Below are 288,358 nucleotides of genomic sequence, written 5' to 3'. Positions count from 1 at the left end.
TACAGACTGCCCTAACTTTCCCGATAGCTACCCTATGGCAGTGAAGCGTATGGAGTCGTTGGAGAGGAAATTTATACAGATGCCAAACTTGGAAGCGAAAGTTCGTGAAACCATCGCCGACTACGAAGCTAAAGGTTATGCGCACAAGGCCACCCTAGAAGAACTGTCCTGTGTTGAAGCTGGAAGAATTTGGTATTTACCGCTGGGAGTTGTACACAATCCGAAAAAGCCAAATAAGATTAGACTAATCTGGGATGCAGCAGCAAAGGTCGCAGGAGTGTCGTTCAACTCGAGAATGCTTAAGGGACCCGATCTGCTCACACCGCTCCCGCAAGTGCTAAGCCATTTCCGCCAACACCCGGTAGCTGTCGCCGGAGACATAATGGAGATGTTTCATCAAATCAGGATTCGTGATCCTGATCGCCAATCACAACGCTTTGTTTACCGCAAGAAGCCAGGCGATCCCGTCGAAGTATACGTGATGGACGTGGCAACATTCGGTTCGGCATGTTCTCCGGCCTCGGCGCAGTACGTAAAGAATAAGAACGCCATAGAGCATGCAAAAGAATTTCCACGAGCCACCGATGCAATCATTAGAAACCATTATGTGGATGATTACCTGCAGAGTTTCACGACGGTTGAAGAAGCTATAGAGGTCGTGAAAGAAGTTAAACTTGTGCATTCGAAAGGAGGATTCACGCTACGACGTTTCCTTTCGAACTCATCGGATGTACTTAAGAGTGTAGGAGACCCAGCAGAAGAAACTACCAAGAATCTGATGATAGAACGAGGAGAAGACACAGGGTCGGTATTGGGGATGAAATGGAAGATAGAAGAAGATGTGTTCGTATTCTCATTCGCGACCAACGAGAATATTCGACACATAATTCGCGAGGAACATGTTCCTACGAAGCGTGAAGTGCTGAAGGTAGTCATGAGTTTGTTTGACCCTATGGGACTTGTATCTTTCTTCCTAGTGCACGGAAAGATACTCATCCAGGAGATCTGGATGAAAGGCATCGGATGGGATGAAGAAATACCAGCGGATCTGTACAAGCGATGGCGAGAGTGGACCGACCTATTTCCTCGTTTAGATGGAATACATGTACCGAGGTGCTACTTCAAATCACCGCACCCAAACTGCCTCGAAACTCTGCAGTTGCATGTGTTCGTCGACGCCAGTGAGACAGCGTATTCCGCTGTAGCATACTTCCGCGTCGAGACAAAGGGAGTGATCCAAGTAGGACTCATAGGAGGAAAAACCAAGGTCGCCCCACTCAAAACGATTTCCATCCCTAAACTCGAACTGAAAGCTGCTGTCCTCGGTTGTCGAATGGCGACAATAATAAAAGAACATCATTCGTTCAAGATCAAACGGCAGTGTTTGTGGAGCGATGCCGGCGTTTGCTTGGCGTGGATAAAATCGTCAAACCCTCGGCGATACCAGCAGTTTGTGTCAGTGCGGGTGGGTGAAATCTTAACAACAACAGATCCACAAGACTGGAGATGGGTACCATCTAAGCAGAATGTTGCCGATCTAGCTACAAAGTGGAACACCGGACCTGAAGTGACGATGAACAACTCATGGTTCCATGGCCCGCCTTTCCTACACGAACCCGAAGACCAGTGGCCACCAAAACGCTCGATTTCCGACACAGATGAGAACGTCCGCGTGATGCACATGCATATCAGTCAAGTAGGGCATCCGATCGACCCGACACGATTCAGCACCTGGAGAAAACTGCTAAGATCAAGCGCGTACGTTCTCCGATATATACACAATCTGAAACGCAAATCCAACGGTGAGCAGTTGTCACTCGGTACGATCAAACAAGAAGAGCTTAGGAAGGCCGAACATGTATTATGGAAAATAGCGCAGCGCGAAGCTTTTCCCGACGAAGCGGCAGTGTTAAGCGAAACGCAAGGGGACCCAGACGGACGACACAACGTCGTCTCAAAGGCTAGTCCAATCTACAAAAAATGGCCTTTCATGGACCGAGATGGGATCTTACGGATGCGAGGACGAGTCGGTGCCTCAATACATACAAAATTCGAAGCTAAGTATCCCACCCTACTCCCCAAGCATAACCATGTCACACTCCTTATTGTAGGTTGGTACCATCAGAAGTATCGGCACGCAAATGGGGAAACAGTAGTGAACGAGATACGACAACGCTTCGATATACCCAACCTCCGAGCAGTGGTAGGAAGGGTGGCTAAAGCATGCGCTTACTGCAAAGTGATGAAGGCCGTCCCACGACCACCCCCGATGGCACCGTTACCAAAAATGCGCCTTGCCGCTTTTACTAGGCCATTCACATACACTGGGTTGGACTATTTCGGACCAGTATTGGTAAAGGTAGGACGAGCCAATGCGAAGCGATGGATAGCCCTTTTCACGTGCCTAACATTGAGGGCCGTACATTTGGAAGTGGTACACTCACTAAGCACCGTGTCCTGCGTAATGGCTGTAAAACGTTTCATCGCTCGTAGAGGAACGCCGCAGGAGTTCTGGACCGACAATGCGACCTGTTTCCAAGGAGCGAGTAAAGAACTGATGACGGAGATAGAGGATGCACTTGCAGTTGCGTTCACAAGTTCATCTACGAGTTGGAATTTCATACCACCAGCGACGCCACACATGGGAGGAGCATGGGAGAGACTAGTGAGATCGGTAAAAACCGCGATCGGTACCCTTATAGATACGCCTCGCAAACCGGACGATGAGACATTAGAGACGATATTGTTACAGGCAGAAGCGATGATAAACTCTAGACCACTAACATATATCCCATTAGAATCACCAGATCAGGAATCCCTAACACCCAACCACTTCCTACTAGGTAACTCAAGCGGCGCAAAGCAAAGCTTAACGCGACAGGTAGAAAAAGGAGCAACCCTAAGGAATAGTTGGAAGCTAGCACAATACGTGACAGATCAGTTTTGGCAAAGATGGTTGAAAGAGTACATACCGGTCATAACCAAACGAAGTAAATGGTTTGAAGAGGTTAGAGACTTGAAGGTAGGAGATCTCGTCTTGGTAGTGGGAAACACGACGAGAGATCAGTGGACTAGAGGAAGAGTGGAGAAAGTCCTGCCAGGGAAAGACGGGCGCGTCAGAGAAGCGCTGATACGCACGTCGAACGGATTGCAACGACGATCAGCGACCAGGCTCGCTGTTTTGGACGTCTTGGAGGACAGTGAACTCAACCCGCCGAAAGTTTCATAAATAGATGGGGTGAGTTCACGGGAGGGAGTATGTTGCGACGAAAGCGTTCGACACCCCTGTCGGTAAAGTAACGGCGCGCTTCGGCAGGACCCGACGATAAACGGCGCGCAATTGGCACGCGAGTAGGCAGCTAGGAAGCGTGTAGGGTCAGTACAAAAGTAGCAGTGAAGAATATTCAACGTAGAAAGTGACCAGTGAACAGGGAAACACAGAAAGGAGACGAAAGTAAGTGGACGGTTCTAGGATTAGAACAAATGGTTAATTGGTAATGTAGTTTCAGAACCGTCCGCAAATCCGTCCGTCTACAAGCTTCTGAGAGTAGAAACGGGCTAAATAAAAAGTGACGGTTATCGAAAAACCTCCGCAACAAGTTTCAACACTAAATTTGGATTACTTACATTGCTTGAATAAAAAATAACTTAATGTTAAGCTAAAGCAAAAAATATGTTATTTTATGTTTCACTATTATTGTGATAATTTTACTTGACATATGGTGCAATTTTCCAACACACTACAGTGAAGAATAGAAATGTTTAATGTGCTTTAAATTTATAAACTATATACGCACTAATTTCACCAGGTCCACTTTTAGCTTGGTGAAACTTTTACGTTCACTCGTAATTGAAATGAACAGGATGGTCTGTTCGCTTTCAGCAGAGCAGGCAAGTTCGCTTGGCCGCTGAAGTAGTAACAGCTAGGGTAGAATGGCCTGATTTTAGTAATATCACTAAGCCGAATCTCCGAACTTTGGAACTTTTTGGAGTACAGCAGCATAAGCTTTACAGCAACTTCCAAACCAGTTTGATGCTAATCCCAACCATAAATAGAACTAGGTACTGCTTTAAACTTGTATTTCTCTCGCACTCCTACCCTTTGTGTATGTGTGACAATGAACAACAGATGAAATATGAGGAAAAAACCGTATGTTGTCGTACGAAAAAAACGTGTATGGAGTTTTCACCCACGCTATGGCGCAATCGGTCGAGCAATTCGACGCGGATACGATCACTCGAGCGGCAGTCCCCACACCACAGCCTTGTTTGTCCGAAAAATGAAAAAAATCCTGGTGTAAAAAGTTCTATTCATTCACAAACACGGCCTTCCTGCAAATACACACCAGCATACACCGGATCGTTCGCACTACGGGATAAATAAAAACCAATCGTGCACCATTCCTCATCCGCATAGTTCAAACCATGAATAGTGGAACAAGTGGAGAAAGGTTTTTCAAATCGATTTGTTTGTGAACACTCTACGGGTTTTTTTTTTGTAGACGCCATTTTTCTGATTTATTCACTGCAAAAAGCATATGCCGCATGAGACCTCGCACCAGAGGAGGCTTTTGCATTTGAGAAGTAGAGTTTTGCTGCACCCTGATGAGCCTTTTTTTCCTGCACACATACATCGAGCTATTAAAGATCAGCTGGATGAAAGTTCAACATTGGCAAAATGGCCCATTGAAAGTAAATCCTCTCGGGAGTATTCGTGTGCGTTTAGCGGATTTGATAAAGCCTTTTTTTTGTCTCCGTTCCAATGGTACATTCAAAATGCAATTTAGCTTGCTGACGGGGGATGACTATACCGGATGGTAACGCTGTTCGAAAGGCGAATGAACTTTTTAAAACCGGAGCACCAGCATTACGGGATTACATCGAACGGAATGATCTGGTATACAACAAGATGGCTCAATGCGTTGTATTACAAATTGCTATTGAATCAGGTAAGCCGTTTGAGAGATTTTATGTGCAAATATTTTGCTTATTGTCATAGTTACACATTAAAGAAGGCTGTGGCAACCGGTCATGTACCTCTCTTGCTCCGGAAATTCGATAAAAAGGCAATAACATTTTTTGCTAAAATCTAAAACAAAAACAATACGACCAGACAGTCTTTATTAAATCGAACTAAACTAAATCTGTTCGTCTATCGGTTCTTCGTTTTATTTAAAGATTCTCAACAACCATTTCGAAACAAGCTAAACTTCGTTATAAGTTATAAACAGTATTTTTGGCTGCCGTATATTTTGTTCCTCGGTCATTTTCAACCGAGCGTCGATAATTCCCGGATCGAATGAGTTACTTGATCATTACTTGATCTTTAATTACTAGATATTTCTGCATGCGTAGTGTGTTGGGCCGAATCCCCTGCAAGTATGCAATTACTATAGTATTATTACTTTTTTAATAAGGTTACTACTGACGTTATTGGCATTTCCAAAGGGTTCATTAATTGTATAAAGCTTAATCTGAGAATCTGATTGTTGGCATTCCTACTAGGAAAGGTTCAATATTCTTAGCACAGCTTAACAAAACTATATTCTCTTATGGGATGTTATTGGAACGGTATTTCGTGACTGTTTCAAAATTAAAAAAATAAAAAAAAACTAAAACAAAAATTTAAACTTGTATCAAAAACTGTTCTATACGCTACAGCTGGTGTATGGTAAAAGATTATATATTCGATGGATGTTATAAATTTTGCCTAAACGTTACCAAAATTTATTGCAACCGAATGAACACAAGGTACCACATCTGCGCTTCGTTAGGCTCAAATATGAAATTCATAGCTCCTGACATGAAATAAACAAAAAACAACAAACAAAACACAATACTGCAAGGTAATCTGGCCGATTGAACATTTTTTTTTTGCCTAATGCCGTACGATGCATCTGACAAAGCTACATCCGATAGCGCACAGCACGTACGCACTATACTGTCACAGCGGAAGAAGTGTAAATTTGATGCAGTGCCACGGGCCATTGCAAATGCAATGCTGCAGCCACTAGCACTAGATCCAAAGCATTCGTTGTGTTATTTATTCTTTTTTTTTTATTGCTCTGCATCCGGTCACGGGTTTTGTGCAAATCAATTAAATAAATTAAATTTTAAATTAATTTTTCTCCCCACCATCAGCACCACATTTGCATACAAATAGCGCGGAAGAGCCACAGCATGGGAGGGACACCTGCCGTTGCTGTTGTTTGAATAGTTCGTGGCAATAGGACAAAGGTTGCCCATGTGTCGTCGTCGGTGGGTTTGATCGTTCGGTTTTGTTACGAGTTCATTTTATTTCGCTCGGTTAACTGCGACTAACTGCGAGGCGTGCTGCTGCGCATGTTTTGAGCCGTTACAAGCGCCGGGAGTACATGGTTTAAAATTTATTACGTACGTGCCGTCACCCGACGCTCATCCGCAAGGCAGATGAGTGGCTGCAGGACGCAATTAATGTAGTTGGTAATTGTGTGTCATCACGCAAATTGAGAACAACCTAAGCGCGAAGGTGTACCGCCGCGTGCCGAAGCCGTGCTAATGCAATGATGATGAACAAATTTGCACAAGCACCGATTTTCGAACACGTGCATGTAATGAGGATGTTAATTTTCGTCCGAAAACGGTAAGTATACATCCAATTTATGAATGGTATTTATATTGTCAATTCAGAACGTTACAGAAAGCGTGTTAAAAAAAACCGTTAATTTGAACGTTTTGCAATTTAATGGAAGGTAAATGGGATAGAAATAAAAGATTTTTTCAGTATCTGGAATTGACACATTACTGAAAGTTCAAAATAATGGGCCACTCAAAACTATCACTCGACAGTCGCACCAAACGTCTCAAACACAATAATGCTAAATGACACACTCCAAGCGGAACGACCCCACTTGCACTCGAGGTTTTTGCAGTGCATAACCAAAATTAATACCAGCATATTGGAATAATTTTCACACCACGTAACCACGACCACCCACCATGCACCATGATGTCAAATCCCACGAAAAGACGAATTAACATAGTAAAGGAATAAATTTTTCCGCGCCACCCTTTTTTCGTCGTCGGTCCGACACGGTTCGACAAAAACGCGAGAGGTAAAACGCTCTTGCGTGGTGTTCCACAGACCCTTCCGCAGCAGGAATAATATTTATGGCTGATGGCTGGGTCGCCTGGTTCGTCCCACTGTGTTCGGGTCTGCACAGAGTTAAATAAAACGGCGAGATCGTTAGAATCGAGATAGAACAAGCAATGTAACAAAGAAAATGGCCACGAAACGGGTTCGTAGCTTCTCAACACAGCCCGACGACCCGAGAGAGCCACAGCCGCCATTTTGCTGCGAGCTGATCTCGAAGATCGTTCACAAACACGCCATATCTGGTACTTCATTTCAATATGGTGGCTGAAGGATGGCAATTTCGGGTGAAACGAATAATCAAGCCACTGGCGAAGATACTGCTGCCGGTCGCCATCTTCTCTCTGTAGCAGGCAAATGCAGCTGCAGCGGCACTTCAATCGAACCCACCCCGATTATAGCCACAAAGTGATTTGGGGAGAGGTGGCGAGTTGGGTGCTGGGTGATGTGTGTGTGTGTATGTGTCATTTGCTTAAAATTGTCGTTAGCCATTTTGGAGCACCCTCGCGAGGGCGTTGAGAGGGTGGAAAATGGTGAGCGAACAATGCACAACTTGTTCCCAACAGTTACGCGCTCTTCCCTGCACACACGTACAGGCCTGCCCCCTCTGTTACTCTGCCTGTTGTCCGCCCTGTTTTTAGGAGTGGTTATGTTCACTCTTGTACCCACTTTAAACCGGAAACTGGAGAAGGAAAGTACCCGCCAAGAGACGAACTTTTCCTCGTGTTGTGGTTTTGTCGCTTGGAAACTGTTCCCCACTCATTGAAAGACAAGACGACTTTGGCCTCTTGAATCCTCTCGTTTATGTGTGTGTGGATTTGTGTTTTTAGACCATATTTGGCTGCTCGTAACAAACTCGTGCCCTGCCTTGGATGGCATACGGATGATGTTAATGTGTGCTTTTAGTGGTGCTAGGACATTAGGAATCATGGCGACCCATTGCAGGGACCCACGAGAACAGACCAAATTGGACCTTCTTTGCATCTAGCGCTGAAAAGGGTGTTGTATTTAATAAGACAGCTACACTTTTCTCGTTTTGCTGCCCGTACACTCACGACGTAAGGTTGAAAAATTAAATGTTGCCAACATTCTTACCACCCTTCCGGTTGGGCCGCCGGTGGCTGTGGGGCTGTAGAGAAAAACAGCTGGTCAATTTTGAACCGGGGGACAGCAAAAAAAAACCCCCCCCGATTCAATCTCGGTGGTCCGAACTTCAACGCGCGTGGTTAATGGACTTGATCTGAGCAGGAGAGGTAATTTATGTCAAGGGCTGTATGGTTCCGTGTTTCTATATGGGTGTGTGTGTGAGTATGTCTATCCTTTTACCAACTTTTGATATCAAACCCGGTTCGGAACCGCTCGTTTTCGAGATGATAAGAAACTCGCCAGAAAAGCAAAGTATGTTTACATGTGAATGTGTGCAAGTGTGCATAAAAGTGCTTTCAATGGTGCTGGTAAAGCCCATTTTCCATTGGTCCATTGGCTACCTCTCGAATTTTCCGATTGCCGAATGTGGGGATTAGGATGGTGAGGGGGGGGACACGTTGGCGAGATTTATGGGGGGTTTTAAAAGCATGATTTGGGACACTTTTTGGATTTCAGGAGCAAATAGATAAATATTGGTGCAGGGTGTGTGTGTGTGTGTGCTATAGTAGCTAAGTGTTTAGGACACGTTGGGGAAATTTATTTCATGGAGTATGTCGGTGGATGAATTAAGAATGATTACTATTGCGACCAATAGTGTCGAAAAGGTCCGGTTATACGGTTTAATCATTGAGATTGGCATATATGGCCATTAGACAATGGTCATGGAAAGGACAAAATAATGTGTCACCATAGGAAGAAGAATATTTTTTCTTTTGAAGTAAAAAGAAAGAACGAATGATAAATGGTAATGGTTAAATTGTTGTAAATTTTGTATTATGAGCCATATCCCAGCTATTAATGCAATCAATGGAGATCTAAGGTTCGATGGGTTATGGTCCATTTTAAGAAACTATACAGCCAATTCTATTCGAATATTTACAGTGATGCGATAACGTGTGAGGTGAAATTACATTAAAGCACTGTTAAATGTGACTGTATTGATAAAACCGGTTATAATGATCACATAAAATTGGTAAAAAAATTTTACATACACTAAAGAGACATGCAGTACATTTCTTCGCTTCTTTCAGTATTTTTAAAAACGAAAATATACTCTAAATTGCATGGCATAACAGCAACCTTGAAGGGACGTAAATTCTCACTAACTCGCAGCGCACATGTCGCATTTGCTTTTAGAGGAGTTTTTGAAGCTAGCGGTGAGGATGAAAAATAGCACACATTTTCTTGGAACAATCTAATACTATCATCATAAAACACGGTGCGGTGAGATCTGCCATCATCGCTTACCGGTTCTGCCGAAGGAAAGCTAGCTTTTCAGCGCTTGCAACATTTGCCGCAGCGCGTTAAGAACGACCGCAGATTTATCTTTTGTTTGTCGGTGTTTTGGTCGAAGTTTGATAGGCCGTCGATGGAAGGCGGCAGCCCTTTGCGGAAGGTGAGCATAGATCGAGTCGATAGCTGGAAGAACAGTCAAGCTGTCTAATGCATGCGGTGCGAAACACATTGTCTTCTCGTACACGATTCGGCTGCTCGCAGCTCCGCGTCAAGAAGCCAAAAAGCAAACGAAAGAGCAATGTAATTTTAGCCCATTTTCCCTCCAGCGCACACACGACGTTGATGCTGCCCTGTATTCGTTAATGGGCTGGTGGTTTTGTGGGAAGTCATTTTCAGCGAACGTGACGTCAATGGATGCAGATGACGTTGGTCGTGTAGAATGAGGATAGCGTCGAAAGATCCGTTTGGTGGTCGAACAGCTGATAGCGGTATAGTTTAGCGGGCTTGAGATAATTTAACGACGAGCTGAGCAAGGAAGATTGGTATAAAACGACACACACAAAGTTTGTATCTTGCGCTGAAAGCTTCACTTCTCAAATAACAGGTCGTAATTAATCGTGCATAATGTTGCTATACTCCATCAAAACGTTAACAAAAGTCCCTTGAGTGGACGTCGTTCCGCATGATTGAATTTAATTTTTAAATTCAAATGCCCCTAAAAGAATCCATAAAAGCAACGAGAACAAGCTGTTCAAGCAGGAGTAATAAATTCTTGCAGTGCGCATCGCTGCCTGTTTCGTGCTATGCAGAACAAACGGTGCATCTAATTGTGCTTTCACGAGTCATGAAGTTAATGTCATTTTTTAACGACTTTCGCCCGAAACACAATTGAGAATTCACTGTTTTCGGTGCTCAAACAGCACATTTCCAGTACTCAACGACTGGAACGCGAGAAGCGAATTGTGTCGTTCGATCTTAGTACCGCATTTGGTTGAAAATGATTATTGTTTACACTGTGACACATCGATTGAAAGATTTAAATATGTTACGTACTGGTAAAATTCATGATCAAAGCTCCAACGCAGGACATAGTCCAAAAAACAGACTATTTTATTTTGATTTCATTCAACTTGACTGTTTTTGGCAAATTGCCATTTAATGTCAATGTTTCAAACATTATATGTTTTAAAAATATAGCTTATATCGCTCATCATTATATACCATCTTCTTTCTCTTATGATAATGATATTCATTTTTAATAGTATTGTAAATAAGGTAAAAGATTTTAAATGGTTTTGTTATGATTTACATTATAATCATTGACGATTTCTATTGTTATCAATTGGTGAATGAGTGTTTTTTCATCCCAAAAATTGTATGATCTGTTTTCTAAATCTTCACGCGGCTCGTCCATCCAACCGAATTTGAATAATATGTCAAAAAATGAGCCTTACTTTTTGAGGTTCTCAAGGGATATTCTTTCTTCAGGTGTCGATCGGAAATGATCACCCGTAGAGGCTGGAGGATACTACATTTATAGGATAGTGTTAGTAAGTTCAATATTTATTACTACTAACATTAGTATACGTACTAGACATTATTACAAATACATTACACTTTCATATAGCATTTACAGCGAAGAATTCAACGATCACTTTACATGGCAGTACAGGGTGTTCAATAATTTCCAATACAATTTTGCATCATCCAGTATGCGATTTTGCCCCATGTTCATATTCTGTTCCGACGATGTTGTCAGTTTTACCTACGCATGCAAGGTGTCGTAAATGTGCAAGATGTCTGTTGTTGATCTAGGTGGAAACATCAACACAAAGGGAGTTGAATCGATCATATATTTTCCTTGTTCTACCATAGTGCCGTTCAAGAATTCATTTTTTCGAACGAGATATTGTTCGTGCTGCAGCAGACACACGATATGATGACCAGGGATAGGCTTCAACAAGTTTCATCATTCCTGTGCATGCAACATGAATTGCCAACGTTTCCCAAATGCATCGTCCGTGATTATTTGGAAGACACGGACGAACATTTCTGTTTGGTATTTTTCGCCAAATTCAATGGGGCATACTTTAATACTTTGTTTTCGATGTAGATTGTGACCTCCAGTCTTCGAAACTTCTGCTGAGCTAAGCATTACGAGTTCCAGCAGAATGGTATCCCAAAACATAGTCGAGATTTTGTTCAAACCTGGTTTCCGAACGACTTAAACCACTTTCTAAACACAAACTCCCAACTTTTGTGAACTCCCAGCTCCTGAAATTTGAATCCTATCGACTTTTGTATCCTCAACGAATACAAGGACATCGATTCGGACTAGTTCAAGTCGAAAATTCTTAAATCTCAGATAAGTCGTCATGCAAGTCGTGAATGATACTTGCTTCTGGCTGGGGCAACATATGAAGTTCATAAATTAATACGAAGTAAGTGATTTTTTCCCGTTAAAAAATAATGTTGTTAACATTCTAGGAAGAAGGAAAACCAAAAACAAAACAAAAATCTAGTTTCATTTAAATCACATTTTGAAATTATAATCGATTTTATGAAACACCCTGTACAGTAATCCATTTCACCCTAAGATGTAATAACTCAAGGTCTGTAATAACATTGGTTATCGGTTTTAGCACCCAGTTTTACTTAAATTATTTGGGAGTATTGTTGATCACATTTTAGACAGTTTTGCTTTGATATTAGATGATTTAGTAGCAAGTAGCAAGTACCGAACGTGCATGTGGCTGCACCAAATTTGTTAGCGCTTAAGCAGATTAAATAAATGCATCCGTATAGAGTCCATGCAGCACGTTCGATAAGCCATTCCGAATACGATTCAAATCGATCACGTTATCGGTCGAAACATAAGAAGCAGTGCCAGTGCTGGAAGAATGTTGTGGCTAGCACGATTTTTCCTTTCTTTCATGCTACATTCGGAAAGCCAAAACCGCATACGACCCGGTCCAGTAGACCGTGTGATTGATGCAGTCGACCAGCAGCGCCATTTATCCCATTCATTCAATGTCGTTCCCAAAAACCCATTTGAGCGTGTGGAGCCTGCTAGTATGACCGTACGGAATGCGAGTCGTGAGAGACCCGTTTGATGGTGTTATTATTAGAATTTGGGTATATTTATTTTTTATTATTGCGTATCAGCCGACGGACGTGATGTGTGGTTTTGTCACGCGTGTACAAAATTGCATGTTCATTATAACGCTTCCCTCCGTCCGTCCGTCCGTCCGACAGTACACATTCACGCCCCTTTTCGTGCTGCCCAAATCGACCCGTATCAGATCCGGGCAGAATACATCATTTAGCGCAAACAGACGCTGCACGCTCTCCGTTCGGCACTGTAGCCCATTTGTATTCGGAAGATAAATATCCTTCATCAAACAATTTCATTAGAAGGGGCATGGCTTCCCTATCATGCTCAGTTTGGGCGCTCCACGCAGCAGCAGCAGCGATACGTGCGTCAGTGTGTATGGCAAGGTTGGAAAAGCCAACGCGTCAACATGGACAGCCGGATTCCAACCATCAATGAAAGACGCGCGAAGAGGCACATTAAAAGAAGCGAAAGGAGTACCATCAAGGAAAAGTGGAATTTTCTTACCAACCACTTCCTTCCTCTTTATATTTAATTTCTCCCTACCTGCTCATTCATTCGCCATCTATATATCAAGCGTTCGCTGTCTTTTTTCATCGCTCTTCCATCGCCACATCGGTTCATAAGCACAGTGAAGACGCATTATCCATCGCGGACCTTTCGAACAGCATCCATTTTTCACCTTTGCGTTTTCCATTTCCACCACCGACGGGGGCCACCAGAGCGCGCCGGACAGGTGGTATCGCTTCTTTCCTCGCTCGCTCTACACCTCTCTTTCTCGTCATCGTTTATTTATGTTTCAATATAAATTTCACCCAATGAAGGTACACAAAAACTTCTTGCTCGATTCACGTCGAATGGGGCGGCTCGTGTCGTTTCTTACCTTCTTTTGCGTACTTTACCCCGTGGCAAACAGAACCCCTTATCTGGTGGGGGCAGCATCAGAAGGCTACTAGCAGCAGTAGTCATCTATTTTGCATGATGCGGTAGGAGACACTACTTCCGGTGCGCGGGGCCTCCAAACACTCGGTCGCTACAGTGGTCGATACTGGATCGGATAAATTGAACCCCAAACCGGTTGGTGAAGATGCTCCCAAAATGGGGGAGTTGGCGGGGGCGGTAAAATGTTAAACTAAACACCGAAATTGAGCAAAGACAAATTGTTCCTTATCTACGTGGGACTAGCGTTCGAATGAAAATTGAAAGAAGGAGAGAGAATACACACAGCAACGACCACAAAAAAAAAAACGTTTGATCGAGAATAAAATGAAGCAATACATCTTAATTTCGCGAAAACACCCAATGTGCCCACCCGGTTTCGTATCAACGAACTCGTGCGATGGGGTAAACGGGGTTCTTTCCAACGTAAACTGAACGGACAGGTTTGATCTTTCGTAGAATATTGCCGTTTCTCTGCTGGTGACAGGCTTCATAACTAACTGTCAAGAAATGGACATGCAACAGAGCGAAATACGAGTGCGCAAAAAAAGGTAAAGAAAATTCGTCAAAAACCCATAAACATGGGTTTTTGGGTCCGCTTCAACTCGTCAGTACACATTAATTGGCACGTTTCAGGAAAATGCACGACGGTAACACTAAAAATAAAATACAAAGTATTGCAAAAATGGCAGGAAATTAAAGAAGCAAAACCCCTATCACTCCCGCTACGTTAAGCATGTTAATTGCGCTGTTAACAACGCCCCATCCTGGTTGTCCAAGTGTCCATGACAATTTTACAATATTACCGTTTCCCCCACTGTTTCTGGTATCCAAAACAAACAAAAAAAAACACAGGAATGAACACATATAGCGAACATAAATAGTAGCCCCGCAGCATAAACGCGAGAACGTACACAAACATAATAATGTTACTAGGCGGGCGTAACAAAAAGCCGCTGCCGAAAACGATGCGGAATTATTTAACAACTTGTTCACTTTATTGCAAATCGTCACCGTGCGCAAGCGAGCGAGGGCGTACGTTACAGGTGTGGCCATAACATTTGGGGAGAACCACTATTTGAAGCACGATTGTAGATGACAAATTCGAGCTTAACGAGATATGTTCAGGTAAAGTCAAGAAGATATTGTTGCTGTAGAAAAAAAAACCATTCCTGTTCCTGTAGAACAAGACTTAGTAAAACAGCGAAATAATATCGCGAAATTAACTTAACTCATTTAGTTATAATATGTGCATCTCTCATCGCAAAACAAGCGGTAAATATGTCCTTTTCTAGCCTAACATTAACATTACTGCAACAAGTGTACTTTGGAGAGCAGTTGTTTAATTTAGTTCAATTGTTCTACGTCGGCGGTCTGAGCCGACGAAAGCTGGGCGTTTTCGCACCGGGCGCGCTTGATGCACATGTGCACCTGTGTGTTTATGCAGTGCGATGCACATTGCACCCCGCGATTCGTTGGGTGTTACGATTGCTGGCACTGCGTGGTGGTGGGTTATAATGCTTTTCCACCAACCTCCTGCATGCTTAACGGTTCGACACTGATGACAACCGCAACAATTCGCCGTAGCTCTTCCACACGCGGCACCTGGCGCGTCTGCGGTGACCTGGCATGAAGCAGACTGGGACAGCGGAAAGGTAGTATCGACGCTGTAACATGATAACAACATGTCAGCGTTTGTTAGTAGTGTGCCACTCGTATGCGCCTACCCGCGCACGAAACGCTTGCAAGGTGAATGTCAGGCACCTGCGAGACTGTGCCAAGTGAAACGTCCACCACTGGGGGAAAAAGGATCCTTCAGCCAGTCCAATTAAAGGCCGGCTCGTGCGACTTTGCAACTTGCTTAACCCTTGGGGGAGTTCAACGCAGTCTAACCTCCGAAAATGTGTTACGTGATGCGAATGCTGTCACCGAACGGTGGACGATGCATTGCTTCGAAAGCGAATCTGACAGGCGAGACGGTCGACAGTTGACTTGACAGCATTTCGGCTGGCCACATTCCCACACGGACGGGAAGTAATTAGCATTATGGACATCATGTTTATGTTTTCCCGCGCGTTTGCGCGTGTGTGTGTGTGGATTTGGAGCGATCTTACGCTATGGACAGTTTAGAATTAGTTTGACTTTTGAGGGTCCTTTGGGGATGCGCTAAAATCGATAAAGTGACGTATCGTAACATCGTGAGGGAGTTACTCTATTCTATATTAGAAGCTACCACTTAGGCTTTCTCTCTCTCTCTCTTCTTGGGGTAACGATCTACTAGATCATGCTTACCGTTTCTGACATATTAGATTTATTTTACCACGTGCTACGGGGGATTGGTCCAGATTGGATTTGGGTCCTGTCGATCCGTGTGAAGTCCGGCGCCGCTACCATAATATGCCACTCTCGCCCCTACCGCCTGGTGTTGTTTGAACAAAAAATTTGTTTTAAATCGATGTACTAATTTAGGATATGGATTTTCTCGAAAAGCTCAAAAAGCTTCTGTTCGATCCCGATTAATCAGACGCATGGGCAAGCGTCTGACGTGAAAAAGTTAATTGGGTCATGAGCGAACGTGACATTGGAAGTGTCCAGAGAGATCTCCAAAAGCACATGGAAACAAAAATGAGATCCTCATCAGCGGATACAAAAGGAGCCCAAATTTGTGGCCCGAGAGCTGTGTCTCTTTGCTCTTACACCTCTTGGTCTTCCGGCAAGACAAGAAACTCCATTTGTGAACCCCAACAGCTCTTATCAGAGCCAAGAATATTTTAAAAGATAGAAAATTTGACAAACGCCAAAAAATCACAACGTAGGACATCCCCCGGACGGAACAACTTCCATATGCATTTTTAAGTGCACCTTGGACAGGTTCTCCATAGAAAAGCCTGCCTATTCTTACTTCCAAAATCAGTTCATTTTACACACATAACATATCCTAATCATTGAAAGTAATCATTTGCAAGAAAGACTATTCTGGTTCGTTTGGTTCTCAAGCTGCTTATCGTATTAATTTCATGGCTTGAGTCCAACATCCACCTTCTGTAGAATGCTAATAAACACACGTCGACGCGACATGCAGCAGGTTCATTTCTTTTTTTCTGGAAAGTTTTACGCTTTCCCAAGACCAGCACATTCCGTCCGTTTGGCGTTCTGTTTGCCGGGGAAAGCGAGATGCCATCATAAACCAAACAGACCAAGACGGTAAGCAACACCACCGGGTAGAGTCATCGCCAGTCGAAGTTCTTATCAGCACCCGTGTGGCCAGCAGGCATAAACCGTTTGGCTGGACTTATTGGACATCTCAATTCCGAAAGAAGCAAACAGCGGTCCCGATAAGCACCAGCGCAGCGAACTGTCGATTTCAGCTTATTTTCTGTTTTCGAAAACCATTTATGCACGGTACTGGAATTCTTGTTTTCGTTGGGTTCGTATACTGCACGGGGAATTTGGAGATGGAGATAAATTGACCGTAATGGGGTCGTTTTTTTTCTATTAAATTTGTGCTCAGTTGAATTATGTGGATAATTATGCCTTCAGGCTTGAATTAAACATTAAATTTTTTGAGAAGTTATTAATGAATTACACTGGTAAATCGATCGATAAATAAACCGATCTTACGACCAGACGATCTTCGCTGTATCTTAGACTCTTTTTCACGGACATCTTCTTGGATAAATATTTTATGTTGTTTATGTATATAAAATGAGATACATTAATATATTTTTCTTTAATGTTAAATGTGTTTTTTTACCGGAACATAATTATCGTTGAATACCAATATGCATCTTTTACTCAACTTGGATCAGTTTCCACTGATAAAACAAAAACCCAAATTTAACTGCAAACAATAAAAAATGCGATCCATCAAAACAGAAGCAGTACACGAAAGGAATATTAATTGAAAAATTCTAACTTCCATTTCCCCTGATAAAGCTCTCGTAAGCAGTACCACTACCGCAGCTGGGATGAAATTATCTGCCAAATGCGTACGGTCCTACCCAAGTGGGAATGACTTACCTGTCACTTCATATTGCTGAAAGTTCGGAGTTCGGAATACCAGTAAAGAGAAGCTGCTCAACGGCCGAATGAAATATGGCAGCACTGGGATGGGGGGTTTTGTTTCGTGCAAAAAAAAAGGGACAACACAAAAACCCGGAAAACAATGCTGCTCCGATTAATGAACACATCGACACGGGAACGTGTAAGGCCGGCGACGGTGTACACAACACGAAGGGAATTATAATTACGAGCCATTCTCGAGAAACTCGACCCGAAACTGAAGGGGCTGAAATGGCCATTTTCGTAACATTCCCGGGGGCAATTATCCTCCCGCAGAACCAAAAAAGGTTCCCGACATGGTTCCCTTTTTACGCATCACACAAAACCTCTTCGCTCCATAATTACTGTCACGCTGGAGTGTGTTGGAGTGTGGATGCGTTAACGCAAGAAAAAAGGCAAAGTGCGAATTTTCAACACCTTAGTGCCAGCGAAACCCGTCGCGTTAGGATTGGTGTCACACACCCTGTGATGTGATCTTCCGCTTTCATACGACGCAACGGGTCTTAACTGGCTGGTTTCGTAACGGGCCTCGTCTAGGGGTTATGGGATCTTGTGTGGCGCAACGACAGATACAGATAGACCGTTCCCCACTAGGAGCGAAGGGAACCTTCGGGGAAATTTCACCCGACACAAGAGTTATTAAAACGGACCTTCCTTCGCACCCCCCCCCCCCACGCAAGGTAAAGTGCGCGCGGAAAATGTGGAAGGATTCGGGCACAAATTGAAGCCGACGTTCATTGATTGGAAGCATAATTGGAAAACGTCTTGTCGATGCGCTGAAAAGGCCATTTAAACGCGAACGGCAAGAATGTGCTGCGGGATAACAGCACAGATGGGAGAAAATTAATTTCAACCAGCTTCTAACCCAACACGACACCATCAATAGCCCCGGTGCCGTCAGGACAGGACCCGCGGGATATTCGAGCCAGATCACTCCTGGGAACGATTGATATCGATGACTGGTGGCGTAAATGGTTTGTTCCTGAGAAATGGGAATCACTTCCACCCTCCCCCCCCCAACCCAGCCCAACCCGCTTTGTACCGAGTGGGCACAGGATGAAGTGCAGTCAGCCAAACGGGAGCAAGATTAACATCAAATGCTTCCGATACGGGTTTTGCCAGTTAAGGTGGGAGGAGCGTACTTTCTTTTGTGGAAATTAATCTTTTCCAAAGACTCATCAACTCGCGTGGAAACGTATGTGGCTGGAAGGTCTTTGGCAGCTTAGTAGACATTCCATTCCGGGGTCCTTACCCGGGCGGGTGGTTTCGGTTCAGAACTTCATAACCTTAGGGCACGAAAACTTTGATGCGGTAAAGTCAGGTGAAACTATTTTCCGTCCTTAGCTATTCCAGGGACGGCACAAGTGATACCTTCTTGCCAGGAGGTTTGAAGTTCTCGTGTCGCAAAGTTCCATCATGCTTCGTCCAAGAAGATCTAAAATAACAAATGCAAACTAATAGCAAAAACTCTTGCGACTTTCGGAAAAGGTGAGCTTATTTTACTCTTAGCAGAGTATCGATCCAATCGTCGATTGATATCTTCGAAACAGGGCAATTGACGCTTATATAAAGCTGATCATATTCCAAATTTTAGGAATCGCTTAATCCTAAAAGCTTGCCCGTATCACTCCAACATCTTCCGCCAGCGTGAACACGCGAGCATACACATGCACAACACCTGAATGAACTTTGGCAGGAACATGGCAAGATTGACCATCAAGTTTCCCATCAACTCCACCGACGGTCGAACATCGTTGCATAATAGATGAGACTGTCACAAAATACCAGTACCATCGCCACGATCTCCATATCACGATGACCTCCACAGTTGAATGGGTCAGATGCTTGCCGGAAGCCTAAATTATGGACGTCATGAAGCATGAGGTCTAAATAATTGATATCGGTTGAAAAGTTCATCCCAAAGACAAAAGCTGCTCATGCTCGGACGGGCAGCACCAGCATCGGAGCTACGTGCGTGCATCTCTGGGGTTGGACGGTTGCCTCCTATAATCGCTCCACACTTCGAGAGGATGTTTGCCAAATTTGATAATTCTTCTTCCTCACCATTCGGACGGGTGTCCTTGGGACGGGAGATTCGCGACTGCTTAGCAGCAGCAGACCGGTCGCACAACGCATGCCATGGTGACCGGCCAGCATAATTATCGCTCGCAAGGTTGACCTTAACACTGTTCCCTGCTGCCCTGGGTGTACGGGTAATGTGTGCATGAATTAAAAATTTTGCTCGCTATCAGCTGGACTGGATTGTAGAGCGTTCTGGTACTTTTTTGTTCTCGCTGCTTCGGCCGGCGGCTTTTACTTGTGGCGGTAAAACGATAATCTTACTGTAACGGGAGCAAACACGTATGCGGCTTTATTGATATTGCTTGCCGATGAGGATCGGAATAATAGGTTATCGCAAGGTAGAAAATTGACTCAACTATCAGTGGTGAAGATTTCTACGAAATGTTCAATGTATTAAATGTATGGCTTTTACTGACCCAGTAGTCTAAGGGCACCAGGCAAAACATTAGTGCCGCCATGTGGATGGAATACGCGAAGTCTTCTTATCATGTAGCCCAATGTAGCCAAACACACTTTGTACAATTAAAAAGGCATGTAAAGATTGGTTAAAGCCATATATTCTTTTTTAATGATTACAAAATACATTTTATTTTGTAGTAAATAAGGGATATCATTGACCATTTTGATAGGTTTAACATTCTGACTTGACAGATAGGTGTCCGCACTTTCGAGGTCGTGCAAAATTTCAACCAACCTTGGGTTAACGTCAACAACAGTGATGTTTAAATACGCACCATGGTTCTGACTGCCAGGAGGTCTCTCTACAAGTTCCAAGCAGGGAACAAAGCTGGGACTATATAGACCTTTTATAGTTCCAGTACTCACATACGCCTCTGAGGCATTGACTTTGTCCAATATTGACGTAACCCTCGTAGCCGCGTTCGAGAGGAAAATGCTCACAAGGATTTTTGAAATCGTATATGTTGAAGGACAATGGACTCAGCCGTTACCACGAAGAGTCCTACGAGCTGTACGAATGTTGAAATTACTGTTGTACAGTGAATTAGACTCGTTAGACTCCAGTCTCTAGGCTGGTCACGTTAATAGAATGACCCCGGACGACACAGCTCGCAAAATTCGTTTAGATCGTCCACATGGACAGACGGGGCGTGGACGGTAGGTCCAAATAGAAATGGAGTGACGTCCACCAGCAAGGTCAGGATAATGTAACAGCAGACGACAGCCCTAGACCGTGAGCGGTTTAGAAGATTCCTGCTGTAGATCAGCAAGCGTTTGTAAGTTTGTATTTTCGTTCGTATGACCCTTAAACTTGAGAAGTGATGTATGTCTGATAAAAACTGGAACAGTTTTATTGACAATTTTGCATTAACTTTCCTCTGTTTCCATCGATTACTAACAGCGTTCAATAACCTGCGCTAGAGCTATCGATGATTCATTGGTAGCTTATTGACGGTTTAATAAATTGTTGAGCCTGGGGAAATAAAACTTTTCCGTAAGCATGCAACTGATCACGGCAGTGATGACCCGTTCATACCAATGACGCTAATGATTACACCGCATCCGCATGCAATCGCAGCACAACGAATGCATTCACTACTGTAGGCAACAATAAACTCGTTTTCCGTTTCGCTCGAATCCGGTTGAGACGATGGCGGAAGACCAAGTCGCGCACATTGTTCGGCGAGGTAACCAAAATTGATGAAACTGCACCAAACAACAGTAGATATGTGTCTTTGTATGTGTGCACGGGATGGCCACTGACGGCAAACCACATAATCAGCATCGCAAAAGTAAACATCCGATAAAAATGTCGATCGCACCGAACAGAACCATCGCACCGACCCTTTGCCTTATCGGGTGGACCGTTGGGATGGACTCCGTTTGTGGTTTGTGAGCGTTCGGTGTCGGCAAGCCGGTGGTCAACAGTGCGTTCATCAAGAATAAAATGGCAACATAATGCAAAAGAATCGATAGCAGTATGACCTGGCTGACACCAATGGCTGACGCTTTATAATCGTTTATTCGGTTTGATATGCACTGCTAAAGGCCGTGAACGGAAAACAAAGTACCGAAACACTTATCAAATGATTAATGGCTTCAGTGGAATTACCGAAAATTACTAGAATCTATTTTTACGACCTAGGAACAACATATTGGCAAATCATCACTTTCATTCACAACTGTCGAATAGAGTGAGCGCCAATTTCACCTTTTTTTAACCATATAAAATATTTGCCCAGAAAGAAGCATTGTACTGTCATGATACTAATATGTAATCGATATGAAATAGACCAATGGTACATTGTATGATCGACATGAAACATGAGATTTATTTATTTTTCAGTGGCACAAAAATAGCCAGACACATTTTATACGCATTATATATTGCATTTCACACGTTTATTGGAGTTTTTACAAACACAACATCCAAGAAACATTATGCAAAGCTTTGAAAATTTTCGTCATTCACAACAGTCAACAAAAGATAATTTTTTTGGGGAAGTAACAAAAAACTCCTTTATACGGACCTATGAAATTTGTTACTAATGTATAAATTTAAAAAAAATAAATTAATAAAATAAAATATATTTGTTTCATAAAAAGAATTGAAAAATCCGATGTAACATCTTGAATTCGAACATCTGATTGAACCGTTATCATCCTATTTGTATTATTTACCGGAGAAAAATCCCCATTTTTTGCACCAAAAACCAAAAAAAACAAAACCAAGCACCTTGTTTCTGGAATGTTTTATTTAAAAGAATTTAGATCATTGCTTACTCAACGCAACGCTTCGAACGAAATTACTCAACGTGCTCCGTGCTCATTTTGTTCAATTCAATGATACAAGTCACTTCCTAACCAATAGTGTTTCCATTCCAAAAGTGAACCATGTAAACGAAGCTGTCGTGAAAAGAGCAATGACCGCACCGTCAAATGCAAACAAATCCTATCTGCCCTATCTATCGCCGAGTGAAACCACACGAACGTCGGAAACTAATAACTTCGTGCGCATAGGACGTCAAATTTTTCTCGGACCCTAGTTCTCGTCTTATCGCCACACCGTCGAACCGATCATTTAAGCATCGGCTGGGATTAGCGCAAACTGGTCGGACTGGGTAGCGCCAAGTTAGGGAAGAAGAGAAGCGAAAATGAAGTAACCGTTCAATCAGGAAGATTAAAAACTGCCCTTCAATACCGCCCGTAGTTCCGATGCGGCACGATGTGGTCTTGGGTGTTCCTTGGGTGCACGAAGAAATTGCAGTCACTCATTATGGAAATCAAACTTCAACTACAGAGATTTTCCACTCAATCAATCAAGCAAGTGGACAGCCTTTCGTAGCTCGCTCTTGCCCGAATCGTCGCGTTAGTTGATCTAGTTTGCTTTCCTAGTCCCGGGGGTTCGGAGCTATTTTCCAATCTGCTTCTCTTTTCCAAACCACCACCACCACCATCGTTCGTGGGGAGTTTTTCTTCCGTTAGACGACAAAATAAATGGTTTCTCGATGGGTTGGTGTTCCCAGCCGGCCACTACCGGTTCGAGCTGCTCAACCTCCGCCGATTGATTAATGAATCGGTTGTAATTTAATACGGGATTTAATTTCAATCACTCAATCCATGGCCACACCAGCCGGTGAGGATTTCCCAAGGAAACGGGCGAACGGGGCGACAGCGCTTTTCTTTCGTTAATCCTAGCGGGGTTTAGAGCTAGCAGCAAGTTACAGTCAATCGATGTGTGTACGTGGAACAACGAGTGTTCTGCACTAGGCTGACATTGTACGATTGCAATTAATTTAAATGGATTCCCCATCCAGTGCAGCACAGCGTAGCAAGCATTTCTCGTAGCAAAATTGTATCATATTAACCAGTTAGGTGCCGCTTGATGCTCTGAACCTGAAGGCGCAAAAACAATGAAGTGTTTCTCACTGCAAAGCTCGAGATAGAAAAAGGGCAGCTGCTTGACACATTGGAGGAGCGCAAAGTGATTGAGCGATTACGAGCGGACAAAGGTCCATTAGACAGAGACATACACACACTGGCTTATTTTGAAAATAATCACTTATTTTCTTCCAATTCAAACTTCGATGTTGTTCTTTGAAATTCGTAAACTTCATCATTCTTTAAAAAGTTCATGATTAAGTGCGTTTTTTTTACTACATGCTACGACTATCTAACTGATCTCTAATACAATTGGTACTGGTTGCTCTAAAATTATCAAGATTGGCATTTAATATTTAGCTATTTAATCATGGAATACTGTGACCAGCAAAGTTTTTAAATACTTGAAGTGAAAATAAATATTTAGTTAAATAATATAATATTCAACGGACGATACTAATTAAAATTAAATTAATGAATTAAATAATTAAACAAACAAATTACAATACAGGAGTAAGTGTGTCAATAAATAGCGTAGTTGAGCATTTTCTGAATAATCCAGCATGAAAATATAAAAATACGTAATAACAAAGTACAAACACGGATCAGTAAATCTTTGCCGTCAGCAAACGTACAGCACCACTGTACCGTAGCATTCATCATCGTACAATACCACTTTCATCTTCATCGGTAGCTTCCCAGTTTCGTCTAATTGCCTTTGTTTCCACACGCGATCATATACACTTCGGACCTTGTCCCGACACTGACCGACTAATGCTGCGACCATCCTCCCCCACCCAATTGCTTACCGAGCATTATTTTCACAACTGAGCGTAATGTTGCGCTAGCAACGCGGATTAAACTCGGACCGATCGATCTTGCCCTTCCATTGCGCTGGTCGGCGATATCCGTGTCCGGGTAGGAAACTTCCCCACTACGGCGGTGCTACCTTATCTATCCGTCATCGGTTGCGCGAGACGGTGGCATTGCGCGACGTAGGTGACGATCGCGATGATGCCTTAATGTCGATCTTCGTCCTCTGTTTATTTTTACCGTTTTTCTTCGGAATCCCTCGCTCCCTTCGCTGTGCAAACAATCAACGTGCAAGTGCAAACAATGCACCCTTATGCACACCAACACCAATGCGCACACTGACGCATACGTGTTTGCCGCATGGCCGGCACACGAGAATATCAATTGAATTACATCCCCAGCTTCAGTGTTCCGTCGATCGATGGAGAAACGGATTATCATTCGGGAGAAAACAGGAATGATAGCACAGAGGTAACAAACACGCCTATCGCCACTAGAGTGGTGTTGGTGCATCCATTCGGTGATCGCGATCCCATCCCACCCTCCAAAGAATATTCCAAAAACGATCCGAAACCCTTATCAGCACCGTACACTGATGTGAACCCCCGTTCCCTAAGTGTGAGTGTGTGTGTGTGTGTATGCGAGGTGGGCAAAAATTCTATAAAAGTAGGCAACCACTACCGGGATCCGTTATTCCCGTCCTGAGGCCCGCCCGGGATCGCTGGTGTGTGAACGACTCAGCCGTGTTACGTTGGACGACCGTTAAAGTGATCCGTCTCTGCGTGTTGGAGAGGACGGATTCATCTTTTACCCTTGCTGGCTTATCCCTATGTTTGAGAGCAAACACGGTAGCATAGCTTAGTGCGTGATCGTAAGTGTGGTTCCGTGCGTGAAAGTGCACGAAAACATCACGAATGATGTGGGTCCTCGGTGGAAGGAGGCCGCTGTTAAGCTTCCTGGTGTCGCTAGTGCTGGTGCAAAGTGTTTTCGCAGGTATGTGGTACACATTTGAGGAATGGGATATCCAGCAGGGTGAAGAACAGGGGCCCCGATCTAGCGCCATGATGCGGTTGTCGTCGTTTCGTTTCCCAAAAAAAACAAAACCTCTGTCTAACGTGCGATGCTCGCTAAAGCAAAACCGAGAAGTGGCCACAACGAGAAACATAAACCAGTTGAGATAATTTAGACAATAAATTGTAATGGGCAATTTGATGACGGTCTGGTTACCGAGATCGTCATCGTGTGGGGAACAGAAGAGCGGTATTTGACGACTGGAACTGGCAGTACGAGAACATGGCGTGTTGTTTTTACGGGAACAAATTAGAAGCGGAGAAAAAAAAACATTCCACGTTATTTCCTTGGTCGCAACCCATTACAAAAGGTCTCTCTTTCGATGGAAGAGAATTATCACGAATTTATGGGAAGTCTCTGTTGCGCTCCTGATGATGATTGACAATGGCGGCAGTGGCGAACAAATGGGGCTTTGTTTTCATACTTTTCAATGAATTAAATTAGTTTAAGCCAATATCGTTTTTGGTATGATCTCGCGGTAGTCGTGAGAATTGTTAGGCTTCGTAACGAAAGGCCGTACACGATTCCCTGCGCGCCGTAGACCGAGCATTCTAGAATCCAAGCTTCGAGAATCAGTGGTGAAAATCTACAGAATTCCTAGAACAAAACATCTGACTCACGTTGCTAATCGCTGGATCAGAAAAATTGCGCATTTTGTGACAGATATGTTTTGAATTGATTAAAGCCATTAGATAGAGGTATGCCAGGAATGCAAATAGTTAGTTACTGTAACCATCTGTAACGTCTGTAACCATGCTCTCGATAGTAAACAGGCTAAATCCACGGTGGTCCATTGTTGATGTTTTTTTTTTTTCAGAATGCTTTTCAAATAGAGATGATTTGTTATGATGATTCTTCAAAAGCAATAGAAGTACACCAAGCTTGTTACACATCTCATTTTTATTGTCTGACAAGTTGAAAGGAAAAAAAATGGTACGAGTTTAAGTTCAGTTATTGGAAGAGTTGCCAAGTAAACAGTAAATGTAAAATTGGAGATCTATTCAAGACTCATATTGCCATCTGACAAATCAGAATAAGCTGTAAAACCTATAGTACAAAGATTAATCCCTTAAAAACCATCTGCTATGTGTCGTCTATACGTATATTCGGTAAATTATATCCTCAGCTAGTAAAGACGAAGGCGGCTAAAACTATAAAGTCTAAAGCGTCAGCATTGCCTCATTAGCAAAGAATAAGATAGTTGAAGCAATCGTCTAAAAACTCACAGCTGCCGCAATGCCAATGCCTTGCCACGGTGAATGACTGATAAGATGTGCTCCGTTAGCAGTCTTGGCTTGTGTTCCCGATCAATGTCAAGTTCAAGAGCAAGATTTCGCGTACAATGTGTGCAACAGAAACCGATCATGGTGACGACGATGGAACGGTTAGCATTCGGCCTAGCCACTTTGCTTATCAACATTTGCCAACACCGAGCGTGCACTTTCACGATGTTGGAAGCTGTCGTCGATGCCCTTTTGACACTGGGGTCGCGTAAAGTAGAAGAAAACAGATAGCAAGTAGCTTCGAGAGCTGCGTTGCCACTATCAAGCAATAGGTCAACATACTGGTCAGCGATTATGCAATCGATGTTGGGTCTCGTACACTAATCACTCTTCTATTTTCTATTTTTTATGTTTGCTCCGCGGGACAACAGCATCGTGTAAACAAGGATGCCCAGCGCGTAAGTATTTCCAAAACACGGTAGCGTTTGATTTGGCGAGTAAGATAACTAACAGACACGCACGCGGTTTTTCGGTTACATTTTCTAGCAAACAAATCGAGCAAGTACACCTTCAAGCCTGGCTTCGTGTACCAGTATGATGTGGACACATTCGTGCAGATGCAACAGTCGGACAAGGAAAACAAACAGACTACGCTTAAGGTCGATGGCAAAGTGGAACTGTACGCCGGAAACAACTGTCTTTACACGCTGAAGGTAGTGTCGCTGAACTCGTACGCACCGGACGGCAAGAAGACGGCATTCGGAGCGGAGATCAGCAAACCGGTACAGTTCACGCTGTCTAACGATGAGTTGCTGCCCGAGATCTGTACTGAGGCGGACGATACCGACTTCTCGGTGAACGTGAAGCGTGGTCTGATCTCGCTGTTCCAGTCGGCACAGGAAAAGAGCACCGAAACCGATGTGTTTGGCGTGTGCCAGACGTCCTTTTCGAGCTATCCTTCCGGAGATGCGACCGTCGTGGAGAAGTCGCGCGACCTGGACAACTGCGCCTACCGTGAATCGTTGTCGAACAGCTTCGTGACGCGCATCGTCAACAGCAAGGCCGGCATCAAATCGACCCCGCTGCTCCAGAGCTCCTACAGCAACCAGCAAACGTTCAAGGATGGTCTGCTTTCCGCCGTGAAGTTGGGCGAAGAGTACCACTATCTGCCGTACCTGAAGGAAAAGGTCGGCGTGACGGCGAAGGTTACGACGAAGCTGTCGCTCACGGGCAACAAGGCAGGAGCCGCGCCGGCTTTTAGCGGAGCGAGTGAACCACGTTCAATTATCTTCGAGAATCCCGATCAGCAGCCGGCGGGTAACTTGGCCGTGATCAAGCAAGAGCTGAAAACGACCGTAGATTCGTACACCCGTGGCAATGTGGGCAAGAAGACAGCGAATTTCTTCGTGGAATTGATCCAGCTGATGCGCTACTCGAAGAAGGATGATCTGCTGAATCTGTACAACCAGGTCAAGGCTGGCAGCGTACACCCGAACAAATCACTGGCCCGTAAGGTCTACCTGGACTCGCTGTTCCGCGTCGGAACGGGTGATGCCGTCGAGGCCATTACACAGCTGTACAAGAACAAGGAAATTACCGACGCTCAGGAACAAAAGCTTGCTTTCGTATCGCTCAACCTTGTCAACTCGATGACCCAGGATGCGCTGAAGGCCGTTAACAAGCTGCTGGATGGAAATCCGCCCCGCGAAGCCTACTTGAGCGTGGGTTCGTTGGTCAGCAAGTACTGCCAGAAGCACGGATGCCAGTCGGCTGACGTGAAGGAAATCTCGAACAAATTCGGTGCCAAGCTGGGCAAGTGTCAGTCGACTTCGCGTGCGCAGGAAGATGTGATCGTCGCAGTGCTTAAGGGTGTGCGCAACTCGGACAATCTGGTTGCTCCACTGTTGGACAAGGTTATCCAGTGCACCGGTCCGGAAGCGTCGTCGCGCGTTCGCGTAGCGGCTTTGCAAGCCTATCCGGCTGCGTCTTGCAACAAAAAGGTAGTCAACTCCGCCCTGACCACGCTGAAGAACGCTAACGAGGACTCGGAAATTCGTATCCATGCCTACCTGTCGCTGGTTGAGTGTCCCTCGGCTAATGTTGCCAACGAGCTGAAGGCCCTGCTGGATGCTGAGAAAGTGTATCAGGTCGGTTCGTTCATTACGTCCCATCTGGCTAGCTTGCGGTCATCGGTCGATCCGACGCGTGACGCTGCCCGTCAGCATTTCGGAAAAATCCGCACCTCGAACAAGTTCCCCTTCGATGTGCGCCGCTACTCATTTAACCGTGAATTTTCGTACGCCGTTGAATCGCTGGGTGTGGGAGCCAGTGCTGAGACCAGCGTCATCTACTCGCAGAAAAGCTTCCTGCCGAAGTCGGTTGGACTGAACTTTACGGCTGAGCTGTTTGGAAATGGGTTGAACGTGTTCGAGCTCGAGGGACGTCAGGATAACTTGGAGCGACTGGTGGAGCACTACTTCGGCCCGAAGGGATTCTTCTCCGGCATGGATTTGCAGGCGGCGTACGATCTGATCTCTGAGCAGTACCAGAAGCTGTCCGGCAAGGCAAAGGAACGCTTCCGCCGTGGCATCCGTGAGGATATCCGTGCGCTGGCCACCAATGTCGATCTGCACAACGACGCACTGCAAGATTTCAACTTCGATCTGACCGTGAAGGTGTTCGGATCGGAGCTGTTTTTCCTTAGCACCGGTGATAATGTGCCGACCGATCCGGAACAGTTCCTCGAGAAGGCGCTGGAATGCTTCGACAAGATGTTGGAGGGTGCTAAAAAGTTCGAGCGTACCTTTGAGCATCACGCCCTGTTCTTGGACACTGATCTCGTGTACACTACCGGTCTTGGACTTCCGCTGAAGTTGTCCGCACAGGGAGCCGCTGTTGCCCGCCTGAATGCCGCTCTGGAGCTCGACGTGAAGAATCTGATTAAGGACTATAACAACGCAAAGTTCAACGTTAAGTTCCAGCCTAGCGGAAGCTTCGAGGTGACCGGAACCATGAGCGTGGATGCGTTCAACGTGATGACCGGAATGCAGGTGGCATTGTCCGGACACTCGTCTGGTGGAGCCGCTGTCAAGTTCGCACTGCACGATGCTACGGCATACGATCTTACCATCGATTCACTGCAGGAAAAGCAAGAGCTCGTTTCGGTGCTCTTCCGCGAGGTAATCGTCACGCGCGAGCGGGGCAACCAGCTGATTACGCTCCCAGCGAAACGTCAGGACTTTGGCACCAAATTCAACGAATGTTTCGACAATCTGTACAGCGTGATCGGTGTGACCGTGTGTGCCGCTCACAAAGTTGACCAAGAAGAGGTATTCGAAGTGTACCTGGAGGTTGAGCCGAAATTCCACTTCTCCGGCAAGTTTGACAACACCAACCAGCAGCATGTGACGCTGTTGCTGAGCTTCGATACTCCCGGATCGCAGATGAAGCGTTTGACCAACCTGCGTCTCGAGGGTGTGACCGCTGGAGAACTGTACGTGAAGGCATCGCTGGAATCGCCGATTCGCAACGTTGACTTGCAGGTGGGAGTGAACAACAACGATAAGGAGGTAGCACTGTACGGTGTGGCACACATCGGCGTGGAAGAGTACTTGGCCAAGATTGGCTTCCAGAAGGGTGCTTCTGGCGGACGCGACGAATACATTCCGATTTTCACTATTCGTTCGCCGAACGGTGATGCACAGATGTCCAAATTTGTGCAGACTACTGGCAAAATCGTGGTCGAGAATCTGGATGGTGGCAAGCGTAAGTACAACCTGCAAAACATCGAGTGGACTAGCCCGTACGCACCGAAGACCACCATCAACGGTCACGTCGTGTCAAACGGGGAGCGTAGTTTCGATGCCGACGTGGACTTTACCGTTGGCGAGGTGAAGAACAACGTTCTCGGTCATCTGGACTTTGATCTGAAGCATGTCAAGCTGGATCTGGAGAAAAAGACACCCAGCGATGCGAACAAGAACTTCAAGGTAAATCTGGAGGTAGCCTACACGGACAACTCCTTCAAGAATCTGTTTTCCTTCGCGAGCGGTGCGGACTTTAAGAATCCGTCCAACAAGTACGAGCTGAGCCAGTATGCCGAATTCACACTGAAGCCGGAAGCACAAGGTCTGGAGTCGTTGAAGCTGAACAACAAGTTGCAGCTGCCGAAGCAGCTGATCAGGGTGGACTTTGCCACCAACAAGAACCAGTTCTTCCTGGATGGAGAGTACGGGTACGATAAGTACAAGATTGCGGCTAATGTGGATGCCAAGTACAACGAAAAATCGGCCGGCGATTATGATGTGCAGTTGGGCGGTTCACTCAACAAGCACTTCTTCAAGTTCTTCTCGAAGCGCATCGTGGAGCAGAACAAGAGCCGCTTTAGCAACAAACTGACCGCTAGCACCGGTACCAAGTTCGAGCTGAATGGAGCCGTCACGAACCGTTTCACCAGCCAGGATGGTGAGCTCAACCTGGAAGGATCACTTGTCGCTGTCGAAAAAGCTTCACCTTACAAGTATGTCTAGTATAGATACATGCAAATGGATTGCAGTTTTCTTATTCAGCGATTTTCTTTTCCCTCTCTTTCTTCATGATCATTGTACAGGCTTTCGCTGACAGTTCAATTCTCTGCCGCGAACGTCCTCTCCAACGCCAAAGTGCTGGTGGATAAGGAAGAGTTCGTTACATACGACTTGAACCTGCAACGTGGTCAAGATCCGAATGGAAAATTCACGGTAAGTGGCGCATCATTACGGTGTATTTATTTTCGTAATACACTATATACCATTTTCTCGCTCACAGTTTGTGGTAAAGGACTTCTTCAATGGCAACGGTGAATTCAAGTCTAAGAACGGAAATGGTGATCTGTTTGCCTTGGTAACCTTCGTCAAGCAAGATCGCAAGGTGAAGCTGGACAGCAAGTTCACAACGAGCAAACCGGATTACAACGTGGAAGTCGATTTCTATTACGACTTTGAAAAGGACAACAGCAAGAAGGTGCACTTCGAATCCAAGAACAAGGTCACTCAGACTAGCTTCGACAGCAAGAACAAGGTAGAAGTGTTCTCCGAGAAGTACGAGCTGAACGTGCAAGGACAGGGAAATCCCAAGCCGGTTGATGGAACGTTCTCCACCAAGTTTAGCCTGCTGCTGCCGACTGGAAGACAGTTCGGCGGTGACTTCAAGCGCGACACCTCGACGAAGGATGAAAAGAAGTTCGGCAAGATGGTGACGAACCTGTACGATAAGCAGCCGGGTGGTAAGCAGCGATCGCTGCAGTGGACCGGTGAGCTGAAGAACGGCGATTTGAAGGCGAAACTTTTCGATGCTGTGTATAACGTGAAGTACTCCGATTTGGACGGCAAATCGGTGGTGCTTGATATGACGGTGAAGCATGTCCCTGCGGGTAAATACAAGTCTGCCGCTGGTAGCCTGAAGGTATCCGGAAGCTTGCTGCCACAAGTGGCTGAAGTGAGTGTCGTCGTTGATGAATACTGCGAGAATCACGCGAAGTACCACGTCGATGGTAAGTACGGATCCGACTTTACGGCTGCGTTCGTTGGAGGGTATCATGTCGGAGGTCACGGAAAACCGGCCAGCCACGAGCTGAAGGTGGACGTAACCGCTCCCTCGTACAAGCTCGGCGTATCGTCCAACGGAAAGTATGTGCAACCGGAGACGGAGGATGGAGTTTACGAGTTCGATTACACCGGATCGGTGGACTACAATGGCAAGAATGTGGCCGTGTCGACGCAGGCTAAGGGCAACTGCAACCGCGGTAATGGAAAGTTCAACCTCAACCTCCCCAATGTGGACCCCATTGCGGCGGAAGGTTCCTACACGTACGACGCGAAGGAGGATGGACAGCTGCAATCGAACAGCGCACTGAAGGTGTCTTACGGTGCAGGAAAGAACTTCGAGTATAATGGATCCGCTAAGGTACTGTCGTCCGACGATGTGCAGGTGCATGCTACCCTGAAGTCCGAGTTTGAGAGCGTGCGTAGCGTGGACGTCACCTTCAAGCATGCCAAATCGAGCGAAGGTGCATACAACACGAAGCTGCAGGTGTTGGCCGATGGCAAGAAGTTTAGCGTCGAGAACGCGATCGTCATGTCGGAAACCAACCCATCGGTGGATTTTACGCTTGTGTACCCCGACAAAACGGTGAAGGTTTCGGGCAGCTACAAGTCGCTGGGACACAGCGCTTTCAAGGCCGACGTTAAGGTGCAGAATCTGGCGAATTTCGACATGGAAGCAAACGTGGAGGCCAACTTCGACAGCTATCAGACGTTCTACGTCAAACTGTACGGTGATGCGCCCATGCTGAACACGAACAAGTTCTCAGTGGAGGTGAACGCGAAACCGGGCTCGAACGGTAAGGGTGTGAACTTCCGGGCTTCCGAGGGCGGCAAGGATATTTTGAGCGGTTTCGCCGACTACTCGGTGAAGGAGCAGGGCAAGGCAACGGTCATCGAGGGCCAGGGTAATGTGAAACTTTACGACAAACAACAGACCGCTACCTTCAAGCTGATTCGCGAAAAGCTGTCGGAGTCCGGTTTCTCGGCCACGCTGACTGCATCCGTTGGCAAGTACACGGCCCACCATGAGTCGCGCGTGCAGCCGAATGACTTCCGCGTAAAGACGAGCGTCTGCGACGAACAGAAGAAGTGCACTAAGTTCGAGCTGTCATCTAAGCTCGAGCGTGCGGCTGGTGCTTTCAAGCATGAGGCTTTGGTTTCGGTGGAAGTGCAGCAGTACGAGCATGAATTTGGCCTGTCGGCTAAGACTAGCGCGAACGGATTGAAGTTCGATCACACCACGGATATGCAGCTGAAGGCGAAGAACCAACCGAAATACCAGTACCAGTTCTACGTTCATCCGACGTCAGCCGGGGCAAGCTTGATTCTGCCAACGCGCACCATCGCTGTCGAGGGTGCACTGAACCTACCAAAGGAGAAGTTCGGTCTATTCGATGGCAGCGTGTCGTTCTATCTGGACAAGAAGAATGAACCGGATAACAAGGCTACATTCGCGGTGCGTGGTGAAACTAAGATGCTCGGCTCGACCGGTGTCACTGGAAACGCGGCGCTGACGTTCTCGCATCCAACCATTAAGGCGCTGGCAGTCCGTGCCAAGGGTAGTCTGGACGGCGAGAAGCAGACGGTTGATGGTTCGGTTGAGTTCGACGTGTTCAAGAAGGCCGGTGACAAAATCGTTGCCAAGGTGCGTTACGTCAACAGCGACCAGTCGTTCAAGGGCTTCAACATCACGTCTGAGGCAAGCGTAACGAGCAAGGGGCTGGGATTGAACTGTGGCTTCAACGGCCACACGGCAATGTCACTCGCCACCCGTCAGGCCAGCGCGGCCGGTTCTTTGACTTTGCCCATCGAGGGATACACGTTCGGAACGTACTTCTTCGGCAGCCCCGAATCGTTTGACTTCCAGCTAACTCGCTTTGGAGACGACTTTGTGCGTGCGCACGGTACGTACGATGCGAAGAAATACCGTGGAGATCTTACCTCTACGTTTAAGTTCGTGCCAAACCGCCCGGTAGTTTTCGAGACGCAGCTGAACGGACTCACTTCCGCCAAGTTCTCCTTCAAGCAGGATCAGTTCTTCAGCGCCGATGGTACGTTCGGCGTGGACAAGGCGATGGTGCTGAACGTGGTCGGTGAAGGAAAGCCACTGCTCAACGCCAAGGTTACCCTGGATGCCAGCCACTTCCTGTCCACGGAGTACAAGGTGGATGAGGCTAACGCGAAGGCATTCTTGCAGTCGCTCAACAAGCAGCTGCAGGGAGACTTTGTCTTGATAAAGGATGACATTACGCAACGGTACGCCAAACTGAACGAGGACGTCGCCAAGCTCTCGTCGAACCTGGTGAACGCGCTGCCCGATTTTGGAAAGTTCCAAGAGAGCTACATGAAACAGCTGCAGAAACTGCAGGAAGACATTATGAGCGATCCGGCACTGGCTGAGTTTGTGCAGGCCGCAACGAAGATGTTCCAGCAGGTGGCTGAAGTGTTCGGCCAACTGTCGCAGGTGTATGTCGAAAGCTTCCGCAAGATGTCGGCCATCGTCAATGACATTTTCATGCAGTTGATGGAGACGTTCAACACGAAGGTACTGCCGGCACTCAAGGAACTATTCACCAAGGTGGAGGCTATCTTCTTCAACATCTACGAGGAAACCGTTAAGCTGCTGGTGGCCGTGTTTGAGCGTACCGTGAAGGCACTGAAGGTGTTCGAAGAGGACTTCAACAAGATTGCCACCAACGTGTCGGAGCTGTTCCGCACGTTCGCACAAACCTTCAACAAGGCCATCCAGGTGCTCGAAAAGGAGTTCAAGGAGCTGTACAAGCTGGTCCAGGAGTACTTCGACTCGTTCGACGAGTTCAAGGCGGTCAAGGAAATGTTCAAGGAGTACTTCGATGGGTTCGATCGGTACGCCTACCAGCTGCTTAAGGAGTTACTGTCCCTGGTGGAAGCTCTTTATCCGATGCCGGAGGTGCAGGAATTCACGACGGCTATCAACAAGTACATTACCAACAAATTGGAAAACAAACCGGTTAACGACATCGAAGAATTGAAGGCGCTCTTCGTCAGCTTCATCAAGGTAGTAAGCCAAGCCGTTGAACGTCTGATCTCGGGTGTGAATGTGCAGCTGTCTGAGCCGACGTTCGGTAGCGACAGCTTCACCTCATTCCTAACGTTCAAGTTCGTGCCATACGTGTCGAGCATCCAGTTCAGCCCGTGGAACTTTGTGCGCAATGAGAAGTTCTACTCGCTTCGCGACTTTGTCCACCAGCTGCGTCTGTACGCGCTCAATCCGTTCAGGCGCGTGCCAGTGTTCCACATGCACGCACAGTTGGGCGACGGTGGTCACTTCTTCACGTTCGACGACAAGCACTTCACGTTCCCGGGCAGCTGCTCGTACCTGTTGGCTTCCGACTTTGTCGATGGAAACTTCAGTATCGTGGCCGACATGGACAATGGGCGCCTCAAGTCGGTGACGCTCGTGGACAAGGACTCGACGGTCGAGCTAAACAACAAGGCCATCGTGAAGTACAACGGCAAAGACACCGATCTTCCGATCTTCCAGAAGGATGTGTACGTGTTCCGCAAATACTACACCGTTACCATTGGTACGAAGTACGGCGCACAGGTGATGTGTACGACCGATTTGAAGATTTGCCACTTCTTCGTGTCCGAATTCTACTTCGGCCGGCTGCGCGGTCTGCTCGGAAACGGTAACTACGAACCGTACGACGATCTGGCCATGCCGAGCGGTGTCATTACCGAGGTGTCCACGGACTTTGCTAACAATTACAAGACAAGTCAGGCATGTGCTGCTGTGGCCGACCACGGTCACGATTCGCACGCTCACTCCAACCCGACCTGCGCCAAGTTCTTCGGTTCCGAATCATCGCTGAAGCTGTGTTCGTATCTGCGCGACCAGACCGGCTACAAGGAAGCTTGTAACCATGCGGCTCACGATGCCGGTGACAAGGCTGACGAGGCTGCCTGCGGAATTGCTCGCCTGTACGTGTCCACCTGTACGCTTTACGGCATTCCAACCGTTCTGCCCAGCCAGTGCGAGAAGTGCGCCGCCAGTGGCGAGGGCCGCACGGTCGACGTGGGCGACTATTACACGGTGAAGGCTCCGCAAAAGCAGGTCGACGTTGTGGTGGTGGTTGACACTTCCCTCGGTACACTGCTGGGAGAACTGGTGCAGGCTACGATCAACGATTTGCGCAAGGAATTGAAGTCCTTTGATGTGAACGTCGCCGTGATTGGGTACAGCAAGACGGACAAGTACACGAGCTTGTTCTCGCATGGCGGCAAGCTAGACTACACCGGCAAGCTGGGCCAGGCCGACGTCAGCAACGGACCGAAAGTGTGCAGAGGACTGGTAACGGGCGTCGAGTCCGTGGACGCCGTCCTCCAGGTGTTGCAGAAGATTAACGAACAAACGAAGGAGAACCTGGGTGCTACGACTGAGGTGTACGCTTTGCGCCGTGCCTTCACCTATCCGTTCCGTGCCACTGCCAGCAAGACTGTGCTGGTGTTCCGGTCGGATTCGATCGATGTTGCGCAACCGGTGAGTGTTATTTCTGCTGCAGGCTTTTTTTTATAGCACAGGCTATGGACGAATGAACTGACCGGATATTTGTGTTTTGATTACAGGGAAGCGCACTGAGTGCGGCATTGGGACTGGCTAACGTAAAGGCACGCGGCATCTTGTTCAACATGGTTGCCCCACTGAAGAGCGTCGGACTCACAAACACGAAGGATCAATCGAAGGTCAAATCGATTGTTGGTAAGTGATGGGCAAAAAAAATTTACGCCATAATGAAGCCAATCAATCATGAGCTGCATTTTCTACCCCCCACAGGCTTCAACGAGCGCGTCGTGTACCACATGAACGACAAGAAGCGCACCGTGGGTTCGACTGAGATGAAGAAATCGCTCAAGTATGACGATGTGGTCGCCGTGTCCGCCGTCGAGCGTTTCGGCGGTAACTTCTTCGTGCTGCAAAACTACGCCCAGCAAAAGACACCGAAGGACAAGAAGCAATTCATCTCGATTGTGGCCGCCGTGCTGGCCGAACAGCTGTCCCGAACGGAGACAACTAACGATTGTGTTTGCTATCTGCGCGGTGGTCTACATCCCGAATCGCTCTGCACCGCCACCGACCTTCAGGTGCTCGCGCCAACGGTATGTTTTGCAGTTCGACAAAGGCGCAATGCACACGTAACGTTACACGAATCTAACTGTGTGTGTTTTTTTCATTCTCTTTGCTTTACAGAAAAAAGCCGGCGGTGCTAAGGGATAAGCTGCACGTGCAGCAGCATCCATAGAGGTTATTTATTGTGTTAAGAAGAGGAAGGGTATGCTACGCGCAACAGAACCAGCGAGACGCGTGGCGTTAAGATGCGAGAAGCCGAAAGTCCATTAAGCCACCACTGTTTGGCAGTTCAACAAAAACGCCCCCCCACCATACAGTGGAGGAATATGCATATGCCGTTGTTTTCATCGCAGTGCTTCTTTTGTTAAGATCATAATTTGTCTGATTTAATTAAATAATGTGACTTTGTAAATGAAACCATGGAACGCGTTGCTCTTTTTTTGGGCTGTATTTCATCCAAACCAATCATCCGATTTAGTTTAAGCTTGTATGTTTTGAGTTACAAACACTGCCATTCAGTAGCATCAATAGGGCTGGCTTCATTTGTAATTAATCATGGAATAAGGCTTCATAGCAAACGAAACGATCACACTCAATTCCGCAGGTTGTATTACCGCACAACACCTTTAGTTTGAGTGTACCATTTTTATGTTCTTAAACGAACCATATGCCGTTGCAACATAATTGACGATCGCTTAATACTATTTAATCTACCTTCCAGTTGCACTTGTTGCATCACACCCAAGAATATGAAACTTGAAGGATACGGTGGCGGCAAATGATTAATGTTTCGGCAGTGACATTTTCGATCGGCCGCAAGGTCATTCAATTACCGATTGAATCGCAATGAGTATGTGACGGGGGTTTTTTGTGTCGTGTTGTGGCTGCAAAACATACACCTCTGAACAGCTCTGTAGTGCTATCGATTTTCCATCGCCAGCACCGCATCTTGTCGCACTTATTGCCACCTCTGAAATGACCAATCAACCGCCGTCATTGTTGTTGACGCGTATAAATTATTAATATCGATGTTGCTAATTCATTTAATACACATTTTAATGATTATTTACATTCGCGTGCTGTGTGTATGTCACGTTCACATTACGGAACGATGGCTTCCAGTGAAAACGAGGAATCCATTTGTTGGTATGTTTGTTTTAGTGTGTCACACGCGGGGGGCAGCGTCTGGCTTACCAAGAAGAAATGTGCTGGATTTCCCTTGCTTTTCTCCTCTTGAAACCACACAAACCATACAATTTTTGTTACCATCTCTACAGACTAAGGAAACCAACAGCTGTAACGCATGGATGGCCGCTTTTGGACCGTCAGTGCGATTACTTTGGCCGCTGTGGTTTTTGTGCCAAATTCAATCATGAACCTGCTATGCAACCGCTCGGGCAATGTTTAAAACCTTTCCACTAATGAATTTGCGCCCGCACGCACCAACCCGGAAAGCTAATGAAAGAAAGTACATTCGACTGGGCGGCTGCATAATTGAGCAGGATTGCAAATGGTTTAATGCAATATTGATGGGATTAAATCGATTTTATGCATCTCGTTCGGATCGTTTGCCACTTGTGGGCGTTTTTCCGTTGTTGCAATACTCGTGCGGCACGTCGAACAGAGGCTGCAACTTCCTTTCGGTCGCTGAATGTAAAGCCTAAGCACGCCTTGGAATGTGATAATAGTCCAGCATCCGATACTGTTTGGACCAAAATCCGCTTAAATCCGAGATAATTTTCCACCAGCTTCGATGAATGGGTAGCTTTATAGAAAGTTTACTAAAAAAACTCACTACCGGCGTATCGGAGTATTGTTTCGCTACTTCTCGAAGCTGGTAGTTATGGAACTCTAGCCGAATGAGAAGGTGTAGTTTTCTCCAAAACTGTACACCGACATTGAGTGGCAGGATTAAATGTATCCCGGGTGGGTCTAACTCTCAGCGTGAGTGGCGATCGTAAAAAGCAACGACCGTAAGGGATAACCGAACCCTATTGTACCCAGGCAGTTAAGAGAGAGACAAAAAGATTTATATACATACAACACTTCTAGGCGTGCATACCATGGTGTGCATTACCCTGATAGTTTAGCTTTGGAATTGAATTAACTCTACAACGGTTAAGCAAGCGAATATTTTCGAGCACACTTCAAAACGACCGTAAACCATGATGGAATGTAATGCATATCGATACCATCACGGCACTTGATCGAAGCTGGATTCCAAAGTACGTACGCCGGCATAAAGATTGCTAATCGGGATGGTACCAGAAATGTATACCGCACAGTGTAGCCAGCCGGGCACACTCCTATCACCATATATCGTGTAATTTAAACGTACATGAACAAGCGCTGCTGTGCGTGGTTTTATCCGGTTCATCGATTCGGTGTGAGTTGAGCACAATTTTAAATTAATTTTCATAAATCCATTCCATTGTCCTGTGTTTTGTGCCCGCATCGGCATCTGTTTAAGGCATGGGAGGAGATGCATGTTTTCTAATTGAAATGCTGAGCTACAATGTTTGCAGCATGGTCGTCCTGACCGACAGCCGGTACGGATGGTTGATTTCAAATTGAATTCGGGATGTCCGTTTTTAGAACCCCAGGCATGCAGTACAAAACACCAATATACCAACGGGCACCGTGTCGTTCCGGAGCGCTGGCACGATCATTCTGGGTTGGAGGGAGGACAAAACGAGATACTTTTACTCCGCCCAGCCCGAAAGGAATTGGTCTCGTGTTCTAATCAAACCTAATTGGGTATTAGATGAGGCGGCCCCGATCGTTGTCGTACATAGCGGGTTTTAACAACCAGCGCTCATGTCATCTTCAGCGCCCGTGAATGACTCGCGATCTGTATCTGCTTGAGCTTCGCATCGCGATGAGCTGCTGTCTCGGATGGAACAAATCTCGCAGCGTGTCGGCTATAGTTACGACGCAATTGCCTCCACATTATTCCGATCGCAACGATGGGAAACTGGCGAGGATTGTGGCTTCTAGCTGGGACGATAGTCACATACGAAAATGCATTAAATCTGATTTACCTCCTAGGGGGGCCGTAAACGATGAAATATGCTAGCGTGTGCGATAATTGAAAGGTTGCTTCATTGCGAAATCCATGCGCTTTTTTCCCGCGCGCACCCCACTGTCTACTGTACAGGGGCGTTTTTCCTTTCGCCTGCCTGCCCTGTTTAACGGCATGATTCAACAGTTTACGATCAGTTCATCAAACAGCGAAGAGCTAATTTAAACGCGAGTTTTGCGTCCGTCCGTGAATTGTTGCGCGGCATTTGATGAACGCCCGTCCCGGGGTCTCGTCGAAGCACGGTCACGCACTCCAGACGCGTAATGGTGCGCTTGTGTTGATTGGTCATTACGCTGACCAGAAGGCCCAGAAAGGCAGCAGTTACCGTACGCATAAGTGACATTAAACTTGAGTGCGCGAGTTCGCGGCACTTCGGGGAACAATTCCAGGTCGTTTGTTTTTATGTGCAGCGGTTGTATCCCGGGAAGTATCGTGGCGAAGACGCTCTCATAGGGAGCAGCCATAAAAATGAATGCAGACAAACACACACACGAAACACGTACCTTTGGGCGAGGCATGCGTAATGCGTTTGATGAGGACTGTTTGTTGGATTAAAAGCGAATAAAGAAGTGGCTGTAGATGAGGGAATTGAAAACAAGAAGCTCCAGTAGGGCAATCTTACCGTCCGCTGATGAGGTGATGGTAAAACTCGTTCGAATGGTGTTTAGTTCACTGCGATTACAAGTAAACGGTCAAATCACTAGGTTAAATCAAGTAAATCACTAGGTTAACTAAACGTATCACTATAAATCCAGTTAATTACACTAAAAAACGATCTCAAACTGCTAGTAGCACTACGTTGTTTACAGACGCCAACAAATGTGACAGTTTAATCCGAAAGAACCTTCGAAATTTCACCACCGTTGAAGAATTTCACCACCGCACTAAATTCACCACATTCTAACTGCTCTCTCGGTCTTCTAATTACTGATTATACAGGTAGTCCCCGGGATACGCGGTTCCTCTTATACGCGGATTCGGAGATGCGCGGTTTTTGGAAATTTGACAGATGAGTTAGTTGAGGTTAAAATTTGGTTGAAATAACCTTTTTTGTCTTATAAAACATTTTTTTTCTAACTTATTTCATTGAAATCTTTCTAAAAATCGCCTGATTCGTCGAATAAATTAAGTGCAGCGGAGGAAGTCGACTCTGTGATTTTGAAGTTTAAACGAAATTGCAACAGGTTTTGACTTACGCGGATTTTTCTCGGGTTATAGCGGTCCGCTATAATAGCGCATCTCGAGGACTGCCTGTACTTCAAAATCTCAGAGTCGACTTGTCGACCTTCTCTGCACTTAATTTATTCACCGAATCAAGCGATTTTTAGAAAGATTACATTTAAATAAGTTAGAAAGAAAGATTTTATATGAACAACTTTTTCAGATTATTCTTAGATTTTGTGCTATAAACTAACTCATCTGTCAAATTTCCAAAAACCGCGTATCTCCGAATCCGCCTATCTCCGGAACTATCTGTATATTGTAAGGCTGTAAGTTTTATACTGCTACTACTACTTTATTCGAAAATTATGCTTCCATTAGCTGAATGCTATAGATTTTACGCGTACACATCGCCGACGTTCATGTTTCGTTTCACACCATTAGTCGTTTAATTTCAGCCTCACCATTCGTAGCGAAAGCTACAATAATGCATGTTTACTAGCACCACTCTACTGGCACCAGCATTTAATTGCAAAATCTGCCAGTTTGATATACACTTTAGGCCACCAGCTGTGTAGGTTCCGGCGAGCTTCACGGAAGAAGCGATGTATTCCGATGTAATGATTGCGTTAATGGAGCATAATTAATGTTCTTAATTATCGATTTCCTCCGAGCATGTTTTTATTTACTGCGTACCGGGCTAATAAATGGTTTAGGCTTAGTGGTGTGGTTCACATCGAGAGTCTTAGTTTAACCGTTGTTTTTTTACGTATCGAAGTTAAAGTTTTATTTTTACAGATTTACAGAAGTTGCTTTCAGTTTACATAAAATTACTATCTCGAATTAAATATTTAAATTGCAATAGTATATCTAAAGAAACATATTCAGCATTGTGATGTCGTTTGCTTTGCTTTTGAGTGTTTTCAGCTGCATCATTTTTCTTTTTCTATCGTATTCTCCATTAGTCATTATTTCTGCACCATTCCATTTGAAACCGACTGCAGCATCGGACCATTTATAAATCCACTTTCCGGTTATGTGCTACACATTCAGCACTTTGCGAAAGCGAACATCGGTCGACAACCACACTGTGTGTGACACTATCCCTTTCTTGGTCGTTTATTCATGCCGTAGGGCACGGATTGGCTTCCAGACCACCCAGTCCAGCCAGCCAAATGGCTAATCAAGTCACTTGATTGTAGCAGGGAATGTTATTTTCACAGTCAGTTCATATCCCATCATTCCTGTCCGGTTCGCAATTGGTCCATTGGCCAGTTCACGCTTTACCTTTCTCGGCGCCTTGGTGTGTGCTCGGCGATGATGAGAGTGCAAGTTGGGTAGTTCACTTCAATTAGTATTATTCCGTCCTCTTTCACTGTAGCATTTTTCATTTGCGAAGTAAGTAGACTTTCCTGTTGTTTTTGTTCTTTTCACTTCGTACCGCTCCAGCAGCAGCAGCTAGTTGACACGTTTCCTTCGAAGCTTCTAAAGTGCCCTTCATAACCCTTTTGCGAGATACACGCACGTGGTCGACTTTGCGAGTAAACGCAACCCATGAAAATGGGTTCCACTGAATACTGCATCCATTCCCAGAATGGTGGATACGGGAGCAAACTGGAGATAGTGGGTGCGGTAAAAAAAGAATCTCCCTTCTCCGGGGAAAATAAACCCGGGTGCCATCATCTCGCCGGTGAAGAAGAAGCACACGGTGCGAACACGTTGGGCACGTAGCGAGAATCGATTATAAAATCTCTCGGGCAGTTATGTAGGGGTTGCCTGTCTGCAAAACGAGATAGTTGTTCTGTTTGCCAGCATTCTCCACGCCGGCCGCAGAGACACCGTTTGATACAAACCCATGCACACAAACACACGCGGTCGCACGGCACAGGGTATGGTTCGGGTATACGGTGCCAATCAAAAATTAAATTTTATAAATATTCATGCAAATGCTAACATGCAATTGTGGCTTTCGGGGTATTACACACTTAATTAATTTTTATGTTCTTTCGCTCTTACTCTCTTTCGCACTCTCGACTACCCATTGCGGTGTAGGCTGGTGAGGCTGACACCGACCGCCGGGTACCAGAATCTTCCTAAAGTCCCGCTGGGAAAACCACGTTACTGTTGAACGTGAACGTCACCGTAGCAGTCGTCATGGGGCAAACTGGAAACATTGCACAGGAGGAAAGCAACCGTTGTACATCGATAAAGGGCTAGTTCGCTGGAACAATTTGTCCCAGCGATGTACGGTGAGGCTAAAAACATGTCCTTATATTAATGGTGCGAGCTTGGTGCAATACAGGGAGGTAAAACGAAAGGATGTCACTATTCACAAGAAAGGGGAATAATCCTGCTTCGGTTAAAGTTGTTGCGTAAGGTAAAGCAAAATGTGTCGACATGAGAATTCATCTCGTCAAATACTTATACTGTTCATTAGAAGCACAGTCGTATCACAGACATTGAGCAAATGCTATTATATAGATGACGGCGAATGATCAAATAGACACCCCAATAATGTGACAGTCTGAGGAATCGAATCTTCAACAGGATCTCCGCATATATTCCGGAATGGACGATAGTGGGACTGTACAAGCACATTTATAATATATTTGTGTATTTCAAATGTGTAGTAAGGTGGTTCTGAACTGTCCTGCCGTTTATCATTCGGCATTGAGCGTCGAATCTTTCACAAAAACCGATCCAGACATAGTAGGTCAATCATCCAAGGAGAAAAACTCATTCGCACCTTTGAGACTTGAACTTTGCACAAAGATGAGCAAAATCTTTATCTTGTCCCGAACATCATACCCCGAACAACATAGTAGTGCTGAGTTGTTTAAGGGGGTTTGAAGCTAGGTATGAAATTGTAACTGACTAATTTAACAACCCGGGGGCTGCACGCTAACGGACCGGACTTAAATCCCATCCGGACTTTGATAAACTCAAAGAAAGCCAGAAATGGCAGGCCTAGACAATCTCGAGGTTGTTGTGCCAATAAAGAAGACAAACGGATCAAAAAGAATCCGAAAAAGGGTTGGCCTTTTTTATACACTTTACTTAAAAGAACAATAACATGAGATCACAGTCCTTAATGCCGCCTATAAGATCTTGTCCCGCATACTCTTCTGCAGACTTGCGCACCTTGCTACAGATTTCGTCGGAAACTACCAGGCTGGGTTTGTTGGAGGCAAATCGACCACCGACCAAATCTTTACTCTTCGGCAGATCCTCCAGAAGTGCCGAGAGCACCAGATCCATACGCACCACCTGTTCATAGACTTCAAGGCGGCCTACGATACCATTGATCGGACAGCGCTATGGAACACCATGCAGCAGTACGGATTCCCTGGGAAGCTGGTACGGCTGTTGAGGGCCACTATGGATGGGGTGCAGTGCAAGGTGAGGGTGTCGAACATGCTGTCGGAATCGTTCGAATCTCACCGGGGTCTGAGGTAAGGTGACGGACTCTCCTGTTTGCTGTTCAACATCGCTCTGGAAGGTGTCATGCGAAGCGCGGGCTTCGACATCAGGGGCACGATTTTTACCCGTTCTCTCCAATTCCTAGGCTTCGCGGATGATATCGACATCATCGTACGGACATCTGCGGCGGTGTGCGAGGCGTACACCCGACTGAAACGCGAGGCCGCTTGGATTGGATCAATGCGACGAAGACAAAGTACCTGCTTGCCGGGGGCTCTGATCGTGATAGAACCCGACTCGGAAGCAGAGTATCAGTTGACGGCGACGATCTCGAGGTGGTAGAGGAGTTCTGCTACCTTGGCACGATCGTAACTTCGGACAACAACGTAAGCAGCGAAATCCGAAGGCGCATTGTTCAGGAAAATCGTGCATACTACGGGCTCCACAAACTCCTGCGATCCAGAAGGCTCCAGCAACACACGAAAAGCACGATATACCGCACACTGATACGTCCGGTAGTTCTCTATGGCCATGAGTCATGGACAATACGGGCGGAGGACGCCAACGCTCTCGCCATTTTCGAGCGGCGGGTGCTACGGACTATCTTTGGCGGTATTTTTGAGCAAGGAGTGTGGAGAAGGAGAATGAACCACGAGCTAGCTGAGCTGTTTGGCGGAGCAGACATCCTAACGGTGGCTAAGGCCGGAAGGATACGATGGCTGGGGCACGTGATGAGGATGCCGGACTCATGCCCCACCAGGAAAGTGCTCGCCAGTGACCCGTTCGGCACGAGGCGCAGAGGAGCGCAGCGAGATCGTTGGCTGGATCAAGTGGAGCAAGACCTGTCGGAGATCGGGTGCAGCCGGGGGTGGAGGAATGCAGCCTTGAACCGAGTTTCCTGGAAACGGATTGGTGACCTGGCCATGTCAGCACGACGTGCTCAACGGTAAGCGGGCCAAGAAGAAGAAGATGAGATAAAAAACGATGTGTACAAATAAATTCAATTATTCAAATGAATAATTATTCAGAGTTACTCTTCGGAATTACGGCTGCTAGCTCGTCGATCATTCTCCTTCTTTAAAATAGTCTGCAACAACAGCTATCCTAAAATTTGCAAGATCGTTGACGTCTTCTACCCATATAGTCCAGGACTCATGGCCATATATGAATACTAGACGCATCAGTGAGCGATTAATGGGTCTGGATGGAGTAATGATTATTACGTTATTATTAAGTAATAATATCTTATCTTATCTTCATAATATCTATGCCAATATCTATGTCTGACCTCCAATTACTTTTTTATTCGAACGCCCTGGCAAGCAGTACGGCAAATCTTCTTGAGTTTAAAAATGACCTTGCACGTATAGGAAATATGACAAGGCAGGCAAGACCTAGTAGGCCATAACACCAATAAGAAGTATAAAAATAAGAATAGCAAGGTTCTTTTATGAATTGTATAGTGTAAGTTTGGCAGATAATAAAGTTAGCTGAAATAAAGAAATCTAGGCTACATTTATGTATAAAAAAGCTTTATTCTCATTATTCTCTACAATCAGTACATTGAAACAAGAAGTTATAGTTGTAAAGATGTAAATCATTAATATTACCCCAAACGCATTCACGTAATTGAGTATCAAATTTTGCATGGATGAACCAGTATCAATTTTATAATTAAAGGTTACATCACATGTAAAAAGTTTAAATAGTTTAACAATCAATATACATCGATATCATTCTACCCGGTCAAGGAGAGCGAAAAGTCTACACATTCGTTCGAACCGAAGTCGTTGATGGATCGACATTTTTCACCATTAATTATGTTTTCCTTCCAATCGATACCGACCAATTAAACCTGGTTTCGGTTAGATGACGGATGGACTCGTATTTACCCCGTTGCGAATGCAAACCTACAAAAGAAGCAACGAAACCGGCAGTCCGGTAGCGCTCGTTTACACGTTTTCCTAATTTAATTAAGCTTCGGAAATGTTTACCAATGTGGCTATTTGGACGAATGGTCGGGTTGGTAGCGTTTTCCAACGCCATGTCCACCATTTCCGGTGTGTGTGTGTGTAGAGGTTTGAAGTGCGGGACTGCGATCCAAAATTGGAATCAAATTTCGCTGTGCAGGCAGCGTTTGAATGCCGAGTGGGGCCTGCATATGATGACACAGTGTGGGATGTGGGATCGGACGAGTCGGTCGAGCGTAATGATTGAAATTGATACCACCCTGCCACGGCCAATGGCCTGCTACGGGCGGTGTTCCGCCTGAACTTGCACTCCCGGGCTGATATTGTGGTTTTTCCGGTCCAGCTTCCGTGCATCGGTAGCGGTACCGTCACTTCACCTTACTTAAGGCAGATGCTCTCGCTACTTATACCATCGACGATCTTGTCGGGCCGTTGGCCCCAAAAACCCGCAACGAGAGCACTTGTTATTTTGACCGTGTCACTGTACGAATGGTTTGCTCCTGTGAGGACGGTTGCAACTTGTGGTTGATAATTGAATTCCGCCTGAGAACCTTCCGGGCGACATTGGTTCTATTTTTTCCCCTTTTTTTGTTTTGGTTTGCCAGATGCTTGTCCACCATCCGGTTGCGTCTTAACCGCAATCGTGATCTAGCGGTTTTGTCAAAGATGCTGCATTAGAGGAGTAAGGAGTAAAATATAGCAAAATTTTTAACCGCAGTATGGCGCTTATGAGGACAATATGGTGGCATGATGGCGGCAAGAAAAGAATCTTCTGTTTCTTCACCGATACTGCACGGATCATGATCCAAAAAACGATCGATAGCAACGTAAAAACTAGCTCGCCCCGTGTACAGAAGGCTCGTGAAAAATAGCCTTGAGAGTAGTACAAAACGAGCCTTCGCCCGAGGGTGTGATGGCCAAAACGGTTGTGGAAAAGAAGAAGAAAAAAACTACCACATTGAACACCATATTGCAAACGAGGAAAAATGTCCGGGGCCGGTTTTGCGGATTTTGCACCAGGTACCAGTGACTTGTAATCTATCTCTTTATCTACTGAAGCGCGTCCTACCAGCGCATCCATTTATCTTCTTTCGTGAAGCATTCATTGCTGTTCGGTATTTGCTGCTTATTTTTTGTTTCGTTCGTTTCATTTTTATCCAACAGTTTCTTTCGTATGGTTCACGTTTTTGCCAAAGACCACGTACCCACCCGGTATGTCCCGGGATGCCTGGGGTGAAAAATCTTTAGACTAGCTAGAAGAATGGGATGGTGTGGTGTGTTGCTTTTCGCATCCCTTTCAGGATCGATTGTTTCAAACCACAGTACCATTGGCTGACGGGGCAGAACCCGATGACGACTGCGGCGCGTCGTACGGGCGTGTGTTCTTATCGGTTTTTAGGAAAATAGAAAACGTGAGCCCGATGCCGGTGTAAGATTATCCATAATCCATCACCGGTTATTAGACGGAGCTGAGTAGTTGCTCGCCCGGCATGCCCCGGTTGCGGTCGACAGCATACGGCAGCGGATCGTTCGTTCGTTGCGTACAGTGTGCACTGTTTCGACCCGACCGGGAACGGACCGAGAAGAGATGGATAGGGGATTTAGAGTGTCTTTTGCCGGAGAGGAGATCACTTTCACAATGTTCTGACCGTTCGGACACGTTTGGTAATGCTTTTTTCTTTCTTCTCACGAACCGGAGCACTTCGTGCAGGACTTGGCCGTATGGACTGATTTGGAGCAACATTTAGCTCCTTGCTCATCGCGGAAAAGTATAAACTCGCAAGTGGAAAATCCTCTGCTATGGAATGCATTTTACCGAGCGCTTGGTAGGAATGGTATGGGAGCAGAAGAATAGAAAAAAACAGACAAACAAACAACAGCCCACTCTGCACGCTAGGATATGGGGTAATGGGAATAAACCATTCATCAAACTAATCCGACGCGTCCGTATTTAAGGTCCGGCAGTTTAAGTGTTTTCGTTGTGCAGCTTTTTTTTCAGACGAGGGCAACATAAAAGACATACACACAGCGCGATGTTCCCTGCAGATGTGATAATCTCGACGTATCTTCGGGTTGCACAATCGGTCCCACATCGACAGTGGAAAGATCGATGCAGCACTCCACTGTCGGATTATGCTTTTAAATCTTGATTGAAGAACCAATTCTAAGTGTTGGTTGCGGTTTCACTAGTTCTGCGATTTTTATGCGTTTGACATTATATTGGAGACCATATAGTGTCATTTTTTAAATTATTTTCCAAATTAATTTAAATTTCTAAAAGAGAGTTTCCTAAAAGCTCACTACAATGACACTGGAACTACCAAACAGTAATTCAAAGTGCTTTATTATGGTCAAATTGAATGTTTAATTTTTACTACAGTAAAGGTGTGTAGAAGGTGTGCATCAATTATGTTTTGAATTAATTAAGGGCTCATTCAATTATTACGTAACGCAAAAATGGTCAATTGTCGACCCCTTCTCCCCCTATTGTAACAAAACGTAACACTGGACGCAACCCCCCTTCCATTAATTACGTAACATTTGGATGAACCCCCCCTCCGTCCAGCGGTGGATCAAACGGTAGGCGGAGTAGGCGGTCGCCTAGGGCCTCGCTGTGTTGGGGGCCCCAAACAACTTGTGCCGATTGTGCGATTTTTGGAAATTTAGCAGCAGAATTAATTTATAGCACAAAATCTAATTAAAAAGGTAGAAAATTGATCGAAAATATCCTTAGATTTTATACATCCTTGGTAAGATAATATTTTTTTTATTTGATTAGCTATGTCGGCCCGATTACACGGCTTCGCAAGAGAAGTATGCAGTGTATTCAAACTCCTTCGTCTTTGTCGGCACGACATCTTTAGGATGTTTAAGCCTACCATTTCTATTTTTTTTACTTTACTTACCCCCCTTTATTTTTTTAGGATAGTCAGTGCTGCGTACGGAGGTTTGGTGGTCCAAATGAAATTTTTCCTTGGTCCTATCTTGTACAGACCGACTGCGCTACCAATACACCATCTGGCCGCCCCGTGAACCCTTATATTCCATTTTACTTCAACCTACTCATGTATTCTATTTCTTGAACGGGATTTTTTCATCTGCTCGTAAATGATCCTATCGGTATAGATGCTAGAATAGAAACCATGTTTGTTTTCACTTCCGCAATATTCGCCAGCAATTGCCATTGCAATACTCGTGGTGTGGTATTGTTTTCTCTCACCGATTGAACCGTGAAAATGTCCAGCCTACGTGTTTCGAAACAGTATTGTGGTGGAGTATTGTGTTTAGTATTTCGATTGTCACAATTTCTGCAAGTTTGCAAGCCGGTAATGATGTTATAACCGACACAATCTGTCAGTGTACTACGACATAGCTAGCATTGTCATAGAAAATGAATAAAATCATATTGCAATTATTAGAACTATCTTTTTCGTTTGATTTTACAACTACTGTTTCTGTCTGTCTGCAATACTATTTCTGTCTTTCTTGATTATTACTTATTCGAAGCTGGATTGTATGTCCAGCTTATGTCCACCCATCCCAAACTGTCCAAATACTTCATCATATCCCCGTGTAGAATACTGTTCGAATTACATTGTTGTAATCTCGGTAACATTTGCATCGTTGTTAGACTGAAATTGTTCTAAAATTTCCAATTCTAAATCCATACGGTTAAAGATCATCATTGCGAAATCGTTGATCTAAATTAAAAAAAAAAACGAAAAAAGATACTTGAAGAAATCAAGTATGCATTGATATAAAACGATGTTTTCAATGAAGAACCTATCATAGAAGTCTTGCTAAAACATTGTCATGCGTGCTGAAAGCGGTCTCGTTTTTTGCATTGAAAACTCAGTTTATTTAAGAAAAATTAGTGAGTGCTTTGTGGTGTTGTATCCCTATATTTTGCTACTGACTATCAAATTGTGCCTGAGGAGCACATAGTGTGTTTCATACTGATGTAAATGTGCAAGTGTAAATGTGACGAAATGATCGCAAGTGTCTTCACAATGAGCGAAGAGATCGGCCCAGAAATTCTTGGATTTCTTGACGCACGGACAACCGCCCTAAAATTGGAGCATCAAATTAAATGAGCGAAATTTAATCGAACTATCGAAATTCACATTAATATGTGCAGGGCCACGAGAGTTTGTTTGTTTGTTTGAAATTTGTCCAATGACCAAATCAGCTGGTCAACTGTGAAAACCACTATACCGTTGCCTCGCACACAATTGTTTTCAGATTTCCGATACCAGGAGAGCATGTTTTTCCAGAGGTGACATCAGCAGCTTGGGACAAATTTGCGCTTCACAATTGCTATTGCATACTATCAAACACGTGAGAACGATCGCTAATAAGGAAGATAAATAAAACGGAAAGCATCCTTCATCTCGCTCAAACTTTCCGTCGGTTGTTACGAAATTCCATACAAAACCAGCTGTTTTCCGATTTCTGATACCATAAAAGCATCCACGGAAGAGGTAGCACCTTGTACAGCAATTTTGGTCGAAAACCGCCGAAAGGTATGCAATGTTTAAACAATAACTTTCCGGTGGGTCGAGTAAAATGTTGCAGCAATTTTGCTTCAAAACCGCCGAAAGGTATGCAATGTTTAAACACTAACTTTCCCGTTGGTCGTTAAAAATTTCTTGGAAAACTACCAGTTTCCGAATGTATAGTAGTACCAGGAGAGCATGCACGGAAGAGGTAGCTCCTGGTACTGCGCCGTAAGGTATGCAATGTTTATACACTAACTTTGATACCAATTTTCCGCCGTAAGGTATGCAATGTTTATACACTAACTAAGCAAATAATTTTCCGCCGTAAGGTATGCAATGTTCATACACTAACTTTTCATACAAACCAGCTGTTTTCAGATTTCCGATACCAGGAGAGCATGTTGTTCAAGAGGTTACATCTTCCATCCCCCTCCCCCCCTTTCCCACCAAGATGGCGGACGAGATGGTGGCCAAGATGGCGACCAAGATGGCGGCCAAGATGGCGGACAATATGGCGGCCAAGATGGCGGACAAGATGGTGGCCAAGATGGCAAACAAGATGGCAAACAAGATGGCGGACACAAGATGGCGGACAAGATGGCGGACAAGATGGCGGACACAAGATGGCGGACAATATGGCGGCCAAGATGGCGGACAAGATGGCGAACAAGATGGCGGCCAAGATGGCGGCCAAGATGGCGGCCAAGATGGCGGCCGAGATGGCAGACACAAGATGGCGGACAAGATGGCGGACAAGATGGCGGACAAAGTGGCGGCCAAGATGGCGGACAAGATGGCGGACAAAATGGTGGCCAAGATGGCGGACAAGATGGCGGACACAAGATGGCGGACAAGATGGCGGACAAGATGGCGGACAAGATGGCGGACAAGATGGCGGACAAGATGGCGGACAAGATGACGGACAAGATGGCGGACAAGATGGCGGACAAGATGGCGGACAAGATGGCGGACAAGATGGCGGCCAAGATGGCGGACAAGATGGCGGCCAAGATGGCGGACAAGATGGCGGCCAAGATGGCGGCCAAGATGGCGGACACAAAATGGCGGACAAGATGGTGGACAAGATGGTGGACAAGATGGCGGCCAAGATGGCGGACAAGATGGCGGACAAATTGACGGACACAAGATGGCGGCCAAGATGGCGGATACAAGATGGCGGACAAGATGGCGGACAAGATGGCGGACACAAGATGGCGGACAAGATGGCGGAAAATATGGCGGACAAGATGGTGGCCAAGATGGCGGACTAGATGGCGGACAAGATGGCGGACAAGATGGCGGACACAATATGGCGGCCAAGATGGCGGACAAGATGGCGGACAAGATGGCGGACAAGATGGCGGACAAGATGGCGGACAAGATGGCGGCCAAGATGGCGGACAAGATGGCGGACACAAGATGGCGGACAAGATGGCGGCCAAGATGGCGGACAAGATGGCGGCCAAGATGGCGGCCAAGATGGCGGCCAAGATGGCGGCCAAGATGGCGGCCAAGATGGCGGCCAAGATGGCGGCCAAGATGGCGGACAAGATGGCGGCCAAGATGGCGGACAAGATGGCGGCCAAGATGGCGGCCAAGATGGCGGACACAAAATGGCGGACAAGATGGTGGACAAGATGGCGGCCAAGATGACGGACAAGATGGCGGACAAGATGGCGGCCAAGATGGCGGACACAAAATGGTGGCCAACTTGGCGGACAAGATGGCGGACAAGATGGCGGACAAGATGGCGGACAAGATGGCGGACACAAGATGGCGGACAAGATGGCGGACAAGATGGCGGACAAGATGGCGGCCAAGATGGCGGTCAAGATGGCGGCCAAGATGGCGGACAAGATGGCGGACAAGATGGCGGCCAAGATGGCGGACTAGATGGCGGACAAGATGGCGGAAAAGATGGCGGACACAATATGGCGGCCAAGATGGCGGACAAGAAGGCGGACAAGATGGCGGCCAAGATGGCGGACAAGATGGCGGACAAGATGGCGGACAAGATGGCGGCCAAGATGGTGGACACAAGATGGCGGACAAGATGGCGGCCAAGATGGCGGACAAGATGGCGGACAAGATGGCGGCCAAGATGGCGGACAAGATGGCGGCCAAGATGGCGGCCAAGATGGCGGACACAAAATGGCGGACAAGATGGTGGACAAGATGGCGGCCAAGATGACGGACAAGATGGCGGACAAGATGGCGGCCAAGATGGCGGACACAAATTGGCGGACAAGATGGCGGCCAAGATGGCGGCCAAGATGGCGGACAAGATGGCGGACACAAGATGGCGGACAAGATGGCGGACAAGATGGCGGACAAGATGGCGGACAAGATGGCGGACAAGATGGCGGCCAAGATGGCGGTCAAGATGGCGGCCAAGATGGCGGCCAAGATGGCGGACAAGATGGCGGACAAGATGGCGGACACAAGATAGCGGCCAAGATGGCGGTCAAGATGGCGGATACAAGATGGCGGACAAGATGGCGGACAAGATGGCGGACACAAGATGGCGGACAAGATGGCGGACAAGATGGCGGCCAAGATGGCGGACAAGATGGCGGCCAAGATGGCGGACAAGATGGCGGCCAAGATGGCGGTCAAGATGGCGGCCAAGATGGCGGACAAGATGGCGGACAAGATGGCGGACACAAGATGGCGGACAAGATGGCGGACAAGATGACGGACAAGATGGCGGACAAGATGGCGGACACAAGATGGCGGATAAGATGGCGGATAAGATGGCGGCCAAGATGGCGGACAAGATAGCGGCCAAGATGGCGGACAAGATGGCGGCCAAGATGGCGGCCAAGATGGCGGACACAAAATGGCGGACAAGATGGTGGACAAGATGGCGGCCAAGATGACGGACAAGATGGCGGCCAAGATGACGGACAAGATGGCGGACAAGATGGCGGCCAAGATGGCGGACACAAAATGGTGGCCAACTTGGCGGACAAGATGGCGGCCAAGATGGCGGACAAGATGGCGGACACAAGATGGCGGACAAGATGGCGGACAAGATGGCGGACAAGATGGCGGCCAAGATGGCGGTCAAGATGGCGGCCAAGATGGCGGACAAGATGGCGGCCAAGATGGCGGACACAAGATGGCGGACAAAATGGTGGCCAACATGGCGGACAAGATGGCGGACAAGATGGCGGACAAGATGACGGACAAGATGGCGGACAAGATGGCGGACACAAGATGGCGGATAAGATGGCGGATAAGATGGCGGCCAAGATGGCGGACAAGATGGCGGCCAAGATGGCGGACAAGATGGCGGCCAAGATGGCGGCCAAGATGGCGGACACAAAATGGCGGACAAGATGGTGGACAAGATGGCGGCCAAGATGACGGACAAGATGGCGGACAAGATGGTGGCCAAGATGGCGGACACAAGATGGCGGACAAGATGGCGGCCGAGATGGCGGCCAAGATGGCGGACAAGATGGCGGACACAAGATGGCGGACACAAGATGGCGGACAAGATGGCGGCCAAGATGGCGGACAAGATGGCGGCCAAGATGGCGGCCAAGATGGCGGACAAGATGGTGGACAAGATGGCGGCCAAGATGACGGACAAGATGGCGGACAAGATGGCGGACAAGATGGCGGACAAGTTGGCGGACACAAGATGGCGGCCAAGATGGCGGCCAAGATGGCGGATACAAGATGGCGGACAAGATGGCGGACAAGATGGCGGACAAGATGGCGGACACAAGATGGCGGACAAGATGGCGGACAAGATGGCGGACAAGATGGCGGCCAAGATGGCGGACTAGATGGCGGACAAGATGGCGGACAAGATGGCGGACACAATATGGCGGCCAAGATGGCGGCCAAGATGGCGGACAAGATGGCGGACACAAGATGGCGGACAAGATGGCGGACAAGATGGCGGCCAAGATGGCGGCCAAGATAGCGGACAAGATGGCGGACACAAGATGGCGGACAAGATGGCGGCCAAGATGGCGGACAAGATGGCGGCCAAGATGGCGGACAAGATGGCGGACAAGATGGCGGCCAAGATGGCGGACAAGATGGCGGCCAAGATGGTGGACAAGATGGCGGCCAAGATGGCGGACACAAGATGGCGGACAAGATGGCGGACAAGATGGCGGACAAGATGGTGGCCAAGATGGCGGACAAGATGGCGGACAAGATGGCGGACACAAGATGGCGGACAAGATGGTGGACAAGATGGCGGACAAGATGGCGGACACAAGATGGCGGACAAGATGGCGGACAAGATGGCGGACACAAGATGGCGGCCAAGATGGCGGCCAAGATGGCGGACAAGATGGCGGCCAAGATGGCGACCAAGATGGCGGCGGAGATGGCGGACACAAGATGGCGGACAAGATGGCGGACAAGATGGCGGACAAAGTGGCAGCCAAGATGGCGGACAAGATGGCGGCCAAGATGGCGGCCAAGATGGCAAACAAGATGGCAAACAAGATGGCGGACACAAGATGGCGGACAAGATGGCGGCCAAGATGGCGGACAAGATGGCGGACACAAGATGGCGGACAAGATGGCGTACACAAGATGGCGGACAAGATGGTGGCTAAGATGGCGGACAAGATGGCGGACAAGATGGCTGACACAAGATGGCGGACAAGATGGTGGACAAGATGGCGGCCAAGAAGGCGGACAAGATGGCGGACAAGATGGCGGACACAAGATGGCGGACACAAGATGGCGGACAAGATGGCGGACAAGATGGCGGACACAAGATGGCGGACAAGATGGTGGACAAGATGGCGGACAAGATGGCGGACAAGATGGCGGGCACAAGATGGCGGACAAGATGGCGGACACAATATGGCGGCCAAGCTGGCGGACAAGATGGCGGCCAAGATGGCGGCCAAGATGGCGGCCAAGATGGCGGACAAGATGGCGGACACAAGATGGCGGACAAGATGGCGGCCAAGATGACGGACACAAGATGGCGGACAAAATGGTGGCCAACATGGCGGACAAGATGGCGGCCAAGATGGCGGACAAGATGGCGGACACAAGATGGCGGACAAGATGGTGGACAAGATGACGGCCAAGATGGCGGACAAGATGGCGGACAAGATGGCGGCCAAGATGGCGGACACAAGATGGCGGATACAAGATGGCGGACAAGATGGCGGACAAGATGGCGGACAAGATGGCGGACACAAGATGGCGGACAAGATGGTGGACAAGATGGCGGACAAGATGGCGGCCAAGATGGCGGCCAAGATGGCGGACAAGATGGCGGCCAAGATGACGGACACAAGATGGCGGACAAAATGGTGGCCAACATGGCGGACAAGATGGCGGCCAAGATGGCGGACAAGATGGCGGACACAAGATGGCGGACAAGATGGCGGACAAGATGGGGGCACAAGATGGCGGACAAGATGGTGGACAAGATGGCGGACAAGATGGCGGACAAGATGGCGGACAAGATGGCGGCCCAGATGGCGGACAAGATGGCGGACAAGATGGCGGCTCAGATGGCGGCCAAGATGGCGGACAAGATGGCGGACACAAGATGGCGGACAAGATGGTGGCCAAGATGGCGGACAAGATGGCGGACAAGATGGCGGGCACAAGATGGCGGACAAGATGGCGGACACAATATGGCGGCCAAGATGGCGGACAAGATGGCGGCCAAGATGGCGGACAAGATGGCGGACACAAGATGGCGGACAAGATGGCGGACAAGATGGCGGCCAAGATGGCGGACACAAGATGGCGGACAAGATGGCGGCCAAGGTGGCGGACACAAGATGGCGGCCAAGATGGCGGCCAAGATGGCGGCCGAGATGGCGGACACAAGATGGCGGACAAGATGGCGGACAAGATGGCGGACAAGATGACGGACAAGATGGCGGACAAGATGGCGGACACAAGATGGCGGACAAGATGGTGGCCAAGATGGCGGACAAGATGGCGGACAAGATGGCGGCCAAGATGGCGGACACAAGATGGCGGACAAGATGGCGGACAAGATGGCGGACAAGATGGCGGACACAAGATGGCGGACAAAATGGTGGCCAAGATGGCGGTCAAGATGGCGGCCAAGATGGCGGACACAAGATGGCGGACAAGATGGTGGCCAAGATGGCGGCCAAGATGGCAGACAAGATGGCGGACACAAGATGGCTGCCAAGACGGCGGACAAGATGGCGGACAAGATGGCGGACACAAGATGGCGGACAAGATGGCGGACAAGATGGCGGACAAGATGGCGGACCAAGATGGCGGACAAGATGGTGGACAAGATGGCGTACACAAGATGGCGGCAAAGAAGGCGGACAAGATGGCGGACAAGATGACGGCCAAGATGGCGGGTGGTGGGTGGTGACTCGTAGGAGGTGGATGGTGGCACGTGAGAGGTGAGTGGTGACACATGGGAGGTGGGTGGTGACCCGTGGGAGGTGAGTGGTGACCCGTGGGAGGTGGATGGTGACACTTGGGAGGTGGGTGGTGATCCGTGAGAGGTGGGTGGTGACACGTGGGAGGTGAGTGGTGACCCGTGGGAGGTGGGTAGTGACCAGTGCGAGGTGGGAGGTGACACGAGGGGGGAGGTGACACGAAGGGGGAGGTCACACGAGGTTGGAGATGACTGCTAATTAACGGCTAATTGACGGCTAATCGACGGCTAATCAACGGCTAATCAACGGGTAATTGACAGCTATTTGACGGCTAATTAGCGTCTAATTAACGGCTAATTGACGGCTAATTGACGTCTAACTGACGGCTAATCGACGGCCTTTTTTCAGTGCCGGTTACTCAGTAACTCAGGGGCTCAGGCACTCAGGGGCTCAGGGGTTCAGGTGTCTGAGTGGCTGAGGTTCACCTCTTGAAGAAAAAGCTCCCCTGGTATCGGAAATCTGAAAACAGCTGGTTTGTATGGAAAGTTAGTGTATAAACATTGCATACCTTTAGGCGGGCAAAATTACCAGGTGCTACCTCTTCCGTGGATGCTCTCCTGGTACTATACATTCGAAAACTGGTAGTTTTCGAAGAAATTTTTCTCCACCAACGGGAAGGTTAGTGTTGAAATATTGCATACCTTTCGGCGGTTTTCGACCAAAATTGCTGTACAAGGTGCTACCTTCTCCGTGGATGCTCTCCTGGTACTATACACTCGGAAACTGAAGTTTTCGAAGAAATTTTTCACGACCAACGGTAAAGTTAGTGTTTAAACATTGCATACCTTTCGGCGGTTTCGAGCAAAATTGCTGTACTAGGTGCTCTTCCGTAGATGCTCTCCTGGTATCGGAAATCTGAAAACAGCATCTTCCTTAAACTAGTGAACGCTCTCACGGGTTTGATAGTAGGCAATGCAATAGTGATGGGCAAATTATTGATTGCAATAGTGATGGGCAGGTTATTTCACCTGCAGCGCAAATTTTTTTCCACCTCTTGAAAAACATGCTCTCCTGGTATCGGAAATCTGAAAACAATTGTGTGCGCGGCAACGGTATAGTGGTTTTCACAGTTGACCAGCTGATTTGGTCATTGGACAAATTTGTCAGCATTTTGGCAACTCTCGTGGCCCTGCACCTAATGGATCAAAGAATGCTATAAAACATGATCAATTGTTGAAAAAGTTTAGTAAGTAGGAGCTCACCACAGAAATCAACCGTTTTTTTCTGTTCATCGCCTAAAACATCAACATGAGCGAAACAGGTTTCTAAGAAAATTCGATGATTGTTACTGAAGAAGTGAACCGATTGAAAACTATACCTTGGGCGAAAAATCGTAGAAGGCGTTGGACAAATCAGGAATCGTAAATGTACGTAAATCGTAGAAAATGTGATCCAAGTAGTGGCGTTATGGTTCTCCTTAGCTCATACAAACGTTTATATATAGACTAGCTTAACGGCCCGGTTTCAGGGCTACGCAATAGAACTCTGAGTTGTACGCAAGGGAACTTTGTTTTCGATACTTTGCTGATGTTTGTTTGATCATCGAGGTAGTCTTTCAACACAAAAACTTGACTTGATTTTAGTTTTCAAATGCTAAAAGCTATGCAAATCTTACCGGCTGTGCATAACACAAATTGCTATTACTATTAAATAAAATTTGCGTTGTTTGCTTAATGGGATACACAATGTTAAACAATCCACTAAATAACAAATAAATAAAAGAATCGAAATTCACAACTTAGTAACCCGCTCATTCTGTATTGCAAATCGTACTGGACTATATTCCTGTTCTCAAGACTCGGATTACAAGTTACGGTGATGAACAGATCTCGTTTGCCCAAAAGCACAAACAATGATCATTGAATTTTGATACTGTGTCCTCATGTATCCGCTGCAACTGAGTGTTGCATGGCGAATATTCCGGAAGCACTGCGAGCGAACCAATTCGATGGCAAAGTGCTCCTTGAATGCTGTAGTTGTAAATTCCACCACGTGCTGCTTCTCGAAATTGGCGTACGTATGATTGTAGCTCTATTTAGAAGAGTACAGAAACAGTGGTAACTGGAGTTGGTGGTGATATAGCCGGTTCCGTTATTGTATTCGAAGATGGTGATGGCCCTGGCGGACCATTTGAAGAAGATGATTAGTAGGCCCTTTCTTACTGCGCTTTTCGCCTTGTCTCATTTCAAGTCCCCTCAATGTTCCCCTTCCCTCCTGCATCGATTTTAAAATAAGAGGCCCCAACTATAATTCCGCCCTGGGCCTCCAAGGGGATTGATCCTCCACTGCCTCCGTCTTTGTTTTAAAAAAATATATTTTTTTAAGTAATCTATGTAATGCCATCGTATTTTGACTAATGCTAAAAGAAACAAACATACTACCTGATAAATTTGCGTAGTGGTCTTCTGTTAATTCTCATTATTCATTAACTTTTTTGACTAACTTTTTTTTATACAACACAGAATTTAAAGGTTTTAAAAAATAACGAAAGTATAACTACATTTGTTTGTGATTTAGTGTATAATTTTCAGTTGAACGAAGCTGGGAGTATATAGAATTTATATAGCTCTAATACTTACATACGCCTGTGAGACATGGACTTTGTCCAAAATTGACAAAACCCTCTTAGCCGCGTTCGAGAGGAAGATGCTCAGAAGGTTTTTTGGCCCCGTATGTGTGGAAGGACAATGGAGCCGCTACAATGATGAGCTCTATGAACTGTACGGCGAACCTACCGTTATACAGCGGATTAGATCTGCCTGGGCCCCGGTGGGCTAGTCACATCATGAGAATGACACCGGACGATCCTGTTCAAAAAGCCGTTTTAGGTCGTCCTCATGAACAGAGGAGGCTTGGTAGGTCCAAATTAAGTTAGAGGGATGACGTTAATGGGTCCAACAGACAGATCGGGATTATGGATTGGCTAACGACGGTGCTCCCATACATGTTCTGTGAAGCGGGAATCTAAGTATAATCTTATTTTATGTTACGTAACAAAAAGTTAAAACCCCCCTCTCCCCTATGTAACAAATCGTAACGCTGGTACTGACCCCCTCCTCCCCCTATCAGCGTTACGTAATAATTGAATGAGCCCTTAGTGAAAATATGATTAGAATTAGTCGTACCGTTTTAAAGAAAGCTCGAATAGATCTTGTGATAAAAAACTTTTTAAAAATATCATTTATCCTAAGCTGGTCTTAAGAAATTTATGCATTTAGCTTATATAACCTAAAGAACTTACGTTAATTCGGCCAATGCGCGATGGACTTTGTCCAAAACTGACGACTAGCCTATAAGTCGATGTTCAGAAGGATAGCGAGATGCTACGAAGAATATTTAACATCGTATGTGTGAAAGAACAATGGAGGATGGAACGTCACTGTAATTCGAGCTATGCGAGGTGCACGATGAGCTCACATACTCGCCAGCCTCCGATGGTCTAGTAAGGTCATTAGAATGGCACCGGACGATTCACTATATGGAGTCGTCTCAAGTCATCCATTTGGACAGAGGAGGCGTTGTAGATCCAAATTGAGCTAGAATAATGGCGTCCACATAGAAAAGGCGAATAGTGCTTTGACTGATGACGACAAAAGACAGGAAATAATTTCTACAGCACACCAAGCCCGCAAACTGTTTGTAGCGTCGTATATGAAAACAAGTAAGTATTCATCCTAGGCAGTATATGCTCGTCCCAATACATTCTTCTTCTTCATCGGCACAACAACCACAAGAGGTCTAGGCCTGCTATTTCTGGCTTACTTTGACTTTGTTTACGCGTAACCAGATAGCCAGTCCACTGTACGAATGAATTGGTCCAAATGGGATTTTGGTTCGATCCTGTCGTATGAAGACCGTCGCCGCTCCCAACACACCACCGAACACCACCGCCGTCATAATACATTAATTATTGCCAACAATTATCATCTCTACTTACCCAATCTGCATTAAGTTTCACAACAATACTGAGCGTCCCTCAATGTAGCTTTCCTCGGACTGATTTGCTTGTTTCAATATTTCCTCCCAAACCGGTATCGCATTGCCTTCGGCAAACAATCATCGATAGCATTGCAAATTGTCTGCTTACGTTTGGTAGCGAAACTCACCGCAACACCGCACGAACCGTGCCCGTCTAGATTTTACATTAATTAAGCAATCCCATAAAAATAGTCAATAATCCAAACGGAATGGAACGCTCGATCGATCCCCTCCCGCCACTCTGTTACGGTCACGGCTGTTACGCGCGGCTAATAGTACGAAACTCCGTTCGCCATTCTGGTTCGAGCAAAGAACGATATTTTTAAAGTTTGCATGCGCCCTCGCGCTGTCGCTCGTTAATAATGACATCAACGAAGGGGCGAATCTTCGTATGGCCGCCGGCACCGGTTGCGGGAGTGAGAGTTTGCAAGTTGTCAGTTTATTAGTCCGGTTCGGTTCGCTTTTTTTTGCCGCAGTAAATGAGAAAGGATATATTCTGTTCCGCTTCTTCCATTTTCCTCATTCCATCGAGGGGTTTTGCGTCAACCAATTCATTTTTTCCCCTCTCAAATATGCACGTTGGGACATTGTGTAAACCATGCTGAGCGATCTTAGGAGAAAGGTTACAACTACTAGTGTGCCTCAAAATGGTGGGTTTACGAGAAAAGAACAAACAGATTGGAGACGAATTAATTAAACATGATTTAATTAATTATCTTCTTTCACGGTACGTGGTACGGTGCGTTTTGTGGGCGATATTTGCGGCAGCTTCCGAGAAATTTGACACGCGTAAAGGGGCATCTTACGGTTCCATTACATTAAAGCCAGCAGTCGTTGCGCTTGGTTATAGCTTGCTGTAATATTCTGTTTATAAAACGTAGAATTTATAATTATATTCGCTAAATTAAATAAATTCGCTTAAATGATAAATAACAAAATTCTTAAACATTACTTTACGAATGACATAAAATAAATATACTTCCTACAACATGCTTCATGTGATAGCTGGTATTGAGTCTTTCTAATGGTTCTGATAAACGTTAAACAAAAAATAACAGCATCGAAAAACCAAGATAAATAATTATGTCACGCTCGTTACTTTCCCATTTCCACATAATACGACCGCAAATTTTCCAAACCACTGGCAGTGCGCGCGGAAACCGAGCGACGAAATATTGGCCAAAGCGTTAAGGAACCGTCCGACTGCTGGTAAAACCGTTGAAAAGGCCACATACGCGGTGAGAAAATTCTTCCCCACTCTCATCGAATCAATACCACCGGAAAACGGGTGGCACTGTGCGGGTGGGCGAAATTTATTGTTCTACGTGCATTGAGAAGTTTACCGGGCCGTAAAGGACAGCTGCTCAAACCGCGGCTTGCCGCCACCGAGTGGACACTGTGCCCATGGGACAATGGTGGATGGAGCCGAAACCGGGGTCGATTCGAATGCGGTTCCTCCCGGCAGGTAGTGAGGGTAGCCAAGGTTGGGCGCTTTTTTGGCACCAAAAATCATCCCCAGGCGGTTCGGGCCAATCGCTGCACGGTTGCGAGACGTGAAGCGGGAAGCGCTATGGAAAACATGAAAAGGGGGTCCGTAATAAAATTAAATTAAAATAAATTTACCGCCCATTAGCCATTTCCGTGTGCGGCTTCCCAGCCAAGAAGGAGAAGGAGCGCTGTCGCTGCTGATGTCCGTATTGGGTTGAACTATGGACGGTGTGGCGGTTGCGCTGCCGGTGGTAGAGAGTAAAATAAATGACAATTTAAAGACAGGCAGCTTTTGGCGGTGGATTGTCGGAAGATTTGTGGCTCGCCTCATGGCATCAAAGCGGGCGAAGGGATTGAGCATGGTTGAGAATGGGGCAGATGCCAGCGCGTACTAAACGATGGCTTGTGTGATGTTTGCACCGTGTTGGTGTTGTGTTTGTGTGTGCATGGGATAGGTCAATCTTAACGGGTGAATTCAATTACGCTGTAAGGAATCGGATTATTTAGACGTATAAACACACAATTTCCAATATTGAGTATGTTTAAAATATTTCGATTTCCAATATTCAAATATATTCCAATAATAATAATATCTCAATTTCCAATTTCCATTTCTCAATATTACAATTTCCAATATTGAGTATATTTAAAATATTAAGCATAATTATTTTTGTACCCACCATGTTGAGCGAATTTTGGATTCTGCTTTGTTAATGTTTAATAAGTGATATTTAGTTCCTGAAAAATTTAACTTCCAAAGATAATACGAATTTGTTATTTAACCGTTCAATTATTCGTTTAACCTACTGTATCCCTTCACAACCAGCGTCAACAATTGTACATATCATTCTACATCTTCTTCATCAGCTTGCCATCTTGACGTACTTGCAATAGCAAATGGACGACGAGTACCCAAATTTGTTTGCAGCACCAAAAACTGCACGTGACATTGAATCTAAATGATTCATTGACAGGTGCAGGGACGCTTTGGATGCGGGATGCAACGGGACCAACGGCACGCGTCCGCTTTTCAACACGTACTCATCGATTTTGCAGCTGCTGTGCGAAAGAAAGGAACCCATCCATGCAACTACTGACGACTGATGAGCGCTTCATTATTGACGTGCACGTAAGAGAAAAAAGGGAAAATCGAGCAACATAAACACTCACGCCTTCCCGTTTAGCAGCCTACCATTGGGTTTGACTTTCGGGACCCAAACTTTCCCCGTGCACGAAATTATCGTGTGCTGGTCGGTGGAAGAATGGCACGCAGTGGAAGAAGGCATCCAAGCTGCCACGAGCGTAACATAAATTCATTAATAGCTATTTCGATCGGTTTCGATCGAGACCGAAAGCGTACCGAAAGTGTATGAACGGATGAACGGATCCATCAATTGCCGTTCGATGATGGAACGGTTCAAGATGAGGCAGCCCGAACTGTGGCAGCAGGATGCACGGTGTGCTCTGTTGTGTGAGAAACTTGTCGACGAACTGACGACAGGAAGCGAATGCACTAGCTGGCAGTAGGAGAGGGCTTGGCTGCTGCTCGGCTGAAGTAGCAGCCTGTTGGGAGGAGAAAATCTCTATCTCGGTGCACCGAAAAGCGAACAGCTCGTGGAACTGGATTGATGGTGCACCGGGGTGCAGGGAGCGCAGGATACACCATGGTACAGCACACCCACGGCAACAGTGTACACAGCAATAATTGATGATTTATTTACCGGCTCTCTCTATTGAATGTGTTGAAAAATGTCATAACGTTCAATCAATCATTTAAAATCTATATAAACACAGGGCGCGCACGAGGTTCGTGGTCAGTGACCGGTGCATGGCGAGGAAAAGCTCGCGCGCAAACTTATGTTTGCTACAGCACAGCGTCAATAGCAGTGTCCGTGTTCTGGGCACGCAACCGAAAGGAAGAAGGGAAAGCGAGTTTGTGTGCTAGTGGGTTAATGTTTCATGTTTTTCCCTACCTTCAAGGCGAAATCGGTGCCGGAGCCAACATATCATGGTGGAGGTTCATGCTGCGTGTCAAACAGTTTCAAGTAGAAAATCATCTGATGGTTTGTACATTTCAATGAAAGATATGAAATCTTACGATAACAAAAAAAAACAGATTTAAAACAATTTATATTAATGTTTTGAAAAAGTATTTCTGACGGTTCAAAACTATTTTGATTGTTCTTCGCACAATAAAACAACGTTCAATACAAGAGACATATTATTTAGGAGAGGCAATATTTAAAATCTATCATGCGCATTATCTTCTTTAATTTTTGGATGTTTGAATTCCAACTCAATCGAGGTTATCCTAAACATACAAAACAATATACAGTCGTTGCCACTATATTTTATCTGAACGTAGAAACTTGTGACGACGTGCCATCAAATTTTGTTTATTGTGCAACAATCTTTGTCTAACATTGATAGAGGCAATCATGTATGCGATATTCGTAAAGTTGAATGTTACAACCTACTCCAACAACACTAAGTTACATAGTTGTTTACCATTAATAAAATTCTACAACTTAATAATCTTAACACTTGATTATAATGCAATAAAGATTGCCCACAATGAATGGTTATTCAGTAGCAAGTTAACGCAAAAAGTAATGATACATTTCCTTTCAGATGTACAATATTTTCTCTTTAGTCAGCAATGCTCTTTAATATATTTCCTATTATCCAGCAATCCTTACGGCACCTCGACGGGGATAAACGATGAGATTATAATAGAATGTCGTCTCCGAAAAGAAAGTTCTTTACCCGTTTGATTCGAAATTCTAGACGTGCGAAGCAACAATGTTCTACATTTCCCAATGCGATGGACCCCGGAAACGGTTCCAATGACCGATCAGACCTATCCGAACAAACGCTTCCTGGCACAATTTTTGTGTTCCCGGAGATTTCCGATCGGAGCAATTTGCAAAACGGAACTGCCTAACAGGGTACTCGTTGCTTTTTGCTCTCGTTTCATGAAAAACCATTACGAATCGGAAAGGAAATTGCGCAATAAGTTTTAAAAGCACCGTGAACAAACGAGATCGAGACAACAATTCCTGAAACTTTAAGCAACAATGGAACTTTTCCATTCCTTTAACTGTGGAATTTTACGCTAAACGAAGAATGCCCACCATTATCAAACGGACCGGCTCGAATGCCGTGCTTCGAAATATAGGCCCCATATTTGGCTACTGTTTTCCACTTTTCCTTAGTCAATTGAATTACGCTGCATTTTTAACCCCATGTCTTGTTTGTCTCGGCGGAAGCGTATTGTGGCTTTGCCAAGCAGCGTTGTATATTCGCGAAATTTCGATTGAGAAACAGGCAACTGAGGGTGATTTTTTGGAGGTAATTGAAACCAAAGAAAGGATTCTGGAAAAGATTCTGGAAACCAAAGAAAGGATATTGATTTCTGGTAACAACAATGCTCATTTTAATGTACAAGAGTATTTCAATTGCTTTCCAAAGGAAGAAATTATTTGTATTAATTAGTATTATTTTCATTTATGTTAAGTTAATGCATGAATAGTACAATTTTCGAAAATTGTGGTTGTTGTGTTGTCTTGCGCGTGAAATTTTCTTCTAAAACTATTACTATTACTAAAAAAAATCTTATTCAAAACAATGCACGCATTACACCTGCACTAATTCATTAATATAACGTCATTTACCGCGAAATTGACAATAGAGCGGGAAAAAGAAACCCATTCTCCACAGCTATACTCACTAACAATGCCGTTCTAATTTTGCACTACTGCATTCCACTGCCCTCCACAAGACACCGTTAACGCAAATGGAGAACAACAAAATCTCGAATTATTTACAAATTACCATCGTCTTCCGGCAGGCTGTTCCGTGAGGTTGCGGTAAAAACTTTTTAAGACATAATTTCCTCCATTGGGACGTGGGTTGCACATCGGGAAAATGAACAAACAACGAAGCCTCACAATTCCCAAAACAATTACGTTCCATCAAGACGCACTCCTGCAATGCCAATCCATGGTTTCGCACGCCACCGGTGTGACGATGGTTTCCAGCGGACCATCTGCACCGATGGATGAGTGCGTAGGTAAAAAAGATTCTCACGCACACATACACACACAAAAAGTGGCCGTACCAGTACAGTGACCCGTTTCCGCATGAACGATATTTGTCACAGATGAGCAAACCGAGCAGACGAACTTTACCGCTGCGACGAGTGCGGCCGATGATGATGCCGGGGAAGGGCAGGGGTGCAAAACTTTTCCAATCGCTCACCACGGACCGGGTCTTTGGTTTGTGCGTTTGGTTTTCCTTTGCCACAACCTGCTCCAAGGTGCCCGGTGACGATTCCGACAACTTCCGACTATGTCAACCATGTCCGAGAAGCGAACCCAGAAATCGGTACGCAGCGTGGGCAATGATTCAGATGGAAATATTCACCCCACACCCAAGGCCAACGTTGGCCCTGCTCCGATTGGTCAATGGGACGCGTGGACCGAAAATTTACATAAAATTTATTGATCAATTATGTAAATTTTATGTGTATCACTTTTATTGATAACAGTCAACTTTGGAAGACACCCAAAGGAGCCGCCGCTGAGCGTGTGGTACGGAACTGTGCAAAAGCAACGGAATGTGCAAAACATTCAGCCACTTGCGTGTTTTCTCGATTTGAAGAAGAGAGAGAGAGGGAGAAAAAAAAAGAGCGAGTGAGATAGCTAAAGAACCGTGGAAAGAGACTGGAATCACTTCCGGTATACCGGTGTGGGCATAAAGCGGGCAATATACACGGTACCGTAGCGATGTGGCAACGCTACTGCACTGCAAGCATAAGTTCGAGTAGCCATTTGGGGGTTCCGTTTCCGGGACAAAACGTTCCTCGCACCTTTTTCTTTGGCATTTCTGCTTCGCCGTTGTGCTTCTGTTCGTTTTTCGTTCCCATTTCTTCCCATTTCCGGCTGCCATTTCGATCGTGAAGTCGTTTTTTTTTTGTTCGCTTCACTACTGGTCGCGATTCCACGTAGGTCGTTTCGGTCAGACCTGTTACCACGTTCATGCTTGAAATAAAGAAGAATAAAAAAAAGACATTCAAATTGCCGTATGCAATACGATACATCGTTCACTGTACAGTGGATAGAAGTGAAAGTTTAGTCGTTGAAAAAGGGAGTACAAAAATCCCGCAAACTACGGTTCAGGGTGATCGTAGCGTGATTTTATGTATCTTATTTATTAAATAAGCTATTCAACAATTTATTTACATATGAAAAATTATTTACATACTATGTTATACTTCAAAAAGCGTCATTGGTGCGTACAATAATTATTAATTATCGAGATTGAGTCAAATAGAAAAGCGAAAACAAATAGTGTTAATGGCAGCATGGCTGATCTCTCATACGGCATGAACAGAATCAACTCCCATCCGGGACGTTTCCCCGAACCAAGGACCTCGGCTTTGTCGCAAAATTATTAGATTATTAATGAAATTACATATTTATTGAGTTCAACGATAATTTTAAATGTTGACATGGGAAATTAAGATTATTTATATTATTTATTAATCTTCGATCATACAACACTGGTTTTGTCCATAATCATCAATAAGCTCGAATTCATTAAATCTATTTGTAATTATATCGTATTAATGTATGTAATATTATTGCAAAATTACTTTTTACTAATTCACTATTAATTCACTATTCCAGTTATGCCTGGAATTGTCTTGCAAGTAACATTCCGCCAGGAAGAAGAAACATGATATAATGCAATAAATATGATCACAATTCTATTTAAAATAGAAACTCTATATGTCCGTCACACTACCCACTGTGCACTGTGGTGAGGTCGGTAAGCCACATGGAAATATGCATAAAATGCGTGTGCAAATGTACATTGCATATTGTGCCATCGCATTTCGACAAGCACTGAACGTGATAGTAAGGCAACGAGTAACAGTCGGGGCACAACGCCGATAAAAGACAACGCGGTACAAGCGACAAACTTCACAAGCAACCAGGCGCCTCCATGCGGGTGGCGTTTTTGTATGACGAAAAAAAAGCAACGTGTGAACGAAACGTGTGTGCTTGCGTGACTGTTGTGTGTGTGTATGTGTGTATATGTGTGTGGGAAAGGCGATTTGAAAGTCTGCTAGTTCGGTGCTGTTCGAAATCGTTATCATAATTTTATGGCTCTTTTTTAAATGTTTAATAGACAGCAGTTTCCGAAACAAATTTCTGCTGCCATTTGGAAATTTGTTGCACAAGCGCAAGGTGATCCGGGGGCGGAATGATGGTTATGTGTGCCTTTGCCATTGTTACTTGTTTTCAAATAAACAGATTTCGGCAGTTACTGCGGCTGCGGTAGATGGTGCAAAAGGGCATGGTGGAAAAGTCTGATTTATTCCGAGTGTTGTGGACTTTATCTTGGGCAATTTGGAGTTACTTTTGCAAACTGTAAGCCGTTGCAGTAAGCTCGCAGTGGCACTGTGGTGCTGCTATTTATTAGAAGATGGTTGAAACCATTTTATATAACTTAACTTTGGATCGTTCATGAGTGTGAGCGAAGCCGTTTAATGAGTCATGTACATTAACAGTAAATGAAAATTATAGTTTTAAGGAATAAAAAATGTATTGCTGCTATTTTATAAACTTTATAATATAAGTAAATGCTTGTCTATTCGGAAGACGTTGGAAGCGTCTTACGTTTTGAAATTTATTTCGAATTGTTATGTAGCAGTAGCGGTATATTTTTAATGGCACCGATTTTCTCTCGACAGGATCGATTCAAAACCCCGTCCGGATCAACAAAAGAATGACTATCACGCAACGTTTAAATAAAAACTAAGAAAGCTAGAAATGACATGCCTCTTCACATTGTTGGGCCGATAAAAAAGAAGAGAATTTTTGTAACGTTAACGTTAGAGTTGACCACCGAAATGCAATGACCACGTGGTCAAATGCCATAATCCTCTTCAAAAAGGTACTAAGACAATACTAACGGCTTCGAACCGTCTAGCCAGTAAGCTCTGTTAACCAATCCGTCCTCGGTAAGTAGCTTCACAAGGGATGTGCGGGTTTTATGGCTAGAGTTCGGAAGTCGCCGTGTTATGTTTGGGCTCTTCCGTACGCATAGTGCTCCGTTGTCTTACCGCAAGGCCGTTCCATCACGCTATATTCCCACATACTAACGTACCCACACGGCTGCGATGTCTTTGGGTGCACTCGACTGTAACGAAGCGTCTGTGTATGCGCTAGGTAAAAAGACACCGCCACAGTTCAGCGTGCAGTTGCGAACCCACGAAGCAACAGCAATGAGGCAAGTGTGGCGAGTTACACCGAACGACGCTCAAGCCTCGTGGGACTGTTGCTGCATACACGGGTCTGTAAGCCGTATAAATTAATTACCTCAAATTACACTAAGCACTAAAACTCAAACATTACGTTAATTGCGTGTGTTTCGCTGGAATAATTTATAGGTCTTCCGTCAGGGCGACGCGTCACGCGCGCTTGTGTATGGCCGTGTGTTTCTGCTGCGCGAGTAGCGGCAGCACGGTAACAGCCAACGGAATTGCAAGGCCACAAAGGTTAAGTTGAATGGTTTCGAGTGATACGAGCAATACGGGCTGATGCAAAACGGCACAGAGCAAACGGTGCAGGCTTTGGCATCGGACTGCTGCAACCGGTCGTGGGTGAGGGTGTTGATAGTGATAGAATTTACTTCCGGCATTCGTGATAGTGAACCCGGACAAAACAACCGCCGCGCAGCATTTGCAATGCGGTCAAGCGGTTAGAAACACATTTATTGATAATGGCCTTTCGCGGATGAAGATGGTGCAATGAAGAGCTATTGAATATTAATGTTATTAAGAACATTAAGAAACTAATTAAACAAACTTTAAAAGGGAAGTTTTGTTTTCTTTTTCACCAGAAACATGAAGTACTGTTCAATAATGTTTAGAAACAACTAGAAGCAACTGTCAATCAAACATAATTAGAGATGAACAATTCGACTTACTCAGCTATCAAGACTTTGTAAACGAATATTATGCAACAAAACCTTAAAATTTGTGTTCGTCAATTGTTACTATAAATTATCGATTCTTCCGAAATTTGTCAATCTGTGGTTGAAACAATAACAGCACCACTACTGCTGCAAATTGTAGTGTTACGTTGTACATGCAACATCAGCCGTATGCACAAATGTAAACACAGTACAAAAGCACGTGATTAATTATACAACAATAGGCTGTTTAGCAGCAGCAGGTAATAATATCATCTCCTCCACAGCTCCATTCCGATCGATTGCAATCCGAGTTTGTTTGCTCCGAATGTGCAGCCGAAGCTGCAACATCAAATATTTGCCGTTGAAGCACATTATACTTACAATGGTAAGATCAAAGCGTGAGACTTGGGTTTGAAGGATGTTAACACATTCTGCTCAGGCACCGTATTGATCCGAGCGAATCAAAACTCGACGGTGCGACACGTTGTGCGGAAAAGATGTGACAAATGCTTTTGGTTGATTGAAAGAAGAAAAAAACCCTCTCTCTCGACGGTTCCACACCGCCATCGTCTTTCGTTACGCTCAAACTCGTCAAAGCGGAAGGATGGCACGTGCTTTGGTAGTCTGTAGGTAGTCCGTTCGAGTGTCGCAACACTTTCCCGGCAGGTGTTGGTATGGTCGAAGTAGTTAAGAGTTTGACATATATTCTTGACTATCTTTTACCCGCACTCTCGTGCTTCGACCCAACTCGAACGGGTTTTGTAACGAGTTGTGAAATTTGTGAAATCGTGGTGGGTTTTACATTAAAGATGAGATTCCACCGTGGTGCAATTGGAAGTGGCCCCCGTTTTAAAATTTGATGGCACCTTTAAGGATTGACGCCCATCCTTGTGCTCGTTGTGATAGGCAAAATAGAAAGAGACGGGCTCAAACCCTGTACATGTAGTGTGTGTGTGTATGGGTGAGTGTGAAATAGAGCGAGTTGTGGAAAGGACCCTGCCGGAACTCCGCTCGCTTCCTTCCAAATTGGCTTGATCATCGGGATGAATAATAAATAATGCCCGGCCAGGGTACCAGCACCGAACCTATAAGTTACGGTGGCCGAGTGTATGGGAGCTAGCTGGAATATTTCATTTCCCACGCTGAATTCCACTGTCATTTCGTCCTGTCGGTGTTCGCCTCACCGAGCTTACCAATCGCTCGTTAGTGGAAACGCCTTTACCACCTTTCACCTTGGTACAGCAATTGGGGGTGAAAGCTAGCAGTCCGCCGGCATCAGTCGTCATCGCATTCCAGCAGGTAGGAATGCTCGCTTGTTTGTACCACCGGGACGACACGATCGACGGCTTGCTGCCATCTCCCGACGTTCCACTTCCCACTTGGTTTCCTTCCGAACAGTACGAGAAATGTAAATACACGTCAAAGTTAGTCGATTCGAAATGCTTCATAATTAATGCCTACCACTTCGGCTGCTCGCCCACCGGGGGCCACGATTGCTGACGGAAGCGAAACGCCCCCTCCACCCTTTCTGCTGCCCAGCTTGGCGCGTTGGCAATTGGTTCAGGAAGATGCGATGGAATCGATTTCCCTTCTCATACCTGAATCGTTGCTCTCCGAAAGTTGTTTGGGTATCGGATTTAACTTTCAATTGGGCAAACTTACGAAATCTTTGAGTGGACGCTCTTTTCAAGAAAGTGTTGCTTGTAGATGTAGGCAAGATCCGTAGCTCAGGTTAGCAACCAGCAACGTGGGCAGATGAGTTGATGATTAAAATTAAACATGCTGATTTATGTAAATAAAAAAAAAAGGTATTCCTCATCTCCAGAATAATGTAGGTGATTGATTATGACTGTTTGCGGTTTTGTTTAACAAAACCAAAGGGCGAATGTCTTGTCCAAACGTCGACTCCATGAAAAGACAAACCGGTTTTTATGAATATTGTTTGGTTACCTATTGTTCAACGTAAATAGATACGAGCGTTCTTTAAGAAGATATCAAGCGAACTAAGATACATGAAATTAATTATATTAATAGCAAATGTATGTAAATCTATTTCAAATGCAGAATTTTTAAACATTTGAACATATTTACAATATATTATTGTACATAAAAGCTAAGTGTTTAGAAGCGGAACTTACGTTTTATACGTGTTTATCAGTAGAGGATCAATCCCCTTGGAGGCCCAGGGCGGAATTTTTAAAGGGGGGTCTATAATTTTGCTACGGCATTATCGGTGTTTGGGAGGTGTACTTCAAACATAATTTAACAACACCAGCAAAGTCTCGGAAAGAAAGCTCCCTTGCGTACATCTCAGAGTTCTGTTGCGTAGCCCTGTAAACGGGCCTAGTAAGCTAGTCTCTATATATAAACGTTTATATGCGCTAAGGAGAACCATAACGCCACTACTTGGATCGCCATTAGCTGGTACGAAATTCCATACAAAACCAGCTGTTTTCAAATTGCCGATACCAGGAGAGCATCCACGGAAGAGGTAGCACCTAGTACAGCAATTTTGCTCGAAAACCGCCGAAAGGTATGCAATGTTTCAACACTAACTTTCCCGTTGGTCGAGAAAAATTTCTTCGAAAACTACCAGTTTCCGAATGTATAATACCAGGAGAGCATGCACGGAAGAGGTAGCTCCTGGTACTGCGCCGTAAGGTATGCAATGTTTATACACTAACTTTGCAACCAACTTGCAATGCAATGCGCCGTAAGGTATGCAGTGTTTAAACACAAACTTTCCATGCAAACCAGCCTTTTGAGATTTCCGATACCAGGAGAGCATGTCTCTCAAGAGGTGACCCTCAGACACTCAGGCACTCAATCACTCGGTCACTCATGAGTGACCGGCACTCATGAGTGACCGGCACTCATGAGTGACCGGCACTCATGAGTGACTGGCACTCATGAGTGACTGGCACTCATGAGTGATCGGCACTCATGAGTGACTGGTACTCATGAGTGACCGGCACTCCTGAGTGACTGAGTGCCTGAGTGTCTGAGGGTCACCTCTTGAGAGACATGCTCTCCTGGTATCGGAAATCTCAAAAAGCTGGTTTGTATGGAAAGTTAGTGTTTAAACATTGCATACCTTACGGCGCATTGCATTGCAAGTTGGTTGCAAAGTTAGTGTATAAACATTGCATACCTTACGGCGCGAGTACCAGGAGCTACCTCTTCCGTGGATGCTCTCCTGGTATTATACATTCGAAAACTGGTAGTTTTCAAAGAAATTTTTCACGACCAACGGGAAAGTTAGTGTTTAAACATTGCATAACCTTGGGCGGTTTTTGAGCAAAATTGCTGCTAAATTTTATTCGACCAACGGGAAAGTTAGTGTTTAAACATTGCATACCTTTCGGCGGTTTTCGACCAAAATTGCTATACTAGGTGCTACCTCTTCCGTGGATGCTCTTCTGGTACTATACATTCGGAATTCCTTCAATTTCGTTTAGAATATAAAGTCACAAAGTCGATATTCTTCTCTGCATTTAATTTTTCACCTAGAAACAAATGTTTTATATAACCAAGGAAGATATTTTTGATCAATTTTCAAAAATCGCACAATCGGCACAAATTTGTTAGGGCCTCCAATACGGCGAGGCCCTAGGCGACCGCCTACTCCGCCTACCGTTTGATCCAACGCTGGTGTTTACGTTTTAAATAAATAATCCCATTTAGTATTATGTATTATCCCATCGTTGGATTTCTTTTTATATTCGTATGAAATAAAACATTAAATGAAATGAATGACTCATTAAATGGCTAAAGAGCTTTTTCTCCTATCGTTTGCATGGCTTAAACAGTTTATTTTTCTCTGTTGCCGTCGGGTTGTGGTGTGATTGCTTGTTGGTTTTTTTAATTGCGCAAAAGAAACTCAAAACCAGCGCTTTTATTTGTTTCCGAAAAAACGGAGGATTTTAATTTATTGCGCAAATAATGAGAAGTGCAAATTTTCCACACGTGGAGGAAAGGGTTCACACAAGCAATCTCGTAGCGGAATATGCTAAAAAGGCATTAACGCGTGAGGAAAGCATGCGTACTATGGAAATAATGAATCTCATCGCAAGGGTACAGCAGCGAGGGACATTTTTTGTCATACTTCGCTGTGCCAACTCTTTCCCTCGCTAGGGTTTATTCTTCTCCCGGCACGTACCAGCGCCGGGTAGCTGATGGAAGCGAGCAGTGATCTTTACCAGATGTACTGCTAATAACTTTCGCATCCGCGCGTTAGGGATGGTACCGTAACCGCCAATGAAGGCATCCGTCCTGTACCGAGTGCTTCATCTCGACGGGCTGTGGGGATTGTGGTTGCAATCTGGAATTTTTCCCTTCCAGCCTTCATCGCATACGTGGTGATGTAACGTAGTGCGTATTTTTCTTGCCATTCCAGAACGCCATGTTCTAGGAGTTTCCACGCACACGCACACATTCCGATCGGTAACCTTCGTGGGGCGATACGGCTTTGGAATGCCGTTCGAATAATGGTGCGTTGTGCCGGTGGGAAGCAAACTTTTTAATTTCATTCATTTATCATGCCCGCACTCACAGGTCTCGCGGGGTTAATGAGGATTAACTTCGGCAAATGATGAGAGCGGTTGCGGGAAAGAAGATGTACGGTTTCAAAATTGTCGTACATGCATACGTAACGAGGGACGAAAAAGCTCTGATTTTAGAATGTTAATTTAGTACGGCTTAAAAGTGAATTAAGAAAACATCACATTCTAGCGAGGAACAAATAATTTACTGCCGACTCACGCTGTTTCTCCGACCGACTCTTGCCGTCTTTCGTTCAAATGACGAAGGATTAAAAATTGTTGAGACATAGAAGAAAAAAAATCTCAAATCTCAATCGGAAACAACACGTAAGTAAACATTTATGAATCCTTCTAAGCTAACTCGCAACTAACGCAACTAACTAACTAAGCTAACGTCAACGGAAAATTTTAAATTCGAAGAATGTCGTAAACATAAGTAAACATAAGCCACGACCTTGTATTTTGATTTTGTCAAATGGTAATAACAGGAATAACTATCAACAACACGATATAGTGAAACTATTATTTATAATAGCTTTCCACTGATGGTCCTAGCAGGGTCCTAAACGTTCACCAGAAGTCTAGTTCTGGACAATCATTTGTGGTTGTCTACAATCGGCTTTCGAGAAACTCAGTACGATTCAGAATTGTTTTCCAGGAAGAATTAAAATGCATCCGATCAAACGGAGAAGAAACACTTTTACGGAATGGACATTGCTATACGAATGTGTCAAGCAGAGCATCGTTCTGAGGTTGCTGATGAGCATATTCTTTCCCATGAAGCGCGACGGTTTCAGACAAGCAATACGGTGATGTCGCCCTTCTTGGAATGGTGATATCTACCTCATACTGGCTGTCAACGACTAGAATGTTGACGTCCAACACCAAGGTGGTAAGCATTGACTATTTGCACTCCATGCGTATGAAGAAGGTCCTTCTACGAACAGCTTCCCTTCTACGAGAAATATTCCGAAGGAGGTTGAGGTCTATTGGCCTTTCTTAGTTTTTCCCGACCGATTATACCGAAAAATATTTTGGGACAGTGGCAATCGAAGTAACTACTACAAAAAGTTCGTTACCAATACGAATAAGTTATTCGATCCTTTTTAAGGTCCGGCTGAATAACTTCAGGTGGTCTTTGCTTATCATTTCTGGATTTATTTGACTTTACTTATTCGTGTCTCGATAATTAGTCCTTTACGCAGCTCGAATGGCTCTCGGTACCAGCGTTGTCATGACAACATCGATGTACGATTTGTGTTGGCGATTTTCGGCATGAAATGACTGAATTTGTCCTAAATACTTAATTATACCGAAATTACAGAAATTACTAAAATTGTAATTTTTACTCCTTATCACATTAATTGGGTTTCACATGTTTATTTTAGTTTTCTGTGTGCTAGCTCATCCTTCTTTCGTTTTGCTTCCCTTCATTTAAAACCCATCCACCTATCTTCAACTATTTGGGCGCGACTTACTGCGACACGCAGAGAAGGCAACATCTCTGATAGAACATTTGATGGCCATCTACCAACCTCCCCACGTACAGCGAACGAAACGAAACACCGGCAAACAGCCGACGAAACGGAGCGTGCGCACAAAACCGAACACTGCTCGAATCGGTATCCTAACCGTGTGTGCGAGCTTTTCGTTGAAACCGGTTCGAGCAGAATCCGGCAAACGAACCGGTTCCCAACGGTCCAGCTTCCGAAGCAACCCTGTCCGGCACGCGCTTGCGAAAACCTCCGAAGGGAAAACCACACACTCGGCACAAGCAAACACCCCGCCCGAAGTGGTGCGCGGTTCGCGAATGACAAATTTGCCGACGGTTGGCCGAATTTTCCGACGCAGTAGTGTTTCGATAATCGTCGTGGAAACAATGTGAATGCTGGGTACGTACCGGGTATCGCGTTGCGCCTAGAGGCGGTGTGGTTTTTTTTTTTTGTTGGTGCCTCCTATTTGCCTTCCCCCGTGGAGCACGGTTCGTTGCCCATTCGCGGTGGGGCAAGGGTGTGGACGGTGTGGATGGCCATTCCCCATTCTCTTTCTCACCTTTCCCTGCGTGTGATTATGTGCACTGAGTTTGTATGTGTGTGTGTGTGTATGATCAGTGACAATGGAGAACCTTGGCGAAAAACAAACAAACATAGTTCGATACTGTGAACTTCAACTTCGAATATATTACTAAAGCAATATTTCAGCAAAGCTTTCTCACGAAACCGATCGACAGTGATCGTGAAGCAATGGAAATTCGTTGCCATAAAAAAAAAAATTGGTGCTTATCAGTAGGTCGCTCCACGTTGTCACCGAGTGCCGAACAGGAAGTGACCTTTCTGTCGTAACCCAGGCGGTGGATTCAAAATTAAATCGTCGTTGTGCTACTGTGGCAGCTCGTGTTTATGTATTTGTATGGTGGTAATTGTATGTGTGTGTGTGTGTGTGCATTAATTTAGATGGCCAGTGCAAGGAAAGTGAATCACAAATTGGCTCGCTGATGGGATTACAAACGCAGTTTCATGCGAGCAGCAAACGGTAGCTTCCGTTCCAATTACTATTACCCGCAACGAGATACCGGAATTTCGATTTGCATTTGGCGTGGAGCTCAACCAATCGTTCGTAATTCGAATTACGTAGCTCACCCACGGTAACCCCGGCCCCGTTGGGCAGGGCCGAAAGTGAATTCATTTCCCTTGCGGTCGTGTCAATGTTTGGTGGCCCTGTGGCAAGCAGTGCGATTCCTGTGCATCAATTCATCAGCACGCAGTTGATGGGTTCGATTGATTTAACGAGTGTTGGTTTAACGATCGCTGGCCTTGTGTAAGTGAGTGAGCCTGCGTGCGTGCGTGTGTGTATGCGTGGTTGTACAAAACGGAAAATGTACACCGCTGCGGAGGTTGGGATGTATCACAGGCTTCATCCTGTGTGAGTGACGGGTGTTATGTTTAACAGTGTAATGGATGAGAATAATATGCACGTGGCTGGTAGGATCAGGAGCGTTCAAGTGTAACTTCCGGTGGGGAACAATGCAACAGCACTAGGAGCCATCCTGCTCAACAACCAAACCAACGTTTGTCGACGAATCCGCGATGCGCTAAAGCTGAAAAGTAAACATTTCATTACCATCAATCGTATGCAATGCTTCCTGTTTTGATTTCGATTTCTTGTCCTACACATTTATGGCGCTTTGCAATGATGCGATAAAACACCAGCAACACTTACCTTTCATCAAATTTCGCACATGGCTAGCATATTTTAATTGAAGGTTTTATTTAGTCGGATTGCTTTGTTTTTTTTTTGTTGCACGGATCGATAACTTTTGGAATCGATTTTTAATTCTTGACGGTCCACGGCAGACGGATGTGAGCAGGACGGATGCTCAACCATTTTCGGTCAAATATTCGCTTCCACTGCATTCCCAGTGAACCGCATATCGCCCACATCCCTTGTGGGTGCTACAAGGCGAACACTTTTAATCAACATTTTCATTCCGGCTTGTTTGCATATCGGCTCGTTCAACGGTCGGTTAATTTTAATTACGAACGGTTCGGGGCGTGGGTGTGAATTTGTGAAATTTTAAACGATTTCGAATTGGGCTAGTTTAGTTCGTTGCAATATGTTCCTACTGTTTAGTAACTAAGTGTATTTGTGAAGTAGATTTGAAATGTGCTAAACTTAATGGTTTTGTTTGGTTTATAGAAGACGTATTTTATTGCACTGGCTAGTTCTATAATGGCTCATGTTGGCCTCTCTTTAAGGAGTTTAACATAATTTATGTTATTGTACCATACTTCTGAATGCTGAATTAAATTATAAAGTATTTCATCAAAGCAAGCTTGACTCATATTAAACCAAATTCCATTATTGCTTTGTGTAACTTTCTTCTGAAAGTTCACTTTCTAGTTTCTTTCCTCAGAAAGACCATTTTACGTAAGTTTTAAACAGAAAATAAAAGAAAGTTAAACTAGAGAAGTTTTTTAGAATTGTGTGGCAATAGCAAAGTGTAAACCACCTGAGTTTGTGTAAAGTTTACTTGCTTCAACAATTTGCTTTCTGGCACCTCGCGGTTTTCATCAAGGGTATTCTTGGTAACTAGCTTGAGTTTTCTTTCTGCTGCGACGTGATGAAACCGCGACACACAAACCAGCAACAGTTTTAGTGTGGGATGTTTTCATTAATTTTCTTTTCGCTTTGCAACCTACTCCCTTAACTTGTTTTGTTGAAAAATGTTCACTGCCAGTTGTGAAAAAGTTCAATGTCAGCACGGAAGGAAAGGGCTCTATTTACCGTGCCAGTTTCATTGTTTAATTCATTAGGTGACGCAAACGCACCGAGATTTGTATTTATACTGGTTGACGGGTATGATGTTTACTCGCTACCAGCAGCATTAACACTGTCAACATTAAAATCAGCTTCATCTTTCCCACTCGGAACGAACGAGATAGAATGCGGTGTCTTCTACGAAACTGATTGCGTGAGCGAAAGCTTTCAGTAAACAGAGGAAAAAAGCTACTTGGATAAGCGTACGACAGGTTAAATGTAGAATAGTCCTTGTGTGCTATTTATCCCGGGTCCTGCTTGTTTTTCTTTATTTCATCAACAGCAGCTGGGACTTAGGTGGAAAGGTTATAAAATCAGCTTAATTTCTGATGATTTCCTCACTACGGCCCAGCTTGAATTATAAAGACGATAGAATAAAATATATTTGGCGCGGTGGTCCGGTGGTGTATTGGTAGCGGCGCCGGTCTTCACACGACAGGACCGAGGGAAAATCCCAACCGGACCAAACTCCCGTAACAAGGATTGAGTATCCTGCTACGTGGTAAAAATAAGTCGATAAGGCATGGCCGTTCTAATTAAAAATAAGAATAATAATGATAAAAAGAATAAAATATGTTTATGTGGAGCAAATTATGCGTTTATTGCTTGTATCAATATTAAATACAAAACTAGCAAGAAATCATTATCAAAGATTGGTTTACTTAAAACCAAATCTCCGACACTAACAACCACATTTGACGTGATAGAGAAACAATGTAATACATTTGTCGCATTTGGCATTTACAAAACATGATCATAATAATATAATCTGAAGAGAAAAATGTTGAAAACAATGCGACCAAACCTTTTTCAGTTGTTCAAAAGCACCACAAAAGAAGAAAGATGGGTTTGAAATCGTGCGACAATAAACAATGCGTAAAAATAAAATATTATAATTATTGTCACTTTTAGGATAAAACATCAACGCGAAAGTAAAGTTCTGAAAACCATCTGTCACATGCAAGGAAAATCATGTATTTCGGGAATGGGCTCAATTCCTATTTTTGAAATATGAACAAGGGTGGATTTTCAATCCCAAAACACTTTGATACGAAGATACGCGTAACTTGTTATGAAAATTGGAATTGTAGATCAAACAGTTGATGTATAAGCAAAAGCAAACAAAAATCATGGTCATAAAAAATTAATATTTTTTTGCGAAAAAAATTGTCAATAAAACGAAATCTAACTCACAGCATCACACATTTGCCACCGAACGTTTAAACAGTTTTATTCACCAGCCTTGGCAGGCACGCACGCGAAAAACGAGTTCCATCGTAGCGTGTCGATTTTCGGTGAAAATTTCAACACCTCTAAAAAGAGGCCTTTGTGTTTTTCCGCACAAGCGGACATTCCGTTTTCTTTTTCCTCCCAAAAGCATGGCGCTAGAAGCTACCGTTTCCACGAACGCAAGTGCGTACGGTCCATACGTTTACATGCGCTAACCGCAACCTTTAATTGGATTATATCCAAATCATGTCCCGGTTTCCCCGGCCAGCATTGCGTTTGTGAGCTTGGAAAATCTCATGACGCTTTTCGTTTCCCACGTTCGACCAGATACAGCGATGGCACCGGCGGATGTGAAATGTGTATACTTGTGAATAATTTATGTACGGTTAGCCGTTTCTCCATTGCGCCAGCGAGTAAAATCATTTCTTCAAACTCCACCCAGGAAGCGCAGTGAAAACGCGAAGCGAATGTATGCATTAATTTTGTTACGCATTGTGATAATTTCGTTATCAACTTCCGCTTCCGTCAGGGACGTGAGCAATGATGGGTTGGAAGGATGGGCAGGGAAATTTGACACCCAGAGCTTCGGAGGCAGAACCGATTGCATTAGGCCACCTATTTTTTCCCAGCCTCGCTCATCTTACGACAACCGGGCACGCCCCGTGCGGAAAATGCTTTGCAGGTGTCGATGTCGCCGTCGAGGTAAAAAGAATGTATCCGTAACGCTTTGAGTGACGTGTGTGAGTGGAATAAATAACCGAAACCGGGGAAGGTTAAGCGCAGTCTCTACCGGCCTGGTAAGCACTGTTTTCCATCAGCATCAACACATCCGCCATCAACTTCATGGTTCGGTGCGTTTTCGTGCCTTTCCTGTAAATGTTACCCTCTTGGGGCTTTCGAATTCATTCTTTTTTTTTTGTAGTAGCGTGCGAGACACGCGACTGAAAAAAAATGAGTTTCTCGCGTACGGAGTCTGCCGGTAGCGAATTTTCACGCGTGCCTGTTCGTTGGTTTCGTTTCATCTCCTCCCACGCCTTGATCCCGAAACGGGGCGAACTGTTTATGAAAATTTAAATTTCACTACATGAAAATCATTCCAGCGCGACCGGAGTTGGGCACGTTCCTAGGCTTACGAACGAGCCTCCTGAAGTGGCCCGGATCGGAAAGGAAAACCTTTCTCCGCTGTGCTTACTTTCACAGCACAATTTGGGCGTGTGTGTGTGTTTGAGTATTTGTGTCCCCATTTTCCTGCTTGTTGACTGAAAATTGCTTCAAAATTGCTTTCCGCTGCTCGTGCACTCGAATATCCGCTGTCGGGTGTGCGCGGAAAGCGAACGTATGAGAAAGCGAGAAGGGGCATGGTATCCTTTAACGAACCGGAAGAAGCCCTCGGTAGGATAGCACTCGCATTGCGGTACCGAAAGCGGCACACATGTGCGGAGCGTTAAAGTGGGTGGTTCGTTATCGTTTAGCGTCTAGAGGTTCTTGTCGTATAGCAAATTTTAGCTAAATGATGAAGAGTCATTTAAATGCTGTCTCACTGTAGTGGATATAGCGAACAGCTCAAAACCGACGGTTACTCAGTTCAACAATCGCTTAATTAGTTCCTCAAATACAGGGTAAGTCATTGTTTTGATATGGAGATTCAATTGAAGATGATCAAGATCAGCTCAGATCGACTCTTGCCTCCTTAATTCGGATTAAATGTTTTTCGGAATAAATTCGAAGAAATGGTTTTATTTTGTTAAAAAGAAATAACTTTAACTTTAAATAAACTTTAACGCACTACCTACGGGTTACTTTTATGGAAAATTATTGAAAATTTAAGCTTATTGCTATACTATGGTATAGGTTAGCAAGAATTAATAAAGTATAATACTTGCAGATTCAAACTCCCTACTAATTTCTTGAGAAAAGTATTGTATTTTCTCAGACGTATTAATCTTTAAACAAGAAATTTTTATCGGTGATTTGTTTTTCATTTTCAAATTTTACAAAGGAATAACTTATTTAATAACTCATAACGAATAACTAACCTACAACACGATTGGTTTTATAGTCGGTTACGATTAATAGTTGCAAAAATGTTGGGCTCAGGTTGAACTTTTAAGACAATGTTTAATTCGAAAGGCAATGTTAAGTGATGCAATCGTTTTTAAAGAGTAAACACTTATCTCAAAACCCACGTTTGACCAAAAAAAAAAAATAAACACACTTGCTTGTGGTTTAAATAATCCACTCGGCAAAACAATTCCCACCCCTGCTATATGTTGGGTGGTTAGAATGAATGTTTGTTTGACTTTCGGTGTTTCAATCATGGTTTTCCCGATTAAAAGAAAGCAACCGCCCTACCGTTGGTGTACAGTCCTCGAATCTATTTCCGGACCGATTCGGGGAGGTCGAAGTCCGGAAACGCAACAAACAAGCGGTGGGAAAAATGGTTGACAACTAACCGCATCGTACTAGCGCAAATGGAAACGGTCCGTTCGTGTGTACCGAGTGTATTCGGAAGGAAAGCGTCAGTACATTTTCCGGCCTCCCCGTAAAATGGCTCGTTCCGGATGCGTCTCGTTGGAAACGTATCGAGCGTGAATCGGGTTGTACCCTCGCTGGCGGGGAAAAGGATATCCGAGGAAGGGCCTGGTGAAGCATTCCTCGGTCTGTTTGATGGCGTGGGGTAGACCCGCTCCAATGAACCCTGGCGTTTCGTTTAGAAAGTAAGGACGGTAAAAAGTAAGACCCGTTCGGGTAAAGTTTCTATCTTAATTGGTAGTTTGAATTAATTTTGAACCGGGTCGAGGACTACGGTCCCGAGCTGTTCGATCGAGGTTTGGGCGGGGATGGGTGTAAGCGGCGTGCACGGTGGAGGGGTTGCACGGTTGTATCACCAAAAGTTTCCTTATCTACCCACCGCAATCAGCTCTTGCATGTCAATTAATGTCATGCCTCAAGTGCGGCGCACGAACGAAACCGACCCGATCTTCACTTTGCGGAGAATCTCAAAGATGCGAGGGTCTACGTTCACTGTTCCCACACAATGTCGTCTGAATGGAATACCTAGAATGGTTGGGTTTCGCAGCACAACCGCACAACTGCAGCGTCGACAGCAAAGCGACCGTCTGAAGGTTTCGCTGCTGTAAAACAATTCAACAACATGAGTTATCTAAGCCAACAACTAAACTTCAGCCTTCGTCGCTTCCACACGGTCACGCGGCCCTGCTGTCGCTGTACAGCCCGCGTCCAACCCCAATGTGAGCACCGTGCCGACAGCAGTAGCGATGGAAATTAATTTATCGCATCGCAAGCGCCCAATTAAAGTGAATTCCAAGTGACGTTTGCAAACGGGAGACGACTGTCGGTCCATCGAGTTGGAATCCCCCTGGTCTAGGTTAGGGGCAGGATAATGAGATAAAGCGTTAAGATTGCCTCCACGGTTTCGTACTTTGTCCGTTCTGGGGACGAGCAATGCTAAGTGATGCTGCCTGTTAACGAAACGCCACCATGAACCCGGCGAAAAGAATGTGCCTTGTTAACAGGTAAATATTACTTGGAAGGATTTATTACATCCTTTGCTTTGCTTACATTTCCTGTAACGTTACAATAATTGCTTCACTTAGTGAAAACCCTCAAACAGGCGAAGCCTCAATTCCAGCTCACCAGATACTTTGCTTGGCTGAAATACTATCTCAAAACGAGTGGATTGCTCAGCATCGCTTTGATCGGCACTTTCGAGCAGCTATTATTTCTTAACGGTTCCATATCCGACTGCATCGTCCAGCACTGTTCCAGCGTCTGAGCCGGATCTCGTTTGAAGTTCTCGTGTCACCAAGCGCATGGGACACGCGATGAGAACGGTAGCAGCCGGGAGTAAGCTGCAATGGAATATTAAGATCCGATGTCCGATCACTGATGATCACTGTCCGAGGAACGAGTGATGGAAGGGTTTTACAGTCGAAGGAAACGATAACAACTCCTTTGAGTACGTTTTTTTCGAGTTCGAGTGTGTAGCAGTATGTCCTTCAACATGATTCTCAATGGTTTTGTTAATGATAATTAACAACTATCATTAACGTTAGATGATTCTTAGAATCTGAATGCTTCTAAGAAAATATCGATGAATCTGATTTCTCTCATAATGTGTAATATTTCAAGTTCAGCTGCAGGGGAAATGTGATGAGTAGTAGTAGTAGTATTTCGTTTATTGTAAACGATAAATTAAGTACATGTACGTTTCATTACACTTAAGTTTCCTGCTTAGCTTAGCTGTTTGGATTCTTATTTACTTATTAGTTTTACCTTTATCGGAGATTGGAATTCAAGTGGGAAAATATGCAATTTTTTTTTTTAACCTAATCTTAACATCTAACAGTGAATAAGGATGTGGCATGGGTAAGGGCAAGGTAGGAGGACATGTATGATAAAGGATTTGGGGTTAGTGATATAAGTATAACTATGTGCAGAAGAGAGATTCCAGTAGGGTGGTGTTTGGGTTTGAAGAAATTCTTGATATGTAATTAGAGTTCAGTTTATTTATAAAGATTTCAAAAGATTCCGTATTACATTTTTTTTAATATAACTAGTTCTAGTCCAAGGAGGAACAATAAGAAAAGTTTTCAAGAATTAATTTTGAATTCTTTGAACTTTTATTTTGTGTGTTTTAGCGCAGGATCTCCAAACGGGGGATGCGATCATGCCCAAGTACTTGACCTTGGTACACCACGTTATATTTATTTGATTGACTTGCAGATTACTGTTGGGAGTTTTACGCTTGCTTGTAAAACGAGTAAGGAAATGTAATGGAAAAAGAATCATATTAATTGATTATCTTAAAGCAAGTACTTTACCGAATAGAAATTATTTCCGTCCCAAATAAAACAAATTATTAATATAATTTTACAGTGAAGCAAAATAATGACTTACACCAGGGTAAATAATTTCTGATAAATTAGACTTTAATGGAAAGCCAATGATTGCTTTAAATATATCTAATCGTTACTAACACTATGCAATCCATTATTGGAGTTAATACTAATAAAATATTATGCATGTTAATATTTTTCTAAAAATTTCTTCCATCGGATAATAAGGCTTGGTTCATTTAGAAATGGGGCACTTTGCACAGCGGGTATCTTTTATACCATAAATCCAATTGAAAAACTTTGTATGACTGAATCATAGGTTTCAATATGATATATTTAAAACAAAAAATATGATAAAAGTACACTTCGCTTTTACGAACAAATTTTCGGATTTTTCTGTTGATACCGCTCATCAACCGCCGCACAGCAGCTTCAATTACTGTCCTGGCCAGTAAATTCCACCAATTCTTCATTTATATTATGTCCTTTAGTTAATGCATCCTTTTTCTTTAGTTTTTGTTTCATTATTGCCCAATATCAAGTGACAAAGACAGAGAGAGATAGAGAGAGACTAACAAAGATGCACAACAGAAGCTGCACTTACGCTTAACTTCGCCTCAAATCAATTAAAACGTTGCAAACATCCGGTTGACGTTCAAGTTAAGCTGTGCGACATATTTTATCGTCATTGAAAATAAATTCTAAAAGCAGAAAAACCTGAACACCTGAAAAACAAATCAACAAAACAAACGTGGAAAGTAAAATAATTCCTCGAAAACAATAAAATTGCAAGGAAACACAAGGATTTGCAATGAGCAAATAAAGGCAACGGACAAACAAAAACTTACCCGAAGGCCCGGTACCGATGATAAAAAGCTATTAAGTGCCATGGATTTACCATCCGATGGTAAAGGTTTTTATTTTTTCAGTTGTCTACTTCGTTTGCTGCTGTACATGCACAATTCGTTGTTTTACATCATTGCGATCCGCTCACAGCATCGGGAGAGGAAATCTATTTTGTTTTGCCATTCCTTAGCATCGCCGAAGGGCAAGTAACGTCCTCGCTCAAGTTGTCCAGAAGCAGGAAAGATAAAAAAAAGAAAAACAGCCCCGTGAAAATCGTACTGCGCTGCGTTCGTTTGTGCGAAAACAGCGTTTATTAGGTTGGGTCGGTTCCGTTTCCTACTGTCTAGAGTGACGTCTAGAGTGACTGTTCTCTTTCCTTGTTTCTTGGCACTGCTTCCTTTTCCTTATCAACGTATGATGCGTCAATGCTCGTTTGCCATCTCGGTTCCAGCCGGCTTGACTGGACCGGCGGGAATTGGCCAGTGGCGCTCAGCAAACAACATATTTGAATAAACATGTTGTTTCCCAGCTGCTTTGGGCCGTGCGCGTATCGCCGCAGGGCCGCGTGAGCTTGAAAAATAGCACTTTCATCTTGAAATGAAAATTTATTTCATGCCCCCTTCCTAACGGTGCGCAGCCCATTTTCCCACCGTTCACGGTGTCCCGATGGTTCCGCCCGGAGTGCGCGCTTTGCAATCATTAATTTTGCCCCTGATTTATGCCGTTTTGTCAGTGAGTGTAAAACGGGCACTCCATGGTAACCATGGGCGACCACCGTTTCTTCTTCCGCACAGCAGAAAGCGAGAGGGGTCCTCGAACGCTCCGGAATGCTGCGAGTGACGGATTTCTCGGTGCGGAACATGGTGCGGAAAATAGGTGCAAAACCTTCGAGGAGCATTCACTGTCCGGGAGTAGAGAAGAAAAATGGATGCTCTGGTGGAGGATTTGCAGTTCACACGATCCGACATAAGACCACGGCTACTTTCGGTACGAAGGAAAGACGAAGTGGAAAAATCCTGCCTTAGGTCATTATGTGAAACAAACACATTCTTGCCCTTGCTCACTGTACGAAGTGATGGAAGAGCAAAAGCGGCAAGCTTAGCAATACAATGCACGAAAGGTTTTTTGTGTAATTCATTTTTTGTTCTCATTCGGTCATATAAGAACGCACAAGAAACAATCATGTTTTGCTGAGTACGAAACAAAATGCGAAACAAACGAAGCGTACAAAAAATCAACTCTCAACAATGGCCCCAGGACTTTGACAGAAAAAAAAAGCATAAGATCGAGGAGCAAAAAACAAACTGAAGGCATTCGACTGGATTGAACTTAAGCCTTAAAAAAATACTGAAACAATACGGCCACTTGAACGAGGGTTGAAGAAATGGAGCATCAGCGCAGAAGTGAACGTTTGATAAGAAGGCAAAAAGGGAACATTTTCGAGGCAGAAATTAAATAGAAATGAAACGCATTTGATTTGCGTACCGACAGTTTTTCGAAAGCACAAACGCCTTTCACCTTTTTTCGGGCGTTTTTTCGGCCTCCCTCGTTCGGTGATCGTCCTGGCCTTCCACGGTCTGACCACCGCCGTGACCATGGTCGCGAATAACTTTCCACTAAAATCTAATAAATTATACAAATTAATTCCAACCCAAAAGACGGAAAGGAAAAACAAAACACCTCTCCAAACTCAACTCCCGCGGCCGGCGAATGTTGGCCGGGGTCAAAATCCACTCGTGCAAATACGCTGACGCAATGAAAACACGTGCTGAAGACGCCCTTGGTGCTGGTGGGCATAACGAGCAGGAGAAAAAGCGGCATCAGTTGATGTTCGTGGCAGCGGTGCTGCCCATGGGGAGTGCGCAATGTTATAACAATAATCTTTCATACATATTTTCCTTTTCTTTCGGTTCCCCTTTGTGCCAAAATCATTACAAGCTCATTTGCCTGTAAATGGTTTGGGCCATTTTTCTTTCCCACCGCACGAACCCGGTGGTCTATAATTTATTCCAATCACTGCCGGTGGGTAACCTTGAACCGTGGACGGGCAAGAAGCTTGCAGGAATAAGACGATGATGAAGTGGTTCGAGTTTGGTGGATTGTGTATGTATTCGTACAATGCAACCTATTGGGTTGACATTCCAACATTTCCTCTCATAACTGCAAATGCAACTTTGTTTTATTTCACAATCTGTCAAAGCTTGCACCGCTTATTCAGATATATTGAATATTTGAATCAAAAATAAATTTAAAAATTAATATAAATTGCATTTCGATATATTTCCGAAAACGATTTAATTAGCATAATTCCCCAAGAGAAAGTGGGTAATTTGAGGTAATGTTACTAATTACTCCTATTAATTAAATATTATTAATACCATTTTGACGTGGGTTGGCCCCACACCGAGGTGGTCTATTGGTACCGGTGCGGGTCTCCACACGACAAGACCAGTCCAAAATCCCATCCAGACCTATTCCGAATACTCGCAGAAAGGTCTATCCAGCTACGAGTAAATAAATTCAAGGACCTCTTGAGATATTTGTGTCAAAGAAAAAGAAGAAGAAGAAGAAGAAGGAGAAAAATAATAAGAAAAGGAAGAATATTTTGTTGTAGAACACTATGGCAGGATGTGTAGCAAAATTATATTATACATGAGTTATTAAATGAATAAATACAACGACAAGGGAAGAAACAGTAGCAATGTAAAAAAGAGGCTAGTTGTGCAGTACTGTATGTACAATATTAACTTCATAAGTTCTCTTTCAAGAACAGGAACACTTACATTTTAAAAACAGCATCAATACTTTTGGGGAATTCAAGCATTACTGGAATGGTTTCTATTGCTGAGAAGAAAAGCTCGCTTTATGGATAAATGCTACCAGCAGAATCTTGAAAACATGTGTACCAACATTGAAACATTCGGAAAGAAAATACAAAAACAAGAACCAACACCAAAAACAACGAGTTTTCTTGTGCCCTTAATTGACTTCACCAATGTTGTGCTCGATTTATGCAGCCAACGACAATGTGTCCGTGCCAGTTGGCTATCGGTTGAAAAGTACGCAGAAGAAAAAAGGAAACATCCACAGTCGAACTTTTTGCTACCGAAAACATTTCTTGCTTATGTTTTTGGCTGGTTTTTCTTGAGACATTGTGGCTTCTACTTTTCACCATCACCTTACCGCGCGGCATTTCATCGTTCCCACTGTCTCGCCGTGGTAGCGCGACTTGCTACATTTAATAAAGCGTTCATGATTATTTATGAGTGGTCAGATTGTATCCGCTAGTAATTAGGTTTTGGCCGCTCCTCTTTGCCATCTCGCTGCACCGTTTCATCAATTGCCGTGAAGCTTTGCTCGGTCGCAATCCGGGCCCAGCGTGGCCCAGTACGTGCCTCGTAATGTGATGCCGCAACACTTTCGAGGGGGGGGGGGGGGGGGGAGGGAAAAAAACGGATCTTTCCTGAACCCGGTACATTACGAGTGCTGCAGGATTCGAGACATTGTTTTCGCCTCTTTTCACCAGCAGGACGCGTCGGTTGCGTTGCGCTGTATTCAATTACTTCATCTTTTGTCCGTCCTCCGTAGAATATGACAATTTACTTGCTTCAGTTTATCGTCTCTCTAGCCTCCGTCGGTAGAGATTCACGCGATGTTATTGGAGCGAAAAGCATCAGGGGAAGGGAACAACAAGTTCGCATTGAGCTTGCAATGGCGTTTGCATGCATGTAGCAAGAAAATAAACTACAGCAGCTATTCTGATCTCCACTCCACATTCGGTTCCCCCAGAAGGAAGGGAAAACATTTTTTGTTTCGCTATTACCTCTGGTGAGGAACATTTGCAGCGCTAGTTCTCCGCATCAGTTACTACATAAATCTTCGGTCACATTTCAGTGGCTGGTTTTTGGTAGCGTGGCAAAAATTACATCGGATCACGCCAGAAACGTGATTCGAATTATTTTATCCATTCTGCTAGTACCACCGACTGTGGTACGTTGCTTTATGATGGTGGCCCGCTTTCCAGCATGGCTTTGGCGCAATGTTCCCTTGCTGTCCGTGTTACCGAATGCCTTTATTTTGTTTTCGTCTGCCTGGAAGCAATTAAAACTTTCACTTTTAGCGCGTTTGCTCTATTTTCAGCATGTTCGGTGTGATTATGTGTCTGAAATGTTTGTGTCTACCCTTTTTTTTCTCTCTCGTTGCAGTTGATCAACCGCATTGACGCCGATAGACTGTCAGCAATCAACCGAACAGTATCAGCATGATCGCACCGTTGCTTGGCAGCAGTGAAAAAAGTGCATTTTCCTCAACGACCGATCCGTGGCATCCGTTAAACGGCACTGAACGGCAAACAGTCGGTGCGAATGACACACAAAACACACCTACAAAACAACGGGAGCATTCGAATCGACAGCTGCTAACGACATGAACGATAGTGCACTTGGGTGCCGTGATGACACCACCTATGAACGCATACCCCGTCCTGCATAGAGGCCGCTAACTGTAGGCGATTGAAACCCCGGAACAAAGTGCATTCCATCCCGGCGACTCTTAAACGACTCGTTTTTAAAAGCGAACAAGCATTCACCATTGCTACGGAACATGCCATTCGTACGCTAATTGGGTACCATTGAAAGAAGGTGAAACACACGTTAGAGTGGACGAACGTAACGAAACCGTTCGTGCACGGATACAACGAAAAGCAGACTTTTAGCGCCTGAAAGGAGTTGTTTTGCACTGTAACTGATGGCCAAAATGTCTGAATATCTTTTTTCACAAACGATATACTAGAAGAAAATGTGTCAATGATGAATCTAAAGTGGTGCTGGTGCTCATCGTTTATTCAGAATTTTATTACGAAGGGAAACAAATGGGGAATTTCCCTGTTAACTATATTAGGATTTTTCGAAACATTTAAAAATACGTGTTTTGGATAGTTAAAGAATAATATGTGGCGAAAATTTCCACACTTTACCATTCTAACTTTACAATTACAAATCCTAACGATCACCGCTACGTGGTGCAGTAATTCGAAACGGTCTAGCCATTCATTAACAAAAAAAAAATAATTTCGAGACCTCAAAGAAATTTCAAGCAAAACTTTGCATTAGTTTTAAAAATGATTTGATATGGTATAGTAAATTCATTTGTTAAGTAAATTAGTTAGTTTAAACATCAGTACAATAGCAGCACACTTCAAGTACGGCTGCGAACTTCAAGTGTTCAAGTAATGTCCTTGTTTGTGTTCCCTTCCCAGCTGAGAATGTGCGCGCCTTTAAATCCACTCGGGAGAAGATTGGCCGTCATTCACGTCACAGGGTTTGTTCTCTTTCCAGCACCACATATCATCGTGTAGCGAAAAACCGGATGCTTTTTCTGTGTGTACTTTTGCTGGAGCACATACACAACACCGCGCAATAGTTCTCTCCGCGTATGTGTCGGTGCGTGAAACTTTTAATGCGCGAAACGGATAGTTGCGTACTGTGCGAAGATGGTCTCGAAAGGGCAAGCGGTTGCCAATGGCCGAATGGTTCGTCAGTCAGTGCACTGCAGTGAGCCACGTTCATTCGACAGTGTTTGGTGTGCGTGAAGATCATCGCGAGGATCGTGTGTGTGTGTGTGTGTGTGTGTTTGTGATCGGATTCCGACGCGTAGTGTAATCGATTGTGAGTGTAAGAGCGTGTACGGGTGTGGTGTTTTTTTTTATGCTGGAAAGCTTTCGCCTTTTCTTTGTGCGGGAGTGTCAGTTGCGGGTAGGTCGGGTGTGAGCGGCGCTGAGCAGCGTGAAAAGTGCGTGAGCTCGTTCGAGTGTTTTGGCAGGTTCTCGTGCTGCCCTGGCTGTGGGTCGTTAACGAAGGTCACGGTGTCGGTGCACTGTGCGGAGTGTGTAAAAGGTGTGCCAGGTTGTTTGCTACAATGGAATTGCGGCATAAGTTCGCCACGTTCGTCCGGCTAATGCTGTTGCTGATGGTTGGCGGTGGCAAGTGGGTCCACGTGAAAAGCGAAGGATTCAAAGCAGGTAAGAAATGAGATATATCGTGGATTGTGTGAAAAACACTTACACTTTCGCCTAAGGACAATGCATTTTATGCTAATGTGGTTGAGAGTTACGATAAATAGTTGCAATAAATAATCATTCCAAAATCCTGGTGCAGGGTGCAAGGAATTCAAATTCCCCTGCATTTTCCTGCAACTGCTCGAATAAAATTCCACTTCTTGGAAGCTGTTTGATGAAAAGTCGTATTTTATCAAAAAAAAAAAATTGAATTTTATCAAAAGTCGCATTCCTGTCTGAATGTTTTCCCATTCAAATTTATACTTACGTGTTCTCTTCTGATGATCGCAAGAGCGCCCTCTGTCGGTGACTTACTATTTACTTACTTATATCGCTCAGAGAAAGGAATTACCTCGTAAGGAATTAATACACCTATATGGTATTGATGTTCTTTTTTAATTTATCGGAAGATCGGCCAGGCCGTATATCTTATTGACTACACTTAGACGCTAGTAATTCAACAAGTTTTTATGCTATGTGTTAGTGCTATGTGCTAGAGAGACATTTCCTTCTCCCACCTTCTCCCCAGGATGCACCTTATCCCCGAGTGGACTTGGTATACATGTTTCTCTCCTTTCGGGATCTCATAGATTTCTCCATCTTTTCATTCGAGCTTTATTTGACGGTTGGGTCGGCAACTTTAGCGTCATGATGATATGCAGTGGCCCACATCCCCACTCGCTTTTAAAGTATTCGGTTAAGGATTGTCGGTGAGATGACGTGCTTTCTTGATATTTGCTTGATGATCTCGTCTTTGTTGTCGTCCGTGAGGGTTGATATCATCGGTAGATACAGGATACATCTGTCTCTAAGAGCATACCAGGCTGCGTCTTGGCAGCGTCTGTCTGAACCGCTGTGGGAGCGGCCGCCGAAGCATCCCAGAGTGAAACCTCGACAATAGTAATGGGACATATAACCAGAATAATAACAAAAAACACTAGACAAACATCTGTAGCAAAGACTAAACAAAAGGAAACACAAACAAGAACAAACGATAGTGTGTACTATCTGCAGGATGGACATGCTATTGTTGACAAGGATACATTTTTTTCAATTGGAGTCAGAGCCCGGGCTGTTAACAAATATTAAGAGATACTGAACGTCGTATCACGCAATATTAGTTTTTGAAAAAACCCATTAAACATTAAACGTGTTTGCAATTTAAGGTAAATACTTACCGCAATTTTTTTTTCAAATAAGACGAGCATAAATATATTAGACATTACTCAGCTCTGGGGCGGCCCGGTGGCATGATGATAGGGGCCCTGGTCTTCACACGAACGAACCGAACCAAAATCTCATTCGGACCATGCCCACATATGCAGGACTGACTATTCAGTTGGGGGTAAATAAAGTCACAGAGCGCCAGAAATTGCAGGTCTTTCCCTCCTAATATTGTTGTGCCGATAAAGAAGAAATACACAACTCTTTCATTGTTTTCCGCACAATTTTTCAATTGATTCAAATCATTTGCTTGAAAAATCCATGATAATGTAAACAACTTTCACACAATTAATGCACGCTTAAGTACCCTTCAGCGAACCACCCCATAATGCTGTAACAGTTTGCATTTTGTCATATTTTATTCAACGCGCTGTTACGCAAAAGTAACTCGCAAAGTAAAAGCATCTCTGGCGCAGTCATTTCCCTACTCCCTCTGCTTTCCGCCGTCATGTTCCGTAATAGTAAACCGTTGATTTATAAATTTATGTCAATGTTGCATTTTGCACTCGAATCGACTATGAATATTTCATCGTCGGAAGCAGTTGTGCGAAATGGAAGCAAATTTGCAACCAGAGCTACAATTTGCCTAATGGGCAGTCATTTGCTGGCCATTTTTCTTGCAAGCGGATTGTTGGACTGTGCAAACGAGTGCTGAGCGGGTGCCAACAATCGTGATTTCGATTTGGTGGTAACAGTGATGAAGCGCGAGGGTTGTATTGATAGATTGGCTAACAAAATACACACTCTGTGCGATCGTTCGCTGGGTGAACGAATGGGCGCTGGAATCGAACGGTCCCATTCATTGATTATTTTTTACCATCGATAGAATTTGTTGTGCCTTTAACCACATTTCAAGCGTTCAGTTTTCCTTTCCATTGACCGAACTCGATTGGATTTTTGTCTCGGAGCACTGAGCACGTCCTAATAAAGCCGTTATGAATATTAAAATCATCCAAAATCCGATGACACCATAAACTGGTCACTGGCAAGCAACGAATGATGAAAACAAATCTTTTCAAAATTGTTCCAACTCGGATTGCCTGCCTTCAGTCAATGGAAGGAAAAAATGGAAATGGAAAAGAAAAACCAACCGAAATCATCGATCTGAGCCACTGACGGTGAATTTATCTTCTTCATTCAAAATGTCCCTTCCATTTTCACCCATAACTTCGCCGTCCCCCAACCGACAGCTAATGCAAACAAGGTCGGAATTCGATAAACAAAACTTTTGCGCTTCACCCTTCACCACCCAGTTCCATTCGTGTCCGTGCGGGCCAAACGCCAAAAGGGCATCACCTCATGAATATCGTTATTTTCACGACGCGAAAATCCCTTTCTCGGGCAGAGAACTTTCCATTCCAGCGGTCGGGTCGATAATTGATTTCGATAAGCGAAATGGATATTTTTTGGCGCGCCTCGGCCCATTTTGGATATTGACATTTGTGCTTTGGCGGTCTGGGTGGACGACGAGTGGTACGCGGGGCGTTTGACGGGCACGATGATTGTCTGTGCACGGGGGTCGCCCGTTTTGTGGGGCTTTCTCTTTACGTCGGTGTGATGTAGGAAGGAAGCCATAAGACGAAACCGCACAACCGCACCGAGCAACGCGAGTGCCGATGATGAAGCTGTTTGGGCGAGCAAATTGGGTACCGGACTAGCCGTTTTCCGTAGGTTTTGCTTTCTGTGCTTCCGCTTTGTTATTGTTTATTTAAGCTTCAAAATAAGGAGCAAAATGGTGGAAAAAGCAAAACAAAAAAAACTTATCGCCGATGGAGGCGCCCGGTCGTTCAGCAGTGTTGCCTCCCATGGAGGCGCCTGGTCGTTCAGCAATATTTCTCCCATGACGGTCGTTTTTTGTTTACAAGTGAGGAGGGATTCGCTGCACGGCGAGCGTCTAAGCTTTATTGCTTTGTGTTTTTCTTACACCCATCACCTGATGCTCATCCTATACCATCCTATACCCACGCGTTACGCACACACCCAAGGTATGTTCGGTTGCACTGGCGCGATTCAAGCTACGCCTAATGCATTTTCACCTTTGAGCTGGGTGGTTTGCTTCGTCCGAATAAATAACACACCAGATCAAAGAACACACTCCGGGCACGCTTTACACATTCGTCGGAAGTTGAGCGTTTGTTTTTTTGTTGCTGTTGCCCGGTTTGTTTGTTGTCCCACTTGCGATACCCATTTGGCATCAAAGCTAAGCCGTGACGGTTCTCGTCCGCAAAATCAGGCATTTTCCCATGCAAACTGTTTGCTTTTATAGCTGCGGGATGATTCGTTCGAAGTTTGTGTGTGTTTCGTTTGGTTTTTGCCACCCCCCCGGGGGGGTAGAGCTTGTTGTTAAGCGAAACGGTTTTATCGCCTTCGGAAGCGATGCGGTGAGGCTATTTGTCTTATCGTCTTGGAATTTGGTGGATTTTTCAGTTTTGTTTGCAGGCGTAGAGACGCAGAGTAGCAAAAACATCCACCTAGCGCAAATCGGATGCACTAACGTGCCTTCCATATCACTGTAGAGTGGCGTTGGGATTGGTTTTTTGTTCTGCTGTGAAGCGAGGTCCAGAGGTCCTGTTCCGCCGTTCTGCGATGAATCATGGTTTCGTACACTGGGAGATGAAGATTGTACTTCGCTCCGAGCGTTTTTGATGAACTGTTGGTTTGTTTCGCGTTCGTGTGAAGTTCCATCGCGCTCTTTTCCATCTAACTCACGGGAGATATGTCGTTCGTTTGGTCAAACGTACTTGTTGGATTTGAATTTTCAGAGCTCTAGCAACACCCGTGGGTAGGATAGATGCGTATTTGTGCACTACAGCTACAGTAGATATTGCAATTTGTTTAAATTGCATATATCAATTAATTCAAACTTTAATAAACAGCAAATTTCGTGTTGGATCGATTATGAAACACAATTTGATATACAAAATACATCCAGGTCTATGCTATCCATACATTCAATCTTCATAGATTCGTTCATTTTTTTTTTGTTTGCTAGACAATGATAAATAGCGATTAGTCTGCTTCAAGCACTTCAATGGACTCCAACGTGTGGAACAATCCGTCTTACTCGTACTACGCGTTCTCCCTGGTACCCTTTTTTTTCGCACCAAGTCTACACCTCTTATCTGTTATGCTTGCCTCCTGGTTAGGACATTAGATCACGTTCGGTGCGAGTGGATACTTGAGCCCACTTGCTGTCTGAAACAGTACACGTACAGTCCAGGACGACAATATTCATTCACTTATCCCTTCCCGAGCGAATCGGGCCAGTGTCGGGTGTGAAAATCTACGAAACCATACTACTGTATGCAGTGTGTGAACCGTGAACAAAACGGTGCCGGCTTACGGACCGTCTCCACACCGGCAGTCAAGAAGAAAACGGGAACACCTTCCCAAAGCTGAACAAGTCATGCACTTAGGGTCAATGTCACTTTATTACCATCATAAACACGTCCTTGTTCGGCGTGTGTTCCCCGGGACATGGTGGCACGTTTAGGGCGTTCCCGTGCACCGCTGCAATGGCATAAGCTTTCAATTAAGTAAACCCGACGGTAGATGAAGCTTATTATCGATGGTAAGTTGCACTCCTTTTCCACGCTGGCTTCTATGCTGATACGGGGAAAATGGCTTTTCTTCACACTTTTTTCGACGAGACAGGAGTTTGTCACACGTAAGAAAACACACAACTTCCCCTGCTGAGTACATCATGCAACTCACAGTCGTACGGCCGTTACTGTGCATACCTACGTGAGTATCGTGTGAACACAGCGCGGACCGAAACACTGTTGACACATCGTGTTATACACGAATCACGAATCACGAAGCAGGCCGAGCGGCGGACAAGGGACACCTTACGTGCGGCGTTATTACATTCAACCGAGCGGTGGAAGTGTTTTGTCGATGGAGGTTTCGAGCGTTTTTGTTTGCTTTTTGTCTCAACACTCAACTTCGCCCGCTAGAGCGGATAAGAGACTTTCGTTGGGTGGCCGTTTCAAGATAAACATTTTATAGACCGAGTCGAGTCATGGCGCATGTAAAAATTCAGTGACACAGGGATGTATTTTTTTTTTTTGAGAATGCGCCTTCTTGGGCGCACACCCATGCATGCACATGTCATCGAATGGGCACTTGAGTCACATAAAAAAGTCTGCTAGTCGTGTAAGCGTATTAGATACAGAGAGATATGAAGCAACAACAAAAAAAGTACCCGAAACATAAAAAAAACATCGCTGTCTAAGGCGACGATAGCAAAGGACAACAAGGTGACGAAAGACAACACAAACGAACGAAACCAAACCAAAAAAAATGGTTCTCATAAGCAATGTTTATGTATCGCTTGGCCTGCCTTACATCTGTGTCCCCACGGCCAGCCAAGATCCTTTGATGTGTGTCCGTATCCTTTTCTACGTGGCCAGCAGGTTTCAGCCGTCTACTTCCAGCACCACAACCAGAGCCTGCAAGGCAAACGGTGTCAACATTGGACGGTTTCTTTTTGATGCTTTTACTTTCGGTGACCCTTGTTGGAAGAAGGTCCCACGTTACGCGATGGCGGTGGACTCACTTTCCCCGTGCATACCACGGGACTAGCAACACTCGGCAGCTTGGTTAGCTTCTTAACCCGGGTCGGACGCCACTCACGCAGCTGTCCTTCATACGTGAAGCATTTTTTATGTATTTAATTCAACTGCTTTTCCACGGCCTAGCAAGGACGAGGGTTCCTCCTTTTTTTTGTCATCCTGTTGAGTTTTTTTTTCTATCACAACGCATGCTTTTCCTACATGAATTTTTCACACGTATTCATGCACGTGACATTTGACGTCAAGGATGGGCCAACATTCAGGCAAGAGCAAACCAAAAAAAAAAACACTTGCCTCTGGAAGATACGAGGTGGACGAAAGATTAATATCGAATTTGTTATACATTTATGGGGCAAGGCGCTTATTGGAAAGCGATAATATTCGCATAAAGTTTCAACACGGCAGCTGTGACGCTGCGATAACAAATGCTACTAATGGGTTAGCTTACGATGAGGATCGAGCGAAATGGGAGAATATCGCTAATGCTTGACCAGCTAGGGACGGTTCTGATGGGGTGTGGGTGTGTGTTATCACATAACACTATTAACGTATTATTTATTGTGCTGAGTTTTCGTACCAATTTGTTTACTTTCGTTGCGTGGTGACAATGATGTGGCGGTGTAGCTCAAGCATTATAATTATTTATTCCATTTGCTCACTGTAATTTAAATGTTTACTCAATTTCGTTGTATTATTGATACTTTGTTTGTTGTTTTTTTTTTTGATTTTGGAAAACATTGTTTTTCAAATATCTGCATTTATTTCCTTAAGCAAAAGAATTATTGAAAAACTATTAAACATAAATTTTTATTACAAAAAATATCTAATTATGACAAAGGTTTCGTTTCTGGCATGATTTACATCATATATCCGTTTCTGGATAGTGAATAGTGATAGTGATTAGAAACGTCAGAGTAGTGATGAGTAGTGAGTTCAATAAACTTTTAAATACATTTATAATTACTATACAACTTCATTTTTAGTATCCAATTTAACTTTATTCCGAACAAAAGAGCAAAGTAGCTATAAGATATGTTTTTTTAAGATTATCGTCAAAGAGTTGTGAAAGAAAAATTGATTTATACATCAAAAAACCTGTTTGGTTGGGCTGGTAGTTCTATTGATTTGAGGCAGAATATTCCAATATATTTGATTTTGTGTTATTCTAGCAATCTGTTATTATAAATGCGTACTACCAAATAAAGCACACCATTTCTCATCGGCTCGGCAACAAAAATACAAAGAAAACGGAACAACTAGTATTGATTTTCTACCTTGCCTGCCTCTTCCCGCCCGATGCAAATACAGTCCAAAAACCGTCATTCTTCGTACTCTATTTGCACCACCTTTTACCTGCACTCACAATCACACATTTCCCCCCTCCCGTCTGTGGGTGTCTAGGGACAGCTTTTAGGGTCCGCCGCGGTTGATGCCGTAGAATAATTTATTCGAATACACCACCGTCGTGTCGGCGCTGCCGCTTCCGTTCGCATCAGCGCGACTGCCTCGCTAAAGCCTGATCGATGATTGAACCTTCGCAAAAGGGGGCACAAAATTCCCCTAAGGGTGGGAGAAAGAGGAGGAAAAAAAAACCCAGCAGCGTACAAGTGTACGCATATTTTCCTACGCTTTATCCGCACTCAGGTGGAAATTGAAAGCAAACAGCGTTTTTCCACTCGAACAAAAGGCTGCTCCGGGTCTCCGGGACAGCTAAATGTTGATCCACCCGGCAAAAGCACGTGTGGAGGAGGGGGTAAGAAGGAAGCTTCCAACCCGTCGTGGGGAAGGGTCTTGAGTGGTGCAGGGAATCCAGTGTCTGCGCCTCGGCAAATCCCATTTGCACTCACGCGCACTCACTTCCGTCGTGTGCTTCACCATCGACAACCATAGCTCAGACGCAATTTCCGGGATCAGCCTTTTTGACACGCTTTTCCAAAATTAGAACTTGGAACGCGACTGCGGTTCGGCAGAATTTTCCTCTCTAGACCACTGTATAGAAAACGGGACAGAAGATGATGAAGGGAAAAAGGGAGAGGAAGATAAAAGAGAAAGAGAGAGAGAGCGAGAGCGAGATTCCTGAACCACTCAATATCCTGCTCCCGGTGGAGATCTTTTTCCGTTCCTCGTATTCTTTCATAGGGACAAATTCCCCAACCTTCCACGGAAAACTTACAAGCAAGCAATGAACCTCAATCAAAATGCGTTGAGTTTGGGATTATCATGCACCAAAAACCCCGCTTGACAAAATTTGATGCGGTGCGGTGAGTTAAACGTTCGATCCAATTATGTCATCAGCGTAATCGTTCAGGAATTTTTCGCGCCATTTTGTACAGGTAAACAAACGAACCTTGGGCAAAATTTAATTTAAATTAAATGAGACGAACAGTTTCGATTCGCAGAAGTATTCATCAATGGGATGGAAGCCGCAAATAATCATCAGTTGAATGGCATTTGTTTGAAAAAATTAATTATAAATTCACACATCTTTGTGCAGGTACTGTTTGTGGTAAATATTTTCTAGATATTTTAATATTCATGGAAATACGAACACAAGCAAATCAATCATAATTTAACGATGTGTTTATCGATTTTCTTATTTGCTACGTTTATGGTTTAAAAAAAAACATTTCAATTGTTCTAATGCAATTCAAACAATATGCAACGTTTTGTAACACGTACTAACACACTCTCAGAATTCTGTAATGTACTCAACGTACTTACGGTAAAGATCATTTTGGATTTTTTTTGTGTTTTTGATATATTTTGTAGGTAAAATTCTGACGAATATTTGGAAACAATCACTTTTTAACTTTGAATAGTGGTCCTGTCTTTTGCAGACCGGCTGCACTAGCATACGACATAGCTAGCATTGTCATAGAAAATTAATAAAATCTCATCGTAATAATTAGAACTCTCTCTTCTGTTTGATATTACAACCTCATGGTTCTTGGAATACCATTTCTGTCTGTCTTGATTATTACTTATTCGAAGTTGAATAGTAAGTCCCGCTTATGGATCTAATATCTTCTGAAAACTGGGGAAAATTACGTTCAAATCCATTAGAAACTGTCAAAATACTGTATGATATCCCCGTGTAGAATACTGTACGAACTACATTGTAGTAATCCCGGTCACATTTGCAACGTTGTTAGACTGAAATTGTTCTAAAATCCATACGATTTAATGAGATCGTCACCGTAAAATCGTTGTTCTAAACACTTAAGAAAATAATTTAATAAATAAAATAATGAACTTGCAAATTAACGTTAATGAATCGTAGAATGCTATAAAACGTGGTAAATTGTAGAAGTTCAATAAAAAAAAACATCACCACAGAAATCAACGGTTTTTTGTTCAACGCCTTCAACATCAACTTGAACGAAACCGGCCTTCGAAACAGGGAAGAGGGAACGAAAGGCAAGGTTCGCCGATTGTTACCGGCCGATACCGATAGAACCGATAGAAACCGATATCAAACTGTACCTTTGGTGAAAAAATCGTAAAAGAAGTTGGATCAATATAAAAATAAATTAGAAAACGCTTATATATAGATAAATTAAATTCAGAGGAGAATATCGACTCTGTGACTTGAAAGAATAAACGAAATTGCACCAGGATTTCCGAATGTATAGTACCAGGAAAGCATCCACGGAAGAGGTAGCATCTAGTACAACAATTTTGCTCAAAAACCGCCGAAAGGTATGCAATGTTTAAACACTAACTTTGCAACAAACTTGTACAACGCAGCATGCGCAGCAAATTAAGTTGTACAATGGATTTTGTTTAGGGTGGGTTTATATGTAAAAGTCGTTCAAGTAATCGTTTAAGTTTTTTCCAGTAATAAAAATAAGCGCTTTCCGACAAATGGCGAAAGGCTCAAAGGTGGTGGAGCATTTGCAGGGTTCGCGGTTGAGCTATTCGAAGATAGTTAATTAAGTTTGTTGCAAAACATATCCTGACTGATGGTGCGGTTTTTTTTCCCCTCAACCCAACATCAACATTTCCGTCTATACGCTCGATTCACTTGGATCTTTGATTGCACACATGCCAAATGCAAGCCACAATGCGCTCATTAGCGAACATTACTATTCATATCGAGCTTCATCTTGGCGGTGGTATTTTCTCATCCGTGGCAGCACCCGGCGAGCGAACCCGGATGCAATCGCATTAGTGTTTATTCATTGTTTCCGCCATGAGCGCAGATTAAACATCCGTCCGAGGCAACGGGGCAGAATAAATTAGGCGAAACTATCCTTTCCGTATGCCGAGAGACGAGAGACACTTTCCCCCGGACACAGGCATCACAGGTGTTCGGGGCAACACAGGTGGAAGTTTTTTTTCCATTACGGTCACAAAACGGCGGTTTGTGCGATAATTTATTTAAACATGCTCTTAACGCCACACCCGTCAGCATGGCTTCGGTCTTCCGACAAATCTCACCGAGCACATCGGCACACAGAAATGTCACACTCACGTTGAAGTATGGTAACTCACTGGGCCGATAAAACCTTAAACAATCACCATGCCCTGGTTGGGGAAGGTTTTCCAGGGTAGGACAAGCGTCATGACAGCCGCAACGCTACGTCAGTCTGTGGTTATATAATTATTTACTCACTTCTTGCACGATTCTCCTTCACAGGTTCTTCACACCAAGATCACACCAATCACACACACACACACATGCAAATTCACAAAGCATCAAAGTGCGGTTTATCGCAGACAAACATGGCGTGGCTTTGCCGCGAGTGTTTGACGGCAGCTGGTGCTAAATTGAAGCTCATTATTTTCATTCACTTCAAGGAGCATTCTAATTTCTCAACCAGGCAACAACCGGCCGGCGGGAAAAGCGACCGGATTTCCACAATCACTGGCACAGTTCATGGTTCAGCGAGGTCTAAACAAGGGGCTTGCGAGCTAAAACGAGTTATGCTCACATTCTCGTACAGCACCCGAACCCGCTGACAAATGACGGTGAGGGTTCCTGTGCTTACTGCGGCACCCGTTTCATGCGAATAGTTGAACCGTGGTGCAGGTTTCAGAGCGCGAGAGTGGAAGAAAAGGTGCAAGTAGGTGCATAATGAAACAGCACCGTGCTACGGGTACGTCTCGGAAGATTTTCACACGCCGTCGCACTAAGCCGTCTGAGACAATTCGCTGGAAAAAGGGCTCGCTGTTGTGAAACAAATCGATACACACGCACACCCCCCAAGCGTACGGTTCGGAAGCCGGTGTGTTGGTTAATATTTAATTTCTAATACATTTAAAATTCCACTAAAACTGCAACGATGCTCCGAACGTTTATTGCTCGTTCCGCTAACGTCGTAACGGAGCGGCTTTGTTTCGGCATGATGGGTGCAAAAAACACCCCGCAAGGTTTCGTCTCCATCTCAGCGCGGTGGGCGGAACTTTATGCCGGTGATGTTTGGTGTCGGAACTTGCCAAATAACTCCGCGTGAATGACGGTCATGATGAAGATGTACGACGAGATGACCTGGATGGGCTCGAGTAGTGTGAAGTGGTGTGAAGAGGGTGGTTTCCCTTGAGATAGAGAAAAGGAACAACGAAATCCGGTAGACGTACCCAACAAACTAAAGGGCTCGTCCCGTCGAAAATGCAAGCCTTCCCGAAACAGGCCCCAAATCCTACGCAAGCCAAAAGAACAACAAACGTACACACACACACACACTCGCCATCCGAACGACGAGAAAGTCTTTAACAATTCAACGAACATCGTATCTTCATTATCAGCCTGTCCGGGTCCAGTACCGCTACTCGCCCCAAACATCCCCATCCGGATCTGCCAGGGGATGGCCGGCGGCAGGGATACCAAGGATGAAGCCTACCTTTCGCACGGTCGCAATAAGAGGAAACTAGCAGGAGGAGCTGAAAATAAATCAAAAACTTTTGATACACTACACTTTTCACCAACTAGCGATGGCGATGAGGCGCAACGCGCACGGTACTGCTGATGGATTGGAGAAACAGGAGTGGAACGTTGTCTGTGAGCAAGTTCGGCTTAATCTCGTCGTAAGATTTTTGGCCAAAGATTTGAGTAGGTTTCACCGCTTCCCACGTGCGGCAAGATACCCGTTGGCTGCGATGTTTTGAAGGATAAAGTCTTGTCGTACACACTTCGTTGGAATGTCGGCTGGGGGGCGAAAGGATTGGGGATGGAAATTTACCGTGCCTGTCCACCCCCTCGATGTCGGGCGGCATAACGACTTTCGGCGTGGAATAGTTTTCCCAAGCGAAAACCCAAACCCGAAAACTTTCGGCATTTCAGGCAGCAAAACTGGGAACTTTTAGGGAACGGTTGCTCCCAGTTAGGAAGAATTGGTGCCGGTGATGGGTCTAAATAGGCATAGACACGGCTTTTAGGGATCATCCATCAAAGATGAATCATATAAATTAGATTGTTTGGTTTCCGTCCTACTTTGGTTTAGTTTAACAATGGTTCTTGCAGCAGTAACGGAATTGCTAAAACTCTTTTCGTCTATAATTTCGTTTCACAATTACAATTTTCCCAATGCTAAAACTTGCTTTCGTATTTACAGTAAAACATGCAATAGACAGTTGATATCCAGTAATGTTGTTAACGATGCTACCAGCATTCAGACAATACAGCTAAACTTTGTCACGATGTTACCAATTTTTGTGTCGCAGTCAACGATTTTTGCAATCGTACATCAATTGTCTCAAGGTGCAAGGCTACGAGAGCTGACATATTGCTGACAATTTGTTAAAATGGAGCTTTTGTTAAACATCATTTTGTAGAAAATCCACGACAAAAAGTTGACAAAATCCTGACAAAGTGCTGACAAAATGCACCGCTTGCTAATTAAAGCATTATGTTAATATTATTTTTTATTTAGAGAATTATATTTTATGTTACATTTAAAGTACATGAGCTTGATTTTTTAATGAGCTATAGCTTATATTTTATCATTATTCCTCAAATCTCTTAATATTTACACAAAAAATAAAAATATTAAATCATTTATTTTTTTGGTAACAACTGTCGAAAGCTGCTTCGATCATTATTCTCTTGTCAGAATAATGTCTTTCGTCAGAATAGAATAATTCTTATTGTCTTGTAGATTATTCTTGTGGATATTCGTGTCAATTTATTTTGTCAAAGAGTGCAATTGTGTGCGCGGCAACGGCATAGTGGTTTTTCGCAGTTGACAAGCGAATTTTGTCACTTGAAAAATTTGTCAGCATTTTGTCAACTCTCGTGGCCCTGCACCTTATTGTCTCTTATTCATAAATGTTTGCCACTGCATGAAATTTTGATGACTTTATTCCGATGTTTGTCGATTAAATCTTGTTCGATTAATCGAACAATACAAAAGATAGAAAAAAGTGTATACATAACAGGTGAGCTGATAATTGTTTGGCCTGACACATATATCGCGCTAGAAGATTTTTATCCATATCATATTTCGTTTGTACCAACCTTCAAACGAATTCTGTCCAAATTTGACAGCACTGGGGCCACAACCTAATGAGCTAGAGCATTTTGTGTGACGCAACTTTTGTGCTTTGAGTAATCATGGAAAAAAAGGAATTTCGCGTGATGATAAAATATTAGTTTTTGAAGGGGAAACATATAGTTAAAGCCAAAAATTGGCTTCATGAAGAGTCTTTGGACACTGCTCTACCAAAATCAACCATCAGATATTGGTATGCTGTATTAAAAAGTGGTGAAATGAGCACTGAAGGTGGTGAACACAGTGGACGCCCAAAAGAGGTGGTTACAGAAGAAAACATTAAAACAATTCACAAAATTATTAAAAGCAACCGTAATGTGAAGTTGATCGAGATAGCTGACACCCTAAAGATGTCTAGGGAACGTGTTGGACATATCGTTCACGAGTATTTGGATATGAGAAAGCTTTGTGCAAAATGGCTGCCGCGCGAACTCACATTTGATCAAAAACAACAACCCCTTTGATGGTTCGGAGCAGTGTTTGGAGCTGTTTGAGCGAAATAAATCCGAGTTTTTAAGTCAATATGTTACCATGGATGAGTCTTGGCTTCTCCATTTCACTCCAAAGTCCAATAGACAGTCATCCGAGTGGACTAGACGCGATGAACTTGCTCCAAAGCGGGGGAAAACGCAACAATCAGCTGGCAAGGTTATGGCGTCAATTTTTTGGGATTCGCAAGGAATAATCTTCATCGATTATCTTGAGAAAGGAAAGACCATTAACAGCTATACTATATACTGTTATCAAGTTATTGGAGCGTTTGAAGGACGAAATCGCCATACAACGGCCAAGACAACGCAACGTGCCACAAATCAGTGAAAACAATGGCAGAAATTCATGTATTAGGCCACGAAATGCTTCGCCACCCACCGTATTTCGTAGATCTGGCTCCCAGTGACTAACTCCATTTCTCAGACCTCAAAAGAATGTCCTCTGAGAAGAAATTTTCGTCGGGTAAAGAGGTGTTCGCCGAAACTGAGGCCTTTTTTGAGGCAAAGGATAAATACTACTACAAAAAGGGTATCGAAAAATTTAAAGACCGCTAAAATTGGTGTATCGCCCTTAATGAGACGTATGTTGAATACAAAAAAATAATTTGGCCAAAAAAAAATGTTTTACTGCCATAGGCCAAACAATTATCAGCCCACCTGTTATATACAAAAATTTGATTGAATTTTTCTTCCTTTCGGCTATATTTAATCAACTAATAACTCATTTAATATGATTTTAGATAAATTGACATTTATGTGCAAAAAAACCAGATTTATGTTGCCATAAAATATTGTTAATTTGATTAAAAAAAAACACTACATCTGTTCGAAACCTGAACACAGTTCATTGTTTTATCATTCGAGATGGTCCAGAAACACGAAAATCGATTAACGATATAATATTCCCAGGTAGTATGGTCGGAAAAGTGCCCTTGACGAGGTTAAATGTGAGCTTGATCGTAAAAAAAGCAATGTATTGTCATAGTACAGCACGGCAAAGTGTTTCCAAACGTTACCTTTGATAGGCAGGTGTGCAACGGTTTTGTAAGCTCTACCGCCCTCACCATCATGTGTTGCTTCAACTCTGGTCGACTGTTAAAGCATCGCGTTTAAAGAATGTTTCGCGAACTTCGCGAAAAAATCCCTGTATCCCTGAAAACTCGAATACCAACGTGTCTAACCATTTCGCCATGCAATGTTAATGGTGTGGCAGCTACTGTTTGCTTCCGGTTGCACGATTTCCATCGGTTTAGGTGCGCACCTTCCCCGGCTAACCGAGGATCGACTGCCGATGTTCGCTGTGGAGTGTGAAAACGAGAAACAAACCACATCATCCTCGCTCAGTGGATTAGTTTTGCCGTTTGCAGCTACTGGCTGATGGTGTAGATCGAATCCATTTTAGCTTACCTAAATCCCATCCAGCTGTGATAGGAAAGCAGAAGCTGACCGATACATATGCACCGCGCTGAAGTGGAAGTGCCCACGGATGTGCAAACAGTCGCACCCGCGCGATTCTTCCCACTGAACTGAAGATAACCCTAACCCGAACCGACACCACAGCTCCGAGTGTTACACGGGCGAAAAGTGCATCGGGCAGTAAAAAAGTGGTCCCTCATGTGGGATAAATTTATCTCCGGTGCCGCTCCCTGGAGGTAGTACTGGAACCGAGAACGGAAATACATTGAGTAAAGGAAAGCAAAACCGGGAGAAAAAAACATGGTTCCGATTTTTCCAACCCGATAGCGCTCCGGTGAGCGTAGGAATAACTTCTGCAAACTTGCAGTCGACAAGGACAATGGCATGACCCATTATCTGTCACCTTCGTTGTAGGCAGTGTGGAACTATTTTTATCGGCCACATACACACACACAGTGGCTGCTGCCACTGCTGCACGGATCAATGGACGGACAACGTATCCCAGAATAGCATAAGGAAGGAAAAAAGGATTCCACTGCCGCATGCGAGAACCCGGTTGGGAACGATTAGCCCGATCCGGTGGACATTTCCGTTTTTTTTTATGTACACTCTCACACTAGCTTCAGCAAACCGAACACCGGCGGGCCTCGAAAAGGGGAAGGTCGTTTGTAATTACAGCAAAACCGGGTCGACGTTTAGAGATTTAGAGCCCCCGTGAACTCGGGGTGAAACAAAGAACGGGTCCCTCGTATCAGCAGGATAGAAATCGGCGCATTGAAGCTCGGAAGGCTGGAAAAGGTCACACCAATTACTCTCCGACCGCTGGCCGCAGATTGTTAGCACAGGAAGAAGATTCTGTTCCGGCGAGGAAAAGATTTGTCACGTAGCTCATATAAAATAATTAACTTTTTTACGACCGCAACGACCGCTGAACGAGGTTCGCCTTTACGGAGCGTTTGGTGAAGCGACGGTCGCTCTTATTATTAGTCTGACACCGGCCGACAGCTGACAGATGGTGAGAATGCGCCGCAATAAAGCTACATCCTGCCGCCCTGCCCGTGCGCCACAGCAAGGCTGTCCGCCCACTTGGTGTGGAACTGTGGATCTAATCCAATCCGGACATCCGTAACGATCTGTCCCGTGTAGGTAGGTCATCCGGTATGCTCAACATATGATAAACGTACACGGAATGGTACAACCCCAATTAGGGGTAAATTATACAGCCATCCGAAAGGGGCTTTGGCAGTGTGCCTTTAGTTCTTTCACGCCGTGCCGTTTGGTAAAGATCGCAGAAAGTCGCATTTTCCAAACACTTCCCCGTAAGTGGCTCCCTGCTGCTTTGCATACGTGGTAGTTGTACATCATTCCGAACACATGTTGACTGGTGGCGCAGCATGAATATTTAAACCCGTAATGGGAAAATCATACAGCAGCTTTAAGACGCAACCAACGCGTGGTGTGTTGTGTTTGTTGCCTGCTTGTTATTTACGCTCCAACATGAGGGAATAATCTATAGCCGGGAAAATTATTTTCCAAATGTAACGCATATTGCATAACTCTAGGCGCATTAAGCAAAGTAAATGAATTGTGCTGTGAAGAGGTCACACATCAACATACATTTATAAGTACGTTTTATAAAATGATTTTACAAAATATTATGTCCTTTTTTGTAAAATGAATAGAACACAAATGTTTTTGTTGCGTATAAAACATAAACATTCTGATACTCTCGTTCCACTCAAAACTCATTTTCAAATAACTAGAGCTGGTAAGAAATTGATTTCAAACACGCTAAACCAACTTGCCAGCAAATGATTGAATGTTATCAACACGCATTTTACGATTGTTGCTTCAACATCAGGGCAGCTCTCTTCCAACCAACGCTCGCCCCACAATAGGTCGCGTGTCCCGACGCTGCCAACCGTACGATCAACAATCGTTTTTTTTTCTTTTATAGCTTCTCCTCACAACCTGCCATCAATGAATGCCCTGGGAGCAAATTGCAACAATTATCGCATTAATGAGCGACGAGCCTACATTCTTCCCCCTTGTGGCCAAGTTGCAGTGGCCATCCAGTCATGGTAGAATACAGTATGGCAGTAGCAAAAAACACCGCCCCTATCCAGAACCGGTGCTATGTTTTTGATCAGCCTCGTACAAACGTGGTGCTTGGTCGTTGGAAGGATGGAAAGAAGAGCAAAGTAGCAATGACGTTCGACCTTGCCAACTGGCCTTGATTAGTTCCCATCGGACCGTTCCGAGCAACTTATGGCATTCGGTGTGCGAATGGAAGGCATACAAACAAAAGGCAACGATTCGTCCGTATCGTACGGTGGAAATAGTGAAATCATTTGGAAAGTACACCTGCACCCGGAGGCTATCAAGGAAAAGGTTTCGGATGGGCCGGAAGCCAAGGAAGCGAACAAAAAACGAGAAGAAAAAACCCGGTACCGAGAATGCGAAGGAAAAACTTCCTGCCAGCACACATCCATTACCAGATATTTCGATCCGATACGGTGTTGTTCGATGTAGGTCTCACCATCGACCTCTGATAGGACGCTGGAGAGGCTTTTTTCACAAATGAAAAACAAGCATCACACCTCACACGCTTGCCTTACTTTAGCGTATCGATCGTGATTCGTTGCCGTTGATGCGTCGAGAGAAGTACTTTTTTTCTGTCTACTTCCATTGCTTCCAAGCATCCGGTTCCAGTTGAACTCAATCTGTTCGAAACATTCCGAATGGTGTAGGTTGTGGACGAGAATGATGAGCTACCAGTCGTTTCTCGGGTTCCACTCCTCGCGCCGTTCGATAGAAAATGGATTGAGTTGATTGAGCTCAAAGATCGATCGTGCCAAAGACGGTTTCGTGCGAAGAAAGGTAGCAAAAAAATAAACAATCAACACTCAACGGACGATGTTGCTGATGCGCTCTGGTCGGTTCCGGCAGTGTGCAAGATCTACGCTCAGAAGTGCCGAGAGTTTTTTTACTGTCCTGTCAGTGAGCCCATCCTGCACAAAGCAGTCTGTAGGGCCTCGCCAAAAGAAGGTGTATGAAAGCTTGGCACCCGAATGGGGATGGCGGAAGGAAAAAATAAAGGACAGCAATACGAAGCGACTGGCCGGAATGCAACACACGCCTTTCCGCTTCACTTCAAATGGTTGTGCGGCACTGTTCTTGTTTCACACGCCGCTGTGTTTCGCTGGTGGCAATTAGAAACACTTATTTTCCACTCCGTTACCTTGCCTGCCTGTACCGGGAGATCCCTTTTGCCACGCACAACACCACCCCCCCATTCCCAGCCCGGTGCGCCGGGGCAATTTGCTGCAGTTTCGCGCCCGAACTGGGCCACGGTGCGAGCAGAACAAAGTTCTTGCAGTAAAAGTTGCACCGCTAACCGTTTCTGACATGCAATAAATTATCGCAACCCTCGTGTAAGAGGGATTTCTTTGGGGTCGGGATCCCAGCGTGGGAACAACGGTTCTGCTGCTTGGACTTCTTGTGGTGCCCCTTCCTGTCTTGCCGAACAAAATCCCGGGATTTTGTCTGTAACCGTTCCGAGCCAGTTGGGTAGTTGGGTTGTAATTTTTAGCAAAGAAACACTTCAAGTTCTCAAAGAGAAAAAAAAGGGCACCGCCCAAGGAACGGTAGCAAAGGACACCGGCACTTCACATCCAATCCAGTGGCAACATATTGTCGAAGGCCACTGGTGGCACCAGCGGAAAAACAGAGCAAAGCGATTGCAATTATGTTACTGCACTTTTCTTTTCCACGCGTCCAGCGCACCAGCGCCACCGTGAGCAATTATAGTTTATATTAATAATGGCTTTGCCTCCGAACTTCTTTTAGCCACGCTGCAATCCCGCAGCCCGTCTACATGCATGTGGTAGATTTTAAGTATTAACTCACCGTACAAGGGCTGCAAATAAATAAACCACACTTACACGCTCACACACACACACACACACACACACATACACAGGTCGGCGCAGCCGTACACTCCATTCTGCGCCCTTTCACAGCCATCTCTAATGGCAAACCGGCAGCACTGCTGTTTGCTAGTTCCTTCACTTTAAGTAATGGCAACTACTTTCAGCTGTTGCACCTCACCAACAAACGGTTGCCTTTGGGGAGGGGGTTATGTGGGACGAAAAGTTGTTGGTGCTATTAAGTTTCAATGCTGTGTGCGGTTGTGCAAAGGTGTTGCTGGACGGGTGGATTGATAAGAATGAAATAAAACCAACTTCACCAAAACAAACTTACCAAACGCTTTACCTAACAATATGGTGCAAATGTAAAGCATGTTATTGTGTTTTTTACGGCCAAGGTTAACTACCGTTTGAAGCGTTGTGTTTTCATCGCTTAACGTTAACTTGTTCTCTGAACAAATACTGAAATAATGTGTACAAGCTTCCAGTTTCTGGAAGAAAATGCATTGGTTTTTGTTTAATTCAATTTAAGTTATTCCTAAGACTGCAGACTGTGATAAACTTCGCACGTTTTATAATGTACACCTAGCATAACAACGAACATCCACATTGCATACCTTGAGGCGCTTTGCGCCTGGTTCACCACTACTGTCAAAAACTGTCATGCCACTTGTCGCTGTCATATTAGAGTCATCTTAAATAGGTAATCACTGGAGCAAAGCAACGAAAACATGAAGTGCTTTCAGTGTGTTTAATTATTATACCCTGCCAAAGCAGCACGAAACCCTTCATGCCGAGCTAGGTATCAAAGGTCACCCTGTAATAGTGACACAAGCTGGAAGTACCGTGATGCAAAATACACTTGTTGCTATTCGATACTTTCCAGTGATCGGTAGGGAATTTTTCCCATACTTACCACGAACTCACTAAGTTAAATTTACTATCTAACTAAAATATATTTGCAATAGTGTAGTAGCATTACTTATCTGTTTGTAAATAAAACGTTCTGCTTGAATCTTAAAGTGTCTACCGTTTGGTAGCCTGGTTTGATGGGTCTATTTAGGGGATGATTGTTTCCCGAACCTGGACAGTGTATTATGCACCATTTGGAGCCCGGAGTCTATATTGTTAGGTTCGTGATTATTGAACACGCACGCCTCAGTCTTGCTGGATGGTTGAAGCACTGTTAGAAGATCTTCTTTAGGCGCCATGCCCGTTCATGACTTCCAGCGCCATTCGTCGATTTGCAACGTCAAATCGGGCTAACAAGCCTCAACACAAGTGGATGTGCTTCAGTGCGTAGAAAAAAACAACAATACAAAAATAACAAATCAACAGCCAGAAGGGCTGAAACTAAGCCACGGTAAAGGAGGGGCCACACCCTTTCCCACCCTTCCAACACGGTACTGGATTGTTAGCACTTTTAAATCGCAGTAACGAAACGGCAACCGCCCGTTCCCAGTTCATCCGTTGCGGTTGAGGTGCTTTTCGCGTGCCGTTTCGGTTTCGCACAGCTCAGGGGGAGAGAAACAAAAAACTTTAACCTCCCCAAACGAGAAGCAGGAGCCTATCGACGGGTGATTCCGATTCTGACACTTTGAAGCACTCTGAGGAGAAGCAAATAAACAATAACCGTGCTATTGCCGAGTACTTTAGGCTTCACTTACCCTGCTTGAATGGCTTTAGACTTCTCGGGCATGCCGGGTTGGTGGAAAATCGTTCCACTACGCCCCAAGCATGCTATGTTCTTACTTGTTTTTGCCTACCTTCGCTCTTCGCTTCGGCATTAGGGCTGCATGCAACCTCAAAGGTTGGAATTGTTGTTGGTACGTAGTTGCAAAGTAGTTCCAGCATGCGAAAAAAAAAAACATGCACACACACACACTGTACAGAAACTCACACTCCAGACCTGCACGCTCCTACAAATGGGTGTGCCCGACTTCATGCGGTATATTGCCATCTATCAGCTCAACAACAATTGCACCCCAGCGAGCGAGCGAGCGAGCGAGAGTGAGCAAAGGGACAAAACGTCACAAGGAGGAAATGATGTTCCTGATGCATAAATAAACGACTGCAGCATAGCATGTGTGTGTGTGTGTGTGTAGGTGTGTGCGGTAGCACATCAGAGGCAGTCAACTGAACGATTTGCCAGACGAAACCTCTCACGGTGCACTATAAAGTACATTTCAATTTCACTTGACGTTCAACACGCGGCGGTCACGACCATCCATTCCGCTTGTGTTTGCCGATGCGATGGAAATCCAGGCGGAAAAATAGGATCCGGATTTGCTTGCTTGCTTGCTACTACTACTACTACCATGACTTGTATCTTCCATAGCTTGCTTGGTTTTTTTGTTCCATTCGAATAGACTCACACGAGAGGACGATTAAGGATGGACAAAGTCAGCAATCGTTTTATGCTTCTCGACTCCGCTCCGGTCGGGCTCCTTTTTTTTGTTTTACTTTTTCTTTCTTTCTCGTCCGCACTTGCTCGCATTGCTGCTTTGCCAGCGTCTTTTGTAGTTAAATTCTCGCTCGAACGAACACAGCGAAACACAGCAGGTGCAGTCAGCGATAGCACGGATGTCGGATCACAAATCGCTTGATTTCGATGCCAATCCACTCGAATCCGCACCGCTGGCCAGAACGTGGTGGGGTGTATGGCCGTTGCATCAAGAACCAGCTGTAGGGGCAACCTCGGGAGTATTCGTCGGTTAACATCCGCCGCAATCAAGCTGACTGTAAATCAAATTTGGCTGCAGAACGAAGGACTGAATGCAGCTGCTGTCTCAGCATGTGTGCAACCCTCCCCCCAACACGGTCGGACACAGTCGGTTTATAGCGAGTGGTTGTACGGTTTGAAGACTTGCTTTAAAAATGCATTAATCTTTGCCTGTACAGGTTTTCAGTCGTTTTCAAAATGGGAAATGGTGTGTAGGATTGTCCCACAGCAGACATCTAAAAGTGGTACCATGGATTGAGGAGGTATGAGGGCCATGAATAAAATGGCTTATGCGACACAAGCGCCTTCCTTAAAGAAGATAGATGCGAAATACATATGTTTTATAATCACTCAAACTGTTGAGAGTTTTTATTCAGAGTGCTTGAACGTAATAATTGAATACAGCCTATTCAGTTGAGAGTTTTCAACTAACTAAAACCAAAAACCTACTTGACGGTTGACCAAGGTTTATAGAGCTACAGGTGCGGTTTGGATTATGGAACGTAACTATTTCAACACCCCAACTCGGTCCATAATTCTGCAAACTAAAATCCGAACCCGCCTAAGTCGCATGCATCCCAAAACCGTTGGTAGAGAAGATCATCTTGGGTCCGCATACTCCTTTCGTCAGACAATCACCAAGGTTGTCAGTAGTCGGCACGTACTTCATAGTAAGCAATCCATTTTTCACCAAGTTCCGGACAAAATGGAAACTCACGTCGATGTGTTTTGTTCTCGGGCTGAAAGCTTCTCTTCCTGTCATAGCCAAGGCGCTCTGGTTATCGCAATGCAGCAAGATGGTTTTCAATTCTATGAATTGACGGATGAATCGAGACAACCACACAGCTTCCTTTGCAGCATGCGCAATGGCAATATACTCCGCTTCCGTACTAGAGACAGCAACAGACTGTTGCCGTTTACTCGACCAGGCAACTGCACCTTCGGCAAACTTGAAAATATATCCGGAGAATGATCGTCGCTCGTCCGGATCGTTTGCCCAGTCAGCATCAACAAAACCGTACACAGGTTCATCTGAGCCAAGTCGATAAGTAATATTATAAGAGGTTGTTCCTCTTAGATAGCGCAAGATCCTCTTAACTGCTATCCAGTGTGTCTCGTTGTATTTATCGTTGAAACGGCTCACGTTACTAACTGCAAAAGCTAGATCTGGCCTTGTGCCTTGTACTAGAAATAGCAATGCTCCAACAGCCTCACGATAAGGTACATTTATCGGTGCCTCTGCATCTGATCTGGCCGCGAGTTTTAGAGAGACATCGCATGGTGAAGAAACAGCTTTACAGTTTTGCATACCAAAACGCTCCAACACTTCTTCAGCATATCTGCTTTGGTTGATGCTTATATAATCCTTCCCATAAACGATCGTCATTCCTACACACGTTCTAGCTTTTCCCATATCTTTCATATGAAAAGCGCTGGCTAATTTTGACTTCAATTGGTCACGAACATCAGCATCTTTCCAAAAAATTAAGATATCATCTACATATATGGTGATGAAGAGACTATTATCGCTGTTGTAGTATACACATGGGTCTTCGGCTGATTTCTTAAGTTCAAAAGACTGAAGGGCTTTATCCAAGCAGGCATTCCAGCATCGACCGCTTTGCTTAAGTCCATACATCGCCTTATTAAGTCGATAGACTTTTCCTGACCCATCATCATACCCTTCGGGTTGCTCAACATATATTTCTTCTTCTATTGGTCCTTGCAAGTATGCAGATATAGCGTCCATCTGGTCAATGCCCATTCGTTTCTTGGCTGCAAGGGCGATTAGTAGACGTATGGATTCGTAGCGCACTACAGGAGAAAACGTCTCCGTGTAGTCAATACCTGGTTGCTGACTGCAACCTTTAGCTACAAGACGAGCCTTATGGCGTATCACCGAGCCATCTTCTGCACGCTTACGTTTGAACACCCATTTGGTTTTTATTGGCTTTCTGCCTTGTGGAAGTTCCACCAAAAACCACGTTTGGTTTTTATAGAAGGAGTCCAATTCCTCCTTCATTGCATTGTTCCATGCAGTAGCATCATGCGCAATCGCTGCTTGTTCTCGATCCGTAGGATCAGCCGAGTCACAATCTCTTGTAAAATAAGATACAAAATCATCTCGAACGATGGGACACGGCTTACGAAGGGATCGTCTTGGAACGTTTGTTGGACTTGTAACTGCATCTTCGAATTCTTCCTCTTCTTCTGATGAGTCATTTGGTGTTTCCGCTTTCTTTATATTTAATACGTCCGGAACCCCAACTGAAGCCTTTAGCTGTTCGCAATCTTCTTTCGTATCAACAACGAATTCTTTGTTGGACACTCTTTCAAAGAAACTAGCGTCTCTACTCACGTATATTTTTCCATCCGACTGGTTATAAAACCTGAAGTTTCTCTCTGTGATCATATATCCAACAAACAACATTTTGACAGCTTTTGGATCCCATTTAGTACGTTTTATCTTGGGTACATGGACCATCGCGGGCTCTCCAAAGGTTCGCAAACTAGATAGGTCTGGCTTTCTGCCGGTCCAAATCTCTTCAGGACAACAATCACCTAAGGAACGATTGATTGAGCGATTAATGACATGCGCTGCATGATTTACTGCCTCGGCCCAAAGCTTCCGATCAACCCCGGAATCAACAAGCATGCATCGTGCTCGTTCGATGATCGTCCGATTCATTCTTTCGGATATACCGTTCTGCTGGGGAGTATATGGCACTGTCGTTTCATGTATGATGCCAAACTGTTTGCAAATTTTCTCCATTTCCGCATTCACAAACTCCCCTCCGTTGTCTGTTCGAAGGCGTTTTACTTTTGCTCCAGTCTGATTTTCCATTCTGACAATAAAGTCTCGAAACACAGCAGTTAACGCTGATTTTTCAACTAAGAACGAGACAAAAACCTTTCGCGAGAAATCGTCGACAAAAACCGCAAAATATTTCGAACCGCCTAATGACGTACTCATGGGACCACACAGATCTGCATGCACTAATTCGAGAATTCCTTTCGATTTAATGAACACCTCCTGTTTCTTCGAAAATCCTTTTCTTGCTTGTTTGCCTTTCGCGCAAGTTTCACAATTGGAGATGGATTCTTTTGGATCGGAGAATTTCACGTTAGCACCAGATTTCTCAATTCTTTTGAGACCGTCGTAGCTTAAATGTCCCATTTTGCGATGCCAATCAACCAGCGTATTTTTATCAGCCAACATACACAACACATGATTCGCATCTATTTTAAACGTTCCGTTTGTTGAGATTGCTTCGATTATCAATTGTTTATCATGGTTCAAAACCTTGCACACACCTTTTTCAAAAACGATTTTGTGACCCGTACGTGATATTATATCAAGCGACATCAAATTTGCCTTCAATTCCGGTGCATACAAAACGTCTCTTAGCAACAGTTTCTTCCCTTTAACAATGAGTTTAGCGTCTCCGCAACCTTCCACATTCAATTTGCGATTATCCGCAACTGTTATTCCTGGACTTTCAATCTTCCGAAAATTGTTCAATATTTCCCGTTTCGGAGTCATATGTCGCGAAGCTCCACTGTCCAAAAACCAATCATTGTTTCGTTCACCGAAAACGACTGAGAAAGCTGCTGCAAAATTCGCTTCATTGTGTTCCTTCTTATTTACGTTTGCACTCCTGCCGCCTGGACGCCATTTTACACTGTTGCCGCTGTCTTTAGGACATTTGTTCTTGAAATGACCTTTCTGACCGCAACCGAAACACTTTATGTCACTGTAGTCGCGACTCTTTCTTGAGTCGTTGGAGTTTCCAGGAATCTGCTTTTCTCGTGGTACACTGTAATACGCCACTTCTGTACTTTTACTCTGTACTGGCGTCAACTCTAGAAGGCCTGACTTTATTCGTTCAACCGTCAACGGCTGACCACTTCCAACAATACCTTGCCGGAACGACTCATAATCAGGTCCGAGGTTCCCTAGCATAAATAATGCCACTATTCTGTCCTCGAATTTTATGCCGACCTCACTACAGCGTCGCCATGCTTCCATCATCTTCCCAACGTAGTCGTCATTGGATTCACAATCCTTTCTATACGTGTGTGAAATCGTCATCACTGCCTGAAGATGTAAACCAATACCGGTCTCGGCAAATGTTTTTCGCAGTGATTCCCATATTTGCAATGGGCTATCATCTTTTCCAAAATGATGCGCAACATGGTCTTCACAGGCTAGGAATAACCAACCAACAGCACGCGACAGCTTTTCTTCGTCCGTTTCAGTATTCGGAGCGGGCAATACGCACTTATACAAGTCACGGGTTCTCAGGAAAGATAACATCTTCTTTTCCCAGGACGCATAGTTCATTCGTCCGTTCAATTTGTCGAAGCTGATGTCTTTGGCCATTTTCGCACTTCACTGACAAAACCTTCGCAAAAAAAAAAAAATCTTCACTTCTTTCTTTAAACCACTAAAACTTATCGCACGTTGGTAGGCTCGCTGGGCCCATAACCTGTTGAGAGTTTTTATTCAGAGTGCTTGAACGTAATAATTGAATACAGCCTATTCAGTTGAGAGTTTTCAACTAACTAAAACCAAAAACCTACTTGACGGTTGACCAAGGTTTATAGAGCTACAGGTGCGGTTTGGATTATGGAACGTAACTATTTCAACACAAACAACCTTCCGCCACCATATTGTGACACGAAATGATGAACTCTCTTTTACCATAAAACTAAGCTAATACTTGTGCAATTACTGTCTATTATGAAAATTTTGATTTTTCATATTCAATTTAGGGCTATACACCTCTTTTATTGTGGGCATTTGTTGCAGTTTTATTTTTATTTACTTATTACCTATATTACCTATATTTACCTTATTTGCTAAAACCTGCAAATAATATTTCTATTGTTTCCATATATAATTAATTCTTAATAATAATTATATTATTCTGATCCGATTATCAAAACATGTCGATACTTTTGTAAATACTCCATGAATTATACAACCTAGCGTGCGCTGTAAGCTGACTAAAGTGAAACGCCTTCTGCCATTGCCGAAAATGAGCCCAAGTCCTAAACCATGGCAAGGGCACCCATTGCGGAATGAAAATATTACCCGCCGCACAAATATTTAATCATATTCTACAAAAATCATACTTAGCTGATGAATTAGAGCTGAAGAAAACACAATAAAGTTAATAAAATAAAGTAAATAAGTAATAAGTAAATAGTTTTTAATTAACTATAAAAAGGTGGAATGATTGTTCCAAAACTCTGAAATACAGAATGTTTCAGGATTATAATATTTTTACATAATTATTCCCGATTTTCTAATAAGTATCCTCCTTGTGCATAGCATAACCTGTTTAATTGCACCAAAAATAAACGCTTTGTACTGCTGTACTGTACTGCTCGTTCAGAAAGCCATGAGCTCCGCTATCTGCTCTAGGGCAATCCTTCGTTTCTCATGACTTGTGGTTTTGTTGTTATGTTTCCATTGTCAACGTTTTTAAACCCTGCCTGCGTTTGCCTAAGGGACATTTTTCTTCCCGACACCATTCGGTTCGCGTATCTGCTGTAGACACGGTACCGCCAAATAGTGACCCAAAATGCTTCATCTTTTGCACCATTTTGACTAACCGAGGGCAGACTCATGAGCACGGTCGCTAGCGCAATCAAGTCACAAAGGAAATGGAAACCTGCCTCAACAGACCGCAGCACGGCCGGGCGTTATCTATCGCTTCGCTCCTCGGTTTTTGTGGTGTTGTGTACAATGAGGCGTCCGTTAAGAGTTGTGGCAAACAAGAAATAAGGGCCAAACCAAACAGAAGAATTGCAGCGATTGTTGCAACCGGTCTCGGTGCTATGACCATTTTTTTTCTATTCACAAACACACACACAGGCATCTGCAGGAGCAAAGGACGATTATTCTCCACCATTGCCACGGCTGGCGGTATGTCATGGAGTGCCGTGCTGAGAACGTTCTGCCTTGCATCATCTATTGTATGTTGTGAACAGACAAGGATTTCAAGCGAAGGCTTTGTATGTGGGTGACCACAAAAGTGTCAACCAGTCGTAGTAAAGCCATGATTCTTGGGGTACTTTTGTTGTACACACATACATCAAGCGGTTCTTTAATGCAAGATATTCTAGAAGTTTATCAATTCGTCCGATTGCAGACATTGTAGAGTGATTTAAAGTGCATAGAATTGAACAGAATTTCTTTTTTACAGATTTTTACGCTTTAAGCCACTAGCTGGTCACTCTTGACTAGCGTGACATGGACGCACCGCTTTTGTGCAGTAAGGGTCGGAAATGATTCCATTTTATACCAACCACATCCACCTTCCAACATTTAAGTCCATCTTGTCGTCCATGTCAAAGGTATATGAAAGAAAAAAAAACAAATCTAAAGAAAATCGGTCCTTAAGGAGGTGGAACCAGCGCCCCGGCAGTGCCTAACCAAAGCGAAGCAATGGGGCGAAGCAGCGGCACCGGAAACGCCACGACATGGAATGGAAAGGAAATTGAAGATAAATTTTGAATCAAGGAAGTTACGCTCGAATTGCGTCGTCTTCGTCGTGTTCACGTCGGGTTCTGGGGTAGATTTTGCCAACAACTCCACAGAGATAGCGAGACCACGATTGGTATCTCCACAAAACCGAGTGGCAACGGCCGCTCTGTTGGACCGTGAACATGAAGCTAGAAAAAAACGAACGAATATCAGCAAGAAAAAAAACAGAAAAATTAGATAATTTCCTCCTTCGTTCACGTTTTCAAGCGTTGGGTGCTTTTTCGTAACTATATCGCTTCCTGGCATCTGCCGCCTAGCGTGCGCTGTAAGCTGACTAAAGTGAAACGCCTTCTGCCATTGCCGAAAATGAGCCCAAGTCCTAAACCATGGCACGGGCACCCATTGTGGAATGAAAATATTACCCGCCGCACAAATATTTAATCATATTCTTTGTCAGCAAATTTTATCTTCCGGTCCGGTATGGTTCCTGGTGTGTGCTTTTCTGTGCCGTTTTTTTTTTTCTTTGCTTTGATTATTGCTTTTGATGCTCTATTTCTTTTCCATTTTCTTGTCTTTCTTTCGCCCATCATCCTGCCTTTAAGACGACCTTAATCGAAACGTTAACAGTTCTGATTTTGACATCGAAAGCAGTGTTGCTTATCTGTACCGTGGGCCATAAGACTCGGGAATACAAATGGGAGAAGAAGCTTTCTTTTTGTGGGATGAATTAAGAGGCAGCAGATTTAAAGCTATTTCACGCACAATCGTTTTAGCTGAGGGATTTCGGTTCATTCTGGGCTCAGCATTTATTTGCGTAAGAAACGGGGGAGATTCTAGGATAAGAATGATATGAACGAATCATAAAAATAATGTTTTTCGAAACAAACCAAAAGCTTGATTGAGTCAACGAAAACGATGGCCAATAACTTGAAATTATCATTGTCAATTATATTATTATGAAGTTATGCAAATAGTTTTGAACGTAATGTTTTTTTGTGGATTAAATAAAATGTTATTGATTTTTAATGTTATTGGGAATAAAGCAAGTGCTGTCGGAAGATTCGCTATATTCCCGATACCTTCCATCCTTTAGCTTAGGAGAGTAGGTCCGTGCAAGGAGATAAGCTAGGAGGCTTATTAGTCCTATAGCTCGAGATTAGGAGATATTAAAACTTATGAAAATGAGAAAAGATTAGGAGACATTTACTATAACTAGTTCATAAAAATAAGGTAATTGGGAGTAGGTAGTCAGGAAAAGATGGTAATAAAAATGTATACTGTAAAATTCGCACCATTTTTATTTATCGCTAGCGCAACACAGAAACAAAAGCGGAGCCACTGGAAGGCAGCCCGGAAATAAACCAAGCTTCTTACAACCGGAACGAAAAAATGTGGCTAGTAAAGGCTTCTACCTACTCGGAGTTCTACGGTCGAAGTTTGATGCTCCAGTCGTAGAGTTCGACACTGGTTTATTTCCCTGATGTGTTGGGAACAGCAAGTAATCGTAATGATAAAATATAAAAAAGTATAAATTCTCGAATTCGATTTTGTTAAAGAAAATAGTATGACGTAAAAGGAATAAAAATAGTTTTCATATGCAGAAGCAGCCAAATTGTAAAGGAAGCCTCTAGCACACTAATAAATAGCTGACTTTATAATAGAATCAATTTTAAGTTTTGGCCTGTTCAGCCTTAACTCCTGCACATGGTGAAAACAGGAAGCCCATCAAACCCCAACGAGATGAGATGAGATGTCGAGAACTCATTTCCTTTTCTGTCCGTTATCTTTGCCGCTTAATCTCAACGCTCGGTTAAGCAGCGGTAGCTACTGTGGCACAGGCACCGAAGCACCATCAACGGTAGTAAAGTTAACGAATCAATGTCCTTCAACCTACCCGGTATCCCTTCCGGACAGCTTTTCCGATCGAACGCGCGAAATAGGCCTCCATTCCGGATGTACCCCGACCTAACCCAAGTGATGCTGATGCGATGGGTGTGTTTTCTTGCCTCCATTACGTTAATCCGCTCGCAACAACGAGCCATTGCTTTCCGCTTACTCCCTTCCTCAAGGATGACATCAAACCGTCCAATACTCGGCCAGATAAAACCCGTTCCTCCTGCAGCTACCGCCGGTGGAAATCCTTTTGTTTATAAATCATTTTTCCCTCTACCAGGCAGAGCAACCCAAACATGAATGCGATTTCTTTCTATGGCTTGCGTTATCTGGGCCACATTGAAGGAAGTTGTCCTTTTTTTTCTCTCACTCGATTTTCTTGTATTTGTTCTTCGTTGTTCTTAGCTTTCCTGCGCTTATTTAAGCCTTTCCTGATGTGTAGTTTTGCAGCAATGGGTTACTGGGCTGAGTTCAACCTGCACAGTGGGAAACTATAAATAAATATATATACATGCTTCTTTCCTGTGTACATAATCCAAATAGAAAAACCAAACAAGAACATCCGTGGGCAACAGATTCTCAATGACTTCCGGTTGAAATGCACATATTTTGTAGCAGTATTTTGGCCTTCTAGAGATGTGCAACACTATCCTGTGGTAAAGTCATGATAGTGAAAGGTATGGTTTAGCGGCGAAGTTCAGTTTTAAGCCGCTTCCAGCTTGAAGTGAAATTTCAACCGCGATGCCGCATATTCCCAGAAGATTGAAAGCAAATATCTAAAAACAAAAAAAAAAACACGATACAACCACGTCCACGACGGACTTCATCGAACTGGACACTGACGAATGGTGTGTATGGTGAAGCGGGTTTTTATCCCCGAGAATCCTTACCACGAAAGAAATAGGATGTCCGTTTACAAGCACGGCAACGGTAGCTGATAATGGAGATGAAATATTAATACCCTGGGCCCTGGCACTAAAAGAATGCGATTTTTTTTTTGTTTCCGTCCACCACAAGGATGATGAACATTGTGCGGCGTGATATACCTCTTTCTATTTTTTTTTGTGTGTGTGCTCTATGTCACGGCGTTTCTTTCATTTTTTGGACTAAAAATGTTCTCAGTCTCCAACGAGCGAAGGGATGAATCTCGTGCTAGGGTTGAGCGTTAGGCCAGCGTTGTAACAGGCGTACCCGGCGTATAGAAAACCGGAAAGGATGAACCACCGTCGGCATGTCCGCATAGCCATCCCGTCGGGCTGAAGGTTTTAGCGGCTTATGTCCATTTGCCGCGTTTGCCTTTTTTACTTGCTTCGGGTTCCGGATGGACGCTTTAGCTTAGTTCAGATTGATTGGCGCTGGGATTTCACTGACGCTGCCGGCCAATTGGTGATGGTCGCCGCGAGCCACATCGTGCACAAATGGTGGAACAAATTTTCGGTTGCTAAATTTTTAATGCCATGTCCGGGTGGCACGTCAGTCAGCAGCGGCCGCACCAGCATCGGTTGAATGTTGGGCTGGGAATGGTTAGACTGAGTGAAGATTGATTATGATTTCGATGCCGGGCCAGTATCTTGATAAGGGGTGGCGAGAAACTATAGCAGGTGAAACGCCTGATCGTGACGTGATCAAACTGACAGCCGTTTCTCTCTTTCTTTATTTACAGGTATGGCTGCCGGGCGAAACTTTACGGGAATTTCCGAATGTCTGCTCGTTAGGCGCGATTGCTATCGGGAAAGGAAGTGAACAGATCATTATTGGATGTACCCTAGAGGGGTTTTCATCCTTAGAATTACAATCGATGGTTGGTGTATACATCTATTATCGTAAAATGAACGGCATTTTTATATGTTCTTTAACAACAAGACACCTCTATTTTTTTAAACTTGTAGCTGTTCATAGGTCTTCAATCCCGCACTAATCTTATTTATACCAAATTGTCATCAATGTTTCTTTTGGAACTTCATTCTTTGGAAATTCCTGATAGATTTCTTCCATAAACCATACATTTAAAAAATTACTTTGAACTGCCTTAAATGATTTTGAATGATGAAGGGGCCTATCTCTTTAAAAAAATGTGTAATGACGACTCGTCGTAATGAAAGAAAATTTTCCTTTGTCTTTTAGAGGCCTTTCGCCATCTAACCTCACACATCTTATTTAGATATGCTTACTTACTGGGTTCATGGCCAAACTTCAAACAAAAAATCTACTCCAATAATTAAGAAGCCAAAACGTAAGGAAGTTTGGAAGTGAAGTTCGGGAGTAAAGCGGTTCAATGATTCATAACAAGTGGGTCGTTACATTTTTCTAGAAGGCCTTTTCAACAAAGTTATAAGCAACGCAATTAATACACCAAGAATTGCTTTACCTCCTCCGAAGATGGAAAAATGCAAATCCTTTCAGCAGAAATAACAGAACTTCGTACTACTTCGTACTTCGTTCTAACTTCGTACAGAACGTTGGACTACATGTTTCAAAATATTTTGAGTATGAGAGAAAAGATACAAGTTTGAAGTATCCTTCACGACTCCAAAAAATTGAATTTTTAGCATTGGTTACGGCTAAGCTCAGCGATTGCGTGAAACGGTTAATAATGTTAGTGACTCCTATCACAAGGAAATGTTCTGCTCATTGAGAAGCTAATTTTCTTTTCTATTTCATTTTCGACATCGACCATTTAGTCCAATCATTTCTAAAATTACTCCTTAGTCATAAAACCGTCTACCATAAAGGGTTTCAATTAAACGATAAAAAATCATCACATTTTGCAGGCTCACAATATGCTTAAATAAAAGCTGAATAAAAACGAAAATTTACAGCACATAAAGCAGACATACGCTACGCTTGAAACAAACATTACATCTTTATAAAGAATGGTTGCCTTCTATCAACAGATGGCTCAATTAAAATCAAACCCATTATTTCCCATCACACAACTTGATTCGCAATCTCCGAATGAATCGAGAAACATTTTTAATTGCATTCATTTCTCCACCGCCCAATCAAACATTCCCAGAAATGGAAGAAAATGACTTAATTTCATGCCTCACCTCTCGGCTGACAATTTCGCAACGAAACATCACACGTTCCCGAAGTGTTGTTGCGTCTTAATTTATGTGCCCTTTGGCGGATCATAATCGCCATCATAAGTTGCTCACGCACGAACCATCGCTGCCCTAATGAATGGGATGTGTCTCAAGGAGGAGCACAAAACGGGTCTTGTTCTCTTCACTTCTGCAGTCGCTTCCTGCCTATTTATCCCATCCATACGGTTTCGTTCGACGCGTTTGCTGCACGCTCCTTAATCTACCCATTCGAGTGGAGTTTCGGCTTTACGATAGCGCATTACATCGGCATTAAATCTCAGCCTTTTACGGCAGGTTGTTCGCGGAGCGTCAAAGGCCTACGCACATCGTTCATCGGGATGCGGGACGTCGCGTGGAAAGCGGAGCCCTATCCTGGGTTGCGCTTAGCATGATCCACCGTTCGGTTTGTAAGGGGTACATAAAAAGCATAATTTATGACTCTTTATTATTTTTATTATCATTCTCGTTCTCTCGGTGTGCTCGCGGTTTGCCGAACTCGTCTTACGCAGTGTAGGCTGAAACTGTGGCCGCTTGGCTGCCGTAAAATGGATCCAAATGCTAGAGTTATGGCTGTCGTGTGAAAGCAACTTGTCACCATTACCCCAGCTTGGCGGCACAGCATCAACAAACGGAACCTGCCCGCGCCGATGAGACACGAAACTGACCCGGCCGACCTCGGGGGCTAATGATTAAGGGATAATAATACCTCAATTTATATTATAATTAAATTCCGTTCATCTTTATTATTTTCAATTTAGACGCTCACCTGCCAAAGGCGAGCACGATGCGATACTGTTGCCAGCAAACTTGAGGCACTGTACGTAGGAGCGGTTAACGGCACGAAAAAAAAAACTCATAACCTCCAGCTTCAATACATCCATGTAGCTACCTTTTTTTTATTACCCTTATTTGCCCTTTTTTCGACACGAAACACTTTCCATCCACCGTTCATCGTGGTATCCGCCTGCGAGGCAAATAAATAAGCATCATAATCGACGAAGCAAGTTTGTGTAATGAAGTTTTCCCTTCTAGCCACCGGCCCAGTTTCACGTGCCCTCGTTGACCCAACGACCCCCCGGTGCGGTAAAATGTTGCTTCCTTTGTTCGCATTCACTTTTCGCACCTTCTTCAAGGTACAGTGTCTGCTGCATCAGCGCCACAGCCGCGTGTATCTGAAATGAACGGTACGCTGAACGTGAAAATGACTTCGGGCTACTTTCTGTCCGTTGTTTCGAGCTGATGCGACCGGTATGCATTGTCAGCACTAATGCCTGCACCGGTTGCACTGCCGCATTGCCATCAGGGCAACCGGGGCCACTTTTGATGCAGGCATTGTCAATGAATGGTGGGGACGTTGCAGCAAGGATGGGATGAGGCACTGGCAACGATGGAAGTAATTTAATTTTTTAATTAATTTTTCCCTTCATCAACGTGTTCCTGTTGCTGCTGACATGGCGACGTGGTCACTTGACGTGCTGTTCTAGCAGTTGCTTAGCGTTATGTTACGTATTGTTGCACAAAATGGCACAATGGGGAATTTTAGAGCTAATCTGGGTGCGAGTACATCTTATGACATTTTGTTTGTTGAATTTATCATATTTTGCATGTTTTTATAAAATATAATTTTTATTAATCGTGCTAGTTTTGCTTTATTTTAAAATGTCTGAATGAGGTACTTAAGTTGTTTATTTTATTTTACTATTAATTTTTATTATAAATCCAATTTGAATATACGTTCATGATTATAAGATTTATTACATTTTACTTAAAATCCCCTTTAAGTGAGTTGATATGTGATTTAAATTAACATTGTTAAGTTGATATTTTCTTTACTTTTTCCGAATATACCAACGAGGAGTAGTGTTGGCTTAATTTGATACAGATCTCCAAACCTGGATGAATCTTTAAACTGAATTACTCATAAATTCATTAAACTTCCGGGAAAACATGATTTTAGGATATTTTTTTTCTATTCTCGAATACGAAATAAAAATATTTGAAATAAGATTAACGTTTACTGGAAGCGAATGAACGTGAACGGTAAAATAACCAATAAAGGCGTATACAACTTATAAATAAAAACAATAAATAATCACTTAATACCTACGAAAATACCTATTTCTGCAGCAAGAAGAATAAAAACATAATAAAATCATGTTTCTGATGAGATTCACGCAGAATAGAAGATTCATGAATTTCCAACAACTATTATTAATCTATGAGGATTCTTCTTATAACAGCTTTTGAGTGTTGACTTTTAATTTGAACGACTCTTCATTAATAATTCTTATGAAATAAACTACGCACAACATTTATTAAGCACAACACTGATGAGAAGCTCATTTTATTTTAAAAAAACTTTTCATTTGCAAATGTCCTCGGTGAAATATAGTCTCGAAACAAAGTGTCCCGACAACGAATTACAGCCGGGAAACTTTATCCGCTTGAACTAGTTGCGTTGTCACGTGTTTTAAATGCAAGCGTTCATCCTTTTATGTTTAACTCATCTTAATTTCACCGAAGCCGCCCATTCGATGATGAACTTTACGCTTCCACGGAATTACTTCACTTTTTACCACAATTAAAAAAAAACGATTACTTTTTTCTCATTTTATGTGTGTGTGTGCGTGTGTAAGAGAGAATTGCATTTTATTCCTTTTATTACTACATAAGAAAAAAATAATAATGTCTTCCCTATCTAAACGGGAAGTTTTTATTGCACGTTTCTTCCTGCTGTCGTTTGTCCCTTTTCCTCATAGAAGCTATTTACCTTCCCCATTGCCCAGTGTAAACTGATCGGCATGGTCAGCGAGGAACAACTTACTTTTCTGCTCTTTTCATTGTTTAAGTTTACGGGTGGCCAAGTTTTAATGTGGTTCCGTGCGACTTTTGTGTCGTCGGCCCGCAACAATGAGCAGTGAAAGGGCAGTGAAACCACCATTGTAAAAAAGGAACGGATTATATATTAAAAAATGCCAAAATCACCTGAAGGCAGAAAAGAAAATAAAGCACTAAAAAAAACGCGTCGGTATAGCGAGTTGCAGATAGGCGAGGTGCAGGCTCACCAAAGGAGGGAAAATTCCCCATCTACAATCGCTTCGGAAAGGTAAGGCTACAAACAAAAGGATAAGTAATCCTTCTTATAACAGGATCGGCCATCGCTTACCGCCTGTTTTTTAAAGTGGATTTTTTTCATGGTTTCTGGGAACACGGTTCCTATGGTTCAAGATTGCTTTCTTGCACTTTGTCTTACTTTACCCGCTGGGGATCAATGCATTCAACAAAGAGTTTGTGCAGTTTGTGCGTTTGCATTTTTCGCTCACTTGAAAGGGTAACTTCTGTGCGCAAGGATAAAGTTTTAATCGATCCTTTAGCGAATCATAATCAACAGTTGCCCCCATCCCGTAATGATGATCGAGTTAATCGACCCGTTACTGTGGGCCGTTTCTCCCTGTGGAACGATGAGGAAGGTTTTAAATTTTATTTTTGCAATGCTTCACTCTGGCTCACAAAATTCGATTTTGCTCGCCACATTTCCTATTCGTTTAATGTTTAACCCAGGTAGAAAAACGTAACCCAACCATTCATCAATCAACAATTCCGCATTGGAATCAGCAGCATGTCCCTTTTAATTGAATTCATGACAATTTACGAGCACGAAAGCAGATCCAAATCAGCACCCCGGGTATTGTATACCGGGTTTGGTTTTGCGGATTGGAGCAGAGAAATTCATCACCTGCACAACTTGAACACGACGCTTAATCGAATTGGTTGCAATCAAATCACAACCGACCACCGGCCACCGACCGAGACCCCTAGTATCGACTGGTTTCTTGGGGAAACGAATCTTACCCATTCCCAACCGAAACCCCATTATATGATCACACAGTCGTACAACGGGTGATTTCAAGCAGAAACATTTTCCAGACACAACGAGGCAAGGTTCGGGTGTGTAAATTTCAATATTCATCACAAAAAACTGACCCATCCCTAATCGAGTGGTTCCGAGTGTGACGGTGCGAGCCAGTGAGAAAGAACGTGCCCCCGGTGAGATCTATCAACCTGTACCTCATTGTGACCGGGTCGATACGGTACTCGCAAACTAAATCAAAGAAAATCCACCATCTCCCCCATTGGTGCTACGAAACAATATGTAATCAATCCCGGGCTCATTGCCAGTGTAAGGTTCTGCCGTCGGCCGCCGCAAAAGGAATGGTTTGATTGATTTCGATCCCTTTTTCCCTGTCCGATCCTTCGACGGACAATCAATTTGTTTCAATATGAATGAATGCGCTTCAACTGCTACGGACAAACGGTAGGGAATGGATCCCTTTTTGGGCTGAAATGGAGCCGGTGTTTGCTTCGATGCCTTCGCACACGCACCGCACCGGAATGATGTCGTTTGTGAGAAAGGTTTTGCTGTCCATTGTTCGATTTCGTCCCAATAAGTGTGATATCTCCGGATGGAATCAGTTTTTAAGACAACTACCTAAGCCACTTTGAATCGTGTGCGGGTTTGGGGCAGCGTTGGTGGAATAGCTGATACCGAATGAGAACGTTCTTCGTGTGTGTGAAACGAGACACCCAACACCGATACCTTTGGCATTCGGACCATTGATTATTTATGAAGCCGGCAAGACATCAATCTCCGGTACGGTCGTGAATCAACCGGGACGGAAGGTGGGAAACATTTTAAGGTTTTTATGTATCTAGTCCCGTTCAGGGGCAAACGATGCTCATTTTATGTTCGGTTTGATTTGAAATTTTCTCGAACTGCAGACCCATTTGCACTCAATTGAAGTTAATTCGAGCTGATGAAAGAAGTTGGCAGTGTAGAGAGCGACAGGTAGTTGAGTTTTATAACAGTTATTAAAATCCCCACATGAGGCAGTAGAATGACTGATGTTGTAATATTCCTTTTTTTGACTGCATAAGCCAATCATATACTTTTTGTTCCAACTAACTACGCATAAATAGTAAAATTATCTGTTGTACAGGGCTGTCAAACGGCAGAGATGTTCTGCTTAAACAAAATCTTTATGATCATATGTGGTATGTTTCAATCATTTGGCACATAAAGTCTCATTTTTGGCGTCAGCGCATCTCATAAAATACAGTTTTTGCCGGTGATGATCATGTGAAACAGCTTGACAGTTAAAACAAACAAAACCGAATGGAGGCGCCTGGTGCTTTAAAATTGATGGAGACGCCTGGTCCTTGGCTAATGTTTGTAGAGATAACAGATTAAAATGGTATTATTTTTCGTTTAGATCCTCGTCAAGGTATGGGCCCCGTAAGAAAACTATTTTTTGTTATTTTTAAGATCCATTCTCAATCAGTCCATTCGCAATCAATCGATTCCACTCGCAATCAATCATACACGATCAATCCAACAACAATGATGAGGCATTTAAAAACAAGCTTTTCTTTGGATGTTCAGAAAAAAGCTCAAGCTATGATTCCAACATGAAGTACTAATATTGTCTTCCTTTAGTAATAGTTTTAACGGCAATTGAGACGAATATATAAAATAAAACTTAAAATAATTTTTAACTTCTATAATTGTGATACGACAAAACAAAGCAATATTTTCAATGAAAAATATCGTTGTGAACATATTTGATTTACTTCACACGATTATAGGGTATAGGTACTATGAACGGTTTGTTAAAAAGTATAGTAATTATTTCCACAAAATTCTCAATCTTCTCGTATTGAAATTGTGCGAGAAAAAAAATCGCGAATAAAGAAAACATAAAAATATGCACTACTTCATTAGGTTTAACATAAAAAACAGCATTAACGATACGACAAACTCGCTCCGAGCCATAAACAGATGCAATAATGGCGTTAGCAATAGAGTGTGAAAAACGGTGAACACAATTTGCCAAACGAGCGCGAAACCGCAAGAATACTTTGAGAAAGAAACCTCGTTTGCCCCGATCGGTTCCGTCACTTTCGTGCACAGTTTTCCACCCGTCCCATACAATCATGCTAATGAAGCTACAAAATTTGTTACCCGCAAATCTCTTGGGAGTTTTTCTTTTCCTCCATCGTCGATTACAGGATCGAGGGATGGATGGGATGCCGGAAAAGGCGAAACCCTCCCGCTTTACTGACTGCCCTTACCAGATCGATCGGTCCGATTCCGGGAAACTGGTCGCATCCTTCCGGCTCCGTTCGGAAAATGTAACGAAACAACGGGAACAGAAACAATTTGAAGAAAAATGAAACGGAATTAGAGGTCTGCATGGAGCAGCCGAAGAAATGCTTTGAAGGGTTCGATTCGAACACAATATGGAAATTCGATCGAACTTTCATCTTCCATTGGTCCGCCTGCCCACGACCGATCCGTTCCGGTGTTGCAGCTCCATCAGACACTGCTCGTACCGTTGGGATTTGTGCGTCCCTGCATTCTCGTGCCCCTTTTGCCCAACTGCTGGACGGTGGAAAATCGCTCAAGGGCATTACCATGGTATTGGTGACGAGAGCTGATCGGTTGAGGATGGACGCCGAAAGCTGCGCTCGAATGAAGCGACCAACGAGCTGGAAAAACTGCCTCACCTTCAACGCGTTCGGTTCTGGCGAGGCGTAAGTAATCCTTCTCCTTCTGCCTGGACTACCACCGATGCCTTTGAGGTCGTTTTGCCATGCGTTAAGCCGGATACATTTGGTCAACATTCGGTTTCTTATTTCTTATTGCCATGTCTTTCTGCATGCGCCTTTCGTTTCGCAGCTCACGGCGTTGGTTTGCTTGTGAAACATTGGAAAGTCAAGGGAATCGATAGGCCTACGCCATTTGAGACGCTTTCGGGGATAGGAAGCATTTTAGCACTACGTCCCACGACGATTGTACTAGCGAACCGGGTGGACGAGTTTTGTTGCCGAAAGGTTACACCGTACCATGTTGACTTAGGCCCCGGTATATTGGTATTGTTTTTCGAACGACATCAAGCGAATGGAAAAGGTTGAATCGGATTGAAATCCAAGGGTAACGCATTTTCGATCGATCCCGCCCACGGACGGCAGAACGCTTCCCAACAATGCGGCATCACTTTCATAGCAATGTAACCACTTGAAACGGTCGAATCCGGAGAGTATGGCTGGTTTATCGTTACGGATGTGGAAGTTTCTACCGAAAAGCTGTGTAGCGACTTCTCGCTTGACACGATGTCGGCTCTGCAACCACACTGCCACCGATATTTACATTGCCTTATTGCCATTGCCTCTAACGACAGTGCAGTCCGTTTGGGACGAGCTGTAAGAAATTCGTGATACAGTATGCGTTAAGCCGATAAAATTCAAATTTTTCGTACGGAAATATGTGCAAATCGTACGTTCGTGAATGAAAATGGATTAGATTAACAGATTTTAGGGTAATTTTACATGCAGAATTGATTTGTTTACAAAATCGAAAGTTTCGCATGGTGCATGATGTTTCGGATAAGTTTCTGAATAGAATTCTTACATTTCATTTTGTGCCAAAAATACTTCCAAAGATTTTCGAAAACAAAATCAACATTCATTGATCGCTTATTGGAAGAAGATCGTGACCAGAAACCAATTGTGTTCTTGATTTGCTCACGATATATGCTTTCAAACTTAAGCCAGATCATCGACTCTAAAGCTAATGAATGTTCAAAATTTTGCTAATCCTCAAAGGAATCTCTCATGAAGAAATCTTATTTTAGAGTTAAACAGAATGGAAATGTATAAACCTGATTTCATGTTTAAAATGTGATGGCGTTGCTCTTCACACGGCAGGATCGGAACAAAATCACTTCGAAACAAATCCCCCGTATGCAGGACTGACTGTATAGCTACGGTAAAATTAAGTCAAAGAAAGCTTGAAACGGCAAGCATAGACCTCTTTTTTTCCAACAAGGAGAAGGAGGTTAAATACATGAATCTACGAGGATTCGTCGAGAGTCAATTGTTGATTTCAATTACTCAATTCAAATTACACAAATTACAATTCCTTACTAAAGATTCATATGATTGACACTTCACAAAGAACCGCACAATACTACGGACAAGGAATCTCCACGGTGGAAAACTATACGAATGGTACAATTACCTCACTATCCTACAACAGACGTTGAGCTGCCCTCGTCAATTTGTTATACTTTGACAAACAATTATCTTATTATTCTACTTTTCCCTAATTCTTCTACAATGCAATTTTTTTGTCAAACCTCTTTATTTATACAAGTGAATTGATTAACTAGCACTGATGTTCCGCTGCTCCTTTCGAGGTCATGAAACGTAAATTCAATTGTAATGTTTATTTGCGCATTCCAATGGTTTGCTCAGCTGTCAGTTCCAGCTGCAGATAGCTGTCCAAGCCCGAAACATCCGACAACCCATTTCACAACCGAATGAATCGCTTTGGTAGTCGAATAAACTTTAACAGTGCCAATCCACAAACCCGGTTTGATGCAACTGCAAGAAGAATGCAACAAGTTTCGCAGCAATGCAGCTTTCCACCACAATCGATTTACACGAATTTGTTGCGAAATGGATCACCATCACTGGCGCATTCCAACCCCCGGAAGGGGTATTGTGGTTTCCCGTTACTGGACCACCGCACCCCATTTCAGCGGATCGCTGAGTTTCACTCAAACCATTCAGTCGTAAAATTCCCAATTGATTTCCATCTAAATTCAACCGTACACCACTCTCCTGGCTTTTCCCTTCCTGGCAGATACGAGTTTTGGTTTGTTTTTTTTCCCGAGCACCACCTGTGTTGATGATGTTGAAAATGATCTCCTCCATACGGACACGAGCAGAACTGACCAGTATGCAGTATGGCTAGATTCCAGGTCCGGTTCGGGTTCCATGGCGCAAAGCGGGAAGTGAACCACCCCACGGAAACCGAAACCGCTCGGTTGGTGTCCACCAACGGGTGAGGCAGCTTGTCCCAATCCCTAAACTGGGTTAAAATTCCGAATGAGAAATGGACAAACTTTTGCACTCACTTTATACGCGCCATGGGAATCGACATTCCAGAAACCCGGGACGTCCATTGCGGGGACAGCGTGATGCAGCAAGTGCCAAAACCAAACGAGCGTGAGGAACGATAAAAAGTTCAATATGTGTGTGTGTGTGTGGGCGAGTGGCGTTGCTTTAAGGCTAATCCTTCGGATGGTGAGATTTTGTGTTTCTGAGTTTTTATGAACTTTCCCCATACGCGAACGTTTGGTGCCGAGCGGTTGATGATGGTGCTGGCGGGTGTTATAACCCCCAAGAAAACGAGGGTGTTAAAAGAAAACGCTACCAAACTAACCTTCTGTTTCACGTTCGAATTTATTTGCTCCACGTGCAAAGTCCTGCGAGAGTAATTCTTGGCTATTATTTTTACCAAGACCGGTTCCGGCGTCTTGGGTTTGTTTTTATATTTCTCTTAGCTTCTTTTTATTTGCCACACCCATGGGATGGCAGGAAATCGTTCGCCTTAAATAAAGCTAGCGATAAACAAGGTGCTGTTCCTACGATTCAGTGGACCGCAAAAAGTGTTGGGTAAATCGATAAGTTTTCGTTGAATGATTTTTTTCTTCTATTATTTATGACACTTTATGTAGATCGCTCATATTCGTACGGAATCTAACATGGGTTTGTTTATGATTGTTTGTTTTGTTGATTTTTTTTTCGATCTGAAAATGTTATATCAAACACTGTAATTATTTCGATACAGGAAATTGATATTCCCATCGCAATCGTAATCGCAAGAAATAAGTATTAACTATTAAACAATACAATTCATTCAAATAATACAAACTTTTTCATACGCATAAAATACGTGCAAAACAACAAAAAACTACAAGAAAACACAAACATCTCGCTAAATCGAGCATCACACCAAAACATCCGGAAGGAAGCGAGTAAGGGAAAGTTGGGAAACAAGTAAATAAATCGGTTTGAGAATATGCCACCACGTCCCCCCCAGGGAAGCAGTCAATTGTGGGTCAAAACTAAGAGAGCGAATAATTTTTTTTACCAGATGATTCGCAAAAAAGCCGAAATGGAGCACCACTCGTTGAAATGAAGTATTTACCAACAAAAAAATCCCACATGCTGTGAACTTTCGCAGGATTGTTTTTGAAACCTGAGCAACGCCATACACATGAAAGAGAAAAAAGGGCAACCAAGAAACTTCTAAACTGTTGTCAAAATGAATTTCTGGATGCTTGAGTACCGAAACGAAATAGCAGCATTTAATTTTTTTGTTTCAATCTAATCAAAAGTTTTTGAACAAAGCACGAATAAACAGAAATATAATAGAACTAAGGAAAAGCGTGTACGAATCCTTGATGCAACGCATTTTTTTTTCCTAACAACAAATAAATGTTTATGGCGGTGGTTTGTTATTTATTCCATCGCGCTATTTTCACGCGCGCAAAAACTTTCCCGACTGTCAAGAAACATCTTTGCCCACGCTATCGGGAGCATCCACAGCGGTCCCTGAACCATGGCACAAAGTCACAACAACTCGCCGACGGCTTGCGAGGAAGGAACGGAGGGACGCAGCATGTGCGGGGACGGAAAGTAAACATTTATTAAAGTATCTCTTCTTCCCTCCTGCTGAAGACCACACTCTGACACAATTTAAAGCTTTTACGCTCGCAAAACAAGCGCTTAAAATTACGATTGCGTTTGCCTTCCCTCCCGAAAAACCAGCTAATGGAAAAGGCGAATTTTCAGCGTGCCCATTAGCAAATTGAAAGAAACATTAGTGCTCGTTATTTAAAGGATGTGGTCTTCGCCGCCGGAGCGGATTGAAACGCTTGGAAAAAGAAGCTTCCGGGTGGGAGGGGAAGGAGCCTTTTCCGGCAAAGCCCGAGATGCCGCTGACCCATGAGGTGCTGCTAATGCGAAAATATAGCCCCTACCCATGGGATGGGAAAGTTTTCAGGGTTTTGTTTCGTGTGCCTTGCCTGGCCGAACTTTTTGACTGTCGCCTCTTTAATTAGATATTACAGTGTCTGGGAACAGAGGGCGGCTAAAGAGCAACCGCTTAGTAGGCCATGATCATTGCGTACTTGTCCTTGAAATTGATGTGCTTGGTAATGGTTAACAGTAAGCGAGCTTTTAAAGCTTATTCTGTTTTTGTTTTGTTTTTTTTCAGCTGGCGATCACTTTCGCAACCGTTTAGGGAATATATTTCCCATCTTTATACGTTGTTTGTGGTTGTGCCGTTTTTCACGAACCCTATTTTTATTGAAATCAGCTTTGCATTTTGGGGAACAAATTTTGCGTTCCATTAAGATGGGGACACTTTGCCGGGATCAAGATAGCAATGGGTTCCCGGAAAACCCATCGCCAGCATCTCGTTAACAAGGCAACTACACACTTCTTTTGCCGGAACCCTGAACAAATATTTCAAGGTGGATTAGCCGACTACCTCCATGTGGCATACCTGACAACAGCGGATCGCTTCTACCCCCTATTAGGGCGGTTTAATTAGCACCGGAAGCAAACACCAACACACGGTTACCTACAGCGAAGCCCTCGGTTTCATCGTGATGCTGTGCGAGCTTGCGGAGACTTTCGCAAAACTGTTTTACACGGCTTCAACTACTACCCGATACGCAGGAAAGTAGTGCCCGTGGCTATTGTCGGTGTCGCATAATTACTACGGTTGCTGAGGTTTCCCAGGCACGTGGCTACGATACGAGGGAGAACAAATAAGATTCAAATTTAATTATTTCGAATTAGCATATAATCTTATTGCCACAATAATGCCCGTAGCCGGATTATGGTTCCGGGTTCTTACTGGCGCACCTCACCCTACCTACCTAGACCCTGGCGCCATGGCCGGTATGAACTGTCACACTTTCAAGAACGAACGATTGTTCGCTTGCTGGTAGTAGACCATACTAAAAGGGTCCCACTAGTGGCTTGCACCCACACTAGTGCGTAAAGGTTTTATACCCGTTTTGCAAACGTACCACCGTACATCAGGAATTATTTGCGGGTGAGCTTGTCGACGCTCGATACTCGGAAACGTTTGGAGGTTGAATCAATCCACCATTCGTACCGTACAGTACGGTAGCAAATGGATCGTACGTCCGGTTGCACCAGTCCCCCGTTCCATCAGGCCCGAAACCGATACGGGTGTGAACTCTCTCGGGCAACCACACTCATCGAACTGCAATGTAATGGATGGTGGACTAAAGCAAGGGGAAATATTTAAGACATTTCAATAATAGACCAGCTTGCAATCCACTACCAATGGACGGCCAAGAAGCAGGAATACAGATGGGAGGAAACGATAGCGTCATTAGATTGGAAGCTAGAGCTCGTTGTCCTTTTGGAAAATGGAATCCAATGAACGATAGCTGCCCGAGAGAAGGGCGAACGAACAGCGGGGTTGATTGTATAAATAATCCTTTCCAAGGTGATTGCGAACGGTTTAGCAGGAACATGTATCAGCCGTATGGTTCGCTCTCGTCCGGAGCGCACGGATGGCACGGCAAGGCTAGCCGAAAGGAATAACGATTCCGGTTGTGCCAAGCACCGAACAAACAGGAATCGGATCTAATGAATGTCGGGAATGTGGTTCCCGCTTGCCAACGTGCTGTTGAAAGTGTGACATAGGGTGATCGGCGTGGTAACACAGTGAGGGCACAGCAGCGTACGGGGTGATACGATACGTTTCTGCACGGTTCACCAGCGTTCGGTTCTTTCCCTAGTGATTACTTACCATTATCTTGTAAGACGCTGTCTGGAATGATTAGCCCGTTCCTGGTTTGGGTTGGAATGCCTGTCGAGGTACACTATTTCCCGAGACACCATCTTCACCGTACTAGTTTGCCGGTGAAGTTCGCTTGACGAAGGTTAACGTAAACACACTATTTGTATTATGATCCTTGCAAATGACTTAAAGAGGTCAAACAGTAATTCATAAGCATTTAATCAATCAATCTGTTAGTAAAATTTAACTTTTTTTATCTTAGCTTGGATTTGTCTTCTAGCTGATTGTAAATAAAGCTTACTAATCATAGATTTTTCAAATAAATCAAGCATGAACCGGATCTGAAAAAAACATCTGCAATTAATCCAAACTCAGACATTGCTCATTATGGCAATTAATTTAAAATATAAAGCAATCATCAAAGCATTCTTCACAATATTAAATCAATCCTGTTGTAAGTAAATTCCAGTCCTGTGTTCCAACGCAACACAATTTTCACCAATTAAAACTACATTCTTGGGTGCCAAAAGTTTAATTTGTTAGCTCCTACTACTCTACAACAAGTTGAACAGGAGAAGAATTTGATAACAGGTGAAGCGAAACCTCACAAAACACACACCAGTAAAAACACTGCCATTCCAAAAAATGATTCACACAACGTCAAACCCATCATCCGCAACCGTAATTAGTGCCAGTAGTTGGGGATAATCTGTACAATCCCCCTTTTGCCTCAAAGTAAATTTAAATGCTGCCGTAAATATCTGCAAAACCATGTTGGACCAACACACTCAACACAAAAACGCATTCGTTGGATAATTGATAAATAATTATTCAAAACTTTAAACCGCACCCATCACATCTCAGACAGTGTGGTTGCAGTTTTGGATATGCATCAAAAGGTACGAAAATTCCCACCCACATGAAAGCAAAACTAATCCACGTACAGCATCCCTTTTCCCCGTCGTCCATGCTGACGGCTTCGACTCGGTTCCGGTGCTTGTTGCAGTGCTAAATCAACTCCACCCCAGTCCTGTGGTTGAGCGCTTACACCGGTCCGATTAGGAGCGTTAGCACAAGTAAATTGAAGCAATCTTTCTCACGAACGGCAATAAAAACCATCGTGCTACTGGTCCCGTTCATCCACAACGTATGCTGAGACGTGTCCATGGCCGATAGCAGCACACAATAAAATATGATGCAATTAAAGGCAGCAAGTGCGCCCGGACTCTCGGATGTTGCCACTCTCAGAGTGTTGCAAGCGTTTTGTGTACGAGCGCTGATATCCACTCGTTTTGCTCCTTGCTTTTTTTTTCGTGCTGTACGCGTACCGTTGGCGTTATTATGCCGAACAGCAACATGCCAATCGCATGGCCAAAGAGTTTGCTCCAACCTTCCGATGGGAAAGCTCATTTCCCATCAAGGCACTGCAGTCCTCATTGGCTGAAGCAGATGAAGTGAGATGAAATGGCTCTTCACAGGCTCCGTTGCGCTTGCCGGTACTCTGCACGGCAGCAATCGGGTTTTATTTTCTCCATGGAAATACATTATTTAACACATCGTTGAACAAAATTAATTGAATGTAGAATTGATTAGACTTTATGCTGTCGGTATGCAGTAGGGTAAAGCGGTACGATGTATCGTTTGAGTTGCTGAACAACATGTTCTTTTTTTCCAATAAAACACACATACTTCACTTGGATCCTGTGTGTATATGAGTGTGGATATGATTGTGTTGTTGTTAAACATGAATTAAGCAACGATTATAATAAACATGATTCCGGAAATTACTACTTACGAGAGACATGTTTCATGCAACAACAGCACTCGAAGTGTTATCTGTCCTAGAAGCTAAACATTGATTTTCTGACATCGCTAGCTAATAGACCCCTTCAGTACTTCGTATGCCGTTTTCCCACCCGAGATCGAGATGAGAATGAAAATGCAAATTTTCCTACGGCATAACGGAAAAGCTCCTAGTTGAAAACAGGAGCACACAAAACACATCCATCCCAATCAGGCTTTGACGGTGGTCGATGAGCTGGAAGAAATAATGACCGGCCACTGTGATGGGTTGCCGAGTTGCCGGCAGGCAACATAATAATGTGCCAACTTTCCACCTCATCAATCCTCCCTTTTCCTTCCAACTACCCTCACTGCCCTCGTTGCGTTTATCGCCACTTTCCGTTCCGTTTCCGCTTGAGCGATCATCGATGGCAACCCATGGCCGGAACCGGGCTGCCCCGGGGTAAAATGAATGCCAAAACGTGCTGGAAACATTCGAGCGAAATTGAAAGCCCGAACTCCCCGATGTTGGTCGGAGTGTCTCATAATTTTTCAAATGGGAAAATGAATTCATTACACAATGATGGATGACTCATTTTCTTCTGATCGGGCTCGAATCGGAGAAACTCGAACGGGGCAGGAATATGAAATTAGATCCCACCTTTACTTGCCATCGCTACAACCGAGCCTAATGTTCGGTTCGTTTTGGTAAAAAGTGTTCGGTCGGTGGTGGGGCGACTTAAAATTCATATCATGTTCGGTTGGATAAAATTATGTGTATTTGCATTTAACATAAATTGGGTTTCATTTTATTAAAAGGCACGATAGTGAAGTTGTTCGACGGTACTCTCAATTTTTTAGTGTTTGTTGCAATTATCACCACTGTTTTGTTTTTACATAAAGCGTATTTATAAATCCTGTACATGTGCCGCAAAATATCTGTCAGAAACTGTAGCAGCATTATTTTTGGAAGTTCATTTGTATCCCTTAGTGCCTGTTGCTTTGAGAAAGAGACTTCGATCGACCAGCAATGGGCGGTAGGAATATAAATGAACTTCTTAAAATAACGCGATTATCGTCCCGGACACATATCAAGCCTCACATGTATTGGATATTGCCATGAGTCTGTAAGGTTGCCATGGTTGCATATTCAAAATTAGAAAAGCTCACCGATCTGTAGGAAAGGCAACATTACCTCTCAATTTTACGCTGCCTAGATGTACAGAAACAAACAGTTATTGTTCGCTGTTGGAATGGAAGAAAGCTTTCTCGCGCTGTATTTATTAAACGCTAAAGTATTAACGAGCTTACGAACTAAATAGATCGTATTCGCTTCACCGACAATTCGCTTTTCGGAGCTAAAATAGACCAAGCGCGTATCAACTAATGCAGTACAGTTAGAACCATAACATAAAAGAAAGATGGAGTTGATCGGTGAATTGTCTCTTGTATGTTGATGTGTTATCTACCTAAAAGCCAAAATGTTTACTCGTAATATCAACGCAATTTGCATGGTGTACGTATTCATATTTGTTGAAATGATTATTCATTTCAAAACCCATTTGCTAGCTATGCCTAGTGAAATAAAACGCCCAGGATGAAACGCTTGATTGCTTATTTTATTTCGCACTTCGCACCTACAAATCACGACACCGATAATTTGCTTTCGAAATCTATCCGAACAAGATGGATTCCTTGGCTCTGTAAAGCACACTCAGCAAGTGCTCAGAAGTTCCACAACGGAAACGCTTCGCGCTGTGCTCAATCAGCCAACGTTGCGTTCGAGGCACGGTGTATACGAGGGTTCACTTTAAATGATCAAACATAATTACTTCACTAATTGAAGGCAAACACGCTGCCGGTGATGGTCCTGCTACTACAAGCGAACTTTGTTGTGCCCGGAACGTTCTTCGTGCTGTGCTTTCATTTTCCGTGAAGGTGTAAGGTGACGGCTGTTGCCCGGAGAATTGGGGTTGACTGGAAAACGGTAGAATATCAGTGTAATCAAGAGCCAAAGCTTGCCCGAGCTCGTTTGTGGCAATTCCGGTCGTTTTTTGACAATTTGATGCGCAAAATTAAATTGGGATCAATTTATCACCATCGTACAGGGTGAGTGATTGTGAGCTGATTGGCCGAGTTGACGGAAGATACACCGCGCGACAAAAAAAAATAACCGAACGGACGAACTGGGTGCTGAAATTGACACAAGGCATCATGATTGTCACCTCGATGATGGTGGAATTCGCCCGATACAAATAAACGCTGGAAAGAAACGACCCAGCGATGAGTGACGCACAACCATCGATCGGATTGGCAAACAGAACACCATCCACCTCCATGACAAGTCTCGGGGGGGGTGGGTTTTTTTGGCGAGAGAAAAATGACACCAACGCCAATGCACGAACCAAACCCGCTGATACTGAAAGGATTAAGGATTAAGCAAAGCCACGTTTCACGATCGTTTCTACAGCGTCGGTGGAGAGACGATCCGGTGCGGTAGTTCGAGACGAACCACTTCCGGGTTTCACTGTTGACATTTAATTTATTCAAAGCTATTTATCATAAAGCGCGTTGGCGAAAGACTGAACGAGTTGCCACCAAAGACCCCATCCGGAGAGTGCGCGTTCCGCGTAACTGTTGACAGATTTACCAGCAACAAATCGTGGCTCGACTCACCTTGCCGCCGGAAGCAAAATCTGAGCGTGATGGGTAAGGTCTTGAGGAATTGATGACAGAAAACTAACCGAATGACAAATATTAGCAATCTATTTGAATTATGTTTACACGCTAAAATACCTTCTGGGTTTCTGGCCGGAGTGCAACAGGACGAGTGAGTGGTGGTTCTGCCCCGGATGGCGATGGGAAACCCTTCTATAACGTAAACGAAGCATGTAGTGTTTACCTACGAAAATCATCCACCTCACTGACTAATGAATGATAATTAGGCGTATTATTTCGAGATTCCCAAGTAGCACAGAAAATAAAAACAGAAAAAGCAGCAAGGTATCTCATTTTTTTCATTATTTTGTTTCTCTAGGTGGTTGCGTGTGCCGTTGTGTCAATTTACCAATGAAAGTGTTTCGAAACAAGTTGTTCGCTACCGCAAACAATCATGCTAATGGACGGTTAAATAGTGACCGTAGCGAAAACATCAAAAGAATGTAGACATCGTATTGACAAATTGTCCATAGACATATTTGTGGAACTCTAGCGGTTCAAGGGCGAACCTTATCGCGTAGTTGTTAATTTGGTTTTGCCACATTGGAACCATTGGTTTTTGGGGAGTAAAGACAACTTAGGGTACCGACTTACTAGGTTATGCCTGCAATAACTAGCGTTGTTGCAGCTTGTAACAACGACGATGCTCACATAGAACACGACAAACACAACTCGTAGTAAATCACATTTAGGACTTTTTTTGCATTCTTTTTTAATAAACTAACACAAATTACTTTACACCTTCCGTAAGCGTAGATCTATTAAATCGTGTTTTCCTTGACCATATTACCTCGTTTGTGTCCCTTAATTCACGCCTTCATTGCTCTAAATAGCGAAATAAATGTCGTCACTCGATTGATGATTTAATCAATCAAACAAACAAGATTTAATTTTTCCGCGTTATCGGATAGTCAGGTCATGTCAGTGTTGGATAAACCTAATTCCCAGTCATGAATCTAAATGAATCACTCAACAGAATGACTAACTCTGGATCTCTATTTTCACTTTATAAATATTTAAAATCATATTAATATTATATTATATTATATTTAAAATTTATTAAAACTTAAGATATTTTGTTTTTATATTAAAATTAAAGTATATTTCGATAACTCGTCCCGTCGTCGTTCGATGAACACAAGTCCACATGAATTTACTATTTTTTAATAATCTACGATGATACATCTATTACGATAATAGAAATATTTTTGTGACATCGATTGTTTCAAGGAAAACGCTCTTCGTAAAAAATGTTTGACGAATTTTCCAGAAACTGGGCAATCTACTTAATAAACTTTTTTACTTTTATTTTGACAACCTTGAAAAGATTATTGCGATGCATTGTACTGTCAGCAATCAAGCATTGAATTTTATTTTAGTTTTAAACGGACGCCAAATGTAAATAAAAACAATGTAATCTTAACATGCCTGATTTACGTCAATCGTTCACTGACAGATAGAATTCCGTACACACCAATCAACACCTTCCGAGTAAGGGGATTATCGCCGTTGGCTTCTTCGAACGCAGTACCGATTGTTGCCCTATTAATCCAACACCACTAGATGGCCGAAACCGATTACCAACCGTGCCTGGTCGAATGGTATTGTTTTTTTCTTTGTTTGTTCTTGCTTCAGGAAATAACTCCCCTTAGAATACATCTCACTTCATTCGATGGTTAGTGCTGGTGACGGCAACCGATAGCTTTATGTCATTGTCCAAGAGATGACATGGAAAATCTCCCACTCATTCCGCAATCCCAAGCCCACCTTCGACGAACATCTGTCTGGCGAATGCTCAATGGAGCAAAAGCATTCATTGCCATCGTCCATCGGATTAGGCACACTGGGGGCACACCTTTTGTGCAATAATATTTATTGTGATTAAATATAAGTCACTTCCGGCCAGGTGGATCAGGTGACACTGGTACCAGCTACCGTACGTCTTTAGCATCGTTTACTCACCCTTGGGCATCTAAATAGATACACACGCACGCAGCCTCGGTCCCCGAATGCTGCCCAGCATGTCTGTCCATGCTCATTTCGGTTGTGGTTTGCAACGAATGTTCGTGGCTCCAATTCATCGCTTCTGCTTTTCCTATTCTAGTAAAGAGTCTGTTTTTGCTCTGGCTCGTTACAGTAACTACTGTTGTGTTGTGTCTTGTCCCTGGGGGTAGTAAAGCGAAGGTACGCCCCTGCAGATAGGAAACTTCTAACACCCCACACAGCGTCCCTTTCGCCGGGCGGACCGTTTACGAAGACAGGACAGGGCACTCATATTTCATCGCTAACATTATACTGCGGCAAGAATTAACAGGCTGACATTGTAATCTACCTGGCCACTGTGGGGTGCCCTGCCACTGTGGTTTGGGAGGTTCGTGTGCGGGCTCACGTTTCCGGAAAAGTCAGCCAGTTCGTTTTTCGTGTTTTTCCGTGTTTTGTGAGTTTGTGTATGAACCTGTTCAATATTTCCCCAAAGCAAGAAATCAAGATTTAGAAGCATGCGGACAACCGACAGGGTACGTTTTATGATAAATTTGTTACAGTTTGCTTCACGTCCCATCATGCGCACGTCCGGCCAAACGAACGGTAAACGGTTTTGGCTATGCTTCAAACAACCAACTTTTCAAACACCATTTTCACTCCGGTGCCTATCGTAGAAGCTATCAAACTTCTAGATTGTGACGAAAGATGGAAGACGTTTTGATCGCTAAGGAAAAATGTTTTCGAAGTTTTTCGTGTTTACAAAGTTTTAATTTTAACTTTCTTTCAATACATCAGTAGCGAAGTAAGAGAGTACCAAAATATCCAGTTCAATTATCCAATTAATAATTATTCAATTAATCATTCAGACAATGAATCAAACTTTTATCACAAATTATTTAAGTAAATTGTACGTTGTACAAATAAATTCAAGTTAAATTAATATTATGAATAGTTCGATGTCTTGCATGGTACGTTTTAAAATGTCTTTAGTACCATGGAAGACATTTTAGTCCCTTCAACCTAATGTTACTTCAAATTCACACGTACACATATTTAAACCTTCTTCAAAAAGTTTGAGAAATAGATGTACCAGAAAAAGCACTTAAAGTTTGTGCGCGGCATCTTCTCAAAACAAAATAGTAATTTTAAAGGAATCAAATCCCATACGAGCCGTAACAAATATACTGTACAGGCAGTCCCCGAGATACGCTATTATAGCGGACCGGGGATAACCCGGGAAAAATCCGCGTAACTCGAATTTCCGCGTAAGTCGAATCCTGGTGCAATTTCGTTTATACTTCAAAGTCAGCGAGTCAAATTCCTTCTCTGCACTTGGTTTATATAGCGAATCAGGCGATTTTTAGAAAGATTGCATTAAAATAAGTAAAAATCATACGTTTTATATGACGAAAAAGGTATTTTCAATCAAATTTTTACCTTTTTGCTTAGATTTTGTGCTATAAACTCTGTCATCTGTCAAATTTCCAAAAACCGCGTATCTCCGAATCCGCGTATAAGAGGAACCGCGTATCTCGGGGACTGCCTGTACATTGATAGGTTAACAATCGAAAAACGAAAAACGGACACGTACGAAGAGAAAGGCAGTGGGTCGAAAGGTATGCCATTCATTTACGAAGTTAAAATTTCTTATACTTTTCCTTAGTGGTATCTTTGAAAAAAAAAGTTGCATTGGTCGCTTGGTAAAATGCATCCCAACAACCAGCCTGTCATTGTATTTTTTACTAGAATTTTATTCAATACTGTGGTTTTCAAGCATTAATTGTGAATCAGTATAAACAGAAGAGTAATGGTACTCGTCACTGAAACTCGGTACAAAAATGTAGTACCATATCGAGCTGATGAGTTCATAATAGCAATCATTATTATTGCCACGAATCGAGAGGCATCACCATTACCATCATTAAGCATGACAGCAAAAATGGGCGGCCCTCGACACTGGCACATCTACCATCGCTCTGTAAAGCATTTCACGGTCAGCTCCGTTATATCTCCCAGCGGTAATGAGCGGTTAGTTCAACCGGGTCACAGTACTTTCGTGGTAAAAACAGGAAATGAACACTGGGCAAAATGCAGAGCAGGCAAGGAAAACCTGCCTCGGCTATTATTCAATCAAGCATCAGGTGACTCAAGCACACAAATGAACGTGTTTTCTATACGGTTGTGGCCGGATACCGAGGAAACGAAACATAATGAGGTGGGATCATGGCCCTTTTTTTTTTTGTTCGTCAACAATCATCCATAATTCGACCTAATTAATACCGGCCACCCATGATGGATGGGTTTCGAGCATGTCAAGGGCGATATTTATAGAGGATGTAGTAGATGGGTAGCTAGGGGGTTAAAACGTTCGCTACACGGATGCTCACTGACTCGGTTATTTAATAATGTTCGTTCTATTCTTTTCCTCCATTTCAGACGTGCCGACTCACCTGGAGAAAGTGCTGGTGAATGAGACAGCTCAAATCAAATGCGACGTCTCATCCAATCTCACGAACGATCGTATCCTGCTGGTGGTGTGGTACAAAGATAACGTACCAATCTACAGGTAAGTGACAATGTTTTTTTTTTCAGAAAGTCATCTATTAGATCCTGAAACTACCGCACACATCAGCGCAAAACAATTTGTAACTTTCGATTGACGTTACTGCTTTTCGGATGCATTCCACACGATCGTAACGGACGGACGAAAACGTTTCAGAGGAAATGACTAAACTAATCTCGTTGCAACCTTTGAAGTGGCGTTGCTCCTGATTCTGTTGCATCGGAAGTCATCAATGAAGAAGCCCTTTTTTCTCTTCTCCCTTCACAACCATTAGCAATCGTTTCACCTTAGCGAAGCGGCGCTCGCGAATACATTCATTTGCTGCCGCTTTCACTATCACCCGCTATCTTGGCGGTGTTTGGCCAATTCGGGAATTTATCGTTCGTTAACAGAGCCCCACACAACGTCTTGCTTTAAACCTTCTTATCGACGATGATCCGTTTTTTTTTCTTTGTGTGCTGTGGTTGCTGTTTTATATTTTCAGTTTTCCCCAACACTGGAGCGCAATGCTTCGTGACGATGGTGACGAAATGATCGTAAAATATTCAAACCATCAATCTTCTCGTTTTACACGACCCAATAACGAACGGTGGGTGCCGCTTGGAAGCAACCCACGGCAAAACCCGGTCCACCAATTACGTTAAACCCGTGCTGCGTCCCGGTAGGATGGATATTTGAGCGTCATACTTGAAGCTAAAGTTGGTGTAGAAAATAAAAAAAAAGACAAAATCACACACCGGATGACAATCTCGAGGACGGAGCTGTGGGTTGGGGTTAGGAAAAAAATAATTTACATATCGATAACTTTATCGGGCACATCGTTTCGTTCGGGCACGTTGGAACTCCCTGTTTGTGAGCGTGTGTTGGTTTTTGTGTATGCCAATCTGCACAGCCACTCGTTGACAAAGTCGGTAGCAAAATATTCAGCAGCTCGGGGCTGATGAAAAGATCAACACATTCACCGTACAGTTCAGAGCAGAAAAGCAAAAGGAGACAAGAAAAAAAAGAAGCAGAAAAAACACACACACACCAAAACCCATCACAGCCACTTTACCATCGAACATCGGGGTGAAAAACAATTTTCAATCTAACTACCATTTTCCCCGCACGTTTTCGCTCGCCAAGGTTTCTCGGAACGATGGTAAACGTCATTTTTTTGCATGAAAAACTCGACTGAAAATATATATCACCTCGCATGGTGATCTGATCCTGCTCCGAGGAAAACATACTCCGAACACACCATGGATGCACACACCTTGCGTGGGCAACGGCAGTAGGCAGCATAAACATATCGTCTATTTTCATAATAATATTGTGTAAGAATAGCATCAAACACGTAGCCGATCTGAGCATTTCGTACCCACCTGGTAAATATGCCCCTGGAAGCTTCATTGCGAAAGGCTCTGATTTTTTTTTAACACCCAATAGGCGGCCCTTCCCCCATTTTTCTCCAATCCACGTTCATCCACCATCCCCAACCCGGCTGGTTATACTCTTCAGTGGAACGCAAATTGGATTGGATATGTGATGAGGATCGCAAACAAGATATCGTTCCCACGTGCTTGCAGTACGCACTGTGCCTTTCCCACGGCGAAGCTTTCGCAGCCCGCGACTTGATGTGGCGATGTAATGCTTGTGTATTCATAAGTGATGGCTTTGCATAGCATTTTTACTTCCTCCGGTCCTGACGCCCTCTCACGCACTTCCTGTGGAAAGTGTTTGCTTACCTCGTCCTGCGTACATATAAGCTTTGAAGAATGTCGGTGCTATCTCACCTTTTGCATTGTGACAGAAAAGTGGAAAAGGAATCGTTCTTCGTGAATAAGGGCGATATGTAACGTAAATGTATGCATACCGCATATTTTACATGAAAATATAAAACATTTGCTAAAAAGCGACAGTCGGTTGCTACCAACTTTCCATCGCGACAAGTTTTTCAACAGTATGACAAACGGACCATTTTCCCTGGGGTTAAACATTATTGTAAAAAAGGTAACATTACTTTAGTTTATATGTTTGGAATAAAATGTATGCAGCTTATATATTATATTTGTTTCTATTATTCATTTTTTTCCAATTTCATCAACGTTAACCAGCCAAGTACTAGGTAATACTCCGGTCGAGACTGGGATAAGCTTGTCTCAGATTAACAAGAGTAAAGATGAAAATAAAAATAAATGTGTAAAAATAAATGGTTTTTGTATATTTAAAGAAAAATAATTCCACATTTTTTCCATTTGCAAACAAACCAGCTAACAAAAGAGTTTTTTTGTGAATTTAAAATTCGTATTTAAACTCGTATCTTTTGTATTTAAAAAACGCAATACAGGTATTTTCCATTCTACGTCAATACTTACATCGCATTATATTATTTGTACATGAAAGTTATAAAGTCGAATTCCTTATTCGCTAAGAATTCATTCATTCATTCACGTTTACACGAAACGATGTTTTGATGGCTAATCTCACCCTTATAAGCAAAAATAGATGATCTTATACGACGTGTCAAAAATTAAAATTAAATTAAAAATTTATTTAATTAAATCAAAACCAAATTATAATTTGGTGCTATAAACTAACTATTCTATAACAATTTGATAAGCAACGTTCATGAGCATTCAGGTAAACCGTTTATCGCGTATCTCATGGACTTCATGCAGATTCGAGTTTATCTGTAAGTTTTTAAGGTATTTGGAGCATGCGGATTAAATGAGGAGCCTTTTTTAAACATATGGTGATGCTCGGGTCGCTGTAGAATGTGTGATCTTTGTTAGACAATTTGCCATTCTGACACATTCACATTAGTGGCGTTCAACGTCAGATAATGCATTTTTGATATTCTCCTTAGATTTTTTTTTATTGAACTAAAAGTATTAGAATAAATATGTACTTCATTTTGCCCTCCTGTTAAACCCCTGTTATGAAATTATACAACATTTTAAGGAAAAAGATTGCATAATTAAAACAATCCTGATTGTAGACTCGAATGTGGGACTCAAGTTTTACTCAATATACGATACACAAAAAAACAAATTTAACTTCTTTAAAGGGAATGCGCGGAGCGAAGCTTTCCGGGACATACGCTTAACAAATGCCACAGCCATCGTGAATACAAAACATACATCGGTGTACGGTGTAATCTCCTAAACATTCTGGATATAAATTTTTATCCCGCACTGCAGACTGTAACGTACCGCAAGTTCGCAAAAGAAAAATAACACAGGTCGTCGTGCGTCGTTTGTTACAAACCGCTGACGATCCGTTGGGGATGGAGGCAACCACCGGCTACATCCACCGCCCATGTCTGATCGATCGTCTATGCGTGTGCATCTCGCACGTTAGAATATCGCAAAAGCCACTGTTTACCGTTTGAAGCGATGTGTTTTTTGGAGGCTTTCTAAACGCAAAGAATCCTTCATGGCATCCTTGTTAAAGCCCAAAGTAAGTGATAGTGATATTGAGTGGTTCCCAACACGGGACCCTCTCCACGCCCACTGCTCGTCTCTACCGGTGCCCCTTCCTGGCGTATACCGTTTTCTACATGCAATAAGGGAAATGCTCTTAGCTGTCACGGAAGCTCGTCTGAACGTACTTCACTCAACCTTTCCCCTCATTTTTTTTACCTCCGTTTTGATCGATGACGAAAATACGACGAGCTTCCTAAATAAATGGATTTGTTCAGCTGGGTTTGTGGGAGTGCATGAACCTCGTAAGGCAAACATGCACGTATGTATGAGAGGATGTGCGGGGAATAGGTTTGAATATGTTCAACATGCAGACAGGCAGAAGGTTGCCATGAAAATAAAGAAAAAACATAAGCTTTAGCGTGTGTGAAAAAAAAAAATCGAAAAAAAGTTAAACAGTAAGCATTTCTTTTTTTGATACATCCCAGCCTGACCGGATGGCACGGTTCCTTACTAATGGAAGTTTGCGGGAACCGCCCAGGCGGTCTTCATTATAACAATGAACTTTATCTTGAACCACATGCCGCTTCGTTATTCCACCGTTGGGGACAGAACGTCGAAGCCGCATAATGTTGCGGAATAATGGATGCAAACGTTGTCAATCAAGGTGATTAATCGGAAAAGTCGAAGAGTTGTGGTTGAAGATACACGTGCACCAGTTCATCCTGTTTCGACAGAGAAGAAAATGTGATGACAACCCTTAGGTAATTCGATACTTCGATGCTTGCTGGCGAAAATAATTTCGCAACGATATAAAATTATTGCCAATATACAGTCTAGGATGTGCCAGGTTTTCACAGAACTAACATTCACGTTCATTAAATTTAACCTAAATTCGCTGGAAACACTCAGTCTCCGATAAATTGTGCCTATTTTCCGAAGAACTCAATTCGATTACGACCGTTTGCAACCATCATTATCGCATAGCCACAAATACTCCATGCTCGAACCACTCACCATGTGGCAGGTCGCTCCCATTCGTACCATTTTCCCCGGGACACGATCGAATTTCTTAATGAACTGAACACTGTGTGCAAGGTGAGACGGTACTGGTTGTTATGGCGGTGAACTCGGCGAAATCGATACTCCGGCCGGGCGCAGGCAACTGGAGTCAAATTCTGCAACAGTGCCACTTGCCATCGAGTGCTCATCGACAGCGGTATCAATACATGTTCCCCCACAGAACTTGCCAGCCACTCGAGACGCAACATCTTCTCAAGATGACGCTGAGAAGCTGTCAAACCACTCCGGAGGGCCTTCGAGGCCCTCCCGTGTGATTGTTTCGATGGGTGGTTGGGTATGAATTCTCGATTCCGTATGCCTGCCTTCCATTGCCTAGACACTTCAAGCAAGCTGGCGTATGAAACTCAATACCGAACTCGAAGCAAAGTGGGAGAAATGCTCAACACGGCCACATACAGCGATGGCTTCCCGGGCAGTGCAGAAGCAGCCGGCCGTGCCACACACTCCACAGTGCGCTTGGTACGTGCTACAGGTCGAAAAACTGGTAGCTAATCCGATACTGATACTGATCCCACTAGCAAGATTATTCAAATAAGGTCAAGACTTTCGACGAGAAATCGGCTCAAAGTCAAACAGTGCAAGAACCGAACACACACCGAAAGGGGCCTGCAAATGCACCTTTCGGGAGTAACCAGGGAATGGGTGCACGTAAATCCGCAAAACCACTTCAATTTATCGACAAAACTCAATCCTCCCTGCTGCTTCAATGGGTGGTAAATAAAGTTTTCCCTCTATGTTCGATAAGGAAAGGGGGAAACAAAATACTCTGCAGCGGTAAGCTCAAACAACACAATTTATGGGAAAATAAACTCAGTACAAATTCTTTTAGCTTCTTTTAATTTGTCTCTACGTTCGAATGCCCAATCCGGTGCTAGTTGTGATCCCTTCGAGCCCAATTAGAATAGTACGGTGTATAAATAGAACCAATCCTAAAGCAATGAGACCGGCTTGCAAGTCGAGCCATTTGTCAAAAAATGTCTTCATTTGTCCCGCTGAGCCTGACTCCTTGGCTACGGATATTACTTTGCCCGTTCTAGTTTCGTGTTTCCCTTTCGATTCCGTCCAACTGGATCAGAATATTGAATCTTGCTTGTTTTTTTTTTGTCTTCGTCTGTTCCGTACTATCCTTAACGACCTCCGTGCTAGTTGCGCACCGTCCCACTGAGGCAAGCATAGCAAATAGTAGTCGGAACTTCATCGTCATCGTCATCAGTACCGCAGTCAAAATCGGTATAGATAGGAAGGTAATAGCTACCTGAGAATGTGCACGAGCGGACAGGAATCATAGCTTTTTCCATGCAAATCATCCTCTCCTTACCTACCGGGTGCACCCTGGCACTCACCTCAAGGAAACCGAAGTAGTCCCGGACATGTCAACGAATAGAATGAAATGTCAAAAGTCCCCTGACCCAAAAATCTTTGAATGTACCATAATACTCAGACTACCCCGGGGGGGATGGTATTTGCTTCTGGAAATCTACAAATAAAATGTAGGTAGACGATTGGCACTGGGCAACTGCGGGATATTGAATCGATTTCTATGCATACAGCGCTGTATGTAAAGGGAAAAACATAAAGGCACACGAGTTTTCTGGCACCGGTGATCGGTGCGGGTTGATAGTTATTGGGATAGACTCCATGTTTCTTGGGTTTGCTTGCCCAGGTTTATAACGATGTTTCATTTCCTGGTAAGTGAATCTCTGGGAATAAACTTAGGTATGTGTGCTGAAAGCTGGTAACAGCAAATTGAGAGATGCTTAATTGTTTTCCTCAATCAGAGGGAAATCAATTCTAAAACTCCACAAATGCTTTAATTGTTTTATTATTTTTTCTGACAATTTTCAAATAACATTAATAATCGTGTAATTTTTGTGCTCTCTTATTTTTATTTCAGCTTCGATACTCGTGGACCTCATGTCAACTCGCCTTCACACTGGAAGGATGTTGCCATCTTGGAAGATCGTGCCAACTTCAAAACGACACGAGAACAAAGCCGGGCGATGCTGGTCATCAGTCCTGTTCAGGTTAGTATCACCATGGAGCAATGTAGCAACAGGTTTGTTCAACCACTAAGTAATGCGATCGCAAAAATGATTCATTTTACTCCAAAAACGCTATCAAAGCTTCAAACTAAAGAAAATCTTAAAAATAATTACTCAATTTATAGAAAAAAATGATTTCCCATTATGATCGCTGTCCGCTCGTGTGAAGAATCAATCCAACAGCAGACAAGCGCTCACTTTCCAAATAACCCAATATTTGTTCACCATTTCCTGGTCCACCGTACACCTTTGCGCCGTTTGCCCAGTGTGAGCTTGCTGTGCAGTTTTACATTCCAATTCACCCTCGAAACCTGCCACTCAATCACTTCAAGCGTCGGTGAATTTTATTCATCTCAGCATTACACCATCGGAAGATGGTGTCGTCCGATAGCGGACCTGATTGTTGAATTGAAATTCCATTTTTACACACCATCGCCACCAACAGAGTCCAGCTTTTTCCCGGATGGAAATCTTCACAGACATTGTCAATACCGTCGAATGAGAGCCCAAAACGAAGGGAAAATTGAAAACCCATAGCAGAAACGACTAGAATTAAAAACATCCCCGTGGGCAGAGAAGTAAGAGCAGGGAGGGTAGAATGGCGGGTCCAATTTGCATTCTGCTTCGGCAGAGTCTGCGTTTCGGTTTATTTTTTCCTTCATTGTAGAGAGCGACCAGCTTTTATTTAGCCCGACGGAACACTCGTCTTTTTTCCTGCAGGCGAAGTGAAGAAGAAAAATGTGTTCTCCTTCATTGCTTCGTTGGTATTTTTATAGCTTTTGTCCATTTGCCCATCGAGACAGGCTTATCAAATGAAATGAGTAAACGTGCACATTATGTATGAAAATAGTTAAAAAATAAAAGCACCATGGAAAGAACAGTGAGGTAAGCGGGTTGCAAGGGGAAAATTATTTCGCATTTTAATCGAAATCAATTGGTTCTCATCCCATAGACGATTAATTGGTGCATCCCATGGTTGACTGGTGGCAAATGGTTTGCATTCCCTTCCAAAACCCACCATGCTCGACGAATGTCGATTAGAATCGCAAATCGATACGATTCTATTCGCTGAAACAGATTTCAGCAACATTCGATTCTACCGCGTCGCCACAGCAAAGAGAAAGGCTAGCCCCAAGAAAGGAATGGCTGGCGGAATGAGAAGAGACTATTTCTTGAAATCCACCAGCATTCCAGTCCCATCAAGACGTTCGATTCATTGTCGATGTGTCGATGGAGAACGAAAATATATTACGATCATTAAGGAATTCCACCCAACCATGCCAGAAATCTTGCAGCAAGCAAGCGGATTGGAATGGATTAGCCATCGGAGAAACGAGATTTCAATTGCCCCGAGGGAATGGTCATTTATTTTGGCCCAATTTCGAAACCATTTGCACTTCGGACTGGTGATGGACCGAGGATGATGGAACTTCTCGTGCTTTCGATTGTTGTGAATAATGGAAAGCTTAAGCATGTCGAGATATTTTTTTTCTATTTGGACACGTGAACGTGTGAGCGCAATATCCTATTAAGAGCACTCGATTCGGGCCATCAAGCGACTTTAAGCTTTTCAACTGACAATATTTAATCCAATAATCGTCTTGTTTGGGAAATCTGAATTTCGATATCTATTATTGTTAAGTGCATGCATATTTTATTTATTGCTCCACTGTGATCGCACTGAGGCTACAATTGCCGTTTAAAAAAGGGATTGTAGCTGACAAGCTGCTTAAAAAGGAAACTCCTCCAGTCTGTCCGTTTTGTGGCATGTAATTCATTTGCTCTTAGATTGTTACGCATATAACAAGGTTGCGCAAAACGCTCACAGTCGAACGCCATCATCTAGCATTCCAATATCTTTTCTGGCGAACGTGCGAAAGGCCAGAGTAGTTCGTGTTGTTACATTGCGAACGGGTGCGAAAGGAAATAGTGCGTGCCACTGCTAGGTTAGCAATTCTGCCGGATCCTGATATTGTTCAAGATTTCTAGTAGCTAGGAAGCGATTGATAAGAAATCACATACGTACACTTTACTAACACTACTTCACGTTTTGCATATTGTAAAAATTATTCATCAGACAAACCATTCGATTGAGTTTATAGGTAAGCCACCATTTTTTAGAATAATTAAAGAAGTTCCTTCTTTGGTGGCCGGCAATGATGGAATTATTTTGCATGAAAAGTTTCACGAAATGTTTCATGCACTAGACGGTATCTTAATTGCCTCTAGATAAATTTTTAATCTCATCTAGATCAATAATGAATTATAGAAACAAGAAAGGGAAGACATCGGAATAAACAGTAGCTTACAGAGCATGGAGATCGCAAGATAAGTTTCTTTTTGGTTTCGGTTACGGAAATATTAGCGAAGGATACCGCGCGCGGATACAACTTGTTAAGTGACTGAGTGAGTGAGTGATTTCTCATTTTTTTAAAAAAAGGTGAGATTAAAATGAGTTTTGCTAAATTTATACCAAAACATGTACAAGCAAAAAAAAACAGCTCAATTAGTTTACAAAATCAAATGCTAACGATGCGTAAACCGATTTCACCTTTGTATAAATTGTTATCACTAAAACAAAAAGAATAAAAATCACGTCCGAAAGTGATGACGCTTCGAGGATTGATTCCAGCTTTGATCAACTCCTCACTAAAGGCGCTTGTGAATGATTCTTCTCGATCGATGTTTTAAGCCCAACACTATTAAAAACTTTTAAAGTTTAATACTGCTTGTATATAATGCTTTTTTATCCTAAAATATATGCAATATTTTCTTTATGTAATTAATTTTCCAAATGTCATAATGTACATCGGAAATTGGTGATTGTAGCATCTCACCACCAGCAAGACGAACAACCATCTTGCTAGTTGTTTCAACCATAGAAATAATTTCTAGCACCACGGAGACCTCATTCATCATATTCAGCTTAACCCACCGTCGTATTGAGTGTTCTGCCTTCCCTGTACTAACATAACATTTTCGTTTCGCTCTTTACAGAAAAAGGACGCTGGAATCTTTCGATGTCGGGTAGACTTTTTGCTATCACCTACGAAAAATAGTAATGTAAATCTAGAAATTGTGGGTAAGTAAGCTTGTGCACATAAAATCACACAAACCAGACGCATATCATACAAAGCGCAGCCATTATGCTACAACAAGAACACATGCTGAATGAAGTGGCTTTTCTTTGTGTATCAAGTTTCACGGTATTGAAACAGCGAGAAAGTAATCACTAACGTGGAGGGTGACAAACGTGGAATGGTTTTAAAGTGATGTTTTTCCCTGTATTTGTGTCGTATTGTTTTCCGGTTTGTGGAAACCACCTTGTTTTTATGGTGGCCAGCATTTTTTGGTGCATTGTTTGTTGTCACTCTCCGAGTGAACGAGCTTTTCGCTCAAGCACGAAAATACGCCAATACTTTTACTTCGTTTATTTTCCCTTCTACCAGTGAATGTAGAACAAAACACGATCAGAGGACCTAGACAGGTAAGAAACAAATATGGGGTGTTTTTCTCGCAAAGTTCTGAATACGACGAGGTTCGTTGCACTCCTTACCATATTGGGGAAAGAAAAACCATTCCGTTCGTGAAGCATTTTAATTGGGGAAACCCGCTTTGCAAAGAAACAATCGTGAGGAACAATGCGTCCTCGTTCTCAATGCGGTGCGATTCATTCATTCAACAATGCACAACGGCCCGGAAAATGGTTAGCCAAAGAGGTGAAATCCGACTGAATGCTGCTGACCACAATACGTTTCCGGCGTGACGCTTAATTGCATTTCGTTCTTTGTGTGTTGATTTGATGTGTTGCTCACACTGAAGCGACGCTTCAAGTATGCTCAACTATGGTGCATGCAAAGTTTAAATGAATTTCATTTTCAAAATAATTTATTCTACACCTAACTAACATCCTTCCACGAGCAGAATCGCTACGGTGCAGCACAAGCAAAGTAATCACTCAAAAAGCGTGTAAAATAATTGCATGGTTTAAGCGCTTTGACCGTCTCCCAGTGGAGCACCCCAATCTCCTTCGTGACGGTGCCATTAAATGATCTTTTTTAAACTCATCTGTTGAGCGACGAGTTCTTAGAGTGCGCTACATTAATATGATGCACCACCAGCACCATATCCATCGTTAGCGTCGTACGGTAAGCCGCCATTTAACGGCCATAGGAAAGACGCCCAGCCCAGCTAACGGCACGTTGCTATTCAAGCCTTTACGTTCCGTACCAGACGAATGGTGCCCAGCACATCAAACGACTCGCTGGTGTGTGTAGAGCTTCCGTAAGTGCGTCGCCGGTTTTTACAGCACCCAGCATATAATCATCAATGTGTGACTATCATCAACGAAATTGCTTTCCATCCTGCCGTTCAACCGGAGTCACACCGCACGTTGAAGGGAGGCAAAAAGATGAATGACACCAAGATGGCGGCATTCTTCCAAATACAGGAATCAGTATGTGTGTGTGTGTTTGTGTGTGTGTGAGTGTCGATGTTGGTTGAAACAAGCATTAAAAAAGAACACTCCGTACGTAGTCATATCTTCACCACATCATTCGATGCGTTGTTGCGTGATTCGACAGCTCAAGATTTAAATTATGCAAATGCAAAATATGCAGTACACTTTCGGTGATTGCAAACAATAAACTCCCCTACACGGGAGAGGTTTCCCCATCATCATCATCATCATCATCATCAGCATCATTCACCTGTTGGTTTCGAGAGCATTTGGTGTTTTATGCGGCACTCTTAAGTACGCTCTTTAAGCTTTAAATTTCATATCTTTAGTGCTTTTTGCACTGCGTTCGCCATCTTCCTTCTGCCCAATAACCTGTGGGATGGCATTTTGTTTCCCATTTTTTTCGGATGAATTAAGACGAAAAGCTTTCTTATGTATGGTATGCCGTTTTATGTTCGACTTTCTGAACGTATTTCCTCAAATATGAGCTTTAGTGATATATGTTGTGCCCTTACGCCATTCGAGTGCATTTGTTTATGTGCTCGTTTACAAGTAAAAATTGCCAGGTATTCTGCAAAAACAAGTCCATCATTACATTCCATACCTTAAATTGTAATTATGTTTACCTTACCTTTTTGCATAAACCCCCAACCGATCCTTTGGCAGGAATAAACAAACCCGTACGCCAAGAACTTTATTACATTTCTGACCCATAATCGGGTTGGCCGGATCGAGCGAGTCGGTAAACAGCTTCACCGCGTATTGATGGCTGCAACGCAACGCAGTCGATAATTCGCCCTTTCCATCGTCCTTGGTATCACACGGGGCTTGCGGATGGTAGCCCTCATTTGGCAGGAAGTTTTGGGTGCCCACGAGCGGTCCGAAGCCCACCGTGTAGCGCGACGTGTAGATCACCTGCACGTACTTTGCATCGGTTCCGGCGATCCGGCGATTCGGCCCAATATCGAACGGGTGAGAAAACAGGGGACCGGCCGGGTCCAGCGCATAGATGGTTCCGATCCGTCCGGGCAACAACTTACCTGTCATGCCAGCAATCTGACCGCCCATGCTGAACCCAATCAGGGACACATTCTCCAGTGGGAAGTAAAGCAAGCTAATGTACTGCAAAAACCCAAACAGATAGTTGGCCACCAGCGGAGCGCTCTGGCGGGCGGTAATCTGATACCCGAACTCGGCGTACGGTCTCCAATCCAGCAGACAGTAGTTGGTGTTTTTCACGAACCGCAGATAGCGTGTGGTCAGCTCGTTGTACAGTGTGAGGTTGCTGCTATCCCGCCAGCCATGGATCGCGATCGTCAACGGCAGCGTGAAGTTAAGCTTCTCCCTTACGTTGACATCGCCGAAGAATACCTCCTGAAACCGCAGTTCCGATGTTTTCGTGCAGTGCAGCCTTATATTGTTCTGGGGCACCAGTGTTTCAAACCCGGTCGTACGCGGCGGTGGCACGATGAAGGAATCAAACAATCTCGCAAGCGGACCTTCCGTCAGCGCTGACAGCACGTCCTGCAAATCTGCTCCACTGGCATCGCTCACGATGCTGCAGAGCAGAGCGGTGAGAAAAATTAGCGCCTTGGACATGCTGTAGCATCCACCTACAGCTGGCAAAGTTAACAGACGAATGAAGATTGCAGCGAATCTGGAAACGTCTTATTACAAGAGCGGCGATTTGATACGATCACGAACAAGGAAACGGTTACGTTAGCGGGTGCGTGGATGTTTAACCCGAACAAAACAACGACCAGCTGTTGAAACAGCTAAAATGTGGTTCAAAACAGTTGCAGCTGCCAGACGATCGGTACGCGGAATAAGAATTGGAGACTTTGTTTACTCAAGCTTTTCTAGTTGCCCTTGAAAGAAGCGCTTCCGATCATGGTACGAGCTCTATTTTCCTAAATCGGTCCAATTTCTTCTTCTTCGATTTTGTGGAAGTTGTATTGGGTTTCCATGAATTTGTGGATGACATAATTTGAGTAGTAGATAGAAAAAAAAATAGGCTTGAATTCTTTTTGTTGAGATTGTGTGTGTTCCACGGAGAGTTGATTTGATATGAAGATTTTAAAATCTGTGTGTTCGTGCGATTATTGCGAATCGGTTGAAAACAATTCACGATCGTCCAATAGCTGAAAAAATCATTTACAGGTTTACTAAAGTTTGGTTAGTTTACTTATTAATATAGAGGATAAAAATGTGGCAAGTATTCACTACTAAGTCTGCATAGTCCATTTTAATTTGAAACAAATTCAAAAATTGTTATAAGTTTCTCGTTTGCCTCTGTGAATGCTCTGTGAAAAATTCAGAAGGATTATCTTCTTCTACATTTTGGACGTTTTTAAGCAGCTGTAACATGATGACAGTGTATAATGTCGTATTTATTTAAAAAAAAACATTCGAGTATGCCAAATTAAGTATCAGATGTAGGGATACACATTTTTAAAACCCAAAAACTTGCATAACGCATTAATTACTCTGTTTACAAAACGGATTAAACGTCGATGATGTAAACTCTGGTAATTAGGGTTCCAGACATTCGAACATTGCCTCAACGTATACTAGTGTGTATTTGTAGCAAAAATTGCTTAAAATGTGTTTGACGTACCTGTCCCATCACTACATTCACACAATTTTCTCAGGGACGAAAATAGACACACGCATATTTAACGAACCGGTATTAGCAATTAAATTTAACAAATGGATTGATTTTTTGATTTTTACTTGAACAAGCTTTTTTTTTATTCACTTTATATAGGCTTTGTGCCAATGGCTGTCATTCGCCTCTTTGCTTTACATCTAATTTGAAATACATAAACATTCCCTCAGCTCCCCAATTTCCTTTGCTCTTTACAATTCATTTCATAATTTAATTTCTTTAATAAAGTTTCAAATGTTTATTTCATTTGTATCCTGGTTTGCTAATAAATTATCAATATTACTATCTAAATTATTGTTTTTCCTTTCTTTGACATATCATATGCAGTCAGCAAGGATATTTCTGACTGTTACGATTTCCCCACAGTATTTACATCTAGCAGGATCTGTTTTCATTGAGCAGTGGTAGTGCGTCAGTCGTGTATGTCCAATTCACAATCTAGTAAGGATTGCTTGTTCTTTGCTACTCCGGTTGTTTTCATAAGGGGACACTGAGAATTTTAACATTCGAAGCTGAATTTCGTCTAACTTCCATCATTCGTTTTGTCATGCCTGAACTATGATATGTTTTGCCCATATGTTCAAATCCGATCTGGAGAGATTTCCATATAGTCCCGAAGTTAGTTCTCAACCTTCACTGGCTGCGCAGTCTGCTACTGTATTTACTTTAATACCCCAATGACCAGGTATCCAGCAAAAGGTGATTTGAGTAGCTAACCCCAAATTTTCCAGAATTTGAATGTACGGGTTCTTTGATTTGCCCTCTTCTAGGGTGGCCAAGACACTAGCGCTATCGATAAAAATAACGTTAGGTTTGGTGGAGGTTGTTGCTTCTTCTGCTGCTTTTATCATGGCGATCGCTTCTGCCAAAAAAATGCTGGTCTAGTCCGGGAGCTTGATAGAGCATCTGTTGTTTGACGAGATTATGCCACATCCTGCACTAATATTAGAGACAGATCCTGCCGTGTAAATTTGATGATGACTTTGATATCTTTCTTCCAGCAATGTCGCGAAGTATTGGCTTCCGATAACAGGTCTGATACCTTTTGTTGTTTGATTCATCATCAACCAATCTATTTTAATGCTTTATTGATCCCATGGCCGGATTCCATTTCTTCTTTCTAGTTTTTTTATGCAGGGTTTGCGGTTGTTTGTCAGCAAGGCGTCAGCTTTGATATCTTTTTCCAATTGTACAAATAATGTGTTCGAAGGGAGTTTACTACTATTGTTCAGGAAACAAAATTTCGCGCCGAGCGATCAGCGTTTAGGAGTTTGGTAATTTAGTTTAAATATATTAACTAGGCTTGTTTACGCCTTTTAAAAAGCATGAAACTTGAGGTTTAAAAAATATAGTAGCCTCAAAGTCACATGAAGAAAAAAGACCCCTTTTAACAACTTATTGTAACATTTCCCCTAATAATGTGCGGGATCCTACGTGAAGCAGCATTCATTAGGTGATTAAGGTTCAGCGGCATTCGCTTACCGCTTTCATCCTACACGTTCTCCGATTTCTTGTCGATTTTAAAAAGCACATTAAGCTGTCCCATCTCAGCTGACTCAATGATCATATGACAGTGGATAGTTGTATAGTCTTCCATCCCACCGAACAGATCAGAGGGTTAAACGTTCGTCCAATTACCTAAACGCTCTGGTGTTAATTTTGATGACGTTTTCGCTCGTCTAATGATTCTCGTTTTTTAACATCCTTTTCTTTCTGTCTCGCCTTCCAGTTCCACCCGATGTACCGAAGATTCATAATGAAGCTGGAGTCGTGCTTCCATCCCATGCCGGACCCTACGAGGAGGGTGGCGATTTGGTGCTGATATGCGTCGTCACTGGAGGTACGTATCTGAAAGGACTTTCGAACATTTTCCAATTCAATCGCACAGCAAGAAAGGCTGACGGTAGCAAACAAATAAAAATATAAAAATAAAATTGCCGAAAAGGTTACTACGAAAGTTCTTCGTGGCATCGTATGAGAGAAATGTAAATAGGTTTCATCTTTTTCCGACCATGACCAAGCACCCGCCGCGTTGGTGTGCTGTGCCATGGGCAATGCTGAATGCAGTGTGAAAGCGTGGACAATGGTTGCCATCCTAAGCATAACCTTAACCCTTATCATTCGGCGAATTTTAATTCTCGGCAACATATTTTATTTTCCTTTCGCATGTCGTCTCTCAGTCAACATACACCACATGGTGATCGTAGGGATTTTCTCCGTTACAGGAGCGCTGGCGGAAAAAAAACGGCAAAAGATAAGCAAAACAGAAAGAACTGTTGACAGGGTGGATCGTTGCAGCGATGGAATTGTTTTTATTTTCACTTAAAATATGTACACAATGTTTACTGGAATGTTTTCCTTCTGGAAAAACTTTCTTTCGGTGATGTTTCGTTTTTTGTGCTCTTTTCCAAGCAACAAAAGCTAGAAAATTTGTTCAAAAACAATCCACGGTTTTCCATGTTCTTATCCATGTTTTAGATCGAGATGAGAAGTTTTGGAGGTTTTTTCTGATACAACTTGCCTTCCTTAGATAAATTAATTTTTTATTTACATTTCACTCTTCACTACAAAACTCTTTATATTTTTTTTAGACATTCTTTTACTGGTATATATGCGTCACTTTATTCATTTATACCTATAAGTTCTAAGACGAAATATAATCACAGTTTAATTAATAAAATGATGAATTATACAATTAATTTTAGGAACATTGCATACGTCTCTAGTCTTATGGAATATTTGAAAGGATTGGAAAGCATTCATTATTTGAATTTATAATTTTTACTTTTCCTACTTCTACTTTGAAACTATTTACTTTAATTCTCTTCACTCTTGTGATTCCGGATTGTGGAGTGATATAAACTCTGCTAGAAATACTAATATCAAAGGATTACAATAATTCAAACTATCAAATATCATCCCAATTGGAAAGTAACGTTCCTCCTTCTAAAATGAGCAATTTAAGTTTCACTTTCAAGCACACTAATCACAATCTGTCAGAGTGCGATTCTTTTATCCCACATTAAATAGAAAGCTACTTCCTTCCCCAATGTGTGGAATCGGCGGAAACGATCTATACTCTTTGATGCACCTGTTTCGTTGAAACACAGAGAACCTTTCAAGCGCCATTTCAAAACGGGATTAAATCACCCCAAAGTGCCACCTGAACAGCCCATCGCAACCGAGTGCCAGCCATTTTCCAGCGTATCCTGTGTGTGTGTGTCGTACCCCAGCAGCCGTCTGTCACGATCGATTCAAACGGTGCGCCGTGTGTTCAAGTGTTTACCCACCGCTCGAACGCCAAAGATAGTTAATTAATTTTTCCACTCGGCAGTTCAATCCCACTCGGGCATCGTTTCACCACTGGGCCGGAACATGCGCCAGTGCGCAAGAATTTCCATGTTTGTTGTCCCATTTTCCACGCGACCTTGATACTGCGCCCGCTTGTCAGTGCCTCCGCTACAAGTTCTAAATTGAATCGAGAGCCGATAGAAAAAAACGCACTGCAGTGGATGGTTTCCGTCGAGTTCCCTTCAATTGGTAGGCTTCACTAACTCGCAGATGAGGTTGGAGAGAGCAGCCAAAGCAAACTGTTATGGTGTTGGTCATTAGCATTATGGCAGCCACGAAGCCGGCCCGGTCGCTTAAGGCTCGTTTCAAGAGACTTTGGCACTTCGGCGACACGTCGCGCTCATTCGCGAAACCTATTAGGGAGGGATGGAGAACACATAATTACATCTTCGTTTGTTTGCCATCTCGATTAATTCACCCACCGGGACCTACTTTACTCGTGTGTCCTGGTGGTTCGGCACGGTGGCGAATGTAAACTGAACACTGTAAATTTCCATTGCTTCCATTGTGTGGCGTAATGAGATGCTAGTTCGTATCATTCTTATTTATCTTTCTACATTCATTCCACGGTATGGTTACTGCACTGCACATGAACATAAAACCATTTGCTGCAATACAGTACAGAAGTAATGGAAGTGGATTGAAGTTCTTTTTTTGTTCTAGCTATGTATGGCATCATTAAATGGCTTGTAAAATTATTCACCACTCAACACTACGGTGGTGGATATTACGGCGAAAGTCGTGATAATGGAATTATAAATAAAAATAAAAATATACATGGCGTTAAGCCTTGATTCCTTGAACATGCATATTGCGCAAATTAAATCAGATTATGTTGAATCACTTATAGCTATCACTTTATAAACCATAAAGCAACATGGTAATACATTCCTTTTTTGAACAGCCTGTTTACAGAACTCAATTCAGGAACGGAAAGCTGAAATGCGATGTCAATTGAGTACTACAAACAAAAATATATTAATGCCAAGCTGATCAATCTATTAAACATAACGTTGATTGTTTCTGCTGCATTGAAATTCAATACAACACAGAAAAATTAATTATTAGTAATGGTAGTGACCGGAAAACAATGTTAATTGCCCATGTCTGTGTGTAAACGAAAATCGGTGCATCTGCTTTTATTGTAAAAAATATTGCATGGAAGAACAATGAAAAGTATTGAAAATTAATATGATGATTAAATTATTCCAACAATTGCTGCATTGAAACACAAATGAATTATTATTGTAACGCCTTCTGAACTCTACTTCTCTTCATGACAAATTATTTTTCTCTTCATGTAAATTTTAACCTCTTCTTCGTAACAAAAATTCATCAAATTGTTACAAAGTTAAACAAAAACCTTCATAATCTCGACAAACACTTCACTTACAAATTACAACATTAACTCCTTATTCATAGCACAGTTGTTCACCATCTGCAGCATCAGCAACAGAATGCTGTTACTTTCGTGTCAGCGGCGGATCAAACGGTAGGCGGAGTAGGCGGTCGCCTAGGGCCTCGTCGTGTTGGGGGCCCCAAACAATTTGTACCAATTGTGCGATTTTTGGGAATTTAACAGCAGAGTTAAGGAAAAATATATAGGATAATAATAGGAAAAAAATAATAGGAAAAAAATTAATTGAAAAGGTAAAAAATTCATCAAAAACATCTTCCTGGGGTATATAAAACATTTGTTTCTATGTAATTAATGAAATGCACACAATAATATCGACTCTATCGAAAATCGACTTTAAAGTATAAACGAAATTACACCAGGACCGGGGCACTAATTTTCCCGTTAATCGAGAAAAATTTCTTTGAAAACTACCAGTTTTCGAATGTATAGTACCAGGAGAGCATCCACGGAAGAGGTAGCACCTAGTATAGCAATTTTAGTCGAAAACCGCCGAAAAGTATGCAATGTTTATACACTAACTTTCCCGTTGGTGGAGAAAAATTTCTTCGAAAACTACCAGTTTCCGAATGTATAGTACCAGGAGAGCATCCACGGAAGAGGTAGCTCCTGGTACTGCGCCGTAAGGTATGCAATGTTTATACACTAACTTTGCAACCAACTTACAATGCGCCGTAAGGTATGCAATGTTTATACATGAACTTTGCAACCAACTTGCAATGCAAGTTTGGTGCATGCAAGAAACTTGCAAGATGGCGCCCAACTTCGTACTTGCATGCAACAAACTTGCATGCAAACTTGCATTCAAACTTGCATGCAAACTTGCATACAAACTTGCATGCAAACTTGCATACAAACTTGCATGCAAACTTGCATACAAACTTGCATGCAAACTTGCATGCAAACTTGCATGCAAGTTGCATGCAAGAAATTGCATGCGAAAACTTGCATGCAAGATTGCATGCAAGTTTGCATGCAAGTTTGTTGCATGCAAGTACGAAGTTGGGCGCCATCTTGCAAGTTTCTTGCATGCACCCAACTTGCATTGCAAGTTGGTTGCAAAGTTCATGTATAAACATTGCATACCTTACGGCGCATTGTAAGTTGGTTGCAAAGTTAGTGTATAAACATTGCATACCTTACGGCGCAGTACCAGGAGCTACCTCTTCCGTGCATGCTCGCCTGGTATTATACATTCAAAAACTGGTACTTTTCGAAGAAATTTTTCTCGACCAACGGGAAAGTTAGTGTTTAAACATTGCATACCTTTCGGCGGTTTTGCTGTACAAGGTGCTGCCTCTTCTGTGGATGCTCTCCTGGTACTATACATTCGGAAACTGGTAGTTTTCGAAAAAAATTTTCTCGACCAACGGGAAAGTTAGTGTTTAAATATTGCATACTTTTCGGCGGTTTTCGACCAAAATTGCTATACTAGGTGCTACCTCTTCCGTGGATGCTTTTCTGTTATCGGAAATCTGAAAATAGCTGGTTGGTATGGAATTTCGTACCAGTCGATGGGAAGTTTGTGCGAGATGAACGATGCTTTCCGCTTCATCCATCTTCCTTACACTAGCGATCGCTCTCACGGATTTGATAGTATGCAATGCAATAGTGATGGGCAAATTTATTCCACGCTGCAGGTGTCACCTCTTTAAAAACATGCTTTCCTGGTATCGCAAATCAAAAAACAATTGTGTTGTTCATCGCCTAAAACATCAACATGAGCGAAACAGGTTTCTAAGAAATTTCTCTGATTGTTACTGTGAAGTAAACCGATTGAAAACTGTACTTTGGGCAAAAATCGTAGAAGGCGTTGGACTACTCAGGATTCGTAAATGTACGTAAATCGTAAAAAATGTGGCGTTATAGTTTTGTTCGAAGTACACCTCCCTAACACCGATAATGCCGTAGCAAAATTATAGGCCCCTCTTTAAAAGTTCCGCCCTGGGGGGATTGATCCTCCACTGTTTCGTGTGCTATGCGCTTAATCGTGCATCCAAGACGTTAGACACACCTTTACAATGCCGCAGTGTTCGTTTCGCGCCAAAATTGCGCCATTTCGCATGATGAAGTCAACCGGGTGCGTACTGCTGCCGAAAGTGAAACAACGTGCAACATAAAACCGGCACATAAAACAAAGCAGAAAAAGCACAACCTCACTGCCGAAACTGGTTGAATGGAAGTGGAATGCCCACACTTTGCTGCACAGGCAAAAAAAAAAGGCCGGCCCTGTGCGCGAAACTCATGAAAACGGAATTCAATTAGTATCTAATGACAGCTTACATCTTTAATGGCTGATTAATTAAGCGATTAGTACGGGTAAGCGACGTTGCTCCGTTTGTTCACGCAGCGTGCTTCTTCAGCAGTTCAATCGCGCCCGGGTTTAAGAATCGCTGCAGCATTTAATGGCGCTCTGCTTTAGTGCCGGGTGCTGATGCTTCGTAGGGTTAAATGGAATCGATTCATTCAAGCACACACCACTCCCTGTCGGCAGTCTCGCTACTCGCCTCACGCTTTGATTAGACTTTTAGCACGGTACGCAAAGACGTGGCGGAGAAGCAAAAATTGAATTGTCTATCGACGAAACCTCATCGGCGGGTGGTGGTCCCTTTTCGGGGATAGGTGTTTGCGCCATCGCAAGGTATGGCCTCCCATCATCGGGGCAAGTCACACTGCGGATAAACCCATTACGGGCAAACGATTGGCAGTAGGAAATCGATTTTTGATTTACCCTTTTTCGGTAGCAAAACATTTCCTTGAGTGGAGGAAAACTGAACGAATTATTTGGTTCGCTCGGGATGGCCCAGGATGGCCCGGGAATGGGAAACGGGATAGCAATCGATCGTATAACGAAGTAAAGTGTGTAATGCTTCAGAGCATCGCTGGAATAGTAAGAACAACCTGGTAGCATCAGACTAAATCCTACCGGCCGGGAACGGACTAAAGGCGAGTTTCAGAAATCAAATACTTCACTTCGTACGTTCGGTTTCATTGCAAACTTAAAATGCGATCAAATGTCCCAACACCTTCCACGAAACGGGCAAAACAAAAATCGAATCAAACGAAAGAATGAAAACTCGTTCCCGTTACAGTAAAAAGGTTCTTCCTGTTTCATGGTGCTCGTACAAAGCCTTGTTTTTTGTATCACAAACAGTCAACCAGACCCACTAACCCACTCGTCTCCAGTGTCCAACGTATCGCGCTGCGTTGTTGCTGTTTTGTTACGTTACTTTGTAGTTCTCCGAACCCGCCGCGCTACCTGTGCGCAACCCCATGGGCAAAGCTGTATAATGTTACACGGTAAGTCCTTTTAAGCGCTGGGCACAAAATATCCTACCGCCATGAGGCAAATAATGGTAGGTATGTACGGTTAAAACAGGTCAGCTTTCTACTGGATGCCACAATAAACACCGAGCTAACTTGGGGTGAATGTTATCGTACCGGAGTTTTTTTTTCTCTTCTTGTTATAAAATATGAATTTTTATAGCATAGCAGCAAAACGAAACAAACGAACTTTCGGTGTAGGAAATCGAGTGGCTTGGGTCTCGTAATACGAGGTCCACTGTTGTACAGCTAGCAGCGAAACGTTTACTAGTGTGCCGGATGGATGAAACTTTAATCCCAATGGCTTTCAGGTGGACGGAACATCTTTTCCTCTTTAAAGGCGGTTCATTTTGCATCTGCTAATTGAAGAAATTTAACCAAACTAGGTACATTTTAATGAAATTCGTTACCATTCTTCAATAACATTGGAAACAATAAGTGTATTAAACGAAAAGCAATAAAAGTTGTAAAAATAACAATAGTTAATAAAACAGAAGAAAAATGAATTATAGAAATGAACTTGATTGTGCTTTTCATCACGCGACGTTCACTCATATTACTGTTGTCCACTTTATCATCAAAGAGCATCTAGTAATGATTTACTTTTTGTGACGATAATAAATTAATAAATTTCTCCCCATAGTACACGAAGCTACTGAACCCCGCGGAGTCCAACAGTAATTTCACCCTTCCATACTCTCACGCTATTCGGCATGATCGATCTTTCTCAATATAGTTTGCATGTAGTGTTTGTAAGGTTGAGTATGTGTATGTGTGGGAAAGTAGTACAGATACTAAATGCACAAATATGTCCTCTAAGTCAATGCCAACGCCTAGCCAATGTTCTCAATACACTTCAACGTCGAAAAATTCGTTGAGGTACCAGGCGTCTCCATTGCACAAGGCAGACAGATTACAATAGCGTAACAATCAACCCTGTCGGTAATTAATACCCTCGATGTCGAGCATCACACATTTTGCACCAACCCTATCATCAACCCTATAACAAATCTATACAGTGCCATGGTGAACGGACACGAAATGGCGGAAAAGAACAAAAAACCATACAGGCAACAACAGGAACGATTTCCTATTCCACTAAGGAAGTCTGTCCTAGATGGAACATTTCCTTTACTTCAATTCCTATTCTATTTCGTGATTTGATCGTAATTCACTTCTTTGCTGCTTTTTATGTCGGTTTCGTGGTGCAGAAACCATTTTGTGTGAATTCACAATGGGTCACTGTTACTTTGGATTTTTTCACTTTTTGAGCTTTATTTATTTATTTATGATCTATTTCTGTGGAACTTTGGATTGTTCACTCGATGGTATAATAAATAACAAAAGATTAAAGGTTTTGTTAATTTTTTTGCACATGCTTTTGCTACTTCATAGTCCTTTTTCTTAAACATTGCTTCTTTTGACCACGCTTTACCCATAGTGTGTCGTAGTCTTCTGGGTCATTCCTTTCTTGTGCAGATCATTAGTACATCAGCAGCGAGCGAATTCATACATACTGTCTGCAGCCATCACTCGATTCTCCTGCTTCTTTGCTCTGAAACCATTCTACTATAACGCCACAGGAAATGAAAAGAAATACACACACACACGCAATCATACCAAATCGTTACTCTGCATCATGAAAAACCGGGGGCCACATTATGGTCAACTGCTTGCATGGGCCGTGCATGGATCACACTCGTCACCAGTAAAAAGGCGCTATCAACCGAAAAGCCAAGAAAGATTGAGCGAAACAAAACTGATGCCGGGCCAGAAAAAGGTGAATGGGACGATGCGTACGGAATGGTGTAATGTCACCACGATAATTAAGATTAAATGATGCATGATGAGGTTGAGGACGCTGAGATCGGTTATACGAGAGACTGACACGAAACTGTGGAAAGAAAGAAATCTTCCCAGACGGACCGACGGAGCGAGAAGGAAAGCAGAAAAATGCGATAGATGAGCGAGTGGCGATAGTGAGCGGAAAGATTATTCGAAGGGCCGTTCCGAAAACCGTACACAAAAGGCGAAGTCCACCGCCGTGCTTGGAAGGGCAAGTCAACCGACACTGGCAGTCATTTTACGATTTAATTAATTTCGCCTCATTCATTTTCGCTCCGATGTGAAACGTTCGTTTACCCATTTGATTCCGGTTACGGACCGTGTGGACAGTGACGACCGTGCGGATGTGAAGGAAATGGACACCGGGAAAGCTAAAGACCTGCATGGAATGGAAATCATTAGAGGATACGATGTGGAAAAGATTTCACCATCCTGACACTCCCTTCTCGGCACCGCGATGGAAGATCGTCCCGGGTATGGTCTTTAAGAAAGTGTCCCTATATTGTAATGGGTGGAGGTTTTTTCATACAGCTCGCCGGAGAAAGGAAACCCGGTGAACTTTGAAAGTATTTCCGATCCCTCCCCCTGAATAGTCTCGCCTTCAGCTGTACGGTTCGGTTGCGGTACGGGCTTCAGATTTCACGCCAATAAGAAGATCTTAATTGAAGATTGGAACTGTTTGCGGAAGTTAAGTGCCTGAACGGATGTCTAATGGAAACTCCACCACCCCGTGCTCGGCTCGTTGGGCGAAAGTGTCGTCGTGGGAATCTCGATATAGAATTGAACGATATTTTTAATAACACACAAACCAGTGCCGGTGGTAGTGGAAAATGAAGAGATTAATTTTCTTCATTTCTGAATTGACACAAGTGTTCTTACCTTCCACTTACAGTTCTATTGACCATACTTATGCTTCTTCGAACGAGAGGCGCATAAAAGTCGCTTAGGATATTATTTTCTTAGAGCGACATAAATATTTCTGTGGGCCAACAGTTTACGATGCTTCCTGCCGCACTGCTAGTTCCTGTTTGACGGCTAACGGGCGAATGGAAGCAATATTTTCGGAAATATTTGCATAAAAAATCGCCGCCCAGCGCAATCGAAATCGATTGAACTGAATCAAATTCTGCACACTCGCAACCATGCCAAACGCGGGAATGGGCCGTGTAGTGAAGGCCACAGGGAAGCAATTTCGATCGATTTTCCCTGAGTTTTCATAAGCAACGCGGGAACGCGTAATGGGGAACGGGTGTAGGGACCCGCACCCCCGGGGGAAAAGGGTAGGTCACAAACACATACCGTCCGTCTGTTTATGGTGGCCGAATATGTGCGCCTTTGTACATACGTTCGATTTTCTTACGGTCGATTTGGTGCCCGGCTGCGGTTCCTACGCCCGGTGGGATCGCCTAGAACCGCAGCATGATGATTGAGCGCGAACCGAAAGGCAAGAATGCCATTGCCATAAAATGCTTTAACGAAACACGGCTAGGGAAGCGGGCGAAAGCCTTTAGCTTTCGCTCCACCGCCAAACAAAAAAAAAGGAAATATTCTCAAACCGGACCAAAGAACGTGCCGTGTGAAAGGTCAGTCCGAATATTCGATACGTTGTTATATGTTGCGAGTGGATACGGGAAAATAAACTCTACTTCGTTTCTTCGTTTTTGTTCAATCGAAAAGCCAGCCTCAAAAAGGTGAAACCGACCGAAGATTCAACGAAAAAAGAAAGCGAAAAAGGGAAAGACATAGAAAAAGTACACGTGCTAGAGAGAGGAAAGTGAGTGCGATATGGAGAAGGAATTCAATAGTCTTTCCTTTTGCACTGCTGCCCTTAGGTGATCAATAAAAATTGCTCCTCTTTTTCATCCTTTTCTTTTAATATTACCATTCTTTGTTGACCACTGCGGTCGGGTTTTCGGGCCCTAGAAAAACCTACCTACCTAACCTACAACGTTTCCCACTTCCTTTGGGGAGCAGTAAAACGGATGAAATAGAAACCGGGCCGAAGCCACACCGTGTCGGCTTTGCGTCTATTACCCTGATGTTGAAGGTGAGGTCAGCTTTACATTACTTCTCACTTGGCGCTTTCTTTTCATATTGTTTTTTCCCCCCTCCACTGGGTGCCCTTTTGTTTCCATCGGGCGCTTTCTTAACGTCTTATTCTTTTATTTCACCAATTCTTACCGACACCTTGGCGAGCCGCCGCTAGACGTTGGTCGCTTCGAAGCGCACCGGAAGCACTGCTTTACCACCATCCGAAGCCCAATAAATGTGGGTCCGATACATAAAACTGTGAACTTTAACACGCAATCAATTTTGTTTACAATATTTCTTCATTCAATTACTGGTGGCCTTCCATTGTGGCAGGGAAATTGGGCAGGGTGGGCTTTTCACACGCGGTTTGGGGCGAACAAAATAAAACACTTTCTTTGGCAGATTTATCCCCAATCTCTATTTCACTGTGGTTGGAGCTGTATTATCGTTTGTGAACAGATTGGCGATTGATTTAATGCTCTACTTAGTGAGTACAAACAAGTACTTCTTAATCACAAGTAAAATATATTGTCTAATAAAGCTATTGATACACAAAAATTTTCAAACTATTGTACTTTACAAATGCAAATATTTCTGAACAACTGATAACGTGTTCGATCATAATCAAAACTTCTAATAAATTGCCTCAATCCAACATAACTTTAATCAATAAATTCTAGTACTTTTTCTTGTTCGGCGTTATGCTTTAAACTTTATTTCACGAATTCTATACCTGAACCGTAAACCATGTCTAGGATCATCTGAAAATTATCCCATTTATCAAACGATCCGTTTGCAAAAGTGCAGAACATTGAACCCCCTACGGGTTGTGTGAGCTTGTCAAGCAGCTTAGCGATTCGTCGCCGAGAAGCACTACGCAAGCCTGTGACGTACTTTCGTGTCTAGCAGCAGCTAACCCCGACCCAACGATCAACCCGAGCACATGTTTGTCAATTCCCAATTCTCATCAGCCAAAGTTCATCAAGCGAGCAAAGCCCGGCTACACACTCGAGAATATGTCTTCTATTCGCCATCGGTTGTAGAAGATACTTTACTCCCTCGAGCACTACCAAATTCGTGACACCTGTTCCGCCGTGCCGTGTAGCTGTTCTACAGGCGAGGCTTTTCGTAGAAATATATATTTCAATAAACATGATCGAATAAATAAGCTTCGGCTCTTGAATATCACTAGCATTTTTCCGTTTGCAAGATGGCAACCATACATACAACACCGAGCATACGTGCGGATTGCCTACCATTCAGGCGCATTGCACTGACGTGCGGTGTCTAGCATATTCACACATTCCGTTTGGTAACAGCTATGAACAGGTGTGAGAAAAGAATGTTACCAATGTATGACGGTTCTGGAGGAAGAGTACACAGTTTTTCATGATATTTCAAGACTATTCGAATCGATGGATATTTGTCATGTTGAGAGTTATTGTTTAAACATTTAAATTTAAATTTAGTGTCACTAAAGCATGGATTGCATTGCTATATCTTAATTCGTACGTCCTATCGTATCCATGTTATCCTATGCTTAATAACTGAAATTGCAAATTGTTAGCCTTAACTATCAGCGATTTTTATGATTGATTTTACATACTTAAGTCATATTCAAGATTTCAAGGTACAAAATGTTGGATCAATTATTATAAATACTTCACTGTTCTAAAGTACCTTCAGCTGTCTAGCGCCAAAATAAACCATAATCATAAAACCTCTTCTCAGTTTTATGCGTAAAATCAAACCACTGTGCGGAAAGACAAATCTCAATAAATCTAAATTTCAGCGAATAAAACTGTTAATAGGAATGATCTGCTTGATGCTGCTACGTCAAGCACGATAATCTAATTGGTTCCGATTTTACGACCAATCGTTCATCGCACACACCCTCCGTCAGACCGTTCCCACGACGGACCTAAAAAAAAGGTTGAAAACAGAGGTGGGCATCTTTGGTATGGAACCGAAATTTCCGTATTTTCCGACGGAAACCATCGAAGCGGAACAAATTATGGTGTCATTAGCGCTTCGTCCGTTGTGCGCTCGAAACAAGGTTACCCGTGCTGCGCTCCGGGTGTACGGTAGCGTTTGATTTAATGATAACGTTTCGGTAAATATTTAGGCTATGCCATCTTTAGCGATAGAAACTGTTTCTTCTTCCATTTAATATCGATCGTTACTTGGTTAGAAAGGAAATCACGCGATTCAAAGCTTTCAACGTGACATTAACTATATGCGGCCGGACGTTGGCTAGTTTAAATCACGAATTCATACAATTTTCATCTTATTATTCCTTTCTTATCTGTCCATTTTTCAGGTAATCCAACGCCGAAGATTACCTGGTCCAGCAACGGTAAGACGCTGCCGAGCGCCATGATTGATTATGCACACGAGTCGACGCTTAGCAGCCGGCTGGTAGTCAGAAATCTCTCCCGTGCTCACCAGCATAACGTATACAGCTGTCAGGCGACTAACTTCTACCGGAGAAACGTGACCGCCAACGTCACGATAGAGCTGCGACGTAAGTACAAATCGATATACTTGAGAAAAAGCTTTACTACATTCAACCCTTATCCGTGAGGAGACATTATAATATTTGCATTAACATTGTGTTACTTCCAGTACGACCATTAACAGTGGAGATTGTGAATGGAAGCAGTCCACTGTCGGCCGATCGGCGCTACATTGTGCAGTGTCAATCGATGGGCTCACGGCCTCCCGCTAAAATCACCTGGTGGATGGGAGGTGTCCAGCTGACGGCAACAAATCAAACGGTAGGCAAAATGTTGCAAATCTTATGCAAATTCTTGAATAGTATGAGTTTCAAATTAATTTCGTTGTAGCTATATTTCACTACAGATAAAACATTTTCTTTTAAACTAATTAAAAAGTTTATCAGACCTGATATCACCATTTTCTTAAGATTAAAAATAAATTTTGTAATACTATTTTATTCTTAAAAAATGATCTGCTTTGTGCCTTGTTCAAGCTTTGAAAACTTTTGCTACAGTTGCAAACTAAACTGCTGCTGCAAATAAATGACGGATTTTGTGTAACTGACTGATAGTAATATAATCCTTCATTATATTGTTTTTTAAGAATTATATAATTATATATGGTTTTGGTACAAAAAATAAATAATTAAATAAAATAAAATAGTACTGCTGCAAAATATAACTAATCTCAACATTTAACTTCTGATTGTCAAAATGCATATATGGTCACGTTTTTACACGCTAGTTTATCCATCCAGTGGTGTCAGCCACTTTACTGTTTTCTTGCTAACATTGGACAAAATTATGTTGTTATATGTTATGTGTTAACGAAAACCTCTGTACCATTATTATTATGACGTTACCGAGTTGTTTCTTATGTCGTTACATAACTTCAAGTAAAATATTTTAATTCTCTTGCTGTAATTGTTATGCACTGCAAGCATACTATGATACCAAATATTTTGATTCTCTAATTGTGGGTTTTAATTTTACAACTTTCAACCGAAACATCCTGTCATATCATTTCCATTTTCGAGCATTGGAGGGAAATCAGGCTATAAACCCTTCACCGTAGATGCTAAGTAGCACACCAGTTGTACAGCACATTTTACCTCACCATCACGGCTTATCACAGTTCGTGCAAGCTGTACACCTTCGTCAAATTTAACTTTTTTAACCCAAATCCCTCCCAGCCGGGTGTGATGTAACGATACTGTTATTGTTATTCGCACTCTCATGCCAGCTGGTGTGCTAATTTTACCTTCCAGGCCAACGATTTCACACTTCCGTGTACGTGTAGCACGCGAGAGTGTGGCTTCTTTTTACCATTCGTTTTTTTTTTTACACAACACACGATCGTTACCCTTATCCTTCCGCCCGTAATGGAAAGGAATACCCAATTTCGGGTGATTTTGGAAGCAACGGGTAGAAGAAAAAAAACTGCTATTAATGGAGTCGTGAGTGAATTGGGCTCCGGCATTTAGACACTTTTGTGCCCGGGTAGTGTAAGTGCAGTATGTTTCAACCAGGAGAGAAAAAAAAACACGTTGGTAAATAGGGATTTTCTTCGTCCCTGGCGGGCATTAGAGATAGGCACCTTTTGCCAAATAGGATACGATGCACGGTATCGGCTCGTTCGGGTTCTTCCGGTTTTTTGGTTCGGCGATCCATTAGGGAAACGATTTGTACCCAATTGATGGTTACGAGAAGCTAACTGTGCGATTGGGCGAGGCTCACTTTTGGTGCTCACGCCTGCCAAAAATTGCAACCATACTTCGGCACTGTTTTCTGTAACGGTTATGGCCCAGTGTGCCCAACTGGTGGCATATGTTTGTGCATGGGATGAGCTAACACTTTTTAAGTGTCCCGTTTTCACTAAAAGCAAAACCATAATCGGTTGATTGAGCCGTTTAACGGTGTGCTTGCATTTCATTTGAGCCACTGTAGCGTAGCTTCATCTGGGCAACCGTAACGAAGGTATCTCATTTTCAAATTGAATTTAAAAGAACCAAACTTGAGCTTAAATGATCCACAGCTCCGGTTCAAACAAAATATGAAGGATATTACAGGTTTGTTTTTTTTTTATTCTGTACCATTCAGCAAAATACCTTTACCATGAATAAATCACTTGTTACATCATTCATAAGCCTGTGTCAGTCCGTTCAACCCTCAACGTTGACAAGCGCTTTTACAGCGGCATGAGGGCAACCAACGGGGTAGTCCCACATTGCAGTGGACCTACAACAACGGCAGTATCAGCAAAAAAAATGCACGAAACATACACCTCCACCCAACGGATAAGTAATGAAAAATCTTCATCTTTGTTTCCCGGCTCTGTTTCGCCAAAGCATCCCAACAATGGGCGGGATTTGGTCAGCATTGCTATCATTCCTCAGTGCTTCGCCCAGAATCCTTTTAGGAGAATTTAATTTATGGCGTCCATTTTTTGTGCCACCCAACTGTCCTGCCACACTGATGGTGAAAGGATGGACGGCAAAACTGACCATTGGACAGCAGAAGGGCTAGAAACACATTATACATTCTTGGAAGAAAAGAAACAGAGCGCAACAGTGTGCCGGACACCGCAGCATAATGTAGGCGATATTCATTACGAGGAAAAATGAAAGGATTATTAAAATTATCCCTCCACAAAGTCACTGTCATGTAGATTGTAACGAAATTTGCATCATCTTTCTACAGCGAGAATGGGTCACGTTTTGAATATTTTTGTTTTCTACTCTTGCTATTATATGTGTCTGACGGGCTGTGTCTTTCTAACCGGTCGTTGAATAAAGGGACGGATCTGTGTCATGAGACTTAACAACAATGACAAAAAAATCGCTACAATGCTCCAAATTCATCCTCATCACGAAACAATGTCGTTTGTGACTCTTGCAGCCGAGCTGCTTTTTGTTTTGGTTCTTCTGTTGACTGTGTTGTTGCTTCTTTAAGCAATTGCTGATTCGTGCTTTGAACATGGTTGTATGATCGATCCGTTTACGTGGATTTTAAGTTGATTTAGTCGTGTGCTCTTTTCACCCAAAAATCAATTCACCCATAACTAGAATCAACTAGCTTTAAATGCTCGTCGATGTTCTTGATTTTAATCAAGTCATTTTGTAAATGAATGCTTGCTTATTAATTTTAGTTAGGTCTATTTCCATAAGGTCTCTTGCTGCCCGATAACAAATAACTAAAGCTCTCTGTAAGAGACTTTCGTATAGTGAAGGGTTTGTTTGTATCCTCGTACATATATTCTGAGGCTTCGATATCATCATTTTAAAAAAATTACGGTACGTTATCACGTCCAACAAGTACTTTTATAAAAAAGTGGGCGACCGCAAATAGTTTGTCTTTTTTAATAGCCTTTAGGGTAGTGTTAGTTTGATTTATTTTGTAGCACAAAGTTAAGTGCCCTCAAAGTCTTTGCCCTTGCGCTACCTTTCAAAACTTATCTCTTTGTGGTTTAAGGCGGATCGGACAATCGATAATCGCGCACGATCCCTTCTTAGCGGCGAGCGCCACCTAGCGGAAACCTAACGTACCGTTACCGGGTTTAATTGCACCGTTGCTCAACAACCAATATTACTTAATAAATGGCTGATTCTCAAGAGTTTCGTAAATTCCCTCAGTTACAGATAGTAACATATTCGATAAGTTCATTCTTTAAAAGAACTTTAAATTAAAAGAAAATTAAATTAAATTAAATTAAATTAATTAATTATTAATTTTATTAAATTAATTATGTATTAATTTAATTAAATTAATTATTAATTAATTTAATTAATTAAATTAAATTAAATTAAAAGAATTAAAGTTAAAAAAAACCCCAACATAATGTAAAACTCTTATACCAATTAAAATTAGACAAATTAACAAAACATATCACATCTATAACACAACATGTATAACACGAGCATTCAAAGTACAAAAGATATATTTTTAGTGAAATAAAAAGTTGCTACAAAGATTTTTAGTTTTGTAAAGGAATAAAAAAAATGGAATGCAAATGCTCGAGGAAAAAAACATGTCGATGGAACTACAAAAACCAAAATTACCCCTCTAAATACGTTTTACCCATTTTACGTAACACCAAAGCAAGCCAACATCAGGCAAATTTGTTTTCGTTGGTACTCTCCTTTTTTATAACTGTCTCGATTTATCTTCTGTCTTCATTTAAGGGTGATACATTTTTTATGCACGGAAAAAAAATCACTCAGACTTGTTTCGCTGCAACTTTACCAGATCCCAAAAATATATCCACAGAATCCTTTCAGGCCAGCATTCATGTACCGGTACCGCGTACCGCGTGTTTATAGCCCGGAAGGGATAATTACTCACCTGTATTGCTTCATCATAACTGAGGGAAATTTTATGTGTTTCTTTGGGCGAACAAGGGGAAAAAAAACACGGAATCCGTTTTTTTACTTCCCTCCAGTGCGCACGAATAATGAGTTGCTTTGTAGAATGCCCGGTCTTCATTATCTGTGGGATGCGCCCTGTTTTGTTACACCCATTTTCATCGCACACGCAAAAGCCCTCATTTACATTTTCATTCACTAATCTTTCGTACTTGCAGCTATATTTTGTGTAACTTTTTTTTTTTTTGCTCTGCGATAATGGATATTCGGTTCGGCATTCTTCCATTCATGGTTTCTTCTCATTCGTGTTTCTTTCCCGATTCATCCAGACGTCCGAGGATGGAAACAGTACGCTCGCATCGCTCAGCATCACGCCGACCCGGGAGGACCACGGTAAAACGTTGGTTTGCCGGGCTACGAACGAGCTGGTGAAACGAGGGACCAAGGAGACTTCGATGAAATTAAACGTCTTCTGTAAGTAACCTGCACTCTGCATCTGCATACTCCATACCAACCCGTGCCCACCGGTAAAGCACCATTTAATCGTACCGCACGAAGGATGTGCGTATCCTTATCACACCGAACGGACAGCAAAATGTCACGATTCTGTCACAGAACCGGCGTGTTCGGACCATAGGCCGGATTCTTCCCGGCCGAACCCCAGTGTGAAGCCTTTGCAAATGCAAATGAATCGTTTAATTTAATGTTTTATCAGCAAGCACGGTGCCGCGTTCGTCTGACCTTTGCGCTTGTCGGATTTTTCATTTGCGTTTAATTTCGGTTGAGCAAAGCAAAGAAAAGGGACCGTGTTTCTGATGGGCCATACGGTGAAATGAGATTAACAGAAAATCTCAAACCCGAATCTCTGAAATGAAAGGAGCTTTAACAGGAAAAAAAAACACACCAACAACGCAAAAAAAAATCAAATTCCAGTCGAAACGAAATGAAAGGACGAACGAAGGAAGCAAAACCGGACGCAAAATTCGCTAAACAGACAATTTATTCTGGACAATTGTCACCTGCCTGTTTCTTCTGTCCAGTGCCGTACCGTAGTGCCGCTGAGAAGCGCCATTAACGCAAATGTCGTCCACCGGCCGGAAGGTTCCATATTTGTACAGAACACTTTCTCTTCGTCTTTTCTGGTCTTTGTAAAGAAAGCACAACAACAAATAGAAAAAAAAATACACAAAACTTCTTTTACGGGTCCCCTGAAGAATCCTTCCGAGAACTTACACACACACACACAGACATTATATTCTTGCTGGCGAGAAAACAAAAAAAAGCACCCGCACTGGGCTATCCTTATACGACTAAAAGGTCATGGCGCATACGGTTGACGATACGATTTGGTTCAAATTTTCATCCACAGAATTGTTCTTTTCGTGCTGGGCAAACATTCGCTCACTTCACTTATTTACATTGGTCACCGGGATCAAAAGGATCCCCAAAGTCGCCCGTTCTCAACTATGGTTTGTCCGATGGTTTGTGTTTAATAGGGCACGCTATACGGAGGGAATTGTGTTCCACAGTGACTGAAAGAGAGAGAGAGTGAGCGAGACAGAGAGAACATTGGAGGGAGAATGAAGGTGACACAACCTTCGAAGCGACGTTGCTATCGAATAAATTAAAAGGGTTTTCCGAATGGGTAAACAGTCGAGGGACCAGAAACAAAAAGGCCACAAACGGTTGCTTCCCCAAACGCTGCCGATATAAAGCACCCGGCAAGCTCACGGTATAAGTGGCACGGATGGAAAGCGAGTCATAGTGAAAACTGCAACGGTTGACTTGTTTTTAAGGGGCTTGAAATGGCTCGTTTACAGGTCGGGAAACTCGCCCCAAACCCCCGGTGCGCCAGGCTCGGACCGAAGTGTTACACCCGCCGTGACCCGTTTGCTGTGGTAAAGGACTACCGAATTCCTGCAACCTGGTTACGGTTGTCTCCATCAGAATCCGATAAAAAGACGATCGAAAACCACAAACTTAACCGAACTAAAACCGACCAGAACCAATGAAAATGGGCGCCACCAGGGTGGAGGTTGATGATTCGGTGAAAGTTTTCCCCCGTTACGCTGATGTTACAGGTTCCCGGAACCCGGATTCAATGGCGCCCGTTCGGCGGAAGAATTATTTAGAATCGCTACCCGATGACAATGAATCCATCACCTCGAGGATGTTTGTTGTACAATCCGGACAATCTAGATACGGTTTCCAACCTTTACAGACCGTTGTGTATTTCTGCCTGCTACCTGCTTGTTATTCTTGCGGTTAGCGCTAACACACAAGATTGTTTGCTTTTTGTTGGAATCAAATCGTCTTTCGCAACAAAAACCGCTCGGCTTACAGTACCGAGAATATCTTAAATCACACGAAATCATTTAATCAATCTTTCCATTTCCACGAGAAAGCTCGGCTTGTCAAATTTGGTGCCGGTTGATGAAACGGTTTCTGGCTCCTTTCGAGTGATACAGGGTATCCTTTGTGGAAGATTATCTGCGGATGAAAGAAATCACCTGGTAGTGTGAAGAATGGCGAATCGAAAGTATTTTCACTAAGTTTGATGGGAAAAGTCCACCGGAAATCAGCAAACTTTCCCTCGTTCCGATCGGACGGGAACGAGGATTACTAACCAATACAAGATTTTTTATAAGAATTAAAAGCCTTCAATATTCTTCAAAGGCTTTAAATTCTTAAAGCCACGATACTTGCAGACGGTCGACTAGGCTAGGGATCGACATCGCAGACACTTTTATATTTATTTTATTTTATTTTTATTAAACTACATAATTTGTGAGTGAGTTAAATTAATAATTTTGTAGTTTGAGCTTCTGTACAATCTAACATAAGTACAATTTAAAATTTGAAATTCAATATAAGCTTAAAAGAACAATAATATCCGTAGAAAACGCTTTTATACAATCTGTTGCGAGCAAAGCAAAATAAATCCAAAAAGTAAGCAAAAAAAGGATGATCTGAACTGAATGTGTAGGAAGATGTCGAACACGTAACAGGATCTTTTTACATAACAGGTAACCAGAAGGCACAAAAGTATAATAAGTAAAAGATCTTTGATCATCAACACATAAGCTCAGTACAATCCAAAGCATTTTCTTTATTCTTCTTTCAGCAGCTTTGGGTGGAACATGTACTTGTTGTATAACATTTTTGTATAACCATTTCTTGAGTCACACAAATAATGCGTATCAGACCAATTCACGACACTCGAATATTTGCATAAGTCAAAATAAAATTGTTAATGTATCTAATAAAGGAAAAAATACTTATTATCATGTTAAGATGTGCATTCAAAATTGATACATTCACGATTTTTTCGACAATTCGAGTAGCATTTTACCAAAAATATTTTCATAACGATAATAAAAATCCATCCACATGATTATAACAACTGTCCACATGATTATAAATCATTATATCCGCTTCGCGGTCTTGGCCTACTCCAGTAGTTCTCTAAACACCTCGCGGTCAAACGCCGTCATCATCCAATCAATCAATCCAATCAATTGTAAACATTTCACGGACTGCCAAATTTACAGACTCCACGTAACTCAAGTGTCTCGTATCTCGGAAAACGACTGTACATTAATTGGTACAATGATACCCACAGCTTCATCAGCAATAATAAAAATACAGAGGGCAAGTAATGATAAATTTTTGGAATAAATCAAACATACAACATTAATCTCAACTTCAACTATATTCAATTTTAGTAGAAGTAGTCGAAAAGTCTAAAATTATGTACTAATAAATTTTGTTAAACTATTTAATACACACTATAATTTTAAACTATATTTTTTAAAAGCAAAACTTTTCGATTGAAGTACACAAATAAACTCCTCAAGCTAGCAAACGCGCATAACATAATAAGCACATAGCAAAGTAATGCTTTGTCCACCAACCTTAGCACATTAATATTTATTTTTCATTGTAATTATGACTCCCTTTTCGTTAACATTTTTTTTCTACTGTTTAGGAAAACACATAAATTGCTTCCGGAACACGATAAATTTGTCACTTGTGGTGTTGTACAATATTGGGCCACATTTTTCGACCCGCAAACATTTCCATACCGGGAATACCGGATAAATTACGTGCCAACACGATAAACGGCCGAATAGTTATGACCGTAAAGGGGATTAAAATTATCCCACCAGAGGTGAAAGTTTGCCCCTCGAAATGGGCTCAACATCGTGCGGTGGGTATTTATTTATGTTCCACCATCGAGAATCGTATTCCCTGTGCACAGTACTGCCACACATCCGTACACGGGCCGGCGAGTAGAGTATGTCGTTGATCCATCATTTCATTATTGCGTCATGCTCACGTACATCTACACAGCCGACAAACCACACCGCGGAACAAAGATCGAGACCGAACGGATAGCACGGGGAACGCTATTCTAGTCTTCCTCCCAATCGAAACGTGACGCTTTTCGCACCTCACATGTTGGCAGTCATTAAAATTAAATCGGATTTCATTAGATTTATACGATCCCGGACCCATTATGAATGTGTTCCGGTGTATGAAGTCTCGCTTCCGAATCCAACCAGCAAACGGAACGGAATAAACCACCGTACTGCTTGGTCAATGGCTGAGCGATGAAAAGTGGCTATACGTCGCGATTTCCTCTTAAAGCCTCTAAGGACGACTGACGCTTATACTCCCACTTTTTTCCACCCAGTGATATTATGGTAGGTCCTTCTGGCCATGACAATTTTTGACATCGCACCTACCTCTGCTAGGCTAAGGACAAAAAAAATCAACCCCTTGGGCCCAGCTCCATCGGGCGTGGTTTCGGTGCATTTTTCCTTTCCCTGTGTGTATGCGCTTGCTCTCGCTACCTTTTGCAAAACACATTTTACGGGCAAATCATTTGCATCTGGGGAAATTAAGATAGCGCGTTACAGCTTCTAAATGGTTTATTTAAAAATGATTTGTACCTGGGACGCGCTGGACGGCAAAGGAGCAGACCGTCCACGTGGGCGGTAAGGAGCGGTAAGGTTTTCAGTTTTGTGTTTTGTTCTCGGTGCAAAAAAAAAACATCAGTTGTTTTTGTTTGCAATGTACTGCTCCGTTTGCGCTACGGAGCTATGATACCGACACACAAGGACGCAGTGCCGTTGTAAGCGAGCGAGAGAAAAAAAAACGTTTCACACACAAATTGTCGCATCAGGGAATACCTTCGGTAGTAAAATTCTTTGTGGTATACTTTGCTGCTTGTGGGCTTGTGGGCTATGCCAGGGGACGGGATTACGAACAAAAAATAAAATAAATGTTTTCAAAACACACCACAATGATTTCCGTACATGGACAGTGAAAATGTTTCTCCGTTTTGATAGTTAACTTTTGTGAACGTTCGGCCTCGGTCACATTACGGCGGTGGTACAGTTTGTAACGCAATTTGGCTTCTTTCCCTTTACGCGGTTCTGTATTTTTAATAGTTTTTGTGTGGTACACTCTTCCTTCTGTGCTAATGAAATGCTAATGAAATTCCCCCAAGTAAACCAGCAACAACGCTTAGCCTTCGAATGGAAGAGAGTGAACGACAAGCAAATAATTGTTCCATAAAATTACGGATCTCGCAAGGAGTAAAGTACATAACCGTCATGAAACTTGTAGTTGGCTTACTATCTAGCTTACACTAGCAATTATATCGCCAGTGTTGATCCAGATGACAGATTACCATTTCAAACGAAACACAAAAGAACGCGTAGCGTTGGGCGATTTTTTTTTCAAGTAATGTAATACCAAATTATTAAAATGATTACGTTGTAGTTTTGTATAACATTTTATGAATCACTTTGTTATTCTGTACGATATGAATTAATTCAACGTGTTAAAATTACCACACTAACCACAAAAAGTACAAGAATTTGCATTGCATAACTTTAGATGATAGCAATTATTATTTACAATTTGAATGTTTGGCGAAATAAATTGAAATACAGTCGTTGGCGATAAATTTTGTATCGCAGTCACCTATGTTTGATAGTAAGCATCAATTTCTGTCTCGTAGCCACCAATTTTTGTCTCTAAGTCACAATTTTTTGTCGTTCATTCATACATCTGTGTCTATACAATATCTAGAGAAATGTACTGCTTTTGATTTAATTTTATGTCTTGTTCCGTTTACCACGTGGCCGGATAGTCAGTCCTTGCTACGGGGGTTTGGTCCGCGTAGGATTTTCCCTAGGTCCTGTCGTGTGAAAATCGGCACCACTACGGTACGATACCTGCTTTTTATTTTATTGATGAACAAAATTAACATATAATGTGAATAAAATATATAGTTTCATGAATCTATGTAAAAACATTGAGTTTTATCGGTAATTTTGCGATACTTAAATAGCCTTGTAACCAGTTTTTTTTAAACTTAGCAGGTGAGAATCAATTCAAATTTCAATTGAACTTATTTAAGCTGAATTAAACATAGCATCAACGTTAATTGCTTTTGATGTTTTATTGATCTAATTCATCCATTAAATCCAATAAATCCCCATTAAATCTCAATTGAATATTCCATACATACGAGGTAATCATTCGAGCTAATCAATGAGTATTTAGGTAGGTAATCATGGAGTTTTTCTCAATTTAAGACAAAAATTGCTGACTACGGTACAGAAATGTATGTCCACTGTCAAAAATAGGTAATCATGAGACAAACATTGATGTCTACTATCAAAAATTGGTGATTACGAAACAAAAATTGTTGCACGCTGTGAAAAATTGGTAATCTCCAGACAAAAATTCATGCATTAGAGACAACATTTAGTGGCAACGACTGTACTTCAACATTCAACCGCTTCGTGGTCTTGACCAGCGGTAGGAGTCCTCTGTAACGGTCTAGGATTGTAGCCAACCAGTCCGTAATATTGGCCTTTCTGGTGGACGTATCAAGGCCATCTCCCCATCTCAAAATGGGCCTACCACGCCTCCTCTGTGAACGACCTGAAAGGGCCTTACGGGCTGGGTCGTTCGGTGTCATTCTCGTCACGTAACCAGACCACCGGAGTCTCGCGAGTCTAATCCACTGTACGACATGTACGTTCATGTCTCATGAATACGGGAACCATATAAGTTCTTTATAGTCCCATCTTCGTTCGCTGCAATATGTGTTTTGAGTACAGAGGTTTCCTCAAACTGCTGAATGACCGACTGGCAGCCTAGCGCGTATCTCGCCATCAATATTATTTTCGGTCCTGATCTTCGATCTCAAAGAGCAGAAATTTTGAGGAAAGATGCGATCACCTATCTGCACCCCTGGATTTGTTAGCAAGGCCGCTGGTGGTGCCACCATCAATTTGGTTTTTGAATCGTTAACCTCTAACCCTAGGGTTTCCGCGGCTTGCTCAATCTTCTGATAAGGATCTTCTACGTAGGAGTGCCGTAAACCAATATTGTGGCACTTACATCACTTGAAGAATAAATGGTTCTAGAATTTATTAGCAATTATATTTTGTGCTCAATTCACTGGAATTGTTAATCTTCTTAGAGTCTAATATAAATCGAAGGCTTATATTAAAAATGTATCTGTAAATAATTAATGTATCATTTCAACAGTTCCAAAAAGTTTCAGTATACATTTACCAAATTTGCACGGTGCATTTGAAGCATTAAGTTACCAAGAAAAACATCCATTAGCTAGTATAACCAGAGACATTCCCTGACAAACTATTCCGCAGCCTCAAATTCTATTATTCTTATTATGACGAACACTCTCCTGCCGTTTTCAGGTTCGATGGAAAGACAAGCTTTGTGGGTGTAAAATGCCACACGCTGAAGTACAAATTCAGTCAAAATAATTCATTGCAACATTCTTGCTCCCGTAACATCAAGAGCTGCTCTCGAGTGTCGAGTCGGTTCACCGTCCAAAAAAGGTTTTGGAAATTCGTTGTCAGTGTTGTCCCAGCTGTCATTATGCGAACCCTGATGCGGGTCCGTAGTGACGATGATGATGTTACTGTTACTAATTTACATTAACTCTTAAAAGCGAAACTTCTCATTCGGTTTGCAAAGCCACACGGAAGTCCCTTAAAAAAACGAGAAGGGGGAGGAGGGAGGGTTCCCAATGGGTGGCCCACAGGTTCGGAGTTGTCCTTTCGTTCGGTTTGCTTCAGTTCCTGCTCCGTCCCCACCGACAGGCGGAGGTGTGAAGATGGAGCAAAAATCATATCATCACTCTCGCTGGTTACCCTGCTCCAACCCTGGTTGCCTAATGTGCAAACCGTCCACCCGTGGGGGGGGAACAGCGAGATGCTCTCGGAACCGTACATACATTTTACATTAATTTATGCGTTGGAAGTGGTTCCTCCGGTTGCCATTCGTTTTGCTGTATCGTGTATGTACGCAAGGATGAAACGACCGCCCAGGACGGACCCGTACCCCGTACGGTTTCGTAGCGCAACGATCCCACAGGGAGTGCCCACGGGACGCTAAGGCATATTTCATAACTCTTCCGCCGGTTCGTCTATGCAGATGGCTTTTGCCTTTTCAGTACGGCACGATACGGCCGGCGGTTTCGGGATGGATTTTCGGTGCGCGTGAATATGCTGCCCGGTTGCGCCTGCCAGTAAAAAGGACAAAAGCGAAAACCAACCATACCGTTTCCACATACCGGCGGTTGCAAATGAAACACGGCGCGAGAGATAAGATAGTTTTGTGAAAGTCAAAGAACTTCTCCGTACTTTGCATTATTCACACCGTTACTCCGACACGCCCGGAAAAATGGGCTTTCGGTAAATATTTTAATGTTTTAAGTGCTGGTGCACAAAAATTTACTATCATGGGTACCACTTAAATCGGTTCAGAGCGTTGCTGGTACGCCACGGTCCATGGTCGATGGTTTAAAAGGGAGTGATTATGTTTAAGTCTTCTCTTATTAGTATATTGGAATGTATTCTTTTGAGGCAATTCTGCCTTTACGTTAAACGATATTAATTTCCTTCTCAGCTGAACCTTGTGAGAAGCAAAGTTTTGTCATAAAGTCATAACAATCTGTACTATCACCCGACGCTATAATCATTTTGTTTTTTTTTATATTTCATTTTATTTTATTTATTTTTCCCAGATCAGTTACAAAATTTAGTTCCGCGAGATACAGCAACCTTGCTTTTCAACGACTATTTCTAATTCATTATTTCTACCTTCAGGCCATTTCGGTTTATCTCAATAATTGCAGTTTAGTACATTTTTTAACGATCATTAGCATAAATCCTAACAACTAATATCTTAATCTTAAACTTAAACTTAAAAAATAAGGAAATATTTCGTATGATTTCAGGTTCTGAATGTAATAACGCGTGTCTTGTACACTCTGTAATTTTAAGAACCAAGTCTTCTAATGACATTGTGCCGGTTGATCAATATAGATCTGTAAGTCTAGTCATAAATGGAGCATTTAATAACATTCATAGTACCTTATTTAAACATAATTGAATTTTCTTTTTATGCATTCTAGCACATGATTTCCAAACTGTTATACCGTATGTTACTTTTGGGACAAAGACTTGTTTGTAAATGATTATTCAATTCGTACGAGAAAGACGAGAGCGACGATTAATAAGTGGGTACAATATTTTTGCTAATGTGAGACATTTATAATTTTGTTTTAATTTCAATAAACACATCACATCCATAACCAGAAGTATATGAAAAATGTGTAAGTCATTTGACAGTTTTCAATTCGCCGCACACATCACAACAGTTACATTTTCCGTTCATTAAATACATTCATCCTCCGACCGTATTGTAATCCACCAGGCGACCGAGGGCGACCTCAGCTCGTATCGTAACTATGGTATTTAATTAGCTCCGTGCCGGCGTTTCCCCGCCAAATTTCATACTGCCTCTCGTCAACCAATTGCGATCCACACCCAGAAGGAAATGAACATCAGCTGCATCGCCTGCAGTTTGCACTAAAACAAGCTTTTGTTTCCTCCATTCGTCCATGCGAAAAGTGACCGGACCATCAATCGGACCCAACTTAGGCTGCTTAATTTTCCGGTATGTCACAATCGCTCCCAATCGATTTCGGTCGAACGTTTCCCCACAACCAGCCGCAAGCACGAAGAATGGACGGTATCCAAGGATCTCTGGTTCGCTTCCGCGAAGCACCGATCACGGGACCAAACCTTCGGACGCAAGCGTATGCCGTTGCAACCGCAAACATGAATTTGATTACGGTTTCATCCTCGCTGGCCGGGTCCGTGTGGCTCGACCGGCCCGGGACAAAACCCGGCGACATAATGAGCAATGCAACGGAAAATGATGCTCTCCGGTCCGAAACCTTCCTCCGGTGCCGAAGGACCGGATACAGTTTGTTCAATTAGTGGTAAATTTGTGCCACTACGCCAAGGCCACGGCTTGGCCAGGCTGGCCGAAATTGTCGGACAGTCTGGAACGGCCAGCAAAGGGTTGGTTAATTGATTTTGTCAGCTTCGATGCGATGTCATCCGATCGTGTCCACTCAGAAAAGCCACTGCGGTATCCGGACCACCGCCAGCAGATCAACGCGAATGAGCATCGGTCAGAGCCGGTGGAGCGAGTGTGTTAATTTTGAATCAACCAGCCGTCCGTGCCTGTACGGTGATGTCTATCAAACTTTTCAAACCGATTTTTCCGGAAACCGAAGGATGTGGTCGTGCGTTGGTGCATGAGTCGGATCTCTTTTGAAAGTGGCCACCAACTAATATCCGGTCACTCGATTAGACGGATTTTTCGATACGAACGCCGTCACGGATATGGGCACAGTAGAACGTACGGGATCGGTTCCTTTGGAAAGAGTTGAATTTTGAACTTCCCAATTAAATGCAATCTCCATCATTCGGACCGTAAGACATCAAATGCAATTTTAGGATGAACTTATTCCTCGTCACCGCAAATGGAAACATATTAAGGGCAACTTGAAAAATATTTCACTTCGAGATTTTCGATATATAATCGTAACGAACATTCCCGAATCAAGCTTCGCTGCTGGGCAGTATTTAATTTCTATTGGGCAACATCGGTCCACTTCTCTCATTTCAACATCATCCGGACATCCGGTAACATTTTCCTAATGATGAGGAAACACAAACAAACCTTTTATTATTTTTGTTGTGTTTTCTGAGCTCGGGAAGTAACAACACTGATTCTATTTCACAAGACGGGTTATCTTCTACTTTGCTCTTTTAAAAATCAAAATCGAAAACTAAATTCTTCCCCCACTTAAACGTGGTGCCACTAGAAAAAGAAGCCGTGGAATCATCCACTTAAGTAAGTTGACAGTGGTCACATCACAGGAAAAAAGTCAATCCCTCCCATCGAATTACTTGGCTAGCTTTTCGAAGCACAAATGAAATACACACACACACATACAACCCAATCCCTTTTGAGGATGTTTTCGTCTTTGCCGGCCAGCACTACGGTATCGGGGTCAGGGAGCCGGAAACTTCAACCGTGCGTGGCTTGCTTTTCAACTTCCGGAAAGCCGAAAAAGAGCAGCAAACCAAACTTTAAGCTTAGGGAAAAAGCGAAAAGGAATCAAACACCATATGGTTCCTCGGACCGCTAGCAGCTTCCGCCACGTTCTGGTCCAGATCGAGAAGGACCCATTTCACTGCTAATCTAATTTCGTTCCGTATCATTCGAGTATCATAGCAAGGTATTTTGAGTGGGGTTTTTTTTCAGTTCGCTTTCATACCCGCATCATGCTCCGTTGAAGTACATATGCCCGAAGTACCAGCATCCAACGAACTGGAAACTTAGCAAACCTTCCTAGTTCCACATCCGCTGTTGGAAGGAATGGAGTTTTTCCCCCGATTCCCTTTTCGAGTTTTTCTTTCGCGCTGAGTGCTGCTAGGGGGAAGATTTTTCTTTTCCTTTCGTTCATGGATCTACTTTCCATTCATGGTCTGTACGGTTGCCTTCCGAAAAGTTCCAGTAGATATCTCCCTTCGTTTTTGTGCAAAAGGTTTTTCGCAGATACGCAGGAAGGTGTACTGTTTGATAGAATAGTTAGGGACTTTATTCATCCTAAGGTTGTGTGTGTGTTTTTTTTTGTCTCGTTGTTGGTCTGATTCTTGAAGCCCATTCCCGACTTTCCGCCACCTGACAGCGGATGGGCAACGTTGACAAGCGTTCACCGGGCGTTCTGAGCGCCCCTTTCATACCGTAAGGGAAGTCAACCGTACTATTAGAAATCTCAGTCACTCCATGGACGCACCGAAGCATACACCATCCCAGGGAGAGTGAATCCAAGATGCAGTGTCTTGGTTGACACCCAGCACCAGCACCATGCGCGATGGGAAAGTTTTCCCCGTAGCGAAACTTTTCCTATTTCACACCCATATCCTGGCAACGAGTTGGTTGCCTTCGTCGGTGTTGTTTTCGATGAGCATGCGAGTTGACAGCGACGGTGGTGCGTTAAACCACATCACAACGAACCGCCGGTGGCATGCGGTGTCTGGATCGAGAGCGGGAGGGAGTGAGGGAGGGAGGGGGGGAGAGATCCAGCCGGTACCACATTGGTTGTGATTATAGGGTGAAGCTGTTACGGAACGGCACTCTTATAAGGTGTTGATGGTTTGGACGTCAATCGCACCTCGGACGGTTGATAGGTGACGGGAGGCTTTAATCGGATGTGGCAAAAATGGAAAATGTTCAAAATTCATTTGACAGTGACAAAAACCGAAACGTATAGCTTTCATATTCATTTCGTTCACAGGGAAACGCTTGGGAGAATAATACATTTACTTCATTCTTCCGTGACGAGCGATCGTTGGTACCTTATCACATTCGGCGGCTCCGAACGATCACATTAACTGTGCATATATTTCAGGACATTTAATTTAGTTATTTTTTTTTTACAGAACTTATCGCAAAATTGTTTACTAAAAATAGGACCAAACAAAAACCAATTATGTTAACAGCGCGCTAAAAACATCAAATGCGCTAATGTTCACATCACATCACATCTTATCCCCATTATTATTTTACTATCAAACACATACAATTATAACCATGATTAGGAGTAGTATTTCCTCAGTGCTATCAGATAAGATGGAAACAATTTTCTTATTTCTTTTTTTATTCGATTTGCCGAAATTATCGCTGGGCTTTTTGCTCCTAGCTAAGAGCCTATTTCCGGGCTTGCTCTGTTGCTTGTCGGTCTAAACTAGCTTATAACACCACGATTGCTGTGGATTGTGCCGAAAAACATCTTTTCGTTTGAAAGTTCCCACATCCCACGTGCTTGACACTTCTTTTAATTTCTGTAAAAAAATGAAAAAACCTTGCTGTTACGGTCATATTACGACTAAAACTTATTTCTCTCACAACCCTCTAGGTGTTGTATTCCATCCCAGAGAGTGTTTTAAGTTTAAGAGAGTGACATGAGTTTTTCGCCGAGTGTTATTTCCTCTGTGTACCACATCAATCAACCAATCAGTAAAAGAACTTTAAGAACTTATCTTAAATGATATGTAATCAAATCGTCTAACGGACACCGATCAACTTTGGTACTGTTCGAAAGCTCCTCTATCTTAAAATGGTACGAAATGATAAAAGTCGAACTCAAGCTTAGAACGCTAGCAGGCACATTTTATCATGAGAAAGCATTGTGGCCACTTCAGTCATTCATAATTCGTTCCATTCTTCCGCATTCCACAAACCCCGACCGAATCCCGGAAGCTCGTTTTCAAGCGCGGCACCCTTAAAAAGCATCCTTCCCGGTTGGAACAGCATGGAAAGATAAATAGCGTCACGCAAGGTAAAACCCCAAGCACATTGAAAGCTGCGGTGCAGGAGCACAATCTCTGGCAGTGCATTTGCTGCTCGATGAAACCCGACCGAGAAGAACCGGCAAGCGAAGATAATGATGATGACACCGAAGCGCATCATGTCACGAGTCGTTGAGAATCGTGTTGTGGAAAATTGAAATTAATCTTGCTACTCTTCCCGCCCAGTCAGCGTATCAACCAGCCGGGTTTCGTTATTGGTGCTATAAGTCTCTCTTTCTCTCTCTCCCATTCCGTACATCCGGGAAGGCAATTTTCCACCTACTTTACAAGTGACAACGTCTTTTGAGGTGATCCGTTAGGACAAAATCATGGCAAGACGTGCATCCTCCAGATGCAATGACGATAAATCGATAAAATGTTGCTACGGAGAAGGATTTATTGTTCTTTGTCGGGGAAGGATCTAAGAAGGACCGGGTAAAGTAAACAAGGACACGCTTCACTAATCTCGCGTCGCTCGCGTATGAAAGGTGCTTCGGCTTGCCCTAGACATTCGATACACCTGGAACACGGAGACAAATGATACACCGATGTCATCGTTCGGAAACATTCACTATTTGACTCTCGCCGGGATGTGAAACGTTTTCTGCTCTTCTTCTATTACACACCGACGGAACCGACTTGTTTCATACCTAAAGGGTTCCTCCCATGGGACCAAGCACGCACCTAGTGGACGTGTAAAACCACTGCCAACATATGCAAACCGAACGCACCGATCCGAAAGGACAAATAGCTTCTGGCACGCCCGCAAATCCCTCGCCCAAATCCGACAAGCCAGGCGTGGTGCCCGAAAGTTGCTAATGATAAAGTTGACAACGCTCTGCCGGAAGTTCCGGCAGTCACCTGCCACCGTTAGTCGGCCCCATCCCACGCGGAACAAAAGCTACTCACAGAAAGAAACAAGAAAATCGTGTTCCGGTTCCGGTTTGAGAAGCGCCCGTGTGTTGGCTGTTCGAACCGGCGCATACATTTCCGATGGGGCCGACACAGTATTTGACAAGAAAGTGACTTTTTACCGAGTGCCACTCAACCTGAACTCCACCCTAACACTAGCGGGCGTCCGACTGCTGGAAAGGAAAAGGCAAGCAACTGTCACCCCCGGGGGAAAAGCTGACACGATCATCCGCAGTTTACCGTCAGCCTGTCTGACATCGTGTGTGGCTGCGGAGAGGAAAAGGCTAAGAAGCAAAAAAAAACCCGCAGCAAATTCCCGTTTTTGTACGTTTGTGGGTGCAACGCCAGGGAAAATTGTTCAGCAGAGAAAAAGGATAGATAGGAAACAAAAGCAACGCAAAAAAAGGCATCCATCCGCATACACGCACACAGCCACATAATCCCCATCCGCCATCTTGCATCCAGGATCGTTAACTTGGCCGTGAGCAGAATGCAGATTGACGGCATGTCTTTGGAACGTTTGGTTCGGTTCGATTAGGGCCGGTGAAGGAAGGCGAACACGCTAAATCGTATCGACGACACCTACCACCGACGGTAACGATGATGGCGACGTTTATGCGGTTTTGATGTGACATGCCGATGTATTTTGTCCGCAAAACCGGGTAGCTACAGAGGAGGGCACCATACTTTTCCTTCCACTGTCATTTTGTTTGTGTGTTTTTTTAATGCGAATTGTTTCCTTTTACTCCGCCGAACATTAGCAACAGACTTGCGCAAACTTACCATCTGTGGCGCTCCGCTAACGAGGAAAAGTAGACAAATAATCGAAGTAATTAGCTGGATAAAAGATTTATCGCACCTCCAAATATATGAAATCCCTCGAGGTTAGAGAAAATTGAATTTTAATGACAAAACCTAATTCCAAGCAGCAATGATATATTTTGCTTCGAGTAAGAAATTTAAAAATCGATTAAAGCTAATATAATTGTAACATTTTTAACTATTTCTTACATACTTTTTGTAAGCATTTTACTTTAATTTGTATAATGATGTTTCACAGTAAACGAAGCATTTAACAAAACCATGAGTTAATGAACGAAGTCCTGAAAAAATTAATGGTCCCTCATTGACATAAGTTCACAATTTTAGAGGATTTATATATATATGAGCGAAAATATGTATCATTCTGACAAATTATAAAATATGAGAAATTCTACATCATTCTGACACATTTCCCAACCGGACCTGGAACCGTTTGTCCAAGAAGTTGGAAGCATGAAAATTCCAGGAAAAATGCTTCCCACCAAAATCAAAACCTCAAATCGCTCTGCTCAAATTCCAACACACAAACGGACGCGAGATGGGGCGGTTATGGGTTCAGTATGAACACGGCACCAAAAGACCCACCGAAATGGATGACCGTTTCGGTCACTCGTGCGCTAAAACGCTAGAGAAACCCCCAATAAAAAGGGCCAAAGCACGCGTGCGAACCGGACCTGCGTAATCCTTTCGGTTGCCCTTGCACGGGAAGGTTTCGGGATGCCTTATAAGTCGAGATCGCTTTCGGAGTGGTAAAGCAGGAGAAAGGAAAAATATTTTATCATATTTATGGCGACAATAAAAGCGACAGATATCATGCAAAACAACCATAAATAACGGTTGGACGGTAGGGTTTGCGAAGGACGACTTCAAGACACAGGCAGTGCTAGAATTTGGTGATGCTGCTTTATACCCAAATCCAACCGACATACGCGCTAAGTGACAATCATGAACATCCAACCGACATTTTGCTTAGTTTTGCGTTCTCTTTCTCTCATATATCACTCTCTATCTATCTCTCCATTTGCCTCCAAGCTGTAGGGCTCGGGATTCGAGTGGACTAAATAAATAAACTCTAAATAAACTAAATAAACAAAATCCAACGGGTAATCTCCGAGTAATAATCTAGGTACAGCACATTCTGGTGCGACAAATGCCGTAATAGCTAAGCTTTCATCACCTGACCCCGGGAGATGTTTTAACGGCGGATTTACAAGAATCACATTGCGATTGCAATTGTTTTCATACCATTACGATCGCTGGAGGTGCTGTTTCGAGATGTAAACAATCCAAGCACGTGAAGTGTCAAGCGCCCTACAGCATCTTGCCCCTTGTACTTTTGCCAAATGATTCGATTTAATTTGGCTAGAACTGAACAGCGGCAGTAGTTATTTGCCAATGTTCACATATTCTTGATTCGTAACAGAGTTATTTTCCGAGTTACGCGGCACTCGAGTTACGCGAGATAACTGTCAAAATATTGACAGTTCGTGTAATTTGTGTGAGGAATTGAATGTTTTATTTGTCAAACTTCAACTTTTCCCAAAAGTACGTTACGTTTTAATTTTATAAACATTAATTTTGGTAAAAACTTGCTGTAATTGTCAAAATAATTGTAAAAATATCAATTATCAACGTGCTTCGAAATGTGAAAAGAAGAAATCGATCTCTGAATACTTAATGTAAACGATATTATATATGGAATTCGAGTTAATCGAAAATTCGAATAATGCGAATTTCTCTAGCACGCATTACTCGTTTCGCTCGGGAAAATACTGTATTAACTTAACATAATATTGAACATTTCACTAAAAAAAATTAAACCTTCCGAAATGTGAGTTATTGAAAGAAACATTAAACATTAAAACACAACACAGGCAGAGCAATTGCAAACACATATTCACCGCTAGGGAATTTAATGAATTTTATGTTCACACTGCTACCTATCGGGGCCCAAACCAGTCCAAACGGAATTTAGCACAATTTCTCATCACTATCTGTACTGCTTTAAATTTCGCAGACCTTCCCACCCTGAAGCTGGAGCTCGGCATCAACATGAACCCGGAGGACATCGAGGAAGGAGACGACGTGTACTTTGAATGTAAAGTGAATGCAAATCCGTCTGCATACAAAGTGGTCTGGAAGCATAATGTGAGTATTCGTTCGTTTCTCCCAATTTTTCACCGCTATATCTCTCTTTTCATTCGCTCATTTATTTATTCTTCGGTCGTCGCCATTTCCGGGCAGTGCCGTACGGGCCGTAGTACGGTTCCAAGTGAACGGAACGAATGGATTAAGGATGTGGGCCCCCGGTGGGGTTGTTTTTGCGCTCCGTCGGATGGGTGAGCGTTTCCGTGCATACGGGCCCTATGGTTTGCCCTGCTGGGTGGTAGAAATATCCGAAACTGCAGCCGGGTATGGTTTTGCTGGGGTTTGAAATTGAGATTTCACTGCAAAACCAACGTTTTCGCCCGCGTGGTTAGTGACCACATGTTGGCATTGCGATTGCTTTCCGAACCCGGCATTGCATCATCGTCATGCATATGCATCAAGCTACGCAAGATAAAGACCCACACCTCGAGCTAGAACGCATCGACCCGACAGTGAAAGGATCCACAAAAGAAGACGTGCAAAACCGTGAACCAAGAAGCACGGCCACGACTTTCGAAGCATTCGTTTTGGAGTGGTTCCGCTGTGTAAGTGAAGCCATAACACGATATCGCAGTTGAAACGGAACCCACATCGATTCAAGGATCAAGAAAAGGGGAGTTCCTTTCAAGAGGGTTCGCTCACATGCATATGCGCCAGTTTGCATAGAATGCACACCCTACTAGGTGCATCTGCATCAAGCAAACTGGATTTGCTCAGTTTTTCGATAAACCCCCACAGTGCACTGTTTGGAGTCTTCGCGGTTTTTACTCGAATATCGTCTTCAACCGGACAGAGCTGGTAAGATTCTTGCCAGTATAGAATTCTCGCATACCATCCTGTTCGGCTCGTTCCGCGAAGAAATCCCCACCCTGAAGCTGCTTAAAATGGCCGGCCTCAGACGGGCTCCGGGTCCAGGAATCCAGTTAAAAGATTGCACTGTCAAGCATCCGCATTCTCGTGGCAGTTCGCGTACGGTTCTGGCGGGGTTCTGGCAAATGCGGTTTCCATTTCGTGATATCTTATTTACATATGTCTCCTTATGTTTCCGCCTGTTCCTTACCGGCACTGGCTTTTGTTTTCTTCCGCACGGGAAAGCTTTTCTTTTCCCCATTCCATTTCTATTATTTTCAACCGCAGCGTATAATGTTCCTTCGCTTCGTCCCGAAACACGTGCACATGGCTCACTTGGATTTGGTTGGTTTCCGACTCAATTTCGGCTTACCATTCGGCTTCGAGCTTTCGAGTCGCATCCTTGCGGGGTTTCGGGATCGCTCCATTTCGAAAAACACACCCAGGCGGCCGCCTGTCAATCGATAGCGGAACGAAATGCACATTTTGCACAACGATCAGGAGATGACAGCGTTGGTTATTCGAAGGAGAGTGGAGAACGTTCATCGTTAGCATAGTGTCAGGCCGGATCATGTCAATAGCGTAAACGGAATGCAGTTGATATTCCGTTTTGCAATGTATTTTTACTAGAAAAAAAAGTCTCTTCAGTGATTTAATTCCAATTTCCACGCCCGTCGAAATAGAATTCTGATAAAAGGAACCAACTAACACTTAGACATTATACTATGTTTTTCAGCTTGCCAAAAGTCCAACCTGTCTGTTTTCACTATTGAATGATTAAGTGTGCTATATCTACATAAAATGCACAAAATAACAGTAAAACAATATGTTGATTTACAAAACCAATAATAGCATCTAATTATTCATCCATAATCTTAAGGTTCAAAAATGCCTTAGAATGAGAATGTAAAAAGCATTCAATGCAGTACCATGAACCCGATACAACCGTTTACCCTATGGGCTTGAGGGAACTTTCGCTATTTACCTTCATCGGAATGCTGTAATTAACCTTAAAGTATGCAAACCTACGGCAGTATCTTTTAAAGTATCAAGAGAGATAGAGAGAGAGAGGGGGGGAGAGAAAGAGAGAGAGAGAGAGAGAGAGAGAGAGAGAGAAAGAGAGCAATTAAAGAGATATATTTCTCTTAAAGGTTTGTTTATCCACAATCCGATCGATACTTGATTGGAATGAGGTTTGGATATGTCAAACTCTCTCTTCTCTTTATCGACACAACAACCATAAGAGGTCTAGGCCTGTCATTTTAGGCTTTCTTTGACTTTATTTTCCCGTAGCTGGATAACAAATCCTTTAAGTGGGGTCCGAATGGGATTTTGGACCGTAACCGTCGTGTGAAGATCGACATCGCTACCCAGTACACCCTCATTATTTCAAACTATATTATATAAAATCCGAGATCCAGACCATGCCAATTAGAAATCTTCAAATCCTCGGCTCCCTTTACATGTTATTCAAATCGTATTTTTAAACTATGCAGTATTTTAAGCGAAGATTTACAGCGATCTTTTAAAACATTGTATGTTGAAGCACAACACACACCATAAAAGAGGCATTTGGACACACAACCGATACGGCACTGTGGTTGGCCGGTACAATTATGGATCCTGATTGAATTTATTACTTCTTTCTGTTCTTTTTTTTCAATCCTTTAACCGCATTCTGCCCGCAAAACATAGCTCTTCATCCGTCTCCAAAGCCAACAAGCTTTTGGAACAAGAAGAGCATTCGATTTCTTCATATACACGGTTATGTGTGTTTTCGTTTTTCGGATACATCGTTCCTGACGCTTCAAAACGATCACTGCATCCACCGAAAAGGGCCGCAGCGAACGATTCAAACACATGGTGCCATGAGATGAAAAAAAGACAACCAACCACGAGCCATTTTCAGCTTTATTTCGCTTCTTTCCACTGCAGAGTGTTAGAATGTTTTATTTTAGTTTTTCCTCCACATAGCATCACTCACCCCCCCTTCTGCTCCCCCCGCCCCAAAATGTATGAATCACCCGTTGGCAACCGTGTAGCATTTCGGTCACGTCCGCAAAAACCGGCCCTGAACCGGAATCGTCCAGGCAAAAGGATCAAGTCCGTCCCATGCGATATGCATATTGAAGACGTTAAAATAATAAATTCCTCTCGTCTTGGGCTTACCGTTACCGTTGTCGTCATCGTCATCATCACGGGGTCCTTTCGTTAGCTCAGCATGTAGCGATTGATATACGCGGTTGCCCCTGGTTAGAATTCCGGTACATTCACATTCTCACACGATCTCACACTTTGGATGCGCCGGATGAAGTTAGTGGGTTTTTGGAACCAGTGCCTACAGAATGCTGGGATGTGTTTCCTTCGCCTCTCCTTTCCCTTCCCTTGAGAAGGGATTGACTTTAATGGCCTACCATGTAAGAGCCAAGTGCAGGGAAATGAAATGAAGCAAGAAATAAAAAAAATCTCACACACATACACACACACACAGACACACATACACGAACCTCAAGCAAAACCTCATAAGAGTGCGAACGAAAATTCCATCCCAAAAATATGTGGCAATGTGAATCGACCAGAAAATATCCAATATTCGATATTCTTTACCGCACTGCGCCATCCCGTACCGTACTGCCTTAACCTTATTGGGGAATTTTCAACCACTGGTCGGGGAGCGAACCCGGTGCGGGGGAAAAAAAACATGGGGATAAAGCGATGATGTTGTGGCCGGAGATGGTCACAAACTGTTTCCTTCATGGAGACAAGCTTTGGGTCATAAAGTTATTTCGATGTTGAATGTGGCGTTTCCAGTTTTTTCTTTTTTCAACATTTTTTTGTAGTCTCCCTACTTCCCTACCGCTTCTCTGGTGGTGCTTTTAAAGTGCCTCACTAATTCGGATGTCCCGCCTGTAACGGCAGTCGGTACCGTTGTCGAAATCTTGATCCTGGTCCTGATTGCCGACCGATCAGGTCACCCAACATTGGGAACCCATGAACCGAAGCGAGGCACCGGATGAACGACGAAACGAACTACCGTGTGTGTGTGTATACGTACGTGAGTATGTATGTGTGCTAAATATGCTGGCTTTTCACTTTCTGTCCGCAATGCTGCGGTTGTCGGGTATCGACCCACGAGCGAACACCGGATGCTACACTAGACACACATACATATTATCTTTTTGACCACGTGCTGGAGAGGTGATCCAGATTTTATCTAAATGTTTTATACAATCTTCTAAACACATTGGGGAAGTCGGTTTTTTTTGGGTAAAACGTTTCACAAATGTTCTAAATTTCCCCAATGAGCATGTTTTCGGCACGAACGTTGATATCTCCGTACAGGGAACTAGAGAAAGATGCTTAGAAAATTCATTTTTATTGCATCGTCTAGCCGCTTTAATACATTCTCAGCCACGTCTGCTAGTTTTGTCTCCAATCTTAAAGGCCATAGTGCTGACTACGGATCGATTTAAGGAATTAAGTTCTTTCATGGTTGGGAAAGCACAACAAAACATTTTAATCAAATGGTTATTCAAGAATTCGTTTCATTGGATAACAAATTGATAATATTGTATAGCCAAATTGTTGTGGAATAGTGAACAATTAGAAAGTGTCAATTGATTGCAAATAAGAGGAAACCACGGTTAAAATAAATCAAAGACGAACAGCGTTGTGGTACGGCATTTGAATCATTTGTCATTGTTTTGAGGCCGTTGTGAGATAATAATAATGTCCGAAATCTTTTTGGGGATTTAGGAAAAATCACGGAATCAGTGTATATATCAAGGGTTGGCGATAAAAGAGGTCAAAGGCACGTCCTTCGGCCATTTTAAGCTATCTTATCTTTTTTTTTTGCTATTACGATTGATATAATTATGATGGACACCGTTCCACCAAAACCCTGATTTCAAGACCCTGCAACAGCAATATTTTTGAAGAGCTTTATTGCTAACATCCAAAATAAACAAACGCCTTGGGACCGCAACATTACCTTTGTAACATTAAATACAAGGAATTGATTACTCGATAACAATGCAGGAAGTATTTGAAGAATAATAATAATTTGTTCTCTAGTATAACTTATTAATCTAAATTGTAAGATTTAAAGGCTACAATTCCACCACCGAACTTAGTCATCTTTTTGGTCACCAACTTTAAACGCAACCGAACGGCACTAAAATCAATAAGTGCAAAATTCAATCAATGCCCCACAGGAAACGCTTTCATCTCAAAATGTCCAAATCATATAATTGTAACAAAAAACCTACACCAAGCACGGATAATAATAGTAATGACGGTGTCGTTCACTCGTTGCGCTTTTGTAGCATGCGGTCATTCCCAACAAGCCAACTGTTCGCTTCGTGTTCAAGCGGCTAGAATTTGCCAGCGATGTTTTTGTTCTTGCTCTACGGTCGGTCGGTCGGTTGGCGCGAGCCACTGGACGGGGATGCCATTTTTTCCCCTCCCTGCTGTGTGCCCGAAAAGGTATGACCAGCGGGAAAATAGGCGCTCCGGTGGTGTTTTCAGTGGACCGGGCCTCATCGTCTACTTCGTAATGATAATCATCCCGGGTTCGATTGTGTACCATTCACGATATTAACCACAGGCCAACAAACACACACACACATCAAAATTACCGCAGAAACCTAAAAGTGAACATTGACCAAAAAAAAAAGGAAAGAAGAAAACGTCAAACCCCGTGACCATGTTTGACTTGATTGCGGTTGTAGGCCGGCTGACATTGTGCCAGTAACGGACCCGGTGGCAACAGCTGTCCTATCCGCCTTGATTAAGGTTGGCATTTTTCCCATTTTCCACAATGTGGTATTTTTTAGAGTGAGCTCTTTTTTCTTGCTTTTGCTCTTACCTCCTCGTGGTATTATTTTTTTTTCTCTTTGTTATTTTTTTATTATTTTTGGTTCATGTCATGTCCTTCTTGTCCATGGCGATTTCTTTGTGCTTATGGGTCTTGTTCCATGTGCTTTTTTTTGTGTTGTTTGCTTGCCTTGGCTTGCTCTCAAAACCTGCATCGCTTTTATACTCTTTGTTACGGTGTCTATTTTTTTCTTCCTTCACCTTATCTTGTTTTCACTTTATTAACCTTTCCTCTGCTCACCTTGTCCTGGTCACCTTGTGTTTTACAGCCACAAAAAATTACCACAATTTAGTAAACGGAGCAAACGATACAAAACGACAACAAAAAAAACCACCACCGGACTCGCAAAATCGGTTCTTCATTTGTGGCCCGCGGGTTCTCAACTGTAGAGTCGATTTAATTTTTCTTTTTTTCATACTTCTTTTAACGTCCACACTAGAAATTGGGTGGCCTTCGTCAATTTCAGCCTTTGTACAACATTTTACGCACGAACGAACATAAATTGCATACAAAAGGGAATGCCAATTTTAAAACGATCAACATTTCGCAGCTGCCTAAAGCGGCCATGCTGAGGGACTGACACACAGGGGGGTGGTAAAAAAATAACAAAAGAACGTTTTTTATTTCAAATTTTCCTTCATTACTTTCATTACATAATCATGAGGTAATTCGTGGAAATCATCTTTTCCCAGACGGCATTGTACTGGACAATCAACACACACACACACACACAGTCACGAAAGGATGACCAAAAACCATTCATTAAAAATTACGTTGTCGGACGGGATGGAAAAAAAAGATGACATGAAGTAATAATTTACTCATTTTAGCAAGCTTTTCCAACATTTTCCGTTCCGGTGAATAACTTATGAAGCTTCAAATAGTAGACACGGGCATGAGTTCTTTTTTACTGTCTACAGTTAATAATTCACAGTGGCCGAACGGTTTTTTTTTAACACCGTACCGTTCCATACCAAAATCTATCATTTAGTTCAGTAAGCATCAGCATAACCGTAATTATCATAACAAACACTAACGAAGCGTTGTTGTCCAATTTCATCTTCGTCATCTGTTGTGGCTCAACGTTTCGAGGTTATAAACCATTTAATCGTCCTGCCCATCACTGATCTGACATGCGGGAAGCTCTTAAGACTTCTCCATCAGGCAGGGCTGGTAAAATCTTTGTCGCGGTTGTCTTTAGTTGTCTGCACTAATAATTATCTGCCCGGTCACCGACGCCGCCTACCGCAGTTCGCACAGTGCACCAACAATTTACTGCCACCGTTAGTTTAAACATGATGAAGGCAACTTCAACGTACACGGTTGCAACGCGCGTTAACCTCCGTCGGACGTCTTTCAAAGCGTCGAATGGGAATACGACAACAACGAAAAAACAAAAACCAGCTGAAACGAAACGTCGACCATTCAACTTAAAATAAGTTGAGCGTCTGGCCAAGGACTCACCGGCAAAATGGATAAAGACACTAACGACGAGCGGAATACAAAAGCAGTAGCATCCGCAATGGCAACAGCAACAGCAACGGCAGCACCATCAGTATGAAAAATGGAAAACTGCGCTTCCAAAAGTGGACGAAAATGAGCCACCCCTCGGACGGAAAAGTTTTCCCTTAACGAACTGGCCTTCACACTGGCGCATGGGACCCGCCGCAGCGGCCACCTTCCGCGATTTGCCGGTCATTTTGGCGACCATCCCGAAAAAGACAAGACGAAGCCCATCGCAAACGGCACCCAAAACAAGAAGAAAAAGGAACATGCGAAAAAAAATACACAGCCCAAACCTCCCCAGCAGGGTAAAAGTTTTTCCTCATTTTACAAGTTTTGCCTTCGCGTTCGGTTCTTATATTACTGACCGAACAAAAACTGCGCAGCGTTTTTGTCGAAGGGGTTTGGAAGGGTAAATTAAATTTTCGACTCAACGGTCGTCGGCGGTCGGTCCTTCTGCGTGGCGAAAACTCTTTCATGTCCGTCACGCTTTCAGACGCGTCTCATGCAGCTCCCGGTTGCAGACGATTTCCGACGGGGTTTCCGTGCGCCGGCGGGAAGCAGGGCGTGCGTCGCTGTTCAACGCTCGATTGAACTGCTAACGTTGCACGGCGAGCAAAGAAAGCGACCCCCCTGCCTGCGCTGTGCTGCAAATGAACTGCATTGAAATATAAAAAAAAAAGTCAACGGCAGTGGTGCCCGATCGACATCGGTGAGGCAAAATGAGCGGCACGTTCGACCGGCAAAATGGTTGAAGAATGTTGCTGGAACCGTTCAATCATCAATTAAATTAAATAAACATCTTTATTGGAATCCCCTTTTCTACGGATCAGCGGGACTTTTTCTCTGCCAGATCCTTTCCAGAAGCACAGTAATGCTTGAAAGATTTATTAAAAAACTTTCCACAGTCTGTGCACCCAAAACGGTGAGGGTTTGCTTTATGAGTCGAAGAGTAATGATGCCACACAGAGGAGCAGCGTTTAAAAAATAATGCTCATGTATTGGAATGCATAATAACAAATAGTTTACGCAGAGAATTTTTCTTACATTGAAGTCCGTGAAGACTTAGGGGGTGATTTTTCTTTTTTTACAATTTTCCGTAGTGAAATACTTCCATATCAAAACATATCAAACTTTTGCCCTAAGAGCATCTTAGGTCTCAACTTATCGTCATGTAAAATACATGAGTACAATGTTTAAACATAATGACATTAAAACATTCTGTTAATTAAGTTTGTAAAACATCAAATAAGTTTTAAAATTTGGTGGAAAAACTGTCTATGGTGCCTGGTGATTGGCCATGATAAAGCAATATCATTCGGAATCACTCGCATGACTGGTTTGAAATATTTCTGTAGACCATTGACTGTTAAGCGGAAGCCAAGATCAGACGGTACTCAGAACAACTACTTCAAATCCCATTAGGATGCAGTGTTGCGACGAAAGGGATTAAAAAGTTGTGTGCTTGTGTTGAAAAAATGTCGCCTTTTCCGGTTATTTATCTTTACAAGCAATGAAATTGTTTTAAAATTACCACTATTCATTCGAAAGCACAAACGTTATGTTCTCTTATGGCCTGTTCTGTGCGAAACTTTAATTTTGTAAAGAGGCTCATGAGTGGTTCAACATTCTACCAAAGGACTGCAAACCTCCGAACACTCTAGAACTTCGTTTGACTTCGAATGATATTGTGCCATTGTAAAGCGAAACCTGGCGAAAGGGGTTTAAAGTTGATAAGCTGAAAAATTAATGAAGCATCTGTCGAAAGTTCGAAAAAAAATTGTTAAATCTAAAATTGAAACTAGAATGTATCATCCTGAAAGATTTATTACGTTCTGCTCGAAATGTTGGCAATGAGATGGTATATTTAGCATTGGTGACGTTTGCGCACCACAGGATCAGTTCAAAACCACACCCGGGTTAAACCCGTGTACGCAGAACTCATTATCTGCTTACAGTAAAATAAATGTCAAAATCACCCAGAATTTATAGGTCACTACGCCAAGCAAAAGGTTAGACTTATCAAACAAAAACTTAAATATGAAAAAGACACCTCAAATACGCACAATAAACATAATAATTATGTATAACTCTACCAAAGACACCCGACTATACCACTCATACAACAATAAAAATCAATCAAACAGTCCTTCCTTTACACTGCAATAGGACGCAGTCATGCCAAATGTGAGTTTTGCATTTCACTTTGAATAAACGATGCTTCATCTTTATCGAATTTTCACCCACAAACCACTTAAAGTACGCTCCCGGTGGAACATCCGTTAAAGCATCTCGATCTACCCGTCGAAACCCTTTTTCCATGCTCAGCTGTTGCCATCCATCATGCTACTAGTAACTATGTGGTCATCGCATCCAGAGAATAACAGCAATAAAAACCCCCAGCCCGAGCGCACGATTATGTTCCTTCCCCAAAATGTGAAACCTCCTCACCCGGTGCACCGAGAACTGTGGCGGATTTGCTACTGCTGCTCGTAAATGTTATGTAAATTTTTTATTTCCGGTCCCTGCCCTTACATCACCCGGAAGAAGTCACTACTTCACACACACACACACATACGCCTTTTTTAGAAGAAGCAAACCCGGGAACTGATGGCGAGAGACCAAGACCGTATGTGTATGCCCATGATGCCGATGCTCTGTCCGCAATCTGAATCGGTACGTCAATAACTCAAACACTTTTCCTATGTAAAACCGGAGCCCCATAAAATGGTCGTAAAAAAGGATAATAATAAATGCATAAATTTACACACCGACCGCACTGACCGTGGAAGGGATTGGAGGGTTGTTTGGGGTTGTTTGCAACAAGAAAAACGATTCTTTTCTCGATGAGGTTTAAAAATGGAAGAGGAGCGAGTGAAACAAACGACGGTAGGGAGCGAAAGAGAGATAGCAACTGTGTTCGGAGCAGTTTAAAACCACAGCGAAAAGATGAAAATGAATGCTTACGGATACTACATTTGTGGAACAACCGCAACAGGAAAATCTGACCAACAACGGTAGCTTTTATCTCTCTCTCTCTGATGAATGATTGGACCACTCTAGGTGAGGTTTAATTAAATCGAGACAGCTTTTATTCTCATTTGTGCCAAAACGGACATCCAACGCATCAAAGAACTATTATCTGTATTAGCCTTTTTAACGTACATCATGCCACAAGTACATCAATCAGCATCGTCATCATCATCATCATCAGATCAAAGCTCAGTAAATTATGATTACGTTCCTTTTCTTCTGCATCGCATTCAATTATTGCGATGCTAAACTTTCGCAACCTGCTGCATCGTACCCGACGAGTGCTGATGTCGTTTCCAAATCCTCCGTTGAAGAGTGCACCCGTCCACATCGGGAGCTTTGTACGCACGATTGGTATGATCCTTTCCGTACATAATGGATGCTGTGCTAGTCTGGATTCGGTTTCCATTTTCAAGCGTCTCAAGCAGCAACCACTATCGACCGTACACCCTGTGCTGGTACCCTGCTCGATGTAGGAGAAATCTTCGAACGGTACCGTACATAAGTCATCTTCCAGATCCACAAACGGTCGCATGCATCTCCTCAGTGTGTAAATGCGCATTGAACTGTATAAGTTGCTTGCTGGAAGAGAGAACCAGTACAGTAGGTGATGATGCATTATTGTGGGTAAGAATGAAACAACAGCGAAATCGATACCTTTACCACACGTTTTCTGCACATTTCCATTGATAACTTTTTCCTCTCCAATTTCCTTGTGTCTCTTTAAGGTGGTTAATGTGGGAACAGCTAGAAAATTGATTGATTCACATTAAAATATCTTCTTAAACAGCACCTGCAATTATAATTGAAAGTATTGTCCTTACTCATGCGCTAAATATTAAATAAAATAAAAATGTAATTGGATTATTTACGGACCGTGCTGTCAAAAAAGTTTTGTTCTGTGCTAGAGGATTTTTAGGGTTGTTGCATCTTCCCCGGAACCCAATGCCTCTTCAACAAGAAGTTTAATAAGAAAACTTTTCATGAAGAATTTTTTTTTTTAAAAGCAAAGTCGATAACAGTCACATCTTTCCTTTAAGCTACTCGTCAATGTGGCCTACGGAAATTTCTTGTTTTGACAGGAGCTGTCATTATGAGGACCGCAATCCATCAAGTCTGCGTTATCTGGACGATGTAACTTTTTTTTGCCTAAAAATGGTATTAAACTTTTAAACAAGATATCAAATTGGGATGCATGAAGATAACGGGTCGGAAAAGAATCGAAAGAGAAACACGATATGAAGCACCACAACGTCACAGTGCTAGGAACTATTGCATTTTAAATAAAGAATGTCACATTTAAATGACTTTATTCCGAATGCAATTTCCTACACCGGATGCCTGTTGTGCGTCTAGTTATGAAGGCAAAAATTTCGTTGGTGGTTTCATTAATTGCAAAATCCGGCAAAACTCAGCCGTCGATCAATTCATTCGGTGACAACTTCCTGTCAACTTTTCCTTGAAAAGCTTGTTTTGTGTCACTGCTGTGCGATTATCTCATCTTTTATTTTTACTTTCTTCGTTCCGCTTACTTCAAACTGTTCGGACACGAAGTCTTCCGATTGCTGGCAATTGCTGTCATTGCATTTTTATGAAGGAATGGTGCTAAGTTTATGGGTTTTTCAACGGTGTTAGTACGGCTAGGACCTGCACACGCCTTTTTTCCTGTTACTTCTGTTCCACAAACTTTTAATACTTTCCTCCCAACTGGATTCTATTTGTGCCTCATTCGCTCGACAACTGTTTTTCGTCGCCAGCCCTCCGGGCAAGGCGCACAGATTGTTTCGTTGGTGTTATACTTCCGCGGTTTTACCCGTGGCCGGAAGTGTCCTTTACAAATACGACAAACGATCTAAGCTGGTGCAGCAACGGGATAGGAACGGAATGGCAATAAAATTTTACATTGCTTGCAAAACCATTTCGACATCGTGTTCCTGCGCGAACATTTCGCGCGACAAAGAGCCGAAGGAGAGACGATGATACGAACGGGGGGGGGGGGGGGGGGGAACAAGAAGACACTGTTAGCAATTCGTACTTGCAAACCCACAATGAAACACACACACACAAACGTGTGACACCCATACTGAAGATGGGAAAGAAAGCCAAACCTTTTTGATAACGTTTTATTGCCTACATCGATTTTACTGCTTATTGGAATTCACTTCCGCAATTTCGATGCCTCCTACTTCGTGCGCAGCGCAGGCCGGAAATTTAAAACCATCAAACTGAAACGGTCACATGCATAAACAAATCAACAAGAAAGTACAAAGCTGAAAAGGAAAGCAAAAGCTGGATAAACGATTCCTCTACCTAAAATGAAAACTTGCCGTAGGTTACAAGCTCGTAGAACACTTCCTTTACTGACCATGGCACTGTAAGAAGGTGGCCGAAAATAGTAGCATTTAGCTATTGGTCTTTGGTATTATCGAGCGTCCGCTTGCAAGTTTTTGTTTTTGTGCAGATCAGCTGTATTTTTGGAACGGAGCCGATAAAAACTTTTACTTGCCAGCATACATTCAACTATAATTATTGTCTTATGTTGATGTTAATTAATATTAAAGATTTGTTTTTATACCTCCCAGTAAAACAGCAGGCATAAAGATATTCAAAGTGAAGTAAAATATCAATATAAAAATGATATTAATGACCTGCCACAAACGCATATGACTTATAATGTGCATTTCTAACCAAACAGATCAATTATTTTTCCGCAAAAGTGTGCAGGTTTCCTCCCACTCGATGAGCACGTGAATCTATGAATGCTTCACCGTTTATAAAATCATCATGATGGAACCATACCGCATCTTTTACCGCTGCAAGGCAGTGTGCAGGCTACCTTTCGCGAACGGGCTGACTGGAATCAATTAAAAAACTATGGACGAACAATTTGATTGGAAAAGTTGCACACCATCGATTGTCGAGCAGTTTTTCAATTAAATTAAAATCCTCCATTCGCTGCCATCCGAATATGTGCGGCTGCTGGTTTCTCGTTCCAATGCTCGGGTCCCATATTTTCCGCCCCACATAACGCGGTTTTTATTGCGTTCCAAGAGTTTTGTTTGACTCTATCTCAAATGGCTTTGGTTCCTGGCGCGCATCTTTCTCACGTTCCCCTACCACACCACCAATCCTTTCTTCGAATTTCTTCCTTCTCTTTCTGTTACGCTGTTAAAGCAATGCAAAAGCTTAAAATGGAACTTTTGCTCTGTTTACTAAGGACTTCACCAAATCCGGAAAAGGGCGTAAGAGTGCATCTCAAACGCTGCACGGTTGTAGCTGAAAAACAATAGCATAAAACGTATTGTTTTGTGCAGCCAGCTACATTTTGATCTCTGTAAGCTTAAGCTAGAAAACGCACTGTTGTTTGGATGTATGAAACAAAACGGACAATTTTTAGAACTGCATTAGCGAATTTCAATCGGACTGTGCTAGTAGGAAAATATATTTTTCTTTAAAGTTTTGATTTCAGCATATTCTTATTTACAATAACTTTTTTAACACCAAAAGAATAATAAGCAAAAACAGAGTAATTAACATAAAATTATTAAATGGAGACGCATGGTACCTCACAGCTTGTACGACAGTTGCCGGGTGGAGGCGCATGGTACTTTATGTGCTTACAAAATAAAATAAACATCATCAAAAGTTCTCAACCCTCGGAACATCAATCGAGGATCAAAAATTACTTCTCAAAATGTAAGCAATCATTATCAAAAAAAAATTTAAAAAAATATTTTATTCTTTTATTTTATTTATAACAATAACGTGCTTAATTTAGATAACAGTCAAACTGTTGGTTTTTTTTTATTAACGCGTAAGTCCACCAACTGCAGGATGTCTCCAATCATAAAACTTATAGATAAGTATTTAACAGCAACTTTCATTGCAGCAATTTTGGAAATGTAATGTAAATAAGAATAAGGATAATGAATAATCTGTGCAATAATAGTTAATCCAGAAGCATGGAAAAGTTTTTCATAATATGAACTAAAAGAGCAATCACTGCATACGGTTTTACACAAATGTATTGTCTCATTGCTAGTCAAACATCCTACTTTAATCAACGTCATTGATGGTTATCTAATTCTAATAATTCCTATAGAGTTGTGGTATGCTCACTAATTGGCGACGGAAAAAAGATGTAAATAAAATTGCCCTTTGATAACTATCGCTTGCAATGATTAGTACAGTAAAACCAATCGATAATGTAATTGATTTTGAGAATTTGAGAAGCTATATATACCATCAATTCGATTAACTGCTTTCCCATCTGTCATCCATTTGGAAAGCATAACCTTTCTAACAATTATCTAGTGGCATTTCGCGAAATGATATCTAAATATTTCATTCATCCTGGTCAACAAAAGCATACAATTGTAGGAAACCGAAAAGATGCTAATGGTCAGCTATAATGAACGATCGATCTAGATGTACCGTGCGCTAAATTGGATCCTAAAACAACGTCCACAATTAACGCCCTCATAGCAAATGAAACTACCGCCAGTTTGCTAGATCGTCACCACTCGTGCCGACATGGCCGTCCAAATGGATGGCTCGGTTCGAAACGATTAAAGCGAGTTGCACTTCCCGCTTCCTGTGATGAAGATGCAAAAAAAAACAGTCCGTCCAGAAAGAGGAAGGATCTGCTGTTCCGTGTAATGGCCCTCCATTAAAAATGAACGAGCGTTCTATGGCTCGGGGCAAATATCAGCCCATTCGAAGGCCGCCAGAAACGGAAGCGGTGTGTAATTTTCATTTTCACTGCACTCTTGATTACTCCACTCCGGTCTGGTAGGGTTTCTGTTCCGTTTCTGCAGTCACATCGTGTGCCGGAAAGCTGATGGTTGTTTTTTCGTTCATTTTTGTGGAACAAACTGCTTGAAGTTTCTGGAGGCAAGAAATCAGCGTCCACTTTTGCCCTTTCACGGACGGAATATGCACAATAAGGGTACATCGCTTGCTGGAATGCTTGTCAACCTGCTGTGTGTGTGTCTAATGACAATAATAATTTAATCTTCTGCTGAACCCCAATTTAAAACATGTTTTAAATGACATTGTAGTAGAACGATCCGCGACAAAAGCACGCACTGCTAATATGCTCACTATGGCATCGGTGTGCTACACTCATATCGGTAAGCATGCAACACGCAGCAGACAAAGGAAGAAAACATCGACTGCCGATAACGAGCAGTTCCATTTCGTTACCAACAATCACGTTGCTACACATGATAATACGTAACCAGTCAAATAGAACCCTCTGCTAAGATAGAGCCGTTCCCGTTCCTAAAGCACTGTCTATTCGTTACGTTTTTGATTTTTTTTGTTTTTTGGGGGGAAAACAAACTCAAACGTTCCGCGAGAAGGAGCCCTTTGTTTCCTTTGCTCCTTCCTGCTTTTACCTTTTTTTCACACATTCTACTGCTACGTTTGGCTCAAAACCTTGAACGACATCGAACGAAACTGTTCCCGGTGGGATTTGCACCCTTCTTCCCCGATTCTGATGCTCGAAATAGTTGCCAGTGTCACTTCCGCTGAGCTGCAAAGTGTAGCAAAAGCACACAAAAAAAAACGAATGGCAAAAGAAACACTCAACCCATCCTTAACGGCGTCTCGCGATCGCGGTGGCTTGTTTATGCTGCAACCATAAAAGCGCTTTTCAGCGCGTCCAAAATAAACGTCGAATGAACACATTTTCCCGCAAGAATTTAATTTTCTTTTATTACTTTATTGTTTTTGTAATCATTGCGCGCCATTGGGGACTACACGGCCCATTCCCCGAAAATGGGTACCGCGGTTAGTGCAGGCGTAATGGTGAAGGGCAGTTATAGGGCACTTTTCCCTACTTTTCTCACAAACCGGTGTCCTACAAACGAGAACCACCTAAATACGAAGAGCGTGAGAAGAAACGCACTAGTCACGGGACGGGAGTGTGAAATTTTCCGTCACCGTTCCACCAAATGACGCAAAATTGGTACAAAATGACATCGTTTTTACGCCGCTCCCAGTCCGGGGTGATCCGTTTTGTTGTCTTTTGCCAGTTTTGTACGGCCGAAATTTTGCAAGCAAAAAGTCCGGCGATGTTGTTACTGTTTCTTTTCCTTCCTTGCTTTCGAAACTGCTGTGTTGGTTTTACGTGCCGAAAAATGACGTCATTTCATGATGAAGTTGAAATGGACGTTAATATTGGTTTTCTCTGTCTGGTTGCATTTTACGTTTGGCAAAAAAAGGAATAAACTGTGAGCATTCTGTTCAACTAACTTTAAACAAACTAGGAAAGCTCAATAAAATTCAGTTAATTCCCAACTATGTTTCTCAACCTTCGAATGATTAAATGATCATTGGATAAAAATGATAGAATTTGTTCTCAAAAACTAAGTGCGGAAAACAAAAAAGGCTTCTCATGTTATAAACAGAATTTACATTAACGATTGAAATAATCTAACTTACTAAAAATATTTTCCTGATATCAGATGCATTACAACCCAGTTAAATTTTTCATGGAATTTGAAAAGGAACTTTTATTTGCGTTATAGAAAATCATTGCGAAACATATTGAAAAATAACGATTGTAATAACAAAGACAATACATGATTTAACTTACAAAAAACACTTGAATTGATATGAAACTGTAAAACGAGTTTGAAAGTTCCATTACGTTGCACCCAACTGAATTAATCCAACCAATTTCATACATCGTAAATACATGCCAGCCCGATTTATGTTTGCCAGAATTTTTACTCATCATTTCTTTAAGATCGTGAAGCACCATTTGCATATATTTGTCATAAAACTCGTACAAACAAAATTTTTCATCATCATCATCAAATTCGTGGAACCATACAACGCTACAATTACGTAACCAGTGATATAAAAAATTTCAAAATATTTCGTTATATGCTTTGAAGAAGTTCTATTAAAATTGATAAGTATTGCATTAATAGTATTTGCATTTGCATCTAATGATCTTGCCCTTCCACGCGAAAGTGAAATATTCCCCAGAATCTCTTCGGTGGAGAATTGGTTTTCATCAGCTTTTATTTATGTTTAAAAGGCAAGAACTACTCATGCTTTACACGAAAGCTTGAAGTATATATATTAAATCTTTCTACTATGTGATCAAATACATCCTGACACGATTTAAAATTAGTGTATGATTCATAAAATAGACATTATTTAATGTTAAAAAGCAACATCATTATCTAAAACAGATCCGAAGAACGCTAATTCGCAATAGTTTTAGTAAAAAATTGTGTTATCCTGATAAATATCTGAAATTCCCACTATTCAATTGTGCAATAAAGAGAAATTTTCCTATCACGTAATAGTTGGTTTGTATTAAAATAAATGTTTGACTCTTTAAACAAACGACATCCATATAGTGCTACATAAATTTTTCCAGGGCATTCATATTGTTTCTGAACAATGATAACATACGAAACGATAAATATCTACACACAAACACATTCCGGGCGAAATGTTCACGTAGCAACCATAAATGCTTATCAACACTCGCTGCCTACCTTAAACCGACCTCAATCAGCATTACCTACCAGCTCGAATTTAATGAAATGCTCAACAATATTACTACTTTCGTATTGAAATACTTCTCCCGCAACGTGCACCAAATTCCGTCATGGAAAGCCATCACCCGCCTACCTTTCTTCCCTCACCGAATCTGGTGCCAGTGATGAAAATCGATCCCTACTGCGTAACACCAACCCGCCCAACATAGCAACCGTAGCTGCTGCAGTACGGGGCGCAGTACCCGGCGAATGTTATGGCCCGTCGCACACATACGCCGCATTATGATGCGTTATTTGTGCGTTTAACGCCAACTTACCGGCAGTAGCGGCATGATCACTATATATATGACACGGGCTCACAATAAGTACAACAGCGGAGGGCATTCATAATCTCACTGTCATGAACGAAAACACAGAGCACCGTGGGCAACAGCAAAAAATGGTAACATAAACTAACTAAACCATCACCTGGTGCGGTGTTAACATGGTGACCATTTTTCCACGTTCCACCCTACTTCAACCCCGACCCCATTGCTGGTAACCGTTTTCATTCATGCTTTTTTACGACAACCAAACCCGTGGATCCGTCGTCATTTTCTGTGCAGCAAAACACGTGAACATCGGCAACGATCTTTGCGCCCTGCACATTAAAGTGCTCCGTGGTGGTTTGGCAGCGCGCGGTGTTTTATATTTACGCCCAACGGAGCCTTCCGGTTGTGAATTTTCCTTCCACAAAACCGTTACATTAAACGTACAGCTTCTTCTCGTATCACCTGCATCACCGCCACCAATTGCAAACAGCCGACGAATTTGTGAAACAAAACTCGCAAAAAAAAAACACACATCCTGCTCGATGACGACACCGCGCCCTAAACTGCCCTTCTTCGGTGGTGTCTTCGGAGCATATCCTCCAGCTATGGTAACAAAATATGGCGCACAGGCAACGCCCCACGGTGTGGTTTTGCAGCATCGTACCGTACGATGGAGGCGCCCGGTAGCTCATCCTATGCGAGTGGCTGCGTAGCGTGGCGCACGGGGTTTCAACGGGAAAAATTCAACGAGCGCCCACTGCAGACTCTAAATAAATAATCATAATAATAAAGCTCAAATTTACTGCCTACGCACTTGTTTTTCCTCACTTTTGACTTTTGCTCAACCGCGCCCGGTTCCGCCGTCCCACGGACCAAATGGCGGAAACCGTTACCTTCCCGTTCGAATTTGTACGCGCCCGCTAACGGAGCCCGCTGTTGTTTGCTTGCGCGCGCTGTAAAAGCAGCATCGTGTACCAGCATCATCACCGGGACGCAGGAACGCAGCATCAGGCCGTAGCATATTTTTATGATCATAACGAAAATTTTATTTCACTTAATGTACCACCAACCATCTCGCGAGGCCATCCTGCTGTCAGGCTGTCATTTGCTGCCAACCTTGCTACCGTTCCACTTGCTCATTTCGTGTCATTGACTAATAACTTCAAAGTGATTCGCGTGAGCAGCCCAGGTAAACAGGCGGTAGCGAACTAAGGTGTATTCCGGCGCAGCACAAACAACCGGCGACACCTTCGCAACCGGCCGGTGGGAGGAAAGATCATAAGCTTCATTTGCGTTGCTGATGGTCGCTTTGGGAGGTAGCCGGAAAATGTAACACCGGAATTTTCGCGCTAAACAGCCTGCCGGCGGAAACCACAAACAATTTTCCGTTCACTTTCGGCCGGAACTGTCGACGGGTACGGTAATGAAAGCGAATTTCCCCGGCAGGGCGTGGGTATGTTTTATGGTTACCGAATGCTACTATTCTCGCTGCTGGTAGCGCTATTTTTGCCCAAATATGCTTCTGCCAAATCATTCGAACCAATTCCCGTACATTTCTGTGCACTGAATCATTGCTATTTTATTTTCCATTATTACTCGTTACAGGATCAAGTCGTGCAACACAACTCCAAGTCGGGCGTCATCATGAGTAGTACAGCACTGGCGTTGCAGACGGTGACACGTCACCAGGCAGGCAACTACACGTGCATCGCCTCGAACGTTGAGGGTGATGGCGAGAGCAATACGGTCCACCTAAAAGTCATGTGTAAGTTGGAAAACTGATTAAAGTTAATATTTTAACTATATACAATTATTTTATTTAAAAATGTCATTTTGTAAGAAAGTCATTTTGTAAAGAAAAATTCGAAATAATTGAAATCCTTGAGATGAATGTTTGTTATTTAGCAGTATATTGATTTGATGTTCGAGCTTTTCGAACATATTTTCGCTTATTGAATACAAAAAAAGCTTTGTTCTTAGTATTTAAAACAACTTAAAACCAGAACAAAAAATACAAGTGCCTCAAACGTGTCAAAGTACTCGGAAAGCTGATTCTCACATACCCCTATTTACTTCAACACCGCTAGCGTTCACACACATTGTCACCTGCCGTGTTACCTTACGCGCAGCAAAAGCTAAAGGTGATGACGAGCGCAAACTATGCAGACATACGCAAACAATACCTCGATAACAAACTCAACCCGCAAAGACGTCAACCGGAAGAAGCTGTGTACAAAAGCTTCCCTGACGCAATCATCTCGTCGCACGGTGTGAATGTGTGCACTCACATTCGCGCACTGCTGGCACACGGCAATAGTTCGTGTGGCAAATATTTTTCATCTTTTGCTACCTGCCGTTTGGAATATCGAAGTTCACAAGCGAACAGGAAACAGTCGCACGCAGCGTAGTGACTCCTTGCCCGACGAGCAGCACGGAAAAGGGGCAAGACAATCGAGACGTTATGTTGACGTTACCATCCCATCACACGGGTGACGATGGTAACGATGACAGTGAAGCGTCGCCCAAAGCCAACCGCAGACGCTCGCACACATACCCCGCCAGCTTGCTCTGCTGGGAGCAGTTACGATGGCGACCGGCAAACCATTATTGATGATTATAGTAGTGGCAATTTATGAAACGGATTACGCTTTATTTGTATTTTGTTTCACACGTTTGTTGGTTTTTTTTTCGCCATCGCCCTCTACAGTTCACATTGTTGTCGTCGCAGGGACGGAAACTGTGCTAGGTTAGGGATTTTTATGCGTCAATCTACCCTCATGATACCACCATCCCACTCGGTAATCTCGACACTGTCCGACCCTTTCAGACACCTTTTCCCATCCAGCACCACCGGTCGTTCGTTATGGTATTTTATTAAACTCTTTTATTGAAAAATTCTACCCAACACACACTGCGACAACGTCAGTGTGCTAAGACGTTTAGCAACTTGGAAGGATAAGCCGTTCTGTGCAACGCTTACCCACCGAGGATTATTCCACCCTTTCTGACCTCGCATTTCATTTCCCATTCGCGGCCATATAACCGTTACCGTTTGTTTTGTAATATTTGTATCATAATGTTGATAATTTAATTTGTTCACTAAAGAAGCATTTTTTTTCGTGAAAATCATATTGAAAGTGCAAGAGTTTATGTTCGGTCCGGAATACTGTTCACGTTTAATGTGAATTTATGACTGATTTTTGCGGAAAATTGTTTCTCTGTACCAAAAATTCTTGATAAATATAAATAAAACTTTTATTGTGCCACGGTGGTAATATATTCCACAAAACATTGTATTAGTCTTATGGAGGTTTTATACTCGTAAGAGTAAAGCTAAATATATAATATAAATAAATGATATAATATAATAAAAAAACTAATAAATAATAATAAATAATATAAATAAATATAAAATAATATACATCATACAAAAAAAGGACATATAAGCGTGTATAGTCTTAAATGATAACAAAATTGCAAAAATATATTTCCGATCGATAGACTTACAGTCTAAGGCAGAATAGACTTTACAAAAAACAAAATGCGGTACTTTTGAAATATTTTTTCATAAGTTTTTGAAACAAAACCTCTTTTTTTAAACACAAACAGTAAGAGTAATAATTCTATTTAATCCGACTCAGCCGCAGAAAACTGTACAACGCGTTAAATTAATTCGTAAAAACTCTTTCGTTGATTAGCTTTTTAAATGAATTTATGCACTTTACCTAATGCATTCCCAGCAGTAATACTATGCATCCAACAAAATCGCCTCAACACGATTTGAAACGATAATTCGCTTTCATCACTTAAGCTGCTTCAGCACACAAATCGAGCTAGTAATTTAGAAAATAACACCCATTTCAAACGTCGCTCATGCAAACGTTCGCACTGCTCCATTTATCAGCTTCTTCTAACCGTGCCGATCTATGGGGCTATGGGAGCAAGGGGTTTGACTTTCGTTTTACTATAATTTTCACACCATCACGAACATCCTTCGTATTCCGTATCGGACAGCCGAACCCAGTTTCGAACCTGGTCAGACAAATATTTGAACGCATTCATCGGAACGGGGAACAGGAGCAGAGAAATAAGAAAATGCTCCTCATTGTCCGGCTGTTCATTGCCTTCAGCTGCACTATCCCGATAGGATCGTAATTTGGAAAAGCGTATTACCGAATGACGCAAACAACTGGCTAGCTGGTTTTATGAGAAAATGACTAAAAATTCACCAGAGAAAACTCATTAGTCACAAAACTTTCGTTGCACTTGCAAAATATTTACGTTACACCGCCCGCAATCTCACCGCGAAAATGTGCAGGGCAGAACCCTCCCGCCCCGTAAACGGAAGCCAAATTGGGTAAAATTTCACGTAGCCTGCACACATGCGCTTGCCTCGCTCGGAAACAGACAACATTCCGTTCACGACCCGAGTGCGGTGCCCAGCATTGGCATCCCACCGGGGAATCTACCATACGCCTGCGGTACGGTACAGAAAACTTCCCAAAAACCAACCCCGAGACGCGAGCACAATATCATAGCCGAGGCCAACTTCGCCAGACCACGGTGCTGCTCGTGCGCCGTGTGCAAGTCGGCAAGACGCGCACACACTTTTGCATGTAAATTATTGTGTTTATTTTAAAATTTTCCCAAAACGTGTCCGACTTTACGTTTTTGTAACGTGGCTTCAAGCTTTCGGTACCGGTTGTCCCACGTCTCGCCACGGTCGCCAACGTGCATCTCGACGCCTCGCACAAAACTTGTTCTTGCATGCTGTGTGCTGTGTTGTTTGGAATTTTTGGCGAGCAGCGTGAAGTGCATTCGGCACATCTTGCCCTCGCCGGTGCAGGGTTGCAAAGAGACTTTTTTGTTCACGTGCTCTGGTTTTGTGCTTCCCCGGGGAAAAAAGGCTACACGAATGGTTACAAATCCGGGGTTGAACATTTTTCCCACCACCCTTGTAAACAGTGGCGCTAAGCCGTAAAGTTAGTTGCCAGCAAACGTACACACAGCGGTGGCAGCAAACGATTCCACAAGGCATTGGTTTTTCGAGATGGTCGAATTCAAAATGCTGGTCGAATTTTTCCCTCAAAACCGGAACTTTGTGGTGTAGGTAATTTTATGCATACGGCACTGTGAAAGTGTGGAGAACTTAGATTTGGCGTTTTGGAGTTTTATTAATCTAATCGCTGAGCCGTATAGATAACATGCATTCTACTAGTATGAACCTTAAAGGTTGTTTATTTTATGCTACGGCCAATCCTTAATAGAAACAAATTTTTTCACTTTTTATGGATTTTTGGGGTATTGTCAGTCCCATTTGCCCCTAACGATCACAAAACATTTTCTCCTTGTCTTTTTCGTGAAGCTTTATTCCGAGTGTTCATGTGCACTCATTCATTCATGTTCATCTCTCTCTAAATTGGTGTTCATTTTGTAATATCTGGCCTTCTTTGATGGTTGGTAGCAAGTTGTTCTGCGTTATACACGGTAACGTGTGCTCTAGTTTGTATGGAGAACAATCCGCTCCCATTTAAGTAGGGGATATGAATTTAAATACCGAAACCATCCCTATTTTACTTACTGTTTCAAATATCATACGTAAATCAAATGTTCAAACATTGAAGTAATCAAATCATTAATCTTCTGTTTTTCGCATAATAAAAGGAATTTAAATGGCCTTTTCAACGCAAATTAAATTCATATCCAGTGTATGGAATAGTGTTTCTGGCTTTCGTACATTCTGTTCTACGTTTATAACGAACAAACGAATCAAACGAGATCTCACTCTTTGTTGTTGTTGTTAGAATTGTTGATACTGTTGCTTGTTGGTGATGGTGTGTTTTCAACTACGATGATGTGGTTCATGGATCTGGTCAGAGCTGAGCTTTTAGAATTAAATCTTTCTAACGAAGTCAAAATGATGATGATTTTTACACACCTTTTCTTTGGTATGAACTATTAAAAGCATTCCATTTGTAAATCTGTTTCTCATTATTATAGTCCCCCGAGCAGTTACTCCTCTTTTTCTGCCTTAATTATTAATCTTAAGATTAGACATAAATTGAAAAGTAAAAAAAAAAAACATTTTACCAGGTGTATAAAAAAGTAATTAACAACTCGAACACCACGAGTTAAATCTTCACGATTTGTGTTATTTAAAATAAATATATTATGTACAATTTTGTTCAACTTTTCTAAAGAAAATATACGTAATAAAATATTTATTCAAACAAATAAATTCCTGAAAAATGTAAAACCATTACCATTAATGATTTCGTGTATCTCATCTGCAAATCATATTCAATAAATTTTCTCCTTTGAAGTGCCACACAAGTAATGGGCCAGCAATATGTTGCCGTGAGGGGTTTTGGACACTCCGTACGCTGGTTTTGCATTGCAAACTTATTAAATAAAAACCGGCATCTTCCCCACCTTATTCAGCATGGAACAGATCAAAAATATTACCCAAATCGCAAAAAGCATCAGTTTTCCCCCATTTCCAGAGTCGGTGCAAATGAAGTTACGATCAACTTCATGCCCTTTGAAGCTTTCGCACCCTCTGCACGCTCAGTACGATTACGGCCCAGACCCATTACGACATAACATCAATAAAAACTCATTTTCCACCGGACTGAATCGAATCGGTACGGAGTCTGCTACCGAAATATTAGCATATTTTAAGGAAACTTTCTTATCGCGCTACCACGCCAAATTCCCTCGCACCATTCCCCACAAATCTCGTCGAAGAATACATTCATCGATGAAACGCATGAAATGTTGTTCAAGACAAATACGATTTTACAGTTCGCTCGCACAACCCGTGTCGCCCACAATGGAGAGAGAGAACGGGAAACAAACTTTCGGCTCAACGGATCTGAAGCGAGCGCAACGGTATGAGATATTATTCCGCCAACCTTCACTGCACCGAGCCAACAGCATAAGACACACCCGAGGAAAGTTTTTTACCCTGCAAAACCGTCTGTCTGTCTTTGCCAGGGGATTTCGCCGAAGTTGCTCACCAATGTACGTACCCACTTTTCAAACGCACCACCGGCAACACTCGGTGTATCGTGGGAGTGATGGTGGCGTGTGGTGTTCTACTTCAAACGAATTTTATTTACAATTCAATTGACTTTCCTCCACAACCGGGTGCGTACACCGGGTACGCCGGAGCAAGCTTCGGAAACTTATTTTCCATCTAATATGTTAATATTTCATCCGCTCGATCGAAGCGGTACGGCAGAACGAACGTGAGCAGGCTATTTGGATTACGAGTTAGAACACGGAGCCTTACGGATTCTGGTACGCTGTTTTGCAAGCATTTTGTAACCACAGATTTCGGGAAGCAGCTTCCACCAGCCGACGGAGGCTCTCTAAGGCAAATGCGAATGGCAAACTTTTCCATTCGACTGCAGCAGCTCGCCCTGGTTGTAATGGGAAATGGGGCCCGGTCGGTAGGGGGCGAAAAAAGTTTTACTTACTTTTCCGGTTCTCCGGAGCAGCCATTCACGAAGCTGCTCGTGCCGAAGATTCCGTCTCCCATCGTGTGCCATCCAAACCGGAGCTACACATCAGATAATGGCCCCGAGCGCAAGAGCGAGTTTCTGCATTCATCAAATGAAATTTATGTACAATGTGCATAACATCCTTCCTACCCGGTCGATGGGAATCGTTCGATGTGCTTACCGATAGTGGCATACAGCAACGACAAACAAAAAAATCTTCCACCATCTCTCCACACACCAACACATTCGTGGCCAGGCCACAGCAAACCAGCGGCAGTGACCAGCAGGCACACTCGTTTGAATAAAGCATTTAAAGTTATTGTTATAGTTTATTGCAATGCGGAAACGGAGCAAATACCGGGACCGGTTGGGAATGCAACAAGCGTTCGATGAAAGCCAATGCAACAGCCCAAGCTGTACCATACCGAACGGACCATATTTGCAACGCACCGCAGTGGGCAGCAGATGGGGGCGGTGGGATTTTGAATTAAGCCGACCGGGGGTATTTTATGGTCTGCCATTGATGTGTTCGTTCGGAATTGGAAATTGGTGCAGTTACCAGTTTCGGCAAGTGGTTACATTGCCCACCGGCTACGCTTGGACAGGGTGTGAACGAACGGACAATTACAATTGCAGCAGGACAAATGTGTGAGGATGGATTAGGTAGCTCCACCTAAATTGAGATTAGATCGAGCGTTACGCATTAGCTTGAGGTGCACTTTTTCGCGATGGAAAAGAATTGGCTGGGGTTGTGGCTGTGGTTGTGACTAGGTATGCGGCAGAGTAAAAAAAAAAGTTTTATAAAATACCCATCTTTTCAGCATCTCTAGTTTTGTTTACTAAGAAAAATTATACATTAAAACGAAAGATTAATTATTAAAGATTATTAAAGATATAGGCACTTTAATAATATAAGTTACAAAAGAAAAGGCATATATTAAGTCTTGTTCAAAATGTCAGAAAATGACCAGACTATCTCAACTCTCAAATTTTAGTCAATTTTCACACTACATTATACATGCATACACCAGTTCACAAAAAAACATGCCAGAAAATATGTAAATTATATTACTTGTTCATCATTTCTAAATACTTACTTATCATTACTAAATTATCGCTAAAACTAACTACTCATAACACGTCTGTCTCTGACTAGAACTATCAGAAATCCTAATGTAAAAAATTTAATGAACAAATTTATACAACGCTACAACGTAATGATTCAACTGTAATGTGTGACGAACATAGTGCAATCGAATACAGGATATGTCTCAATTAGCTTTCCTATAACATTTTTTTTTAAGTAGCTGGTATTAGTAAGGCTTGGTTCATTTAGAAATGGGGCACCCCATTTTTAAATGAACCAAGCCTTACTATTTGTTTGATTGCCAAAGCCCCCCCCCCCGGAAATGTTTGATTTATAGTGGTGCCCCCCTTGGACAAAAATGGAAACTTTCAACAGCGTTTTGTAGACTTCGCTTTGAGGAAATTTCACGCAATTTTGTTTTGCCTGCTCTAAAATAATCAACGAGCTGCAAAACGGTTAAGTTTGTCAAAGTCGACTGTTGCGCGTGTGATTAAAAACTACTAGGAGACACAGACGACTGTTCTTAAGGTGCAAACTAAGAGACGTAAAGTGCTGTTGATTTAGAATTCGGTCAAACTATTTTATGTATAGTAGCGCCACTAGTGGTGCTATATGGAACTTTTTGACATTTATGTGTAGGTATTGGAGCACGCATCCAAGTAGTGTAAAAGTTTTGCAAGTCCGTGCAAATTTACAGTTGTGGTTGACCATGCAACTAGAACATCGTAAATTAATTGTGCACACCCACTTAGCAATTCCAACTTGGTCCGGGAGAAAAATTGCCAAATTCCTGAAAATTGCCGCTTCTACAGTCGGAAGTGTACTAAAACGGTTTCGGGAGTGTCCAAATACTACTAGAAAGATTCAACAAAATCGTCGATGAGGAACGGAGGATCGTCAGCTGCGATTGAGAATCATTCGGAAAATCAAGGCTAACCCAAACATCTCCGACTACGACTTGGCCAAAAATCTTAACGCCGACCGCTCTACAGTTCGGCCAATACGGCTCCGAGAAGGTTTTAAATATTTTCGAGCAAGTAAACATCCCAATCGAAACATGAAACAACAAACAATGGCCCGAAACCGAGCTCGGAAGCTGTACGATCACGTGCTGACCAAACCGCACGGTTGCATTTTGATGGACTATGAAACCTACGTGAAAGCCGATTTTAAACAAATCCCGGGTGTTAAATTTTATAAGGCTTAAGCTCGCGGCAACGTCCCCAAGAGATTCAAATTTGTTTTTTTCGCGATAAATTTGCTAAAAAATTTATGATTTGGCAAGGAATCTGCTCATACGACAAGACGACCAACGTGTTTGTGACAAACAAGAACATGAATTCAGATTTGTATAAGAATGAGTGTCTTAAGAAACGTATTTTGCCATTTATTAGGTCTCATCATGGTCCAGTAATGTTTTGGCCTGATCTAGCAAGCTGCCATTATAGCAAGGACGTTCTACAATGGTACAACGATAATGGTGTGAATTTTATTCTAAGGACATAATACAAACGAAGAATTGGTGGAATTGGTGGTGGAAGAATTGGCCAGGGCAGTGACTGATGTAGCTGTGCGGCGGTTGATGCACGGTATTAACCGAAAATTTCGAAAATTTCTTCGTAAAAGCGAAGTGTGCTTTTTTCATATTTTTTTTAAATATATTATATTGAAACCTATGATTCATTCAAACAAAGTTTTTCAATTGGATTAATGGTATAAAAGATACCCGCTGTGCAAAGTGCCCCTTTTTTAAATGAACTAAGCCTTAATTAGCTTTCCGATAACAATTATTTCATTTATCTGATCAGTAGGAAATCTTAACAATCTTCTAAAAATGTATCTACAAACATCAATACAGTTTTGGACGCGACATATTGGTAGGCATATTTCAGTGTTATGCTAAAACATCTCTTCAACACTCAGCATGTTCAAGGTTAGCCGAGATGTAGATGCAACATTTTCTTCAACCCATTGGCATGCTGTCAGCGTATACTTTACTTGGCAAGCAAACTGCCATAGCTCCCTGAGAGAATGAGATAATGTACACACGGTTTGGCTTGGCTAAACTATGCGCCCTGCTCTCGTGCAACGCTATAAACGCTAGCTGCAGGATAAGCGAAATGTTACCAAAACTATGAACGACTGGGAAAGGATGCACGCTCGTCAACGGATTTGCCCGAATCGAAATAGTGCAACGTGTTGGCGTATCGCTGTTGGAACCATTGCTGCTAACGAACCATCACACACTACCATCACCGTTTCGTCATCATCATTGCCACCGGCCCGTTACGATGATCGTGGCGTTTGGAAGCTAAACGAACCCAGGCTAACCCCATCGTGCCACATTGGTTTTCAAAAGCCACAGCCACAGCTTCTGCTGCGGACGAATTGGACTGTAACGAAACGGTAAAGCTAGCACATGTCGTCCTTCACGTTACACCCCAGCGGAAGAAAAAGTATACAAGAAGCCCTCCATTCCACCGAACCTGCTTCATCTGGCAAGGGTGCGAGAGAGATATTTTATTGCAAATATATTTATGTTATTTGATTTTGATATGAATATGTTAGCACTTTATGCAGATGTAATAAAACATTCGCATGTCGGCTCGGTGCTCTTACCGAATGCGCGCGCGCCGGCCCCGACGATGGCAGATTGTGGGGGCCTTAGTATCGGGCTCGTTACACATTCACATTTCGTTTCCATCACCCAGCATCATCACCGGTGGCTGTATGGAGCGTGTGAAAAAGGGCAAATAAATTTTCCACAACCACACCATCGCACGCCCGGCCGTCCCCTTCGCTCGCTACCGGCACTGGATGCAGGTGAAGATGGAACCGTCGAGGGTTTCGTGTAATGGGCAAGTATTTATGGGGAACACATGCTTGAAAAGTAAAAGCATGACAACCTTCCATGCCGAAGGTAATGGCATGTACCCGTACCGTCAACATGGGGCAGGCGAATCTACCGAAACATACATTATGCCGGGGTCGGGTAATACGGTGTGTGCGCTCGCCGTTTCGGCACTCGCATTTGCTGGACAGATGACATTTGGTTGAGGGCTTTTTCTGGCGCTACCAGGGGCCAGCCTTGTACGCGGTGGATGTTTCTACAGCACCAAGCACCAAGCGATAACGCTCAGGATGTGGGAGGAAATCGAAATTTAGCCACGCCTGCCAGCCACACGTAAACCCTTGACCCCTAACCGGAAACGAAATGTTACGCTACGAACTTTTCAACAGTACGATGATCAACAAACAGCTTTCCGTGTGAAATATTAAGCATAGCGAATGATGTACAGTAATCCCACTAAGCTAGTGAAGGCGCTACGATGTGATTTAGTTTTACGCAATACAATACCGTGCAACATGCTCGGCATTTCTGTTTCAATGCTACAAATCAAAGGTTAGTGGTCGTTTCGCTTGGGTGAAATTTTACATCATGGTTGATAACGTAAGCAACAAAAAAAAACATACAACCCGATAACTATTTTGTGACACCGGTGTGAAGGTGCAGCTTTCGATAGTGAAAACTTTAGGAAAAATTTGCACAATATGTAGTCATAATCGTTCACAAAATGTGATGCTTGTTTTTAGTGAACATTTTTTAAGCGTAAAAGTAAACTAAATCTTGGGGCAAATTTTGCAATAACATATAATTGGAATATTCATTGAGTAACTGTTGGTAACAGTGTTCAAGACTTATTGTACAACAAATTTACTCAACAATGTGTTATTTGATTTCGATCGACGGATTTATTGAACAATATCTTCATCAAGGTGAAGGTACTAATTATTGTTGTATGATTGCTAGCTGCACCATTTTTATTGTAAATTGTGAATGTAATACCTCGGTTGACGATATAAGCTTAATGTATTGTTATAGATATAAAACCTAAAATAGAACACAATTTTATTCACTAAGACTAAATCATTGGATTCAGTAAACAGTAAGATATTATAGCTAATTTATTATTTTCAAAAACCACGCAGATGTTGTGAATTTCGCTATCAAGCGATAATTTTTAAATGTTGGCGGTACGACATTCTTTGCACTGCCTGTACTAATTATATTCCCAGCATGATCTGCTGACCACTTCGGCAAAAATTAGTATTGATAAGTTTTGTGACATAAAAAAATAGTTCCTGATTTTTAGCGATCATAATAGATGACAGCTTCAATATCCCACAATAAGCGTTAAAAGATCTCTTTATCGATATTGATTCGTTTCAGTGGTATTAGTACCATTTTGCTGTCAGCGATTATATTGTTTATGGTAACGGATGTAATTTTCATGTAATTTTCAGAAATAATAGCCTACTGAGTACACTCATGGAATATAATATTTTCTATCAATCAAAGTCAAAGTGTCACATTTATGCCACTATTGTTTCAAAATGATTATTGATAGTAATCTAACCAAAGCGCATCACAGCAGAAAATGAATGAAATGAAATGAAAAAATATACCCCGCAACACAAACACAAAAACTTCATTTTTCACCGTATCACTACATAGAAGTACTGATTTGTGGGAAAATACAACACCTTTACTTATCCGCACAAAAAAAGACCAGCGCAATCGTACAATATCTACCATATAAAACATGCTCCATAACATCACAATTTACTAGCCAGGCAACGCTTGTGTCGTGGTTAGAAAAACAACGGTGATAATTGAAAATAAAACCGCATAAACATACTTTCCACCGGGGCGAACACAGCGCACGGTGGAAAAACAAGGCACAAAAAGAGAACATAATTATGTTTCCCACTTTGCCGGAAAATCAATCAAAGTAGTCCGAAGTTCAACAGAGTGGAAAATGTAAAGCTCATTGAACGAAGCAACAGTAACGAAAAAATGGAACAAATCAAACACCAAACCGGAAAACGAAACGACCACAGCGGGCGAATCGTCACCATCAAAGGAGAGAAGCAAACAAAACGAAAAAGGACAAAAACCATTCCACTGCAATCGACCAGCCAACCATTTGCATGGTAAAAGCTAATAAAAATGATTTAATGGTTCTAATTTTGTGGGAAAGCTTTTACTTGCCTCTTCATCACCATTTTGTTGGTTGTTTCACCGTCCCGTCAAATAAAGCTCCAACTCATAGACGCTGGGCTTTGATGGATACCGTCCTTCGTTATCAACGCGCGTCGTATGAGCTAAAGCGAAAGGGCCAAACCCGCGCGGAAAGCGAATGAGAGAGAAAGTGTGCGAACGACACACCGGTGTCTGCCTTTATTTCGTGAAATGAAATGAAATGGGAAAAGGATTTTATGTTTGCAGCAATCATTATCCCTTGGCGTGGCGACTTCAGGATTGCATTTAGCACCTTTGTCTATGAGTGTGTGTGTGTGTGTTTTTTTTACTACATTTTCAAAGAAATTGTTTTCTCTCTCACAGCGTTGTCGCCCTGCTTCATTATCCCTGGAAATGAATTACGACATCGTAATAAAACCATTTTGTGCCCAACCTAACGCAAAACAAAACCATCCACGAGGCGTCAGGTCGAATAAAAACAACACCATGTTACAACTGTCAAACCAACGGCCACTGAATAGGGGTACCACTCACAAGGATCGATCGAACAAATTGTGCGGCGTGGGACGTGGAACATAATTTGTGGGCTGTTTTATGCGTGTCAGCCGGCCTGCCAGCCAGCCAGCCACTGTACTGTCTGTAGCGCCCCACAATGGTAACGATAAACGACCCCCGATGTGAGCGCAGCATCGCAGGAGTGTCCCCGCAGGACATTTAGGAGATTGATTAGCCTTGCCCGCCTCTCTAACGACCGCTTGCCGTACGGTACGGCTACGAGTTGCGCGGGCCATACGTTGTTGAGGTTGGTCTCTGGCTTCAGAGATATATGCGCCATACAGTTTGCCATAGTCTTCACATATGGTAGACGTCCCGGTGCGTCCATCGACTCTGCATGTGATTTTTATCACTTTTGTAGGCGCACCCACACGGAGGCCGGATGGGATCAAAGAGCGTAGCAGGGCACACCGATAACAAGGCCATAAATTTCTTAATTTTCATTTATCAAAATAAATTCTAGCCAGGTGGTAGCAGCTGGTGATGGTAAATGCGAGAAGAGTGTCGTTTATCTTATGTCCCTTTTTGGAACATATACTTACCGGGCCGAGATTCAACCTTCCGGCATGTTAGGAAGTGACACTATATTGAACACTTATAGCTTCGGAATTTTTATTCACTTTAACCAATAGCTACATCTCCCTTTGGCTACTTTACTGTTAGGGTAAATTAATCCTTAATGTTTCTGATGAACTGAGCATGTTATAAAATACTTTATTTATTATTATTTGTTATTAGAGTTATTTATTGTTCTTTTTACTTCATTTATCTTTAATTTGTCTTAGAACAAAAATTAACCAGAAACTGTTTTGGATAATAACTCCATATTGACTTTCAAAATTGATATAAGTTCTCAATAAGATTAATTAAACTTTATAATCATTGTTACCAGAAATATGGTGGTCGCGCGCTACTCCCAAAACGTTTTAATCCGAGAAATGGGTGTCAAGCTTTTTTGTAACGCGAATTAAATCCTTTTTCCAGCGATCCTACGTTTTGTTATCATTGACTTCTATTTATCAACACAAAGCGACGAAATCAAATGACGTTATTAAAATGTAGGCATGCATTTAACAACTCAATTATTTTGATAAATTCGATTGCTTTTGATGCCTACTCACATCAATCGAAATGTTTTACTGGTTTGTTTAAAATTTAGGTATCATTAGTATCGGTCGAAAGAAGTAAGTGAGTTTTAGTTATGATAAAAAAAATCAATACAGTAATTGCAGCTCAAAAATGGAACTCTACCTCTTACAACGTCGTGAATCTTAAAAGTTAAAGCGCGTTTTTTTTTCATTAAATAAAACAATGGATTTGCAATAGTTTTAGAAACCCAGTAATCAGTGTTGAATTGTTATTTTCGATATATGTTCTTTACTGTATAAAATTTTGTATAATATGTTAATTGAGTTTTTGTTGTTTTGTAGCCGAAAAAAAAATTATGCCAAACATTCCTCGTTCTGATCGACGTATCGGTTACACGCGCATGCAATGTTTAATCCTATTAAAGAACCCAAACACAAGACTCGTCGCACATCTCAACTACGGTTCCACCATGTGAACACAAATCAATCATCGAAACGGTACTGCCATCGTAGGTCATCACCTGCAAACCATCCCTGGATCGTAAAGCATCGTACAAACGTAACCGACCCGACCCCAAACGAGTAACCAAATATTTTCCCATCTATCTTCAAACCGTACTCCCAAACATCACTACAAACTCGCGTGCGCACTGTACTTCTTCTCAATTTCAAACCCAAACCCGTTTTTCAAGAGCACTCTTGAATAGATTTTTTTTTTTTGCATAAGACAACATCAGACTTTCGAATGGCCTTCGAAACAGAGAGTGAAATGGTACGCGGTGCGTTCATACCTGTGATTTGTGATGGACCGTGGTATAACACATACGACACTCACAGTGACAGATTGATGCACGCTTGTTTTTATGTCGTCCCAACATATCCGCTGGCCTGTTACATTGCTTGCTTATTGAAACTTATTTATGCTAGCATGTGCGAGCGAAACGCGCGATGCTCGCCAGGATCACAATTAAGAACCCGTTGCGATCGTAAAGCACACGTGCATAGTACCGTTGATGCTTTAACTCGTTCCTTCCAATCACGGCCCGGCAACATCCCACTCCCTGCCACACGCCCAGCAGCAAAAATCCCATTCGGAAAAGTAATAAAGAACAATTGCGTCACATTCGGTTGATTTATAGAATCGATCCGTCCCGGGAGGTTTGTTGCCGGGGTTGGCAATGCAATGGCTTTTTCTTACCGGTAAAGGATTCCCCCACGAAAGAAAGCGCAACCCGTGAACGGGATGTGTAACGGATACACTAACAGCATAACCATAAAGCATAGTTCAGATCGAACGGAGAATTTACGTGCCACGGTGGAAGAATGGATGACTCGTTGCTCCTTGCCACCTTGCGGCGCGGAGGTTTGGACGGTGATTGGAAATGTCCTGTAGGGATTGTTCTTGCGCATTGCGCTTTCCAATAAACCGTCAAAGTAAGCGACGGTTATGTGGTTGATTTGATGAATGGTTGTACGGTGGTTCCGTTTAAAGGCTTTATTTCACTGATTATCCTTCCGTTCCTGTTGCAGTACGTACGAACTGGATGAGACGAATAAAAATGTTAAATATCAACACTCGTAAAATGGAATGTTTCAATCACAGACATTTTCTCAACCGAAGCTACATTAAACAGCTTAAATAAAGCTTGCTTTATACTTAATAGACTTTTTCGTTATACTAATATGATAAAGCTAGCTTGTCCCACGAAGAGTGATTGAAATGTATTTCTGTCAGTCAAATTCTGATGAATATCGTGTGGGATAGAATGTATGTTCGACATAAAACACAACAACACAAAGTCTGTGTGTCTATTCTATTTCGTTCCACGTAAATGCATCCCTGAGTTACACGATAACAGAATGTACGAGCATTTGGAAATACGCGAATTTAGAAATTTGATAGTTCTATCAATTTATTACTCAAAATACAAGCAAAGAAAGAAGATGTTATTGCTTTATATTTCAATACAGTAAAATTGATTTGTATTATTTTCTGCAAAATGAAATATGAGCAAATAAGTCAGGTACACCCTGTAACTTTGTGGTTATACGAGAATTCACGTGTCTCTCAATGGCATCCCGTACATAAGTTCCATATTGTTCGATTCAATATTTCATATGGAAAATGATACAATTAATGCTCTTGTACTAGCTGCAAGTTTATTTAGAAAATCTAAAAAGTAACAAAAAACAATTCTATACAAAGTAAAAAAAAAAACCTCGTTATAAACCGTCCCCCTTTATACCGATGTGTAGCCGTCCGCTATTTTATAGCTCACCCAAACTACCGCAGCTTGCTGTTGTTATTATTTATGACGAACGGTGAAACCAGATTGTTACACCGAGCTTATAACTAAAAAGCACAGACCCAATCGCTGTACGTACGGCACAGATTCTGCAGATTGCCCGACAGGTAGAATGGAAATGGATGAATTTCAAGTTTCCTGCCGCTGCTCTGTTTCATTCCATTCAGCGTCGAATCAGTTGAACGTATCAGGAATCTGTAATTTATTTATAATGCACACCGTTCGAAGCACTCGTTAGGGGATTTATGTCACCCATGCTCGTGTTTGAACTGGGTGCGAACACCAATGCAGCACAGTGAAGCACTGGAGAATTAATGAATGTGGTGTTATTTTTTTTTACCTTTCTACTGCATATTTCATCTTGAATCGTGAAATTTGTGGACACTACTTACTATATGAAAATAAAACCCTCCGCCACTTGCATTGGAAAAAGTCATTTTTCACATCCAGTATCAGATTTTGCAGAATGTTTTACAATTACGACAAAATAACTTAACATTTTAGGAGGCAAAAAAGTTGTTTTGTTTAACGTGCGTGTCAAATAAAAAGCATTAAAACGAGTAGATAATTTGAGGTCAAGCATCAAAAGGATTTATAAAAAATCATCAAGGTAACTACTGCAGTAACATGATACAAAATTATATATTATATACATTATTTATAAAAAAAATGTTTATTATTCTAGCACAAGATACGAAACTATTTCGCACATTTAATGATAATAAATATCAGCACATTCCCTTGTATTGAAAGACCAATGCAAACGTGTATGTTGACCTTCACATTTCTTTCCGTCGTACCATTTCAGATAAACCAATCTGTCGTCCGGATCAGAAGAAAATCTACGGCGTTGCCCGGAACGAAGCGGCCGAGATCCTCTGCCAGGTCGATGCTTATCCACCACCGGAATCGTTCAAGTGGTCCTTCAACAACACCGCCGAAACGATCGATATGCCGCAGAGTGGATACCGCGTTCATGCCGAGCAAGCGTCATCACTGACCTACACGCCAGTAAAGGTATCGAAATCGGCGAAAAGGGGAAGCTTTTAATGAGATCCACACAAACACACACACACACACACGTATCCAGACACACTTACACAAGCGCTTTTTCCTGCTTGAAGCTTCATCCTACTACAAACACTTCGAACCTCGTCCGTCCGCGAACAGGGTGTGGGATACCCCACACGCACGACCAATACTCGCTGACAAATGCGGTTTTCGAGGGGCGTGTAGCTGCTTGAAGGCACATTTTCAAACACACACACACACTTACCCCTAACAGCACGTGCCAAGCTGCGTTGAAGCGTCCTGATTCCGAGTGGCTGGTTGGAAACGAAATTGTTGATGTGCATAAATAATCAACCGAAGCCGAAAGGTGGATGTTGTCGTTTTCCATCTGGCCACATCTCCGTTGCTATAAACGTACACACAGAAAACACCTTGCTCCACTGCCGGGATCTGGGTGTATTTTCAACGCTGGTCACCACCATGGCTATCTGTTTCGGGTTGCAGATTGCTTGTAGTTGTCATCGGCAAAGCAACATTCCTCACACCAAATGCCACCCAAAACCGGAACCACATGAGCAAACTGCTGTCCGTATTTAATTAAATATTTAAATCACCTGACCTGATGCAGGGACAAAAAAATATGACCGTACACGTAAAAGCAGTACGTTGGAACGCTACCTTTTCCTACCATGCCGAATAGAATGCACAGTTACCGAACCGAATGTCACATTAAAACATTTCCCCTGACGAAAATGACCGAGTTTTTGTTTTGCGACCAAACCGTCCGGTCGCTTTTTGGGGTCAACAGTGTAGCGTAGTGTGAGAAGTAAAAGCGAAGGTGAGATGCTGCCCTATAAAAGCTGACCAACTATGCCACACCAGCGGACTGCTTGTGGTAGTGTAGCTAGAACGCTAGAACTACCCAGCACGCGGATTTTGAATAAAACGACAACCTCCCTGGGGTCCGAGAAAACTATGAGCTGGCCGGTAAAGGTGTTTTCCCCTTTACACGACCTTCCTTTATTTATTTGCAAGCGGGTTTTTATTTTCACACTAAACAGGCCTCCCAACCATACTGAAAGCATGCCTTCGAAAACATTGCCGGGTCTGGTTGGGTTGAATCGCGTGCGCCTGCTTTTCCCACACCAAGCACTGGGACAAAGCCAGGAGCCGGTGAGCGGTGGCGAGAAGCTTGGGAGAAAATATACTTTATTTTTCATCACTTTTAAAAGCATTTTACCATTAAAGGTAAATTTGTTGCATGTTGCCATGGCGAAGCGTCCGCCCGTTGTGTTTTTCCGCCCGTACCGGAACCCGTGTGCTCCGAGAAAATGGGTTTCGTGGAACTCCGGGTTATTTTTTTTTGTTGTGTGATACAAGGGTAAGCGATGGTACGGTGCGGTGAGTCCGTGTTTTCGATCGGCGAAAGTGCTGCACGGAAAAGCCGTCGTCTCACTTACTGGCGGATATAATTTTTCATAAACACTAGCCATTATTAACATACTATTAGCATAATCCATACGATCACACCATGTATGCACCATCACCGGCTCGTACCATACACGTGTGTGATAGAGCAGGAAATAGAGAGAGAGAGAGAGAGAGAGATAGAGAAAAAAGAGCGAGAGAAAGGCAATGGATTGTGAAGGTACCGGCGGTCGTCGTTCATTCGTGGAAAATGAAAACGATCCTTCCAACGGTTACCAGCAGGACGATACACCCGGCCGGATGCACACGAATGCACTCCGATAGCAAACGACGTGTGCCTCTTTTTGTGGTCGGGCCTCTACTCGGACCATCCTTCCTTCACTTGCGCTTTCCGCCATCCGAGGCAACGAACAAATGGGAAATGTGTGGAAAGTGTATCATTACGCTCACTTACCGCAAGGACGCGGTGTGCGCCGGTGTGCCCGTAACGTTACGAATACGAAAAAGTGACGGCATGACGTATTGATGGCCCAATTTCACACCGTCACTAGCCAATGCGAACCTCTGTTCGCGGGGAAAAAAAACCCCCGGGAATGCAAAATATGAAAAAAAGCACGATTAAATTATTACCATTTTGGGGTCGGCGAGGTACGGAATGTTAACCTTCATGCAGATTGCATACGCTGTGGGCGCAATCGAACTTTCGGCTAGATGAAAGAGCCGTTGGCACTTTAGCGCGATGGCTACTTTGTGTGCCAGTTTTCAGCGTAATAACTGTGGAAAATGGTTCTGGGAAACTGGATGGGAAAATGTTGACCGTACCGTTTGCCACCATCATCATCATCATCCGCATGGCAATACAAGCCCAGAAGCCAAGTAATTTAAAACAAATTAAGCGTACTCTGGTAGTTGTATACACTAAATGCTTTCTCGATAAGCTGCATATTTTATTCGAGAAAAATGACCAAGCCATACTGCTTAATATATGGTACGATTCACATTAATTTCGATTTCACTTCTTCGAACCTTTTCCCGGTAGTATTCCGGTAGCGTTGATGCATAGTTTTCCATCATCCATTAGAATGATCCTTTTTATTGCGAGGGTCAGAATCGTGGATGATAGGCAGTTAATGCCATTGTGGAATGGAAAGGAAGACAGGGTTACCCGGGTAAAACATTCGCACGACAAATTCAAAATTCACCCTGAGGTAGGCTACATCCAAGACCCGAAGCGGATCGAATATTGTGGAATCAGGGAATCTGCCTATACGTGGAACTGCGTTTAACAAAAATCTTGCAAAATATTCTTGAAAGATCTTGAAATCGTGGAACCAAATTCAGCAGCCACATACTTTGGAGTCGACCTGTCCTGTATGGTGTAGATGTGTGCGGAATGCGAAATGATTAGACCTAAGTCTAGACATCATTCGAATGAACGAACGATCTCCAGAGTTGTCAGAGAACCAGAGCTTCAAGCAGACATATAGGAGTGATAGAATGCAAAAATATTCTACAAACCCTGCAAAAAGACTTTGAAGCAAAAAGGTGGCGCAGGATGAGCCTATCAGAAAGAGCTCCTTCTGAAGCCTCTCTTGACCCTTTTGGCCAATTGGTCTGCCTTTTCATTCCACTATAAACAGAAATAAGAAGAAAATGCGAAATATTTTTGCAAACAATAAGCCTAAACCTTCATCTTCTTAAACTAAACAGATCGTTGCGGCCCTGCCACACGTTTCTTTCGCACTTACGAAAAAAACAAGATCGATTAATTTAACCAATTAACTGTCCTTTAATATAGTGTTTCTTCTCGCGGCAGTAGCTATCAATCCAAGAGAGCGTTTCACTCCTTCCTTGATGGGGGTTAACGAAGCCTTACAACAGTGTAAACGTCGCAGCGTTTCATTTTCCTTAGGCCCTGTCTACACGAGTCAAATTCATTCTTCCGCGGTCTTAACACAGATAGTTAGTATTCACGGATTTTAGTCTTTGGGCGTTGATTGAGCTATCAGAAAAAAAATCAAGCAGAGAACAAGCACTTATGATTAATGAAGCGATTGTATACGCTAAACCCAATGTCACGCTCTTATGTGAAACCAAATCAGTGTAGATTTGGTTTCTTCCTTAAAGGCGGTGCATTTTCACAAAAATGTTGGAAATTAACGTTCAACGAAGACTATCAGAGGAGGATTTTTATCTCTCAACGAGGTATCTACATTGAAAAAGAAACTACCAGGTGCTGGTAAAATCGGGCAAAGCAATTTGCAACATTATTGGCTCATCATCCTTCTTCCAAGCGTCACACACCATCGATCGATGCTAGATTAAATTTTAGTGAATTAAATAATGAGCCAATTAGCTTCAAATTGCCTCCTGTATATGGCCACGATCTACGTTTTCTACGCAGATATACACACGGTTCGCTAAACATTTCCAGTGCCCTTCGCCATTTGCTTGCGATTTGCGATTAAATCTTTCAAAATAACGCATTCCCACCAGCCCAAAACACGCAAATTGAACGATTTGACGAATGGCCCGTACAAGGTCAGCTTTCTTTTTGCGCTGTTTCGTTATCGATATTAATTGCTCTTTCGAAATTTTCGTTCGATGGCGGCCGGTTGTTGCCCCTGGCACGCAACAAGCTCGTAAGCGTGTTGTAAGCCACCCAACAGAACGGGCACCTCAAGTACGCTACTCGATCAATCATAATTTGGCTACCATTATTCTGGCTTTCGTCCTGCGTCCGCTCCATTCCGGTTCGCCATGGATCGAGCAGTGATTGAAGACCTGTGGAGGTGGCAGATATTCTGCTTCGAGTTCATTTGCTGTTTGCATGCCACTTCGGACCAAAGGTCGAAGGTTGATCTGTCATTTGTATCTCGTGCCAGGAGCTTACACCATCCGCCAGCTGCACCTATGTCTCGAGCATCTTGGGAGTGCTGGCAGCAGAAACGATTCCATTTTTCTCTCGCCAACGTAAACGCTTTAGGTGCACTTTTGCACCCTCCCTACGTATACACACACTACAAGCGCGCAGGCAAACTTAAGCAATATAAAGTGTTGTTTGCATGTCAGATTAAACATAGCTCGTACAAACAGCTCCACCATGTCAGCTCAGCCGGCACATTCCCAGCAAAACAATGTCCTGTCAGCCAATGCCAGTGAACCAGCGCCCCTTCCACTGTGATTTTGACCATTTAGCAAAACAAATCGACCCACCCGTACTGACGAACCGCCAGACGGTGTTGGCTGACGTTCGGGTGCTCCAAAGTCTCTCCGGCGACTCGGAAGGTGAGGCCGGCGCTTGACGTTTAGCTTCGTGGCAAGCGGGCTGACATGCCGACAGAATATGAGTTTATAATTTCTACCGGAACGTTGATTAATTATTGTTTGCGAAAATAAACCGACCAACGCACCAAAAATCACCGTAACCGTACCGTCAGAAGGGAAAAAATTAATCAACCAAGGCATTCGACAGCACTTCTACTTCTACCGTGTTGCAAAACGAGTGTCCATATATTCCCAACAAAAACACAATGGAGCAACGCTGTAATTGAAAAATAATTTCCATTTGCTTTGCAAACCTGTCTTTGTCTTATTTTTTCCACGCCATCGACGTTTTTTTTCTGCCCACCAGGCAGACCGTATCGCGCCCGGCCCATTTTTCGTACTGCGCAACATAATTCAATGACCCCATGAAACCTGCCCGCAATCCAGTTCTGATCCGAGTGCGGTTTTGGGTTTGTTTGATTTACGCTACAGCCAGCACCCACCGTGAAGTGGCTCGAGCCGGCGTCGAAACTGCTCGTGCGGTGCGACAGAGGGAAAAATTGTGCTGAATTCAATTATCGTGCTCATAAATCACGTGTACAACTTCGGCACCGGCCGTGGGGTCCCACCCACGGGCTCCAAAACCCTTTGAGCTTGGCGAAGGGGGGGGGGGGGGGGGGAGAACCGAACAGGATTGGGAAAATTAAAACGAGATCAAGCACGGAAATCAACCGGCGTGCGGCTGGTGTGACCGGTGGAGGCGCCTGGTGGCGCATTATATGAAACTGGCTGCGGTGGCTTTGCAGCGATTAATAGTCCGTTCGATTCGACGGCTATACCTTCACACTGCTCACAAACACTTAATGCAATTAAGCGCGTTATTTATTATCATCCTGATCGAAACGCATCCATCCCGGAGAGTGCGTCCCAAGCCCGGGTTTATTTTACGTTTGTTTGTTTGTTTGTTTGCAGCTTGCGCCGGGCACGGACTTACACCGATCGAGCGGCACCGTTTGCAATGCGGTTATTTTGAATTATTCCAATTAAATCTATTATGTGGTTCGTGTCGAAATTGGATTATGTTACAGCATAATTCCGTTGCGCTTCGTGTCATGTGGGGTAGTTTTCTTTTACGGAGATCGCAGACCGACCGCGGTGCCGGAGTAAAACTGTCAAACGAACGATTGCGTTAAAATAAGTTTATTTATGAATTTGTGGAACGTAAATCCAGCCTGTTCAATCAATATCAAACGATGGAAGCAAAATTGAATGCTGCTCAAAGCAAAACTGACGCAAATATTAATTATTTCGTTGATTGAATTATGACCACATGCGTTACATTTCTGCGATACTGTTCGAATAAACTTTATTAGGATAATGTTCCAAATAACTTTCTCCTTTTTTTAAAGATTTAAACAAAAACTGTATTTCAATATAAAACATGTTAGTCTAAAATTCTATACTTCATAATTTCTCATTTATGTCTACATCGGGATTTTGACTAACTTTATTTATGTAATTAATAAATTGTTTGAAAATCGCTCTTTTCTTGGTGGTATCAGGGGAAACTAGTTCTTCCCAGATTTGAGTTTTTGTGCAAATGAATTGATAGGTTAATTTTAGAAAAAATTCCCATTTTTGTTTCATCATGGGACAGCTTGCATATTTGTGTTCTAGCGATTCTATTTCACTGCATTTTTCACATTGTTCAGAGTTTCTAATGTTCACTCGTTTGAGTGCTTCGTTGTTGTGTACCTTTCCGTGAATTAAATAGAAGTAAAGATTTTTCTGGTTGCTTGTCATATTACTATTGTTCAGATTTATCCATATTTGCTTCCATTTTTTGGACGGGTATTGTGTACATATTTTCGGTTGTGGTAGTTGTCTTAAATAATGTTCGTAAATGCTCTTGCTTGGTAAATTTTCTCAAATTTTCCTCGGAAGATATGCTATTTCTTGTATAACGGATTTTATGCAAGGAAGGTTTGAAGCTGTAATATTGCGTGGATTGTCTGTGTTTTGTAATGCAAGCTTGGACATAGTGGTGAATTCTATAGTTTTTGTGTGTCTATTTGTCAACAGAGCTTTACTCTTCAGATCTGACATCTGCAGACCAAGGTCACCTTCTTTAGTTGGTAGAGCTAAAGTTTGAGCTGGAATTCTTAGTTTCCCTCTGTCCCATACAAATCTCGTTATTGCTGCCACAATTTTGCTGATCTGTGAGTTCAGTGGAAAAAAAGTGCAGCAATATACCATATCTTGGGTGACCTATTGAAATGAATTCAAAATTCTGTGGTTGTGGAGCCATACATGATACGTTTTTTTTTGTTTTTGACATTTCATCCCAATTCTTTTTGCCCATGAAACGTACATCATTAACAAACGTTACTCCTAATATTTTTATGTTTTGAGTAGTATTGAGCTACGATAATGAAATTTTGTTGCGATTTGCTGTATGTCCTACATCTAATCCTTTGCATTTAGTTAAGTTCAACTTAGCCCCAGCTTCCTCTCCATAAGGTCATTCAATTACTCCGTTTTAATATGTTTTATTAAAAAAATGAACAGCAAAATAAAATGCTCATAAACACGTAATTATCAAACTCTATCAAATCCATATAGAGCGTATGTAACGAGCATAATTACATTTTGAATACAAAATATCCCACAAGCCTCTACAAGCTAAGTGCCCCATATTGAAAAATTATGAAAAAGAGCAAATTCCTCGAAAATAAAACAATGCCATGAGTTCCCCGCAGCGAAACAAACAGACTCACCCACGTAATCCTCTCTCTCTCTCTCGGTGTGTGCAGCTGACTCAACTATCCGGTTATTTCCTCCCCCCAGAAGCATTGTATACATTTCATCTGTTTATCTCTGACCCTACATAGCGCTGCAAGCTATTCCATCTACCCTATGCAGCTGTATGACTCGTACGGTCCTACGCACCGAATGCACCGGCACGCACCGAAAATCGTTGCGTAAGACTCGCTGAATAAACTTTTCAGCACGCCAGCACACTCCCAGCAGTGTCGTTACCCGAAACGCTGTACATTAACTGTGTGTTGTGTTTTGCATTGTTTGATCAGCTTGCTGTAAAGGCAAAACACACACACAGTGCTGTGTGATGTTTGTGCTATCCTACCTGAAGCGCCCGGGTAACAAAACCTCACCCCATGGTGCTCCGGATCAGTGAACCACGCACAGCAAATCGTCGACCCAATTCCTGCTGCACAAAACACAAATATTTTCCCTCTGGTCAGCCCATCGACGAAAGCACACGCGTCGGACCATTGACTCGAAACCTGCCGCTTTTGGGGCACTAACCGTAAATGCAGGTCAACCTTTAGCAACAACAGCAAACATTCCCGAAACATTCCCGTGGCATTCGCGTGGCCGGGCGAGGTCAAACCATGCATCGATTGAGATAGGACAAACTTTTACGTGGCGTCCTATACAGCCGCACCGTGTGGCGGTCCTGTCGTCGTGTAAACATGCTCCACGCAGCCAAATCATAACCATCGTTTCATCCTCACCGGAATTCCTTCTCCTCCAGGGCAGGCAATTAGACGCGCGCACACACAGGAAACAATCCGATTGTTGGTCACCCCAAAAGGGGGGTCCCTTTGGCCGGCTGCCACCCATGGAACGCGTCACGGTATCGAGCGGCGGAAGCGAATAACTCGCATCGAGAAATTTAGTTCCACCACTTCGATAACACCACTCGAAACAATAGCGCGCCAGCAGGGACAGTAGTACTTATTAAGCAGTCAGCATAATGAAACGCACATAAATCACATATTTATTATTTCATCCGCGCATTTCGAAACCCTACCCACCCACTAGCGTGGCCTAACCCTGATGCTAACCTGATGTTCCATCTTCTTCTACTCTCGCCTTCTCGCCCAAACCTTCCAGGAGCTCGACTACGGGACGATCATGTGCTGGGCGGATAATGTGGTCGGCCAGCAGAAGGAACCGTGCGTGTTTCATCTGATTGCGGCCGGGAAGCCCGAGATGCCGTACAACTGCTCCCTCGTCAACCAAACGTCCGACTCGCTGGAGGTCGACTGTGCCGAAGGTAATTATTTCACCATCATTTGTTTATCTCATCGCGGCCCGCAGTTTATCACGCACCCTTCGCTCGCTTCCCCGTCTATTATCGTAGCGAGTAGCGCCACGGTCCCGGGGCTGTTGGACAATGGATTAACGGAATGCCGTCTGCCGGTTCGGTGTTGCAGGAGGTCGTATTTACCCCGGGAACGAACCAACCCATCGCAGGGAATGTAATGTACTTCCCGTGTCGAAACCTTTGGCAAACCCTTTTCCCCGGTGCCGTCTTTGATGTTTTGGAAGGGGCAGTAAAAAAAGATTCCATTCGTCAAAACCGGTACGCATCGATCGCGTAACGCATCAATCAGGAAAGATGATGTCCGTGTTGATGATGATGATGGCAATGTTAAACATTGATTCATTTATTTAACATCGATGGACGTGGCCAGCGGAAGTGGAAATCCATTAAATTAAGCTGCGCGACACGTGGTGTGACTGGCATGCAGCGTGACACGTGACACACAAATGGATTGCACAGCAACTGAAAATTGAACCACGGCGTGTAATGTTGGAATCGGTGTGCGAAGGAAGTGTCCAACAATCTCTATTCAGTGTATCATTTTATGGCTTCATGTTCATGTGAATTACGTTGACACAATGCCACACCGGTCTGCACCGGGAATTAACGTTACCGTTACTTTGAGCATAAAGCTAGCATCAAGCTTTGCTTCCCATTCCTGTAATTTCCCTTAATGAATCGCGCTAACAAGTGTTTTGCCCTTTTGGCATCGTTAAGGTCATACCAATCGTTTGTGGTTTTACAGGGAAAGCTTTAACGCTTCCTGTGGGGCCGGATTCCCGAAAACTAAAGTCACTGATAGTTCACCAGCAGGAGCTCATGTTTCGCTGGCCAACAATAACGACACATTCCACCAACTGAGCATTGTTGGTGTGTCCCTACTGCATGGTACCCAGTCTGTGCTTCCAAGGTTATGTGGGAAATTAACTTCAATCAATATGACTCTCCATCGTATCACACACACACTCCATTTGACCGTGTTTGGCTCCCATTACCACTAGCAACTTCCAACGAAAAAGGCCGCAAAAACTGCCGCTGTGGTCATTCGTCCAGCCGAAGGTGCGACACACGCAACCGAATGGTGCTGAAGGACGTGTGAAAAGAAAGTTCGGTTGTATTTTTTTTTCTACATCACCCATGACCGTGGTTCATCATGATGGTGGTGCTGTTTCGTGTTTCTTCACTGCCCCAGCGGTCGAAGTGACCGAAGTGTTGAAGTGCCACCGTGCCACGTCGCGGCCAGGAAAGGAAAGGAGGCGGGCGTTTCACACGCAACGAAACATAACTCCCGGACGGTTGCCGACGGCTTGCCGATCCACGAACGGGCGATAACGAGTGCCCGCACATCACCCTTCCAATATATGGTTGGTAAGCTCACTCATCATTAGCATGTTGGGTGGTTCTCGCGCTGGGGCATGAAATTAGATTTTCGCTTGTAATCGAGAGTGGCCATGGTCGACGGCATCTCCACGGGATTTGTGTGTTTAAATAGCGATCAAGAAAGAGAGAGAAAGAGTGTGCCTATAAAGTACATATCTTAGTCGACAAAAGGTTCCCTGATTCCCCGTTTACCGAAAGGACGTGTTGAATTTCGGGTGCGTTACCATTACAACTGAAGCTATCCATCACGACGAATGTCGATAGCGAGGTATTAACACCCTTTTTTCACCAGGGAACTCCCCCCTCCCTTTATGGAGCCACAAAACTCCCTTAGTGTAGCCTTCATTTCGATATACCCGCATCTAACTGTGGCCCCTTTTGAAAAGCATCCAATAAAACGCCGAAAGGTTCTTCGGGTCAACAGCGAACCGAATGCGAACCATTTCCATGCCGGTCAACTCGGGCATGTGTTGTTGCAGGTTGCCTAATGGTGCAATAAAACCGATTCCCTCGATTGATTACCATGGCAAGATGTTCGGGTGGTGTACGGGCTTTGGCGGAAAATTTCTTCATATACTTCTGCATATTGGCCGGGTTTCGGTACGAGCGGCACGGTGAGACGGTGAGCGGCACACATTAGCTTCCGGTAATTGCTGTTGCTTTGGCCGGCGTAAACATGGCCGGGAATGAATGCGAATGCGATCCACTCCATTAAGCGTGCGCTTTTTTTTGCACCAAACGGCGGTGGTAATGCCTGCACGATAATAATACAGAGTAAACGTGGCATCTTGCCCTGAGGGTAATTATTCACCTGAAGGTGTGTTGCGTATTTTATTCGCAACCTTATATCAAGCTGATACACATTTGCAGCAATGAATGTTTCTATGTTAGGTTTATGCTTTTTTGTTTTAAATAATCGATTTTAATTATAAATTTGTTTTAATTTATGGGTATAGTCTGATATCCACATGTTGAAGCCCATAATTTTAGAGTAATCATTAGGTAACTGAGGTGGACTGATAATTGTTTGGCCTAACACACTAAAACATTTTTTTTCAATTTTTTTTTTATTCAACATACATCCCTTCAAGGGTTATTCACCAATTATAGCGGTCTTTCAATTTTTCGATACCTTTTTTGTAGTAGTATTTGCCCCTTGCCTCAAAAAAGGACTCAGTTTCGGCGATCACCTCTTCGCATTCGATCACCAGCGAGCATCCTTTTGCGATCTGAAAAATGGAAATTGTCACTGGGAGCCATATCCGGGATTCCCCGGATACGATGGGTGGGGATGCAATTTGTAGCATAAGTCATGAATTTTTGCCATTGTTTTCACTGATTTGTGGCACGGTGAGTTGTCTTGATGAAACACATTTTTTTCTTCAAATGTGGCCGTTTTTTGACGATTTCACCCTTCAAACGCTCCAATAACTTGACATAGTAGTCGTTGTTAATGGTCTTTCCATTCTCAAGGTAATCGATGAAGATTATTCCTCGCAAAACCCAAAAAATTGACGCCATAACCTTGCCAACTGATTGTTGCGTTTTCCCCCGCTTTGGAGCAGGTTCATCGTGCCCAATCCACTCGGATGACTGTCTATTGGACTTTGGAGTGAAGTGGAGAAGCCAAGACTCATCCATTGACGCAAAAACTCGGATTTATTTCGCTCAAACAGCTCCAAACGCTGCTCCGAATCATCAACTCGTTGTTGTTTTTGGTCAAATATGAGCTCGCGCGGCAGCCATTTTGCACAGGGCTTTCTCATATCCAAATACTGGTGAACGATATGTCCAACACGTTCCTTAGACATCTTTAGGGTGTCAACTATCTCGATCAACTTCACATTATGGTTGCATTTAATAATTTTGTAGATTTGTTTAATGTTTTGTCCGTAGCCACCTCTTTTGGGCGTCCACTGTGTTCACCGTCCCCAGTGCTCATTTCACTACATTTAAATTTAGCATACAAAAATTTTAAGATTGGTTTTGATGGAACAGTGTCCATAAACTCTTCGTCCATCCAATTTTTGGCTTCTACTGTATTTTTCTCCTTCAAAAAGCAATACTTTATCACCACGCGAAATTCCTTCTTTTCCATGATTACTCAAAACACAAAAGTTGCTTCATACAAAATGCTCTAGGCCTACTAGGTTATGGTCCGAGTGCTGTCAAATTTGGACAGAATTTGTTTGAAGGTTGGTACAAACGAAATATGATATGGATATAAATCTTCTAGCGCGATATATTTGTCAGGTCAAACAATTATCAGCCGACCTGTTAATTCTTTGTCTTTTAAATGTAACGAGTTACTTATCTAAAATCACACTTTTCTTAGATACAACTATCAAACGATTCAGTTTTAGAAGAAATATTAAGGATCTTAAACCAAATAACAGCTCTTACTTCATTAGATTTAATTTAAATTATTTAATTTATATTTCACTTAATCTATTTTGAATTGTAAAATGTGAACATGGAAGGCACTTTCCGTTAGTGCCGTGTTCCATAATAATGCAAACATTAATTGTGGTATCCTGCCGTAGAATAAATGCAACCGACCCAGGCGATCTTTAAACATTACGCTTTAAAAGCAATTTCTTCCCTCTTAAACGTCACATGCAGTGCGAAGACCACGGAGCAAAAGCAAACCCCTATACCTGTCGGATATTCACACACTGCTTGGTAAATTAAATTTTCACATTCCTTATCAGCTACGGGTGCCGGGATCCCGGGTTTTGTGCTGGCGCTTCGGGCATGAAACACTCGAAAACCCAACGAAACCGAACCTTGGTGCACGAAAGCACCGAACGCTGGCGTCCTACACTGACAGGATGCTGCTCCAATTGCAAACCCACATAAACTCTACCCCGTGACGTTTCTCAAAACGCCATTACCGGCTTTTACCATCAGGGGCCCCGCTGTATGTCCACATGGCCGTAAACTGTGTCACCCAAATGCCCAGAAAGGTGAAGATGGTCTGAGGTTACCAAAAAAAAAAAGCCGGTAAGAAGCAAACACACATACTGCCAAAGTGCACAGCTCCAAACCTCAAACCGGGTAAATGATGGCGGCACATCATTAAAGGTGGTTCAAAGTTCTTGGTGCTGCTCCCGAACGTTGGTCCGGATGGTGTACCTGCACTGCTCGAACTTTGCACCCGTTACGTTTGCAAGGAAGTGAAGGAATGGCAAACAATCCTTAAGAGGTCCCCGTCTTGATATTTGTCTTCTGCCGTCCCTTTGGGTGTTCTGGCCCCTTTTTCACCTCGTGTTGCTCAATACCGTAGAAGCACAATCCGCACCAGCTTACAGCCAGCCTTATCACCGTTCGGCCAAAAAAGAACAGAACGAACGAAGCCACTAAACGAAGAAGTATGGCAACACCCCAAAGTGCACCAACTTCGCTCTGCGAATATCTCATTCAAACGTCGCATCTCGTGACACTTTTAATTTACCGTAAAGTCATCGAATTACCACAAACTCTCAGTCTCCCTGCTTTGGTCGCTCCCCCTTCCGGCTAAGTACCTCAACGACCGTGGTACAACCCCGGTATCTCCTTGTCCGGAATCTCGTCGTTGTTTGCAGGTTTGTTTTGTTAGTCCCAGGAATTCAACAAATAAAATTAACGTCTAGTGTACCCAATAGTAGCCTCCTCGTCGCACTCGGTCGTAATGCACCCGTGAATGCATCAACCCCTGCTGCGACAGCCATTTTGTTACGATGGTGAGATGCTTCTCGCAACAATGCGGCAACTTCGCCTGTGTAAACGATGAGCTTGCCAGACGGGTTGGTTTAATTTTGCCTTACGGAAGGAACAAGCGGAACGGGTAAACAAACAATGTGCAAAGTGAATGCATACAATAAACATTTCACCAAAGCACTGAAGGCACCTAAGTACACCACTATGATTTCTCTTTTCGCACACAATCGATATAGAGCGATGCGCAGTGCCTTTGGACGTAATGATATAAATATTTGCGAGATCATTAACAACTCTGCTAAAGGGGTAGGTTTTGTGCAACATTTAACCACAACTGTAACGATTTTGAATGTGATATGCAAACTAATCAAACAAATCAAATATAGCGTTATTTTTCTAAATATTACCGTTGATGTCAGTATTGTCCCAAATATAATTTTGTAAACTAACAATAATTAAAACCAGTTATTATTCTTAATTTTATGTGATCATCTTTGTTTATAAATTGACAAAAGAAATCAAATGGCAACTAATATGGCGATCACATACGGCCTGGTCATCCTCAACGCATATAAAAATAAACATTAATTCTTTCATATAGTAACCACTAAACACTCTGCAAAAAGAAACCTCTCGTACATGTCATCATTGTGTTGGAAAAATAACAATCGAACACGCAACATTGTAGCACGGTTAAAACAAAAACTAAAACCCCCCGAATGCATTTGTTTGTTCCGTTTTTGTTCGGCCAAAAAAATAAAACATAGTACAAACCTATATTCATTGTTGCAAAATGGAGCTCAATCGTCCATTATGCGGGTTACGACAACATTGTGACAGATACCGTCACAATAATCCGTCACCCGGAGCGACAAAAACCAGATCCGACTGCCGCACAGCTGTGACAGTTGGCAATAGCACGGGCAGAAGCAACACAAAAAGCTGACAAGAGCTAGAAGTGGCCGAGCTTTACGGGACTCTCGCTTTCCCTCTCTCCCTTTCTCTTCCTCTCTCTCTCTCTCTCTCTCTCTCTCTCTCTCTCTCTCTCTCTCTCTCTCTCTCTCTCTCTTTTCCTATAATCAAGTTGTGTTTTTTCTACTGCAACCCATTTGTACAAATTGATATGTAACCGACCAAACTACCCAGTGACAGCTCATGACAAAAAGTTTACAAACAAGGCCCTCGGTGAAAAGAAGTGAAGTGGTGAAGGATACGTTCCGCTTCATTCTAGGAGGATTTACGGACCAAGCAGTCCATTCTGTTGGATTTACCGTATCGTGTAACCGCTCAATCGGGTCTTGGACAAAAACTTGCCACTTAGTCGAAATACTGCACACGCGAGACAGTCATGCTGGGAGCTTCATTTAATATGCAATTAAATGCAACTCATCCGTGTAACAAAATAATTCTGAACGGGAATATCCTTTCCGATTTGTAAAATGCAGTAATCTCCCTACACGAATGTGAATACGGTTTACTCTGCACTGTTTTTCAGGATTTGACGGCGGTCAACGGCAGTGGTTTGTAATGGAGATCTACGACCAGCAGACACACGCCCTGCTCGCTAACGTGTCCTCCAAGCTGCCAATCTTCACCGTCAACGGGCTGGATGCCGGGCTGCTGCTGAAGATTGTCATCTATGCCACGAACATGCGCGGCCGCAGCGAACCGATACTGCTCCAGGCGTACACATTGAAGGCAGCGGAAAAGCAGACAGGTATGATATTATTTGCTAACTGATGCATGTGCTCGTAAGAGGTCGCGCGTAAAACGCATATCTCAGTGTAAGTGCTTTCAAACGAAACCTCATTTATTATGCAATACATACACATTGAACTGTTGTTTCGTGAGCAAATTGCATAATTATCGGGGGTAAACGAATTGGGGATGCCACAGTTTTATTAGGTACAATGCAGTATTACTATTTTTTTATCTTCACGAACATATTTCAAATATAAACTAATTTTGGAAACACGAATTTATCTGTCTGGACTACTGGATTTACTTACGAACATATTTTTACATTGTATGCAAGCGAAGTATGCAAAACAATTAAACGCCGGTAGCTCTGCAATCCGCAGTACAAAAATAAGTTACTACAGCTTTACTAATCACTTAAGATCCTCTGCTGTCGCGTTATGCTCATCTATCGTTCGTTTCGTTGATGATCTGTCCTACATGCAGGTCGGTGTGATACAGGGTATACACAGCCAACCGGTTATCGTAAATCCACTAAATGTCGTCATCCACAATCACTTTGCCATCGTAAACCCACAATTCAGCAGCATAAACACAACAATGACATTGAGAACTTATATCGCCGCAAATACCTTATTTGGCCGTTTCGTTTTCTTTTGATTCTGGCCTGTCAAACAGGCTTCAAAGAAGGATCCACATGTCTTTTCATGTAATAATTAATGTGATTTCATTTTAAATAAGCAAAACTATATTTTAAAACTATAAAATTACAAAATGCAACATTTTTATTTTATTCAGCGCAAGCATGCATAGAGTATGTATAATGCTCTCATTCATTTGGAATTCTCTGCTAAATCTGAGTTAATTAAAGTTTTACATTACCTGAAAAGTAATCAAAATCTTTATTTTGTAATATTAACCAACAAAAAAACTAATTTTAATAAGGTCCAGTAATAACCAGCAAGGCCATATAAGATATTTACCGTAACCGATTCAAAATTATCTATGCCATTGTTGGGTTATCGCCTGCTGAATTGCGGGTTTACGCTGGCAAAGTGACTATTGATGACCGATCGGTTATGTAAACCCTATAACTTCAACCGACAACTTATCCTTCCGCGTTACACACGTTAGCACTGGCAAAACATAACGTCAACTGAACACTGAACAAACTTTTGTGTTTCCTACTTTTGAATCTTTCCTCGTTTTTAGATAACCCACTCGATTTTGAATGTGATGTGCATAATTTATGCCACCACCACCAACGAGCGTTAACTGTTCAAGAACAGTGAAGATTCGCCCGACGAACGATGGTTTTGGGAATGTACATTCGGTGCCGAGCAATGGCACTCCAGTGGAGAGTACTTCTGTCTGTAGGTTGCTGTAAAAATCTAATTATCTTAAGTGGCCCGGATGTCATTTGGGTTTTACCATCATTCGTGCCAATGCGTTGTAAGGGTCGTAGACAACGTCACTTCATTACGTATTTCCATTGTCTCCAGTATAGCGAGCATGCACCGCTACCTCGGTGCAAAAAAGGAACGCATCCAAAGAACTCGCGCATTGAAAGTGGAATTTTACAAAGCTTCCCACTTAAAAAAAAACTTTCGTCCCACAGGAGCTGCTACACACTTCAACCATGCTTTGGAACTCAGTCTTTGTTTATGTACATGGAGACGAATTACTAATTATGCTACACACCGGTCAGACACATAGCTCGTTAGCACATTTTTACCAGTACGGTCAACGAAGAAACCAGTACGGCAGCAAAGAAATGGAAGAAATTGGTGCTTGAATAACAAAACAGTATATTCTAAAAAAAAAAAGCTTCAATGAAGTAGAAAGATTGATGGCATATGTGCATTGACACCGATTGGATGGCGAGTTTCCGAACGATGCAACCGGCGCACTGCAACCACTCGTGGCCGCGGAAGAAGAAACAAAACCCAGGCTGTGTTTGATCTTAATTAATGCCATTATATTGCATTAACTGTAATCCGGTGGGAAGCTTTAAAACGGTTTAAACTCAAAGCCATACACAATATTTCCAAAGCAGCGCACATCGAGCTCCAGGTGCGATGGTGGTTCTGGTTTGAAAACTCCCCCGAGAAACTTCCTGCTACAGTTCCCTTGATGGCTTGCCCATTTATTCTTTAACGCCAACAGTCCGGGGGGGGGGAATATGGAACAGCGCTCCATTCATTGCGAACGTTCGGACACGGTGTGGAAAATCTGCTGCCGTCCAACTGCAGCACCCGTTCGTGCTCGCTGGCGGCCGCGGAACAATGGCGCCGAGAAGTAGATTATTCCTTAAGCTGGGTCGGTAAATAATCTACCTCCATTGTTTAACCGGGTGTGCAAGGTGTTTTAGTTGGGAAATAAAGTCGCATCGTGATACGTGAAGTGTGCACGCATTTTCACAGGGTGGTAATTAATTCTTGCCATTGTGCAAATCCCTCGAGGAAAGTTCGTTTATTAACATTCATATCAATAGCTCGATCTACAAACGTTGGTTCATCCTTGGATCGGAATATGTGCCATTGCAGCTGTCTGACGAAGGTTTCTGCAGTTTGTTCATCAATGCTAATATTAGTAAAACTCAAGATTTGCCACAAATTAAATAGTAAAATTTCTAAATAACATTTGTTAAGGATCAAGTGGATCAGACTGAGAGAGAGAGAGAGAGAGAGAGAGCGAGCAAACGGGAGAAGAAAACAGTGACGCGACTCTCTCAGGACAGCGCTAAAAAGCGCAGCCAGTTAGTTCCAACCTAGACCTCAACAGGATATGTCGGGATAAGTGCGGATGAAATTGAACTAAAGAACCACAAAATAAACAACTAAATTGTATAACAAATCTGTTTTACATAACGAAAACTGACACAAACTCTACAGTATTTTTGATATTAATTCTTCTGTTGTTTACAATCAATAAACCCGGTTTAACTAATCTGGGTTCTGTAGTATCGTAGATTCACACAAGATAGACCGTTTCTCTTCGTGGTCTTCACACGACTAACTCTCTTTATTGTACTCTTCCTTCATTCTCGTTCCCAACTAACAAGCCAAGATCACTTGACTAAGGTAGTCCGAAGGTTACAATATTACATTCACTTTTTCCTTTTATATATATAGATATTTTTCTGTTTCATCGTATACCTCCTTATTTATCATCCTTCGACGCCGGTTCACACGAAATCGTTTAAATAAGTTGGTTTTTGAATCGTTCTTTTAAATCTCACCGACTCATGATGGGACGATTCGTGCGAACATCCTGGTCGCTGATTTTCAGTTGCTACGACGGGTACCAATTCATTATCAGGGATTTTCACCATATGAGAAACATGTCTCCGATACCTGGTTCCTGTTTCCTTACAAGCTACTACTACATCACCTCCTTTCCTTTCCACAACTTTGAATATTTTGGACCCAAAGTTTGGCGCTAATTTGTTTGATTTAAAAGTCTTCTTCAGAAGAACTTCATCACCTTCTGATATAGGACTGATTTTAGCATTTCTACGTTTGTCAGCATATGACTTTCCCTTTTCTTTTGCTTCCCGGTCACGGTCCGCAATTTCCTCATCTACTATTTTAGGTTCGTAAATTGATGGAAGTCGATCGCGAATATTGTATGCTAAAAGCATTTCTGCTGGTGTTCTTTTAGTTGTTGAATGAGGAGAGGATCGATACATCAGTAAATATTTATGCAATTCTTCAACCCAATCAGTATTCATTGATTGACTAATAACTAGTCTTTTTAGCAAAGAACGATTCTGTCTCTCCACTTCTCCGTTCTGTTGAGGCCAATAAGGGGTTGTGCTTATTAAATGAATGTTGTTACCGATGCAAAATTCTTTAAATTCTTCGCTAGCAAATTGTGGCCCGTTATCTGCAGTGATGGATAATGGTAATCCGAACCGAGCAAAAATTAGATTAAGTCGTTTAATAGTTTCTCTTGAATCTGTCTTTTTCATAATTTCTAGCTCTATATATCGGCTGTAATAATCGACCACGACTAGCAGAGAGTGCCCTGAAGGGAGTGGCCCGAGGAAGTCTATAGCTAAATGCTGCCAAGGTGCAGATGGTAGCTCTCTTCTTTTCATCGGTTCAGGTGTAGGTGGTGCAGATACTAACATGCAGCCCCTGCAGCTTTTTACATATTTTTCTACCTGAAGATCTAACTTTGGCCACCAAACCTTAGCTCTAAGTCGTTGTTTCATTATTGTCATACCGGGGTGACCTTCATGAGCTAAGTGCAAAGTTTGCTCCCTTAATGGATCCGGAACGACAATTCTAGTCCCACGCAAAAGGATTTTGTTCGAGAAGCATAATTCCGTAGCAAACGTTTTAAATGGTAAAGCCTCTTCAGTCCATACATCTTTCTCGAGTCCTTGACGAACTGCTTGTATCGTTTCATTAGCTTCTGAAGCTTGTTCGATTTGTTTAATGGATAAAGCTATTGGTGATGCGTTAGCAACTACCCAAGAAACGTATTGTTCCGCGCATTCATCAAATGTTTTTCCTTCTATAGTTTCAGTAATGGCCAATCGTGACAGAGGATCTGCGATGTTAGTTTTACCTGACCTATAAATTACAGAAGCCTTGTATGCCTGTAAGCGAACGACCCATCTTTCGATTCTTACGCATGGTTTTGATCTAGTTCCGAAAATTTTTTCCAAAGGTTTATGATCCGTTATTAGTTCAAAATTCCGTCCATACAAGTAAAAATGGAATCTTTCCACAGCCCATACGAGGGCTAAGGCTTCTTTTTCTATTTGAGCGTAACGTCTTTCGACGTTAGATAGGCTTTTACTAGCATAGGCTATAATTCGGGGAGTACCTAGGCTATCTATTTGGACTAAAACTGCTCCTAATCCTACTGGACTGGCATCCGCTATTAGCTGTGTCCTATCTGTCGCATCAAAATATCCTAGTGTTGTGGGAATCATCATAATTGATTTTAATTTATTGAATGCTTCTTGCTGCTCAGCTTTCCAAATGAAACTTTGACCTTGGGTTGTTAATTGTCTTAGGGGATGTGTTGTGGTTGCTAAATCTGGAATAAATCTTCCCAAATAATTTACTAAACCTAGGAAACTTCGCACTTCCTCCCCCGTTTTGGGCTCTCTAAAATTTCGAATTGCTTCCAATTTATCTTTGTCTGGTTTAATTCCATCTGCTGAAAGAATGTGTCCTAAAAACACTGTCTGTCGTACTCCATACGTACACTTTTCTGAATTCAAAAGTACATTCCATTCTTCTAGGCGCTTTAAAACCTTTGTTAATCTTTTATCATGTTGATCTTGGTCTGATCCGTACACAATTATCTATGAAATTTAGACACCCATCGCAACCAGCCAAGATTTGTTCCATAATTTTTTGAAATAATTCCGGCGCACAGTTTATACCGAACATTAATCTTGTATATCTGAATAATCCTCTTCGTGTTATAAACGTTGTAATGCTCCGAGATTTTTCAGATATTTTTACCTGGTGGAAAGCGTTCTTTACGTCCAACCGAGAGAAAACTTCTGCCTTTGCCAATTGTGGTAAGAAGTCTTCCAAGGATGGTAGGGGATGATTTTCTCTTTCCACCGCTTCGTTAGCTCGTCGCATGTCTACACAAATGCGGACATCATCATTTCCTTTTGGTACAACGACAACCGGCGATATCCACTTGGCTGGCTCAATAACTGGCTCAATAACTCCCTGAACCAGTAATTCATCAAGCTTTTTTTCCACCAGTTCCTCTAGCGCAATTGGGATCCGACGGTAAGGTTGGGCAACAGGTATCGCATCTGATTTAATTGGTAAATCCAGTACTATATTCTTAATGGTCCCGAATTCACCCTTCTCGTCGTTGATTGCGTTTACTGGCACATTTATTTTCAAAATTCCCATCGAGGTGGCAGTATCACGGCCAATTAGTGTCTTACCCTTTCCTTTAACCACATAGAAATCTGCAATTGTTTTAGATGTGCCTACGGATATCGTTGCAGTAAACATGCCGAGCAAAGATAACAGTTGTCCACCATATGCTTTCAGAGTTAACGAAGTCTCCCGTCGTTGATTGGTCACTTTAACATGTTTTGCTTTCATTTTTTCCCATGTTACTTGGCTGATCAAATTATATTTTGATCCAGAATCAATTTCTACCATCAAAGGGATACCCCCGATTTCGCAATCCACTTCGCTGTTGCTGCTTGTAGACGTCATATGGAAAACATATTCCGTGTTTCCTTTGTCAATGTGGTGGACTATGTTGGTCTTTCGATCCATTTTCTCGTTTGTACTTTTGGAATGGTCGTATTTTTGGTAATTCTTTTTCCAAGGTGTTTCTGATAACTTAGTGCGACACTTCCTGGAAAAATGATCTTTACCGCCACATTTATTGCAAAATTTCCCTTTTGCCGGGCATTTACCCTCTCTCGCTAAGTGTCCTGAGTATCCACATCGATGACACTCCGAGTGTCTTGTTTCAAATAATTTCCTCTTCTTTCCATACTGAGGTTCTTCTATTTTATTCACCTGTGATACAGGCTCCTTGTGATCGGAAAATGATTTTTCTTGATGGCTGACATTTTCAAAGATTTTGGCAATGCTTACAATTTTATCAAGGCTAGCATCTCCTTGTTTGAGCAGTTCTCGGCGTAATGTGGCTGAGTAGCAATTTTCAATTACATGATCTTTGACGTATTCTTCCGTCCTGTCACCAAAACCGCATCGTTCAGCTTGTAGCCGCAACTTAGTAATGAAGGTGTCAAAGCTTTCTCCAGATAGTTGTTTAATTTGACGCAGCAGCTGTCGTTCGTATGTAAGGTTTTGCTTCGGGAGAAAGAACTTATCCAATTTTGCTATTGCCTCCTGATATGCCGTCATGATCGGAGTGTATTGCTCAATATTTGCAAGGGGTCCTCGCATGTCGGTATTCGGTAGGTCTGGCAATGTTTGATATATTTGCTGGACATTTGGTCCAATAAAGTGCAGCAAAAGATCTCTTTTCCATTCTTCGTCGTTTATTCGACATGCTCGAAGCATGTATTCGAATGATCTGCGCCACTTTTTCCATTCTACGCCCACACTTTCCGAGTGCCCTTCATAGTTGAACGGCTGCAGCCCAAGGCCTGGCATTCGTAACATGTCTGCAAGAAATTATAAAGCACAATATTTTATAAATCTTCAGTACGTTAGATGCTAGATGCTGCCATACGCCATAAAGAATAAATCCAAGCGTTGACGCAAAGCCCGTTTTACTTTTTTTTTTTTTTTTTTTGCAAACACCGTCCATTTTGTGTTCTATTGTTGAACGTGGTCTTGATCTCGTTATGATCCGAACATGTTCAGACTGGTTCAATAGAATCCACACTTTTTCCAACACACATTCAAGTGTTCGACTCTGCATTGAAGCAACTCGTATTGTTCTCATCCACACTACTGTTACACACACACCACTTAGACTCATCGCCTTCATCGTCTTCTGTATTCCAAGAATTTCTGTATTAAAACAATGTTGGCGTTGGTACGATTCCTGCTCTTTTCTTCCTTTACTACATTGAAGTAACTAGTTAAACCGACGTAATTTCAATATGAGCAACATGTACAAACTCTTATTTCTGCATTTAAGCTATTGTGTCAGCATTTAAGCCATAGTTTCTACCAATAAGCCATCACACCACAATTTCACATACTCACAGCTTTTACGCTAGCGAAAAAGGTTAACACTCACTGCATTTAAGCAATAAATCATATTTCCTTACTTTCTTTCACATTTGCGCATACCACAGTATAGCCAGCTTACCCATTGAATTTATTTCCATTTTTCTGTTTCGCTTCTTTTTTTTTCACCTCGTCGCCAATGTAGTATCGTAGATTCACACAAGATAGACCGTTTCTCTTCGTGGTCTTCACACGACTAACTCTCTTTATTGTACTCTTCCTTCATTTTCGTTCCCAACTAACAAGCCAAGATCACTTGACTAAGGTAGTCCGAAGGTTACAATATTACAGGTTCAATTGTATACTTATTCACTATTCGCTAAACACTATTTCCGACAACGGCGCGGGTCGGATGGTATATTGGTAGTAGCGCCGGTCGTCACACGACAGGACCGAAACGAACTCTTTTCCGGACCGTTCCCTCGTAGCTATGATTGACTATCCGGCTACGTAAGTCGTTACGGTCGGGCCATTCTAACGATAAAAAAAAAGACAAACCAACAATGCCACTGATTCAATTACCTGTTTGTGAATGAGTACACTGCACCAAATTTTTCTCGAGCATAAACTAACAGATCATTTCAAGCCGATCCTCACCTCGTTCTCGTACCACGATACCATCAAAACATCGGAAAAAAACTGTGCACTATTCACCCCCAACAACGAACATTGTGTTCACAACATTGTTTTATTTATCCTTATTAGCCACGTTGCACAATCGCTCGGGTCAGTGTGTGGCTGGTCGTAAAAAAGGGTAACACAAAGCCAAACAATTGCACCAACCACAGTGCAAAGCAACATTAGAGGCATAGGAAAAACGGAAATCTTACCCAAAATGTGCTTATGTTCACAATAATATTGAAAACCACCGTTCAAACGTGGTGCGCATGGTAAACATGAAAAACCTTCCAACCCAACCCCAATGCCCTCTGTCAAACTATATTTTGACAGAATACCTCATTAATTGGACCTAGGTTTTCCAACACAAACACACATACGCACACATCGATTTGTCCAATAGAGAACATCATTAAAATTATCATCAACCAACACAACCGCCTGCCAACTGGTAGGCCACTTCAAACGGGCTGCAATTGAACGCGATACTCAACCAAAGCCCCAGCAACTTGGGGCCACATACACACGGACACAAACGGACACGAAAAAAAACACACTCACTGCTTTCCGCTCGCAACTGCGGTGAATCGATAGCTAATCAAATAAACGGATAATTATAATTCGCCAAATATGTGCGCTCGGAAGTGTGCAGCTAAACCAACCGAACCCCCCAACCCCATCGAAAACCTCCGCCTCAGCCGGACCAAATGCGGATCAATATCGATCCTGTTGCAGCCCTCTCCGAGGGTCCTAAACTCCTTCCATTGGGTGCAAAAGCAAGCGAACCTGCTCACAGACCCGGCCAGTGTACTGGATTATGGGTTCCAACGTGCGCAAATACGTGCGCCCATCTGTATGTGAGCGAACCCGTCATAATCCCAGCTTTGGTCTCACCAGCCCCCACCAATACAGCCCATATTTCCCCCGCCCACGGTATCGGTTCCGTCCGGAACAGGCGGTATTTGCCGGCGAATGAAATAGTTGAATAAGCCGAATTATTTATTATTAGCGGCGCGATTAATTATTCAATAATTCGGTTAAATAAAATGTCTACCCCATCGGTAGCAATGCCCGGTGGCAAATTCCTCAGTTCCCTTTCCCCTTCCCCATTGCCACAACACTTTCTTCGCTTTTAATGGCGATAGACATCGCAACAAAAACCAAGGCTTCGCGACCGTGTTTGCGAGGGTTAAATAATTTAACTTCGTTACTAGCGTACAATCAGTGGTACAGCATTCGGGCAATCGTCGTGTTGTAGTTTGTGGCTAGCATTTTTTTTTTCCTCCCCTACTTAATTATCCCATGTCGAATTTCATGTTTTTCTCTCGTCAACATGTTTCTGTGACTACTTTGTTTTTTTTGTTTTCGTCCACGTAAACCTCAGTACATATTTTCTTTCTACACCCTTTTCACCACTTCCCAGTTCCCGGTTAGCAGAGCTGAATGCCATCGCCAATCGACACAAAATCTCCTTTCCTTTCGTTTCGATTTTTCATCATTTTCACGCTCGCACGTGGATAAAATAGGGCGACCGCCACAGTAAGCTGCGGTACGGTTAAGCTTAAGCGCGATTGGAGAGAAAAAATGGTAAAAATGGTACTATTGCTCATAAATAATACGTCACACAATATTGCCATCCGTTCATCCGTACTGCGGAATATAAGTTCCCGACCCGTGCTAACGCACTACCGACACGAACCCTGTACCTGGTGGATGATAAAAAAAGAGAGAAACGAAGAACCCAAGGGTCCAGACCAGCGGGTAAATTATGATCCCCGAGCAGTCAACGTGAAAGCGACAGCAAACAAAAAAAAAGAAAATAAACCAAACCCATCGAATCCACGGTACACCCGTTTATGGATGTTACCGAACGGCTTAAGCTTCGATCAGGTTAAATGGTGATCGAAAAGGGACGCCCCACGGCATGGCAGTGGAGTACAACGACAACATTTTAATAGTACTAATAATGATGGCAACAGCAATAACGATGCTCCCCCTACCTGGCTACGCTAAGTCCTGTAAATTTATTGAAAATTAATCAGATTACCCTATCGGAACAATCGAGTAATGCGCCAATATTGCGTTTCCCGTTCATTTACGGCCGATGATAGGAAAGCCCACTGTCAGTTTAATGAGACACAACTATTCACAGCAACAGCAGCAGCAGCAAAAAAACAACAGAACTCATTTTGCTGCACGTTCCTTGCCATTTTTGGGGAACAGGAAACGAACAGGGTGCAGCGATGTGCAAATCCCTTATCACAACCGGGCACAAACCCCGATAAGGGTCGTTTGTTTCCCGACAACTCGTGCACCCGCGTTCGGTCGGTTCTGATTTAATAACAAACGTACAGATTAATAAATTTATCGAAGCCCTACGACGCGAGGGACCGCTGGCGGTACGGGATTTGGGGGTGAGCAAGTTTATCAAACCGATCGGATCCAAAAAACGATGGTTATAGCCCTTTTGGGGTTGGCATGGTTTTTTTTTTTCGTTCGGGACTGGGACGATCGCATTGCATTCTGTTGGTTATAGGTTTCTCTGTGCGTGCGTTTGAGATGTTTGTCATTGGTGCTGTAGTGATTTTATCATACATTCGATGTGAAATGTGATACCTGGATTTTCTATATTTCACTGAAACAGTTTTGGAAGAAACAGAAAAAATATGTTTTTTAGTTCAATATTCACACTAACGTTGTTAAACGGGACGAATCGCTTGAGAATATTCAATAGAACCCTTTTCGAGGAAGCTTTAACTTCATGATTACCCGGAAAACATTTCCTATGACGGCTAAACAATTACTTGCAACATAAAGTTCTTCATGGGATCTGTCTGAAAACTGATGGCTGAGCAATTTAAAACACATTTTAACTTCAATCCATATTCCTACATGAATGCATCTTAACCAGTTGAGATTTTTACGTTTCAAGAACAACGAACGTGTTCTTCATCAATATAATTACCATAAACTGCCTTAAATATATCATGACATGCAGGAACGAGAACAAGTCGAGACGAGACGATTAGAGGGAAGATCAAAGAAACGATAGAGAGACGATAGAGAGAAATGCCATTAAGAGTGTAAGCGCAAGCGGAATTTGTAGTCAAATAAACAACATCAAATCTTTCACTGTTACATGACATTTCGTCACGATATATTTAAAGACCTTAGGGACTTAACAGACGTCTTTATGGTATATTGATTTTCGAATATGGTATATGGTGAAAAGTCATTACGCTACATAAGTGTAATCATAACATTGAATTGTTTTCACATGGTATAGTATGATGCATAAGAGAAGTGTTTGTGCATTTCGCACAATTATTGTACCAAGGTTTTAATTTTTTACAGTTTTTAAAAAGTTTCTTATCGAGCATATCAAAACCTGATGTTTTTTCAAAAGGAAAACTAAAGATCTCCAATCAATGAAAACCACTTTCATAAACATAATAATTAATTGCTACAATATGTGATAACCATATTGATACATGGCGATCTAATTACAACCCAACAAAACCATTTTAATTGCAGTTTTGAAGTTGAAGCTAAACAATTAAAAAATCGCTTTATCCGATTTCGGAGTATCAAATGTACAAAACAAGCTGCAGCGCAACCACAAGTTACTGGTTTCATTGGTTTCATTTAACCCAGAAAGTTGTTCAACTTGCTCTCTCTATCAGTAGTTTATTTAATAGAAAGAATTCAACTTTCGTAAATTGCATGGCTGCACTGAGTTCCATTTAGCGAGCCATACTGCGTCCACTTACACACCCCTTCCGTCATACACTACTTAGTTCATTAGTACGAATTCATACTAAACCGGTTACATAAAGGCCGCGGATGTGCTCTAGCATGATAACCATCGGACGACGTTTCGTGATGCAAATTATTCCCTCGATTTGTATACCGATTTTTCAATTCTATGCAAAAAAAAAACCCTCACCCTCACAGCTACGACGGAAGCCACTTCTGTTTCACTACAATCAAATTTGGGGCCCATAAGGGCATGGGGCAGTGCACAGATAAAAAAAAGACGCTACAAAAAGGACTTACCATAAGCTCATGCCATAAAATTTATATTCACTCTCGCGCTGAATTAGGTGCAAATTTAGTGGACTATTTTTTTAATGACCAACCCGCTTTTCCGATCGTTTGGGTGTGCGAGCAGTGCACAAAAAAAACCAGAAAGAGAAACAAAACAAAAACTTCCCCCGCGAACGTTCCAGTTTTGCGGGAAGCATCAATTCGTGAGGCGTTTTTTTTTCTTCTCTCTCTCACTCTTTTCGGTGTGGAATTCGAGTTTTTATTCCCTATTTATTTGGTCTGCCCACTTCGCGTTGAACCGAATAAAACCATTCAACAGAACCGTTTGATACCATTGAGCATAAAGCGGGCAAAATGCAGCAAAAAAAAATACAAATGATAAAGCTTTCCCGTTTTTGGCAGTAAAAAAAAAACACCGCCCAGCTCAATAAACGCTACGGATGACACGGTTCCGATAACGAACGAACAGACCCGACGAGGATGCGGCATGGTTTTTGGAAGTGGTTCGAAGAGACACGGAAAGCAGAGGAGAAAACAAACGATAAAAACGACAAAACGGATAACGATCCGTTATTGGGGAAGTTAAAATTTTATTTCATTTATCGTTCTCACTTCTACGCGGAATGCGAAATATGGATCAATTTTAAAAACGACCGCACGCGATTTCGGAACCTAAGCTAGTAATGCCCGAAGGGCCGACAAACAATAGGGAGTGGGGATGGGAACAGCGACGACGGAAAAATCTCATACGAACACAACACAAATAGACAAACGCACCCAGGCACAAAACATAATGCGCCTCCATCGGGTTCGATTCCCCCATTGAACCTGAACCTCGTGACGAAGGACGAAAATAAAATCAACAACAATCAATTGTTCCCGGTTTTGGGGCAGAGCGCTGTTCGCTTTCACTATCAGCGTGCCATTGGAGCCAGCCGGCCATATTTCGTTGTTTGTTCGCGACGGCGTCAGAATTTGTTTGTCACAAAGCATGGAATGGGAGCGCCCTGCTGAATGATGATGCATTGTTGTGGTGACGTGAAAGGAAAGGAAAGGTGAGAGGGAGAAGGAAGAGGATGAAGAGGCCACTTCTTGTTGTGCGTAAAATATTCGCACAACTTCCTTCCGTCTTTCTGCTTTCTTTTTGTTTCGCTTTCGCTTTCCTTGCCCTAAACGTGTGAGAAAGTCAGCTTCTAGGATACTCCCATCCCTAGAGTCTTCACCGAAACACCGAAGCGTTATTAGCTTTTATAGTCTTACAAATGTGCAAATGTGTATTTTTATGTTTACGAGTAGAGTAATTTATTTTTACGATTCTCTACGCCACCCTGCGCCCGTTTCTCCGGGTCGGGACGCATCGCAGTTCGCAGTGATGAGCCAATCCGCCGCCCCAAACGAATCTTTTTGTCGCTGTTGTTTTTCTATCGAACAATTTCTTCTTGTTCGGTTTTCCCTTTTCCTGTGCTGCAAAAATTCTAACCAAATTCAATATGGCACGAAGCACACGAGAAGCAGCAGCAAAGAGAACGTTTGCTGACCATAACATCATTGGGGCCGAGCCCTCGAGCATTTACAAGAGAGTAACACTAAAACAAAAAAAGCAAATGGGGCGAGGGTGGGAATCCACCGATCCAAAGATTATCTGGGGGCACATTGGCATAAAAATCTGGACAATCCACCATTTCTTTCCGCTCCATCCCCGACCACACCCGGTGTCGATAGGGATAGCGCAATGCCCACAGCAGCAAAATCACTACCCACGCCACGCCTGCCGAAAGGCAAATTAATGGTGTTTTATGTCTCACCATTTAGCCGATGATAATACTAATGGCATAATTGCTGGTGCGAAAACACCGCACCAATAACAGCAATGGCCGGGAGTGGGGTGAATAAAAATGTTAGCCCCATCTTCTGGAGACCGGCCAAAATGGTACGACCTTTCGTTCAGACACGGTCGCTTTTCGACGGGTTGGAGACTGGAGGCAACTTTTGTTTTGTGTTTTGTTTTTTTGGAATGCCTCCCTGTTTTGACAAACTTTTCAATGTTCGCCTAAGCAGACGGAACACGGGGCAAAAAAGGGTACGAAAAATAGCAGCACATTAAACTCATCGCACCGTGCGGGATGTGGTAATGCACCAACACCCGGTTAACCCGGTGTGGTACGAATGCCGGGATTAAAAGCTAATTGGACGGATCGAGATCGAGTGTGCTTATTATTTAATGCAGTGGAACGGAAAATTTAATCCCATCGCACTGGCTCGTCACAACGTCGTAAAGTAATTAGGTTAATAATAATGCGTTGAATATTGAAACCTCACGAACGTGCAGTGCGCTGTGGCTGGCGAAACGAAGGTGTGAATGTGACGAAGAAGATTTTGAATGTGTGTGAATGAATGTGAGTTTTACATTCAAAGGTAAATTTATAACACAGGAAACGATAAGCGACCGGATAGGCTGGAGAAGTAATGCAAACTAAACTACAATAGTGAGTGAAAGTTTGTTAAATTTAGCGAACGTTTAGTGTGTTGTGTTTGAAGTTATTCGATTGACAGCAATTAAACAACTTAAACACTAGAACTACCAGACTAGTTAGTTCGATTTCAACGCTTTGTTTTAACTAACTTTTGTTTAAGTTAGTAATTTCTCCTTAAAATACCCACTAAAACAATATCTTACGCGTCTAAAATAAACCACCACCACAGAAAACGCTTAAAACGCTTGGTGATTATTAGCGCTAACGCTAGAACGCTTCATTTTCTTTCATTGTTTTTTGAGCCATTTGTTTCTACTAAGATATATAACTTTTTTACATTTATTTGTTCGAAAAATACCAAACTATATTCAAGTTTTTCGATATTCCTTACAAAGAAACCATCGCTAAAAAACGCTTGAAACAATTTGCTGTTCTAGTGTTATATACTTTGAGAACAGTGCATCAAAGGGATAATTGCTTGCTTTAAATAAAAGGCGTTCAAAGAAATTTATATTTTTATTAGCACAACGATTATCAGAGGGTAGATAAACTGAAAAGTGGAAACCAAAAACCTAAAACTGCTCAAGTAATAGCTTTTATAGATCTTTTGTAACAAAATGCAAGTTGATACAAATGGTTGTTATCAACCGTATTGCAACAATTAGTCAAATATTCTCAAACAATTTAAAATTTATTATGTTCGGTGGAACAGCAGTAACAAACAATAATGTTTATAAACATTGTACGTAATGGTAGTATACGCTGTTTGAATTTAATTAAATAACAATCAAGCTGTGTCAATATGCTTACACTGATTTTTGGAAAAGGCAGTCACCTCTACGTGATCGTACGACATTGACTAAATAAGACGATTTCCAATCACTCGAATATTGCAACTTTCTCACCCAAATGACCATGTATATTCATATGAAAGCCATCTAACAATATTGGACATAATTTCAACAAACATTGAACCAAGCAAACTGAATCTTAATTTCCACTCACCCTCACTACCTCCCCACCCATCCAACCCCATTGTCAAACGATGATCGATGAGCGATCTCGTCAAACTTTCAAAATTACGTTCTCAAAAAAAAAAAAGAATACTAACACATAAACACAGAGAAAACTGTACAGCATGAAGCCAACCATCCACTCTTGAAAGGTAATCGAATAAAAATCTAATTTATCGTGCCACCATCAAACCGTACGACCCCGGGAACTGGTCGACTGGCTCAATCATCTGAATATCCTTGCCGCAGGATACACGCGCACAGTTCATCATCATGGTCCATTTCCGGGGTTCCGTTCCAGGCACACGCGGGTAGTGGTTCGCGCGCATTGACCGATGATGAATATTCATTTCACGACTACCAGAAAAATTACGACTATCGATGATTACGTGCCACGCATCCACTCAGTGTCCTGACGGTGCCAACAAACAAAAAAAAAAGAATATACATTTATGCCAACACTGCATGGATGAGGAACGGACGGACAGGAAATGACCACTCGAAAACCTCACCGTACGGGTGCCAACGAGTAAATTGACCGCGAGCTCGTGAATCACGCTTGACGTTGGTAGTTTCGTCCCTTGTGCGTTTTTGTTGCTGTACCCCCTACCAATACCGTTGTGGGCAATTTATACGAATTGAGCTTATCAACGAGCCATTGAGACACACAGCCATTCGCACACAGCAGACGGGAATGAACACCGAACAGTCTGTCAGCCTGGGTGACAGAACCCTGAACCCCTGGTAGAAGCATCGATTATAATAAACTCGTTGGGTGGCTTGAAAACTGGCGCATCAACACAATCATCAGTTGTTGTGCAGAGATCATCAAACATCGTTTAAATCTCAGCAGACGCTTTGCTCATATTTAATCACCCGATGGGTCTACCTTTTTAACCTTACTGTAATAGCACCCCATTCAATCCATTTACATTTCTTTATTGTCCAACAAATCCACCTCACACTCAGAATCCAGAATTGTTTACGCACTAGTTTACCCTATTCACCAAAATGGCACAACACATTCAGCGAAGCGATTGGGTTTTGATTTTTGGATTGCTCCGAAAAATCCTTTTCCACCAACACTAATCAACGCTTCTGGCTGCAGGAAGGGAATTAAAATTTAACCACGTTTAGTGTGTTCCTTCCCGGACCAAAGTCAGCAGTGCTTGGTGATGTACGAGGCGCGTGGGTGTGCGAGAGTGTCGGACAAAGTTATAAATAATTCCTCGCCGTTTTAATACTCACACATGCCACCGACACCTGATCCGGGCAGCTGGTTTGGGTTCAGCAAAAACCACCCATTCGGTGTACGGGGACTTCCAGAAGCAGGCTCCTTCGAAAGCAATTTCGGTGTGTACCCAATGTAAATAAGAACCAATTATTCGTCGGTGCGGCATAAGCTTTTGCTTTTGATCAAATACACCACCTATGAACAGGTGGTAAGCATGCATGTGTGGTGGAGTTGTGTGTGTGTGTGTGTGCATGTGAGTTTTGAATGTTGGAAAACTTTCTCATACGTTGGAAAATATTTACTGTAATTTATCTACTATCTTCTGCCCGGCCCTTCAGCCACTCGCCACACACGCTACTGCTCTAATGTTCCCTAGCAACGAGCACTAGCACATCCTTTTCGGCTGTATTGGAGTTTGAACGATCCGAACGAAAAGTCGTTGCATCTGTGCCTGATGCAATCTGGTACGTACTTCCCTTCGTTAGTGCGGCACCCAAACGCCCACAGCACTGCTCCCCAAAAGCAGAGGTCAACAGTGCAGCATTATAATTACTTCATACCTAAACTAGCGATAACTCATGCATCTGGTGTAGCATTACAGTTTCATTCGCACAATCACAATCGTTTGTGCGGGCGGTGCGTTACCACAGCCAGAGAGAGAGAGAGAGAGAGAGATAGAGAGAGTGAAAAGAGAAATTTGTTTGTTACTACGTGCTCATCAGGCATCCCTTACCATGCTAACACATAGAATCGGAGGGGGGGTGGGTTTTGACAAACTTTCTTATCCCGATTTCACTCCAGTAACGAAGCAAGTAAACACAAAGCTTAATAGAAGCTTAATCACTATTAAGACTGTTTGAGTACGCTGATACTAAATTTTGGGATGCGGGCCACCGGTGTTAATGTGTGAATAGCATTACCAAGGTGTACTATCGAGTGTAGTGCCTTTCGATAAACTGAATGAGCAAAGGGAGTCAGTGAAGTGAGTAATGTTTCCGGATTACTTTTGTTTTGAAACGTCTTTAAACGTTATATAAACATGTTAATTATTTTCTATTAATACTAGCAATAGCAATACTATTAATTGAAAAATGAGTTAAAGGCGAAAACAAGTTGTCAACACATATGTGCGTAAAAGGAATTATGCACTTAGCAAATGAAATCAAGAAAAATACCTTAAAGTATGTAAATTAGAATGGAGGTTGATAAAAGTTTAGTGATGAATCAAAAGTAAATAATTATTATACAAAAATGTGTATATCATACTCTGGAAAAACAAGTGAAGATCAATTAAAAAATAAACATAAAGAAGCGTCCTGTAGCAAATGATTTAAAATAAAACAAAGCATAATGTAAAACTGAAAATTCATTACCGACTCGTCGGAATATATAAAATAACAGCAAACCCACAGAGAATTTGAAGCCTAAAATCAGCAGCAACCAAATTCACGGCAACGGCAGAAAAGAAACAAGCTTACCTTTCTTCGCAGTGGAACTCGATAGGTCATTCAAGCACATCCAACATCCCTAACAGAATTTCGATTGAATGTTTCCAAGTATCGAGTCTGTGTGCCGTGGGTGTACCGCTACTCTCCATGAGCTTTCCAAATTTATCCAGCAAATATTTGAATTTATCACTGAATCCGACGGTTTCCGCCCACTCTACCATTTTGTCGAGGCGTACACTTCGAATAGATATTATGTGGCGAAGCGATAGTTCTACACGATGAAACGATGTGTACAGTAATGGGCAGGATATGGAAATATCCATTCACTTTATGCTTGGTTCTGGTAAAGGCACGAACGAAAACAACATCCCATCATGTCGCTTTAGTCGCAAGCTCTACTCACCGTTATTTTGCAGAAGATAACTGCCGGCTGCATCACATCCAATCTTGCCGCTCGCGTAGCTTCCGTTCGAAGTGGTGTGCTTTGTTCCTTACCGGGGCTTGGATTGCTGGTGGAATGGTAAATGGTATCGTTTGACTAACATGAAACTCTTGGCACAACAAAACGGCCCTGCTGCTTTTTCTCGCAAGGAAATCTTGAACAAAATTCTGCTTCCGAGCTTGCTACCCGACAGCATCGAATGTGCACCTCCGAGCGGCATTGCACCCACGGAAACAATGGCTCAATTGTTGATCGAAAAGGGATTTGCTTCATCTCCATCTCACTTTCCGCTACCATCCCATCTGACCGAATTGTACAAAAACTGCAATATTGAGGCGGTGGTATATTGCAGCCCCACCAGCCCTGTTAAAGCACCCCAACATATGAATTATGTGCGATCTGAAATTTTAATTCGATTTCAACGATACGCCCAACACCCACATATGTCCGGTACAGATTTCCCGCACTAATCTCTAATAAACCGAAACAGGTGTTATACGGTGCGGGAAACTTCATCTACAAAAGCGTCGACCGAAGTGCGCATGGTGCAGTTTATGAACTTTCCAACTATTCTGCAAGCCCTCTTTACTACCATCCAACAACAAACTGCTCCCGTTTACGTTTGCGATGGACGGTACGTGCAAAGTGCATCAGCAACCCGCTTTTTGCACTTTATGTAAAAGCAGGGCGTGAACAGCGAAAACCGATTTGCAAAATTCATTCGATGATCCATCACAAACTTTCACTTCGCTTTATTTGATCAAACTTTCGATAATACAAAACAAAAATGCTGGCGTGCTCATGCAGATCGTTTACGTCGAACAAAAAGGGAATACAGATACATGCAGAATGGGGGAAAAAATAGATAACGCCCAAATTTATGCAATCCTTTGAACAAAAAGTACATTTTAAGAATTACTTCTGATACTTCACGTGGTGGTTGGAAAAGAATCAAACTTTTTTATAAAATATTCCAAAATGTACTTAAAAACCCCTAAAACCGCCATCATACAACGGTCGTTTTACAGTTTCACCTGTTTAACTTTGAGCTGTACATGATAATATATTAAATTATATTCCTACAGAAGACTTGAACGGACCAATACTCAGTTCATTTAGTACACAATGGCAGAATATAACAAAGTAGATGATGAATATACTGGAAATAACACGACCTACATTCATCATGAGAAGATTTCACGAAACATAGTCATAGTCATAGGCTGCAGCATATTTGTTGCCTACGAAATCTTTACATAAAAGTAAAACAAAAACAGTGCTTTCGGATAGCATTTGCACTGGTTTGTACAATGTTGCAACATTCCAATCTGTCCCATCCATCCCCCATTGTCGACAACAACGGCATCAGCAGCAGTACATCAAACGGCTATCATTGCTCGGTATGTTCTCGAAATCTCATCATCGTTGCGCAACTGTCAGCGGACCGCCTGCAGAGACAAACGACAAACGTTGCCCCCATTTTCACAAACTATGGCCATGGAGAACATACGGTATGGGTGTACGGTTTTCCACACACACACACATTGTTCTGGCGTATAATGTCGATAAATCTTCACCCAGTTGATTGATTTATTAACGATATTCCAACATGAAACCCATCTTTGCAGAAATAGGTGGGACAGAAAACGTAAAGAGCTGCGCAGCAGAGAAATTGCACCCTGTTCGTCAGTTTGGAAGAAATTTATTTTATTCTTTCATCAACAATATACTGCCCTCACAGTCAAGAAACGTATCGGTTGGTGGTTTGTGGATCCGGGTTGCAAAACAGTTCCCATTAAAATTATCCTATTTACCAAACGTCCACAGAACGTCAGCTTATGATGACTGATCCGCTCTGAAAATGTTCTCCATGTGTTTCGGTGGTCATGCCGGACTTCGAGCCAACATGATCCGTGCCAGAATCAACGGAATCACACACAGCCTTAACCTGTCAATGAGTGCATTGACGTTTCTGGATGCGATTTATTTACCATCAATCGTCGGTGGCAATGCTTTATAGCCCAGGAGTTATCTATAATTTTCACTTTTGCATCGGTCCCAGATATTATGGCGTGCTCTGAGCACCACATTTCATCTCACTCGCTAGCCGTACTCAAACACAGCACGATAAAGCAAATGGAAAATTCACCATTCACTTAATATGGCGAGAAACCATTGCTACGAAACGGGAGGATAAAATGCACCATCATATAATTATTCCAATCAATTTAACGCACATTATGATTTTCCATGCAACAAACAACACAGCTACTGTGCTGTCGGGAGGCTAATGAATGCGCCTTTTAAAGAAATGTTTTATTTTGTGTTTGTTCGTTTTTTTTGGTTATTTTACTCCATTACTCTACACTACCGCTCAACAATGGAAATGGATTTAAAAATAAATTCCAAGCCATGATACATGCAGAACAGGGGACGCACAGTCCAGTACAAGATAATATGAAGCAACCTGACGGCAAGAAAGAAAACAAAACCGGCGCACTGCCCGTACTGCCCATCGACGCACGTCCTCCAAACATAACGTTGCTGCAGTGTACTCTCGCGCACAGCCTTATCGTCGTAATTTAATTAAACGGATTTATTTAATAAATAAATACACATAAACAATTAAGTACAAAAGACAAAGCCTGAGAGACAAAAACAAACGAACCAGGCACAATACATCGATGCAGCAAACTCGACAACAAACGGGCAACGAAAAACAAGAAAAAAAAACAATGCAGAGAACAACATAAAAGAGGAAACCCCCCAAAAATGCTTTTTGACCGCGGGAACTCCGGGAAAGTCCGAAATAAATTTCCACGTAACGAAATTACTCCATTTACTCCAATTTCCACCCGTACGCAAAGATGTGTGCCGTATCCCGATTGCATACCCGCCAGGCGCAAATGGGTGATGCTGATTCGGTGCACAAATTCGATCCGATTGGCAATTTCCGATGCTCATTTCTGGTGCTGGAGGAGGGGGGGGGGGGGGGGGGGGGGAGGTTGGATTGCTTTGCGGGAAACGTTATATTTATCAGCCCCATTTTGTTTGCTGCGTTTGTTCGGCATAATTTTTAACATCCCGGCACGGTACTTGCAATATGCACCGGCAGGCGTTTATGGTATGGTGATGATTTACCCCACCGTTCTTGTTTGTGTTTTTCCTATAATTCGCTTTTGCGTACTATCGTTGCATACAATGTACCGCATAGCTTGAAAACCTATTCAGCTGTTGTCCTTTTTACACCATACCGAAGATCGCTAGCCGATGCAATTGAACAATAGTCTAATCTTCAGAATAAGAAACATTTCCATGTGCGTTCATGCTTTCACTCCATCTACTTCTTGGTACCTATACAACAAATGCCCAATCATGCGTTAATATGCCACACCAGTACAAGAAATCTTGTCATACTTCAACAATCCCACGAGTGATCGCGAATACCTTTTCTACCTTTGGCTCCATCCCGAACACTCGAATGTTGTTCATCGTTCGCTCATGTGTTCACTCATTTGTTTCTCTTTCCTTTTTTTCCCCCCGCAGGTTCCCATGCCGAATTCGAGCTGACGCCGATCGTATCGATCGGGATATTTATTGGCATTTTAACGGTGCTTATCTGCATTATAATCGCGGTCGCGGCCGCCTTCAAGCTGCGGGCGACCCAGGCCAAACAGCACACCACCACCGGCGGCAAACGGCCCGGTAATCTGCCAATTAAGGAGAAGATCTCATTACCGCTCAGCCAGTCGGAAGACATGTACGACGAGAAGAACCCGGACGTCGTGCCATCGAACGAGGGTAAGCGCGCGCCGCGTTCCGGAACCACTGATCCATGCCCATCTCGCACACCAACGCTGCACAACCGAACACAAACGTCACAACTGTAGACGAGCGCTTGATTATACGATGCTGGATAATTCCGTTGTCATGGCATTCGAATGCTTTCCTTGCTATCTGCTTCCGTTTAGAGTAATTTCCCTACTCGTGTCATTATTCATAAATGAAAAAAGGAAAACATAAAGAAAAAAAACAATGACACGACAACCCCATGCGATATTTGCTCTCGCGAGCAAAAGTCATACGATGGCTTACAATGTTCTTTTCCTTTGTTCGATGTATCTTTCATTGCCACGACCAGTTCGTTTTCCCAAGAAACACTACCAACTACCATTCCAGATCAGCGATCTGTATCTGTTTCGCTTATGCACTACTTTTCATAGTCATTGGTTTGGCATCGATTGTGTTCTGCAAGCTTAATGAAGATGGCTTAATCCGGACGGGGAATAAAAAGCATTCAACTCGCGGAAAATACACTCCCTTGCGTGCTGCACGTGTGTTTTCTAACGACTTAGCCGACATTATTTCTCTCCATACTACCATCTCACTCTGTGTATCTGCCTCTATCACACACACTCTCTTTCTCTTTCTTTCTTTCTCTCTCTCTCTCCATATAACATTTTCCAGATCCCGATTACAAATTAATATCAGCCAATCAGACACCCACAGCGCTGCATAATTCATTATGCAACAGCAAACATGACATTATCGGCAGGACGATACTAGACGATAGCCGGAAAACGTACCTAACCGGGGTAGGTTCATCACTTCATTAGCTTTTTAGCATGTGTGCATATAGAACGGCTCATCGCGCATCACTCGAATCGCCAGGGATTCCATTTATGGGTTGAGCGATGACGACGAACAGGAAACCGGTGCCCTTAGAGCACTGCTTTCCTTTTGTTTTTCTCGCTTCACCCGGAAATCAAGCCCCAGCAAAACGCAAACACAGTCACCCATGTAGTTATTTCTTATTTCACCTTTGCTTCTAATGGCTAACAAAAATAGCATCGAACCTATTGAATATTAAGCTAAATTACAATCTGTTTTGTGTGTAGTACTTCTCTTTTCCTTTTATTTCATTTGCTAATGCAATTTATTTGCTATTATCTGAACCAATTATCATCATTTTAATTTTATTTTATTTTCATTCGGAACAGAAACTTTATTTCTCATGATTTATCTATATTTCTTTACTAATTTAAACAACATAATACAAAACGTGGTACACGCCACAATTCAAACTATATTGCGGAAAGCCAACGTGCACATGGTATCAAACACCTTGTTTCGCTAATCAATGGGCTGCGACTGTGCTAACGAAGATGATTTTATGTTGAAAAGGATAAAATATATATATATATCCATCTGCGTTGAAGAAATGCGGTGAGCGGGATGCGTATCCTTATGTTCGTCCTGCTAGTGCATGGTACCACGTCCGATTACGAACGGCACGGATTGGCAAACACATTGGTGACACAAAGTCATCCAACGCTCGAGGCTTTTCCGGCCTAACCTTTCCAGCGGCCACAAAGGCACTCGAACATCCGGTATGCACAATCTGTGCGTCTCGAACGTACGTTTTTCATCGCTTCACCCATTGCGCGGTGCACAGGACCCACTCAGGAGCGCACGCACACATCCAATCTCATTTGTTGGCTTCACCTGTTTATCTGCCCGAAGGGACGCCCGGGCAACGGTGCTACCAGCCAAGCCTAACACGAACGCATCTGCCAGGACGGCAAAAGCAACTATTCATGCCACTCTTATGTTACCTTTCCCGGAAAGCGCAGAAAGATCTTCAAGCTTTTCCATTTCAGCACACCCTTGATGAGCATTCGTTCCCGGTATCGCACTCGGTTTCCTGCAACGTATTGATGCATTCTAAGCGAGGGCAAACGACTACTCGGGCAAAATTACAAACTATGTCATCCGTACATTCCACTTACTGCCAATAACAGCTGACAGGCACACCGTCCGGCTAATCCGACGAAACGTTGACTTAAAAGCGGTCGGGCGGAATGTGGGTCAAGTAAAAGCTCCCGTCGTGCACAAATTAATCATGCTAGCACACTTTCCCGTTACGTGCGTGTGTGGGTCCCGGCCAGCCACACCCATCCCTTCGCCCAATGACACCGGTCGGGATGTTCATTTGTAATAACGACAGATCGTATCATTTGCGTCTTTTTTGCGGCTGCTACGACAGTGGCAACGATGGCAAAAATCATGGCTACATACAAGGCAGAACCATCAAATGGTACCGTGATAGACTTCCACTTCCACGATAGGTAGACTTCCGAGGTAGAAATTTCGTTCTTTGTGGAGCATTTGACAAATTGGTCTTTCAACTCTTCCAGGCAGCGAATAACATTTCTCAAGCGTTAAAAATTACTCAGCAATGTCACAGCATTTGGAGGTGTTATTTATGTGGAACCTTGTTTAATTAGTAGATATAGAACAGCCATTCCACATGAAAAGTAAAACAACAAGTTACATTATGCATCGTAGCCCGTGAATCAAATTGCATCGTAACTTTGTTGCTAAATTCATGAATTGGCTTGTTAAACTAATAGAGATCAACGTGGCACAAACCAAATTGAGGGAGGCCTTCCTAACAGAGACACATCCTTACTTACGCAGATGTGACGCACAGATAGCTGAGTACACATATGAAGTCGTGCAACACAATACAAATCTTATCCTTACCAACACATACAGTAGCAATAAAAACGGACTCGTTTGCGTTTCGTACCTTTTTCTGGCTACTGAGATCTGACATCGATCCTTCAGTACAATTGAATTTTTAAACGGTGGTCAAAGGATCGCAAGTAAATGATTTGGACTGTCCATCAAAGTTGGCCAGTCTTTTCTGCTTCAAAAAAAATACCATTTCTGCTCGAATACACCAACACATGCAAAGAAAGATTTGCAGGGGATGAAAAATCGAGCAGGAGTTGTGTCGTATGAACATACCTATTAAGTTCCAGTACTTACATACGCCTCCTGAGACATGGTCTTTCTCATGGGATATAAATGAAAATTAAATTTAAAATTAAAATTCATTTACAATTAACATTTAAAATAAATTAAATATAATTAAAATGACGAAACCCTTATAGCCGCGTTCTACATGAAAATGCTCAGAAGGATTTTGGCGTGATTGGCTGGATGTGTAGGAGGGCAATGAATTTCACTATCGTACAGTGAATTAGACTGGCCATGCTCTGGTAGGCTTTTTAGGCAAAAGAATGACACCGGGCCGGCCCGTAAAGTCCTTTCAGGTCGTCCAAATGAATTGAGGAGGCTTGGGGGAGGAGAACGCGCACCCGGTAAGCGGTTCTGAGGACTCCTGCCGCAGTCCCAGACCACGAAGCGTTTGAAGCGCCTGATAAGTAAATCAGGATATAAGCTTGTTGAAAAATGCATTAAATATCCAGGATATTAACCACATCACAAAGTGAAAGATCATTTCAACAATGGATAAACAGGATGTATAGCATTCAAAATAACCTCAAACTTCTGAAGAGTAACCAACTTTACGATGTCTACAAATCGTAAAGATTATTTCGCCTGTTCGTCTCTATGGGAAATATTTTTATATTAAAATAGTAATATATGTTCATTTCTATGTACTATCCTTCAAAAGGATAACAGCCTATCCTAACTGCGCTGTTCAACGAACCCGCAAAAAAAAACCGTCCTCAAATTGCACCAAGTTACCATTTTCGGGTCAGTGCGTTCCGTTCATTTCACGCCGGGTATGACATAACCTTACCGTGTACAAACAACCACGTGGTACAGCAGCCACGAGCAAACAAACAATTCGAATAATGACGACAATCGCGATACAATCGCCGACCGTTCCAAACGTCCATTGCATTGGAACGCTCCATATCGCTTTATGTGCGCTTTATGGTACCCGTAGACAACACCCTGTTCAACATACCCATTACAACAGGTCACATCCGGAGCATTCGCCCTTAAAATGGTACCAGCCAAACGTCAAGTGCTGATTATATTGCCTTTTTCGAAATGACCACCGTGCGACCGTGGGGCGGGCATTGCGCGCGCCAAGTTCATCGGTGCGGGAACCTCGTTGAACATTTGGAATCGCGAACTCGGCAGCGATACGACTTCTGGGCAATAATCGTTACCGTGTGGTGCTTGTATTCCCGGTCGTCTCTTCGGCCCACCGGGCGACACTGTGGTTGGGTGAGTTGGTTCATTTTAGAACATTTCTTTTTTTTATGTTTTTTACATATGACATGTCATGTCATACACCCGGGAACCATTCACGATCGCGTATCGAACCATCGAGCTGATAGACAGCAAAGCACACAGATGAAGCCAACTCCACGCCGGACGGATGGTGGCATCGATCCTTTACAAATAAAATTCACCATTATCCCTGGCCCACACCTGACCCAACGATGGGCACGCAATTATGGAGCACCCAAAATGTATCGAACCGGAAAGATAGCCCACTACGGCCAATGCGCGTTCCACAGGTAAACTTTTCGTGCGGTGGTGGTTTCGAACGCGAACGAATGGCCGATACCGACGGCGCCAAAATTGGGCACACGGTACGTTAAGTCTCCAGAGCACTTGAGTTCATACATTTATCTCGACCTCGGGAGTAAACATTCCGTACCGCTCGTAGCGGACTCGGGACGATCATATTCCAACAACGCCCAACGGTACCATCGACATACGGGTTTATTTTTATTTGCAGATCAGCTCCTCTTACGCAATCGATGATTTGATGAACGTCGTGCAATCGTTGCGCTTTAGTTTCGTTCCATTTTAATGATCCACATGCCGGTACATATTTGACTGACTGCATCAAACATTTTGTGGCATGGTTTTGCTGGGGGCCAATATAAATTATCCGGAATTTTCAACGCTACCCGTTGATTGCAGGTGGATGCGATGCTCATAAAAAAGGCAACCGCAACAAACTACTTTTAACCGTAAGCAGTTTAAGCTGTTTCTGCACTATCATCGCACTGGCCAATCAAGTTACCGCAGGTTGAAACACCGTGCAAACTAAAAAAAAAAAAAATACTCCCAGTGACGTTATTTTTTCCGGCTCTACTTCCAATAAGAGAACCATTCACTTTGTGACATGATTTTTACCCAACCAAGCACAAGAAACGACCACTTCAGGAACGACCGGATAAGGACTGAAAATATATTTAACAACAACACAAACGCACACAGAAAAAAAAAGGACGACGGTACTCAAGCAAACTCAACCTAATCTGCTGTCGCCTCGGTCAGTTGATTCGGTTCAACTTTTTTTTTAGCCACCCTTCGCACAAACCGGGATCCGGACCACTGTCGGGTGTCTTAGTTTGCCGGCAGGCAATTGCAGCAACGATTGCGACTGTCGATTACCCGCAGGATTTTGCCTGCACGCCACAAACTGCGGACCTGGGCATCAGGAAAGGGGTCAAGCGCACAGCAAATTCGTCAGAGTGGAGTAAAAATGCAAACATCGTACTGCGAGACCGTGACATTCTGCTGCAGTTTGCTCTTGGCAGGGCTGGCAGATTTTGTTTTTTCTTGCCACTCGTTTTGCACACTGTCGCTGCGAGGGCTGCAAGTTGGCACCATAGCGAGTGACCCTCCATGCACTGGATGGAGCAACGCCAAAAAAAAAACACACACACGAATAAAGAAATGAATGTTGCCGGGCGAAGGACATTTTGCCACCTGAAGGCAGACCGGCACTCAACAGGATCTTGCCAAACCCCGTGCTGCCAGAGCACCGTCATGAAAACGTAGCTCAAGGATCACGAAGATCACGACACCGTATGCGAGTCGTTTCTGGGCAACGAGCATCCCGCAACGTCAAGTCCCCTACGTTGGGGACCTGTGGGGGCTGCAACATTGTGCTTTGTGACAGCCAGCCCGGTAAAGTGTCCCCCATAGCAATGCACGGATCTGTTCCGAAGAAAAAGCCACCCGAAATGGAGGGAATAAACACACACATACAGACCTCCAATCCTATCGTCCGGAACGAACATAACAAGATGACCCAGTTGGATAACAGTATTTTTTAATGAAATCGTTCAATGTGCTGCTCTCCCCCCCGGTTATGTGCCTGTATGCAGCATGTACATTGGAGCAGCATTGAAATTCTTCGGAAAAACTTCAACGTTCTCTAGCGGGCAAACGGACAAACGAATCGGAATTTGGAAACGATCGTCAATTGAATTTCAAATGTCCTTCCCTAATCGTTTAGCAGGGCATACAAGTAATAGCTTATTGGAATTAAGCGCACAATCCAAATGTGGTATGGTTTGGAAATAATATAATTTATGTACTGTGTTCTCATAATCAGTGTACACAATTGGCGTCCTCAGTGTAGTTTGAAATAAAACATGATGCGGGTATTGTATTAAACACCCTCAAAAGGTTATGACCGCATTGGGACCCACTGTGCCACCAATAACCGGCGACTTCCTTGGCGCTTTATCGCTCATCAAATGTGATACCTGGTTGCTGCCGGGAGCCCATGTAAGCTTCGCACAAAAACCCGCAATGCAATTCAGCACTCATGTCCAAGATAATTCCCTCCCAGTCGGTGCTCCAAATGAATCTTCCTCGTTACGGGACGACGGTACCAGTGGCACACTATTAATAGACTGTCCGGAACGGGCGAAACACACGATACGGTGTGCATCTGACAGGGGATCTGTGAACGTGTTTCGTTTTTTTCCCTCCCCATCTTCCATGGCTCTTCTCGTTTGGGTGTATTCTGCGGAAAAAGAAAACACCCGACAAACGAACGGGACGTCACTGGCGTTGCCTGTTTGGACAACGTTCACCCATTTCTTGCGAGATCCATTTACGAGATTCGCCATTCAACCGTGGCGTCTTACAGCGACCAACGCAACGACTTGGCCGGAAGTTGACTAGAGCACGCTGAGAGTGTGTGTGCGCATCACAATGGCTACCAATGGAAGGTTCAACCCCGACAGGCACAGTGTGCAATCAGTGTAAATGGCTGCGTGTAGTTTTGTTTCTTTCTTTCTTATCCCTGTTTGCTGTTGTACCTGTGTTCCTTAGCAGCATCTTGGCGTAGGTCGGTTTTGCTGTGGAATTAAGAGTGACGCAGCGTAAGAGAGTCATTCAATATCCAAGCTGCACAATAATCAGGACATTGTGAAATGAAGTCTCTGCAGTAGGGGAAATGTTTGTATTGAGTTCTTCAAAGCAAATTTAGCAGCAGGTGATAGAATGAAAGGTTTATTTTTATGTTTTTAATGAACAACAAAAATGAAAGTTTGCCTACTACACAAGGTTAATACTGTATGCAATTCAACATATCGAAGTAAAAAACATTAACTTTTAAAAATGCCTAAATATATGCAATTTGCATAGTAAATGGTTGGATATAATTAAAAGTCACTAGCATCAGTAGTTAACCAAGGTCTGTGTAGGATAGAGGTCGAGTAATAGCCAAGATAGAGGTTCGCCATTTTGGATTTCATTTGACATTTCGTCGCCCGTGTAAGATTCCTTGCGTCTAGCCTACTTGTTTACTATATCCCGATTAATCAACACAACTACACACAAAACATTTGAATGGAAAAGGGCGTCCAAACGTCAAATCACGTGTAACGAACTTTTAGCTACTTGTCAAATTGCTCTATATTACTCGACCTCTATCCTACACAAACCTTGGTAGCTAACGTTCTATTTATGTCTAAATTTACTTTTATTATTGTCTAAATTCAATCATACTTTAGAATTCAATTAATCTATGATTCGAAATTTAAAAAAATGTTAAATAAACCCACGAACAGTTTACTTCCGATGGCTAGAAGATCGAGCGCCGAAAGGTATGCAATACATTTACCATCCTCTTCGCATTAAATTACTTTTGAGAATTAAACGTAATTCAAATTTAATTCTTATCATTCATCTTTGCGCCCTAAATTCAAACCTCTTCCAAATGTATACAGCAAAACATTCATCTTCCTCCGCTTGATGACAGCAAAGTTGGCACAGGAAATTCATGCATTGAATTCTATCGGTAGCATAACGTTCGACGTAATGGGTTCACTTCAAAAGTTTCAAATTTCGTGGGTATGTGCTATCCCAGGTTGCCCCTTGACTGCCACGGCTGCCATTTCAATGACTTCTGTTCGGCCTGGAAATAGAAAGAGGTTGCTTCGCAAAGGACGCATCTACAGCGTTAACGAGTTAACAAGCATGCGGTGCATCCATCAGCCTAACATTCAAGCGCTATCGCTCCACCGGCGCCATCTTGCTTGGAGCGGATCGTACCACGTAGGCCCCGCTCACGATGGATCACAAATCATGATGCACATCTGCATCATACGCCCACCGCACCAAACAAAAAAAAACACTCCACCGGCCGATAAAGCAACTTGGCGACTTTCGGACTTTCATGACACAAGTCACCCAAAAGGTTTCAGCCAAGCACACACGTACCCAATTACAGACGGTACCGCACGATGTGTGATGACTGTAAACGACACCATTTCGTATGCAGCTGTCGCGCGTAATGCCGACAGCGTCCGGTTTTAGGACGAAAGGGACTACGAATCCGATTTCACTGGCTCGCGGTGGATCACACGCACGACCGCACCCGTCGGTTCGGGCTAATGCATCGAGCGAAAACAAAGCGAACACTGTGCGGCAGAATGCGGAAAATCAAAGCCAGCGGTACCGCTAGTCCGGGACGATTTCCATTTCCAAACAGCAGTCCGTTCAGCAATGGGCCAAAGTGGAAAGTTTTGCATGCGATAATGCACCTCTGCGTTGAACTTTCGAGATGGCATAGGGGTGTTTGTGGAATTCGGGTCGACCATCTCGTCGGGTTCTGTCCCTCCGGCCCGTTCGCTTATACGAAGATGGGCTGATGGCTTCCACCGGACTGCATGACAATCGTTCATTTCATCCTTATCGCCAGTACGGGCTGAACGATTTCCGAGTGATTTCTCTGCGGACACAAAGTTTGTTGCTTTAGCGACATTTTGTAAGCCGCTGCGTTTTGCTAAAGCCGGAGCACATTCGTTGGAATAACCCAAATAGATAAGCCGATGGGAAAAAAATGGAATATTTGGACCACACTTTTAACTAAACTTTTCTTGCCTGTTTGGCAGCTGTTTGACCAACTTTCGCACTTTAGTGCGGCCATCAAAAAGACACGACTCACGGTGGACCTATCACAGCGCATGACATACTAAACTTCTGTACAACGTTGGAAGCGTTACTGATCGTTTCAGAGCGCAAGACCAATTCCTCTTAAACTGCCCAACCTTAACAGGTAACCGGTGACAGAGATGGATAAAATAAATGTGCCCCAACTGATGAGTCACCTATCCAATCAAAAGTTCTTATAAATGACTAGCAGCTACCAGTTTCCAGCGAATTACTGGACATGGGCTGTAGTGTGGAGAGGGTTGAAGACGACGTCGTTTATCTATTTGTGTTTGACCTAATTTTATTCGATTAGCTGACGGTTTTGTGTTCGAAAAGGAATAAAAAATCATAAAAGATCCATATAAGTGTGCTTTCAATCGTATGCCAAAAGAAAGTATCGAATTAAATGCATTAACTTTATTTCGCTTTAACCTAGAGTTGTAGCAGAAAATACTACCAACATGACATTTTATAAAGCATTTAAAAAAATTGTTGTAGAATGATAAATTATCAAAAAAATTTGAATTAATAAAACCGCATTTAATCGAATTGAGCTTTGAGCTTTAAAATCAGTTTACTATATTAAAATAAATGCCTCCTAATAGTTCGATAACATATTGACTAGATGCAAGTCTAAAGTAAGGCAATATACTTACAATCACTTATAATTAACATTGCTTCTACAACTTAAGACTTGAAAGTCTCTAACGCTGGTGCCTTTAATTATACAATGCGTATGTTTTAGTAAATTTTTGAATTTTTGCTGCAGGTTCAATGAAACCTTTTGTCTCTAATTTAATTTTTCGACATTTACTCATTTTACCGATGTCTGTTACCGACTCATCGCCCGAAAGACTGTCGATTGTAAACATCACTACACTTCTTGTAAAAACTCACTAATTTATTTAGTTTAAGAACATAATTTCGCTTTTCATTAGTTGCCAGTCATCTGTGTAAAAAATATGTTCTGTCGACTACCCAGACAGTCTTTTTAATCACTTCCATGTAGTTCTTGGCATCACACACTTCACCATCGAATTTTCGATTTCAATCTATTGTGCTTTCTTTTAAAGTCTCGTTCATTACGAAACAATCGTTTACTTGTCCATGTTGCTCTAAGCTGCAGTAACTAATTATTTTATTTCCTCCTTTTCACGCATTACATATCCACCGGAATCTACCCTCGACCAACATACAGTCAGCTAATGAAGTGCATTACGCGGAGCTGGCCCTGGCAATACCACACGACGACACTAGTGGCAAGAACCATCTAAACAACCATCTGAACAAGCTGCCACCGCCGCCGGCCTACAACTACTTCGACGAGCCGACGATCTACGCCCAGATAGATCACGGTGGCAGCTTCAAGACGGTGGGGCCACCGCATCAGCATCCCACGGCAACGATACCCGCGTCCGTCGGTTCTTCCGCGACCGGTAACTCCTTCCCGCTAATATCACCGGTGTCGCAGCAGCAACACCATCACCATCCACTAACGTTGCAGCTGCAACAGGACGCAACGCAACCGGCGTCCTCCCATCATCACCACGCGCCTCACACGCCCCACACACCGACGACTGCCTCGCTGCTGCAACTGTCGCAGCCGCTCGCGCAGCATCAAGGTGCCGTCCTGGCGCACTCGCCACTGCAGCTACCCCACAACCTGCCACAGTCACCCTCGATACCGACGGCGAACGGCAATGGCAGCAAGCAATACCTAAGGGAGATCGTAACCGTGCGGACACCGCTAGCCTTTTCCCAGCAGGAAAGCTGCGTCTAATGGGTCACCGGAAAACGTGAATAACGCGACCGACAGAGATAGAAAGAAAGGAAGTAAATGAATGAGAAAGAAAAATATTGTACGGAATTTCGTACCCAACGGGGAGCCCCACGAAGGAAGCCCATTCAACTGCTCAAATTAAAATTCAAAGTCTTATCCAATGACTACAACTTCATCTTAATTTTAAATCATTGAAACTTTAATTGAAAAGCAACCAAACAAACTCTATATGTCTTAACAGATGAAATTTGCAATGCGAATTGCATACCTTCGGGATACATGTTTCGAGCACTCTAGGATAAATTAACGCCCAAATTTAGGCATCGCAGCCTGTGAAATCTCAAATAATAATAATTGATTCAACTCATTTCTACAGCAGCTATTGCTCTTTTACTGCTAAGATTCCTTAAACAATCATTTTTGTTCTGCAAAACCACTAAACGTACCAGTGAATGCCTGAAATACAGTAAAAGTTTAAGCTTTGTTTCAATTCCCCTAAAATGCTTTACTTGCGCCATCATTCTAGCACTCGCGAGCTTGTCTAACTGCCGGCTGCATGTTGTAAACAATAATCACTTTAATTTAATTAATTAAGCCATTTTATCGGACATTAGGCGGTAAAGCGGTTAACGTCTTCCACACCACACATCCAATCTTCCACGTTCGCGTTCGATCACTATTATTTCCGGTACGTCAGACGGATGCGGTTGCAACATAATTAATTGACAACGATTCATCAAATCAAACACAGCGAAGCCACAATCTATACACACTCGAATGCACCGACCATGGTACCAGTTGTACCGGCACATTCCATTCAAAGTCAATTTGATGGAACCACAACAGGCCGGGAAGGATTCTTTCAAACCTCGCGTCACCGCAAACCATCACGCCATTTGCGTTACTGACCCGCTCATTAGAAGTGATCATGTTAGTGATGCTTGGACAAATCGTTCGTCAAGTATGTACGGAATGAACGGGCGAAGGTTGTGCTATATGCTATTGCGATCCTTCTGCACATTGTTGTCTGCGATAATTCCCGCTAACAATAACGCTAATAACAATGATTGCGTTGTCTACTATCAAGCTATCACTACTAATACTTTGATGAAGTTAACGTCCCTGCTTTTGTTGCAAAGCTCCAAACACTACCAAGTGTGCGTGCGGTATCCCTCTCATGATGGCAGAAACGTAAGATTATCATGTTTCTGCCTAATGGGAAATTTATGTAGATTTTCCGCAACACTTAAGTGGGACACGGGTTACAACAGTGTCACCTTTTCCCTCGCATTCAACATGCGTTCTGTGACGGAGGCAAGGAATTGTGTAAACACATGAATGAAGTCATGCCTGGACGATTCATCGATTTGGTAGCATTTTCTCTCTGATGTGGAATAAAGTACGTTTTGCATGAATGTATTTTTCGTGAATATAATTGTTAGTGTGCATAAGCAATTAAGTTAAACTTTAGATTAAGTTTTTATTTACACCTTACTCAACTATATTACAACAATTGGGAATAATTAAATAGCTACAAATTGTCTACTCTTTAGTTCTATAGCCAATTTTTCCAGACATTCGTTCCATGCGATGCAAATACATTCTTTTTAAGCGTTCCTCCTATAGTGCAACGCTACATACGAGGTTAATCCCCAGAGTTAAACGTTTTTTTTGGTCTGATGTTCTTTATAAATTAAAGTTTGCTAATTTAAAGTTTTTACACCATCTTTAACAAATTTCACCCTTATAAACCAAAGTAGAACGACCCTAACGATGATTTCCATATTGTTCAACAGATGATGGCTCACTTTTTCCAATTTCATAGAAAAAAATTCTACCGCAAATTGTAGTATTTGTGAATATTCCCGTACCCATTTCCGTAGCCAAAGAAACTTATTCGCGTGCCCGTATCAAACAACCGCCACTGTTTAAAGGGCCCACAATAAAAACCCGCCCACTCACGGGCGGTCAATACAGCTGAGTCACTCGGCCCATTTCAGCCAGACCGGTTCGTATTCGCCTGAATGGCGGCAAGTGTAAGCAACGCTCGCATTCGCTTTCCTTATCGGTGGCGCGCATGTAATTTATCATGTAGCTTCAATCATTGGCCACAGAGAACCCTCACCTGAAAGCCACGTTCGTTCTAGATGAAACCACTCAGCAACAAAACACTGCACAAAGGCAGAAGTATCAGAACTCAGAAATTCTAAAAAAGAATGTTATGAGAAATAGCTATAAACCATAACTTAAAAAAAACTCCATTACCACTTCAGCGCTTCCTGAAAAGAGTAGAAACTAACATAAACCCTCTGCGCAAGCAACCAGTGAAATGACGAAAGCCCATTTTCGAATTAATGAGTAGCGCGCTAACGGAGCTGGTTATGAAGGGCTCGCTATCTGCCTTAAAAAAAACACAGACAAACCATCAGCACCCACACAACTGCACAACCCGCTGCTTGCCCTTTTGTCTAGCTGGGTTTGAGATCTCATTCAACCAAGTGGATGGCACGTGTTTGTGTGTGGCTTTTTTAACAAATTTTGAAACCCATCGTACCCATCTTCATCATTCGCGGAAAGGGGGGAAAACAAAAAAACCCTCTCAGTACAAACGCACTCATTAAAAGGGGCCCAAAAGTGGCCCGCATAATGCGTTTGGCTTGGGGTAAAAACAAACACTCCTAACACTCCAATATGTACCAAAGATCGTGCTCTCGTCTGTAAAACAGTGCAAAAAAGTGGGAAAATGCACTTCTAAAACAAAAAAATCGTCCAAGCATTCATATTTTTATAGTTTCCCCTCTCCCTCTATCTCTCTCTCTCTTTCTTTCTCTCTCTATTTCTGTACTGCAGCCACATGAACTGTGGCAAAAGCTTTCAAGCCCCAAACCAAACATGGCCTACTACACAGATACTACTCACGTTCAGACTTCCAACTCCCTTTTGGGTAGTCATATTTTCCTCCATTTTATCGACTTCCGCAGCTTCGAGAGAGTATTAAAATTAATAATTAATTTAAATGGCGCGTCCGAAGCATCCGGCCGGCATTCGATTCGACGCCACCCTTCCGTTACCCATTGTTTGAGAGTGCCCTCTGCCTCCCTCTCACTCTCTCTGTTTCTCTTCATCAACCTAAAATGTTATGTTCGTTTGGTTTTATCCTACCGCACACTTTTCCAATATGCGTGATGTGTTATGTTGTTGCTTTATATTGGTTTCGTTTTAATGCCTCTGTTTGTATGCTTCGTTTTTTTTTTTAACAAATGCTCGGTTTTGTTTTTAAACCTTGACATGGATTTATTCATGCGACACATCGTATTAAACATGCAGTGCACACCTTCCGACTGTCGAAAGCTCGACTTTATATTAAGGCACAAAATATGCGTTAAATATTCTCTACTCTATTTGTACTTTCATTAAAAATGAACAAAAAGAGCTTGTGCTGAAATGATGGTCGCGATTCTTCTTTCTGCTTTACGTCAGTAGTTAACGTTAGTTTTGTTTTTCAATATGGTCTGTACAAAAACATTTGACATGGTGTAATACACTGTAAGGAAACAAACGATAGAAGCGAGATAAGAGATTTGTAACAAGTGACAAGAAGTATTATAAATGAATGCAAGTAAAGTAAAGGGCACCGAAACGGAAGAATTAGCGTACGGTTGCGTTAAGAAAACTCGCTCCAAAAACCTGCTGAGTGAGCAAAGAACTGACCTTTAAATATTCACACAACCACACACACATACAAATTCTTTGTAGTGCAGAGTACGAGTCGATGAAAGTTACTAAGTGTAATAGTGAAACACACGCAATTAAAAACAAGGACAAAAAGACAAAAAGAACACACAAAACACGAAGAAAGGAAAATA

The 288,358-nt window shown here is 43.0% G+C and overlaps 3 protein-coding genes across 3 annotated transcripts; 2 read left to right on the top strand and 1 right to left on the bottom strand.

The window, feature by feature from the left end:
* Nucleotides 1–25,279: 25,279 nt before the first annotated feature.
* LOC128309334 (apolipophorins) lies at nt 25,280–37,769 on the top strand. Its single transcript, XM_053045691.1, has 8 exons — nt 25,280–25,355; nt 27,088–27,114; nt 27,203–31,175; nt 31,266–31,395; nt 31,463–36,760; nt 36,847–36,979; nt 37,055–37,377; nt 37,469–37,769. The coding sequence occupies exons 1-8, from the start codon at nt 25,280–25,282 to the stop codon at nt 37,493–37,495; spliced, it is 9,987 nt and encodes a 3,328-aa protein (XP_052901651.1). The 3' UTR covers nt 37,496–37,769.
* A 55,300-nt stretch (nt 37,770–93,069) lies between these two features.
* Nucleotides 93,070–284,590, top strand: LOC128309360 (contactin-4). The gene is made up of 16 exons (XM_053045727.1): nt 93,070–93,172; nt 148,143–148,272; nt 154,651–154,780; nt 157,796–157,880; nt 163,655–163,765; nt 176,214–176,417; nt 176,519–176,670; nt 181,082–181,226; nt 198,276–198,406; nt 218,107–218,266; nt 234,895–235,103; nt 243,711–243,873; nt 250,499–250,720; nt 273,239–273,493; nt 274,160–274,287; nt 283,911–284,590. Exons 1-16 carry the CDS (start codon nt 93,070–93,072, stop codon nt 284,490–284,492), a joined length of 2,910 nt encoding a protein of 969 aa, XP_052901687.1. The 3' UTR covers nt 284,493–284,590.
* On the bottom strand, nt 159,804–160,856 carry LOC128309361 (endothelial lipase-like). The gene is made up of 2 exons (XM_053045728.1): nt 159,889–160,856; nt 159,804–159,828 (listed from the first exon to the last, which is right to left on the bottom strand). Exons 1-2 carry the CDS (start codon nt 160,854–160,856, stop codon nt 159,804–159,806), a joined length of 993 nt encoding a protein of 330 aa, XP_052901688.1.
* Nucleotides 284,591–288,358: the final 3,768 nt, after the last annotated feature.

The sequence above is a fragment of the Anopheles moucheti genome, chromosome 2 (genome assembly GCF_943734755.1).
Source record: "Anopheles moucheti chromosome 2, idAnoMoucSN_F20_07, whole genome shotgun sequence".
Classification (NCBI taxonomy): domain Eukaryota; kingdom Metazoa; phylum Arthropoda; class Insecta; order Diptera; family Culicidae; genus Anopheles; species Anopheles moucheti.
Note: the sequence above shows the minus strand (reverse complement) of the source record. Positions and strands in the feature narration are given on the sequence as shown.

Coding starts and splice junctions, on each gene's coding strand:
- LOC128309334 (XM_053045691.1), top strand. CDS start 25,280: ATGTGGGTCCTCGGTGGAAGGAGGCCGCTGTTAAGCTTCCTGGTGTCG. Junction 31,396..31,462: donor ATCCGAATGGAAAATTCACG/GTAAGTGGCGCA, acceptor TCTCGCTCACAG/TTTGTGGTAAAGGACTTCTT. Junction 37,378..37,468: donor TTCAGGTGCTCGCGCCAACG/GTATGTTTTGCA, acceptor TTTGCTTTACAG/AAAAAAGCCGGCGGTGCTAA.
- LOC128309360 (XM_053045727.1), top strand. CDS start 93,070: ATGGAATTGCGGCATAAGTTCGCCACGTTCGTCCGGCTAATGCTGTTG. Junction 157,881..163,654: donor TGTAAATCTAGAAATTGTGG/GTAAGTAAGCTT, acceptor CTCGCCTTCCAG/TTCCACCCGATGTACCGAAG. Junction 198,407..218,106: donor AAGTGGTCTGGAAGCATAAT/GTGAGTATTCGT, acceptor TACTCGTTACAG/GATCAAGTCGTGCAACACAA.
- LOC128309361 (XM_053045728.1), bottom strand. CDS start 160,856: ATGTCCAAGGCGCTAATTTTTCTCACCGCTCTGCTCTGCAGCATCGTG. Junction 159,829..159,888: donor TTGGGGGTTTATGCAAAAAG/GTAAGGTAAACA, acceptor TTGTTTTTGCAG/AATACCTGGCAATTTTTACT.